Source organism: Trachinotus anak, unplaced genomic scaffold (genome assembly GCF_046630095.1).
Source record: "Trachinotus anak isolate AG129_WGS33_773 ecotype Australia unplaced genomic scaffold, CSIRO_AGI_Tana_v1 ptg000019l, whole genome shotgun sequence".
NCBI lineage: Eukaryota > Metazoa > Chordata > Actinopteri > Carangiformes > Carangidae > Trachinotus > Trachinotus anak.
In genome coordinates this window covers 2,090,001-2,320,236 of record NW_027273870.1, presented here as the reverse complement: position 1 = coordinate 2,320,236, position 230,236 = coordinate 2,090,001, and the positions used below count along the sequence as shown (strand labels likewise).

The following is a 230,236-nucleotide window of genomic DNA, read 5'->3' as shown; positions in this document are numbered from 1 at the left end:
CTGTATCTAACTCTCTGTGGCACAGATCTGACTTCATCACGGTTTGAGGCGAGAGCCGCGCTAATGCAGCCTGACAATCCATATGAGAATTCACCCTTTTTACGAATGACCTTTCTACTGTGCAGAGTGTAGGCTCAGATTATCTTTATCATCATGCAAGTTGGAGGGAATTAAATGTTTCTTGTGTGACCAAGTTAAAAAAAAAAAAAGGATATAATCAGGTTTATAATTGTTTCTTCAGTCTACACCTGCAGGATCTCACTGATATGCATTTCCATTCTGTCTCAATAGAGGGTGACATTGTGCTGCACATTAACCATAACAACACAATTGTTTTCTCATATGTTACATCACAGCAAATGTTTTCACTGCCCCAGTAACAACAAACCTAATAATCAGCTGTCTCAGGTGTGTTTTCTGTCCCATGTTCTGGATTAACAGGGACCTCATGACACATTTTTATACAACTGTGTCAAACTGTTTCGATGTCTCTCATCATGTTACTCTTCTTCTTTAGTTTTTTTAACAGATGCTAAAGGGCTTTGTAAATGTGATACAATAATATATTTTACAATTTTCAATAACAATTTTCATTTTTACCATTAAAATCATAACATAACCTGGCCAGAGATATCGGCGGTATTGAGTAATAAATATCATTAATGTAGCACTATGAAAAATGTCCAATAAATATGAATGGTTAACTATATATTATAGACATTTCAGAGACATAAGCAGACAAGCTTATTGTTTATCAAATCCCATTAAACTTTATTTCTTTGAGTATACATATTCCATTGCACATTTCACATCATGAAAATGACTCTGATTGTAAAAATACACAGATATTGACATTTCATGTATGACAGTGACACCATCTGAATACTTTACATTTATGTTTAAGTACAACATTATGCAAAAGCTCACATTCTCAATGTGATGCAGGAGGCGAAGCAGCCGTCACACACACTGCAGATGAATCTACCCAACAACAGAACAACCATATTTTACATGTACTGCCATCTATACAAAAAGTATAAGAGTCTATATACACACTGATGATCCCATATTTACAGTGCTTCAAATAAACAAAATACAACTGGTCTATATATCTGAATAGTGCTAAGAGAGAGTGAAAGTTCAGCTTGGCACAGGTTGTGTTCATTAGTTTTATGAAGCTACGTTTGTTTTACATGTTATGCAGTGATGAAATGTTGCATGCCTTTACTAATATGTGGAATTCACACCATGCAACATAAACTACCAACAATAATTGTAATTTTAGTAATATATCAAACTAACATAAACATATTGCACAAGACAAAATGTTTCTCTGTAATATGTTCACTCACACGTAACGCTGCATGAAATGTATATATTCAATACTTTGCCACTTAACCTGGATACAACTTTTTCCTTGGCACACTAAGGATTGCAGTATATCTGTGGGTCAGACGTCTAAATATTCTGTCATTATAAGAGGGAAAATTAGAAAAATATTTATCTATAATTTGGGTTAATATATCTCTATAGGAGAGGTATTTAATTCTCATTTAGCAGTGTTTTCCTTCAGTGCATCTTACATTCACAACGGCTCCATGTTAAAATGGTCTTTCATAGCATCTGACTCATTCACATTCCCTGTCAAAACTATTACCACACAAAGTCCATCTTCTCCCCTTTGGCCTTTTCTTTTTATTTCAACTTACAGCCTTTTACAGCATCAGTCTCATAAGTGTAATCAAGCAGTGCTGCCCTTTTACTGCTTGTCTTCTTTTATACACTATAATTTAATATTTAACTACAGGAATTATAGCTTCATAGTTATTAATGATGGGTTACGGGGCAAATAATACTTTATTTTTATTTTGTCTGTTTCCTTTACTGTACAAGATTATACAATAATACACTCAAAAGTTTATATATAACCATTGGCATATTCAGATTTAGGCATTTTAAATAGAATATATGTCATATGTCTGAACTAGCAGCCTGTGATACAAACATTTCCTTTGGTGTCAACACTCAAACTGCTGAAGGTTGAGAAAGAAGTGAGGTTCACATGGCAGGTGAAACACATCTGTTATAAACCCAACTCTCCCAGCGTGAAACCCCCCAGGTCAAACACTTTGTTTACAAAATTGTGTGTCGATTAAAATGATTTATTCCAATGGTTGAAATTCACATTCATCATGTGCATCATAAGCTCTACACAAGAGTTCTAGCTCCCGACTTCACAGAAACGTGTCTGAAACTGTTTCGATGTGCAGGAGAATCCCAACAGTATATCACACCAACAAGCCATTTTTTTGCGCAGTGCCCTCCACTTAAATAGTGACAACTGAGGATGTGAGTTAAACTTGCTTATGCAATTTGCAGACAAAAAGAGCTTTAAAATTTTCATCATAACCTTTATAAAGTATGAGCAACGATCTACGTCTAGGATTTATAATTTTCAGCCAGTTTCTTCTACAGTAAGGTGATGTCACTGGCTATATTCTGCTTTCTGAACCTACTGTAGTGTTTGGTTTTGAAAATGTGCAGAATCTGCACCCATTGCACATACGGACAGGTGAGAAATTAAAGGAAAAACCAATATAAAGTGTCTTAGTAAGGTGTTGAAGAAGAACAGCTTCTGTGCTTCTTAGCATTGATTCTACAAGTCTCTGAACTCTGCTGGAGGGATGAACACCATTTGGTGTTCTGATGATGGTGGTGAAGAGCGCTGTCTAAGAAATCGGTCCAAAATCTCTCTTGTGGTTTTCGACCGGGTTGAGACCTGGGGACTGTGAAGGCCACAGCCTATGATTCACAACATTTTCATACTCATCAAACCATTCAGTTACCCCTCCTGGCCTGTGGATGGGGACATTATCGTCCTGTTCTCCACTAATTTTTTCAGATTTTTCTTTTAATTTGTCACCTGACTCTAGATGCCTATCCAGTTCTAATCCCTGTTTTAAACTCCCCATTTCTACATATGTGCAGCATGTAATCCTGTCACACAGCTATCAGGACTGTGGCAGTACTACAGGCAAATAATGGACTCTCTCTCTCTCTGCAGCTACACAAACTTATTCTTCTCAGATGACTTCACCCTTCAGTAGTCAGTTCAGCCGATTGCAAGTTACCCATCACTAAAAACTAGAGAAAAAGCAGATAAAAGTACAATCTTGTCAAACCCTTTCTTCGCTTATTGTCTAACAGCTCTCCCTGGAACAAGACAGGTCAGCTGAGAATAACGTGAACTGGCTAACCCTCAAGTTCTACTCCCCACAAATCTAAAAGGTGTGACTAAAAAATCAGCAGTAGGGAGGGGTAGAGAGAATCAGGTCAGAGTCAGGACACCTGAAGAAGGGACTCGTAGTGTTTCAGGCTGGAAAATATCAAATTATTGGACAATTTTATGCCAAAAAAATCCAGGCAGATCAAATTGTGGAGCTACGGCGCTAACACAGCTACTCATCCTCTGCCTCAGCAAGGCGAGGAGGACATTTGTTCATACTCTGGACATTTGAGGAGAGCGGGATAGTTGGAGGAGTTCATCTGGAGCGAGGCCTCGGAGGAGATGGAGGAGGGGCTGCGGCCTCGCCCGGCCCAGGCGTCTGGATGGAGGAACTGGCCGGAGTAATCGGAGCAGTTGCTGAGGCGGGGCCGGTAGAAGCCTTGATGGGGCCGGTACATTTCCTCTGCTGTGTAGCGCTTCATGAACAGATACACCGACATGACACCCGCCGTCTGAGGGGATGGAGGCAAAGGGACACAAAGTTTACTCCTGTTTGGTGATATCCTTATACTTCTGTTTCTGATTTCTTTTTTTTTTTTTTACTTGATCCAGCAAATTTTTTCTTTTTTCAGAATCAGAATCTTGTTTACTGTAAATTGGGTTTTCAACATACAAGGAATTTTCTTTGGTGCAGTATAGTAAGAAAAAAATATATAAATAAAGATAAAACAGGTCAGATCAATTCATTATTGACAGAAACATGTAAGAATAAAATATTGACAATATAATGTGAGGAAATATTATTTAGAATTGGTTATTAATGAAAACAGTGTTGTGAATATGAAAACATGTGTAAATATTAATAGTCAGTATTAGTATCCAGTGAGTCAAATAAAATCCGGTCATGAAATACCAGACACTTTAAACTATAAAATTATATAAAAACATCTTGACATTTCAGAATTAATTATTTCAAGAATTATGTAAAAATAAGTAATTACAGATGCAATTATTTGATTACGAATGATTTTCCCAATAATCATCAACCAATCAAAAACTCACACCCCTACAGTGAACACGAAAATCATGGCTCAGTTAAATGTGTTCATGCAGGTACACCTGTGTGTATGTGCTGTAAGTGTGTGCACTATTTTCTTTCTCCTCTTATTGTTCCTGCTCTTTAAGTGAGATCAAGATGCACATTCGACATTTCCTGTCAGTGTGATGTCAGATTATTGTGAATCACTGAAAGCGACTTGCTCTGTTCAAAAGCAGAATCCATTAACAGGAATGACAGCGAATAAACACATGAATCACAACACATTAGCTTATTAACCCGAAATTATCATGTTTAACGGAGACTTTCTCACAGCACAAAACATATCTGAAGGACAGGAGCTTTTAAAATGTTGGATGCATTTATTTTCTGCCTTTTGTGGTCACAGTGAAATCTCACATGAAGAACTGCAGTTTTAGGAACAAGAGACACTGGTGTTTTCAGCTGCTAATTTAAGCATCAATGAGAGCATCAGCTGAATGCCTCAAATCTAAGGTGCCATGTAAATCAGGAAAATAACATATAAGAGAACAGAATTTAAGAGAATTTCCCGTCGTATCGTTACCTCAGTGAGCAGGAAGGAGATGGCAGCGAATGCGAATGACCAGCCGTACTTGTAACTGAAGTAGGCCTCATTCGTTTTGGTCCTGTTCAGCATTTCATCATTAATGTTGGAGATGTACAAGACCAGACCAACAACCAGAGACAGACCTGAGGGAGGCAGAGAGAGAAACAGACAGACTTCTATGTATATTAAAATTCATTTTGCCCTTTAGTTACCTCAGCACACCTCACCTTACCTCACCTTTTCAGATGTACACATCACATTGGTGTTTAGTTCATTCATTTGGATATGTTGTGAGTAAAAGCCAAACCAAAGTAGCCTACCTGACAGGATGAAGAAGATTCCAGAAACGAAGGCCAGGATGGTGCGATGCGGTCGGATGTGGCCGATGTTACTGAGTACAAATCCAATGAACATGAAGAAGAGGCTGACCAGAGGGAAAGGTGTGGCAGAGCGGATCATCTCTGAGATGACAGAAGACAAACCAGGATGAAGAAAGAGAGGAAGAGAGGAAGAGAGGAAGGAGAAACTGGTAAATTCCTTTTTTTAAAATATTGTTTTGTTTTTTTGTTTTATTGCACTTTCGGCTGTGACTTTCTCAAACTTTTAATGGAAGGTTTTAGCAGCATGAGGTTTTCTATTAAGGCTGGTCTTACTCCTCATGGAGTTGGCATTTCATGGGTTTAGGTCATGGCTCCTTATTTATATTAAGATCGAGCTCGACCTCCCTACTGTGAGCAAATGGTACAGTACCTCCCAGAAGTAATAGGAGTCTCTAGTACTTGTTTCCAGACCCCTATTGTGTTCCCCATTACACAAAATGTCACCCTTCAGCTAAGTGGACCAGATGTCTAAGGCCATAACCCTAATGCAACAAGTTATTGAATCAGTTGGGTAAAGTTTGTGTGGTAAACTTGCCTGTTACACCCAGCACCAAATAAAGACTTGTGAAAAAACAAAGTAAAAGTGAGTCTTTTTGGACTTGAAATTCTGAAGCAAAATGGTGACAGAGGATTCATATTACATACTGTAATTTATGACTATTAACACTTTGTCACTATTATTTTCTGCATTTTAATGGAAATAATGAAGTTTTAAAATCACTGTTTAATCCCTACTGCCTCTTTTTTCTTCTTATTCCTTTGTCACATGTACTCTTCTTCATTCACAATGTACATGTTTATCAGTTGATAATCTAATTTACCTGTGGCTGTATTTCTTATCATGGGTGCACTTTCATCTTTCAACAGAAAGAAGGGTTTCAATTTTTTTCCCTACATAAGTCACTTGATAACAACTGAGCAAACAAAGATTTAGACACGATGCTCTGTCATCTTTGCTGTGGTGTGAGCCTGTGTAAAGTTTACAGCATCACTCTCTGTAGTCTCCACTGTTTGCACACTGCTAGTACTTATGTGTATCCATGCATGTTCACCCTGCAAGGGGCTCTCTGCAAAATGAAAATGGCACTCTTAAATATTTCAAACAAATCCATCTTTTATCTTGAGTGGACTGGCTTTGGGATTGGGCTAGGAATAGCATAAACCACACACAGTTTGATGGGGGAGATGACAGCGCAGTGCAGCGGTACGGACTCGAGTCACGTGACGCGTGCTTGGGTCAGACTGAGGTCCTGTATATAATGACTTTAGACGTGGCTTAAAAAAGCAGTTGTCAACACTGTTGTCAACACTAACCCAACCATTAGCCTGGAAAGGGCTGCTGACAGATGTGACAGCGGGAGCACTCCTCTTCCACCTGCTGGCAATAAGGTTCACTGGGAGGGCGTAATGCCTTGGTGACCCAACCAACCAAACCCAACCAAACTTTGAGAGTCACTAGTGCAGTGGAAATGAGTAGACCCTTGATTCCCATCCTTGAGCGAGGGTCAATTATTTTCCTGTTAGTGCACTAAGACTGGGTTCCTCTGCCAATTTCCTCTGGAAATCACTCATTTTGTAACATACATCCTCATATCAGCACCACTGTAAACACCCACTAGGAGATAAAACAAATAAACTCAAAAATGGAGTTCAGAGAATGAACATATAGTATGACGTTACACAACATGTGCTACAACAAATTATAGTTATAAAAACAAAAGTTTTAATTTAAATGTTTTGGTTGGTGCCGTCTTAACTGTGCACTTCAGCAGCTTATTCCTCCTTCACTGTACCGTGATAATTACAGTTTCACCACACTGAAGCAGTGCAGCTGTAAAAGTGGAGTGTTAACAGTTACTTACTGAGGACACTAACAGTGGACTCTGAGGTCATCTGGACATTAGTGGGCATCACGTACTCTATGGTAAAACACCGACCTTTCTCCTCCCCTGCAAAAAAAATGACAGGAAAAAAATATATTCAATAAAATGTCACCTAAATGTGGAGTGGACACAGGGTTCAGCACTCTGCACAAGTGATCAGACTGTGAAGTGGCCCACTGTGACAAAGAAGAGTCAAACACAGGAGCATGTACAATAAGCTAGCAGAGGATTTATTTGTGCTCTGATGAGTAAAGTTCGTGTGACGGCTGTGAAACAAAGTGTTGAATTCCACTTAAAAACAACCTGAAAGTGAGTTTTCAAACCTCATACAACTTATTCCCACTAAAACCTCAATAATACAACACACAACAAAATAAACAATAATAATAGTAATGTTAATCATACAAACACAAACTGACAGCTTGTTTCGATATAATAAACTGCCAGCTCTCAGTGTTGGGATGAGGAACACCCAGCGTTAGGTTTTAGCACCTTCCCTTTAGCATTTTGATACATACAGTAAAAAGTCTGGCACCAAAACACAATGACACACAAATACACACTCTGATGTCACTGATATCTTTCTCGCCACTTCATTAACGCCACATACTATGAGGTGTTGATCAGGTGATAGTTTGTCTTTTAGCATATGTAATTAGCTTTCATAATGCACGTTATGTGATGGTGATGCAAACCAGAACAATAAATACTGAGGGTTTGGGCCGAGACTAAAGACTTGAAGAGTATTTATGTTCCTCTTATAGTTTATTAGTCCTGGTGATTGTCACTGCTTGCTGGGATTGCACACTGTATATTAGCCAGACTTACATAGTACTCTGAATGCATCATTACTACCGTTGTTGAACGAGGACTGAAGGAGTAAAAATAAAATGGGAAAGGCAACAAGCATCAGGGAGTGTGAGACGGTATAAATGGCAACCACAAGGCTTTTCGCTACTAGTGTTTTTTTCCCCTCTCTATTGCTTTTGACATAAAATCAAATCAACATTTAATTCCACTAAATGCCGTGGGTTATTAAAACATCACTTCATGTTTTGTGTTGGAACATGACAGTAATGCTTGTGTTTTGTTTTTTTTTAATTATTTATCTCTACAGAATGGCAACAGTAATTCTCAGCCCATTCAAAAGTGATTTCAACGGAGTCAGATAATAGCTATAACTGAAAAAAAATTTTTTTTGACTATGCTTTCACATAACAGACATTATGGCTAATTTTCAGTCAGTCTTGAAGGACGACACTTTTATTCCAGATTTGTAATGAAAGTCATTTATTGCAGAGAAGATGAAAATACATTAAATCTTATGCAAATGTGATTTTAATGATTCTGTCTAGCATCTACAGCAAAGCTTTCACTGTAACTGTGTTAGATGGAGATTATGTTCATATACAGTATATTACAAACAAAATGTACACTAATTTGCAACAACAGCCAATCATACTAACAAAAACAAAGTGAATTCAGCTTATTCACTCAATTATGCTGGAAGTTTTTCACTCTACATTATATGAGCAGCGTAGGGCCTGATATCGAACATGTTTGACAGCAATGACACAACGACAGAGTGTGTTCTGGCTGTGTTGGTAAAGATCCTCTACATGAACTCGCGCTAGAACGAAAGGCTAACAGCCAAACACCCGATGAACTCGATCCACGTCAATACCAGACAAACCACCACAGGACCTCGTTCACGTTCTCTGGTGTAACAATATACTGTGACAGTTTGCTGTAACTGTTTCTAGGTCAAACACTATGCACTACAACAGTTAAATAAGGACACTCAATTGCCCCTAAAACACACAATGGACAATTAGTCCATTTATAGCAATGGCCCTAACATCTGTTACCTAATCATGAGTTGATTGCCTACATATCTACCACAACTGAACGATTAACCCCGGAACAGGACAGAGCAGGTCAGTTGTGGCACAGGGGTTAATGGAACAATTCAGCAGTGAGTGGAAGGATTTTACAGGATGAGTTTTTGCAGAACAAAAACTTTTTCCAGGTTGTAAACCATATATATGCTAAAAGGCGGAAAGAAAGGCAAAATATATTTGAGTTGAGTGTTAATAAATGACAGCAGACAACTTTTTGCATCAACATCTACACATCCATCAACAGTAAGAGTATATTACAGTCATACAGTGAACTGTGGCCATTACCAGAGGGAGAAATAGGATAAGAGCAAAAGTTGATACCTGGTTTACTGTGGGACAACACTTGTCTGGAGAGCTGTGTCTCTAAGAAAAGAGTAAAACTTAACAGTTAGTGTCTCTTTTCCGATCAAGACCTCCGAACATGCCTTTGTAATGTTAGAGCTGTGGGACGAACAATGTTTTGATAGGTATAAGGTGCTTGAGCATGCACTGTGGAAATACATAAGCTTTTGTGACTTGTGTAATCCCTGGTTTTCATGTTAAGTGTTATAGTGGGGGAAAAAGGATGCAGGAAAGAAGAAAGAAGGAAAAAGGAAAAGCAGCCACAGAACTGAGGGTTTTTCTGCATCAATCCAAAGTGCCTCCGGTGCCACAACATGTAAATCAGCCAATGGGTAAGTCATGAGGAGACAAGTCTCACAAAGCCACCTATCAACTGGAAGAAAAATACTCGACGCTTGCAAGACTGCAGCATAGAGCTGAAGTACAATTGGACAGACAAAAGGAGAGGAACCGGTCCTACTGCTGCACAGAGGTGAAGGCAAAGTTTAAAAAAGTCATGCTGAAGACTGGTCTTCTGTACTTGCAGCTGTCTAGTGGTTAAAGAGGAAAAAAAGAACAACTGTGCTGATGCAACAGACATTGTATTGGAAAGTAAACTTTGAGGCCCTGATTCACCAAAGTTTTGTGCAGACTCAAACAATGCTGTGCTGGAAACATTCAACTTCTTTGCACACATCTAAATTATATGTAGAGTTTAATATCTTCCTTTAATTATCCCATAATCTCTAGAAGGATCAATGTGCCAGATTCACTAATGGCATCAAGATTTATTGAAATAAAATCCTGTCTAAAATATCTTTTAGTTTTTATGTGATCTGTGTGTTTCAGACTTGCCTGCTAACTCACCGGCCAAGAAGCAAACCCTCCAGAGGCCAGAGTGAAGGGACATGCGTATCTCGGTGCTCTGGTTGAGGGGAAGGATGACGCCCTCCTCCAGGTAGAGCCAGTAGTCGGTGCTCACGGCGATCCCCAACAGGCCCAGGCCGCAAACAGCGAACACGCTGCTCAGCAACGTCAGCGCCTTCCTGCCACATAGGCTCATACCACAGCCTCAACAGCAGGGGGGGCGCTGCTGGCAAAAAGGGGGAGCTGGGAAGAGGGAGGGAAAAAAAGAAAAACACCTTCACCGATTTTACCAGCGTAAGGTTATCATGAAAACCCACCTGAGAGAAGATCAAACTAACCCTGGGGCAAACAAGGAGGAAACAGATGGAGGGTTGCTGGGTGGTGGGAAAATCTGGGCGCAGCTCTGAGGATTGCTTCATCTTAATTTGAGTTTCATTACTGACAATGGAGATGAGTTGGAAGTAATGAATGGGGATATGATCGCAGATACTGTAGCATAACAGAGGACTTTCTTCCTTTCAGCTGAGAAAGAAATGCGGGAAAGATTCTCTCTCCTCCATTAGAATTTAAATCACCACATTGTGCAGGGCCAAAGGCTTGTGTGGAAAAAAACATTACATAAAGTTTCCCCTCACAGTGCCTCCAGCAAAGAGAACTGAAATGTAACTCAACCCACTAATAATGTTAAAAAGAGAATTATCAAACAAAACCTGTTTTGCTATAATCAAGTACAACTCCGACTAACTGATATGAATCCACTTCCTCCTTCTCCTTACATCCAGTGATGCGGAAGCAGCATTGCAGATGGTGTGCAGTATGTGTCAGCATATGAATGTGTGCACTCGTCACACAAAACAATGGATCTGTTCATATGGTAGCTAATGCCCACATTTGCCGGAAGCTGGAGCACTGGGGAGCTTGGCATGGGATACGTGTTGAAAGGAATTGATTTTACATAATGAGTTCTCAGCGTGCTGCCGCATTGAGCCCCCACTGGGAGACTGGGAAGATGGGAGTGAATATGTGAAAGGATTTTGAACTTTTGTGGCAGTTTTTTTTTTCTTTTCCTCTCCATGGATCAACTTCTTGTGTCATGACTGAATGTAAAGCCTCAGTGGAGAGGAATAGGGAGATCTCCACACATCTGCCAGCTTGCAGCGCACAACCAGTGTCTCAACAGACAGAGGAGTCAGATGTAGGAGGGATGTGGTTTGGAGCTCAACGTTTTAAATACAGCTTTTAAGAAGATGCAGCAACTGTTTCAACAAATTGTTACATGTTTTCAGGAGAGGAGAGAATTTATTGCACCTCAATTAGCTGTATCCCATAGGTTACATCTACACACAGCACACACAGACTGTACATAGAGTGCATTATAAAAAAAAAAAAAAAAAGGACATGTCACTGAAAGCAAGACAAATTCATCAACTAATTTGGTCCATATAGGTAAATTATAGCTTTCCCTGTGTAAGATCATTTATAACCAACCTCATCCCTCTAATGGGGTAAAGCCAGTTGCCCCACTTCATTGATAAAAAGGGTAATAAATCCTAGAAGACTATTGTCACAAGTGCAGCACACAATTAAAACAAGATTTGTATACTGTACACATGCAGTCTACTCTGTTTTTATCCATTTCTCATCCTCATGTTTAAAAGTGTTTCTTTGTATTGTCCCTGTTAAGTAAAACCCATCTTTCAGTAGTAAAAATGTATCTTTTTTACTTTATATGAGAAGATATGAATTAGTTTATCTTGCATGTTCTCACCCATACACACATGTGCAGGCATGCATGCTTGGAGGTGTTATTACTCATCTTATTTAGATGCCCTGAAAATAACAGACCAAGGCATATTTGACCTCCTACGTCTCCTAATGTGAAATGACATTTCTAAGATATATAACATAACTAATGGCAATTGCCTTGATCCAGAATATGAAAGATTCATGAATATAACTGCGTCGATGAAAATAAAAACACAAACTCAAGCTCTGATCATTTGTTTCTTACAAAGGGAGCACAGGGGCAGCTATAAGTGTCTGTCCCTGTCTCTTGAGACTGGGCCTGCCTTCAAACTATGGACCACAGGTCAGATGGTGATTGGAAGTGACTGCATGCATAAGCAATCAGAGTTCCCTAAAGCACAAGGGACCAGCACTAATGAGAAAGGACCATCATTAACCCTCAGCTATTCTCGACCATGGTGCAATCAGTGGCCATTCATTTACGATGTCCATGTAAGGGCTCTAATTTTAGTCATTTAGCATCAGGCAACAACTTTCCACTCAATAGACCTTTTTGCGTTGCTACACTAAAACCAGCTGTTTTTAGTCATACAGCACAAGAAGCACATGTTGAAGCCCTGATTGCACCTACATGTGGGCTTCCTCAAGTAAGGGTTTCATTACTGAATGAGCGATACTGAAGCTATTTAGAAATGGTTGTACCTTTCAAGCACCTACGAAAATAGACAAGGGTATTGTAAAGATACAGTAGTGATGATGCTTAAAATAGCCACAGTGATCACATTAATATTTGTGTAACACTACAGTATTTGAACCCAAATCTAAAATTTGATGATGAAGTTGTTGCATGTGTTTTTATTACATGTATATGCTGGATATATTTTTCTGTAACATACAGATACAACAATTCTGTAACTTATTAAAGACCAGACAAATACCACCTGCCAGCACCACAGTACCACAGAGCTGCTGAATGATACTGTGGCTGCTTTCCAGTGAAGTAGCACTAAGTTAATGTCAGCTGGGAGCTTAGCTTTGAGTAATTAGGTGTTAACCAAGGTCAGAGGTCCACATTTGGACCCTATGTTATTTTGCTTTTTATGGTGAGTAACACAACTAAACTAGAGGTGCTAAATGCATTTGGGATGAAACTCAAACTTCCAGCACAGACATAATGGAGGTTAGCAGAATGTTTCCCTGTGCCAGCAACAGTGCATCCAACAAACCCCTCACCAGCTCCATTAGGCTGTGGACAGATTAACATTAGCTCAATGAGACCTCTGCATGGACCAGTTAAATATGTGCAAGCACACCTGCTGGCTAGAACCTGTTGTATAATGTATGGTAGCACTGTGCTGATTTTTCCGTGGCTCACAGCCCTCACAGGTAGAGTGAGTGGGTAAAACTAATAACTCGCATATGAAAAAACAATCACTGATTTTCAATGGATGCCAACTAAAATTAGAGAGAGAATGAAAGATGCAAGACCAAACAGAGACATGTAAAGACATTTAAACAGACAGCCCCAAAGCTGCCTCACACAAAAACAAGGGTGCACTGTCGCAAAAAAGTTATTGTGCAGGTGATGCTTTGGTCAAAGCCATTGCACACCCACACCATTGTAAGCTATGACTGCTTGACACTAAATATGAAGAGACATATTTTCCTGACAAACTGTTGTTTTTTTGCAGCCACTTTATTTTTTTTCCAGTGTTAGTTGTGGAAATAAACACTGTTTTATTTCTAGTGCTCTGGAAATAAATAGTTTATTGCAACTCTATACTATTGTCCAAAGTCTTATTTATTTCAGTAGTGAGTTGTTAATTCATTTATATGCAGTATCATTTGATCATAAGTTGGGGGAAGTCTTTCTAAAACGTCTTCAAATGATTTTAGCAGTTTCTGTATATCCCAGGAGAAAGTGGTTTTTAGTTAATTAATAACTGTGCCACAAAATGTCCATTGGGGGAAAAGGCTTATTAGTTACCAAATATGATGCAGCTGCTGAGGAAAGAATCACCTCTGATGAACTCTAGCCCTTAACTTCAGAAGAACTATCACCTGCTGTCATTGCAACCAAAATAAGGAAGCATGGAGGGGAAAATGATCTGTATGACAGTAAAAATTTGTTGTTAAACACATAAAACACTCACACGCACACACCTAATGCTGCCACACTTCTTCACACATCTTTCATGTATACTAATAATTCTAATCATTGTTTTGGTCTCTAAAGGATTATAAATGTTGACCAAACTCAGTTGAGGAAATGGCTTTTATTTTTCTATTGAGAAATGTTTCTCATTAAATGTTCAAAGCCTCGACAAAAAGCCTCATTGTCCCTCCCTGCCTGCAAAGGGATACACAGAACACCCTCTCTCATGCATAAACATCAGCATTTCCTTTAACAACCCGTTTGAATCTGTGATGAGGGTCCACTCCTTCCTTTGCAGTTGTTACTGAATGACTCAGAAACTGCATAAGCTACATTTTACAAGTGTGCTACACCAGTTCACAGAAGACCTATAACATCCACAATATATACACATATTTCAAAAGGATTTAACGAAAAGTAACAAAACATTGTTTACATTTTAGTGTAGCACCGAATGATGCCACTAGGGGTCCAGAGGCCCCGCTGGCAGATGCGAACCACTGCTGGAGTAAAGGGCACATCATCACCAAAAGTAGGGCATTCCTCTTCTGTCTCCTTTGTTAACATGCTCCTAACCTCCTGTCAACCTTCATTTCAACAGCTCACTGGCAAAAATGCCACATTTTTCGCAGACAATTGGTAATGCAAAGGCGAGGAAGAGAGTAATTGTTGTAGAATACGATGTTAAAACACGGACCTCCAGGGCAAACCATCACCAAGCCATGATCAACCTGTGGCCAGTTAATAACAGGGCAAGAGATAATAGCTTATAGATTTTTTTTTTCTGGCAACAACAAGAACCAAAATATTATAAAAATATCAAAGCCTATATAATTAATACTCTATTGTTCATCTTTCTTTCTAACTGATGTTTGAAAATTGCAAATATAAAAATATCACAAATGCATATTTATTTTGGTGGACAGGATGATCAAGTGCAGGTTTTTTTTTTTTGTTTTTTTTTTACCTCACCTTTGTCTGACTTGATAAGATGATTTCTAGATAAGACTGTAAAGCTGCTGATAGCCTAATTTGAATTTGTGTATTTGCTCATCTCTGTCGAGGGTTTTGTCAGCGTCGGAGTGTGGATCTCTTTTGGCGTGCTTATTGACCCAGTTACTGTGGCTGGAAGAGCGGGGCTGTGAGTGCAGTCCCTCTGTTGCCCCTGACGTGGACAGGCGACTAACACTGTGGGAGTTAGTTGCTGTTGGTTGATGTTACTGGGGCTGATTGGATGAGCCTGAGGACAATAGCAAGTCCGACGCACGAGAGAGGAGATATGTCATCAAGCCACGGACACAGCTGGACGAAGCTGGCAGCCCCCATCACTGGCCTGCAGAGAATCTGCCTGTACAGTTGCAACAGTCGTGATAAAGGGAAAACACCACACATTCCTACAGTATAAGTGCAGAGATTCATACACACATCATGTGTACTCTCTCCACAAATGTCCATAACGTGACAGTTTTATCACCATAAACCTACTAATACGGCCAACGACAGGCTGCATTGCATGGAAAATATTTTTATTGATTCTGTGTCAACTGGAGGACGTTTGTGTCAAATATACAAACATAACTTTATGTGTGCCACGAGACCACACAACGGAACAATGAGTTCATTTTTGCAGTTGAGAAAGTATTTCGAACCTAAACTGATTCATTATGTTTATTTAGTTAATAACTGATCAAAGTTATCAAAGTCACTATGGGTATTTCCTTTTACTGATACTCCGACTGTGTGACTGTAGCAGTAATGTTATATCACAGACGACATCTTTTCCACTTGTTCTTGTATATCAGCCGTTATCTTTGAGCTTTGTGGGCTCCCAGTGGCGAGCTAATAAGCAAGAATGATTTCTCAGTGGTCTAATTTTGGAGATGCCTCTGCCCTCCCTTGAAGGCATGCTGAACCAAAAATGTGAAAATACACACAGTAGTTCAAGCCAAATCCCTGCTGCAGGCCAGACAACTTACAGTGCATCATCTGGCGAACAGCAGAGAGAGGTGGTGGTGGTGGTGGTGGTGGTGGTGCAAGCTGTCAAGACAGAGAGTGACGTGGAATTTTTCCTGTCATACTCTCGCCTTCTCTCCGCATTAAAATCACAGGATTTCGGTTATAAAATCAGTCAGGCGGTTGCTTTAATGTTGCCACCGATTTTCATAGAAACAGCTGAACCGGCTGACCTAATGTAGGAGGTGTTCTCCTCCTTCTCTTCTCTCAGCCTCGAGACTCCAGAGCAGGCTGCAAAACACAGCACATCTCTCCTCTGTAATGTCAGATCATCTTAATTGGATGGGGCAGCTCTGGATATAGTCCACGCCTCTCATGCTGTTCCAAAGGCAGTTCCCTTATGTCTTTTAGCAAATGGTTTTGGCTTTGAGCTGTCATCCCCCGCGAATTCCTTCATACACTACCATGACCGTAAAGTGCACGGGGAGCTTGTCAGTCAGCTTCTTGTCTGCATTTACTGGCTTCTGATGATCATAAATAAGTAACAGTGAAGATCGCAAAAGACCCTTTGAAGATCTGTTTGCTTTACCAGAACTTAGTGTGTATATCGGGGACAATGATCCTGAAGTACCTCACTTCATGTAGGCATATTTTTAACAAAGATGACAGACAGGTGTATTTAATCTCACAGACCTCAACTGAACGGCACAGTAGTGATCTCTAAAAGGGCGGACACACATTGACTCTGGCACAAAAATACAGGGACCTACAGCAATAGCACTAAAATCCATTTTCCCATGTTCGTTGTGAGAACACATCTCCCGTTTATAAGTGCTTGACTTGGCCCTGTCGCCAGGCAACACTATACAGAGAGGCCTCCGAATTAGTCAAGCATGAATGAACTGATAAGCGAGTCCCAAAACAAGGCTTCCTATCCGGTGGTTCATTTTACATGCCAGAGTAGGGACTCAGAGGAAAAGGCGAGAAAGACATAGAGACACATACATTATAGAAGATCATAGAACAAAAGATAAGCAGGACATATCACATGCTGTAATGTAGGTTCACTCAAACACACATGCAGAATAAAGGCAAGGATTCATTACAGATAAAGTACACGCAATTTTATGTATGCATATAAGTTCTAATAGTTACATACATGTCATTCTACAGCTATATTACCACTGTACATGCAGATAAAAAAACTGCTATAGGACTTTAACAGTGACTACCAGAGTCTGAGCTACAGTACTTTATATTACCAATAACCAGTCACTAGAGAGCACTGTGTTTACTTTTTGAGGCTATATCCCATCACGACGCTCCTTAGAGGGGGAGCGATCACTAAAACCAACGAGGTGCAGCCAAGAGAGTAGGCTGTCGCTACAGGGAATGCTTATTTACTGGGCTGAACACATTTCTTTTATGGTGCAGCGTGGTTCATATACACACTAAGAATAGCAAGTGAAGTTACTAAACGGTTTACAAAGGAAAACAAAACTGTCACACTCCTAGATATCTAAGCTCCTGACTAATCAGGGCTCTTTCTGTCTTTAAATAAGAAAATAACATGAAATTAAAAAGAGAATAAATGGAAAATAAACCTCACAGCATAACATGAACCTAAAAAGAAACAAGAATTATTATCTTATATGAATCAATATTATTATTAAGTGATATGAAACAAGCCTTTTGTCATACCTGGCTACAGCCATAACACCAACTGACCTACAGCTAGTGTATATAACTGTTCACTGCACATTGAGGACACTGAGCGTGTCCATGTTTCTCATTATGGAATTTGCATCAGGCATTTCTATGAACGGTGACCTTCAGCTATGTTTCTGCTGTTGACAGGAGTGACACAGTGGTAAACTGTGAGCAGTGTTGTTGCTAAGGGCGGAGGAGAAATGGAGGAAGACTGTACGACTTTTAGGGCAGGACACACGGATGAGCTGTAAAGCCCTTTGTAACACGGTCTCTGAATCCTGGCCTGGAAAGCTGCGTGAAAATTTGCATCACAGAGATGTAGTTTATCCTCTGGCAACATGGTAAGATTCTGCATAGAGCTGAAAGCATTTTAATGATGGTATTAGTCAAAAACAAACAGCAGGGTTTAGATCAACTGAACATATTAAAAGTTTCGTTGAAAACTATTTGGACAAACAGGCTTTTACATCAAAGGAGAAAACAGCATGAATGCAACTTTTGAAAGACTGAACTGAAATTTCCACCAGAGGTACTTCTCCATCTTTGGGTCTCAGTCTGAACTACTACACTCTAATGTCCAGATAACGGGGATAACTTATTATATCCATATCGCAACAAGTAGATTCTCATCAGGGGAGAGTGTGAGCAGCCAGAATCCACAGTCCAGTATTGGACAGTGGCTGGAAACCACTTCTCTCCTGCAATCACAGAAAAATAATCCCCTGCAGCCTGCACACCATCCCAGCCTAAGTTTGTGCTACAACAGTATTTGTCTGACCGGCACAGTGAAGAATAGATGTCAGCCAAGTATCTTATACCTGTGGGCTGTGGACTGCTGCAAACAGAACCCAGGTTTCTGTTCATGAGGAATCAAATTGCGATTGAAACTCAGGTTTTGTTTACTTTCGGGTAATTTTCAGTAATTACCACAGAGTCGCAGCAAATGAGAGAAAATGAAAAGCGTAAATTTATGATCCTGAATAATCCAATAACTGCAGATGACCACTGTCCCTCCTCTGGCATCTGTGTAAGTAATTCACGTTATTCTGTCATTATTTTTCGGCTCATTTTGAATTCATCTATAACTGTGCATGTGTGCGTTGGCTCCGTGCTCTGTGCAGGACTGAGAGCCAGCTGCGCGTTACTGCCGCCGTCTAATCCTTGGCTCGACCTCGTCTCTGTCCGCGGTGCTGAAGCGGGCGCAGCCGCGGAGGAGTCCGTCAGCGTGGTGCCTGCTCCGGGGGGGTCCGCCGTCACCCGCAGCGGCTCCCAGCGTGTGCTGCGACCTTCGCTTTATAACTTCTTTAATTGCACAAAGGAAACGTTTTTATCATCATCTCCTCTTTTTCTCCTTCCCTTTCTTTCTCTCATCCTAAAATGAGTCCAGCTCCCACGCCCGCGGGTCCACAGACCCACTGAAGGCGTCAGGGGGCAAACACCGGCAGAAAATAATACATTCACAGCTTTAAAAGTCATTTAGTGAAGCCTTTCCCCGACAAAACGAACTGCAAAATGATAATATACGTTTCACAATGACATGTCAAGTCCACTCTCCACATAGAAACACGATGAAAGTGACTTCGTGTGTGGTGGTGAAAGCTTCCACCCTGATTATGAGGGGACGTGGACCGTGTATTGACACAAGGCTCCGTCTAACTGGCTCTATGGACCAAGACCCAACACCAGAGCAGCTCTCCCCCCGCACTCAAATACATCTAACTCTGCACTTTCAAAATAAAAGACAGACTCACGGAGTCTATTACCTTCACGAAGAAGACTCGTTAAAGGAAAGCGCTCTTCTTCTTCTTCTTCTTCTTCTTCCTCTTCCTCTTCTCCTTCTCCTTCTATTCTTTCTCTTCTTCTTCTTCTTCTTCTTCTTCTTCTCTCCGGTTCAGCTCCGCGCTCTCTCGGGTTTGGCGCGCGATACTATCCTGCTAAGCGCGTGGCAAGAGGCACGTGGTACCCAGCCTCGCGCCAGTGGGCTGCTCCTCAGGTGTGAGGAGGGGGGGGGGGGATCAATCACTGAACTGTTTTAGATGTTTCTGCAAAATACAAACAACATGGAACTTTTCTGTGTTTTACATGTTATTTCATGCCCACATTTATCTGGAACCCTGCACACGCACCAAGTCATGTGTTAACCTGCATATTCATACAGTAATGGTACACGCATTATATCCCGTCTTTACATTTATTGCATTTTTTTTTTTTTTTTTTTTTTAGCAAAAATGGATATTCCACATTTTTGGTAACAAATTGTATTCTTCTATTACAACATGCAACTAGCCTTCAGTTCAACATTGCAGCAGGAAGGAAGAACATGTTAATTCTGATGAGAAGTGTTTCTGGCAGTCTCTCTGGAGATTTTCCAAAAGGGAATATTATGCCAGCGAAAATGGACCTTCAACAAAATCATTCAGTGGCTTTGGTTCTGTTTTGGTTTTTTTTTGCCTGAATAAAATGCATCCATGCAACATCTGGTTCTTACCTCATGTGGAAACAGATGCACACTATGGTCTGTAGATGTGTTTCTACATGATGTCAGGAACCTCTGTGATTGCAGAAAACAGTGACTGGACAAAGTAAGGATGCAGCCTTTAGCTAAATTAGTGTTAAATGTGATAATTTCATGATAGTATTTGGTCACATGTCCAGGAAAGTGTAGATTTGACTGAGCTGCTGTCAGCACAGTCTCTGAGCATATGAACAGTCATTCAGCCATTTAGGAGCATCTGGTGAACCCCATGCATGTGTATGACTAACCACCACTTTCTGTTGCCAGCTGATCACAGGGAGCGAATGAAGAGGCTCTCATCAGCTTGGCTCTGACTTGGCCTTTCACATAACCTCTCACTCACCTGACAGGAAGACAATCAGCTCCTCCCTCGTCCCATTTTGCATCACTTTCTGTCAGAAGCTTATTTCTCACACATTACATCATGGTATTCTGTTGAAGGAAAACTTACTCTGCTCCTCTGCTTTGACAATTAAACATCAAAGCCTGCAGCAAATTTTCTTTCCTTTCAAAGTTTTCTTTCCCGGCATCCTTTGGGAATTCAGATACGTCTGTGCCCCTGCTGACCAGAGCAAACATAGAAAATTCAATTTGGACATAATTTTGACTACATGCAAACTCAGAAAAAACATGGCGCTATCATCTTTCCTTCTCCTCTCTTTCTTTAGATAATGTAAACATAAATCATTCAGTCAGTCTCCATTATACATCCTGGCTTAGTCATTATTCACAAAGATGCCTGTGTGAATCAGACTGTAACAATAATGCATCTGTTTTACTTAAGGCCAGAACAGCTCTCTCATAACAAAACGATACGGCTGCATACTATATGACTTACATCTGGCAGTTTCATAACAGATGAAGCTGCGCTGAAGTTGTGTGTGCATTTGTCTGTTTGTGCAATTGAGGGAGAATGAGAGAAACCAGTGGCCTGAAACATATATGTGTTAAACAAAAGCTCACACACCAGCTGGGTCCACAGTCAACATACTGCAGGGCTTTCTCCTATCAGATGGCAGCTATATGCACAGTCTGAAAACATGGGAAGAGATGAACACAAGTTAAAAACACTGTACAATATGGTAATGGTAATCAAATTAACACACTGTAATTCAGTTGCATTCGTTAAATGCAATTGGAATGACACATACTGTCAAATCTAAGTACTAATTTAAGGTTCATTTGACATTCCAAAACAGCAGAGCAAGGATTGAAAGCTCTAATATCCTCAATACACCACATAGTAAAACTTCATAAGCCTCTTGCTTAGTAATACAGTAGTAATAGTTATTATGGGCCCTCATATGAGAAAACCTCAGTACGATAGATGAGAGCCATCAACTGAGGAGTCTGAGGATATGTATAGTGGCTGGAGATTTGTGTCTAACAAGATGGAAGGAAGGAAATGAGAGGAGGTCAAGTTCGGAAGAAATTATAACTTCTTAAAAAACAATACAGTATCAGGGACCAGCAGCAAGAAGGGCAAACAGTTTTTACCTGTCTTTGTTTCTGCACCTCACTGTGAAGGTCTAAGAGACTATTTTTAGGTTTTCCTGACTTCTTTTTTCAGCACTGCACTTTAAGCCTTCCTGAAAACCATCATATATAATACTTTAGCCCTGTTATGTACATCGTATATATATATATATATATATATATATATATATATATATATATATATATATATACACACACACTTTGGAAAAGAAAGAAACAGGATGCCACTGTATGAGAAAAAAAAAACCTCAAGCACAACTCTCTGACTGCTTGAGTTGAAACACTTTTTCACCTGTATGTCGTGAAAGGTATTTGGCAAAGTGAGCAACTGGGCTAAGCTCCCAAAAGGACAGTGTAGTCTTGAAATGGGCTAATGGGCTCCACATAAATCCTCCTCTTGCTGAAAAGGAAAGCCCCCGGTCAGGTGTGCCCGCTTCCTAATTTAAGTGAAATCTAGCAGGGATCTAGCAGTGTCAGTCAGCCAGGCCGTGATGCTCCTCAATCCAAGTCTCCCCTGATAACTTCTGACAGCAGTGAGTGCTACACCATTGTCTTCCATCACTAACACCCCTCTGCCTACACCAATACTCAGGCTCAGCCATCCAGCTAATGAAGGAATCTGAAACATGCACACAATTGAACCAACCGCCCCCACACAAACTCACACCTTTGCATACACCTAGAGCCATACAAGAGCACACTCTCACATACTCCCATATACTGTACACACACACTGTACGTGATCATACTGATGCATGCAAACACCCACACCTGTGAGAACTGCACTGGACGGACAAGTGTGGGTAGAAACACACTTTTTTTTGGTCAACATTAAGAACAATACTCACTACATACCTGCCCATGAACACATGGGATGTCTGCAGTGGTGCTGGAATTACAGGGAGGCTCGACTCTCTCTTAACTAGTCATTTGATTTGATTAATACTGTAAGGGATGAAAACAAAACCAAACCCCTGACTCCAGGAGTTTCTGTTCTAAATTTTCAGTGCATGCACATAGAGTTCCTCAAACATTTTAGATGCTTTTGCTAATTTTTGAATGAGAAAACCTGACAGGTGATGTGACAGGTGACATCATGCATTTCAGAATCATAGGACAGCCACAGTATATCTTTTAATACAATATTAAAAAAACACTCACCGACATAAGTATGGACCTCATTTTCCTTTTTTTTTATTAGCATTATCATACATTAGGTACAAATGACACAATCAGTTACAAGGTAAGTAGCTCAGACTCATTTGAAAGGTTTCAGGCTGACAAGGGAAGAAAACAAACATACACCATTTTTAAAATACAATATATTCTTTCTTTTACAGTCTATGCAGATATCTACTGTAAGTCATTTATGTACAACGACAGGGATGCTGAGATTATAAATTACCAGAGGAGAGGAGAGACCATGTTAATGTAAGGGGTTAAGAGATAAGGCATTCCAGCACATCAATGACCCTGTGCTCTGTACGGCCAAAGAGATGGCAGTCCCCTTCAACTCTCTCACTTCACAGCGAACAGGACACGGCGGAGAGTAACAACTTACTACGAAGAAGAGAGACGCTAAGCGAGATTCACATAAAGCAAACAGGTAACCTAAACAGAAGAATATTGTAAGAAATGCCAACTGAAAAAGAAGAAATCATGACAGACTTCTCTCTCAAAACCTTACAATTAAGATCAGAAATGTATTTCATTATACTCTGGCCATCTGGAATCAGTTAAAAGCAACACTATGTAACTTTTGCTGAGCAGCGGCAGCAGCGGCCTCTGCAGCCACAAGTGGTAATTACAGGACACTGGCACCTGAAATTCTGTTGGACCCCGAGACCTAGTGGTTAAGGGTAGTGGAGTCAGCGTGCCCCCGGAAGCTAACAGCTCATGAACGGAAAACAAAGCCTCTCACTCACGTCAAAGCGGCATTCGTCTTATCTGACGGACCGAAGACAAGTTTGCTTTGCCCCTGCCATGATGAGAATATGGAGCTTCTCATAGGTTGCTGAAGACCCGTTGTTGGTGGTGTGTGACGTAGCGCCTTAAAGTGCTGCTCACTTCTCATGGGAGATTCTCCATGCTCAACCCAAGTTACATCGTCCAAGAGCAGACGTTTGGGGGCTCGTTGTGAGAATGAAAGAGGCGTCATTCTCCCTATTACAAGTCAGTGTACCATCAGAATGATTCTGAAGCTGTTATTTTAAGGTGAAACAGTTGCATAATGTTGCTTTTAACTCACAAACAAAAAGGTGAGGACACTAAATACAATGTAAACAACGTAAAACACAAAATACATTTGGCTAATTCCTTTCCCACGGAGTATTAGGGGTCATCGGTAAAGAGTGGAATCGATGCTAACTGTGTGGAGTGAATTACAAGAAAAGTCAACAGCTTTCCTGACCCGATGGGATTCAAAGGGTGAAGGGAGGAGGACACTGCCGATAAGATGATGGATTGACTTGACCCAGGCACTGAGGACAGAGGAACGGGGAGAATGAAAGAGGGTGTACACGAGACAACAGGGGAGGGCTGGGCCAATGTGACGAGGCACAGGGGTAATCCTTCAAACAAGCCATCCTCATCTGTCCTTACGTCACATGATCACTGATCCTTCACTCCCCGAATATTATCCTTCATTATTGTCGATACATATATTAATCAACTCACCGCGTCATTCAGTCATTAATAGGCACAGGGAGGTAAAGGTAAAGCAAGCAGACGAGGATGAGTCAGGTGAGTTTTTCAGACTAAAGGTTATTGGTGTCAGTCAATAAAATGTGCTTAAAATTCTGATTTACAGCGGATGACCATTTCTGTGAGCAAAGTGTGAAGAAGGTTTTTTTTTTTTAAGATCTTTTCTTTACATTCATGAAAAGTTTGAGGTGTGCTGAAACACTGACAGAGTGGAGTGATGTAAAAGTAAATTAACAAAGCTAGTTTGACGATGGATTAAAAATATATGAAGTGGAGTAATGGAGTAAAATGGAGTAGAGACTTTAGAGTCGAACAAGGTGGACGAAGAGAAGTATGTTCGTTCAAGTTGGGAAAGGCACACAAGGGGAGAGTATTAATCTTTTTTTTTCATGCCCACACCGACTGTGACTTGATATTCTGAAAACTTTTCAAAGAAGAAAGATAACTGGGAAGCAAAGTCATCAGAGAGTCCATTACAGGGATGGATCTGGACCGCTAAGTCAGCACATACAGAGGTGCAAGTTCAGACAAGGGCAAGACTGTTGTTGAGTAAACTCTGAGTATGTACAAGGAATATTTTCTATGGATGGGAAATCAAATGTTTTTCTGCCAAGGGCTGGACAGACAGGAGGATATATATATATGGTGAGTTGACTATCAAACTGACTGGCATCGTAATGTGTACTGACACAATGTGCACCAGTATACTCATGGCAGCATGCTAGTATATGGGGTGTGGCTAACAGTGTACAGCAGGTGTGGCGTTAGAGAGTCATCCATGTGAGCTATAGTTGGGTTCTGGGGTTTTCCAGGTTTGGCACATGCAGAAGGTTATATACGATAGGAAACACGGTTGGAGAGCACAACTCTTAGAAAAACACAGAAAATTTTACAAATGTTTCAAAAGCTCCTATCTATATCAGTCAGATATGAGTTTTCTAATGTGATATATCCTTTGAAGCATTCCTGAATTTCTTGAGAAGAAGCTAAAGAAATAAAACCGACAACACCGACAACAGCCAAAAAATAAATGGCAAAAGCAAAAAAACAAACAAAAAAACAATTAACAACAACAACACAACATTAAGAATATAACACAAACCTCATTCATGAGACACTAGAGAGCGAGTGGTCCCACTGGCTTCGCAACAAGCAGTACTTCTGAGTCACAACTCAACATAGATCTGGATTCAACCAACCGACCAATTCAACCAGGATCGTAACGTAAAGTTTCTACAAAAAAGAGCACTGCTCTAGAGCCAGTGACTAGGTTTCAGGAAAAAGTAAGCATTAATATCTAAATTCACAAATTAAATTCACAATCTACTTTATTTAGCCCCTGCGATCTGGGATTGTTTTTTTTTGTTTTTTTTTTGGTTAAGTTGCCGCTCACTCTTGCTCTCACACATAGCTCACCCACCTGTCTCAGCGTTATGACTCTTGTTGGTCTCATGGTAACTGACTGGGATGTCTACTGGCCTGCTTTAAATTCAGTCACTCTAGAGCTAAGCTTACAGTCACACTCCACTATAAATCTCTCTTTTGAGTGTTTCACACTCACTTCCTGTGGGTTTTACCAGAACTACAAACAAGGTGGTTTGTGGTTTTGAGTCGCGTGTATTGTATATATCATTCAGATGTAGCGAATTAGTGGATTATGATGTAGGAGTAGTTGGAAACATTTTTTGTGGACATTTTGAAGCTGTCATATTTAACCCCATTGTAATCAATACGTCTTTAAGATAACTGTGGCCATTATTCTTCAGGAAGGACAAAACAACTTCAACAGGTGACTCTTAACCTCTAAAGTTAGATTTTGAATGGAGCTTCATTTCAGGGTTGCAACTCTTTGGGGTTTCATACTTCGTAGCATGCAGCATTTAGCAGATCACGTGCATGAGTGATGCCTACCAACAGCATGCAGATACAGAAAGACAGCCCGACGCGCATCCAATCAACACACAGCTTGCAGTACAAATAATTGAATATGATTAAAGAAAATGAAAAGAAAAAAAAAAGATTTGATAAATCTGCCAACACAAGGGAAACATATTTCTACAACTTGCTAAATCTGGACTCTATTTAAGACATCCAGTTGTTACAAAGTTGATCTCTACTGGGTTATGTTCCAAGTTGTTTAATTTCTTTTTTTTTTTTTTACACATACAAATATTGGTTTATCTAATTAATGTAATAAAAGCACATTCAGGTGTTGGTATAAAACTGTAACTTGCTATACTCTTTTTGAATAACTCATGATTATTTACAAAGGAGTTATACACTGATATTAGATACATTAAAATATTCATCTGATCTAATGGAAAAATATGTATGAGTTCACAGAAAAGAGGAGAGTAAAAACGAATCTGGTTTAAAGACACTGAAGAAGCAAAAAGGAAAGCAAAAAAAACAAAAAGAGGTTCATATTCAACTAATAATGATTATGGGAGAGTTTGTTCTCATGACAACGAAACAATGTTTTTGATTTGCAACTTGTGTATCCAAGAAACCAGACAAATGTGGTTTATCTATGCTTGAGGGCACGATACTGTATGCAATAAAACATTGCATGGTTAATACATAAAGACAGGAGTTAATGTTATGCTCTAAACTAAAATAACAGTTTATTAAAATGTCTTGTACTGTTTCTGTTAAGACATTTATGACCAAAGGGAGGTTTTGTAGTTATGGGCATGGTGGGACAGGGAGAGTAATTAACACTGACTAGTGTTAAAACATGACAAACTGTAAACTTTTTAGGTCTGATTTTTCAAGGTAGATATAATATTTTCTGCCATTGCCCACGTGCTAAACTGATTACTGTTTGATTGTGTGTCCACTAAATTATTGATAAGGTAAATATCTGCAGCTAAGCAAGGGCTGGGAAATAAATCTGAGAAATCATTGTTTTCAAAACCCAGGTAAAACAGGCTGATAAAAGTGAAGTGAAGTTTGAAAAAACTGAAACCAACCCAGACACTTTCATACCTACGTGACTCACGTATTTGCTTTTTCACAGACTGCACATTGTTGAAATACGTAACTGTTGATTTGCTATGCACACTCAGAAAGGTGAGAGTGGCTGGAATCAGTTTGTACTGAAATATAATTTTACACCATCACCATGAAAACAAAAGGGGAAGAAAAGTGTAAACATGATACAGGAAATGTCGAATCACGAGGTGCAGTTTCAACTCCTGCACTGCCTGTCCTTTGGCTAGAGCTTCTACACGGCATAACATGGGTGTTTTTCTGGTCAGCACATACAGCAATATCTATAATTTGATGATTTTCCACATAGATAAAAACAGATCTGTAGACTCTAATGTTTATCTGTTGAGATTTTTTGCACAGGCATCCTTTCCAGAATAATCTGTGCTTTAACTACTATCTTAGGTGAATGCTCTTTCAATATTCTCTTGGTTATACAGGCAGACATCAATTAACTCTTAAATGAATCATATACTGGCATAGATAAATAAAGCCTGACACCCTTCTGTCTCAGTGCCTCCAGTTATGGTAAACCTTCAATATAAGTTGCAGGGTTAAGGAAGGACATCCTTGTCTATAGTGCATGCTCATCATTAAACTAAAGGAAATTAGAAACAGTCTACTCTATATAATCTATACTGGCAAAGATATTGTATAGAACTAATACGGATGTGCTAAATTCCTGCTTATGAATAAAACCAATACATAAAGTGGGCCTTTGATCAAGTTGTGGTCAGATGTTAGATAGGCGGTAGGTTTAAGTGGGCAGCAGTGAGCAGGGAGGTTCTTCAGGGGAGGTTTCCCCATCCTTCTCATACGCTGTTGCTAAGCGACGGGTGTACGAACTGCGGGTTGATGAAAGAGAACCCTGCAAACTCGGCCTGGTCGATGTTGGCGATAACCAGCTCATCCGGTGGTGTGAGCTGGGGCTGAGTGCGTGTGAAGAACTTGTCAAAGTTCTCCGCTCCTTTGCCACACTGTAGAAGAGAGAGAGAGAGAGAGAGAGAGAGAGAGAGAGAAGAAGGAGAAGAAGTTTAAACACAAGGTATGTAAAATAATATGAAGAGTGCAAGCAGAGCAACATGACTAGAAAAAAATCTGGAGCACTGGCTATGCACACTGCAATTCTGCGAAGGCCAGTGCACGGCAAATTCTCAGAAGACAAGAGCCACCATCGCATTCAGCAGAATTTGCTTTGAACTTCTTGGAAATTTTCACAAATGAGCCCAAAGCACAGGACACATATCATCATAGTCATCACCAAACATCGTCAGTCACTACCATCACCATTCAACCTACTTAATAAACTCACGCTGGGCTGAGCAACTCCACAATGTGCATGGACAATGCGAAAAGCAGCATTTGTGTTTTCTCCCACTTCAACCTGTCAACTAATTAAAGTACATCTTCACCCTGTGCCCTGGCCTACATAAAAATGGAGAACATATCACACCTGATCCCCCACTTTTTCCACCCATTTAAGCAGGAGGGAGTCAACAAATTCAGATTACAAGCTCTACATCTCATTCACCCGAAATCGCTATGCACCCCTACTGAATACCGAATCAACGGTGTCACAGCTGTGGAACAGCGGCACAGTTTCCTGTAAACAAGGCCCAGGATTGATTCTATGAGAGGAAATAGAGTTAGCACCTCTGTAATAAGGCATGGTGTGTTGGCACTGATCTAACAGCCTGCTGTGATGCAGCTCCTTTGTCTCAGATACGCACCTGCTTTTGAGCATTTGACCCCCCCCAACCATCAACGCTGATTATCTTATAGAAGAATGAATGATTCCTCGAGTGAAAATAGCAACAGTATCAAGGTGCAACAAGGTCATAAAAGGGTTAATTGGTGTGTTCATGAGAGCGAGGCAAGCTGTCGGTATTTAACAGGAGACATCAAAAGTGTTTTCATGTTCCTGCGATGAGAGGATAATCAAATTAAAACAAAGACACGGAAAAAGGATCGTGTCACGTGGCGGATGAATTAGCACTTCAGAGAATTTCAATGTCAGCTGAGACCACTGAGATTTGCATTTGCAGCACCTATTTCCACCAACTGGGGCCAAAGACAGTGAACGGATCACGCATGAACAGATCCTGTTAAAAAACCAACACCAACTGGCTGCTTTTGTCTAACAACCGTTACCAACACTAGGCAATGGTTTTAGGACCAGAGGACACAGAAACCAGCTGTTTTATCTCTTTCCAAGCTAATCTAATTCATTATCTTAGCTATATTTCAAGGCTATCAGTATCCCCTTAGGATTAGCTTTTGTGGCTGATCTGGCCAGTCTCTAACACAAACTTGCCAATGTGCCTTGGTACCATTCTTTCAAAAGAGAGAGGTCGAGTCCAACCCTGTTTCAAACTGCACCAGCACTCTTCACTCTTCATGTTTACCAAAACTCTGTCAGTCTGACATCCGCGCTCTTTCATGCAAATCAATAGCATCAATTTTTAATGTTCTGACAGTCACAACCAAGCAAAACTTTTTAGGGCCAGCACACTGGTGTCAACATAAAAAGACTTCAGTTTGTCATTTGGATGTGATGTGTCAGATCAGTGACTGAAGGCCTGCGAGTGGATAACCCACAAAGAGCATTGGAGAGGTGTCTTTCAGGTGGAGATGAGACTTTTTTGTGCTGTTTTTTTGTTTATGTAATCAAATCGAATAGTTTTTTTCCATTAACAGAACTTTTAAGTTATGCTTTTGTCTCTACTGGAGACAGAGACAGAGAAAGGGAGCGTATAAGAGAAAGAGTGAGTGAGAAAGAGAGGAGGCTGCGTACATCACCCTCATTTCCTCATCAGCTAATCCACCTACGTGGATGCATGCATTCTTAAAATATACAGACAATCATACACCCAAACACACACATGCACATACAGTCTGGGACCAAGTGCATCACTTGATAAGCATTCGTGTCCCCTGGGGAGAGACTGTTCTGCAGCTGGCTGTGAGGATAACTGACTCTGTGAGCCCAAACGCCACGGGCCCCTAACACAGGACTTAAACAGAAAGAAAGGATAATGGGAGCCATACCAGTTTTGGCATTGTTGTCTTAGGAATAAACATTAGTGCATTAGACTTAAAGGGTTGTTTCGCCAAACATTACGTCAGCGTTCAAATGCACATAGCAAAATTTACACTGCCTGATGCCTACTTTAGAAATATAAATTATACTGAAGGTCAATTAGTTTCCAGTTTTCATTGTGACAGATTTGTTGAATCATGTCAAATTAAGTTAGATTATCATGGGGGAGGAGCCTTGCTGGGTTGATGTGTCTGTCGATGTTATTTTCAATGCATTTTCCATTGTAGCTGAAAGAAGTTTGTTCAGATATGATTGACGACAGAATATTTTGGCCTAATAAATGCTTGCAGATTTAACCCCAACTGTAGAGGGGCCATGTAGGTAGATGTCCTCTGACTTCTGCTTCACCCTGTGCAGCACACAGAAATCTCCATCAAAGTATATGTCTCTTTTTCCTGAATGTGCTATTACTACTCTGGAACACCACTGACTAAACTTGACCACTCTTCTTAGACTTTACAGTAACTGACTGACTGACTCACAGGAGTTCTGACAGGACCTGCGTCCCCACCGGGGAGATCTACACTACAAATACGAGAAGAGAAGAGGCAACTTGTTTTGTTTCGGGAGGATGCTGGGAGATTTTGCAGAAGAGTCTGGTCTGCCATTACACATCCTCTGCTCTGCATTTTCAATCCCTTCCAATCAGTTTTAATTGGTGGTATTAAGGCAACTGGAGCCCACAACCATCTGTGACCTGGCTTTGAAACTCTTGACTAACTGATGACTAACTGGCCTCATCCACTGCTGCCCTACATTACAATCACAGACAGGACGTCCTTGTCTAAGTTTGTGTATGTTTGTATTTATGTCACCATGTGTACCAGCAAGTGTTTGTGTGTCTGTCTGTGTGTGTGTTTAGGCATGTCTATCTGTGTCTGTTGAGCAAACACACTGTGGTCGAAAAGGTACAGACATTTTTATTTCTACTTGTTTTATCATTGGTGAGGCCAGACAGAACATGTCAGGTGATCCAACACAAGACAGAACATAAAAACGTTGAGACACAGATGTTTCTAAGGTGTGTGTTTGTGTGTGAGATTTTTTTTTTAATGTCCTCACATGACAGGTGACGTTGGCTCCGAGCCACCACCACCCTGTCAGAGCGGATAGAAGACGGGGAGCAAATGTGGCTCTGTGTGCGTGCTGCCTCTCTCTCTTTCCTACACAGCAGATACCGGATGGGTATCACCACGGTCCTCAACTGCTATGTCGCTACTGCCTCCTTGTCTTCTTCTATCCATCACTGACCATCTGTCATTCAAGTGAAGCAACACATTTTTCATTCCAACCTCCACCAACGATCACCGGCCCCAAAATATCTGTTTCCGGACCACAAACAGCTCCTCCTTTTGAGACAAGGCCTCTGCTCTCAAGTCATACTCCCGCCAGTGTGTATGCAAAACATATGTTGGATGAAGCTTCAGCTCCTCAACTGACAGTGCTGAGACTTCATTTTAAACGGACGGGACTTAAGATTTGTGGCGGTGCTTAGCATTGTTGCGCTCAGTTTGTTTTTTTTTTTGTTTTTTTTTGTGAAAAAGCATCACGTCACAAATAAAGGACCTTGAATAGTCTAGAAACGGTTTTATAGGAGCTGCTCTCATAAGCTAAACGAAGCTCAAAAGCTGAACTGGACAAGAACAAAGGGAGAAAATTAGGTTACGTGCTACGGTTCATGAGAATCTGCTTCACTGCCTTTATGACGTTTTCAGGGACACAAACTTGCCCTTTTGAAAAAGCACAGAGCTGGTCTTACATCTCCTGTTTCTCACTGTGTGATTCATCCAGCCCTTATGGGGTGAGACCAGAGCCATTATGCTGTTGATACATCCTCCCATACACAGTGACATAGTGTGCTACATGGGTTTTTGACCTACTTTCTCTCATCTTTAATCTCTCTCCCTCTCTCTCTCTCTCTGCACACATACAGACGTGCACGCCTCTGCACTCAAGCATATTAAAAGAACACTCAGCTACTTAGGATGATAAATGAGTGCCTGCCTCCATTAAGAGTTATGCCAAGATGCTCTCTCTCTCTCTCTCTCTCTCGCTCTCTCTCTCTCTCTCTCTCACTCTTGCTCCCTCTCCCTGAAGCCACAGGCATGGGAAGCTCTCCGCTCTTGTCATCGTCATCCTAAACATCATGTTTTGTTTTGTTGAATTGTTAGCTTGTCATTAGCAGTGAACAGCTTGCAGAAGGGCAACTGTCATTTGAACTCAGCTGATATTTCACAGAAAACATTTAACAGAAAAAAAGTTTAAAAAAAATGGAATATGAGTTTTTTTCAGAAACGCTGCCCTGTAGGGAAATTTATCAACTAATTCATTTTCACTGCCTTAGTTCATGAATGCATAGTGCAACTAAATCATAAAGCACAGTTGAACCCATTGGTTATTGGTGCAGAAAACCAAAAGATAAAATCAGGACCTTGCATCACCATCAGGGTTTTGGCTACGCTTCAAAGAAATGCAGTGTGGACCAGTTTTACAGCTGTTATAATAATGAACTTCTGCTGCATCTGCACCAATACATTTCTTTTACATTGACTTTATATAAAAAAAAAGCAGAAGGGCTTCAGTGTTTAACCTGTGCAGATTACAGATTGGGTTTGTAATAAATTAACCCAAATGCATCAGACTTGGCATCTGTTGAGAAATGAACTATGTGTGACCCCAAATTAGGAAATAATGAAATAAAGACAACAAATAAATACACAAACAAACTGAAAATGTTTCCTCTTATGCCCAATAAGCTAAAAGAGGACAGGCAGACATGCTCAGTCAAGCTGCAGCAGACTGTGCCTCTCATTTTCTTACAGCTACAGTGAGTCACAACTCATCCATATTGCCATCATTTTCTCTCTCTGTGTGTGCATGTATGAATGTCCATGCATCCCATCAGGTGTGCACATCCTTTCCTTGGACACTTTTCCATGACTTCTGTGCAGTGACTAAGTCCTCCCACTCTTTCTTGCCCCGCTTCTTCCCTCCCTTCATTCACCATCAATCAGCAGCTTCCTATTTGACCTACTTTTTCCATCCCGCTCCGCTCCGCTCAGCCATAAAGACTATTGGCCATCCACAAGTGGGTGTAAAACGTAGTGTGCCTCAAGTGCGTTGTAGTCTGAAGAAATTAGCCTGAATTCGTGCCAACACTGCTCGCTGGACGTGGCTGGCATTTAACTATGCACTTGTTGTGTTACCTGCGGTGGACGGCTGCACAGTGACAGCAACCAACACTATAAATATGGATCAACACTAACTGAGTGTGCTCTGACACTCATTCTACCACACAGTCTGTGTCCTTCGTGCTTGTCTGCAGCCCCGGTCCAATGGATACGGATGGTCTGACTCTCTCAGCTGGGTGCAGCCGGTGTATTGATTGCAATTCCACAGCTGTCACAGGTGGATGAAGTGAGATTGAACGGGGTTAGATGCACAAGGAGAAAGGAAAGAAGTGGAGGGTGGATTAGAGAGGCAGGGTGAGACCTGGTGAGGGGTGAGAGGGGGGTGTATAATGATGGAATGGACTCAGAAACAGCACTGCATTACATTGTATAATGAGATGGACATGATGGATCATATAAGAGTAGCTCATGGTGCATCCAGCAATGTTTTGTTACTTTCTTTCGACCTCTCTCATCTTTCACCCTAATCTGCATCTACAGCAGGACCCATGCACGCATGCACTGTGAAAAGAACATCCACATTTGCATGCATCCACCTCCCTGTAACTTTAGCATGGACAAATACACAAGAACAGAGGCTTTCCTTTCTCCTTCTGCTATCGATTATGCCCCCTACACACCGGCAAACTCGCACTCTCATGCAGCAAACAGACACAAAGATGAGGAGAACATGCAAGGAAATCTTCCTCCCCTGCTTTTCTCAATCTCTGTTAACCTTCATGTTCTTTAACCTTCCCACCCACCCACACACCCACACACACACCCACACACACACACACACACCTACTCACACACACACACACACGCAAAGCACACATAGCATTTCCAGCACATCGACTCAGTGGGAGCCTACATGAACAGAGAGGCCAGGATTCACCATATTAGAGGAACTGCAGCCCTTGAGAGTGAAACAGAAGAGAACTACAATTTTTAAAATGAACACACACACACACACACACACACACACACACACACACACACACACACACACACACACACACACACACACACACAACACTGACTTACACTCATCTGTATTCCTGTTTTTGTTTCTTTTTTACAAGAAACAGCCTACATGAACTCTGTATGAGTCCCTCTGTGTGTGTGTGTGTGTGTGTGTGTGTGTGTGTGTGTGTGTGTACACATATAAAAGGTTGAATGATAAACAGAGAGACAGGGAGAAAGTGTGTGTGTGTAGGTGCTCAGTTACTCAAGGGGCTTCAGAAGTACACCTTATTGCGCAGCAAATATGAGCTGTATGAGATACGCCTTCATAATAAATGGATGTTACATAAATTTTAGATTAAGACGAGAGGCTTTGAAATTACTTATGGTCCATATAACACATACCATATGTAGCCTATGCACACAGCTCTATTTTGACCATATGAAAGAGTTTCATCTTGAGCCTGTATTATACAGCGTATCACATCTTGGATCAATGGAAATCAAAGTGAATTCAATTCTGTTCATTGAGCAAAAACCCTGATTTTTTTTTTTTTTACTGTAAACTAAATGTTTTTGTAAAATTGTACACTTCTGGTGTACAGTCCTGACTCTGCTTGTGCTGTCAGTGTGGAAGCCCACAAAGCTTTGACACTCATCAGTGAAAATCCTGAGACGTATTAGCAGTGAATTACACCAGTGGCACGACTTCCTCCTCGTGTGTCATGTTCTTGACATCCATTCCCGGCACTGTCAGACACTCTTGACGGGGATGTTACAAGGGACAGCAGTCAGATTACATCAGCCAAGTGTTATCTCGACTCCTTCCATACATGAATATATCCTGTTTAATGCGGTCACCTTCACAGGACAAGAACTAAAAACATATGAAACAGTTGTTTACAAAAAAAAAATTAATGTCTGGTATTTATCTCATTAATTTACCTGGAGTGGCAACGACACATCCTGGTAGTTAGCATGGTGTTGGCTCTGCTTCTCAATCAATGTGTGCTGTTATTTATGATGGGCTGAGATAAAATCTGTGTGTATTCATCAACAATACATCAAATGTTTCACTAACCCAAGAAAAGACTATTTTCCATTAAAGCGAGACTATACACCCACCTGTGCCCACAATCCAACACCGCTGACAGTTGTCCTTACTCTGTCTGCCTCAGTGCAGAATGTGCTGCGGCTGAGTGACTAAGCTCTGGCAACATTTTAGAAAAAAAATATTCATGTACTGAAGGGTTCAGCCAGATCACTTAGCTCCTGTAACCATGCAGACAGCTTTGGTTTTATTTGCTAAGGTTTGGGATTCCTGCCATCTGGGACTGCAGTTGGTGACTGTTTGAAACTGCATTCACTCAGCATCACCTTTGTTCTCCCTTCTTCTTCTTTTTTCACCAGCACTTTTACCTCTCATCAAATTTCAAGTAAATCTTCCTGGAAGTATTCATGGAGATAGATTTTTGAAAAAAGGCCTGGAGGCTTTTTGTTGTAGTTCAGTATTGAGAGGTAAAAACAGGAAATCTTCTCACTGATATTCCAAAAAGTTGGTGTTGAGTCCAACTTACAACTAACTTTGCCTGGATTGCTAAATCATATCAAACACAAAACACCTAATACTGTGCACAAGTTGTCATCATCTGTGAATATAAATGAAAACTGTAGTTAATACTCTGGTTAATCTAAGGACTGTAACTAGAGTTATGTTGTAACTGGTGACTTCCCCTGTTTGAGTTTGTATTCTGACAAATCTGACTGAAGGCTGAGGAGCAACTTAGTAAACAAGAACAAATAGTCCCGGAGGGAGCGGATAACGCAGCGGAGGGGCAGAACACTTCTTGCCGTAACAGATTTGTCTTGTAATGATGAGCACATCTGTTCTTGTGCGTTTCAATGTGCGCAGTTCAGAAGGTTGTAGCTGTTTACTTGTCTTGTTTATGTGTTTCGTGTTTGCACGCTCTAAGAGGTGGTAACTTGTAGCAGGTGAGAAAAAAATATCACTGTATCTCAGCAAAGTGACTTTACACCATGCACCCAAATGGAAATAGAGCCCAACGTGGTGATTTTCTCTTTGTGATAGGAACAGACAAGTGTAATGGGAAATCCAGCCTTATTTTAATGAAGGCTAAACTTATGTGAGAGAGGCTACGGACCATCTTAACCTTGGTCACAGTAATTATATTAACTGGTGTCACACCTAATTAGACTACGGAGTATAAATGAAGCCCTGAGGACGTGTGTTTACAGGACTTACCACTTTAGGCTTGAAGGGCGGCTGTATCTCCCTGTTCTGGAGGCGTTCCCAGTCGATACGTCTGAAGAAGGCATGTTCTCTGATGTCCCGCTCTCCCTCGGGACCACAGCCCAGACGCTTGGATGGGTGCTTGGTCATCAGCTGCTCATAGTAGGGGAATAAAAAAACGAGAACATGGAGTCAAATCAAAGAGAATATAGATGGTATCATGGGTCTGAATCACAGCGGTGATTCCCAGATCATTGGCTATTTGCTGCACTTAACAGTGGTGTACGTTATAAGAAGACAAAAACACTGTGGAATTAATGGTTCTCATAGGTTTTTCATTGGAATCCGGTTTTGTCAAGTTCAAAGAAAAATAAAAAACTTTTTGTCCAAAGTAAAAGGAGAAAACGTTCAGTTTGCAGGTTTAGGGTCACTTTTAGTGCATCAGGAAAACTCTCACTTTTGTTTTCTGTCCCTCCTGTGTTCATTCACTGATGTGTTTTGTAATGTGATTACACCTCATTTCTAGGTCAGTAAATGACAACGAAACAGATGGCTCTGAAAAAGAGTGACAGAACCCCCCCCTCCCCCTTTGTTCCACCTTTAGAGAGCTGCTGCCACTTACAGTCACACCACAGACAACATGGGGACACAATCTGCACTTTCTTAAAAAAAAGAAAGAAGGGCACCCACAGGAAACATAACCAAGTAGAAAATCAGTCCCTGTTAAATGCTGTAGGAGCCCGTTGGTATTACATAAATGTAATTATCCAAGCAAAGGGTCAAAAATTACAAGTCAAATTAAATGTTTGTTTTATTAGGCTTGCAGTCGGAGAGCCTACATGTTCTTGTTTGCATTAACAGAACACAAGCTGGCCTGGAGGAGGAAACAAACACTTTTAAATGCATTAAAACGATTCCTGCTCATAATGGAGGATAATCACTGCTTGGTTGTCGACATACACTGCTACCACGTACTATTTACATAAATATTTTGCATTATTTTCCCTGCCTAAGTGCTGTGATTTGTCTTGATTGAGTTGGAAAGGAAGGGGTAAGGAGAATTTTGGAGATGGACACAGAGCCTGCTGGCTTCAGAACTGACAGTCCAAGGACAAAATGACTTATTCATGTACCGGAGTCTGAAATGGAAATAGGGCTTTGTTTGACCGAGCTCGTTTAAATGCTTAAATAGGCTGGCTTCCTGGCTCTGGTATTCTGTGTGATGTATGCACGTATGTACTGCCTATGTACTGCATGCATACACAGACACACACACACAAGACTGCTGCGCATCCAGTTAAATCCCTAATCTGTAATGCATACCTTCCCACGCAGCTCAGCCATCTTGACAGTTCTGAAGTATATGACATGTTTAACAATCACGCTTTGTGTGTTTAGTAATCTTACACAGAGGCAGACATACACACTTCCATCACGTCTTTCAGCCGCCTGTCAGTCAGGTTTTATTACTGAGCATCTGTTTCACTATGTTATCTTAACTTATCTGCTAATATAAACTCATCTTCAGTGGTGAAAATATATAAATACATAATTCTGAAACCCCTAGAGGACAGAATCAAACAACACACACTCCGTGCTGGCTGAGAAAGTATGCTGAGCAATACACCCACTGTTCTCTAATCTAACAGCTCCTGATGATAATAAAACAGTTGTACAGTTGCTTGTGGACACACTTAGAGAGCTACTGGCCCACTCTTAATTTGACACAGTAGCTATGTTAAGCAGCTGCCTGGCTTTTGTTAGCCCACTGGCATTAAGTCCAACTGAAATCCCTTTGTATTCTATTCTACTGCATATTAGACACAAATCAACAATATATTATAACAAACAGAAATCTCATGTTTCAAATGGTTTGAAAAATGTAAACACAGCCTGTGTCCAACTCCGTTACTTCATGATTTCATGACTCTTACACATATAACATGGATACATTTTACTTATTGGTTTGTCTTTCAGGCAACTTTGGTGCTCGGCTTTAGCTGAAAGCTGACTGAAAGTTGTGTGTGTTGTTTGTCTCTTTCACTTACTTTTGCATAACTTTGTCTAACCCATAGAAAAAAACGGGGGAAACAGTCTCAAATTCCTTATCAGCAAACGGATGAATTAAGCTGGATTTTCTTCTGACAAACTGACAAACACTTAAACTTTGCTTTATTCACATAATACCATCTTTACCAAGTAACTAAGTCTAACAATTAGTCTTCACATATTCAAAATGTGTGTCACAGTGGTTGGATGATTCCTTGTCTTCATGAAATAATGCTAAAGTCTTGTATCAGTGATGAATTTCACCTTGCTGAGTTTCTACAGTTTCCTTGCTGTCTGCCCTTCAGCATACAGGCAATAGGCTGGGCCACATCTGAACTAGCAGACTGCATCCAGCTGGCATAGCACTCAAGACAGTTGTTGACAAGGAAGAAAAAGTCATTTGCAGCTTTCGGCCTGCTCACAGGACTGTCACTGACAGCGAGAAAGCATCCCGCTGCAAACACATGGCTGTCACCACTAAAATGACACACCTCACACCTTGAAATGTCCTGAAAGTGACTGACTGCTGGACTGCCGCCAATCAAACACTCAAACTTTTTTTTGTTTTTTTTTAAACTGAGCATTTGAATTATTTTTGCATCAGTGTGATGGATCATCTCCAGAAAAAAAAAAAGAAAATGTGATGTTGACGTTTCATGGAGAACATTTGTTCATTCTGTCTGCAAACTGTTAGCACTCGAGTCTCAGAGTGGCTCCAGTGCGTCATGAACTGTCAGCGAAAGGTTTAAAGTGAACATAACTCTGAAGCCCTCCTGCTGTTTCTGCTGGGAACACTGAATCGAGAGGCTCGGTGATGGGACGAGGGGGGAGGGGAGAGAGACACAGAGAGTTAGACTGAGGTAAAAACAGAGGGCAGATGGGAGTCTGGCCAGGTACAACTGTGTGACTCAGTACATCAAGGCCTTCAAAACACACACACACAACATCGCTTTCATCTTTTTCAAATAATAAAAGGGCTTCAGTTCCTCTGTGGACAAGCTGTTATGCAGCACTCAGACAGCACATGTGGTTTTACCAGGTTGCGTTTGCCTCAGTGCTTCTATTTAAGTCAATTAGTCAAGTTTACCCCTTTTGAAACTAAGTGTGAACTCTTCAAACGTATTTACCATCAAAAAAATCTACACCTGGAACATGTTTTCTATGGATCATTAATTATCTAAAAACTCGTTCTCTTCCAGTGATCATTAAGAACTACAGTGACATTAAAATGAATGACCTTTGGGTAACATCCCATTACTGAGACAAATGTGTATCTACATCTGTGACCTATTTAAAATGTAATGAACTATACAGTATATATAGGCTTGATCAGAATGGAGACTATCTGTATGAAGAGTTGCAGATACCCACCGACCAATTACAACACATTTATACTCTTAGAGAATGTGTCCTTTTCTCTCCGTTTTCTTTATCTGTATCAGTTTTCTGTCAAAATGTGTTCACCTCTGCAGCATCACCTCTCCTGCTCCCTGCCCATTTCGCTCTTTTATTCTCCTCTTTCTACCTCTCTTTATCTCCCTCTGACCGCTCTCTCTTGTTTTCCTTTTTTTTCTTCCCTAACATCAATTCTTTCTTTCTCTCTCTCTCTCTCTCTCCTCTGTGGGTCAGGCTACTGGCAAGCACTAAGTGTCCATTAAGAGTAAAGGGCTGCAGCCAAACAAGAGTCGAGACCAGGACACACATGATTTTTTTTATTAATGAGGACAGTGACATGATGCCTTCCCTAAACCCCCAACATTAACCCTCATGTCTTAACCCTAAAACAGCCTTTTCAACTTGTAGGGGCCATTTTGGTCACCACAAAGCTGTTGGACACAAGTATAGTAAAAGAAGCACACACACACACACACACACTCACACACACACACACAGCTAAGAGAAATGAAGCTGAAAGGAAAGAGGGGCCAGTTGAGGAAGGGACAGGGAGAGAAAGCGCATTATTTCACAGCTCATTGACTCTGCACTGCCTCCGGATAGAAACAAAACTGCTGCGTTCACCATCAAATTCCTGATACAAATGTGTGATTTTCCTCTTTTCTTGAGAGCATCTCCGGACATTTCAAGTATATCGAGTGAACCTGGTTTAAATACTCATTTTCTACATGTGTCATTCCTTCAGTTAGCAACAGCCAGAGGACTGTGACAGGGAATAAACCTGTATGTCTGCTGCAAATAAAACAAAATATATGATGATGATGATGTCTTATAATTTATTGACCATATAGTCTGAAGCTGAATCTCATGTCATCAGTGCCTGTGACTGTCGACAGCTGCCAGAACTCATCTGAGGATCAACATCTACTGAAATACAAACGTCTTCCTTCTGAGTGCAAACGTAGTGTCATACAAGCAGAGGTTGAAGTGGGGGGGGGATTAGTGTAGACACTATTCATTCTCATGATTTTTGGCTTGTTTATTCTGTGAAGCAATAAACTGGGACTCAGAATCTCACAGTTTGAGTTTCAGTGGATCCATTAGGTAAGTGTCCTAAAAAATACAAAAGCTTTCGTCTTACATTTACTTTCAAAACATTCTGCTGCAAACATAGAACGAGACAAACAGCTACCATGTCCCAGCCTGCTTGACTTGCACTGACCCACTGTTCAGTTTCCTCTGTCTCTGGAGATCCAGCAGGCGTATACCCATGGTCACTGAAACAGCGTCCCGGGAGAGTGTCAAGTCTAAATACTCCTCTGCTGTTACAGGGAAGAGCGATCTGATGAAAAACAATCTCCCTGCAACTCTGAATGCTGGTTTGTTACCAGGCCTGGTAAACACATCACAGGAGACCAGTTTGAAGTAATGAAAAGTCAACACCAACAAGGCCAGTACTGCGAGTCCAGAGACAGGGTTTCCATATGATTGTGAGGTGTGCGCACAAACTGTACAGAAAACAGACAGATCAGTTCTGGTACGTACAGATCTATGGCTATTTCATCTATCAAATCCTGTCCTGACACAGTTTTGTATGAAGGAAACTTTGCTTATGTAAATTTAATGCAGTCTTTGCCCCAAACTTCTAGTACATGTATAATATCTGGCATATTTTGCTGGTTAACATCATAAAGGTTTTCATGGTTTGGGACACTGTGATTTCACACCAGTGGCAAAAAAAAACAACCTTATAGTCAAGGTTAGCATCATCACTGCTAATGGCCATTTTTACTGGAATATCAATATTGTTATGTTACCAAGAGTGACCAGTCATTGTGGAGAGGTGATGAAATAGCTCTAAAACAATCTCTAAAAATTATTTTCATCATGTTCTCTCTCTCTAAATGTTAAATATGCCCTGATATGCCCAGACACAGCCTGTCAGGTTTTCTCCCTAAAGCTGAACTAGCAGGAAAGGCCTGTAGCTCTCTTACAAGAAGTTGTATTATTTTGGCTTCAGTGAAGAGCGTAAAAAGACACAGAGCTTAAAATGCCTGATTTACAGGATTTTCCACCCAGGTGGGAGAAGCTCCTGGGGAAAACAGACTCTAAGACTGAAGAGGAAGGTTTCACACCAGACAGTTTAAGTGCATTTTTAAAAATCTGTTTCTAAAACAGAAAAAACAAAACCACTGACAGCAGGTACAAAATGAATCTTTTTTCATGGATGACAAAGAATGTGCACTCACCCCTTTGCAGATGGAGACAGCCTCTTTGGACAGGGACTTGGGGTATGACACGTTGTGCTCCATTATGGACTGGAACAACTCATCTTCATCCTCTCCATCAAATGGAGGCTGAGGGTGAAAGGATGCAACATTCACAGTGTTTTGTGTTTCATCCATTACATCATTGTGGTAAAGTGAAAAGTAAAGTGTCAGCATGGAGCACCAATTCAATCCCTAATAAATAAAGAAAATATTAAGAAATAAAGATGAAGAGGGCAAAAATAAAAACAGGACACAAACGTGACTGAACAGGAGAGAAAAGACAAAGAAAACAACAAAGGGATGAAAAAGGAGCAAAAACAAAGAGCAACAGTGGAGATCAGTCGTGAGAACAGGAAAACCTTGCAGGGCAAATGGAGTGGATGACCCAGCTTTTTCCCCTCTTCACTGGGTGGTTATCATCAGTAACCATAATGTGGGTGTTTTGACAGTCCATAAAATGAATTATTCGTCATTTCCACTCCACTGGTCCCTTCGGCTAGAGATAGCCTGTCTGCGTCATGCCCCCTTTACCTGATTTCACACAGACAGGCGGAGGAGGGGAACATCTGAACAGGTGAAAACTTCTGTTAATTGTTCAGCAGCTGACACTTTCTCTAAGTTCATTTGGGAAACGAAAAAAAAACATCCCCGTCTTCATGTTTTGCTTTGGAGGAGCGAGCTTCTGCATGTAGCTGCACTTTGCTTCTGGCCCTTTAGAAAGGGAGTCACTTCAAAAATATCTTAATAAGTCATAACTGTGTTAATAAGTCATTTAGCACCGACTCGGGGAAACATGATTTATTAAAAACTTCTGATGGGACGAGCTTTTTAACTTTCTCAACATTTACAAATGAGAACATTTTTAGCATTAATAGTTTGTGAGGAGACTCAGGAGCACAAGACAAAATCATGATAGTGCTTTTTAAATATTGTTTGTTTTAACTATAAATTCCACTGTGATGTGGTTTAAGGTCAGTGCTGAAAATGCTATGGCCAATAAATAACCCTTTAATACATAAACACAAAAAGTAAAAAGATGGCAGTAATATTCCCAATTTGAACACAATTGGATGCATTCAAGTGCATGGAGGACATCCTCCAACATTCACACACACTAGCTGCTTCTCTTCAGCTGCTTTATTTGATTCCAGAAGAAACACCTCTTTTCTCTACCAGCTGTCATGTTATTGCTATGCTTACTTGAATACCTGCGAACACTGCCCAGAATATTGACTCATGTCCACTGGCAGCACAGCATGTTACAAATAAACAAATAAAACAGTTTCCTGGTAGTGAGGCAGAAAGGGAATCGTTCGATACAAAGAGAGTTGTTCAATGCAAAAAATCTTTTTTTAAATATGATTTTTTAAATATGAATATGCTTTAATATGCAGGCAACTGCTTATTAATCATCTGCTACTCTTTGCTTGTAAAACATTTAAATCATATATCTAACTTTTACAAATCTGTATAACTGTTAACATTTGAATTCAAGCTGAAAACACACACACACACACACACACACACACACACACACACACACACACACACACACACTGACAATATAGGTTACGCTAACTGTCCTGTGATTGGAGTAGATGTGTGTATGTGTGTCTGTGTTTATTATTAGAGCTGGTGGGAAGGTCTGTAGGACACACCACCTGACTACATGTGGGAATAATGTGGGTGTGAGCAACTGTGTGTTTGTGTAAAGTTGTCACATAATTTGTAGCAGGCAATTACATAAGAAGAACCATTGTGTGTGTGTGTGTGTGTGTGTGTGTGTGTGTGTGTGTGTGTGTGTGTGTGTGTGCGTGCACACTGCTCACCTGTCCCGCAAGCATTTCGTAGAGCAGCACTCCGTATGCCCACCAGTCCACGGAGCGTCCATATGGCTGATATGCAATGATCTGTGTGGGAAGTAGAAACACAAGTTCAGAGGTTCAGTCCAACTCCACAAACAATTCTGTGTCTGAAAATACAACAACACAGTCTGCAGACAAACTCCTTTCATTCTGCTACTGTTTTTGAGAATCTTTCCGTGTCCTGTTACCTCCGTCTATACATCTTTAGAATATATAATAATAATATAGTAGTCACAATGTATACACTCCTTCTGTGTAGTGTAATTTGGTCATGTTAATCTGTGTAACTCTTCATACGTAAATCAGTGTTAGGACAATTTCAGGAAGCCATTATGAAATCATCTCTGTGGGCCTCTTTCCAGCATGGTTGCATATCTTTTCATGCAAACTGCCACTGTGTGTCTCATTTTTATGTAAATCTAAATGACTGTGATATTGCAGCAGCTCAGCGGTTCTGAATGATCAAATTACTCGATCCAACATCAAACAGTGGTCACAAAATGTTAAGACGCCAACCGGTAAAAATGGAAGAGACACAAGCGAATGAAGTTTGACGGCCGATATGTCCAGTCCTGTTCAGCGCATTAAAAACTCAAGGGCAACATGATTGCCTTTCTCTTCACGCGGTGATTTGACTCAGACAAAGGAAACGTGTGAGGCAAAGTTGCGACCAAAGCTGTGAATACATTTCATCACCTGCAACAATACATGTGCCGTGGCTGAACAAAGAAGATAAGAGGCTCCAAATTTCTGACAGGAGGCGAGCATTTGGTGCACCGGTGCAAAGTAGATAACAAAACACAAGCCCCTTTTTCCACAGAGATGCTGCTATGTTCCTGAGACCCTTCATCATGCCGCCTTCGCTTGTATACACTCAACCAAACAACACAGACATAATGGCGCCCCAGTGTGTGATTTAAGATAGCGATACGTTCTGGCATCTGGCTCTGTGAACTGCTCCACTGCCGGCTTCAACGCCTCCCTCCCTGTTCCGTGTTCGTACCTTTCATACAGAAAAGCAAGGCGGAATGAAAGCGCAACATTCCCACCGTCAACAGGCTGTGCACGAGAGGCTGCAGAGAGAGTTGTCTTTTACAAGACACCAGCACCTCAGAGCTAAAACAAAGAGTTCACACTTCACACGTTTTCACACAAAAACAAGTTCAGGACGGGAGTAAACACCAGAGAAGCCACTGCGAATAAAACTCGCTTGGCAAGTGTGTGCACGTTTGGAGGGCTACACTTGATGTTCTCATTTTGTTACAATGCTTTTGTCCAAATGTTTCAGGAAGACTGACAACGACAGCAACTCTTCGCTGAGTCGGTGATGTTTCATTTTTGACTCTTGCCAGATGATTATTGATCTGTTTGATGCTGTTTTAGGATATGAATTTGTTACTGATGAAGGTTCGACTACCACTTGCAAAAAAAGGCTGAATATCGAATTTCTAATTAGGAATTAATGGCATTCCTCATCATACAGTTCTCATTTTTAGAGACATTAGGGATAAGTTTATAGCAGGTGCACCTTTCATCCAAATGCAAGTACACAGACAAAAAAAAACAAAAAGACAAAAAAGAGTATTTCCACTGGACGTCAGAGGAAGCTTCCCTCAAGTATATTTATTCTCTCTGGTAGGATTCCTGCAGGTTAGTCTGACATTGGCAGAGGTTAGTGCTCTCTCCCGCTCTAACCCTACTGATGCCTCTCTGAGGACACACATACTTACACTTCACACCCACTTTCACATCCACCCACTTCTCTGGCGTCTCTCCTGCCACGTAACAGCAGTCGATGCATCCATGTGCATACATACAGTCCACGCTCGGATACAGTAAACAAGCACATATGTTAACACCATGCATTCACACACACAGACACACAGACAGACACACAAACAAACACACACACACACACACACACAGAAGACATACAGGACTTTAGGTGTTCTACAGCAGTTAAGTCTGAGTACATTGCTCTATGACCTATTCTGACCTCTGCTGCACACATGCAGCCCTGGGACGCTCCTCCAGCTTAGTGACACACACATACACACAGGCATGGACAATATACTGCATATAAATAAACAAAAACTCACATGCAGATACACACCTGCACATGCACACACCAGCGTGCCTAGGTGTGTGAGAGCAGTTCTGTCCTGCATCACTACATAACCTTTGCTGCTTAACACCTGACCTCTGTGTTGCCCATGGGAGTCCACGTCCGCACATAAAACACACACAGACGGAGGCTGCACTCCGCTGTCAAGACGCCGTCCTGAGGGTTGATGGGAGCCGGCTGGACACACAGTACATTCATGTGTTTACCCTCATATGCAAAGGCAAGCATGTGCACAAACTTGCATGCACGCACGCTAACGTGCCTCTGAATGTCACTGTAACTGTGGGAAATATTGAAGTGGAAATCATTTATACAGCACGCATTTGATGGGTAACAAACTGCTGCTCCACTTCTCTGTCGCTCTCTGAACAGAGCAGATACAGAGAGATCTGGGACTCTCTTCTACGAACGACAGCTAAGGCTTCTTAGATTTGTTGCCAGGTGCTTTTTTGAAAGAAAGTCACTGAAAGGGGCTGAAAATGAAAACTGTTGTAGATCTGCTGTAAACAGCCCCTGATGACATACTAGAAAATGTTCACACCAAAATTATTTTGAAAGAGAAACAGCCAATGGGAAAAGTCCCACACTCACCCGACCCGACTCAGTCACTCATTCAGTCATGGACGGAGCGCTGGACCGTGGCTGGGCCAGCCAAGAATATACCCAACAATACTGAAACTGTCCTGTAATAATGTCCTAAATAACATTGTCATCTATGTATTATAAACTAATATTTATCGTTATGCCTGTGCTTACAGCCTATGTATCATGTAAAAATGTTTACCCTAAGGCCACTGAACTCATCAAGCAATAGTTCATCTATCTTGCTGAAAGGTCTGTTCTTACATTCATATTCTGGGTATCCACAGAACAATTATTACATTATGTTTAACAACAGCAGCTTCCACTGTAATCTTACTCTGTGTGGTCAAACCTGAAGAGATGGATGTGTCTGAAGATGTTGCTGATCCAACAGTTTGGCTACTGAAATGTAGCCATAGTTTTCATGCTCTCAGAGCTGCAATCTGCATCACAAATCTGATATGTTGAGTGTGTGGAATCTGTTTTTCAGTAGAAAAGGAGGTATGACAGATGCTTTTTAAAGATTACATTAACAGGGCAGTCATGTCATTTTTCCATGGCCCTTTAGTATGTGGAAGCTTCTTATCACAACACCTCTACCCTTGACCCTGGTGGACATGTTTCATGAACTTCAGATGGTCATCTACATGCAAACAACATGCAGACCTTACATAACCTTTCACACGGTCACCTAATGCTTAAAATAGGCCCTTGCAGGCCCCTCAGGTGTCACAGCTCCACAGACCACAAAGATGAGGGTTGTTGTGCTTGTGCTGCTCGGCTGCTGCCTGTCGGAGGCTAACATCCTGGGCCAGAGGTTCACTGCTGTCGCTCACAGTGAGGATGGGGCCGCTGAAGCAGAGAGCTTCACTCTGCTCAGGGAGATGATGGCTGTTTTGGATGATCAGAGAAATGAGCTGCAACAGGCTAAAGAGCAACTGGCGCAACTTCAGAAAGTGCAGGGTATGTGCAGACGGTTATGAAGGATGAAGGACGCGGCATGTGCTGCCTCCTCCTGAGCATCCAAGTCTTCTTTTTTTTCCTCTCAGAAATATAGTGTTGATATTGAATGTTGAATAATTTCTGTATTTTAATGTACAGTACAGACAGTCGCTGACAGCCTGATGGAGGAACTATGGAAACAGGTGGATGCACTGAAAAAAGGCTATACAGGTAGATTTGAACAGAATTCAAATAAAAGCATCATCACATTTGTATCATAAATATGTATAGTATTCGTATTCATTCAGTGTTTATTACCTAGTGAGGTGTATGTATGAAATTGCATTATTTCCATTATGCAAAAAAAAAAGACCACGAGGCCAGACTGAGAGTCAGTGAGATGCAGGAAGAGGAGCAGAGGAAGCAAGTGCAGCAAGTTGTGCGGCAGTACACAGGTAACGTATATTTACCCATTACATTAAAAAAACAAGGGAGAAAGATGGAGCAAGATATTTCAATTTTTTCTGTGTGTTATCTATTAATCTACTGTATGATTAACTTGTTTCCTGTTTTCATTTGTTCGCTATCATTATGACCCGCTCCTGATTCTCACCACGCAGAGCTGGAGGCCAGACTGAACGCCAGTGATCTGGAGGGCCAGAGCAAACGGGTGGAACAACTGCAGAGGGACAGCAAAGGTAACACAACAAACAAGTCAATTATTCATGACCAGTAAAGTCGATTCCCCTCTCATCTCAGCTCATCTAATCTCACCACATGATTTATAGTTGACTGAATGGCTGAAGTCATGCACAATTTATTACCTCATTTTTAACAAATAGAGTTGAATGCCAGACTGACAGAGCTGGGAAATAAGCTTGGAGATGCAGATGAACAAGTGAAGGAGCTGCAGGCAGCTGATCAAGGTAAATGGAAAAACATTCAGACTTCATGATTATGTGCATATATAAATCATTTCGATGAAAGATAGAAGGACTCTTTGTGGGCTTCTTTTGTGGAATTATCTGTGTGACTTAATATTTCATGTTTTACTCCTCCATGTGATGAGCAGATTTGGAGGCCAGGCTCAATGCCACTGATGTCCAGGCAGACACGCAAAAAACCCTGGTGGCACAACTGCAGATTGAAATAAAAGGTACATTAACACGCGGTAATTATATTAGTGCGACCACACTGCCAATGATAAGATGATGATAAGATTGAGAAAATAATATTTGATTTTCATCATTTGAACTTGTCAGAGTTTGAGTCCAGACTGGAGTCCAGCGAGAGTCTCGAGGAGGAGCTGAATGTCCGGCTTAATGACACTGAGAGAGAGGTGGAGGCGCTGAAGACTGTGGATCAAGGTAAAGAGCAAAAGTGAAAGAAAAAGATATATCATCAGATCCTTGTTAAAATACTTTTGTGCAAAAATCTTGTCATTATTTATTCTAATCATTCTATTCTCCCTGAGAAGAACTGGAGGCCAGACTGAACGCCAGCGATTTGGAGGGACAAAACACACGCGTGGAGCAACTGCAGAAGGAAAGTAAAGGTAATACAACAAACAAGTCAATTATTAACACCCAGTAAAGTAGATTCCCTCTCATCAGTTCACCTCCTCCTTATACAGTATTTGACTGAATGGAAAATCATGCAGTATTCATTTGCCCATTTTTCACAAACAGAGCTGAACATCAGACTGACAGAGCTCGGGAATAAGTTTGGAGATGTGGATACAGATGTGAGGGCACTGCAGACAGCTGATCAAGGTAAATAAATCACATGTTTAATGCATAATTCTGTTAAAAAAAAAGTTTCGAGGTGTAAGATATCTTGATAGAATTATTTGTGTTTGATGATATGATGTTTTGTTCCTCTATGTAATGAGCAGAACTGGAGGCCAGGCTGAATGCCACTGATGTCCAGGCAGAGACGCAAAGAGCCCTGGTGGCACAACTACAGATGGAAATTAAAGGTACATTAACACATGTAGAGATTATTATATTAGTACAATTACACTGCGAGTGAATAAGTGGTCCATCAGAAACAAGAAGCTGTTGAAATCAAGATCTAATTCCCATCCTCATTTGAACTGTCAGGGTTCGAGTCCAGACTGGAGACCAGCGAGAGTCTAGAGAAGGAGCTGGCTGCCCGGCTGGGAAACACAGAGACAGAGGTGGAGGTGCTGAACACTGTTGATCAAGGTAAACAGAGGCGGCTCAACGCTTGGCGGAAATTCTTCTTCAGCTGCCATATAGAGTGTAAGATATTCATATGCAGACTATTTGCAGGGAATCCTACTGTGTCCCTGATTTAGAGCTTTCTGACTTTTTCATGATTAAGTCAGAGCATTTCAAACTACAAATTTCACCTCTTTCTGGTTTGGGATGAAAAGGCCATTTTCCACTCTCAAAAATCCCCTGATAAATCCTGACCTTTCCAACACACAAGTCATATTCTTTGATTCTCCAGGGCGCCACACATCATACAAAATCCCAGGATCTCTAGGACCAGTGATGGCATTGCATTAGGGCTTTATCACACCTTCCTTCCATCTTATCTGATCTGTGCTTATCTGATGTCATGTTGTTTTTATTTTCCAAATCCCCCTCCCAAACCAAAGAGTTGAAAGCCAGGTTGTCATCCAGCGAGAGTCTGACGGGGGAGCTGAAGGTCAGCCTTGAACATGCACTGAGACAAGTGCAGGAACTTAATGCAGCTGATCAAGGTAAAGAGAATGAAGGAATTCCTGTAGCGCTGATGCTGTACATTACTCACATCTTGCTCGTCATGATGATCTCCATCATAACTGATGACCAACAGAAATAGCAGCCAGACTGGGGCTCGCCGAGAGCCTGAGTGAGGAGCTGAAGATCAAGACTGAGGACGCAGAGAGGGAGGTGAAAGCTCTCAAGACAGCTGATGAAGGTAGCCCTTTGGTGTCCAAGTAATTAGGTCACTCTGGTGATGGAAACAGTGAGATCTATCTCTGATTTCAGTGAGATGTAATGGCTGAATTTGTGTCGGGTTTTTTCGTGTTCTTCTTCCACCAGAGATCAGGTCCAGATTAGAGGCCAGTGAAGGCCTGGCTACGGAAATGAACACGCGTCTTGGAGTCACTGAAGCTAAAGTGGAGGCACTGGAGAGAATAAACACAGGTAGCAAAACAGACATGTAGTGTTTTATTTAAATATACTGTATATAAATTAATATCACTACTGTAAGTAGGTTACTATGAATTCAATAATGTATTTGATAAAATCCCTGAATTCATAGTTTTTAATGTCCCCACAGAGTTGGACGCTAGACTGAATGCCACTGAGATTTTGGGCCAGGAGATGAACACAAAGCTGGAAAAAACGGAGGCTGAGATGGAGGCACTCAAAACAGCTGATCAAGGCAAGCATGTCAAATTTCCCCTTCTATCTGCTCCCTGCATATACACATTCACATAGAGCTTTAAACTGTATTATTAAATTATCATTTCGTGTTTTTTGTCATGTGGTATTTTATTGTGCTTAATATATTTTCATGATAGAGCTGGAGGCCAAACTGGAGAAGAGTCAAGCTGTGCAAGAGGAGCTGAAGGATAAGGTCGAGCAGACAGCTGCAGCAGTGGACGAGGTGAAGACAACAATCACTGAAGGTAAATAAGGTTATACTTCAACATGGGAAGAAAGACGTTCAAGTATGTGGAGATGAGATGCTCTTTTTTTTTTGTAGCTCTTCTTTCTCTTTTAAGCATGGATATATACACACAAACACATTTTAACACTGTCAGTCACATTTTTTTTGTTTATGTGTTTTTCTTAACAGATAAGGTAGCTTTCTCTGCTGCCCTGGAAGAGAACCAAATGCACATTGGGCCATTTAACACTGAGACTACTCTTATCTACAAGAAAGTCATCACCAACATTGGTGACAGCTATAATCCCACAACAGGTAATGCATGACAGTAACCTATTTGTGTGTGTGCTGAGCTACTCACTAATTAATTGATCATAAAACACAATACTGGGAAAGCTCCTACATTGTCTTCCATCTCCACTTCAACCTGGGAATTGGTTTCTTGCCTTGTTGGTTGCAGGGTGCATTCCTGCCATTAGTCTTGGAAGTGTTGTATTTGCATGTTAATAAAACAAAGCTGTGGTGCTTCTTACTTACAAAGTCCACTGAGTTAATGTTTCGTGCTTTTTTACGACCTATCATCATCTTCCTTCTCCAAACTTCCTGTGCAGGCGTCTTCACAGCACCAGTCAGCGGAGTTTACCACTTCACCCTCTACTCTCACGCCAACGGAGGACACCCTGGCTTTCTCCTGCTGTACAAGAACGGTGAGGCCGTGGTGGGCACTGCTGAACACCCAACTGCCTCCGACCTCACTGACAACGGCTCTAATGGAGTCGTGCTGCTTCTTCAGAAAGGAGACCAGGTTGACGTGCACATGGAGGCCAGGTCCTGGGTCTGGGCAGACAGCGACCGCAACCTCTGTACCTTCACTGGTATTCTGCTCTACAGTATGCCCAGTGATGCACCCAAAACCATTCTGTAACCTCACCAGTGAAATCTGAATTACTTGTAGACAGTCACTCAAATCAAGTAAAGAAAAATGTATTTTGTTTTCATTTGTTTCAGGACTGTTTGTTTGTGGTTGGAGCAGTTGCACCAATATCACTATTAAACTTTATGGAATCACAGTCCGGCTCTCATTAATTCAGTCAAAGCGGTTGTTCAGGAGTGTTTATGCTAACAGGCTGACTTTATCATTCTCTATAAAAATCAAATTAACTACTGAGAAACGGCCAACAGTGTTTGCTGAACCTATACTGCATAAAACATCAAAATCATGACATGAACTGTGCAGATCTATTTAACACACAGCTCACGCATTGTTCTTTCAGTGAACGTGCATAAGCTCCTAAAGATCATATCAACATGAAAGAGAATAAGAATGAGGTCATAACCTAGAGTGACAGCCTCGTGTTAAAAAATGACAAGTGCATGCATGAGAAAACGTGTTTAAGGCTCCACATCCTGATCCCTTCACGTGAAAGTGAACATGGCGCCTTGAGAAGGGGAGAAGTGCTAAGCCTTAATCCTCGGCTTCCCTTCGTTCTTTGGTTAGGAGGCAGGAAGGTGCAGTAGGGAAAAGCCCCTTTCCCTTACCACGGTTCAATGTTTTTAATTAGCTCCAGGGTCAAAGACTCCATGGCGAGAGAAATCGCTCAGCTTGCCTGTTCAAATCCCGCTTCCTGCAGGAATCACGCCGACCTTCAGTCTGACCTGACAGCTGCCAACGAATTCAGCTACAGTTTTCACATAAGATTTGCGCTGCCTCTGTTGAAATATTTCAATATGTATGAGAAGAGTCACAGAGCAGAATAATCTCACCGGGAAAACAAAAATACTCACTCCTATCTCTAAACTCACATCCAAACATGAATTAACAAAAATTTAATTTTACAACACACTAAGACAACAACTGAGCAGTTCAGATGTACCTCATCTTCGAAAGTTTTTTTTTAACACTCTACTGATTTGATTTTCCCATGTCAGGGTGAACTAGGCCGGGGTTAGACAGCACGTCATTGAGGACCTAATGTGGCACATTTGTTGCGCTGAGAAATGACCTCACAGTCTCTCTTGCGAAACCACGACTTCAACTGAAAAGTAGACACATCAGGTCAGTGCAGCGAGGAGATCTGCAGCGCCACGTCGGCTTGTGTCGCGGGAATAAAAACAGAGAGGAAGAGAGATAAAAAAGGGGTAAAGAGAGAGACAGAAAGAGAGAGAAAGAAAAGGGAGGGAGAAAGAAAAGAAGAGAATCCGATGGTGTGAAAAACACTGAGATAAGACACTTTGTGTTTTCTCACGGTGTACTGGCTGTAAGATGACACTATCACCGTATATCTAACTATTTTTTTCTTAATTGTAGCATTCATTCACAAAGAAGCTCAGGATCAGATTTTAGTGTATGTTTTTATGCTAATGAGGTGGCACTAAGGACGGCAAAGCTGGTTGGTCGAATGATTAGTTGATCGACAGGTGGGTTGGTCAGTCCATTGCTTTGGACTGAAACATCAAATAATGATTGATGAAGTTTTTGCACAAACATTTACAGTCTCTAGTGGATGAATCCTATCGACTTTATTGATCCCCTGACTTGTATCTTGTGCCACATGTAGGTCAACATTTGGTTCAGACATTCATGACCCACAGACCATGAATCTGAATGATTATGTTGATCCCCTGACATTTCATCTGGAGCTACCAGAAGGCAGAATCGTGCAATATCTCAATATAAAATTTGCTCAAGGATGTTTTTTTTTTATTTAGCATTTGTTACCGTGCTAAACTAAGATGGTGAACGTGGCAATCATTGTACCGGCTAAATATCATGTTAATATTGTCATTGTAACTATGTCGACATTAGCATGTAGCTGGCAAACGCTACACTGTCACAAATGCTGCATCGGTTTACAGACCGAGAGTTACCAGTTAAAAGAAGGCAGAGGAGTCAGATTCAGAGTCTGTGAGAGTGAAGCGAAAAGAAAGAGAAAAGGAAAGAAAAAAAAAGCCAGAGAGGGCAATTAGAGTTCAGCAAAAAAGCAACTGTTTAGATCAGTTTCAGGCCATCCTGCCGAGCGCTGTGCTAATGTGATGCTGCTGTGACTCGTGCCCTTGCCACCCATCGTCTGTCTGAAACAACACCAGCGGACATTTGCGGTTCCACGCACGGTGACCTTCGTGCTCCGAACCAGCGTGTTAAGTCTAGACATTCTGCTTTCAACTTATTCATTATGTACAGGGATGTTTGTTTGCTCTCCTGTTTGCACGAGGCTGATAAATACGTAAAGTACTCTTTCTTCTTCCAGGTTGCCAGCGATGGAAATAGACAAGCGTGACCGGTGCCTGACATTCTCTGCTCTCATCCCGTTTTATTTTTTTCCTTTATTGTATGAAAGCCTCTGGCCAGGAGAGCTCTGTTGATTCACAGCAGTACAAATGTGTGTGTGTGTGTGTGTGTGTGTGTGTGTGTGTGTGTGTGAGAGAGAGAGAGAAAAGAAATTGTCTTTGTGCACATTAATATTTTTTATATATATGATTCTGAACATCCACTCTATATTTTCTTTGATGAGTCAAAAAATGTTTTGTGTGCCTGCGTCTGTGTGTTTATTTATGTACCTGTGCTAGTGCCTTGAACAGTCTGCATGTGTGTGTGTGTGTGTGTGTGTGTGTGTGTGTGTTTCTGCGTATATTTGTATGTGTGTGTTTGTTTGTGAGTGTGCATACACACTGCTCAAGACATCTCTCTCCCATTAGACCTAATGCTACATGACAGTTCTGGATCAGACTGCTAGCTATTCAAGGCTACTCTCCTCACCACATGCACACACACACACACACACGTAAACACACACAAGCCCTAACCTGTACTCCTATAACCCTCACCCTCCTTATGGAAACAAATTAGATAAGAAAAAAAAAACTCAGTGTGGTCGAACTCTACAGCACACATCGCCACCCTTATGACCAACGCTGTTCCAGGGTGCTAAGTGAATATCTGCTTCGCTGTTGTTATGGGACCCCTCTGAGGAATGTGTGTGCTGTGGAGCAGATACTGTGTGCATCAGGCCATGCTTTAGTAGTCTCTTTTTGAAAGCATTTCTCAGTAGTGTACGCTGTGGTTGGTTTCATTCACTGATGATCTTAATGAGCAGCCTTGGGGTTTACATGAGCATCCCATGCTGCAAGTAGCACAGTAGATAAACAGCACCTTTTCATATATGAGCAAGAAGACTACTTAAAAGGGGGTGGGGGGTGGGCTTGTGAGCGATAGATTACAGAAAGAATGTTCGCAAAGGTTAAGAAAAATATGCAGCATGTTCCCAGTGTCAGTTTCAGTTTAGCATTATGCTGCGTTATGTTCTTCAGTCTTGAATGAAGGAAAATGTCCTCGTTAATGTAAATTAGATAATTGCCCTGTGTAAACATGTGGGAAATATCAATATAAAAATCAATATCTACACATCAACAAAAAATACAGTAAATAATAGATAAATATTTTATATCTCTATATAGGCTCTCTATATGATGTATAATTACAGATTCACAACTGAACTGCCACAGACTATGATGTATTATCAATGACACTGTAAAATATTTCTTTGCATGCATCATGCACCGTATCTATTGCCAGTAGCATACTGATACAAGCTAATGATGTTAATTAAAAATAACCCGGATAGGGGAAATCCATTGTAGTGGCATGCACATGCAGTATAATGAAGCAGCAGAGGAAAAAAAGGAGAGGAGAGGAACAACAAAAGAGTTTTCAACAATCTGTCAGAGGGATAAACTGCCATTAGAAAGCATGGCTGCTTTCATGCTCTCGCTCTCTCCACTGCTGTCAATCGCTCTCCTCTGTCTCATTTGCTGCTTCTTTCTCACTTTCTCTTTTTCCACCTCCTTCTCCCCTCCCTGACGTTTTCTCACTTCTCACTCACTTTTCCTACCCACGGATGAAGTGATTTTGTAAGACCACTAACAGCTCTGATCTAAAAACACTGGTTGGAGTGCTTGGTAATTGGCGAAGAGTTTAAAAATGGAGCTGCCGCTGCAAAAGCATGTGGCCAGACGGCAAGTCTGCGATGACTCAGGCTTTCTATTCCCAGTCCTCAAACTTTCTGAGAAATGAGGCAAACGGCAACAGTCATTATTCAACAACAAAAAAAAAATGGACCCATTGTACATATCTGCATCTTGAACAACCCTGAACTGTGCACAGTCAAGTCGCCTGAAGCAAATGTGTTAAATTTCTTATTATAAATGAACAAAATATCTTTCAAAGTTAAGAGTTATGTGAGAAGTTCCTTCATTAAAGCAAATGAAAAGATTACAGAGGAAATGAATGTCCCAGTCTAACCACTCTTGTGCATATCAATGCTGGTTGTGACAGTAACATATTAGATTAGTAAGTTGTGCCTCACTATCCTGTATCATCACACATTAACACTTTCTGGAGCAGGAACACCAGCCGACAGGAGAGAGAAGTTTATGAATACATTTGTATTATATCATCTTGGCCCACAGTGGGGTGAGCAGCGAGGTGGACACTTATGCCTCACCACAGTGGGGACCGAGTAAGGCGTAGAAGGAAATGGCCCATGTCAGACAGCTCTATATCCTCAAACGCTCTCCTGAAATGCCGCACAGAGTCATCGTTAGGGAGTTTCTCGGCGTCTGTCCTTCATTGTCCGCTTACACTTATCAGCTCCTGCTCTTTTCGTCACGGTTAACACCTTATGTCTCTTCTATTTGCTTCCTCTCTCTCTCTCTCTCTCTGTCTTCCTCACTATCGCTTTCTCTCTGTGTCAAAGTCATCGAGGTGTAAATTCACATTAGTATGAGCATTCCTCCCAGACAGCAACCAATGACTGGCTATATAGGTCAGAGTAAACACAGCGAAAACTGTGCGCCTGCACACGCGTGTGTGTGCGTGCATGTGTGTGTGCATGTATGTGTGTGCGTGTGTGTGGGTGTGTGGTGACTAGCAGCAGGAACACTACTGCACTCTGTCACATGTGTGCTGACAACCAGGAGACCCACTCTAATCTACTTCAAGATACAAACATGCACAAACGCCACCATGTTGCAGATGTGACCTCACAACAGCAGCCCCCCACCCCACTTCTGAGCATAGACACAGTTGCAAGGGCGGAGACCAACACCTACAACGTGTTGATGTGACTTCAAATCAAATTTCAGAGTTCAACCAATTGCAAATGTTGTTGATCATGACTGATGAAAATCTCTTGAGTTCAGTAAGACATCACTCATGTATGTGCAACGTCAGGCTGAGTAGATCAATCAAACACAACCTAAAGCAGAGCGGAGGAAGAGCTTATTGACATTAAAAAAAATCACTAACACACTCAAGTTCAACAAAGTACTCACTGCAGCTTCAGGATAAAAAAAGAAACAAGCTCCTTTGAATGAGAAGAATGTCCTTTACTACTGCAGTAGCTTCTGACAGCTTATATAATGCGTATACACATAACACACGCTCATTAAATGAGATGTACTGTAAGAACTACACAAAAAAATGGACCGAAAAAAAGTTAATTGTATGGAGCATGTGTCCAAACCATGAAGTTAATAGTTGATGCTTCTGTCAAATGCAATTTGAGGAGCACTTTCCCTCGATTATCTCTGAAAATGTCACCACTGCAAGACCATTTTTAAGGTCAGTCCCCACCTAGGAGTGTTTTTGAGTGTGTGCTCTGCTCAAAAAACACTCATGTACAAGTGTGTGTGTGACTGGATTTGTGTGTCTGTTGAAAGCTTGTGCGCATATAGATATGCATCAGTGTATGCAGTACAGTGTGTGTGAGATGAGTCCAGCATGTTTGGGGGGGGCATCATGTATGTGTGACATGCAGTGTGTGTCTCGGCTATGGAAGCAGGAGCTGCTTCGCTCTGCTCTCCTGCTGTGTCATCCCTGGCTGCCGCATTAGTGTCAGTCTGACTCTGAACGGTCACAGCATGTTCACCCTGCATCCGTGGGGCGGAATTAGGCTCCCAGTCTATCAGAGAGGGTTTTAGAGAGAATCGATAACGCAGCCCACCATTAAATAGCAGCCGGCGAACTGATAATGGCCAGAGAGGTGGACAAACTAAATCAGTGTGTGAAGTATGACAAGCTAAAAGCTGCTGCGTCAGACCTTTCCTGTCACTATATTTGGTGAAATTAAGAAGATTAACAGGCAAAAAAATGACTCTGAATAATAGATACTGAGGTTGGTTTCCAGATACCATTTGGTTTGTTGAACAAAGTGTTGACACCCAGCAAAGTACGATTGTTTGTACTGAAATATTTCCAGTGATACACAACTATGGAGAGCAGTGGGCTTATCAATCATCCAGTCAGTCATCTTGGATCTACCCCTGAGTGAGGGCGGGGTCGGCCTCCGTTCACTTAGACTGAAACCAGACCAAGGACACAAGTGTTTCTCAGTATGACAGTGAACACTGGTGCTGTGAGGTAACTTTGAAGATGTACTTTGTCTTCTACTTCCCATCTTCACATTAGCGAAAACACGCGCAGCATGTAGGCATATGTGATGGCAACATGAACGCAATCATGATCAGAAATGACAAAGGTCACGTTGTGAAATGTGGGTGAATTTGTCTCGAATGAATAATTATCACAGAAACTGATAAAACCAACATTTCGATAAAGGATTGACTCTGCTGGTGAGAAAAGCCGCGGGGACATACAGAGGCCACAGCTTGTATGTTTGGGTTAATTTGGACTCGCGAGCAGACACACTGAGCTGGGGATGCTTACGTCATTAAACAATGCTAGCGAGTATGTGTGTGTGTGTGTATGTGTGTTTGTGAGCCCCTGTGTGTGTTGCTGTGTGAGTCTGTCCTGAGGCACTGACCTTAATCTGGAACACAAGGGTGACACAGGCTCAGGCCAGACAGTGACAGAGATGACCTCATGCATCAAAACACGCACACACGCATGCGCACACGCATACTCTCACACACACACACACACACACACACGTCTCCACGTTGAGCCTTACTCACCTCTGGGGCTATATAGTCTGGAGTGCCGCAGAAGGTGCGCGTGGTCACTCCCTCTGTCATGTTCTCTTTGCACATGCCAAAGTCAGCAATCTTGATGTGTCCCTCACAGTCCAGCATCACATTGTCCAACTTCAGATCCCTGAGGAGGTACACAGACATTCGAAACATCCCTGAAGCTTTTGCTTTTAGCAGTTTCATCAGGCGGCTTTCGCTGCTGACACTAACTACCTGATTCTTCTGCTATTTATTCCAAACAAACCCCTGCTGCTGCTGCTGCTGCTGCTGCTGCTGCTGGGTGTTTTCATTAAAAGAAAATCAAAAAAGCACTAGAGGATGGCTAACTGCTGGTGTCATGGTATCATTTATATATGTATATATATCATAAAATGTCCAATTATGACTTTAATGTAGGCACTGAATTTGCAGAACAGCAGGCACTGAGCTGTGTGAGCTGTAAACTGGTTAAAACTCACCTGTAGATGACTCCTTTACTGTGCAGGAAGAAGAGACCAACAGCGATCTCTGCTGCATAGAACCTGCAATAACAGCCACACATTTACAGACTCGCTCAACCTTCAGACCACTCAGAGACAGCTTTTCCATATCACAGAAATAATTCCATCACTGAAAACCTTTTCTTTTTTTAACCTTTGTATTACTTTACAAGGCTGAGATCAGAACTACAATCTTAAACTGCTGTGTCTTACACTGCCTGAGGCTCCTTGAACTTTCCCACTTGTTGGATATGGTACATGAGGTCTCCCCCATTCACATACTCCATGACAAAGTAGAGACGATCCTGTGGTCATACAGAAAGAGATACAAAAGGAGAGGAGACAGGGGTGGGTGGGGCATGGGAAGAGAAGAGGGAGAAAAATATGCAACATCACTATTTTTGTACAAAAACACTGCAAGTTCCACAAAGCTGTAAAAAATTACGCAGCTTTTCTATTCGCTGTCAAAGCTCTAAACAGGAAAATACAGCTCAGTGTTACAGCCTCCTCTCGCTCTGCTGTCTGAGCCGTTCCATCGTTCCCGCTACACTTTCCATGACAAGGTGACCTAAAAAGCCCACAACAACAAAAAAAAAGAAAACACTCAACACAGACATCTGTCAGGAAATATTCCCTTTGTCTAACAGGGCTGGTCCCTTACAGCCCATGACAAGTTTGGCCCCACCGTCGTCAGGCTGTGTTTGATGGTCCCTTACTGACAAAACAAGAACCCATGTTTCCTCACAGCAACAGACCCACACCGGTGGCAAAGCTGGACCTTCCACCTGGTTTACTGGAGTGACACACTACTCTCCACCTTCTCTACATCTCTGTACCTCTCACGTTAAACTGTGGTCTTCTAACTCATTGACACAGTGGTGTTCTCACTCAATAAAAGCTACTGTAGCTGGATTTCATTCTGATGAATATTGACAACACGCTGTCTTCACAGAAAACATTTTGGGATTCTTTCAAACTTTCTGTCTTAAATAAGCGTTTGTGTCAATCAGCGACGTGAGATCAAAACCGACTTTGTTTTGTAGCTTTACTCACACAAAAACTGACCTATATCAAACTCTAATAGTTGGATACAATGGATACAAAACTGAATTATACCAATCAGACTCTCTACAGACATTTACAGACTAAAACATCTACACAATGAGACACTCAGTTTTAAACTGCCTTTCCCAACACTGCAACACCTGCCTTTAATATGCAAATTGTATTTAGTTATTTTTATAAGAAGTTATTACATGCACCAGACAACAAAAAATACTAGAATATGGTGCAATGAGGGCTGTCACATCATCAGATTTTCACTACACAATTATCATGTGCCATCAGACTGAATGATATGCAACAAAGATCATATTGCAATAATTATTATCAATGATGAATCATTATATGATATAATATTGCAATATCGTCATTTGAAAAAAAAATTACATCAGATTAATTAGATTCTTGTGTTTTTTTGTCTCTTTTTTGGCAAATAAATTAGACTGAAATACCAGTGAAGGTGGAGAGAGAGTCTGTTACAATAACTGTACAAAGAGAACAACTACACTTAATGGTGAGTGAAAAGGAAACCAGATGAACTGATAAAGAAAAGATCCACAAGACCTAACATCTGCCATCACATATTATCATATGTGTACTAACATCAACATTAATATAATTTTTTTATCTTTTTTTTTTTTTTTTTTTTTACGCTAGTCTGCAAATAAACTGTGGAAATACTAATGAGAGGACGTGAAAGTGTGCAACTAAATTAGTGTGTTTTTGTGAGTGGGAGAATGTGCGTGTCTTTTTGTACTCATGAATATGCTATGAGCCAAGCTGTGTCTCGTTCTATTTCCTCCGCCCGCTGGTGCTACAGTTCTAATCAGCTGCTATAGTTCAGCTTGGCCTCATTCAGCTAAGCAGTGGCTGGGCACCTTCACAAAGAGGCATTTGTGATAAAGCTGACTGCCGATTTCTTTCACATTTAGACTAAAATGTATGGAAGGAGTGGGGGAGTGTAAAAGTTCTGCTGAAAGACGTCAAGTTAAATTAGAGGAACTGTAGGCTGCAGTGTTTTTGGATCTTGACCCTTTCTAGGGACTAAAAATCAAGACATCAGGTTATTTGACATTTTATTATATAAGACCAATCAGAACCCATCAGCTGTTACTGTCTATGATACCTTCAGTGATTCTCCAAGACAGGAAAGAAATGAAGGGACTTTATCTGAGAGGGATTCAGCTCAGGATTTAGAAAGTCCTGTTTCCATCTCAGGGTGTGAGATGGAAACAGAAATAAAAGGAAGAAATAAAAGGAAGAAGAAGAGTGAGTGAAAGTTATTGTGTATGTATGACAGCTTAGTGTGCCTTAGTGGCATTAAATATATGTAAACCACAAAGCAAAATTCGTCATAAGTTTATTTATGTGCACTCAGCAATCACAATACACTTGCATTAGTGTGTGTGGGCGCGCATGTGTGTGTATGCACAAAATACATGTATTTACGTGAGCATGTCCCTTCACTCTTACAAAATGTGCTCTCAGGTTATGTGTTCTGCCTTTGGTGTGACTCAAAGTCAATACACACACACACAATCACACAAACCTCCACCTTCTAATTGGGCTTTTTTGTTTCCTCCTGTTTTTCTGTTTTTGCGCTGTTGTTTTTTTTAGGCAGTACTTGTCACGCACGTCCTCCACTGCTCTCTACATCACTTCATGAGTAATATATTTCGCTAAAAGCCCCTTCATGAATTAATTTGTCCTGACCTGACCTGACCAGGGGCGACTTGTCCAGGAGCATTTTACCTACCACAGTCTGGAAGCACGAGTGGAGGTGTGTGAGGAAGGGCGGCTTGTCCTGTTGGGCCAGGACTCTCTTCTCCACCATGGTGCATTCTACATCATCGTCCTGGATCACCACGTCCTTCTTCAGGATCTTGATTGCGTACAGCTCTTCAGTGGCCTTCATCTCAGCCAGCATGACCTTCAGAGACACACAGAGAGAGGAGAGGGGGGAAGACAGGGCAGGGAAAGATTCTTCTTAGATGACTTGCTCTCTTTGTTGAGATGCACTTTATTTTTGAACTGACTTCAGCTCAGCTGCCTCACCTTGCCGAAGCTTCCTTTCCCCAGCACAGCCAGGAAGGAGAAGTCGCAGAGTTTGACCTGGTCCAGGCTGTTGGACGGCAGCTGGCTGGAGCTGGTGTCGTCCGTCTCGTCGATCACCTTCTTACCTGGGCCTAGCTTGGCTTTCTGTACTCAGGGCACAGAGGACAAGGTGTGTAAGAGATACACATCTTAGCAGTAAAACACATATAATGTAAAGTGGCAGTGTGTATTTTAGTCAAAATAACTAGCTCCTCAAATTCCTACTGCATTCCTAAACTGAAAAGAGACTGGACAGTTTCTTTGTAGTGAGATGCACTGAGAAATATTTCCAGACCAAACATTCCAAAGTCCCTGTCTCTTTAAAACCTCTACATCCGTGATCAAACACATAAATATTTCAGATGTTTGAATTTCGTCCCTAAAATGACACGTCACAGCTTCGGGTGATTATCCACCTCATGCGCTCACACACTCGCTCTCACTGTTGAGACAACACACTGATCGATCAGCAGAATTCAAAATTAAGGGGGTGAAATGAGGCTGCGCCGCTGTGGAGCTGATGTGATTTTTTTAAAAATTGACTCAGAATAAACAGATATGATTTAATTAAGTGCAATAAACTGTGTTGAACAGGAGGATACATTAACATTTATTTACAACTGTTATCTTGTTGGCTGTGAGCCAGCCATCTAAAAACATGATAACAGGCAGTTCTCATTAAAACGAATTACAGCCTCAGGACGGGCTGTTCTTGTTGGGTATAATTTGTTGACATCATAATTTAGGAGAAACTCTTTATGAGATAAACTAGATCACTAACATTATAAACGATGAACATGAACATATGTATGTTTAGTGCACACTTTTATCTTGTGTCTATTGCATATCATTTAACATATTTTTAAGATGCACCTGCAGAACTTGAAACAGGCAGAAAAACAGTGTTTTTAAAATGACATTTTTGACATCACTTCTTACTGTGTGGTAAAGGCTAAAAAGACATTAATAATGTTATAATAATGTAATAATGTTATAATCACATCAAACCTAACAACTGCACTGCTGATTTCTCACTAGTCGCACGGCTGCTGGAGTAATGAAGGAAAGGATGCCACTCTGTGGCTCTGCCGTGTGCGTGCATGGTGCATGTGCAGACTCTGACGTTGACCTGTATTTGAAGAAATGTAAAGAGATTCTCTTCTTTGTATTTCCTCCATGCCAAAGACATGCTCAATCCCCCCCGTGGGGCAAGATGCTTCAAGAAGCCTGCTAGAAATCTGCAGCGCGTTATGCTGGAAAATACACACCTCCGAGACAGCCTGGGTGCTAAACAACTGTCGAGTATGACAGAGGTTTCTATACTTTTCTGTCTGTCTGCACAAAAGCACACGCCACATTCCCATGTCCAGGTTTCACACTCAGCCAAGGCCAAACACAGACCCAAAATCATGCTGTACCCCAACATCATAACTACAGTCTACATCCACATGCTACAAAGATGTTTCCTTAGCTTTAGCAAGGATTACAACAAACTGGCATTAAACTCTCAACACTTCTTACTGTTCCTGAGAAGATAGATGTAAATTACATCTGTGGAAGTAAAGGGGAAGCAAAGCTCCCTGTGAGCAACCCACTGCACCTTCACCAGATGTTAAGCCAGTGAAGGTTGTGCGATACGGTGGGAAAAATCAATGATTTTTATCCGAAAACTTCATTGATAGCAACCTCTGTTAAACACTAACTAATGTAGGGTGGAGAAAAGGGATCCCAGACTCTTTCAATAACTGTTGACAAACTAAAGAGATCCCCAGGAAACAGGGGAATGGGAAAAGAATGGATGTTATCCAACAACAAGGCTAAAATGACAAATTCCCTGATTTATCACTTTAGACCTTCAGGAATCACTTTAAAATTCATTTTACTCTCCAATTCAGACTATCTCAAGCTATTCGGAGTAAATTAAGACATTTAACTTGCTGAGCAGCTTTAGTTTGGTTAATGGCATCTACCATAGTCTGCTCTTAATCTGGCAGAGCAGCAGCCAAAGTCAAAGTCAAAGCAGAACAGACCGCACCAGACCACAGCACACCTGTAAGCTTTAGCCAGTGAAAAGAGCCTGGCCGAGCTGAGCGAGCAGCAGCCTTACTTCGTTCCTCTCAGACGCACCTGATCAGAGTCTTCCACAACTGCTTGGTCCTGAAACCACAGGGAGAAGGAGCCAAAAGGGCTGACTGACTTAGTACACTTGAGTATAGGTGTGAGCCACAACAGCTGATTCTGATATGTAAATGGTTGCAGGGCAATAGGAGTGTAGCTCATCCACACAGACGAAAAGAAAACTTTAGATCTCAATCCATAGGTGGTTAAACACAAGTTTACAGTGCGGCCATTAGAACAGTCACAGTGACTTTGTGGTATCTATAAGTATCTATAAGAGTGCTGCAGAAACATAGAACATATACATGAAGATAACACAACGAAGTAAAATGACCTGACCTCTGCTATTTTCCTGAACAGGCAAAAACTCCAAATGAAAAATGTGACTTCATTGTTTGTGTATTAAAAATAACTAGTTGGACATTACCATTACAAAAAAAAAAAAAAAAAAAAAAAAAAAAAACCTGTGAGGGAAAGAAATTCAGCAAATGCCGCTGAGAATTATAAAAGATAAGGTTGGTGTGGAAATCAAATCTTGAAGTATGATGAAGAAGCAGGGTGAAAACTTGTGAGTGTTACCTTGGAAGCACACACACACACACACACACACACACACGCACACACACACACACACACACACACACACACACACACACACACACACACACACACACACACACACACACACACACACACACACACACAGGTTGAGCTTTATTTTGGACGTATTTCAGTTCAGTGCTGACATCTAGTGGTCTCCGTGCAGGGTACTTCTGAATTAGCTCAGTCTGAATGTGACGTCTGATCTCGAGGTACAGTGAGATGTTTGCAGGTAGAGGAAGTAGAAAATATGACATATGATGATGTTTCAGCATGTGTGTCCAGGTTATACCTGCAGTGACGATGATGTAAGCACACAAGGTGTAGACAGGCAGACTGATCCACAGACAGGATACAAAGACACACATGCAGACGAATGTGTAGCCATGGACTGTGAGCAGTTCAGCGTCAGGATTTACTAACAATCCTCTGACAACCTCTGAGGAACAGGAAGCAGTGAAGCTGAAGAACTGTACTCTCATTTGATTCAAATGTACACACGAATCTCCCAAGGGCTCAGCGTGCCACATCTTCCATATATATGTCAGGTGAGGAAATTTTAACGAATTAAATCCATCTGCACCGATATTTTCATTCCCTTTACAGACATGCTCTCTTGATTAGTGCTGAAAATTTTAGTTCTTCCAAGTAGAGACATTGATTTACGTGAGTAATATCAGTTTGCTTTTTTTCTTTGTATTTGTTGCAAATTCTTTTACGAATCCCCAACTCACACCCAGAGCAAATTGTTAGTAAACTGGATCCATTTGCAGTGGTTTTGGAACCACATACAAATGATCAGACATGAAGAGGAGTGAAGGAAACGAATCACCACAACAAGATGAGACAAGAGGAGGAGAGGAGAGGAGAGGAGAGAGGAAAGGGGAGGAGAGGAGAGGGCTACCTTTAGATTAAAGTTAATTTGGCAGTCCTGAGGGCAGGGGCAAGAAGGGGAGAGAGGAAGAGAGAAACTCTTGCATTAAATATGACAACGTGACACAGGATGAAGAAGCATTTGTACAGTATAAGTCTCACCAAGCACACAGGAGGGAGCAGGAGGCTAAGGGAAAAAAAGGGAGAGAACCACAGAGGGGTTTATGGATAGAGAAGAGAGAGAGAGAGGTTCTCCAGGCTGCACGCCATCCAAAAAAGACAACATAAACATGGTTAAGTGGACGGCACATTTTTGGGAATCTATAAAAGCCTTTATTTTAGCTGTACCTAACAGTATTGCCCTTATCACACTTTTCAGGTTCAAACAAAAGCGGTTGTTTTTGAGTTTCAGCTGAAATCACATATGTGCTGTATAATGTCTGCAAAGAATGGTGTATGGAGAGCAGTGCGTCCATCAACGCTGGTTTGTTGTAGTCTCTTTAATCAAATTTCTTTTTAAATAAAAAAGAAATGCTGAAATCATCTGCTTTAAATAAAAACGAGCCTGTGTGTGTGAGCAGGGTGCAGGGCCACCTGTTGAACCGGCGCACACAAAGCAGCAACACCTTGACCGTGATGCATCATGCATCTCATTTTGGGACACCTATGCACTGCTGGTTTTGTGGAGCTGTTACCATAACAACCACATGCAGACAGGTTCTGGGAGGTCAAACCCCTCCCCCATCTCAATCCACTCTCCTATTCTTCACCTCGTTTCTCTGTCTGCCCTCATCAGTACAGGGACACCACCTTCTGTACGAAGACCTAAAAAGACCTGTTGTGTTCAGGTCACCGCTGAAAAAAATAATGTTTCAGACTCCGTAAATCTGGCTGGTTAAGCTACAGCTTCCGCTTTGGAAAACTTGATATGTTTTGTAAGGCTGTAAAAAGTTTGTTTACATTGGCAGAAGTTTTTCATACATATTTTAAAGTAATTTTTATATTGAATTACTTGGTGTACATTTTTTTTAGATTTATTCTTACTTATACATCAATGAAATCCTTATATAGCTTTCAAAAAGTTACAGTACAATATCACTGGTGCCAGACTGGAGCTTGATAGAACAGGACATAAATTAACAGGGTAGCAAAAAGATTATTTTAACTATTTTATCACCAAAGTAATTTAAAATCTACAAATTAGTTTTGGCTTTCAATCCCAACCGTGACCTTTCATCCTGCCTTTCCATTCTATCTAATTTTCTTTCTAATTCTTTCTAATGCAACCTACAATGCTCCACTACATGTGGCAGAAATGTCACAGAAAATGAATTTCTAAAGTCTCCTCAGGAGACCTGGACTCCCCCTGATAGGCTGAACAATATGAGAGGCCAATCAGAGGACCACAAAGAGCTCTGCTTGGCTCTCAGTGGGCCCGAAACACTGATGCAGAGAACTGTACGAAGGAAAGGAGCATGTGGTCGTGTCTCATCAACCGCACCTAAAAAAGGGTCTCGTACAATGTGTTTTTACATGTATGTTTGGGTGGAGGTTGATTATTACTTACAATTCAAGATACTCCAATACTGTTCCTACTTTCTTCTTTTTTTTTTAAAATCTTACCTTATTATTGGAAATGTGCTATGATAATGATGAAAAAATAATTTTATATAAATCCTGTAGAACTATCATTGAGCAGAAAAAAATCACAGTTACATGAATCTTCTAAGGAGGCAAAAGGTTAAAAAAAAACATATAATGGTCTGATTAAACTTTCACAAATCACTGCACAACTACAACGTGGGCCTCTCACAAATGTTCAGAAAAGGTCAACATCAGCTACTCTGCTTATAGTGCAGTGAGTGGTGGTTTATTTTCACGCTAAAAAAAACTTAAACTTCTTTTGGAAACTGACTGAATTCTGGGAACTGAAATTCAGTCTGTTTGCAGTCTCACCACATCTTCGAGAGAGCTTTCCCAGCCAATTAGTGTAATTATCAACGAACTGATGATACAAACACAGAAAAAAAATGTTTAAAACAGGATACAGTATCAAAACATCCCGGGCTTTGCAGCAAATAACCAAAGAAAATGTCTGTAGATTAAAAGACAACTGTCCGTGCAAAAAAAAAAAAAAGAAATATAAAAGGGTTTCTTTGGTTTAACTCCAGACTGGAATCTCTCTGATGTAAGAAAGAACCGACAATGCACACATCACACACATGTTCTTTGTAGAAATGAATTCTCTGGTGCAAAACCACCTCGAGCTGAGGAAGTCTTTGAAAGCTGCAGCTGTCTCACTGCCATCCTGAATTGAACAGCTGAGGGGAGCATGTGACCGCTCCATGATTCTGGATATGGATGGATATGCTTATTTGTAAGCTGAGGGCAGCTGGACCAACAGCAGAGATGCTCATACACACTCATTAATACTGGATTAAGTAAAAACTTGAAGGATTTATTTAAATGAGATAAACAAGCCTGGACTGACGTCAGAAAGATGTTGTCAGTGTGACAGCTTGAGTCACACACCTGGACACTGCTGTGACAGTGACTGAGTCATCATCGCAAATATAAAGACAAATATTTTACTTGTTAAGTTTCACAGAGAGCCATTCATGGACCAGAAAATAAGCATTTACACTGAGCTAAGGAACTGTAGACAAGACATTAAGTCATAATTCAAGTCCACAAACGACAGACGAACAGATGACAATGAATGCACAGTGGTGATTATTAAAGTGTGACCCTCACCTCAAATTTCTGCCTCAGTTCCTCATTACCATCATCCTCCTCTGAGATGGGAACATTGTAGTACTCGCCTTCCTCCTGGCACAATAACTTATACCTGGAAGTGGAAATCAAGAAGAGAGGGAAGAGGCGGGAAGAGAGACAACGAGAAGGAGGATGGACACAGAGAGAAGTGTTGTAAGATAGGAAACTAGCAGATTAATTCATTTACCTTCCTTATTTCTACTCAACTTTCATTTATGTTTCACAGCAAAGCACCAGTTTCTATACATCTGGTGTATCTGGCACCGCCCTCAGCACAATTCATGAAACATCTCAGAGCAGCTGTCAGTTAAATAAGTGAAAAATGAACATCTCCTGCTCCTCTGGGACAGACCCCAACCTCAGCCTACTGTTTAACTCAGAGGCTGCTGTGTTTGTTGGGAACCTGTGACGTGACTGGATACTAACAGGCATTGGTGCTCATAAGAGCCATTTCCAACAAAATAATGCAATTTTTTTTTTTTATATAATTCAATAAAACATCACAAGATAAGAACACAGAGGTACAGTATTCTTCATGTTGGGGGAGTTTTGAAGCTTGCTGGGCTTCACACATCTAAACTTCACCCTACTTAATACCACACTGTGTATTTTCAAGCGTGTCAATGACAGGAGTCTGTCCCTATGGAAGTGAGCATTACCAGCCACAGACTGGAGCTTTCATGAGCTCGGACACGCCGAAAGAAAGGGCTCCCATGAAGTCATTCCTGGTGGTCCGGTCCCAGTCCCACACCTCCACCGACAGCCTGCGGTCCTTATCTGTAGGTTTCAGCTTGCTGCGTAGCACAGAGATGGTTTTATGATTATTATACAAAAAAATAAGTTAAAAAAAAATTAATTGCGCTGATTACAAAATATTGCACTTTAATACATTCTCATGCTATCAATCATCAGCAGTAGCAGTAGTAACAGTACAAGCTAAAACTATCAGTGGTATTATTCGTATCCACATTAGAAGATACTAGAAGCAGTAGTACAACTAGTTTACAGGCTAGTGTCATTTTTAATGTACATCCAACATTAGATTCACATTACATTATGTTCATTAGGCCATGCATGTTAAAGAATATACAAAAGTGTATTGCTGTGTGTGTGTGACAACAGCTAATGGACTCACAAAGTAAAGGTCTCGTTCCACGTGGGGTTGAGGCTGGAGCGGATGGTTTTGGTCTTCTGCTTGGTCTCGTTTTTGGGGTCTGGTATGAGCTTCAGCTTCACATACGGATCAGACAGGCCGTTGGGGTCCATGGGGATCATGTTTTTGCCTTCACTCACTGAAGTTAAAAAAAAGAATAGAGAGAAAATATGAATTTTCCTATAGAGACGTATAGATGCACATACAGAATTGCATGCATGCAATTTGCACAACTGAGTCTCCTTAAAAGAATTCAAGAAAACAAAGCACAGTGGTCCAAGCTTGTCCTACCTCAGCCTAGTTTCATTATCTACATGAACACACAGTCCTGTGTCTAAACTGAAGACTTCATTCGTATTCTGTGTGGTTTCTACAGTACAAATTGCTTTGGTCAGTTCGAACAGGTGCTTTCTTTTAGGCAAGCAGGAGAACATCAATAGGATAGACTGCAGGTGTTCACGATCAAACAGCAAGTCACAGCCTATGAGGATTGTTTATGGCCCGAGCCATACAGGGATCAAATGCAGGACGAGCTCCGAGAACAGTGATTCAAAATTGCAGGCTGTGTCATGCTCAAGTAGGTGACGGCCTCTTCTTGTCCTCCTGTATCTAGCTGCTCAGTAAACAAGGGCACACTAGAGACATTAGCACTGATTAGTCCTGAGTGTTGGAGCACTGCCAGACCTGAGCTACAGTGCGCACGCACACACACACACGCACACACACACACACACACACACACACACACACACACACACACACACACACACACACACACACATACAGTGCCCCTGCCCACACTCAGATGTACACAGAGATACACACACATACTGTCTTCATATATATACAATGCAAACAGCATCTCCACAGGGGCAGGCTGGATGCCTGCCTTGCTTGGCTAAACCTCGGCCCCTGGAGACCCCAGAAACCTCTCCATGTGGCCCTGTCAGTCAAAACAGAGAGGCGGCCTGAGTGGTGAAGATGCTAGCTGACCTTTGCCCTGGAGAGGAGGGTGCGAAGCCAGTATGTTGATCCTGCATGAGATAACTGCTAAACCCAGTGTCTTAGCTGGAATATTCTGAATGGGAAACTGTATTGATAGGATTAAGAGCGATAAATGAACAAAATCAATGAGGGATTGTCACTATTGAGTTCATACAGCGACAGTGTTATTCTATTTCTGATAGGATGCCACAAATGTTATACAAAACAGGGCACAACAAATGATCATACAAAGATTGATTTATATTATGACTCTATTATATTAATTGCACCGCTGATAAAACCGTCAGATGAGTATTTGATCAGCCAAGAGTAAATAGCTTCCCATTGTTTGCTGTTATTTTCAGCACCTGTGGTGGAGGATTTAGGTGTTGAGTGAGGTGTGAAGTTAGATGAGTGATGGAGTGAGTTGCTGTAGGACACACACACACACAGACACACACAGAGACACACACAGACACACACAGACACACACACACTGAGAGGAAGAGAGAGAGAGAGACAGAGAGAGAGGGAGCAGGCAGTACTTGATAAGAGAGACAGACAGACAGACAGAGGCTCTCTGAAGCAGCTCGAGGTGTGGGAAGTTATCGAGCGATGCTAAGCTGGCAGCCCTCTGCTGTGCGTGTAAAGTCAGACTTACTGTATATTTGAGTCCACTCTGAAACGGATACACTGTACTGCAGAGAAGGAAAGACTGAAACACAGATAGACCTTTTTTTTTGTTCGTTTGTTTTTGTTTTTTTTGCTGATAACTTAGATGTTCAGATCCTCCTGATATCTCCGTCTCTTTCAAATTCACCAAAAAGAGGCAAAATGGAAGAGAAATGATTTTAATCTGTGAGCTTAATGCGGGATCTCACATTATGTCTGTTTCATCTTCTGGAGGGAATAGCAGGTGGTCCCTAATAGTCTGCGCATTCACTGGAGCAGTGGCTGTAAAAGTAACAACCGTGGGATAAATGTTGATATGAACTGTGCCTGCTCATAAAGCAGGTTGTATATTTTAGAGGTAATTTTACGGTGGCTATACATCTACTGTAGAGAGGTGGCAGTGGCAGCAGGGCAGGGGGTAGTTTCCCTTTACCCTCACAGTATTCAGTGGGTGAGATAAATCTACACACACAATCTACACAAGATATATGTGTTATATCTGAGACAAGCGCCAATTCACGAACTTTTAAATTCTGTACCTAATGCTCTAAAGGTCATATTTTGAATATTTCATATGCAAAGCCCCAGCAACCAAACAGTATTTATAAAACAGCCCTAACCAGAGCAACACGCTCTCAGTGGCTTGTGTATGTGAATGTGGAATAAAATCAATGGTTATATAACAATATCAGTTCTGAGTATTGAATAATGACTCTTTTAGGTAAACATTCTATCCAGGAAAAGTGGATTTTTGTGTGACTTTATCATAAGTAACTAGAAATTTGACGTTAAACAATACAAACTAAATAAAGTTAAAACATTAACTCAGATGATACACTGGACATTTCTGGGATAATATCACAAAATAAGTACAGAAACTGGGATCGGGATAGAAAATATAAAAACAAAAGTAAAAAACTGAAATAAAACCATTTCTCTGTCAGGACACTCTGATGGTACTGGTACTTGTATTGGTATTGGTATTGGTATTGGTTGCAGAATGTGTGTAGGGGCTGAATTTGAAATTTAATCTAACCATAATTTTAATGTTATTGTTTATGTGTTAACTGACTACAGCTAAGGGACTATCAAAGTAAGTACAACTCCTGCAAATTGTACTTCCTGTCATGACCAGTAGGGGGTACGCTAGACTGTCTATTGAGGCATGGCCGGGAGAGAGCTTTTCTTTGCATATAACTTAGTGGCATAACCCAAACAAGATGTGTGTGTCGTCCTACTTCTTTTCAGCTGTGCAGCAAAGCTGACAACCAAAGTTATCTGTGTTGTTGAAATGTCTTGGTTAAAGGTCAAATCATATATATTTTTAATGTTTCTGAACTGTCTTTGACACACAGTATGTGTCTGTAAGTGTGCTGTGCATGATGGTGCCATATCTGTCTGTGCAAGTGAGTTTAAAAACACATGCATATGCAAATGGGAGCACAGACTAACACTGGGACAAAGGAAGCCGGGGTGTGTGGGGGGGGCAGTCGCTTCAAATCGTTGCTTGGATACAAGTCTTTATCTTGGCTTGCATTTGAACAGCAGCAACAAGTCAAACATGGCGAAGCCTGTCAGAAAAAAAAACAACTTCAACTGTCTTCAACAAGACTTAGTCATCCAGGTCATGTTTAGTTGACTCAAGGACAACTGGATTTAGGTGTGGATACTTTTGTTGAAGTCTGTTTTATTTAATACTCCTACTAAAACTAACCAAAAACTAAAATTGTAGAAAATCTGAGCCAAGATGAACAACAGCTACACGTTACATGCACAAGTCATTCCAGGACTTATAAGCTTTTTATAATCAAATTTCTGGTACAGCCAAGCTTTACTGGGGCTTTTGATTTCACTCTGCTGTGCCCGACTGCTCCTTGTGAGGTTTACACCTCATCTATTACATAAAGTTTCCCTCCTATTGAAAAGAGAAATCAGTCACATGTTAGATGAGTGCTCCTACATCTTGCTATGTCACATGCTGCTCATATCTGGACAAATCTCACTGGTCTCCCTGGTCACACGGTTGAAAAAGTTGAACTGCTGCACAGCATTTAGGAGGCTCATTATGATGTAGACTGAATCTGCTGTGGCTGAGTGGCTAAGTGCTGCACTGGCACAAATAGCCTCATCGGTCTGAGAACTGAGTCTTGGTCTCTGTTGCTGTAGCTTGTAGCAAAAAATGAATCAGTTTGCATTTTCTTTTTTTTGTGTGTGTACAGGCTTTCTCGCCTGCACTTCTGTCAGCTTCTGTTGTGCAAAATGAAACAGAATGAAGAAAGACAAAGAAGAGAAAAAAACAAAACAGAGGTGATGAAAGGCAGAGGCATATGTTAAGATGGCATGATGGTAGTGTGAAACATGCTGGGAAGAGGGAGCTGAGGCAGGGCACCGACGACAGACTGGGAATACCAATGACATGACTTCTGGGAGTCTGGCAGCAGAAACTCTCGCTCTGTGAGCTCCACAGAGACACTGAAAGAAGGAGAAAGTCTGTCTGTGCATGTGTGAGTCTTAATATGATGGAGACTGCAAAGGACGGTTCATACCGAGAAGTAGAGGATGTCACTGTCAGGTCATTAAAAATGATACGAACAGTAAACACGGTTTATCTTAGGGTCTAAGGTCTAAAGATTTTTCCTCTACATTTAAATAAATCAGTTTATTACTATAAGTGACAGTCAACAACATACTGTATTTTAAATACAAATTACTGTCTGGGTTAGTGATTGTAGATATCAAAGGTCCAAATATGAACTAGATTGAAAGTAGTGAAATTATTATATTACATAAGATGCTGTTGAAATGCAGCACATAAGATGTTTCAATCTAAAAGTTTGGAAAAAAGACTTTTTTTTGGTCATATTTTTGTGCACAGTCGAAGCCAGTCTGATCTTCAATGGTTCACTTTCTTCTTTAGGATCCGTTATTTGAAGTTGTAGCCGGGTCTGCGTGTGGACATGACATCGCCGCGTTACGACAAGCAAGCCACTGGATTTCATTCACTCCTCCGTTCTTGCACGAGTTTACATGATTTGTGAAAACCTGCACACAGGCACACACAAGGCCTTGTCTTCAGCTGACACCAGGTGACCCTTCCTCAAACACGAGGTCAGCCATGTTTGTTCTTCACCTCCCTGTGTAAATACCTTAACCCACGAGTTTCGCTCTCCACCCTCTCAGTGTAGGTCTGTGCTCCTTTGAAGGCCCACTACTTAAATGTTGGCCGGCAGGACTGTTTGCTTTATTATGTAATATTACATCAGCTTAAATGAGCAGAGGGACCAGACTCCTGCACTTCATTGCAAACTCTAATGGGACTGACACATTATTTTATGATATCTTCTTCGTAATAATTCAGGGAGATTACATCCTCACCTACAACTGCATTGTTACACAACCAAACTTTCTACAGTACATTAAAACAGGAGTCACTGCTGTAGCCATGGCCAACTCCCTGCAATGGAAAAGTGCTGCCACTGCAAGTGCCGTCAGCTGCTCCATCTTAACTCTGATTTTATGGGAAAATGTAATAGCAGGATTTTAAAGTAAATTTTCTCTTGGCAAAAAGCTGTTGGCTTTCATGCACAATGACTCAGACACTACAAAGAAATGAAAATTACTGCGAGAAAAGGCTGCCGAGTGGAAGCAATGGCAGTAAATCAGCGGCATTCAGATTGCTGGGCAGTGATTATCAATTGGCAGCCCACAGGCTGCATCCAAACCCCAGACGGAGCCTTGATCCAACCCCAACTCTTCCTTCCAGTGAGTCTTCTCTGGATCCAGAGTGCCAACAGTAAAAGGCAGGATATCGTTTTTGTTTTAATGACTGGCTGACTCAGGGAGAAACTTACTGTTAACATGGTGGAACAAACTGACTGTGGAGTACAGAACAGTGTTTTGATCAAGAATTTTAAGATATTGAATTAGAGACTTGAATAATAAAACAAAGTGGGAGAACTTTGACATTTCAGTAATAGATTAACCCAGGAAGAAGGATGTGCTACGATACTGAGACAAAATCACGACATGACAGTGCAACAAAGCTGGATCAAGCCATTGCAATTACATGAATATAGCTAAAATTACACACAGACACACAAACAGGCCGTACACTCAGCTACAGTTTAAGTACACTGAGAAGAGAATATTCTTTTAGAGGATGTGACCAGTGTTAAAAGTTAAAACCTGATCCTTGACACTGCCTCTGTCAACACTGAAGAAGTGAGCATAGCCTTTAAAAGAAGGAAACTGAGGCAATAACAGGAGATAGAGATGACTAACAGAGATTAAAGCATTGAGGATGGGGAGAAAATACAACTATAATATACACAGGAGTTGTTGAAACACCTTGTTAAACTTGGATGAGCCCCTGTTAGAACATATCGAGGATTTGTTTTGTTCATGTAGTGATTTCCCTCATTTCCTAGAATTTCCTACAGAACAATGATTTTCTCTATGAAGGTACATTGTAATAAGTGTATCAGGGTATGAAAAGTGAATGATGCCATGCACCACTGAAGATATATATATCTTTTTTGCATGCAACCTATGATCAGTTCACAGAGATGAAAGCTGTAGGGCATTCTGGTTTCCTCTGTTCCACAGACACCAAAATTTACCATCAGTATTTCACTTTACTCTCAGTGTAGCAGCAGAGTGAATCTCTCTCTCTCTCTCTCTCTCTCTCGCTCTCTCTCTCTCTCTCTCTGATGTTACATTTTCTACATTTGGCCAGTTATCTACAGTAATAAGAATACATCAAAGTCACTGCAGAACAGACCCAGAGATGCAGGGGAGCTCGCTGCCAGCTCCATCAGCCAGAGGGTGTTAACAGTGTTTAGGGTGCATTTTGTATTTTACTGTAAAGTGTCAGTACACCTCCAAAAAGTTCAACAGTAAAAACCGGTTTCCCTGATCCACCCACATCTACATCTACAGCGAGCACTGATCTGACCTGCACACACCTACATTGCACCTCTATATAAAACATATTGACTCCTACAGCAGCAATAATGTAACAAATTGCAGAGACGCATTTGGACACTGAGGCAAGAGGAAAAATCTAATGAAAAGGTTAAAGCAGAGATAAAAGGAGAGGAGGAAAGTGAGAGGGAGAGCAGAGGGCTTGTTAAATGAGGCTTTGCTGCAGAACTGGGTGAGTCAACGAGGGAGCAAAATGGAAATGTAATTATTACCACTGTCTCTCACACACTCCCAAGAGGACCTGCAGGCAACAAGGGTGCGCGCACATGCCCACACACACACACACATATTCACACACAGTGATGAAGAAAAGTATAAATAAGAGAGAATATGGACAGAAATTACAGAAATCTCTCCCAAGTGGCTGTTTGTGCACAGAGTCAATGAACAATAGTGTTGCTGAAACAAACAGGACGGTGGCTTCCTCAGCACCAAGGGACAGAGGGGAGCTGTGTGTGAGCAGGAACAGGAGGCGGAGGACAAGGTTAGAGGGCTAAGCCTGTCCTTCACCAGAGAAACAGAACTTGTTTTGTCTCCTTCAGCACCTCCCCTCCCATCTCCATCGCAGCCTAACTGACCAAAAAAAAAACAACATTCTCACAACTCATGTTTCTGGAAACTGCACAAATCTCTCTCAGTATTTCTGAGTGACTCATTTCATTTAGCCATTTCAGAGTCTGTAGCCAGAAAGTCTGTCTCTATCAGTGTGGTTGGAGTCTTTTACGTGACTTCGTGGCAGCCATGTCTCTTCCTTTTTTGCCCTGGCTAACATCGGGAGTCACGCTTCACTCACAGTTGAGTATGTGAGCATTGTGGGGTTGATTGGGGGATTCTTCTTCAATCAAGCTTTCTGTCTCTGTCTGGACATTCAACGTCTATTTATATGTTTTGTTACATTATAGCCTTGCAGCAGCTTTGCGTGACCTCAGAAGTGCTCTGCTCTGTGAGGCACCTGGTATGAAATCATTTTCAAAAATTCTCAGGAAAAGTCTGCAGGAAAAACACAATGAGCTAATTCGATTTGGACTGTAGTGGTTAAGATAAATGAACAATGTTAATTCAGATCCAAACTTAAAGAATAAGGCTTTTTGGAAGAAGAGCTACTCGGGCGTTTGACCAAATGTGCTACAGGAAAATTCATTAGAGTCAAGAAATTTAAGGGGGGGGGGAGAGAGAGAGAGAGAGAGAGAGAGAGAGAGAGAGAGAGAGAGATGTATGTATGTGTGTGTGTGTGTGTGTGTGTGTGTGTGTGTGTGTGTGTGTGTGTGTGCGTGCATAATGTATTATTAACCTAAGGAAAACAAAGAAAGTCAACAGATGTCAACAGGCATTTTTCTCTTAAACCTCAGATGAACCTACTTTGTTTGAATCGTGGAAGGCAAAAAAAAAAAAGAAAAAAAAATTCTAACAAGAAATAAAACAGGCATTAGTAATTTAAAACAGATGTTTTTCAGTTACCTCAGAATACATTTTTTTAATTTCTGGCACAGAGCACTGGGAACTAGAGATCTGTGTTAACGGCTTCACCTTTGTTTCAGAGTAAGAAACATTATATAGTTAAACAAAAGACATAAATAATAATTACTCACTACTTTTACTTCACATTGAAAAAGTAATCACATTACTTATTAAAGTAACTGGTTGCTCTTTATACTATGTTTGACACGTGAATACATGAAAGCAAACAGTTTCTAGGTATTTACTGACCATCGACAGCTCAGCACTGCTGTCTACACACTATGTATAGACAAAATGTACGCACAAATACACAATCAAGCACAAACACACATCAAAATACAAGGATCACACTTGTGTTTGTGGATTCATGCACCTGAAAACGATGTAATGTTTCCTGCTGCCATCCAATGCACCTTCTTGCTAAACTCTTCACCATGTAACACAATTCTGTTTGGCAGGCTGTCTGCAAAGCGTCTACAGCAGCTAATGTAATCTGCGATACAATCTGGCCTGAGTGGGCTGCGGGCTGGCACAGCAGTTTTATACACACACCTACACACATGCACACACACACACAAATAAAAGAACACATGCAAATGATAACATGCATGTTGTGTCTACATCAGGAATAGGCTGCTTTTTACCACAGAGGGCCATGAGTCTGCAGGTTTTCACTCAAAACACACACACACACACACACACACACACACACACACACAAACATTCATGTGTACTTACACACACATTAGTGTGAAATATGCATACATTCTCACACATACTGTACGTACATGAGTTAACAGCAGACTGTGGCACTGCACAGTTCAGCAAAAAATGAAAGCAATATTGAACTGAAAGGTTTCTAAAGCCAAACACTGTGTGAAGAAGGTCAGTGGTAACGTAGGATCTTACGAGGTCTTGAATTTAGAAGGAGAAAAAGGAGCATAAAAACTCTTTGCTTTTGAGAGGAGTCTTTGAACCTAATCCTGTTCAAGTGTTTTGTTGTGTTTTTTCTCTTTTGTACTTAAGATTTCACCTTGAAATTCAGTTCTTTCAACACAGGTAGCATTTGTTAACAGTATAAAATGCTTCAACTGCATCAACTGGACATGCACTGAGGCAGATGAGTGGCCTGTGAGATAACAGCAGACAGAGAGAGGAGGAAAGGCAAGGTCTCAGCCCCAAATCTTGAATAAATATTTGTGCATTATTTGACTGCTTCAGTATGTTCTGAAGTGAGCTCAACCGTGTTTAAACTGTTGTTAGATGTTACATTTTAGAAAGCATTAATGGTATTTACAACAACTACAAGTATCACGTTCTTTAGAAGATGAAACTGGTGTCCATGCAGTTAGTGAACTAGCTGAGAAAAGCAAACTTGCCAAAGGTGAAAGCCAGACTTTTGGCAAGATCTTGCATGATATTACTCATCATCAATCATCATCAGAGCTTTACGTAACCATAATCTTACCCAACATTTGAGTTTACTTTTTACATTTATAGTTGAGGTGAATGGCAAGTGTGCTCAGTAGAAATCCAATCAGGTCAACTGTGCACAAAGATATAACACTAACAGTTCTAATACGAAACTCAAGAATGGAGAGCAGACCTGAACACTTTAGTGCACAGAAAAGTAATTTTGTTTATTACGCAAATAAATGTTTCCTAACTTTTGTGTTGCGTTAGCCATTGCACAAAGATCTTCCCCCACTGCCCTGTCCACTTCTCACCCTGTTCCTTCAAGCAATAATTTGATAAGTGAATAAGTCAGCGAAGTTCATTGCCGAGGTCTTGCAACGCACTGACCCCCGTTAGCCGGCTAATTGAATGATCATGTGCGCCTGCTGTCAGCTCAGTGCCATCACTATTGTTCTAGCAGATGTGCTAATGCACTGTCATTACAGCCAGGGGATTTACAGCATGCCTCAAAATACAAGGCACAATGGGCTCATGGACCAAAATATACTGCTGTACGGCAATGTTTCCATAATAAACTCCTCTGGCAGAACAATATGGCTGATAATCAGAGTGCAGTGTCCTTTTTTTTCTTTTTTTTTGTAAACACAAAGAATTAGTATTAACCATTGCTTTGCTGTCTCATGCACTTACAATATGCGCACTGCGAACTACACATCTACATTTCTGCATCCTTGCTGCAACTTGTTCTGTTCAGCGATGCTGCTTCCTGTGGCAGCCATGTTGCAGGATGAACAGCTATCACTCTGCACTCACGGCGGACTCGAACCAGCGACTCAGAAGGTCACAACAGATACATCGGACAGGTTATGCATAAAATTATCTGTGCTTAACTGCGGCAGCTGCTCGGCCATTATTTGCTCTGAGAGGATTATTTAACGCTGTCTGTAAAGTCAACAACAATAAACTGTCAAACAATTTGTGATCTATGAACTGAAGCACTTAACTACACATCACCAGTGCATGCAAATGATGAATAAGCATAGACGACAGATAAACAATAAACACATAAATGAACAGCGAGGTGGGGGAGGAGCAGATAGTGGTAAAAAATTAATTTGAGGGATATGTTATTAGGCGAAAAAAATATCTTGTGGCTTTTGTTATGATTAACTGAGCTGACATTTCTCTTGCTGACAGAAAGAGTAGTTTGCGAACCTTACGCTCTTGTGATTGTTCAGATTAGATTAACAAATGACTGCGAGATTTTTAAGTGAACACAATAGTCTCTGGAATATAATATCATTACCATTCATTACATTACATTAATAGTATCTTACATCCTCTCCTGAGCTTGGTAGGACCAAGCCTATGACATGATCATGTAGAAAAGCCTTCTGATGAATTTCTAATGGTAAGAAAGACGACCGTAAAGCCATGACCCTGTTAACAAGCAAAGCGTTCAAATCCGGTTTATATATCATTCTGATGAGACATAAATTAATATTATATCAAGCTTTCAATTTGGTTTGCAGAGACAATTTAGTTACATCAGAAAATCCAGCTAACACCAGAACAAGTCGTGACTGTTTAAAAAGAGTAACAACACGAGGCCCACGCAGCAGACCACACACCACTGCAGGAATACATATTTGGATCGGGATCGCCTTCCAAGTGTGTCGTAACTGTGAGCTGCTTGTTAGAGGAGAATGTTTAGCAGGAGAGGCTCTATCGATCTGTGCACCAACAGGGAATAGGCCTTTGCAGCATACTGATAGCCGATAGTCACAAGCCCAGTCATGCAGCGAGAGGTGGATTCACGGCATCACAAGCAGGCCGAGGTAAGGCCGAGTTAATGGCGAGCGAGGTTTAATTCAGGTTAATGGCAGCAGGGCGTGGAGAGTGAATGTGTGTGTGTGTGTCTGTGTGTGTGTGTGTGTGTGTGTGAAATTAGACAGTCAGCATTAGCATCCATTTGCAATCAGCCTCATCACAGCTCACCTGGAGGGACACACACATACAAACACACACATACACACACACACACACACACACACACACACACACACACACACACACACACACACACACACACACACACACACACACACACACACACACACACCCGCAGGTCACCTCAGTCAGTTCAGACGCATCGCACTTTGCATTTTTAAGCCCATTTAATTCGGTGCGCGCTGAGAGAGAGGCCTACCTGTGACCTGCAGCTTGTCGGCGCCGACCTCACACTTGAGGAAAAGACGCCCCCTCCTTTCGGTGTGATCGGTTCCACACAGGCTGGGCACGTTCATCACACACTGCTTATGGACGTTCATATCGCAGGCTGGAGGGTCAGAGAGAGGAAGTAAAAGACATCAGGGATGAAGACTCCATGCACACAAAGACATTTGATCCAAATCAACCCAAACTGACTGCTTCAGGGCTTTCTAAGAACTGACTGACATACTGATGCTGCTGTAAATTTCCAAATAAACACACCTCAACAGCTTTACTGACCGATTATATAAGAGTTTCATATGTACATAACTACATTTTTGCAATAATGTTTTGACAATTATTTATATTTTTTCCTGTTTCATAACTATTTGTATTGCCTAATTTGTTTGTCCTTTTATTCACCCTTATTTTATTGTACTGTTCCATTTCTTATTGTAAAGTACTTTGAGCTACATCTCTTGTATGAAAGGTTCTCTATAAATGAAGTTTATTACTATTATTATTATCATTAATACATTAGCCTAACAAAATATCTGTCTGTTAAAACACCGTCTTATACGCACACAGCCTCTCATGGCCTGATGTTTCAATACAAATACAATAAGCCGCTTTAATAATGTCTTCCAGATTTACCGTACCTATATAAGGACGTGTTTCAATTTAATTTCATGTATCATACATGTTTGGCACAATTATTATTTAAGGATTGCTTTTCTGAAAGCTGTATGAGAGGAGATAACAAGGTTATGACCCAGATTCAGCCCTGTGATGTCATACATGGCATGTGTGTCAGCCAGCTGAGCCACCCCATCATGGATTGGGAACAGTCTCCAGCGGTTACATCATCATGCCACCAGGTGAAAAGGTGAAGAATAATTTAAAAAATGGCCGTACTGCTATTTTACTCTCCATGGTCATAATTGCTCAACAGTGCTTAAAAATACTACAGCACAATCTTATTGTGCTGTGATTAGAGGTGAAATTGATCTGCCAAAATAATTTGCTGCTCCACATCTCTATTTATGTACACCCTGGAGCAATCATTAGGCATAACTGGTGGTCTGTAGTAGGTGGCGGATAATGTATTTAGGGACTCATTAAAGCGTTCAGACTTTAATCCACTCACACAAGATTAAAGAGAAAAGGAGTGACAGAGGGATATTAATAAAGTCTGGGTAAAGCTTTGATAGCAGGCCTGTTCAAGGTGCAGCGCACATACTGTAGCTGCAGACTGAAAATAGACAATGTGCGATTTTAATGAGTGAAAGTCAAGGAGGAGGGGAAATACATAAGCCTGTGATATTCAGTAAAGAGGAACAATGGACTTTTTTTTTTTTTTTTCAGGGCGCCAATGTTGATAAAGTGGCTCTAAAACAGAACATAATGTGTGTAGAGCCACTTACAGCAAACCATTATTTTCATATGCATGTATATCCATACTTACTCCTCATTGACCTGTACAACAGAACAGTGCAGGATTCATTTTCCTCCTTTACAACTTTAACTCTGGATACTTATGATTTAGAATCTTAACAGCCATTTATATGTATTGATAAACAACAACTTGGACTCAATGTTAAATATTATATATTATTTTTAGATATAAATCTGTGGTTTAATCTTAAATTGTTTGGTGTCAGATGATGACATTCTCATTCTGAGATTGTGAGATTGAGATGTTGCAGAGATTAAATTTAAGTACTCACAGTCGCACTTCATGCCCTGGTGGATGAGGCCGTACAGCAGGGAGCCACAGTGGTCACAGAAGGTGGGGCTCCCATAGGTGTGGATCTTAAACTTGTGTTTTGTTCTGGGATCCTGGAGGAATCAAAAGAGAAAGGGAGGAATAAAAAAAAAAACCTGAAACAATGGGATGGCCAACCAAATACCAGCTGTCTATAAGAACAAGTTTTCTTTATGTTACTATATGAGACTGTTTCATTACAACATACATAAAGTATAAGGCCAGAAACGTGGGTTAAAAAGAGCCTTCGACTGTTTGAATTCAGACATTTATGATGAGCTCCTGGTACGGACCTCGACACACCTTACGCTGACTGTCTCGTTCTGCACTTGTTCATTGTAGCACCATTGGGCGCGCAGAAAAAAAAAATGTCATCCCTACTGTGTACTTGCATGAATACAGGGTAGGCTGACAATAAAGTTCTGAAAGGTAAGGAAATGCGTGTCCTAGCAGAAGCTGCTAACACCACGGTAACAGCAAAACACTGGCTGTTTAAAGGTTTTTGACGTAAAGCCATGATTTCAAAATGTCTACCCTGGAAAAAAGACTTCAGTCGATTTCAGCATCCCTTGCCTTCCCTCACTTACACATGATTCTGAAGGACGAGTTGAAGGTGAAATCATCCTTCTGCATCACAGAACACCATTGGGTGTCACGAAAAAAGAAAGTCACACAGGAGACAATCAACTGGCTGCAGTCATCGGTTATTTTCTTTTTCTTGTGCATCTTCAAGTGGCAGCCAATCATTCTGTATCAGCCCCTTTTTTAATCCCTTGTTTTCTTTCCATCTTTCTTGGCCACATCAGTGTGTGAGAATTGAGTTGTTCATACTCAGTGGGTTTAACATTCAATTCAAGAGCACTAAAGAAAGAAATACAGTTCATTTTCCTCTTGCAGTTCCATGATTAATTTTTAAAGCCTCGTTGATTTAGGTACACACAATTCATCTAGGGATTATTACACACTTGAAGACCGAGTCTTGTGGAATCAACACAATTAAATTCTCAGTTATAACCATTAAAAATGAAAAGGACACCGGATCTTGATTTTCATTACTCCACAAGTGACTGTGTGCATTGTATTAATAATAGAAAAACATGTGTCATGTAAATGGGCGTAAACAGTCATCAAAGCCATGAAAGCTTTTCATTCCTCATTAGCCTCCTATTATGGCAGTTCATTGCTCCAGGCTAATACTGCACATCAGTGAGAGTTAGATTGGGTAGTAAAGGAGCTACAGGTTGCAAGAGGCACATCAAATCTTTGTAAAGACAGTACTCCAATCCAGGGCTCCATCCTGGTTTTGAATTACCATACAATTTTATGGCATTGTTCTCATATGTTATTAGATATTATTTGCATATTTATGTTTATTTTCTCAACACAACTTGTGCATCTAATCAAGAGTTGTTCTCCTAATAACAAGCAGAATATATATTTCATCATCCATCTCTCTCTGTTTTAACTGTGCTTACGTGAGCATTTTACAGGATGTAAAACAGGCTGGAGCCTCTTCTTGCATGTCTGTGCAAAATCACAGTCAGGCTACATGATTTTATTACCTTATTACCTTACCATGTCAAATGAATCCCATCAAATAAACTTTCTATCATTAAAAACCACAGAATGTATTGGCAAAGTGCCCCCAGTTCAAAGTGTTTAAGTAAGGGCTTTAGAGTTTTAATTTAGATTTTACATAATGATACATGACAACATATTATTTTTCTAAAATTCAACATATGAGGTTAAAAGATGATATGATATTAATCATTAGTGCAATTCATGCACGTAAAGCAACTCTCAGACCCTTAGCCATCACTTCATGTGCAGATCTATTACTATATGTTCTTACCACAGCATTAAAATGAATACAACTGAAATACATAATGATATCCACTGTATTCTCACATTGTTGAGTGGACTTATAAAACATCACTAATAAAACAACCTGTTTGCATTTGTCATTCCTGAACACAGGCCTGCTATTTGCATGGGTAGTTATCTTCCTCCCTTTCAAGTAAAGGTAGCATCCATCTTTTTATGAGATGCTCATCGCCACTCACCGGGTCAGCATCTATTATTCAATTTGGATACTCAAATAAGGTAATATTTAGCATACAGAGTAACCTTCAGCTACAGTCAGAACAGACAGAGATGTAAGAAGATACAACATGGCTATGACAGGTTCAATGTCCTTCACCGGTAAAGAAAAATGACGGACCCCTGTTAACATATCAAGGGATGATTCTGTGGATTTAGCAGAACCAATCTAGGGACTTTACCTGGAAGGAAATAATACATGGCGCCACTTCTAGAATTCTCCTGTTCAGCATTTCGGTCAACAATTGAATTCACGACTGAAATGGTAATGTAACATTCATGAGCTGACTCCAGTTTCATTTGGCACTCTCTGTCTGTCGCTGCAGAACATTTACAGTTCCATAAAATATGGTATCATACTAAATAAATGGCAGTTGGAGCAAACTCTGCCTTATGCAAATGTCTGTCGATGTTAAGTAAAGCCTAAAGTTTTTTTTTGATGCGATCTGTTGAACAAGCAGAACCAGTTACCAGCCTCTTCTATTCTTTTCTGCTCTGAGCAGTAAGTAAAGCCTCCGGTGATGAAGTACATATATGCTACACGTGTTACTGCTACTGCTGTTATATTTGGGTATCACTTGAAGGCAAGTGGTATATAGTTAAGATTTATTGCAATGCCACAGCAGCACTGACATTATACAGGGCCCAAGTCACATGCTCACATTCATTCATTCATTCATGTTGTGCACCCAAACTACGGCTTATGAAGCCCACTCTGCTGGAGTGAAAACTGGAGAACTGCCACTTTTCCAAGGACCTGTTGGAAGTCCTTTCCTGCTCATTCTCAAATTGTGCTGTAGTGTAAATCTCTTCCAGAGTTAGAATCCCTTTAAGTGGATTTGCATTGAGAACATTATCCAGACTAGTCCGTTCCTTTTTTTTTTTTTTTCAATGCATCTAGTTGAAAGAACACCTGTCTCTGTATTCCATGGAAACAGGAGAGCTTCACTCTCCCAGGAAGGAGAGAAAGAGCAGAGACACAGCAGTCGTACGAATATCTCTCCTATTTTTTCCGTATGTTGAGAAAGTGTCAGATGTGAAATGAATGAAAGAGCTTGACCCAGCAGAAATAAATCATCAGTGAGGGGAGCATATAGCTCAGTGAGAGCTGACAGTATCACACCGTGAGGCGCCACAGTGATCAATGCTGCTGTTCGCCATTTCTGTGTGTTTGACACTGGCCTCTGGACTAATGCAACAGAGACTCATTCAGGCTCCTCAGATCTTGCTTCCAATCTGCCATTTCCCCGCCTGTCAGTCTGCAGAGGCTTTACACCTTTACAGGACAAAGAGAAATGCCTCCTTTGTCTGTCTTTCAGCCATCCACTCCTACCAAGTGAGCCCTGGTCTGAAGCGACACAGCTGATGTGATCCCATTTCAGCTGCTGCAGACAACTTTAAACACCTCATTTGAATATTCTATTATGTACCAAGGAGTTGAAGTGTCATCAGCGGGTCTTAGACACAGCTTGCACAGACCTGCATCTAAAATAGAGAGGGGTGACTTTTTGAAATGCAAAAAATCTCAGCAATGAAAAAGTAAACACTAAATGAATCAGCCCAAACCTCCAAAATACATAACAAATAATAGTGATATAGCGCGAAAGGAGAGTAAAAATCACACCTACATAAAATGTATTAAAGTACTAAACATAAATATTTCACAAAGTCAGCGATGTTCTGTTCAGCACATCTCCGGCTGCCTGACACCATGACATGAGCAGTTACAGGCTGATGGTCGGCTTGTCTGAGATGTCCGAGATGTCCATCATCCTGAGTGACTTTAAAGTCATCCAACATCCCACTCTGTGCAAACACACAGTCGATACATCAGCATCACCTCACAGCTACAGGAACCACAAGAGTCCTGACAGAAAATGTGAAATATTCCTCCCCCTGTCACAGCTTGGTAACCAGGTGCCGATACAGAATACGTGTCCAGATAATACTTTAACATGATTTTTATTACAAAGGCCAAATTATTTCAACTCTTCTATTTTCTCAATTTAATGTTTTCATGCAGAGATAAGACAAATTACACAATCACGTACATATACACATTGAATTAGAGGTTCTGACCCCAACACGTACAGGCCAGTAGACAGTGTGTTACTTGAGGTCAGACAAGAAAAAGAGAGAGGTAGACAGACAGCACAGACAGAGAGAGAGAGAGAGAGAGAGAGAGAGAGAGAGAGAGAGAGAGAGAGAGAGAGAGAGAGAGAGAGAGAGAGAGAGAGAGAGGGTGTGCCAGCTGCACTTACTCATGTCCACCCACACACAGCTGATCCTGAAGGATTATCCTCTTGTCCCGTCCCCCCCGCCCCCCACCCTTTGCTTTGTTCCCTCCATCTACAGCATCAATGAGTGATGGCAACTAACAGCCACATTCAGCTGCAGATGAATCATGTATTTTTTATCAACTGTCACATCAGTCTTTGACGGTTGAAACGCGGCTTAAATGTTCCAAGATAATGGAAAAATATCTGCAATAACAGGACAGAGTGAAAACGCGCCGGCCGAGGTGACGGTGGCAAGTCAGCAAAAACGTCAGCGAGCCTTGAGAGATGCTTGACACGTGTGCGCCTGCTAGAATCTAAGAAGTGGTCAAACACTGCTGCAGCACATGAAAACCAACACTGAGCCTCCTGGACTGGCTCAACGATGGTACCTGTGTACAGGTGAGAGTGCGGTTGTCTGCCTGTTTTTACTGTGACTACAATCATTTATATTGCTGATTGTTACATGGATTTCTTTTTGATTAGTGGATTAATCTAGCAGTCTATAAAATATCACAAACTAACAACAAGAATCAGATTTCCAGACCTTTGTGTTTTTTGTCTTCAAATTCCTTTTTTTTTTTTTTTTTTTTGGAAGCTTAAGAGTCTGCAGCCGTAATAATCGCTCTGTGAAACCGCACTTCAGCACAACAGAGCTTTGAGCTACATGCTAATGCCAGCATGCTAACATGCTGATGTTTAGTTGGTTCACCATCTGAGTTTAGCGTGTTAGCTTGCTAACCTTTACTAATTACCACTAAACACAAAGTGCAGCTGAGGCTGATGGGAATGTCATTGGTCAAGAAGTGGACAAATTTAAGTTTTGACCTGATGATGGATGTTAAGTGGGCGGGTCACCATGAGTTACTACAATTCATCCTGAGGAGGACTTGAACGCCTCAAAACTACAAATGTGAACCTCATCAGATCTGATATGTTCATTTCCCACGGTGGCACGATGTAAAAGTCAGGAGAGCCCAACAGTCAATGTTACTCATCCTCTGGGGAACATGTGAGCGCCTGTAAAAAATTTCATGGGAATCCCATCTAATAATTGTTTAGATTTCAGTCTGGACCAACCAGCAGATTCACACTATCATCCCTGGAGCCACACTGCTAGCATGGCCCAAGGATATTCAATTCACAGTCATTTTACTTGATAAATTACCTCAAAATCAACCTCAAAAATGAATTAATGTCAACATCCAAACTGGCAGATGTTAACTGTTTGACCGATTTCCAACGTGCCATTTAAAGATTCACTAGGGCGAGCTGTAATGTGCAGAAAAGGAAACCTGTAAATGAGTGTACCCGGCTACACATCACTGGGCACACTAGGCTGTCCATTAACACATCCTCTCTGCAAGCTGTGGGGTGGAAGGGTTTACCCCTGTGGCTTCTATCCCTTATTACAGCCTAATTGGGTCTTAATGGGACATTCAAGACAGACTGGGTGGCGCTGCCCTAGCAGAACAGCAGGGGAAGCAGAGTGTGATGCCAAAAGCAATGATGAGCTCAATCACTTGGCTCAACACAACACGGCCAAAATGGCAAAACAAAGCCAGAGGGTGTTACATGTTGACTGGATGATGCAACAAGGAGGTTGCCCTTTGGCTACTAGTAATATGAAAGCCAATAGGATTGTCCATATATCACATACACGGACATGTAAGTTGAGTAATTCTCCATCAATGGGGGAGAATTACATCTGTATTAGTCTGTGTTTAAAGGTGTACCGTTTATTCCCAGGCCAAGATACCCACCCCAGCAAGCAATTAAAGGCTGCGTCTGCACAGTGGCACATGTGCATCAAGATGCAGAGTATCCAGCTGTTACAAAAAATGGATGGTGGCCACTGGATTGAGGTTGAGGCTGAGGCACAAGGCATTTAACAGAACAGATCTCACTGAGCACTGGTGCTGTAGAAATCCGAACAATAGAAAAACCAGTAGAAAAGACTATATTTGGTGAATTCTAACTGACATGAAGTTGACAACATTGATTATGTCATAGGATAAAACACATGCAAACCCATGATAGATGAGGAGTAAACAGTGACTCCCATTTTGTATCAGGAAGTGATAACAATGATGGATGTTGGCTATGGCCATGATGAGGGTAACAAGGAAGAAAGAAATCTCAGATGTCTTCCTTGAGCTTGTGGCAGCAGAACGGACTCCTCCACCACTGACTTTCACAGACTCACAGATTTCAAAGATTTCAAAGAATAAAAGAAGAAAAAATCAGGGACAAAATGTTCTGTAAAAGCCATAATTATTTTAGTGGCATGTATAGTAGTTACAATTTTGTTGTATTATTCCAAAGACAGAGCCAACACAAACTTTGGACTAAAAGACAGAACTGCCTGGATAATGACTGAAAAATACTTGGAAAAAAAAAATTAACGCAAGCCATACTATTATTTTCACTTTTTAATTATGATTTATGTGATATTTTTCAGATTTTCTTTCATATAATCCCTAAACGTATTTTGGTATTTGCCCTGTATTAAACCCAGGCAGATCTGCAAGTGAAGTCACAGATCAAAAACAGACGCGGGGCAGAGGGCTGATCAAAAGACTGGAGGCAACCAGGAGATAGTGATGAAAACAGAAGCACAGGGGGTCAGCACAGTGATGTTGGCTAATTAGCCAGGCTCTCCAATCCAGCTTAATTAGCAAGCAGGACGCCAACCAGCCCCTGTTAATGAACAGCTTGGCAGGGTGAAGCTGAGCAGGGGCTTCCCAGCAGAAGGGGGGAGGGGCAGAGGCGGATGATGTTAAAGACAAGGGTCATCCTCCATCCTGCATACACACTACTCACAATGAGATAAACAATGTCCTTTTCACCTTGTTTACTGATTAAATATACACCTTAGTTTTCAAGCACCTCTGGACGTTGCATGGTAATACTTTCGATATTCCATAAATAACCCGGAGAAAAATCCCCCTGTAGCACTGAACAGATGTCTTGGTGCTGCAGCAACTTTTATCTCAGTTTCACCCAAAAGAAAACTCCTGTGAGCCAGACTGAGTCATTGTACTGTTATTCTTGCATCTGGTCAGCCTGTTCCCACATGAACAAACAAACGCAGGTTAAACTGTTTGCTTTGTGTTATGTATTTATTCATGTAAACATAGCAAAATGAGAGCAGCAGATATTAAGAACAAAACAGTCAACATCAAAGCTGCTCACTACTATCTTCCTACCTAACAGCCTCAACAAAGACATGAATTAAATTCAGTGATTTCAATAACAACAGTCATGATGTAATATAATGTAATTTCTAAGCATAATGTAAAATAATACACAAACCATTATATATTACTACTACACTTAACAGATATATAATTGGTAGGAATTGCTAATACCATGTGGGATGTCAAGCCAGTAAACACATTCAGGACTAGTGATGCCCGGATCAGCTCTCATGTTATCTGAATTCACATATGCATAAATCCACCCGCCACCCACGCATATGAATTATTTTCCATGATTTAGAGACCTGCTGCCAATCGCACATTACTATTATTTCCCAGTGGGATATTCCACATGATGATATGTTCACATATTACACTGAAGTAGACTGGTTTTAAATGAACAAGCATTTATTTAAAGGAAAAGTTGTCCTTTTTTGGTAAAAATGAAAAATGCAACAGGTATTTCCACAACAGCCTGAAAACAGCCTGACATTTAAATTTGTGAATGTCACAGAAACGAACTATTTAAACGCTCATAATAACATTTGGCTGCTGCCCAAAATAAATAAGAATCATTATGAGTTCAGCAGTCCAAACACAGAGTCTAATTCCTGCCTGACAAAATATGTTCACATTTTAGAGAATGTAATTAATATTTTCCTCATAAATTATTATATTATTTCACTCAACTCATCCACTGTTAATCAGAATGTTCATTTTTATGACCTGGCCTGGCCGATCTGTGGATTAACCACTGTGTCCGTGGATAAAACTGCGACCCACGCGTCACTGTTCAGGACAGAATAACATCAAACATGCACACAAAATAAAAAAAGGTTTCTGTCTGTGTGAAGTCATGTGTATACATGTGAAAAGCCAAGAAACCTGGCTACGTGTTTATATGACCAAGAAATCGGCTTTAGCCAGGCAGGGGAAAGCTAGCTGGCAAAATTCGGTTTCTCAATCCCCTACCCTTATTCTGGAAACCAGGTTTCTCATATACATGATGTTTAAGTAATGATGGTACTGCAGGAAACCAACTGTAACCCAGTTATTTAAGTGCATGTCATCACACTGAGTGAAAGACTGTGCAAGCTTCCCTGTCTTTAAACGGATGCTATTCTCACTTCAAACCCAGCGGACACTAACACTAAGACTGCAGTCGACTCTGAAGGGTCAACAAACTGCAGTTCCCTCAAAATCACCTTCAGGCAGCGAAACAGCAGCCGTTCAGAATCAAAACAGCTCTGACAGTTCTATTTTTTGACTTTATTGGATAGAAGAATATGGAATGACCCGAGTGCAGCAATCATCAAAGGGGTTGGGTGGCTAATTCAGTCCACCTGCATCCCACAGAGTCAAAAGAGATCCACCTGGTGTGACATTTGCAGCCAGAGGGACAGACAGAGAGAGAGAGGGAGAGAGGGAGAGAGAGAGAGAGAGAGAGAGAGAGAGAGAGAGAGAGAGAGAGAGAGAGAGAGAGAGAGAGAGAGAGAGAGAGAAACAGAGGGAGAGAGAGAGTGTGAAATGAGACACATCACTTCATCTCTGCCATGTCTTTCCTTCACTTATCTCTTTGACCCATCTGTTCCCTACAGGACTGAGAAATAGGCTATGACAGTGACACGTCAGGATGAACAATTTCCTTAATATCCAGCATCAGACAATTACTGACTAACATCAACTTCTCCTCTGAGTTCTCTCTCTTCCCCCTCTCTCTTTCTTAATACTCTCCTCCCTTTTTTTTACCCATCATCCCTCAGTGGGAGATGACATTTGAGTTGGAGGTTGCAGCATGCTCCTCCCTGTACCAGTTTTTGAGTCACCCTCTCCTGTGGTTAGTCTCTGCCTGTGTGTATATGAGTGTATAGTATATACACACAGACACACTGTATGTATAGCCATAGCATGCTGTTTTTCTTTTACTGCACATCTGTATATTGGGAAGGGTAAGGAAATGTTTGACAGATGCAGTATGGGCGCCTGTTGGACAGTCTCCTAAATCAATAGCTGCAGCTACTGATATTATTTTTGAAATGAGCAACTCCGTGTAATAGCGATACGCCAACTGACTGATAACTGGCATTTAGAAGTGGGTCAGTGTGACGTCATGAAACCACACAAGACTGATACTGTGTACGCAGTAAAACCAGGGGAATGTGCACTGTTTAAAGTACTGATTATTGCATTTTTAAGTAATGCTACTAATACTGCACATAGTCTGCTACTAAACTAATGATGACAATTTTAATCAAACAACTTGACATTTTTTAATTACCATTAAAAAGGATTTTTTTAATGAGCTATTCTGGTTAATTTGGGAGTCTTGTTCAATTTCAACAGTGCCTCTAATTGTGTTAAACAATTCCCTCCTCTGCCCAGCTCCTGTTACTCATTTCTAAAGAAACATGGTGAAACCCATCCACGTGGTACTAATGACACTGTGACAATATGCTGAACCAAACAAAGCACTCTGTGTTACTGTGTCACTGTTATTACACCGTGGCCCTTTAACTTTTACTTATATTTTACATCATGTTAATCCCCTTTCCCTTCTCCCATCAAACCCTGCTGTACTAGAGAAACTGTGCCACTCAAACATCACAGTCAATCACAACGATGGACACACAGCCACTGTGGAACGTAACACAGAGCTTGATTAAAATTCTACCTGAAGCTGGCCATCACTTTACTGTCCCGAACACACAAACGTGCACAAAAACAAACTTTACTGCTGGCTACTTTTTAGTGAAAATCCTCGTCTCGGCCCCCAGCTGCAGGAGTAAACGCCACGATAACTAAGGTAAGGAGAGAATTTAAAGAGCACCAAACAAAGCTGTCATTCATCCAGACATGAGGTGTTAGGCTAAGCAAGGTTACTATTTTTAGCATATAAATCACCACTCTGATTCCTCTTGGCCTTTCACTAAGCTGCAGAGTGCTGAGAGGGAGGGCAGGTTGCCACCACAACTCACAGGGGGGTTTTCCTTGCCGTGTGTTACCTGTTAACACATCTGTCTGCTGGCAGAGGTAGAAATAATAGCTGCCTTTTTAATCGGTTAGGGCCGATACAATACAAAATCTCTCTCACACACACACACACACACACACACACACACACACACACACACACACACACACACACACACACACACACTCTCAAGTCATGGAGACACAACTACTAATTCAATCCAACCATCTAATTTCAAAGAACAACTATATCCCTGCACACACTGGAAGAGATGCTCACAGTCTAAATGTACAATCATTTCCAACCGAGGTCCCTGTCATTTGTGTCAGGTTCAGTGAAACTTAAGATAAAATCACGACCTGTGTCAGGATGGATCCTCACCTTTGCATAGCTGTGTTAGCGACATTGAATTCGCATCCCCTACAGTTAATTATTGATTAGCAGTTATTTGCTCTATATCCCTGAATGTCAAGAAGCAGAATCAGGTCTGAAATGCTCCTCTTCAGTTTACCACCAGAATTTAACCGTTTAACTACAAACTGTTCCAAAGACAAAAAAGACAGTTGCTGTAAAAATCCTGGAATCTTGTGTTTGAACTTTGGAAAATGGGCCATTACTTACATGTGATAAAAAATATAACCCAGGTGCTGATGACGACACCCAGTATGTGGCCCCTACCTCTTAATAACAGCATCCTACACTCCTGCTGTGGCAATCTGGCCTTCATGAGCCCCCCGCTGCAAATCAGACCCAATTCTTTTGAGTCAGTACTGACACACATTTACTAACACATAAAATGCAAACATACACAGGCAGTAAGAGCAATCGTTGAAGCATGTTTCTAAAAATGTTTAACAATAACTAAAGGCGTAAAATTAAAACACAAATTACCATAACTGTTTCATGAGCCTGGTTCATATAAATGGAGCATTAAAGACTCGCTTTTACACAGCTGGAGAAAAGTGAGCTCCCTGATAATACAGCACTTTCACACATGGACTCGGCGGAACTCATTAGCATAGCCACTCACACACGCTGTGATTGACATCCTCAGGGTCAGGAGAGGAAGAGGGGCTCTGTCAAGGCTGGAAGATGACTGCACTGTTTTCCACCTTCTAGTTCAAACGCTTCTCAACCACAGGAACAAGTAGGAAAATAAAAATTAAAAAAACAGGGGTAAAACTGAAAAAGTAAGACCTGTTGGGTTACTTGGTCCTGTTGCAAACGCCAAAAAAGCCAGAATAAATTGGCTTATCAGACCAAGGCCATCTGTCAGGTGCTTAATAATTAAAAGAACTTCACAAGATGTGCTCCAAAAAGTTGTCTAATAGCCAAAGTCTTGACAGAGTCTTTTTTCTCTGTAATGATCCAGCTGACAGCAGCAGTGGCCTTTCTGTTCAACTCTGCTTTCTGTGGTCTTTGCTTTGTGGTTTGGATAACAGAAACTCAATAAAAGTTAGCTTTTGTCTGTGCATCTGTGTGTGTGTGTGTGTGTGTGTGTGTGTGTGTGTCTGTGTGTGTGTGATGGAATGGAGGAATAGATACTTTGGCTTCTTTAGCACTGCAAAAAAAAAAAAAAAAAAAATCATATTGTAGTATCTGGTGTGAAAAGAAATGCGTGGACAGAGGGAAACAGAGAGAAAGAAGAAAATAGTCTGATATTTATGTTGAATGTAGATCCAGAGCAATAGCTACTCCAATAATCTGACATCCTAATCTGACAAATAAAAAGGGAGGAACAGACAGTAGACCAGCTCACACCTCCGTCTGTAAAGCAGAGTCAGGCTCAGGTCTGACTCTGAGCCTGAGTTTGTTTCAGGAAATACTCACAGTTTTTTAAAGATGTAATAGCATCAAGCACTTAAAGTGAATCGATAATTAACAATCAGCTTAATGACATTGGTTAGTTAGTGACTCAGTGCTCTTTTAAATCATGCTGTCAATATGGAATGAATAGACTGAAGGTCTGAATCCTAGCCAGATAATAATACACTTGATTCAGTACGTTTTGTTAAACTAAAACCGGCTCATACAGTAATTAGTTGGATCACAAATCAACCAATCATCGCGGTGGTATGAGGTCAGTGCTAGGTCGATAATTCATCTTTTCCCACTGGTTTACACTGTACTGAAGCATGAGGCTGAACTGCCTCAAACATTTTCAGTAACTACCCAGCTTCTGCACCGCTTAGGTAAACAGCCAAAGTGTTGCAAACTCTGCACTAAATATTGAATTTTCTTTGCCTGTGAACCTGTGGTTATTAATCTGCAATAAACAAAGTACACAAGGCCGCAGAACTGTATCTGAAGTCTCTGGAGACGCAGAGGGAGATGGAAAGAGGCAGGCTGACCTATCTGTAAATCATTCTATTTCTGGGGTTGAGCTGCAGACCTACTGCTGGTTCAGCTTCAGGCCTCCCTCATACATGCGAGGTCAAGTTTAGACTTCAGACCCTCTCAGGCTTCTATTTCAAGTGTTTTTGTCTGCGCTGACATGAGCGACAGTTATAGCATGTCCGCCTGTTTGACAGGATCTTACATAAACCATGCCTCTACCTTTAGACCACCGCCTGGAGTATTAGATTGCTGTGAAAGCAGTGATGGCATCAGTCAGACTCCACCTTTGTTCATTATATCACAGTGATACTTTGGTAATAAAACTAACGACCAGGACCTCAAAATAGTGTGAAGCCCTTGAGAGTTCATTTTTATAGTGCACTGAAGTTATCAGAATTCAGTGGCTGCCTCAGAAGTCCATTTAAAAACATAGGGTATGCTTTGAGGAAAGGTAGTAAAAATTGATTGGTAGTTAATGGGCTAAAACGCGCAAAACCACTGGGTGCTTTAAGACTCAACACTGACACCAAAGGGGGACAGATATGGATGTTTTGTAGTGTGCTGGCAGGCGCTGGTGAGGACAAACTCCCGTCCTGCAGCATCTGTGACACCAAGTTGATTCAGGGTCAAGAGCAGTTCCAACTCTCCCATATGCTGGTCATTAGTAATATTTAGCGTGGTTGGAAGCCAGACAGGCTATCAGATACTTGCTGTAAACAAACCTCGGAGGGACTGATAGAATGTGCTTGTGTGTGTATGCCTATTGCATAATTTTATTTGTGTGTTTTCAGTGTGTGTGTGTGTGTGTGTGTGTGTGTGTGCTTGATGGGGGGATTGTGCAGGGTCAAGGAGACAGGAATTCTGATTAGCTTTGGTTCCCATCATACTAAACAAACAAGGACATGTCCACTGAGCCTTGAGAAGCCCAATGCATCTCGAGTGCCTCGGTTATTAAGTGTTGTACTTCACTTGCAAATCGTGACCACTTTTCATCAACCTGCTTGTGGCAGGTTAGTGATTTCTTGACCTTAAATCACAGGTGTCCGGGGCAATGTTAACTGCAATGCAGGAGATCTTCTAGTCAGGAAAACTTCACTGGAGGCGGAACAATGCTGCAGTGTGCAGTAGCTGGTTGTCCAAATTATAATAAATACCTGTCAAACAAGACTTTATGTCTCACTCCCAGTCCAGCCTCCTCTGAACTGCCCAGTGGGCAGTAACCAAACTCAACTGGAAACAGATCCGCTGAGGTTGCAATGCTGACGTGTCCTGAATGTCCATGTGAAACGGCAGCTCCAGAAAGATTTGCTTTGATTCATAGGCGTCAGAAACCAGCAAATGATCCTTCCACAGAGCCACCAGAGAGGTTTTCAAAAGGATCCTCAGGCACAGACCCAGATGATGGCAGCTTCACACAGTCCATTCATTCACTGAACACATGAATTTTACACAGACCTGATGTTACAGTCCGTATAAATTCTCATTTATCCCACAGCTTCAAATCTTTACACTGTTCATTTATGCACAGTATATACACCACCTTGGCCACACAGTTTAACAATATAAAATATGGACTGGAAATGCATGAGCGGCGGCATAGGGCAGGGACTGGAAGTCACTGTAGGTTTAGCTATGAGTCAGTCCTTTTATTAAGTTTTTAAGCTATAGTGGAGACAACTGTGTTTTTAAATATATTCTTAGCTTCAATGCATGTCTTGCACTGTGTATTATCCCCAAGAGTGGATCAGCAATATAGCAAAGTTTGAATGTTATGACAAAGTTGGAATTGCAAATTAAAGTTGGATGATAAAAAAAATTCATTTCAGGGACCGAGAACTTGGCCAATCTGCATATTGACCCATTCGTCTCTCTGGGATTTGGCAAAGAACGAGGTACAGTATCTGTTCGCTTGTTTCTGGCCACATAAATCAGACGCTTGGCATTTGTATGTGTGTGTAAGTGAGTGCAGGGAACCATATGCCCTTCATTAAGAATTACAAGCTTGCACCATTGTATACCAAGTTTCAAATTAATATTCAGTATCCATATCCAGGCTGAACACAAACTGTTCATGTGTGTTCACATTTAAAACATGTCTGACTGGTCCCAAACAGTTAGTACGTGTTAGGTAAAGTGACAGACCTTCAGTTCACAAGTTAATCATAGGTAAATAAAGTGCACAGATATCCCAGAGGAAATCCTCAGTCCAACACCAACACCAATGTAATACTTCTCCAATGGGGAACGTTTACCCAGGAAGTGATTCAGCAGTTCCAAGTGCACACACCCATCTTATATCCTCCACCACTACCAAACACACACACACACACACACACACACACACACACACACACTTGAGAGCATGGAAGCACTTACACCCTCCTGTATCATCTCCCCCCCTAGCAAAGCCTTCATCAAACCTCCTTTTAGACAGGCATGTCACAGACCATTAGCAAGAGAGACTAGAGATCTGTTAGTGTTCATTAGGATCCCAGAGCATATAAATACCATCAGCAGGCGACCCAGGGGACGCTGTACCATCACATCACCCATCAGTCAGCACAGATAATCACCAGGAACAATGATATATTTCTGAAGAAAAGTGAAAGAAACATTATCTGTTCTTTTTTTCAAAAGGCTCTGTGTTTCTTGTAACTTACAACTGTAATGTATACAGTTTATTATATATTATTATAATTATATTATATATATTATATATTTAATCTTTTTATCTTATTAACCTCTCATTAGACCTTTGGAACCTGCTGTATATACTGTAATATGAACATATACTGACAGGCTTTGGGATGGATATATATTTACATACCATACAGTATGTCTACAATATAAGCATACATACAGAAAGATACATATTGGTATGGACTAGACACATGACACTGTATGTCAATATATGAAATTATTCCATTTGTTCCAGTTTTATATATACTTTTTACATAAACATTCTTATGATATTTGATATGATTTGATTATAGAACAATGTTGCCACAGTTTCTGGTCCAGTGGCAGCCTTATCAGGTAAATCAGAATATCATAACGCTACGGATACTAACGTGTGAAAATAATCAATGAAGATACTTTGAAAAAAGGGAAATAACACAGTCATTTCTGTGCAATACACATTACAACAGATGGGTTGTTTCATAAATATCTCTGCATGACATTTTACTGACCTTTCAGTTTTCAATTAAATTGTTGCTGTAAATATGACAAAAAGCTTTGTTAATATTCCTGTTTTCCTCAGTATTTCATAATCAACATGTTCATACACAGGCAGCAGGGCTGTTCCCCTCATATCCCTTCAGAATCATGTATTAAATGCACTGATGCGAATGAGACAGGCTTGAGACCAGATGTCAGAAGCTCATATTTTATTTGGGTGTATACCAGTGTTAACATGCCCACATGCTTAAAATAATATGACTTCTATTATACAAATCACAGTATTTGAATGTGACTCTCATCAACTCAACCCGCTGTAACTGAATGTAGCTGCTGACTCCAATCGTGTCTCAGCAGCATTATGAGGATAAAGGTACTTCTTGTGCAGGTAACGTAATTGGAACTTGATCTCTGTTATTGTTTTTTCCGGTATCTAGGGAAGCTTTTCTGAAGAAAGACTGTTTTTCACCGACACACACACACACACACACACACACACACAGGAAGTCACAAGTTCAACCCATATCAACAGCAACCAGAACTACCTTTACTCTGATTCATCTACCAAGACCTGCAGTATTTGCAAAATCAAATCTATTTTTGACTGAAATAAATGGCAAGCATAATAGCATCATGCTGTGTCGAAATACCAATAACCCAGCTTTTACACTGTCTTGACTGTCTGCAGCATCTGTGGGGCATACATCTCTTGGGAAAGACAGTTTTAGCGAACCGTTAAGTCCGACTCTGTAAACACTTCCCAGATAGAATAATAATCCCTCATGTTCTTATGTTTTTTTAATTTTTGTCTGTCGCAGAGCATGGGAACTCAAAACAACGTCTATTCTCATCTTCATGTGATCACCTCTGCTTTCAGCGAGTTTTAATTTAAACAGCAATTAAGTTTAAAAAGCCATCTGCAGTGTGAGGATTTGTGTGATATTAGCTACACGAATCATCGAGTTTGGGCATAAAGTCAGTTTTGAGCGCATTTGTTTATATTAGCCTGCGTCCCCCTCAGGAGACTTAATTCCTTCAGGGTCTAAGATAAGAAAGTTCATGAGCCTCTGCCTCATCAGATATGGTGTCCACTGCAGGGCATGAGCAACAAATCCAAATATGATGCATGGTCAACAGTCAGAGGGAATCTACATCAGAATCGCTCATTAACATTTATTACCAACAGAGTTTTTGCCTCAGAAGATGATCTCTCATAAATTAGTCAACTCCACACTGAAGACACAATCTGTTTTGTCTTTTTGACTGAAACACTGACAGCTATTATTGCCTGAAGTATTTTTATTAATAAAAGAAGAAACCCTCAGCCAAAACAACATCATCCTGCAGCAGATCTAGTCCCAGTGCATCTATCAGCTGGAGGATTTTCCAAACAGAAGAAGGATGCAGCAGTGCATTATAGCAAACAGACCTTAAAATCAAATCCTGAAATGGACTCGGTACTTTATGCAGTGCTTCATCTTGTCCTGTCTTCTTTATTATCTGGAAATGATATCTCGTTTCTTCTCCTCCTGCTTCTCCTCTAACCTAAAGCCTGCCCTTCTTGGTTGTACTCCAGTCCATCAGTAGATTGCAAGAACAGTAATGGCTTACATTATTCACCTTTTTTTCTTGACTGATCATCTCCCATGCTCTCTCTGCAGCTGGTGCTAATGCAGCAGAGTTCAGCTCATAAACATGCAGCTACATTTCCAAACACGACATACAAGGGGTTGGCTCATCAAAGACAATGAACACAGCCTGGTGAAAGAGGCCAAACTTCATTAGACACACTACATTAGTAGAACACATTCGCTTATTCCCTGTGGAAGGACATGAGTAGCTGTTTTGCGTCTCCTCTCATGTTCCCATTTCTGCAGGCTGCAGCTCCAACGACCAGCCACAGAGATAATCCTGTCTGGCACTCATCCCACTGTGATTCTCTGTGAACGTCTTGTGTGTTTTCAGGCATGTTTGAGTCTACAATGATCTAATTTAGTTAAAACAGTGTAGTGTGACAGGGCCCTGCAGGACATGTCAGCGCTCACACACCAAAATAAAATCAGTCCACTAAGCACAAATATGCAGCGTCAAGTTTCTTTGTGTCCATGTTTCCGTTGGAAGTAGAGTTTGCGCCAAGGTTTGCAAAGGGGCGTGTGCTAAAAGCATGTGCTGGGATTCGACTCAGTAGGGGGGTGGGAGGCTGACTTATGTGGACACTGATACAGAGGCGATTACATCACACAGTCATAAGGGGCTATATTTGCATTCAGACAAACATTGAATATCACTACACAGCAAAAGGGTTCACACAGAGAGAACTGTTAGATCATTGGGCACATTTCTTTAAAAGCATTTATTTTTTATTTCAGCAGCAGGTTTCACCCTCCTGCAGTGTGGTTTACACAGGCACGGCTTCATTTCTGGGGTCCGGGCACTAGAACGCTTCTCTTTCTTCCTCTTAAAAACATGAGTCAAGACTCCAGTTCTTCAAGTCTGAAAACTTTCTAAAAGGAAAAGGGCAACTTTTGAAAAGATTTCTTTTCGAAGTTTGAACACTTCTGCAAACTGCAACAGAAGTATAAACACACATCTGCAATATGCTTCAGTGGCTCAATAAAACAGCTTGCCAGCGTCCACTAAACTGTATCGATGACTGACAATACAAACAGCCACCTCCTCAGATGCCACATCACGACAAGCAGAATGCTCTTCCTAGGAACACTGCCACTCAGAAGAGGTGCTCCGGTGAATTTGCCTCTGGATTTATGACTTTGCACCACTCCCAGGCTGAACGGTGAAATGGTGAAAACCACGACGAGGTGTTTGTAGACAACTTCTGGGCCAGAACAGGCCTGTTTATACGAGATGGACAACACCCTTGCCAGAAGGAAAGGGACTAAAAATACAGGCGAAAGGCTCCATCGCCTGAGACAGGCAAAGATGCCTGTGGCACAGATGATGTAATTTAGGTCCACTCCAGTTTAATCTTGTTTTCAATCCCCGATCAGAGTCCTTGTTATGAGACGCTGTGTGTCCCAAGCCTTGTCACCAGAACACCTATTTTTCCCAGACCTGCTGGAGTCTGCCCAAACCATCTCCTCCTGTGTGATTTGCCCTTTTAAATATTAGATCACTGCTGCCCACAGCGTTGCTCATTAATATTACAAATGAGATTTCTCTCAATTTAACTGAAGGCCTCCTTACACCTTATGATGGCCTCCCATTAACTGATTTGAGGCTGTGTTTCTGGTACCATTTTGCTGGTGGATCTTGTGGCGTACTTGCATATAGCATGCAGTGCAGCCATTCAAAATGGCATTGCAGAATTTTCTGGGCGTCTGTTTGAGCTCTGTCATGCTGCCATGTCACCCTCAGGTCAGTCCTGTCTGTTTCCAAGCAGAGGATACAGAAAGGGCACTGTGCTGCTGCTTAACTCTGTTACACTGCAACAGCTATCTGTGCACTGAACAGCCCCGAGGGGACAGAGGCGACTGTCTGAGTGTGTGTGTGTGTATGTGTGTGTGTGTGTGTGTGTGTGTAAGCAGAGGGGAAATCAGTGCAAAAAGACTTGCAGATTGCCCAGGGTCATATGTGCTGCACTTGTTAAGTGGACATCAATGATGCAGCAGCCACACGCTGCAAACGCAAGCACATCAGACCTCTCAGTTTCATCTGCTGCGCCCCTGTAGTGAAACGGGAAGCCCTTACATTATTGATGGGCTCGTCCTGTAAAGCACTGAACTTAGTCAAGCTGCTGGTAACGTTATACCTGGCAGTCACACAAAAGCATTTTGTTAAATGAAGTGCTTTAATCAGACTAACTAAGGGAATGTGCTTACAAGTGATGCTATTGCAGATTGCTACAAATGATCACCTTAGGGCCAGATTTACTAAACTAACACAACTTCACATGCAATTCCATTTCCACTGATTATTAAGTATGTTTTCTGAAAGTCTAAAGAAACCAAAGAAAGACCCAAATTTCAATGTCAAAATTTTTATGTACACTCCACTACACTGTCATTCTGCTTGCCTTGAAAATTAATCATTGTCATACTCCAAGACAAGGTGTTCACATGCCCACAATAATTCAAAAGATACAGCATGTAACTTGTTGTATTAGCATAATTCAACATGCACTCATTTCACTTTTTTTAACCAGTTTATAGTTTCAATGTGAAGCAGTATTTTAGTATTTTAAGCAGCAAGCCTGTGACCCGGCAGACATCCGCTCCAACCGTTCTGGAACCGGTGGAGGAATCGAGCGTTGGCTCGTTCTTCAAAGCCGGCTCCCACAACCCGAGGCTCTCATGTACGAGTAATGTGCATATCTACAGCCTACCCTGCCCTTGAAACAACACCCTGAGGCTGTAGCTCTGAGGAAGAATGTATTCATGGTAAACCAAGGCCAGCCACTCATGCCAAGACTGCAACTGAAAAGATCTTGTTGGCATCTTTGTGCACGCTTTGTTTCTTCCAGTAAGGGAGTTATAAAACACAGACATGAGTCATAGAATGCAGGTAGCCTAGATACTGCAGATCTTCAGGATATTCGCTGGCCATGGGAGTTATTGCCTTCCTGAATTGCACGCCCGGGAGGCAGCAAGCCATGTAATAAGTGTGGTTGCCCCTGGCAACAGTACTGCTAAGTGCACGGAAATGTATATTAAAAGGGAGCTTCAAATATTTTGAAATGGGAGGAGAAGACATTCTCATGCATTTTTAAATAACAGAGATTTGGTTTAGCGGTGGCCATGTGGTCACAGGAGTTGTAGAATTATAGAGTCATAAAACCCTGCAGAACAAAAGGCTGAGAATAATTTAACACCCTTTTCCTCCAAGTCAAGTCTGCTGTAGTTAAATTGGACTTCTACACATTAATTCCTCTTCTCTTAGGCGCTGTATATAACAAATTATCCATATATCCGTGTGTGGCAGTAGCAAATAGCATTAAAGGAAAAGGTTAAATCAGGTCTGCTTGACCACAGCAACATTAAAAGAACATAACAGTGGAACTTTTTTAATACTTTTTAAATTATATACCTTTTTAATGTGTGATGCGATTTCATACAGTCTGTGCAAAACAAAATTAGGAGACTGGCATCACTGCAACACACAGATGTCAAAGGTCATTAAAAGTCAACTGTCCTGTTAATGATAAATCTGATGTTCCTTCACTACGCTGAGCTCCAGTGCCAGCTCGCATCCAGAATCCCCCTGCTCAGACTATTTTCTGCCGTTACGGCTTCTGTGTCATCCATGGCGTGCTCTATTTAAAGAGTCTGGGTTGATGATCTTGAATGGCACACTGACATATCTCCAGTTACAGAGGCCAGGCTGTGCTGCTGTAACGCTGAGAGGCTATGCATGCCCAGCAGGCAAGCAGGCATGTAAATGGAGTTTCACACTTATCAAGCAGGCAAGAGGCAGCTGATGGCACATAGCTGATACCAGCAGCCAGTGAAGAGGCGAATGGGAGACCTCCGTGAACCTGTCACACTGGAGCTGATATTTATCAAGCATCTAAAACAATTTTGATGGGCCAATTAAAGAAATCCTTTTTAATGTATTTAATGTTTGTAAAAGAAAACTACATTACTGCTAAATCCCTTTTTTAGGTCAATATCAAGATTAAATTATTCAGCAGACAACTAATGCTGCTCAGTTTATTTGGACTACTGTAAAAATTCTTCTTCAAATCTTCCAGGAAGCCAGCTGTTCGTTCAGTGGGCACCTCTCAGCCTGGCCACGACAGATGTAGATGTGTTGGTTTTGGCCACCAGTCCTATATTTCCCATCTGTCTCTGGGCCATATCAGGTCATTGCTAATGGCCCAGTAATCTGCCAATCGGCTTTTGTCTGAACTCAGTCCTGTTGGATGAATTAGAATTTTTATTTAGAGTTATACCATGAACTCTGTAACCCTTCCAGGGTCACGAAGGTCACTGTCAGGGTGTTGTGAAGTCACAATCAAGGTTCGGAGGAGAAACTACTGACTTTGATTGCAGGAGGTTTTATTACAGGGAGAGAACAATCTTCAGTTCATCTTGGAGGCGTTGGGGAACGGGGACAGTGACTCACTGGGTGGAATATTTAAATGACTTTTCCTAAAGCTGGCGGCCAGTGACTCAACTGGAACATTGACATTGAATGAACTGAATGAACCACCTGCTGCTGCTGCTGCTGTGGTTCAATCATAGATCAACAGTTTAACATCTGCAAGGTCCTAAAAGATTAGAGCTCTTCTCTTGAGATCTATTGACACAGAGACACTAAGCTGGCATTATCAGTGTAAACGATGCCTTTTCTTTTTTTATGCGTTAATTTGCTGCGATCAATACTATGTATCTTGTCACCAATATCACTCTAAAGAGAGTTGATTTTATTATTTTACACCAACATTGTTCAAACTGAAATTGCAGCAATGTGCAATTTGCACCTCTAGGTGTTTGTCAGAGCTTCAGATTTGACCACTGCTTCATAACACTGCAAGAATACATGGCAGCTCTACAGCTGTCAAAGAGCTGTCAAAGAGAGCCAGTTCAGAAAAGAGGCTGCTGAATAAAAATAAAATAAAATAATAAGGCACCTCCTCACCTACAAACACATGAGAGGCAACTGGTTACTTACGTCTGTGTCGGGCCCCTTGTCGGCCCCGGGGCAGCTGAACGTGACAAACTCATGGCACCTCTTGTGGACCACAAAGCAGCAAACTGCAGGAAGAAAAGAGACAAGAGGAGAAGAGGGTGGAAAGCAAGAGAGAGAGAGAGATTCAGAGAGATTCAGAGAGAATGAAATACACAGACAGATGGAGAACAAAGGAGAGAATGAGGGACATGGTTAAAATACAGTATCATTGCTGAATGATATGTAGAATGACAACAGAAAGAGACAGAACTCTGATAACACTGAGAGGGACTGAAAAAAAAATAAAAATGACTGATGTCTGGGCCAAGCTCCTCATCATGTGTCCAGATGGCCAGTCCTGCCTGCAGGCTGACTGCTCTTATTGCACAGTACAGCGCCACCTCCTCACTGACATGACAGGAGCTAAGGCAGACATCGTGCACACAGACACAGCTCACACTTCTGTGCACACGACGCACGCTCAATGCAGACAGAGCCACAAACGGACACAACCACTGAACATGTATCCACACGAAACACATCCAGGCCGGCGCTCGTGAACACGACCGCGGTCTAAGTGCCGGGTCACTGAGTGCACTCTAGTCTGCAGCCAAGCAAGCAGCCGACACATAGAGGAGGAAGGCGCCTGTGAGTGGCTCTGAAGAAGCAGCTGACACCAGAACAAGACAGGGTGAGGGGGGCTAATTGTGTGAGCTGGCTGGCATAATTAACAAAAACTGTATATTCTCCCTGTTCTGTCCTTACTTATTCAGACTGGCACTTTTCTAGATAAGTGTTTTTTTTTTTTTTGCTTTAGAAAGACAAGAGCCCCCCCTTCCTAGGACTTAATGTTTTCATGGACGATACTTGCGGCATTAGATGAAAGCATCTGAATTGGTGGTTTTCAATAGTCTTCACTTAGCACCGAGTGACCCCGTGCAGACTCCATTAGTGGTTTGTGTTTCATCGGTGATGTGCTGCGTTTTCAGAGACCGTGCTTGACTTTCAGTTTTTACAGTTTCACCACTGCAAAGTAACGTGCTGGCGTCTGCCACTCCTGCACACACATCCAACGCATCAAACAGCTCCACCCAAAACATAAACAAGTGAGTGATTAAGATGAGTCATGAGGGCCACTATTGCTGAACTGAACAATGGGGGGGGGGAAGCATCTCACAGACACCCAGACCTCCTCAACAGAAATTCCAGGGAAACGCCTACAGACAGAGATGTCATCAAAATCAAAACTCGATTGAGAATGTTTGTCACCATTTAACTACCAATCCACTGCGTCAAACTACTGGTCCATTCATGCATTGTGTATTGCTACCAGTTAAATGCCCGTTTATGTTTCCTCATTCAGTCTAAAAGTCTAGATTATGATTCAGACATGCAACACAAACCGAGTAGTGACAGTGCTGCTGTTAAGATTATGGTTATTATTTTTTGACTTCTGAACACTGTTGTTTTGGCGTGAGTCAAACTCCATACATCCATCCACCATCTGTTCTGTCATAGAGCTAAAATCATGAATAAAGACGGTTATTTATGAATGTAACACCCCATTAGCATAGCACGTGTGTAATACTTGCCCAGTTCATATTTTGCATTTGAAGCTTTATTCAATTTCACTGATAAGTGGCTCATAAATCATCTTTATGTAACACTTTATTGTGCATAAGTAATAACTCACAGGGAATCGTTTCTGACTGAGCATTATCATCAATGCATCAGCCATATATTACATACTGCTTACAGGCAGGAGGGTTTACACATATTCTTTTAGTCTATATCATAAACTGAGGTTCAAACGACGCACAAATCATTTGCACATGATGCTGAAGCCTTGTGTGTTAAGCAGCACCATTTGTATCACTGGTGTCAGACACGAACAGCACCAGTGGTTTAGCATGTTTGTTTGTAGCCGCACTGCTACGTAGTAAGAGATGCATTGTTGGTATTCCACACAGTCACTCACTCTCATATCATTTTTGATGAAGCACGCCGCATAGAAATCAATATGAACTGTAAGAAACATTAGTGTTCAGCAGGGATCCGGCGACGTCACGCTCCACTAGAAACAGTACAATAAAGCAGGAAAATGTTTTCTGTTTCTTTTCTTCTTTTTTTCAGAGTAATGTATTAACCAAGGCACATTTTTGTTCAAAATACTGGAAATTACCTGAGTGATTAGATTTACCAGAACATGCAGACACATGAACCTTACAGTGCATACAGTATTTACTCAGCAGAAGGTTGTTTGTTATGTGGGAGGCACACAGACAGTGTCACAGTCAATGCTTGGGTCAATACCAACAGTATTGTTTGGATTTCCGCCCTAGACACTAGTTACATATGAGTGAATTTCATCTTTTTTTTTAAAGGGGCTGTCAGAACATCAGCCACAGCAGCATCATGGCTCAGTGCATCATGAATATTTGATTAATATGGTTTATTTGAGATGTAGCTGAATATTTGACACTTCTTAAGAACTTGGCAGGACCGACCAAGCCCATGCCAATTATCTATAGACATGTTTTTCTTTGGATTGTAAATGCGCTATATCTCTGACACCATGGCTACAGTTGTAAATATTCACACACAAGCTCCAGGCGGAGAGAAATACATCATGGTAGCAGCAGTTGTTGCGGAGATGATCCACTTTCCCAGCCCAGATTTCACAAGTGAAGGACTCAGTAACCGCAGGGCTGTGGCCACATGTCAGATTTTCTACCCATGATGCTACAATCAATGATTTAATATCAAAACGCAAATGTTATGCATGGTTTTACCTGGATATGTATTCAAGTCAGGAAACCCCTATTCAGACAATATGATAACTGCGAATCTGCTCATACACTAGACAAAACAATAAGGGTTATGGTTGCCAACAGGTTGGTATTGTGTTGGTATTCACATGTAGTTTAATGATGGCAGATCAATACAACCCCCACATACAGACATATCACACCACCAAATCTCGACCCCTGCTATCCCATCATGCCTCCTAGGAGCGATCGCTCCGCGCGGTCAATAACCAACATGAAACCATGACCCATAACTCACACCACCGCCAACCCACAAACCACCTAGGCCATAAATCTCAATGATCAGTACCTCCGTAATTCATCCTAAAGTGAGTAGCTGATAGTGGTGTGAGTCCCCTTGATTCAGTCTTTTGAAGACCAAGGAGCTGCAGCGACAGGCTGGATGTTACAGCGAGCACTGCTAATGCCAAACGTCTTGATGGGGTTTGAGTGTCTGTAAGGTTTTCTTGTTTCTCGTCCTTATTTTCTTCCAAACAAAGCTGCTGCTGAGTGTGTTTAGCTCATCACCACCTTCACAGCAGTGGATTTCTACTGTGAATGGCAAAACCGGCTATGAACTAGATATAAGTGGGAACACTATGTAAGTAGAAAGCAGCACTATGTGGTACCAGTCATTAGGTGCTCTAATTTGTACCTCACAGAAAATACGAAACATATGTGCTAAACAGATTCAGCAGATAACCACGACTGATGTCTGTCTGTTCCATTTTGGCACTTCATTGATTCCTGCCTCTTTACCCAAACCTGCTGCTCCGGATAGAGTGGTCAAACCAAATTCCCCAAACCACTGTTTTCTGGCTGGGACAAGTATTTTCTGTGACACAAAAACCGTTTCACCAGAGATTTACAGAGTTGGCTTTGCTTGTTGAGAGAGTGTGAGAGATAAAGAGTGCGAGCTACACCCATGGAGTGAGATAAAGGAAGAGGTCAGAGGTGGCGAGATGAAGGAGGTTGAAGCTCATCATTTTCTGCTGTTCTCATTAGAGCTCAGCAGCCTGTGATCAGCTGTCCCAGCGGCTTTGTTCTGGGGCAACACTTAGAGGTTCGACCCATTCATCACCTCTGATGCCATCTTTGAGGAACATCTCCATTAGGAGGCACCAAGCCAGCTTCGCTGTAACACTGTCACTGTGAGAGGATAATGCACTCTATATTTCAACAGCAGAGAGTCTATTAATCAAGTAAACTTGTCTTAGCAAATCATTAGGAAAGCTACTGAGCTGTGATGCTTGTAAAGGATCATAATAAGGCTGATGGGGTCAGGTGGGCAGTTTCTATTAAAAGCTGTTGCTTTTAAGAGCTGTTGGATCAAAACAGGGACTTTGGAGACTGATAATTTAATATACAGCAATTAAGGCTCACAGAGTCATGGAAGCGCAGGTGAAACATTTTCTTAGTTCCTGCAAGAAATTCGATTTTGGGGACGTGAGGTGTTACCTCTGTCAACAGATTAGTCACCTCTGAGAGAGGTCTGTTTGTGCAACTGGAGATATTTGTCTTGCTTCTGACCTTATAATTTCCTTACTCTCTGAACAGGATTAATTATATAGCAAGAGAGAACATAATGAGGGTTTTTCAAATCAATACTTATTGCTTTCCTGCACAACACAAAACAGAATCACTTTCTTCCCAAAAGCTCAGGCTTCCTCCTATTCCACTCTGGCAAATCAATTTCTTCCAAAATTTTTTTCCAGGTCACAAGTTTATTGGAGCAATTTCCTGAAGTTCTTCTGTCTTTAATACAGGCAGGAAATGAGAAAGAGGGGATGGTTTTATCCAACAGTTTGTAGGTATAGAAATTTATTTCCAAGGTACCTCACAAAAACAAAGGGATTGCAGGAGAGAAAGCTTTTAGGTCTAACTATCAAGAGGCCTTGCTGGTGGCCTTGACAATAGCCTCTCTTCCCAGACTGGGGAGGCTTTGATTATTCCCTGTGGTTCTTTTCTCTACTCGAATGCCTGAGCCATTTTCCTCACTGTCACCAAACAATAATTCCCCGGCCATGAAAAGGTGAACGAGAAAAATCATTAAAAAGGAACAATTGAGATCAGACAAAGAGAAAATGATGAAAATGGCTTCTTTTTTTTTATAGAGTTACACATGTCTGTGTTATCAAAATGTGTCTGTAATGTGTCAAAGACCCAGGCCACCAGAAACCTCACTGGTCTAAGTCTCAGTTCAGTACTCGAGACAGAACCCAGTGTAACACAAGTGCATGAAAAACTATTATTCAGAAAACATAGTTGAGTCAAAAAACTAACACTACTGATAACACAATAACCTGCAGCGGCGAAGGCCTCAGCAGCAGCGTTTACAGTGACGATGATAAAGTGATGTTAAATGTCAAGCACCATCCACACAGCTCTTCCACATGATGCCTATGTTTACTACCATCATAACTTAAAGTCTGGATATTAAGGCTGACAATACTGTGTATCACTGACACATGAACCACAGCAAATCCCTAAGAGGGGAGTCATTTATCATTTAAAGTAACTTCATGGAGTGAAATTAAAAAATGAATACAGATGTTACTGCGCAACTTCATTTACTCCTGTTTGGACGTGGCTCTTACATTTTTAAGTAAAAAGAGCTGCTGTGGACACTGATTAAACTCTCTCTTCATTGGCATCTATTTAATACTAAATAACAGTGATCACTGTCCATACAATAAACCTTGTAGCTACTTTAAGAGTCTGCATTAAGCTTTTCATTGTCATTGGCAAATAAGTTCATTAAGTGGAGCAACTCTAAACTTCTGTAATGCCTTAAGTTGCTTTAAATCCAAAGCTACTTGGCAGCAGTTTTCTCCTCAGTAATTAAAATATATTGTCTTTCACTTGAAGGCAGAGGGTGCAGCTGTATTTGTGTTCTATTTGTGCGTTTGCTCCTGTTTGTTGTGTGTTTATGGACGGTTAAAAGAGACTGTGAGTTATGATGAAATCGCTCAACGTGTAATGTCATGACCACAAAATCATAGAGGCCAGAACATACATAGAAAAACACAAGCAAATCTGTTTGGGTGGAGATAATTAAGGTGGGCCCACCAAATAAATGATTTATATGTGAATTTCACACATTGTAGTATCTTATATAGTATCTCACTGCTCTGTGGTCAACACATGTGACTGGCAAGTCTCAGCCATATTCTCCTCCCTCCCTGTCGGCATGAGTATCACCAAGATGAGGACTACCTTCACAACAATTCACAACAATGGTCTCACACTCCCTGCCCTGTAATTTGGTGACTGCACTGACATTTCGTCTGACAAACAAGCTTGTCTGACGAGTTTGTCCCCACCTCTTATTTTGAACACTGTGGAGGTTGAAACGTTGCAGCCTATGCAGGAGTCAATATGAGACATTGAATCCTGAAATCCTTTGCTTTGCCTTGTTCAGATATCAGACATCTTATCAGACACTTTCGCTTCATGATTTTCTAAAACTTTTACTATGCATGTATAACATTTTTTGTCACTCAAGTCAAAGCTTGGTTCTGTCATGGGGTGGACTTTGGAGGCCTGACTGTCATGTCGGCTTGAACAGGAGCAACTTACACATCAGGTTATGCAGCTAAATTACACATGGGCAGGTTCTTCCCCTTTTCTTAGTGTTTACAATCCTGTCATACTACAAATACTTTTACAAGAAACTTTACTATATATATATATGTGTGTGTGTGTGTGTGTGTGTGTGTGTGTGTGTGTGTGTTATTTAACACTGACCCAACAAAATAAAGTGAAATAAAAAACTAAAGAGTGATATAGAACCTTAAACCTGCAGTAAAATTAAATTCTTTAAATAAAAAAATCTTAAAACTTTTAAAAGAGTCCACATCAGGGTTCATCGAGTTCCATCTTCTACCAAGGTAGTAATATTTGGAGGACCAAATATTACTTTCCTATACCTTAATATGGAGAGCACAACTAGCAAACTGCAAATCCTTTACAGCCCTCTCAAGTAACTTACAATCCATTGTGCACACAATTGGTACACCGCCTAATGAAGCATTCGGCAAACTTGTAATGTCAGGAATATCATGTGATCGTGTTGTATTTATCAGGTATTTCACATAAACTGGATAACACAAGTCAGTGTTAAACACCACTGTTTGTTCTTGTCAGCAGCCTGAGGCAGCACGTGGAGTTTCTACAGTCACACTGCGTTTGCCATTTAACCCAGTTCACTTGTTTGCCAGTCATGCATTGTGTTGAAGTCAAACACCACCACTTGTAGTGTAAACTCGAGTATCATGAAACCTGCCCCTGTTTCCCAGTGATATTTACACCTCACACTCACTGTTTAAGGGCAACGTACTGGTCATAAACAGTTGTCCGGGACCGCGCCCTGATGACAAATAGCTCTGTTTTCTCTGAGGCTGGATCTTGTTTTATGGAGACAGTGAAGTTTAAAAATGATTCTCTTAAGAGGATCAACACTTATGGGCAATATCCTCAGCAGGATCCTGCCCCTGATTCAGATACAACTTGTCTATTAATCAGTAAACATCCCACATCTTAGGTTTACTGAGAAGAGAAGAGAAGAGAAGAGAAGAGAAGAGAAGAGAAGAGAAGAGAAGAGAAGAGAAGAGAAGAGTAGAGTAGAGTAGAGTTAGGGATAGGGAGAGAGTAACAGTCATCTCCACCTCAGTGATTTTGGATTGCACTTAAGTGCCAACCTTGAAAAACTAAACGTTAAGGGAGGCATGGGCATACTGGGGCAAAGAAAGGGCTGTTTCCAAGGAAACAAGCCATGAATAGGTATCGTAAGAAATTAAGGTACTTATCTCACTGCAAGAATTTTGAGGCCGAGGGTATGTCACTGACGGGAGCCACTCTAAATGGTCTGAGGAAGCCAAACAACAGTAAATATTCTCCCAGGGAATGTAGCATTGAAAAAGCTGCATGTCATGCTCCATAGATGGAGGTTCTGACTGTATGAATAACAATTATTACCCTCACATATAACTGAAAATGTTCACATAAAGATTAATGTGTTTCTCAACTGACTGTAACTGAAAAAGGAGCTGTTTTACATAATTAATCACTGTTGTAAATAAACCTTTATGGGCACCAGAAAACATTTTTAACTTATGAACATGAACTACTCTCTTCCAAAGATAGAGAAAATAAACAACACACTGGGAGCTGCCGCATTCACAGTGACTAAGAAGCTAACTTTGCAGACGCAAAACAAAATATACACCGAATCAGGCCATTTATTGAGTAATGATCCTGTCTTAGGTAACATAAGCAATAAGTCTGATGGTTTACAATTAGCACTATCTGCAAACTAATGGTACTGAAAACGAGGCAGTGAAACAGAAGTGAATCAACTCACAACAGGGCACAATTATTACTGAAAATAAAAATCCATCTAAAGCAGTCATTTAGTCTTAGCGACATGTTTTGCAATACCCTGGGAGAATTTATGGCGATGTCCAAAAATATTCTGGTTCACATCTACCAGTTATTCACTGAAACAGGGGCTGAAGCTGCATTTACTAAAAATTATTATTTCACATTGAATGTGTATTGGGCTGAGTTCAAATACCCCAACACACAGACATTTCATGTTCCACTTGGCCTTCGACACCATCACAGATATTCTTCTTAATCCATAAATACTTATGAAACATTAAATATTTCTATCTTCCTTCCCATGCATTATTATATACTATTATATACTAGCTTAGGTCCAATAAATCAAGCTCATTATATTTAAATCCTTAAATCCTGAATAAGTGTCTCTTTGCTGTTAGAGATAAATTATTACAAGTTCTGTATTTAAAATTGCAATTAGGTTCCCTGTGTTTTCAAAAGCTCCTGAGTATTGCACAAATTACAGGATTTAAAAGGCTTAATCAATGCTCAGCCCTAGAAACACGGACCGCTGATTGTATAAGTTGTGTCTATGAAGAAAATGCATAGGTGTGTTCTTTGCTGGTAATCGGCGGATAGTGAGAGGGAGACTTATGCACACTGCACACATAATGGGCACTTGTGTGAGAGAGCAGTCAAGAGGCATGACATGTAATGGAAGGATATGGATTGCAGTCTATACAAATTACACAATGGCCACTCAAGTGGAATCTTTCCAATGTACAACAACTAGAATCAGCCGTAATGGCAGACTTCAGTATGACAGGTAGGGCAGAAACAATATGGCAGAGAGTCAGAGGTGAAGCACTTGTAAGGGGCTGAACTTCGTATATCAGTGAAAAATAAATGTTTAAAATCTTTCAGAACGGTTGCCATTCATGGCTTTGAAACTGGATAACACAGGTTAACAAGGGAGGTTAATAATTAATCCATCAATAATTGATCGATCAAGAATTTATCAGAGCATCAGAGCAAACCTCTTTCTACCTGTTCTACTTTCTACTCAGCAATTTTAAGCTACAGCCTTGCTGTTGTTATGAGAGTGCATTAGAAATTACTTTAAGTGCCTTATATGTTCCTAACAGTGCCTGTAACAATTACGTTAAATGTTGTGGTGCAGAAAAAATCAATATTATCAATAGTATAAAAAGAGCTTTTATTCTGTATGCTTTAATGATTGATTACTGATTATTAATGTCGGTGATTGTTCAGGAAAGTGCTTGACATCAGGACAGGAAGAACCCAATCATTACAGGTCGTTACTGACCAGGTCTTTTATTAATTATCCATCCTGTTGATTGAACTAAGTGATCCTCACTGAGCACACAGGAGTGGATGCAGCGGGATGTTCATTCATCTAATGACTGAACTGATTTTGCATACTTAATGGCTTGTGACTCGTTTGTGTGTGTGTGTGTGTGTGTGTGTGTGTGTGTGTGTGTGTGTGTGTGTGTGTGTGTGTGCGTGCGTGTGCAAAATGTATTTGGGATTCTCCTCAAGATGCTGCTGATCTCGGCTAAACGGCCCTAAATAAATGCCTGACTGACTCCTTTGAGGAGAAGAAAGCCTTTTCACACATGGCTGATTTGTTTTTTCAAGAGCTGCGGGAAGAGCTGCTTGAGGCTTCAAAATAAATGTCTCAACAGCCACTAATGGCTTCTCCAAGAATCGAATCAAGGGATAATGAAGATCATGGACAACAGATGTATAACAACCTCTGGGCAAATATACAGTACTCAACTTGCAAGCGTATGGGTGTACAGAAATCAATATATAGGTGGTTGGTGTTTTCATTTCTACTGAGACACAATTACAACTTTAAAGCAAACTGTGGCAAAAGATTGGGATGCTCATAACTCCAGTGGCTTTGCCTGCACATCCACAGGAGCTTCTCCCTGATGGAATAACATAGATGTCCAGGGATGCAGTCAGTATAGCTCTTCCTCACCGCCGTTAAAGGCAACGTGTCCTCAGAACGACGCCACTGGCTGATCTGGGCGAGCAACCGTCACTGATCTCTCCTCAGTTTTGTGTGTTTGTGTGTGATGCTTGGTCAAGTGTTACATTTACAGCTAAACACAGAGAAAGACTCGTCAAACCAGTCTGAGCACTGACGGACACGAGGATGAGAAAAAATGCAAAAAAAAATGCATCTCTAACAGGTCACTTTAAAGCAGGTTATAAACCCTTGTGGACCTTCCCAACCTGCAGGATTATGGGGAACAAAGGGGGAAAGTGCCGCTTAGCAGTCAGCACTGATCTGCTCTGTAGCGTGAACAGGTTCAAGACAGCGCTTGAAAAGGACACAGGCCCAGTGGGTGTGATTTTTTTTTTCTCCCACAAGGACAGCTCTGTGAGCCAGAGAGAAATTCCCAGTTGGAAGATGGTGGCTGGACAAGGCCGTTCTCGTCTTCAACGACTCAACACTTCCATTCAAGCACATCAGTGGATTAACCTGCCCTGGCTTTGTGCCTGCTCTCACACTGTGTCTCCTCAACCACTTCAGCTCCTGTGCTGATGGACACTGTGTACAGGGAACATCTCAGAGGACATTGTGTAACGCCACAACTCAGTCATGTGGAGCAAAAATAGAATAGATTGAAAACAGTTCTGGGCTCCAAAAGAGACTGGCTGGGACACCAGTGAAATTAATCAATGATTCACTGAGACCAAAAAAGCAGCATCCTTTTTCCAAATAAAACTTGTGAGCAACAATTTGGTTATGCAATTTATAGCAGCTTATTTCAAACTAACAGCTTTTTGTAAATCTATGTGGAAAATCATTAGTTCAGTAAGTGCAAGGCAAGACTTTTTTGTTTCCTCTGAAAACTTGTGTGTCTGAAATGTTGGAAGGTTGAGCTGAGGGTGTTGGGCTGTGCTGGTGGAAAGCTGCTCCATATTCAACATTTGAGGGACGGCTGCATGACAGCACTGCATTCTCAAGCTGTCCTCTCACCTCACCTGTCATGACAGGCTGTCAGGTTGGAGGGAGATGGGCCTGCGTGGCTTTGACATGCAGAGACAACGGTGAAGTGGAGAAACTTCTAGCAGACGTAACCGACTCTAACCCTGGAGGACAGTGACCATGAAGCTGGTATTTTTACTCAGTGGAACAAACTGTTTCTGTGCATTTGCTCATCAGTCCTGGAGGAACTGTCTTTGTGTTCCTGTATATGTCTATACCTTTATGTTGGAAATGAGCTGCTCATTGACCAGCTGCATCACAAGAACTGGACTGGATCCTGACTGGAGTTGAGGAACAAGAAAAGGCAGTCTCCCAGGCAAACTTGCGTTGTTGTGTTGCTGCATGACAATGGCATGGCATTGCCTTGGACGTCCAGGACCAGAATTGCACAAACCAGCACCATAAGTGCTAATATGCTAACACAGGCTGACATTTTGCCATGAAAGAGGTACAACGGGGACAAGACAACAATCTGTGGCAGCATCACATTTGAATAGGTTCTGGGGATCATTCATTGTGCTGAAGAAAATCAGTATCATACCTCAAGTATAATGCATTTGCAATATCTTACGCTCCAAGTTATACACACAACTAGCACCTCATAAATTGGGGTCACAAGGTCTGTTTTTCCTCTGTGCCCTTTTCTGGTAAAAAAAAAGAATAAGCAGTATAGCTACATAACATCACTTTCCACTGTTCTCATCTGATCTTTAAAAATGAAGTCGCTGGTGGATCCAGATAATAACTCCTGACCTTTCTTCTCTCATTCATTCAGGATAAGATAACTCACTGTCTGCCAAAGAAACAGCTTTATTCCTCAATCCATTTATAAGAGGGTGACTTCATCTTGATACTGGGTACTATACTGCACTGTGCTATATGAACCATGACAATATGGGCCTCTTAGCAATGACCTCACACACTTATCCACATGCCCACACACTATTCCTTTCACTGTTTATGCAAGAAAGCCAGCCAGTCTGGGCCTAGTTTGGACGAGCATTTTTTCTTGACTCCTTATTTACTTATCACTGAAAACCTTCACGAGGAGCCTTGTTACACTCAACTTTGCTGAAGAAGTTCAAATGACTTTTATTTCTCCATCAAACTAAAGGCCTATTTCTCCAGAGAAGGATCTCATACCAACCTTGTAGCCCTCCTCCCAGCAGGCTCAGAGGGCTGGGCCCAGCTTCCTGTTTCAAGCTCCGGGCGAGCACAAGAGGAGATACAGCTGGCTTTTATTTGGACAGCTTTTCCACAGCACAAACACAGGTTCTTACATTCGCTGCACATAAAGATCTTTTTGTTCTGTCCAAAGTTACTGTTGATTGGATTTTTGGTTCGACTGAGAGAATTGGTAAACATAAGACAGTACTGATCTCTGAAAGGAGATCTTTATAGTGCAGAGTAATTTGCAGATACATTATACAAGCTTGCATTGTGACCATAACATTCAACACTTAATGCATCTTTTACCATAGACATCTAAGTTTGTTGTCACAGAAGATGCAACTGTACAAAGTCTCCATCATGAATTCAAGCATTCAAGCATTTGTAGCCAATTAAAATGATGAAGAAAAATATACAGATGGGTGAAATTTGAAAACTGTAACTTTGCTGCCCTAAATGTTAATTGTTAATTGTTTTGGAATCAACAGGTGACTGGAACTACATACTGTACTCAGTGTATAATCTGCAAACTTACAAGCAAGCTCACAGTGTCTGAGGTTTAAAGTAACTGATAGGGTAGAGTCTTAATGGGATTTTGAAAAGGCAGAGCTAATCCAAAGCACAGCCTGTAAACTCTCTACAGGACGGGGAAAACACACCCCCGGGAGGCAAGTACTGACATTTCCTTTTGCTGTTAAACAATGTACTTATGACCAAAAGCCATTCCCACTGTAGTTCTTACAGAAAATATAGCTTTAAGAGTATATTAAGGACAGATAGTTGCACAATAGCTTGGCAGCCTTATGCTTTGGGCAGAACACCCTCTACACACACACTCTCAGATTTCTGCAGGATTCTTTTTAGAAAAGCTAAAGCTAATTTTAAAAAGAAATGATTAACCACTTCAGACTTCAGACTTCAGAACACATAACATCGCTCACAGAATCATCTCATTTTGTGAGGATGTTTCCATCTGCTCATGTGCGTCAGGACTTTGTTTACATCAGGGAGGGAAGACACAAGAACTGACACTTCAGTGTCAAGTCATTGCTAAAAATCTGAAAATGTGGCGGTACTTGTTTTTCTACAGTATTGCAGGCACAGAAGGTACAGTAGATGTCACGGGTAGCTGAAATGTGATTTTTTTCCAGGACTGACGGGGGCAGTATAATGACCCTGCGAGTTCTAGTCTGACAACAAACTGGCAGAGAAGAAGACGACAGGCACAGTACACAATACACCTGAGTAGTGGAAAACAAACACAGCAAGACTGGGGTTTGGAGATATTTTGCATTTGACGCAGACCAGCAGGGACAAGTTACAGACAAACAGCAAACGGTGCCACAGAGCATTTCAAATCAAAGGAGGGAAAAACCTCAAAGTTATGCAAGCAGCTCAAAGACAGACGTCCAGATCTGCACCGAACTCAGGCTGAGTGAGTTTCACTTGTTAACTTTATTATCAACATGTAGGCAAAATGTTCCTTCATCACTTGTGAATTGCGACAGCTGTTGGCATCTGCTGTAGCAACGTTCACGAGGGCTAACATTAGCTTGTTTAGGCTAACGTAGCAACAGCTGTTGTGTCCGGAGCTGCTCTGTGTGCTGTTTTGCAAGTAACCTGGAAACTCCTCCCACCATCATTGGCTGGACCATTAAAGCCCCATGCTAAGCTCCACCCATCTCTCACACTTTGCAGCCAGGACCAGCAGCACTGCTTCCAGCTGCCATTTTCAGTTTTTCGTTGTCATCTTTTAACCATTTGATGTGTGATGAACTTGGCTCCTCTTTGTTGCTTCCCTTGAGCCAGGGTCCTAATTTCAAGGAATTTCATTGGTACTGGTACCAGCTATCAGAATTCAGGTATCGTGACATCCCTAACAGCAAGAGAATCTGGGAAGGACGTTCTCCACAAGGACATGAGCTGCCGTATTGTCACTAATAGATAACAATGATAACACATATGAAACCTTACGTACATTTTTCTCCATTTCAAACATTATTTTACAGAAATAAAAAATCTTCAACCAACATTAATTCACTCTTTCACAAATTTATGGAAAAGATTTTGTACAGTGTGCATGACACTGCATGGCGTTAGAGAGAGCTCGGTGTCTTTCCACACATTTGCTTTGCACAATTATGGTTGACTGGCTTTCAAACGCCTCTAAGCCCAGCTCCTACAAGAAGCTTTTGTCAAGGAGTCAACTTGACATTTTGAAGGGACAAAAACAGCCTTAAAGAACATATGTGAAGACACAGTCATTGTACTTTTTTGTATTTTTATTTTTTGCCATCTGTTGACAAATGTGAACATCTCCCTTGTCTTGATGATAAAAGAATCTGGTTTTTTTTTTTGTTTGTTTTTTTTTACCCCCATCAATAATTCACCACGCACTGACATTTAAACTCTCCCATAATGGGTGACACCTTAACTCAGTGACACAAAGGGACATTTCTGTATCAAGACACACTTATGTGGCAGAAAAAGACAGTTTGAAAATGGCACTATAAAATTCATTTTCTACAGCGTTCAAGGATTTTACCATAAAGGTCCAAACCAGGACATCAATACCACACTGACTGGTGAAAAAGCACCCTGCAGCTAACATTTTAACTGTCGTAGCAGAGGGCAAAGAGACTATTATAATGGTCTTCGATTTTGACCTGGGTCATTGTCAGAGGGTATTGATTGTGATTTAATTTTATTGTGTTGTGTGTATAATGTTTATTAGGTAAGGGGCTTCTGATCATCCCATTGATTTCCCGCAGGTGCACAAAAATTTCATTAATATGTGTTGTACACTATACATGTACATTTTTCCTACCATATTCTTATATTATTGAATTATTTCACACTCCCTCTGCCAAAACCCTAGAGAAGTTTATGAGTGCATGTCAATGACACCGGAATTGACATTTATTGTCCTTTTTTATTTTGCTACCAATCTTTTAATTTGGAATCACACTCTTCTGAGGCATTGTGTTCACTTCTGGCACTGAGCTTGATGAAATGCTGGAGTGGTGGAGAGATATGCAACAGGACCTCTCATTTATCTGCCCATCTCATTAGTCAGCTTGTGTCTGCTTCATGTAATTACAGCTTTTTCAGTGGCAGCCAGTTTTCAAGTATCACGTTAATCAGGGGCTCAAGGCCATTGTACTGTTAGAAGAGGCAAACACCACCTACTTATGGATACATGACATGGTTTAATACAGGGGAGGATGAAGGAGACACATAAATGAGAAGGAGATAATGAGGGTACAGGCTGAAAGACAGAAATGAATTTAATGCTGTCTGTAGTTTTGTGGATTTTGCAAGAGACAATAAAAACATTAGTCTCAAAAGCACAAAACACTAACAACACGCTTCATCCTCCAGACAGTGTCTTGAGGCTGAAATTGGGCCCACAACCTGCAATTGTGAGGTCAGACAATAAGACCTCAGGGGCAGACGGACTAAAGGCACCTCATCAACTCTCACAGCTCCCCAATTACATTTGGCAGGAAGAGGTTGAAATTAGGGGGACCACTCTTTTAGAACAACCACACAAGAAAGGCTGGATGTGCTAATTGATCTATTGTGCAGAGGAGCACAATCTGCAGGATTCAGTGAAGAAACTGCTCCGGTGGTGTCAGAGCTACAGCCTCTCTCTGCTCTGAAAACAATCAAACAACACACGACACATAGACAGCGGTAGAAAACAAGGGCCTGATTTATAAACGATAATTCATAAATGTAGTACATGATTGTGTCTGAGATTACGGAAAAATATTTTCCAAGGAAAAACACAGTGTTTTCACATCTAACTGCCACATGTATATTGTAAAAAGATCTACCCTAATAAGCGAAGCACAGCAGGACTATAAAGAACTACAGAACCAGCAAAGAGGCCCCCTAACTGTGGCCGGGCCGTCGAACAGCATGTGTGGAACAACTGCTGCGTGATTTTAATGCACCTGAATGATGGACGGTACGCCTGTGAAAAATACGCATACATTACTCATTGAGTCTAGCTGCCTCCTAATGGAAACTAACCCCCTACCATTGATATAATAGTGCAAATTTGAATAACACAGGGGAAGCTTGATATGCACTTGCATCTTCACAGGCAGTGCTGCCAGTGCTTGGTGCGAAGTAGATCTTTTCCAGCTGAGTTATACCTCGAGATGGAGCCGAATTCATCGATCTCTAATAATGTCTCTGCAGTTCCTGGTATTGCTCAGGGATATAAATTATACCCAATGACAGAACTGGCTAATAAATAGAAAACACTGTGACACCATTTCAGAGAAAAATAGTTTTTTATTGGCAGCATTCTGGGATTTCATTATTCCTACGCCCCCAGGATGCCTGCAAACAATTCATTTCTGTCAGCTGAGGCCAGGACGCAGAATAACTCACAGGCGTGAAAGCATAGCCTATGGGTTTGGACTCAATGATGGCAAATCTTAAAATCTCAGTGTTTAAAATAGGAAATAGATATAGAATCTCATGTGAATCTGTAACATTAGAATATTATAGAGTCAGACGTCTATTCTCCTCATCTCCTTGACTCTGTATTGACCAAGCTCTCCATGTGTTTGTAGACCTCATCTCTCTCTACTGTGTCCTTCTCCAGAGTGCACTGTATGTGAGGACTCCTCAGAGTGTAGAGGGGTGTGTGTGTGTGTGTGTGTGTGTGTGTGTGTGTGTGTCTGTGCAGTCTGCCTCTATGTGCAGTATGCAGTTAGTAAGAGTTTGTCCGGTGTGTATAACCCTCGCTACCTTGAGAGATGAGGCATTCCCACCCATGAGAACAGGGAGCCAGACAACAGCACAAACCAACACTGAACTGCTCTGCACAAGAGGCTGAGCCAATGTACTGTACAAACACCAGTGCTGGTCATGACAAGCCTGCAAATTTTATTCTGGTGACCCTTATATTTCTTAACTAATTAACTTTTTTTAGTGGTTTGTAGTCTGAACCTGTAGGATTAAAATTACAACACCAAGCCAGAATAGAAGCAGACTGTAAAAAAAAGTACACACACACACACATATCCACACGCAAAGATGCAGATGCATGCAAACACTCAACACCCCTCTACAAAGAAGGCATACCCACTGTTACACAATGGTTTAAACCTCTCCATCCTCCCTGGAGGTCTAGCATTGCAGAGGCTATAAATAATCATCGGAGATTACTGGGCGTGGTGGCAGACAGCCTGATTCATGTCACAACCTTTATCAAACTGAGTGTAAGCACTGCAGTAGATGTGCATTAAGCTACAGCTGCACAGTTAAAAGGAGTGAAACCTTTTGGATAACTTTCAAAAGTCACTAACAAAAAAAACCCGGAAAACTGGAGGGCTTCAACCTCCGTGTGAGGTGAAAGAGGACACTTCACCAAATGAGGAACGGATTCATTTTATTAAAAATTAATCCACAACATATTATCCCAGGTACAGAATGTAAAATAATGACTGTTCTAATCATAGAGCTTCATGCCCACCAATAATATCTCCTCTCAACTCTAATTCAAGAGCAACATAAATCCTCTGTTTTGGGAGTTAGCGATCTTAAAAGCACATCTCCTTCACGTACGCAGACTCATTCTACTGCTTCACTGCAGGTGTTGTGGTTAGGACTGAATAAAGTTCCACATATAAAGTGCAAGTTTTTCCCACAATTGTCAGATACTGAGTTTGAAAAGTGGTGACTTGAGAAATGACTGTGCACAGGAAATAGCAAAGAGGCTATTATTTTGGATTTCTTGATGGGTTTATTCTGTGCTACAGTCTCCAGACGCTGAAACTCAAACACAGACGGTGACGTGGCTTTGTTGGCATTTATTTACCATGTGTAAATAATAGGGCGAGTTTATCTAAAGTAGAGGCGACCTGATGTCAGCACTTACATTGAAATTACAGGATGTGTCAGTCAGGTTCTCACTTAGCCTCCTTCTCAGTCAGTTGAACACACAGACACACATATAGGCACAGTAAGAGCGAGTGTGTGTCTGCCAGTGTCAGTTTGTCTCTGTGTTTCCCCATGACTGTGTCACGAAGGAACTAAAGATTGACACCTTATGTGACAGCTTGCTGTAAATGGAAGAAAGATAATCCTGATTGAACGAGTCAGTGAATTTATATTTTCTACCAGTATTTGAGATTAATAGTCACATTATATCTGTATTGATGAGATGCACAATCCAGTCAATCCCACAGATCTGACGCACAGACTCGCTGACTTTTCCTCCGGTAAAACCTTCACCAGAGAAAATACTGGTTCCTGATTGGCTGACAGGTGTCAGTTATAACTGTATTCTCAACTGGGCACCTCAGGGCACCTCCAGTAGGTATACTAAACTCCTGGTAACCATAGTAACAGTACTTCTACTTCATGCTACATTATAGTAACTGAAAGAGTTTGACATTCTGGAAAAATACACTCATTCGCATTCTTGCCCAGACTTAAGACAAAAAGGTGGACGCCACTGCTGCGTCTGAATGACAAATAAGAGGCGACATCCAGCAGCTGCTTAGCTCAGCACACAGCCTGGAAAGAAGGTGAAACACCTGGGCCGGCTCTTTCCAAAATTATCGCTAAATCTGATGAATTACCACAACATATCTTGCTTGTTTAGTCCGTACAAAGACCTGAGTGTAAAAACGCCATGTTGGCGTGTTACGGACAGTTATGTGCTGGACTGTCTCTTGGTTGGAGTCCTGCAGTCTCTGTGAGGTTGTTGTACAGCCGGCAGACTCTAGCAGAGACGTTCACACATTTGCAGTTGTACTCACCAAACCACAGACTGAATTAACTACAACCAATCTAACACCTAGATAATCAGATCGTTTTAGAAATTTGGACGCAGCTCATCTTTTCAGCTGTGGTGAGGTTACACTCTTATCATGTGACCAGTGTGTTGTGACGATAATACAAGAGCATTCCTCTTCACCATGATGTATCTTTTTATTGTATCACTGATGTTGTGTAAAAGCAGACAAGGCTCTGAATAATAAGACATGATCACCCACAGTGTAAATGTCTGTAATGGGATATGATGATAATGGCTTGAAAGTGATAAAAGCAGAGAAATGTCAACAGGTGGTGACGCTGGAGAAACTCCCTGGATTGTGAGGTTGGATTTCAGGAAGCAGACAAACACAGAGCAGGTCATGTTAAGTTCCTCCAGGCTGACAAAGTGTCACAGAAAAACATTCCCCCTCATTTATTATGAGCCACTTTTAACGCATATAAGGTTAAAATGAGATAGGAAACGGGTGGAAAGATTAAAGGAGCAGGGAGGTAGTTCCCCGACCTGGAACAGACAAGGTGAGTGGGGGATGAAAGGTGGCACGAGTGCCAGTTAAGTAAGAACAACTAAAAGGACGACGAGTACAACTTCTTGACCTCTAAAAGAAAAGGTCTGCTTGCACAGGTAAGAGAAAGGAGACAGCACATAAAATACAACACGCTGCAATGGGAAAAAAGATAAACTTCAGAATATGAGAAAATAATAGCTGGAATATGACTAATGAGAAAAAGATAAAACTTTAATGTCCCCTGTGGCTAAATTAGGTAATGAAACGAGAGAGCCCAGAAAAGACGAGGTGAAGAGATTGTGGGGAGAAATTTAAAACATTCCATTACAGCATAATTACAGAGGCCTGCTTCAGCTTATGGTCTGCTTCTTCAGACAGCATTTCCTCTGTTCCTCCAGCTCCCTCAGCTGCGGTCAGCTGGCCACAGAAACTGATTATTGTGGCTCTTGCAGCCTGTAGTCCGACGGGACATTACTCTCCCCAGCCTTCCACTGAGTGGGTCTGTGTGGGTGGGCGTGTGTGAATGTGTGGGGAGGTGAACACCAAGGAGCTGGAAATGCTCCAAGATATCACCACAGCATTATTGCCACTTACATAACCGAGCACGTCTCTTTCTTTCTTTCCTTATTTCCTCTCTTTCTTACAAAATTAGATTTGTTCTTCCTCCATCTTTCCTTTGCTCCGCTCTCTCCTCGCCCTCTGACAGGAAGTTTATCTCCAGCATGTCGAACAAGCTGTGAACACAAGGGCCGAACGACGCTTCATACTTGAGTGTCACACCATGATGCAACAAATGCCAAGGCAGCAAGAGCTCTGACAGTTGCTCTGTGGTTTTGAGAATTGCATTAGTCTACACAGGCAAAGGGAGCGCAGCTATGAAGAAGCCGCCTCACAGAGCACTGCCGAAATCAACCACATCCTTTGTCAAGGTTGCAAACAAAAGGTGGAATAAGGAAAACAGGTCTACGTGACAAGCTCACGTGACTCTGATGCCTTGATGCCTTGCAAACAGCCCTCGGCTGCTGTTTGCTGTTGACACTGCACACTGTCCATAAATGGAATGTGCAATATACTAGTTTTTCTATACCTGCAAGCAACACTACTGATAACTTCCGTAACAGTGATATTCTAAAGCCGAGTTAACATTTCTGTGCAGTTTCCAAAGCAAAACTGGTACCAGACACAGAATAATCCCTTTAGCATATCAAACAAATCATCTATTTGACTGGCTTTTGATTCAATTTCTATGTAAATCACTAAATCTGAAAGGACACAGACCGGCGCATATGGGAAGAATAAAAAAAGTTTGGACTTATAAACTTTTAGGACCCCACAGATTGCTTTAAGGTCTGCCAACATGGGCATGTTTGAGATCTGTTAGCTCAGAGCAGATGATGGGTGAGCTGGGCAATTTGAACCCTGTGCGTGTGTGTGTGCGTGTGTCTTCCCTCCATGTCAGTTTTTTTTTTGACTGTTAACCGAGGCCTCACAAACACACAGTTGTGGCCATCCATAGCCGCATAACTTCCTGTCGCAGAAAATAACAACCAATAATAAGGGAGCAGGAAGAAGGAAATTGGTGCAAAGGGAGCAGTGCCTGATTATGCCTCAGGAAATGGGTGTGCTCAAGTTCATCTTCATAACAGCCAGTGGCCAGCGCTTGGATAAGTGGTTTACTTTAAAGACAGATCAACCATGCGACAGCGCAGTATACGGTGGTGTGATATCTAGTTGGTCAGTCAGTGATGTGCAACACAACTGATGGTCTCTGGAACTGGTTGGAAATTTAAACGGCTTCAAATATGACCAATATTTCTGCAACATTTTGCATTGGGCTGTACACAAATAAGATTCAACTAACATGCAATGCAAAAGGTTTATTGAGAACTAATAAGAGTGTGACCTCTGTGACTGAAGATTATTTTCATAATGAGTTTATCTACTGATAATTGATCAATCATTTACTCATTTAATTGTCAAAAACATCATCAAATATCCCAAAAGCCAAAAGCGACATCTCATCTTGTTTTTTTCCAACCTCAAAGGTGCAGTATATTATTTTTTTGTTGACTGATATATTGTTTCAGAACTGCTCCAATCAAAATAGCATTTGCAAGCTGCAGACTATGCAAACTGTGTAGGAAATTTGCATGCTAGTCTAGTAGCAGCCGGTCGTGTGTTTGTGACGTGTCCACGTTCTGTTATCACATGACAGATCATCGTTTTACAAGTGAGTGAATGGAGTTTATCTGAGGAGCAAATCATTCATTCAGCATAAAGTTTCTCCACAGACTGGATTTGCACAGACATGAATGCACACGGCACAATAACAGAAGTCCCATTCGACTCGTGAGCTGGTTCATCCTGATTCATGTCATGTGACACAGGCGCCACGCTACTGTATTATCTTTCAATAAGATGATGTGAGCTGTGAAGCATGTAAACAGTCTGAGCCACAATGGCCACTTATGCAAGTCATGACTTCACACCCCTGCACCCTGACCAAGTGCACACTATTCCTCAGTCTCATTGACTCACACAGACCCCAAACACACACACACGCACACACGCACACACACACACACGCATGCATACAGTCAGCACTGTCAAACGTGTCACCCTTGTAACCACCAACCAAGACAGGGCTGACACAAAGGGAAGCATGCAGCGGGTGGTGCTAAGTGGTATGACAGTGGGGGAGAGAGGGAGGGGAGAGATGAGCGCGATTATGCTAAAATTAGCGCTCTATGAGAAAGTGACAGATGACCTCATGCTGGCTTTCACCTCGCCCTGCCACAGGAATCAGATCGTCTGGCAAAGTCCTACTTTGTCTCCTACTTTGTCTCCTTCCTCTTCCTCTTTTTACGTATTGCGATTATTTTTCCTGCTCTTTTATCTTCTGCCAAAAAAATATCCATATTTCTCTCTTTGTTGGACCTCAGACAAACGGACTTTGGCTCAAAATGTGCAACTGTCCATCCGGCACTTTCTCTGATGTGAAGATCAGACAGAAAAAATAAAGATCAACAATAAAAATAACTTTTATTTTGGAGGGTCAGTTTATTGTGTAAAGAAGTACTGATATTATTTCTTTCTTTTCCTCTCTTCTCAATGCAAAACCTGTTGCATCAGTCACTGTACACACTGACCTTCTCCTGACTCCAGCACTACATATGCACGCAGACAAATACACACAAGACTACATGTCTACACACAAGACCCCACCACCTCCCTGAGTAAAGTTCATTTCTGAAGGGAGAGGCGCCATAAAAGTCTCACAATGCGGCAGGTATTTTCTTGGGCCAAGACGCCTGGGGAAAGGCCAAAGCTCTGCCAAAGCCCTGCCTTATTCAGCTCCCATTTCACTGCTCCTGTCTGTATTATGTGCCACTCATCCATGTCCCTTGAGGCAGAGGAAAGGTTCAATCCTCCTTGTTAAGGTGCAGGAATAGCAGCAGCAGCAGCAGCAGCAGCAGCAGCAGCAGCAGCAGCAGCAGCAGCAGCAGCGTGCAGAGCGTGTGTGTGAGACTATCCACAAGCGGGTGAAGAAAAGAGAGACAGCAGTTCTATAGGTTTGTGATGGTGACATCAGAAGACATTAATTGCAGAAGTAACGGAGGCAAAGTGTGTGTGTGTGTGTGTGTGTGTGTGTGTTTCATGTTAACATGAAGAGCAATCGCTGACTAAGTGAGGCTGACAGAGTGCCTTAGAAGAAATGGATGGATGGGAAGAGGAGAGGAGTAGGAGTGAAGAAGTGTAAGGAGAGAGTGGTGCCCATCCGTAGCTTTGGGGAGTTTCAGGAGCCATGGAAAGTAATACAAAAAGTCCTGAAGCTGCATTTAACACACACAAACACAATGCGGTCCAGCATAAAGTGTTGTCTTTTATTTTACTTCTCCAGTACACATCTCGTGCCTGAAAACTAAACTCTATCAGCTGAGCCTGAGCTCCTTCAGTCCCTGCAGAAAATGCGATGAATCGCCACATTTTCTTTTTTTTTCATCCAGGTCTTATCAGGCTCTGAATGGACATCTTGTTTACCTAAGAATGCCTGAGCTTTAGTCAAATTTGTGCCGTGGCTCAAGATGCTGCCTCGAGCGCTCACTTAGCGGCAGAGGAGATGTTTGACTAATATGCTGTGTGATAGCTATAATGAGTTCAGGGGTGGACGTTGCATATAATAAGCACAGATTTATTTGACACGCTGGAATAATTACACACTGCGAGGGGCATTGAAGGAGCAGGATTTAACAGTGAAGTGAAGTTTGCTTCTTCGTCACTGGTTTTGTTTAGCTGTATCTTTGCCTCCAAACTAGCAGCAGTGCTCCCTTCTTTATCTTCTCAATCTTTGTCTTGACAAGAATCTTGTCTGACTGAATTTTCTGGCTGCTGACAGGAATCCTTTCTGTCCTTCTTTCCTTTCTACATTTGTGTATTTCATTTTCTTAACTCCACATATATGGAATTTCGGACAGAATAAGTATTTCTAATGTAATAAATACTTTTGCCCAAGTCTGTAATAGCCTGAAGTTAAGCCTGGGGTACGCTTGAGACAAACTAGTTTGTGCCACATTTGAAGGCAAAAATGTTTGCAGTGCTTCTCGGTACGTCCACTTCTCGGGTCAGAGATTTCAGAAGCTGCCGCTGGTGTTAAGCCCAGAGAGTGAATGGAAGCAAAAGACAGCTGTCAACCAACAGCAGTGCTTATCTCACTGACCTGCGGGTCACACTGAGAGTTAACAAATTTCCACACTGATGATCCGCTCGAATGATCGGGATAGAAAGTCTGCTGTGTGTACAGAAAGCTATCTAGTCCATCTCAAAGACATAACTACTGGGCACTAACAAGCTATAATGTAGAGAGATGCATGGAATAAAAATAAATTAAATGATTTGAAATGATTAAATTCTTCTTTATGGTAACAGCTCTACTCTGATGAGACACTTGACATCAATATGTGCAATCAGATGCAATACACTGGTGCAGGTATATATATTTTGCAAATTTATGATATTTCCTGTACACCCTGTTGCTTCCTGTTGCAGCAATGATGTTGCTACCTGCAGGATTTCCCCCAGGCCTTTCCACTGCCAGGTGTCATTAAACATGCATTTGTTTGCGAGAGCAGGAAGAGGGATAAACAGCACTTGATGTCAAATAAATACCGCGACATAGTTTGCTGATGTTTAATGCAAACTGAAATCTTCCTCTTCTGTGCTGTAAAGCAACACTGCTTCTCTTTCACCTTCTCTACAACACATATGAGACTGTCTCTGATGTAGAGTATTTTGAATATGATCCATGTATCTTTTATTTCATTATGATAAAGATTATAAACGAATTATACCACAGCCGATGAAAATTCTGGATTCTGACTGGTCGGTAGGTGTAGATTAACTGGTCAGTTTAACTGGACGCAGATGACATAGGTGTTGTTTTTTCTAAATTATTGTACCAGTATTAAACTGAAGGTAAAGACAGCTGAGCCTCAGCTCAACAGCTTGGAGCTAAGGTTATTTGTGTAGCCACCAAAAACAAGTGGAAAAAACCTTGTAGGGTATTATCCATAAATATCACCAAATAAAGCAGTGATGGTGAATCCCAGCTAATCCCACAACCCCAGTAACATTCACCTGCTATCTACTACATGTCTATATTAACAATATCAGATCTATTTTAGTGAAAGCCACAAGCTTAACTGTGGTGGTTAGAGGGTCAATCCTTTGACCATAGTGAAGCTTGTGACACCTCAAACAAAGCTTGTGGCCTAAATGAAAAAAAGATATGTAAAGTGTGACAAGCCTGTCAACAGAGAAAGGGAGCAAATGAAGGAAGGAGAACAGGGAAGCAAAACAAGGCCCCTTAGGTGCAATGCTACACTGAAATAACAGTGACAATGAATGGGAAAGCTGGGAGAGTCCCAGATGAGATCATATTTGGTGCAGACATGACAACAGGGAGGGCAGATGAGATTTCAGTGGCCACAAGCTGCTGAGAATTGAGAGTAAAAACGTTCACAGTGCGCATCGCTTTCTCTCAATTTTCCCTGCAAGCTCTTTGAATTTCACTCACGACGCGTCACTGTTTTTCCCCGCTGTGAATGATCGACAGTAAAACAGTGATTACCAGCCTCATCTGTTTGTCATTCACTGCAGTGCTATGGCACAGCAAAGCCTTATCCTGAGGCCTGAGACTGATCAGATGATTACGGTGATCCAAAACTAAAAAGAAATGAGTCACATAACTGTGGTACGAATTATATGAAACTTTAAAAAGACCTGAGGCCAGTAGAGAAACCTTGAAGCTCTGTGGAGTTGGTTTCGATTGTGTTTTTCTTCTTTTTCTTTCTCATTCTTCTTCTGTATTTTCTTTTTTTTTCTTCTTCTATTTGAATTCTCTTCTATCATCAGGAGATCATCAGGGGACAAAATCCTCACAAGATGTCTGACTGCCTTAAAGATAAGTGAGTTAAGAGCCGAAGGAACAAGCAGTGGGCTGTGATTTTTCACAGACCAATGGCCCCAGAAAATAAAATTATGAGGGTTATTAATAGGACACGACTCTGAACCATGTGTGCGAGAAAAGCAGAACAGGGCAGGTTGGGAAAAAAGAGCAAAATGGTTGAGTAAATAGAGTGATGGATACTGGGCACATTATTTGACAGGTAGGTGAAGCATGAATAAAATCCCAACAACGGTGAGCAAAGACGATCATAAAATCTAAATAAAGACAGATCTGCTGGCAGTTTGTAAAATGTCCTCATCATTACACTTGGCTGATGATTGGATCAGTTTAGAAGTTTGCCTGAACCCAAACTCCAGGCCTACAACACAGCAGAAAAGCTTAAAGATGCCATTTGACTGGCGCTTTTTCGTCATGAGAGCGCTGACATCCAGAGCTGTAGGAAAACCGCACGGACAATTTCCAAGGAATACAACTGAAAAGATGCTGATCCAAAATCACAATGAGAGGGGAGACAGAAAAATAAAAACATATCCCTTTTGTGGGAATCAAGTTTCAGTTGGACTACCGGAAACCTGTAGTAGATCGGGCTGAAGCTGGAACATGGATGTCTGAACCAAATCTAATATCCATCCAACAGCTGCTGGGATACTTCACTCAAAACCAAAACTATGAACCTTATGGTGGCGCCAGACAAATAAATCAGGGGACCCAAAGTCAGCAGAGTTCATTGTCTGCAAATGGTGACGAACCAACCAATCAAACCATAACAGTATTAAATAAACAGCAGGGAAATCCCAAAGAGGATCAGTTAACTAAAACAACTTAATACAACATCAATTAAAAAATAGACCTATTAGAGAGAAGCTACTTCTTAAACCAGACAAAATTTCATGTAAACAAAGCAGTTTCTGAAGCCAAGGGTGCCACACTGCCCTGAAGTAGATTTAGTTGCTGTCTTTCAGTGGAATCCACCACCTCTGGTCAGCTGCAAAACGAGAAAGATGTTTGGTGTGTAATGTCATAGTCAGGGTGTTTTAAGGTAAAAGCTTCGTTCGATTGTCTCGTGGGTGAAACAAGAGAGGATTTCATTAGCGTGGTTTGATTACAAGTGCCATCTCATGCACTGGATATTATTACAATCCCCCACTGAATCTACTGATCAAGTTAAACGAGGGGAAGACACAGCACTGCACCGCAACCCAGTATTCACAGGGTGCATGTGTGTGATGCAGAGGCACCTTGAGCATGTGCCAACTTGCTCCGTGCACTGGTAGCAGGGACACAATAAAAACTGAGCCGTATTATACAGTGAGAAAATAAGAGCAAGCAAGAGCAACAGTTTAAAATAGAGTTATTATCTGAGTTAAGCACTCGTGGAACATTTCAGGTAAAACTTTTAACGCTGTGTAACAATTACGTTGGTGTCTGGTACGCTAACAAACTCCAGATGAGTCTTCCTGGCGTACCCTTCCTCTCCAACAATAACTTTGCTCAGGTCACAACAATGTACTCCATCAGATTTAATCCCCAAAAGTGCGGATTAAACACAGGGATTATACAGTCACACGGACAGTCGGTAAAAAACAGAGATGGCAAGAAGCTGTTAGCTTAGCTAAAAGACACACAGGGCCCACTTTTTTGGAGGAACCCAAGAGTGCAGAATACACACACACACACACACACACACACACACACACACACAAGTCAGACGTTTTCTATCCGGAGTTATGGCCTCTCATGGCTGAATAAACAGCTCTAACACCTTTTTCCCCTCACAGCGTACATCCACAATGACTCATTCCTAAAGGGCAACTATCAAGTGCTGACTCACAGTGTGGACAACAACAAGCGTTCTTGTCTCACCCATAAACAGAAGCTAATGCTTTATGATTCAGGGTCATCCGACGGGTTCCAGAGGTGAAACAGTGATCCATCTTCTCCGAGAGGGAGTTAAAAAAAAAAACAGTTAAAGTGAAAGATAAATCCTATGGAATCATAAGAAATCACTGCCAAGATAAATGTTTTATTTGCCATGATTACACAAAATACCTTCACTGGAATCATTTTTCCATTGTGTTTTTAAGTTTTGTGCCACGTCAACAGGACAAGGAGATCACATCAGTCTAGACCTAGACCTTTCGGACATCGAGAATATTTCCCTCAACAGATGAACTCTTTTGTGTTGGACTAGTTTCCTGTTGGTGGTTTGAAATTTGTACTCATTCCAAAAAAGACTTCACCACTGTTTCCTTTTGAGGGCACAGAGACACATTCTGGGGCATTTTAATGGATGCTGGACTCATCCACAGTTAATAAATGTTCGGACAAACTTCAGGGTCGGTCTGGGTGAACGGTTGCATCGAGGATGGTGATGCTGCTGTTTGGAAGAAACGTCTGCAGTGGTGGTTGGTGTGGAAGTGACATGCAGACTAACTATCTAACTACAGTGTGACACAGTGTCAACTCCCCTTTGTTTCACACAGTTTCAGCAGCCATCATCATCTTCATCATCACCTTTTTTCCATTCTCCTGACATCCTATAAGTTTTTAATGGATTGCTGTTGACAGACTCTTTGCACTGTCGCCTCACAGTGAGAAGGTTCTGGGTTTAAACCCAGGGTATGGGGGCTTTTTGTGTGGAGCTTGCGTGGGTTCCCCCCGGGTACTCTGGCTTCCTCTCACAATCCAAAGACATGCACGTTAGGTTAATTGGTGACTCTCTTGCCAGGGTTGGTGTGAATGTGAGTGTGAATGGTTGTTTGTCCAGGATTGACCCTGCCCTCACCTAATGTCAGCTGGGATTGGCTGCAGCCCCCCTGTGACCTTATGAGGATAAGCGGTATATGAATGTTGACAGACAATTTCTGTCTTAGCCAACCATGTTTTGTGAACCACCAAAAAAAAAAACAACTAAAAGAACAAAGAGGTTTTAAGTTGAATTCATTGAATTAGTTGAACCCCTCCAGTTCGTTGAAAAGTCGGGACAGAACATGGAGAGAACATGATTATTTTTGCCATTTACCTCTAAAATCCTTTCTGCACTTTCACAGATGCCAGAGTAGCATTAGAGATGAGCTGCATGTTGATACTGTTTTAACAGCTGGGTCACTTTTTGACCCCAACAAACGCCACATTTCTGTCGAGAAAAACCATTGTTGATTTATGTTTACATTACTACACAAGCTTAAAGTCACTTACGTCTCATTTTGTCTTTGTTCAAGTGGATTATAAAGCACTTTGCAATCTGTGGCAGGATTAACTAGGCATTTAGATTATCTATTAAAGGAACAAAGAGAACATTTTGGAAAAGGATTGAAAAATGCTTTTCTACAGAGTGTGGCAGGATTAACAATTTCAACACAATAAAAAGGTGCAAGGAGAAGTATGTCACATTCTTATGTTGTTTCACTTAATTATTAAGATTTTTTGTTCATCAGTTTTGCAGGTTTCCTCCATCTGTGTCAGATCAAAGGCAAAGATGTCAAGTAAGCGTTAACTCCGACTGGATGAAAATCCCTCAGTGCCCCATTAAGGCTTCATGATTTCTGCTCTAGATGTGTAAATCATTAACTTGCGTATTACTCATTAACTGTACCATTGTTCTATGTGCCTTCAAATTTGTCAGCAGTGTGAAAACTTAATACTTAGGTGAAACTTACAAAAGCAACGGAGGTGTTCAGGAAGGTTTCCAAGACAAAAAGCAAAGGATGAACACTTCTGTCATGTTTTCGATCAAGCAAAGGTTCCCCAACTGTCAGAGTTTAGAAATGTTATCAGCTCTGCATGTGCTTCAGTTTGCACTTTGAAAATGTCAGTAAATGCATCCTGTGATTTAGTAATTAACTGTCAACCCCCGACAAACTATGAAAGAAATGCTACATCACAGTTTCTTCAGGCTGTGAAACTTCAAGGTAGAAGGTTCATTGTTTTTCAGTGAGTGCAAAGTCTGTTCAGCCCTTGGATCTTTGGATCAATGGAAACATTTTTTTTCTGCAGTATTACTTGTTCAAATTCAACTTTTATTCTGAGTATGTCAAACATTCTGCCACTAATCACACAGATATTGTCTGTGGTTTGAGCTGCCAGAGAGCCTCAACCCACCAGCTGCTCCTTCCATTTAAAGTCTGCAGCTTATTGGCAGTTCATCAATGCTACCACCAATATGTGCATTGATCCCTCACTGGATAAACTGAAGAAGTGATCAATCTCAGCATTTCAGTTAACAATCTAGTTTCTCCGCCTGTGACATTCAAGCTTGGTATTTTCCATCTTGGGTCGGTTAACAGCATGGCCCACATCAAATTGGGTAAATACCACTTGTGAAAAACCACTCACATATTTTCATGTCCACACACGGAGAGGCTGACTTTGTGTAACAGACCCAGCAGATTCGAGTCCTGGAGCCACTCGATTGTGAGGACTTAGTAGAGTCTCTGACACATTATACGTCCAAAGAACCCAAAGTTAATACAATATTGTTTCATTCCGACAGCCAAACACTGCTACAATTTCACGCCTCGAGAGCATGTATGGATCAGGAAGTATTTTCTGTAGCCACAAGAGCCAGTAATAAGAGACAGCAGGTACAAGGCATCCCTTTTCTTTCAGATACTGATGACAAAAAGGTTAACATGACACTGGGGAACACAGGGGGGATAATCAGATCGTGTGTTGGCTGCCTTTTCACTGACAACCCAGAGAGCCACTGAGTAAATCAATAGTTAGTGTTGAACGCTGCTACTGCGGCAACAGCCCCAACAGATAGAGATACAAGTGTGTGCGCTTTTGTATGTGCGTTAGTAGTCACACACATCTCCTATTGTGTGAAGACACTAGATCATGTTCAAAAGGCAAACAAGGAGCTCTCAGATCCTAAAAACTGACCGGAAGTACCACAAATGAGGCCTTCGTTGTTTTTCTATCACCCTTTGTTTGTGCTCTGTAAAATGGCTTTAATTTAAGAGTCATCACAAGGTACAACCTGCCAGAGGGATTTATGCAATTTAACATGACCCATGGTGTTACTTTTTATTTTATTAGTTGGGTGTATGTCATTTGACAATAGCTGGAAGGCTGGCAATTTACGCACCCACAGAGGACCACTTCCAAAACAATCGATTTCATTTCCATTGCTCTACAATGTGAGTCAAATGTATTGAATTCAAAATTCCTGTTTTCACATTCTTGACATTTCCACCGTAGAAAAGCATTTCTGTTGTAATCAGAGGGATCTTTGTGTGACTAAGGTCAAAAAACATCTCACCCGTTCACCAGCCTGTGTAATCATCATGAAGTGAGAGTCCCACATCTGGAAAGGCAACTCAGTCCTTCCCATTTCCCCTGCCTTTTGTTCCTCGTACAAACCCTTCCAGAGCTCTTCCATTAGATAATACCATTATCACAACAAAACTCGGGGCAATTAAATGCAGATTACGCTGTAATTCAGAGCCTGGTGCATTAGTCTGTGCTCCATCATGGAGCTATCTAATACACCTCTAATGCAGTCAGACAGTAATACCTCTCTCTAATCCTTGGTAATGTTCAGTGCTGCACCTCCCCATGGATTAACCAAACCCTCTCGGTTTTAAAAGCATTCTGATCCGTACCCAAAGTGGCGTGCACCTCTGGAAGGTACACCCTTTATCAAGTTGAATCCATGTATTTTTACCAGTGTGCATTATTCCCTCAGTAATAGCCGGCAAGGGGTAAATTCAGGCCAGTCAGAGTTAAAACAGTTCATTCTTCCATTTCTGAATGCTACTGATGTTCGCTGATCTGCAAGTGAAATGAGAACATTTTTTTCTGTAGAAAATAGCTGTTCTCATCAATGAAATTACAGTGACGTGGATGTGGAAATGGAAACTTCACAACATATTTTCACACATCTGCTGTGGCCTTTTACCTCCCACAAACTCCTTCTCTTGTTCAGAAAGAATAAACATCATCACAGACATAGAGACACAAAGGGGAGCTCAAGACCACAGACATGGGGAAGGGAAAGTAGAAGTGAGTTTCAGTGGTCAGGGACACAACAGAGATTGAAAATACAGTTACGAATGGGAGCGGGACAATAGGACAAACTGAATCACTGTATATCTGGTTTTATATAACCTGTCCTTGTCCAGAAGACTTGTCATGACATCTTCCTTCAAAGACATAAATGTTGTACAGTGCTATTTAGATTGAATGAAGACAGAATTAATACAGAGATTATTTTGATTTCACAGCAGAATATTTCGGGCCGTAATGTCTTTAATGTTAATGTTAATGTTAACATAAGCTTCCAGATAAAGTTCCAGTTTTAAAAAGCTCTAGAAGACACTATTCCTCCAGGATTATACAATGCACCACCTTCTGCAACTGGCCAAATAATGCTCCAGTGTTAAGAAGAGGAATAGTAACAGTACTGAGTATTATCATCATATCATATGTAAGATATGCTCAAACTATTGTATGTAATTGTCAGTTGAACTAACTTTACATTGTCCGCAGCTTTGTGTTGCTGTATTCTGGTGGTGAGGTAATAACTGGCCTTTCCTATTTTCCTGGATGTTTTCCCAGACGGGTCCCAAATAAAATTAAAGCACGAATCTGTTGCTTTTACTTTACACCGGGGAATCGTTTGGTGTTTAAAATGTTTGGTTATAATGACATAAAAGCAGGGCGTCAGAACATAGAGCACTTACACAGGCAGTGCCAGCTGCAGTGTATAGTCTGGGGCAGGGAAACTGTTCACCCCCACAACATCACAAAGCGTCTGTGAGGACACGTCACAACCATAATGACGACGGTCGAGAGCCTGAGAAATTCAATTGTTCGCTCAGCCGGAAGCATTAGCAGGAGCCTTGTTATGATCTCCACGCTCGTGTTACCTCTGAATCACAGAGCTCTATACGTGCTCCGTATAAACACAATGACAGAGAGATAAACATACAGACAGGGAAAAGTCTGCCAGCTGTAAATAAAGGGCTTAACAGTCATTAGCTGAAAGAGAAAACAGAGTTGCCATCCTCATCTTACCAGCTGCCCATAGGGGCTTAGAGCGGAGGCACAGAAAGGTACCTGGTCTGCATCAGCTCCAACACAAAGCATGGCTGAAGCATTGGGTGATCTGGAAACAACAGCTGTTTGTTCCACTGCGTAAGTGTTATTGACTTATAATTATTGGAGTTCTCCAACAAAGCTGCAATTTAATATCTACACCACATCGCTTCATGAATTCATTCATGAATTCCTGTGGATCATCATTGAGTTACTGTAGGGCTACAAGGTGTCAGCCTGAGAACCTGACATGTTAGAAAGAAAGAAAGAAAGAAAGCAAGAAAGAAAGAAAGAAAGAAAGAAAGAAAGCCTTCCTCTAAAATACAGTAATCACTTCCTGAGCTAAAAATACGTCTCAATTGGCTTTCTCTCTGTCAGTGTGGAGCATGGATTCTCTTCAAATGCAACATTTTTGGCCTGAAAGCGAAACTGAAAGTTTCCCGATTCTTTTTTTAAGCGCAGGTGGGAAGGGGTTCAGTGTGCTAAGTGAAACTCACCCAGACCTCACTGCTGCTTTCATGCAAATTTCCATTTCACTGTGTCCAAGGCATGAGAATGATGGAATGAGCTTGTTATTTCGCCCTCAGAATGGTTAAGTAATACTTCCATCACAAAGTACGAGACAGGAGAATATCACCAGTGTGCTGTCCATCTCTCAACTGTGAACACACACATATATGTCTCCTGTAGAGCATTGTTTCTTATGCAGAATGCAAATTCAAATGTGTATTGTTACATGCCACTTTTCCAGGATGTCCTCCTGTACGGTACACAATAATGCGTGTTGTTCAGTGTTTCTTACGCACATACGTGAGATTAAATGAAATGAAACCACGTCAGAAGCAAAGAAAAAATAGAAAATAAACAAAAAAAAATGTATGACAAAAAGAGGGGAAGTAGAAAGCACAAGAAAAGTGAAATAATAAAACAATTACAAACCAGGCCATATGCTCACAGCTCTCAGGGAGCAGATGTTGACATACAGGCTTAAAACCAATCTGCATGTACGCGTGTGTTTATGTGTGTCAGTCTTTGTACATCTCTTTGCATTTGTTTTTGTAAACTGGAGCAAACTAATACAGCAGAATGGAACAACATACTGTGCATTTGATCACACAGGCTTAGCAGCTCACATGCAGCTGTGACTACTGCTGATAGAAAGTTATCCTCATCAGGATTATTCACTACTCTGTAATCCACCTTCACTGCAACGCATGGCAGCGATCTTGCACTTTTGCTGTGGTGCAGTGCAGTGACGGGGGGGGGGCTGGGCTGGTTGTCGGTTGATCTACAGGAGAGAAACATAAAAAGGCTAGTGTCTGTCAATCAAGAGAAACACCTGATATAAAGAGGAAGGCACTCGGGAAAAGATCTATTTCCCAGTTTCATCTCATTCACAAATTCCCCAAGGATGTGACAAAAGAAGCTGGTATAGGAATTTGTTTGGGTCGCTGCCTCCTCCTTGTCAATTGTAGTAGCTGATTATTGCAAAAAGCTCCAGAGACACCAGCTTACACAAGTTCTTCTTTCGAAAGCTCAGAAAAGCAACCATAAAAAAAGAGGCAAGAACGGACAACAGAAACATTTCAACAGGTTTTCAGACTGTGTTGAGGGTGAAAAATCCATTACCACTCCACAACTGTGCAGCTGCCAGGATCAAATTTCAAAGACATGAGAAGCAGGAGGGAAGAGAGCAGAGGCAGTGGGGAGTCATGTGATCCAATTTGGCTTCACCATATTAAGGGGAAAAGTATGGGAGGCTGTACGCCCATTCACTCCTCAGATATGCACACCAGCTTGCTCATACATGAACAATTCACCCCACCCATCGATTGAATATACAGGAAACCCTTTATTTGATATGAACTAATTCAGTTTTTGTCTCAGCCTTTGCTCCTTCTGTTTTCCACACCCACACTCCACCACAATGCTGCTTCTTATTTTCTGCAGCAGAAGAGGGAATCCCCCGCTTCAATTTTCCTCATGTCGTTATGTGAAGCCTGACTTTTAACGCTGATGAGATAGATGCCATTAATTAAGAGGTCAATTCTAATCAACTTGCAGCTGTGGAGCCACGACGATATGGAAGAGAAACACCGATCGATGGATCCTGAGAGCGCCTGGTGCTGAGACGCTGACCTCTGGGGATCTCTGAAGATCACCAGCCACTGATGTGAAACAGCAAGCTAAAACTGAAGGTTTTATTTAACTGCAGAGGCCAACATGAGGTCTGCAATAAATGGCAAGGCAGACAATCCAGCTTAAGGACACAGCAGCCAGCCCAGAGGCCCACTTTGCATAGAGACAGATGTGGGATTTGTGACTTGTCGATGTTACAGCATCGATTCAGAGGTGCAGGGAAGGATTGTTACCTGCTGCTCACATCCAGCCCAAAAGTTAATCCCAGTGAGCGGGCACACTTCCTACGAGCAAATGGCAGAACAACAGGTGGTTCCATTCACAAAAAAAAACAAAAACAGGATGAATGAGCGTTTCAATCAAGTAAAAGCTGCCATTCGTTAAGCTCACATTAAGCACCTATGATACCATCCTGCCCCTCAAAACATTACCATCAACATTACCATTAACATTGAAACCATAACCATGGCTTTAATCATCTAAATGGATGATTTTAAAAACCATTATGACTGCTGCACAGGTCAGTTTAATGGGTCAAATCCAGCCCAACTACCACAAATTGGTGCATCCTGAGAGGACATTGCATCTGCAGGGACAATGTGTCCTAACGTTGGCTTTATCTTGGTAACACGTCCATTCTGTTGTTTCCACGTGCCCACAGCACGCCTCATCTCCTTCAGATTGTGTTATGTTCCAACACTTCCCTGCAAGCCTTTCAGCAACACCCAAACAACTCGGCAAGGCTGCTGCGTGTGTGTAGGTAGAGCAGGCAACATACAGTAAAACACGACAGTACAAGTCCCGCCCCTTACTGGAAATGCAAAATGGTTTGTGGCTGTGTTGCATGAAGTGACACATGCTGTCGGTGCAGAAACAGTATCTCAGCATCTACTATAATGGTTTGTTTTTTTTACATGTATTGTTGCAAAATCCAGTTGCAACACAGCAAGTCATAAAGTAAACCAATTCTATATTAGTCCTGGGAAACACTCATGTCTTACTGATAATAAACAGAGTCACATGTTTTATGGCTGTTTTACGGTCGTCACATGCTTTATGGTTGTCTATTACTAAAGACATGCTGGAACAAAAAGCTGAAAATAATTTTCCATAATAAATATGACACATTTGTATTCAAGCCCTGTCAAACTAACTCGGTCACAATAAATATCAACTGTAACCATTCTCAGCAAGCCAAAAGGGGAAACACTATGAGCTGAGACTCGGAGAGTTTGGCTCAACATGCTGGATGTGCTCGCTCTAAACCTGAGTCCTTTATGGCCGAGCTGCCACACGCTTCCTCCTGCAGCAGCTCAAAATCCCAGAGCAAACACAGAGCAGATGCCACGACACAAAGCTGCTGGCAGGGGCCTTCTCTTTTACACCTGACTCTACATGGATACACTGTCCACACAAAGTGTTCCAAATGCGTCAGTACAGACAAACACGCATTCATACATGATCCTGCTTTACAAGACCGAGCATGGAAAAACAAAGGACTGAGTTTCATACACACATTTAGGAAAATTAGGGATCTGCCTAAAACAAGAGTAGAGTAATGTTGATGCTACAGTAAGAGAGTGCAGCATTGTCACGAACTGTACTGCTGCATTCTGGTTTACAAGAAATGTCACACTAATCCAATAGAGGCTGATGAATGATCCTCCACATGGTTTATATCAGTAAAACAGAAAACAGCTGTTTGTGTCAACTCTGGTTGTGTTGAAGTCGGTTCAGCTTCAATTTTCAATCACTTAAAAACAGTGAAATCCACAGTGTTATTGGCACTGGTACTCATGTCAACAGAATTGTATGAATGAGTGCATGAATTCTTATTAGAGAACACTACATTCTGAATACTTGCACATGAAGGGTTGGAGACATTGAGACAAAAAAAAAAATTCTCCAATATCCAATAATGTTCTTGTGTAGAACTGCAAAGCCTGTAATTTAAAAAAAGAAATTATTGAACAAAAACAATCTTTCCTCTTTGTTGTTCCTGTATCTGTGAACAACAGAGGAGGTAAGAATTGAAAAAGTTCTCAACTTTACAAATTCAGTCAGATTTAAACATGGTAAAACCTGAAGTTTGTAGTGAGAACAGATGTATGTATTCCTCTGTGGAGCACACTACTTCCTACATTTTGGCCCACAGCAGGAGAAGGATCGAACTCACACACTGAATGCCCCTTGAAATAAACGGGCAATCCGAGGTAGTTTCATGGACGTCATCCCACCTGGGACTGCTCAGTCAGTCCCCTTCCTGCACTCAAATCCCCTCATCAAACTGTGAAACAGATTTGGGCTACATCATGACAGCATGCAATCAGGAACTGAACGGGGCTCTATTATCTCATGACATGCAGGTGTCAGCGGATGTATTCCCCCCCATGCAGGAGCCGTCCTGTGCCAAGAGACAAGCAGATTTGCATCAACGTGTCGTCCGGGTCTCCATGGAAGCCCAGAAGGTAATCTAATACAGACTCAGAGGCACAGAGAGAAGCGGCGCAGCGAGAGAGCAACAAACGTCACAACGGCATCTAAAATATTGACATATTTGACTGAAGATGAGCGCTCAGTCACATACATTTCAAAGCATTATTTATAATGAACGCTCATTCTGTACACACTGGGATTCACTTATTCTAACACGCTCCCTCTCGGCTGACAAATATGATAAACAGCAGCATTAAACACCAGCTTATATTGTGGCAAACACATTAGAACTACTGGGGCACATTTTGAACACAACACGACATTTTCAGCAATTGCATGGTGGGAATTCAGGTGATAAATAATGCAGAGCTCTATGATGGATTAGTCTAATCGTAATGCAGCTGGTCTGAATTGATTGTCGAGAAACAGGAAGAGAGACGAGAGACTTTCAGGGAAGTCCAAAATGGCCATACAGTTTACTTCTGATCGGGACCGAGCTGCCAGCCAGAACCTCCAGTTCACATTTGAAAGTTATCTTCAAGGCTTCATTCAGCTGTGGCTCAATGATAAAACGTGCCTACTCAGGAATATATGTACTGCAGCAGTCTCAGACTTTTGGATGCCACTGTGTGTCTGTTTCAAAGCATCACGGCTGACAGTGAATAAATATAAACTAGTTGACCACAACAACTCGAACATTGTTAGCCAAAGGCCTTAACATGTATTTGTGTTTTGATTCACACTTTTGCAAAACATACAATCCTCTGGTACAAATTCAGGCTCATAAAAAAAATAAATAAATAAAAAATCAAAATCAATAACGCTGCCAGTCTGAAGTACCCAGCGTTCCCAAGACAGCACAGTCATCCAAACAGTGCACAGAGATTAAACTAAATTATCTGTATCTTTTTGTCGTTGATGGCAGAGTATTGTCAGAGGATATGACGGTAATGGCTAAAACTGATTAAATGGTTAAATGATGTTATGCCGTCTCTCTTTTTTGGAAGAATGGTGCTGCACCCCCCCCACTAGTGTCAATCAAGGCCCACTGAAGCTCTTCTTCAGGCTTGAAGTGGCCTGACACCTTAATAAAGGACATATAAGAAACACAGAACACTGTTTAAAACCACTTTAGATTGATATATTAGTTGTAAGCTAATGCTGCTATTTCTCAGGGCAGGTTATTACGGTCCACTGACCAGCCAGACAAAAATGAGCGGCACCTTGTTAATGAGGTTTTTGAGAAGCTTTGTGCCTTTAAGCGTTTTCGTTGCCATTCGTTTTGGTCTGATAAGCTGTTGGTGAGCTCTCTGCCTCCAGAACTTGTGGCCTAATATGTCTTCATTGATATCAGCACCAGTGAGTAAGCCGCTGTCCCATTAATGTGTCACTGTTTTTCGTGCTCACTGGAAGAAAAAGACAGCAGTGTGGACCAAAAATAACAGGAAGTAATAGCTAGAAGTTGTTTTAACTACTTTCTATGATGAACATGAATTCAGAGTGGTGAGCCTTTTACGGCTGGGGAGGCTTTAGGACTAAGCTGTTTTAATGCTGGGGATTCGCTGGAGCAGCATTAGTTATTATGGTCAGTGTCTGAGAGGCCACGTCTCCCTGTGTCCCTTCACAGGCACCAGGGAGCAGTGCACAGGTCACACTGCAGGATCACAGTGTACAATTTAAAAGGTGTCAACCCCACTGGTACCAATTATATTTTCTACAAGGTCCAAGTCTCTGTCAATGTGCATGACAGACTTGTTCAACTGTAATGAGGAAGAGGACCAAACCAATATTTGTATAGAGATCTCGTTGATTGACGCTGGTGTTTAACAGACTGGATATCAGGATACACATTCACTGTGTTTTATGGCTTAGGTCAAAATGCAAATCGAAGTCAATCTGCAGCCTGAAATTCCTAATACACCACTTTTTTTACATGCGGTAGTAGACTGCTGCTGACTGCTGTGTGAAATCACATGTTCAGCTACAGGCACTTGAAGATGGTAACAGTGGTTTTTGTTATACTAATGTCTTTCATACTGAATTCTGTGAAATTAGAAAGTAATAATAAAAGTTAATATATGTTCTACATTTATTAAAGGCCAGTTAGATGTGTTGTGTGCAGTCTTTGTTCATGAACAGTCCACTGCTCTGTCTTTGAACTGACTGAACTGGATTTGTGACTGTGCCTCTGTTTTCTATGTAAAATAGCTGCTGTGTCTGTCAGTAAGTGAGTCCATGTCGTGTCCCAATATCTGCCACAAGAAGAGATAATGAACAGCATCTTCCAAATATTCCATATGGATGAAATACTGTCATTACAGAAATATGGTGTTTGCAATGGATTTATGTTATGCAGATGTGCAGAAACTGAAACAACAGTATTAAAGTTTCTAAATTAACAGCTGGTTCCTTTTGTGGTGCTCTCATCTGACCATTTTTCATTGATTTGAGCAAGAAAATAAATAAGCTAAAAATCTCAATGAGATTGAGTGCAGCATAGCTCTAGTCAAGTCGCTAACATCTGCAGAACTCGACTAATGTTTGTGTGTGTGTGTGCGTGTGTGTGTCCTCAAACAAAGGCCTTGTGTAATCACACAGCGGCCATCTAAAAAGACAGAGCAAGCGTCCTCCTATAAACAGAACCAACGCTATGCATAACAGTGTTTCTCTTCAGGAGACCGAGAGGCAACTCTAAATATAGTCTGGGATGAACTCTGCCCCCTTCCTTCTCTGCCTCATAAACACACAATGCGTGCACACACATACACACATATCACATACGCCATGATGCCTTTTCCCTGCCCTGCTCCATTCAAACAGTATCGAGACTGAAGCATGGCAATGCAACGTTACTGTTCAGAAGTACAACGCAAATACCTGACTGCGTTCTCTGTTTCACCAGCACGAGGTGACGGGATTAGATCTGTCAGAGTGTGTGTGTGACGTAGGAAGAGGGAAGGAAAAGTGGACATACAGGAAACCCCCCCCCCCCCCCCCCCCCCCCCCCCATGGGAAGCCGCCCAGGGCAGAGGGCAGTGTAGAGAGCAGTTTTCTTGCAGGGAGTCCAATGAATGACAAAGAACAGAGAGACAAGCAAGTAAGGGAAAAAAAAAAAAAGCGAGATGAAAAGAGAAGAAACAGAAAGCTGACAGTGCACGTGACACAGCTACAAAATTCAGCGATTAGCATCAAAGCTATTGGCCCCGAATCTGTGTCTCTGTTCTAAGTACGCCGCTTTACAACAGAGAAATAAAAGAACAGAGACGATGGCACAGAACAAAGGCACGGCGTTTTCACATTCATGACTGAGGCTGATTGCTAATGAGAATCCCGTGACCACAGCAGACAGGGCCTTCATGTCTCTGGCGCAAATCTTTTCCTCTCAGAATCATGTCTTGCAGGCTCGAACGATGGAACGGTTCAGCCTTTCATGGCTGACGTTACAGAAATGAAAAAAGATGTCCAGGCTCTTTGCTTTTTGTTTTAAGTTTGCATCACTTCCCCATAGATGTGTGGCTAAATATACACAAACAAACAAGCTGATAACAGAAAGTTGGAAATAAAAAATCCGTGGATACTAATTTTGACATTGAAATTTGCAGATGCACAAAATAATAACAATCACACTGAATTAGCAGAACCCGGAGAAGAACAGTCCTCTCATGAGCTTTATCCAGTCACCAGGCTCCTCTGTGCTGGATTTGATACCAAAGTCTGAATATCAAAGTCAGATGAGATCAGACAGAGGAGACAGCACAGGATGTCTCAACTGAGTCACGATTGCTCTGAGACTGCTTGAGTTACAGGCAACTTCCTGCTAAGCCACGCCTTTTATGGAGATTTTTGATCGATGGCCGCCACGTTTTGGGCCGATCTTATTCCTGCAATGCTACGTACCAAATTTGGTGTTGATACAGTCAAAATCCAAAAAGCAAATGTCACTTTAGAGTTTTTCACATTATGCAAATTAGCAGAAAATCTATTATGGGTGAACTTTTGTGTCAAATTACAGAGTTACGGTGTGAGGGGCGTGGCCTTTATCAGGCAAAGTTTCACGTTTCTAGCAATCTGAACTGCAGCATAAGGCAACAAATAATAATAAAAAAGCCTAATAAGGTTCCAACCCTTTGGGTTCTGAACCCTAAATATCTGCTAGACTGCTACACTGCAGATATATGCTGTTTCCCTGTCATTTCACTGTAAAAGCTTGGTTTATTTCTTTGCTACCTGAGGTTGAAATTGTAATAAACTCTCATGTCTCTCATGAAAAGATGGAGTTCATTACAGGCCCCCTGGAGAAATAAAAGTATGAGTCAATGTATCATTGTCTGCATGAAGCATAAATCTGCCACACAACAGCAAAGGAACTGTGGTGCCCTTAGACGCTGGCTGCTTCTTCACGATATCTGTATTTTTATGACCATGTTGGGCAACCTGCGGCCATTAATAAACATTTGAACCCTGCAATTTATAAGGAATCCAGGCCCGAGTTTAGATATTGCGTCTGCCTTTTCTTTGTGGCTACCACTCATACTGCACTGCTGCTGAACCTTGAGCATTATAACCAGGTTTCTAATCCCACTTCAAGATGTGGAGCTCAAACACAGAACCAGAAAACAGTGGCTAAGGATCATGTCCTGTTTGAGCAAGAAGAAAAAAGGAAAAATGAAACAAGAAGAAGTAGAACAATTGACCATGGACACTGTGGGAGCTTACCTTTCCACAGACTGTCAACAGAGGCCTTATTGTGATGACAAAGTGGTGGATGTGCACATGGATATCTGAGCACTGTGCAAACACTGAACAGGACAAGGTTAACAAAGCCACCGTGCATCGATGGAATTCGACAGAAGAAAACACTTAGTTATTATTATTTGTTTGACAGTATCAAAGTTTGATTCAACAGGTTGTTCAGGGTTCCCACAATACATCCTGTCAGGTTCATAGTCTACAGACGCTTTGCTGTTATTTCCTCATTACACAAACACAATCATATACCAATTAACGATGGCTGGCAGGCCACTACAGGAGATTCATCCCCATTGATATGAATACTCTCACCTAACTTGTGTGGCTGGACATCAACAGTTTTTTGGGAGACAACAGAAAACTCATTAATTGTTGTATCCTGTGCATCAGGGAACATTGGAAACCCTCAGGTGAAATCCAGTGGTCTATAGCCTGCCAATACATGAACCACATCAGAGTTCACAAATCAACAGGTCAACACTGCACAGATGATCCGTGATACACGGAGCGCGTGGAGCAGTGAATAAGTCACAAAGACACTGGAGTACACTTTTTTTTTCCTGGAGTACCAAGAACAATATTTTGTGAAGCCTTTTTGTTTATTTCTTTTAATCTATGAGGAATCTACCCCAGACATTTTTAAATTACAGTCAGTGAAAAGGGATTATTTTTGAAATGATTTTCAAATCAGTGCCATTTTGCCCAGAGGAAAAAGTCTCTGTGGGCCAAAGTTTTAGCGTCTAAGTAACAATTTCCTGCTTCATATCTGTCAAAAGAGACAAGAGTGAGCATTAGCTGGGTCTGATGGACTAAAAGCTTGTTATTAATAAAATCTGATAAAGGATCAATACTGTGGGACTGCATGCTCTACTAATGGCTTTGTGTTTTTAGTTTCCAGTGGCAGGGCACAATAGGCTCGTGATAACAACTGCATCCTGTCAGAAAAGACATTTTATGGCAGAAATGCTGCACTGGCTAGAAAAGCTGGGGGGAAGGACTGAATATTACACTAGCACTTCTTTCAGTGGGGGTCGCTGAAGGACGCACTTGACCCCAAAACGCTTAAGGCAGGCTGCTCAATGAAAGACTCTGGCTAACTATGAATATCTTTATCTGGATGAGGGTGAACCAGGTCATGGACCAGGATAACACTCTCGAATTTAAACCCCTGATAACTCAGAAATTCAAGAGACGAAGGCTAAATGAGAAATCCCAACCCAAAGCCAGACCTGGTGCGCTGAACAAGATCTGAATAGTCAATCTGCTGAGTGACATGGGTACAAATTGCCCAGCTGTATTACAATGTCAACTAAATGGTGATTTGAGATACCCTGCTGCACAACCAGCGGCAGCCAGCCAGGGCCTTGTAACATGACTCCAGAAAGAAAGTAGCCAGGAGACGACAGACAGATCGTTCACAACGCAGATACCATCTAGAAAGGTGGTTACTGATAGGCTTGTTTGTTTCCACAACATTAACTCTCCTCAGCATTAACTTTGCTCTAATATTTCACTGCAAGTGTCATGTTGAGAGTGGTTAGATTTTTTTTTTTTTTTTTTTAATCTTCCAATTACTTCATGGATTAACTGAGTTATTATTCCCTCTATAAATTGTCGGCATATAACCAAAATTGCAATTTCCCAGAGCTGAAAATGACATATTCAAACTGATCTTCCAACCCACCCAGTGTCATTAAATTTCTTATAGAAAGAAAAGATAACCAGCAAACATTCACATCCATGAAGCTGAAGCCAATTCAATTTTGGCTTTTTTACTTTCAAAGAAATCACTTACATTAATCTTCATTTATCAAAACAGTTGCAGATTAATTTCTGTGAATCAACTAATCAATTTATTGACTCATCACTTTGGCCATAAATTATTAGTTTGAAATTATAAATTTAGTAAAATCATACAAACATAAACACATTGAATGAGCTTAGAAATATGACATTTAATTTTGATTTAAAACACAACTTCCAGCTCACAACACTATAAACAACACTTGTGTCGTAACACTGCTCATCCCACCCTATTCTCGGAAAAGGGTCACTTGCAGGGCTGAAAATTAAATGTCACTCTTGTTACAGAAATGCCACTCTCCAGTTTATCACTTTGTCATTTTTGAGTATTGACTGCGAGGCTCGCTGTCTCTGCTGGAGGGCCTGACCCCCATTTTATAGAAGCTGAGGTTTAATAATTGATAGCTAAACAGATACTGTATTATAAAGTGCGGACCTTTCTCTCTTTGAATAGCTGCAGTGGAACCAATCACCTTCATCTTGATAAGGCGGACATTATTTATTTAACAGGTCCAGGCATGGATTTACGGTGGAAGAAAAATAAGTGGCTGGTTTTTGAGTTTGGTGAACGGCCTCAGTGCTTGACGCAAAAGAAAAAAGCTTGTTGAAGAGCTCCTTTCTGCCCGAGTGCAGTCTCTGACGTCCTTGTAATCATTCCATTTATCATCTCCTGTATCAAAAGCTCTGACAGAAACAATGAGGCAGGATGAAAATGACAACTTGCTGTGAAAGCAGAGGAGGGGGGTTGGCGGACACGCTGTTGATAATGTCAGGTTGTGCAAAAACATGTTAAGCTGTCAACACTGCGACACCTTGGACTGACTCATTGCTGAGCCTGGTTTCACCCAAGTAGGAGCAAATACTAGAAGACTGAGAGGAGGCTGCATCTCGCCACTGTGGAGAGGAGATCACAGAGAAGAGTGGGTGTTGGGTTGTTGGAGGTACATGCAGACATAGGTTAATATGCACGCTCCTGTACAGAACGCAAACATTTAACAGACTAAAGGCCCCTACAGACACACCAGACACTATGAACCGTCTAAATGTATTGATATGGTGAGTAACAAAGACCTCTATACCACACTCTCAAGAGAAGAGCGTCTGAATCACTGAGATCAAACACGTCGCATGGAAAACTGTTTATCTTTAAGTCTCCAACAGAGACAGACTGTCCACAGAACAACCGCCTAGGTAGATATCCATCAAGTGTTTCCAATTAAGTAAAATCTCTTTCATCACATTTTCCCACATGACATAAACAAAAGTCTTTGTCTGATCAAAACTATGTTGAGAATTTCAAGTCAGGAGCAACATACTTTAAAATCCAACTCTCTTTTCCATTTCCATTGAACCAGAAATGATAAGAATGCAAGAAATGTTAAATGCAAAATGTTTGATATGCTGACATTAAAGGTGCCTTGTGGAGTTTTGGACCAATAGCAGCGCTATGTAGCCACGTTTCTATGAGTTTGGTTTGTTTGTATGCAGATGCAGGCGGAGCTGATCCACTCATAAACAGCTGGTGGCTGTAACGAGCCAATAAAGTTAACAAAGCACCAATTGAGGAAGCAGAGAAGTAAACTGCAAGCAAGCAAACATGAATGTCAACAACGCAGGATTAAAAATCTTAAAACCATTGGCTCTGCAAATGTTTTATGAGGAAACAAATTTTTTAGACCTCAAGGATACAGACACAGTGTCGAAAAAAACTACACAAGGCACCTTTAATTCAGTGTTCTTGGAATATAAACCAGAGACTTTCCCTTTTGGTCTTTGCACACAACTACAAAATCCTGCGACGCACTTTAAAGCGTCAGTGCTACATGTACTGTATATACCATGACTCACACGCTGAAAAATAATAGAAGTGTCTATAACTAAGTGAAACAGGAGTTTGACATCATCTGCACTGTTACCTGGGCACTGGCAGCCAGAGTCAGACTTTGGCAAGCCCAGAAGTTTCCACATTAGATGAGGAATTCCGAGAGTTGATGCATGCTGACACTCAAAATGGCGTGTTGGTCGGAAGTCCACCTTCGCTGTGAGGTTGGGGATCAGGGAGCCGACGCGAGCTTCGTGCTTCTCCTCTTATTCCTCTCTCACTTTCTGTCCCACCTTTTCTCCAAAATACCTGCCATTCCTTTGTCTTTAGCTTACACAGTTAATACCCAACACACACACACACACACTGTCCCCTTTCAACAGGCCCATTTTTAATGAGCAAAGCTTCACTTAATAGGAAGCACTTTACTGATAATAATCAGTTAAATAACATTTGATTCCATTCATCACTGGGATAAAACCATGCCCTGCAACAAACCCAAAGTGAGTGTGGTGTCGCAGGTAATCACAATATTAGAGCACAGAAACAAACAACAAATCTCTCTCTCTGCACTGCCGGCTATATCATAAAATCATAAAAGACAAAGTTATTCTGGGCTCATTTCCTTCTGGCCACATGATTTAGATGCATCACGACCACAATAACACTACCCTGTGTGCACCGGGTAAACAAATAAGGTCCTGTTTGCAAAATAGCACACAAATCATGAGCGAGATGGCATGAAAATGAAGGCTATGAACGTTTGGACACGATGAGTTGGGTGAATACGCCCTTTCGACCAGCACGATCAGTTCGTTCATCATTTTGTCGTTTTCATCTCCGATATTTATCCACGATTCTCTTCAAAGACAACAGTTTATCAGACGTAACCACAGACGCGCTCACAGACGCTGGCCATCGAGCGTCCTTTTCTTACGTTTGCTGTACAAATGAAACGGAGCCGGCGTCTGAAAAGCATCAAACACAATGGGGGACAAAACGAAAGGGTCGATTCTAAATGTGATGGATTATGTGACAGTCGAGTATAAAGGTGCAAAGGAGATACTCCACTGGCCACACACAGAGGCACACAGTTCTCATAATACTTGAATGAGTCAGATTTGGTTTTACCTTGGCACTGGAATCCTTGTTTTCCAAACCCCCTGTGAAAACAAAAGAAGGCTGAATTAAATTGTTGTTTTCTCTCTCTCTCTCTCTCTCTCTCTCTCTCTCTCTCTCTCTCTCCCATATCCACACATGCACACAGTAAATCCATTCATTCATACACAGATACGTTTGTTAACTCCAGGGACAGCGTGTTGCATAACAGGAGGGCTGTGAAGCTTTTAAACTTTTATATTTTGCTGGTAGCATTTAATATCATCTTCCCCAAACAAAACAATAAAATAAATATTTAAAAAGCACAACTTTTAACTTGACTTTATGACCTGAAGTATGTGGACACCTGTGTATTTCTCACAGTTTGGGCCACGCTCTCTTAGTTCTTAGTGAAATCTTCAGAGTCAGTCTACAGTGACATTCAGCATGACAGTAATGCCTCTGTGCACAAAGCCTCATCCATGATGAAATGCTTTTGTGAGCTTGGTATGGAGGAACTTTAATGAGCAGCAAAGAGCCCTAACCTCCAGCCTTGGAGATACATTTAAATTTGGGAGCAAATCCCTGCATCCAAGCTCCGAATTCTTATAGAAAGTGTTACTAGATGAGTGGAGGTTGTTGTAACAGCAGACTGACACTCTGGGCTGAGGTGTTGGACAGTAACATGTGGGTATAATGTTCAGGCGTCCACATGCTTTTCACCATTTTGTTCAACTGCTTTTACCTGTTTGATAGTTACAAGCATATAAACACACACAAATCTACAACCCAATGTACAGGAGTGTGTATACACATGATGCATATACAGTACACGCATATATTTTTAGGTTAATGTCAGTTTTTAGTATATTTCTTAGTATGCAAGGTTTCAAGAATATTATGTGTTTGTGTTTCTCTGTTTGAACCAAAAAGATCAAATCCACAACTCACATCTCCCTGAACATCAGTTAACGAAGCTGCTCTCGATTTTAATTTCTAAAGCAAAACAACAAGTTTGTTGGCTCCGAGTTTCACAACACACTGAGCCTGTGTTTCGCTAAGGAGAGGTGGTTGGTCACAGGTCACGCTGCAAAACTATCGAGGTTAGAAGCCACTAGCAATAAAGGTCCTGAGATCACACTCCCACCTGCAGAAACGTGGGTGCAGCTCTACCAGGTTTACTCCTCTCACACTTCCACTGGAGAAACAGCACAACAAAACATTTCAAATGCCCGAAGCTAAACTGAAGACTTACACAGAAGTCTGGGAGGTTACACTGAACAGTCCCTGATAACTTTCTGAAAGTCGAAACACTGACCTCTGAACGCGCAGACTGGGAGAGATGTGAAAAAAGAAAGAGTGGGTCTAAATATCGGCGAATAATGAGAAACTAATATACTCTATTCTCTTTCTATGAGCCACTCCTGGAAAAAGCTGCAGCATAAAGGCAGCACTGTCCCTCTGCAGGTCACTGCCCACTTTCAGTGCCTTTCAGCTAAACACCATGTGCATGATGTTGAAACATTTCATTGCAGAAGGTGAAGCGTTTTTCCACATGGGCTGACGCTGCCAGTAAACTGCAGAGTTTCACCCAAGAAATCCAGCCAGCAGCAGCTGCACAAGAGCCGCTCTCCCCCAGTAAAAACCAAAAAGGAGGCACAGCTGCAGAGTGTTGATCAGGGAATACGACAAGAAAAGTGGACTTTTAACCACAGGAGCTGTTATCATTCAGTGTTATGTAAAGACTGATGTGTTCACCTACATTCACTGTGTCCTCACACATGGATCCTGGGATTTTCTGGGGCCTCATAGTCCCTCAAAAATGAAAGTGACGGCTTTAATATCACTGCTTCTCAGCGGGAGTTTCCCGGATTGCAGAGTGTATATAAAATAATGCAATCCACAAATCTAAACACAAGCTTTACTCACTCCCATGCAACTAGTCACCATATACAAGGACACACTGATAATAAACAACGGCAGAACTCCTCCCATATGGAGCTGCTGAGACAGGAATCCCGACAGTTTGGGATCCCTGGGGCGGAATCAGCCGGAGGGAGCGCTGAAGACTCTCCGGCGGACATGAAGTCTGACAGAAGTGTGCACGACAGAGAAGGGAAAGTTAGGCTGAAGTTTAATGAAGTTATCCAACATGCAACAGGCAGCGGTCGGGGGGTGGTGGGGGTGGGACACGGAAGGCTTACCAGATGAAGTCGGTGCAGTGGCTGCAGAAAGTCGGCTGCTTGAAGAACCTGGCTATGAACTTGTGGTTCTTGATTTCGTGGACGTTCTTTTGCCTCAGAGCACCTTTGCGAGCAAACCTGTTCGCCACGTCCGCGGTGGACGCCTCGCTGGAGCTCACATCAGCCATCCCCCCTGGAAGAGACCCGCACGACGCGCTGCTGCGGCGGTGCCTTCGCGGTCTTCAGGTGCGTGTCAGTCCGTCGGTGCGGAGCCGGCAGAGAGCGGAGCGGCGGTCTGCGCTGGAGACACCCTGCTTTCTGTCTGAGGGCTTTCCCTGCCTGTCCACACCACTGGGCTGCTCCACTGACAGCTCCAAGTTAGCCGCAGTGGACAGACACCACATCCGGCCCCACCTTCAAAGTAAAAGCCCCCCCCCCCCACCCCTTCTTACCTTGTGGCTGCACAGTGGGACCACAGTTTGAATCCACATTATTTTCTTCCATACAGGTTCAGTGAATACAGATACAGGTTTATGTGCAGAAGAGACTTCAGAAATGCAGCTCCCACTGCAGAGGAACATTTTTGCCTCATTCATGTGTTCTCAAATAATTACACAAACTCTTTTTCATATGAGAACCTGCTGGACCAGTTTGTTTTGTCTATTTTAAAAGTGAAAAGTAACATTACAAAATGACATATGTAATACTGTGTGCAACTCTCAGCTTGTAGTTGAAAACTATCCTCAGATAATTAGATAGCCTATACCCTGTTCAGACTAATGCAATTTAATACAATAGTTCAGTTTCAATGCTATGTTTGAATCCCTCTGCAGTTATTGTGTCCAGTGAAACTATTAGAAAAACCTCCCAGTAGCTATAATGCAGGACAATTCAGCAGCACCACAAACTACAGATGGATAAATGAAACATAAAGTTGAGTCAACAGCTGTAAAACTCATTCACCAGCTGGATTATATAAACTGCATGAAGATGGGATTTAGGTCTTTGTGTTTTAGCGAAGTGTACTTAATGAACCGGCGGCTGATTGTGTAACTGGGTTATAATTTGAAAATCCTCAAAGTGCCATTAAAAAAAAACAGTGCATGGTGTCCTCAGTGTAGGCCTGAATCTGTGAAGCCTTTAATCTTATTCACTGTCACAAAGAGGCCCTTGTCAAAAAAAATGCATGAAAGCAAAACCCACCAACCTTTTAAATCATCAAAAAGAACCCATTAAACCTTTCGACATATTCAGCCTTCTACTTTTAAACACTGAACAATGTGGATTTTTTTCAGTTCTTTGGAGAAACCACATGACAATGAATGTCAACGCTTCGTTCTGTGTGTTTTCATCAAGTGAATGAGAAAGGTAGGAACATATCAGCCTAGAATGGATGTAAAAACCTAAATTTGAGTTTTTTTATTGCACCAAAAAAAATCTCATATTATATTTTATATTACTAGTTGTCCAAAAGGGGTCGTTACTTGTTTTATTTTGAAGACACACTTCCGGATCGTGGTCTCTGTGCCTTTGTGTGACTTGACGCTCCGCTTCCTGCGCGTCTCTCCGGCGGATGTCACGCAGCGGGACCCGCTGTGGGAGGGAGCAGGCCCCCGGTGTCGCTGCAGGAATCTGGGATGGCGGCGTCATCGTGTGGAAAAAAACGCGTATTACACATTTTCAGCTGATCCCTGTGGGAAGTGTTCACCGTGTTGGGCCCCAGCGGTTTATTAATGTCGGGTCTGAGTGACTTCAGCTGTTTTTGTGCTAGTTTCAGACTTACATACTTAAAACCTATTATGCATGATTAATACAAAACAACCATAACACAAGAGTAACTATCTTTATGCAAACCTTTGATACTGAGATGCAAACTGTCATGAAGCCTATGTGGAGTATTTTATGGATCAATATCAATAATGTTTTACATTCCACTGAGGCCTGCAGCCTGTTTGTCTCTGATAATGTGCTGTGTTGTGTTTTTTTAAAGCTCTTCTGTTGTATTTATGAATATGTCTTTAACTGGATTACCAACGTCCACACGCTGCTGCTGCTGCTGCTGCTCTTTGCTTCAGCTTCTTCCCATTTTAAACATTTTCTCACATTTTCTTCACCAACTCTTCTGAGTTTGCAGATTCCTGTAGGTTCACTGACCAGCAGAGCAGCCATCTAACCATCTCAAACCTCATTATGTGCAAGACAAATATTTGCAAATTATATCAGGTTAAATAAGCCACATCAAGACAATCAGCCCATGAAGGACACACAGCGTTACTGGGAATCAACAGATCGTTCCACCCAGTTAGGTTATTGCATCATTTTGTTGATTATGGTTCTGCAGGTCACAGAGTGTCTATTTTCTTACTGAGTGGACAATCGAGCATATCCCTCTGTTATTTGACATTATTGTTGTAGTGCTGTTTATCTGCTTCATTAGAGCAGTAATTGAACATTACTAAAAAAAAAAAAAAAAAAAAAAAAAAGGCTGTCAAATATTTGAAGTACTGCTCATCAAGACTGTGTTTGTGTGTGTGTGTGTCTCATTATTTATCAGTTCATATCACGCTTCATATCTGCAGGCAGCTCTTGTACCAAATCAAGGTTATTGATCAACTCTGGGTAAATATGCAAGAGTTAAGACCTTTGTACTCAATCAATAGGAGCTTACACTGATCTACATCTGATTGGACCATGCAATCATGCGCCCATTACCCAGCAGCCCTTATGGTGCCCCTAATGCCCCCCCCACCCACCCAGATGCTGAGGGATAGTGAGGAGACTCTACTTTCGAGAAGATGGCTCCAACTTTGGTTTTGTTGCTCCTCTGCCAAGTAGCTTTCTACACAACTGCAACATCTAAGAAAGGTAAAAAAAAATGAAGCAGGAGAGTTGCTTTATCTATATAATGAGCATGAAATGAATTCCTTGTGCTTAATGCCAATGAGCTGCAAGTATTCCTGTTTGACCTGCTGTCAAATTTGTTTGTTTGCATTTTTGTATCGTATGCACCTCATGCACATGATAGTTGATGGTGTTAAATCAAAAGTAAAATGTGCACAACTTTCACACCAACTCACAACGAGAACAGCTAATCTATACAGTGAATTATGACTTGTTGAATAGTGTGGCTGTCAAAAGGATTTAGCTGCAACATGTAAACATTATTGCTGTGAATCCTGCCTGTTATAAGGTACATTTGTCGAATTGTGTCTTTAACTAGTGTGTAGCCGCCCACCTCTCACTGATGGGATTGATGAGTCCACCCTAAAACGTGTGTATGAGGTTGGAGAAGAGCTGACTCTCACATGTGAACAGGGGTACTTGCCTTCAACGACCACCTCTCGACGGATAACCTGCACCGCCACAGGAGAATGGACGCAGTCAAACCTGGCATGTTCCCGTGAGTCGAGACTGTAGAGGTTGTCGACTTGCTCACTGAGATGCAACAATAGAGGAGCTGTAATTTCTAAATTGTTAGAGCCACCTAAAAGTAGAACGTATGAGTAAAGTGGGGCAAATATTCACTTAAAAATGTATTGTGCCTCTGACAACCCTCTAAAAAAAAATCATATAATGTTTCCCACACTCCCTGGAGAAATCACTGCATTGTGTTGGACGGTTTACTTTACACCATTATAAACTTCTCCTGTCTCACCTGTCATGTGATGAGGTCCAAATGCTGTATCATCAGATTTTCCACCATGACAAGAACAAAAACATCTTTCATATACTCACAATATATAGAAACACCACAAAAAGGCACAAGCTTAAGACAGTTTTATTTTTAAAAAAAAGTCATAAACAATATACCAAAATCACAAATAATAACATGTTTTGTTCTTCCTAGAATATCTTCATATACTGTAATATAGATGCAGAAGGTTAAAAAAATATGAGGCAAAATATTTTCTTCTTGTCAAGTCAAGTAAAATGGAAACAGTAGGAAGAAAGAGGTCATAAAGATGTGAAGTAAAGTTTTAACGGCTGTATTCTCAAATCTCTGCATTAATGGTGGTGGACGGTGTAAGAACAGAAACTTCTTAAAATGAGCTATTTCTCTTATTTAATCCAAGTTTGAAAATGTTTCTATTGTCCTGCTGATTATTTTCTCAACTATACTATTACACTGTGTGTCTAACCCCCCAGAGACGTAGACTCAGTGTTGTCAGTACTGCTTTATCTTCTGTCTCTGTAGCGAAGATGTGCCCGATCCCCAGACCTCTGCAGCCATTAGCGAAGGGGAGGACAGAAGCTCCATTCAAGAGTGTGCTTAACTTCACATGTGACGATGGGTAAGACTGAATGACAGTAAGAAGTTATAGAGTGTGTGTGTACACATATACATGTACATGTACTGTATAGAAGTTAATATACTATGTGAGAATGATATGAGCTTTTGTTTATCAGGTATGTCATGGTAGGAGCCAATGAAAGCCGGTGTTTACATGATGGCACCTGGAGCAATCAGCCACCGCTCTGCAAAGGTACTGGAGGAAAATATACATATGGAAGTTTGAATAGAGAGTCAGTGTTCAGTGGAAACACAACGTCAACTACACATTACGTGCAATGTGAAAAAGGAAGTCCATTAACATTTTTTGATCTAATTAGGAGGCTGTTCTCCTACTTTTTATTAACGCACCTGTATTTGCTTAATTATTTTACTGTATTTTTGTATTCATTGAGCTTCTATTTTGACAGGAACTTTGCTTGCTCTTTGTCAACAGAGGACAGAGTACGTCTGACTTATCTCTGAGTGCGGTTCATTTTTGGTGCCTGCAGTTTGTGGTGTTGTTGAACTGTGCTGCGGTTGACAGGTGTTTCCATTATTTTGTCCACCCCATTCAAATCAGCGATGGGGGGCTGAATAACAGAAACACAGAACACAATTGGACAGCAGCACGAACTCCATCCTCCAAAAACTGAGCATCACACCCTTCACGAGGGAGGATTTATTGCAGGACTGTTGAAGCAGACTGCGTTTGTCTTCAACAGTTCCTAATAAACTGACAACTGTGTGCAGGCTCAGTGTGGATTTTGCATCTAACACATCGGATTGAATGTTAACGCCATCACTTTTTGTCCTTCCAGCTGTGAATTGTCCTCTGCCCAAGCCACCTAGAGATGGGAGAATTGTCTACGATAAGCCAGTCACTGGACCCACCACCATGTATGGGCAAAGCTGGACATACGAGTGTAACCGACCTAAAGCACCAAGTCAAGAGAGGGGATCCTGCATGGCTGATGGAAGTGTACCTGAGCCACCGGTGTGCCGAGGTACACGGAGGATGTCGATATTCTCCATATTCTTTAACCATCTCTCCCCCTTTAGTGTATTTTTCTGTCATTTTTCTGTCTTGTGCAGCCTAACTGTGCAACTACATAATACCTCCTGTTTTTGATCTTCCCAGACGTGAGCTGCCCCATTCCAACAAATATACCAAATGGCTTCATCACCTTTGCTGTGATGAGACAACATGGATACAAGGAGAAGGTTAAATACGGCTGCAATGAGCACTATGTTCTGGACGGTGAGGCTGAGATACAGTGCCAAAACACGGGGAACTGGTCTTCCAAGCCAGTCTGCAGAGGTGAGTCATGGGAAAATTTCGATCTTAAAAGCTACCTGCAGGCTAAATTTGTCTGGATTCAGTTTTGTAGCAAATGAGCATCAGACTAATCGTTATATTATATCCGGCTGACTGGATTTGCAGTGTCTGCTTTAACTTTTTCCATCCAGCTCCCTGCACAGTTGGGATCAAAAGGGGCCGGATTTTCTACAATGCCAGGAAGCTCTGGATCGCAGACCTGAAACCCAACAGAGTCCTCCACGGAGAACATGTTGCCTTCTATTGTCTGAACAGAGCTGAGAGGTGTGGCTATCCTGTGGCCAGCACCTGTAATGATGGAAGCCTCCCCATCCCAGAATGCTTTGAGGGTGAGTCCTTTACAGCTCAATAAAGACTGAACAGTGCTCAACTTCCCAAAGATGAAATTAATGCTTTCAATAGAGAAGATGTGTTTTAAACTTAGACACCATACAGTAAGTAAAGATGCAAAACTTATACATGCATATACATTTTCATGTTTTAGGCAGGAGGACATAGTCTTTATATTGAATGTGCAAAGTGTTATAGATATTTCAGAGCAGAGTTTGGGCACAGCCTACCCGACTATCCGCCTGCTTTCACTGGCAGCAATACAGTGTTTTCCCTAAAAAAAAAAAATGTTATGTAATCGGTCTGTCAGATGATTTACAGATGTCTTTGGAAAACTTGTGATGTTTCTGTGCAGTTATATCAAAATATTTTGTGACCACAGTGATATATCTCCCTCTCCCTCTTTTTCTTGCTTTTAGAACCAGGTAAAGTGGAGTACACCCTGAGGGCCAAAACGCTTCCATCAGAAATCACAATGTGTGCCGCTTCACCTCCTGCAAGCCCCACAAGCCCTGCGAGATCTGCATGACCTGAGCCTGAAACACCGTGTACATTAACAGGACACGATTAACTGGATCACAACTAATAAATCTGTAACAACAGACAGAGGCCACCTTTGTTTATTTGGTCGTCTTCATCTCTTATTTTGAAAGGCATTTTCAGCTAACAATAAAATAATAGTTGTAATTGTGGATAAAATTGTGAAAATTAGTTTTCAATAACATCTGCCTCCTTTTATATGCTGATATTTGAAACAATTTATAACCCACAAGTAACTGAAACTCCTTTACAGATGTATAATCTAATTAAAAGCGAAATAAAACAAATCAAATCCTCGGTTTATTCTAACACCAGGATAGCTGAGGTGCATGAATGAACTCTGGCGTAAAAAGCTGTCTAGCGAATTTGAAAAAAATCTGGGGTCACACCAAATAGTTTTATCAAAATTCTGGCAGCTGTATTTTTAATAAGCTGAAGCCACTGACAGTAAAAAAAAAAAAGGGGCATTAGAGTAATTCAGTAAAAAGTACAGTCAGCTGTTTCTTAATTTGATTGGGAGAGAAAACAGCAGATTTGTTCTTCTGCATATTTGTATTGAGATTGCTTTAACTGCCCTTGATGCCTTTGTATTAGTTTTGTTTTGATGTATCTCTGTCACATTATGTTAAGACTGTTAAAATGGTTTAAAGTCAAGTAAGAGACGGCTAAATACACAAGGTCTACAAAACACAAAACAAACCCAAAAAATATTTTATTCCTGTTTCATGATGTTGCAGCAGTGAGGGGAAAGTCCGCTGCTGGAGCTTCCCATTTCCAGTTAAATGTCACATGAATTACAATCTGTTATTGCAAACAGAAAGAAGAAAAAAAAGGACAACAAAACAAAGATCCGCAGGGAGCAGTGACTTCATACTGCTCTTATCTGTTTACTTTCAGAGAAGCACAAACAGCAGCGAGAGGCGAGACAGAGATTTAGTATTTGAACCACAGACCGCAGACGAGGATGGAACACATGTGGACTTTATTTCTGCTATGCCCATTTGTATTCTTCACCACCGTGACATCCGAAGAAGACAATGGTATTTGCTGCATATGTGCACATTTATTATTTCACTGTTCAACCTCAATATCTTACAAGATTTAGACTTTTGTTTAAGGCATCTGTTTAAGTAGAAATGATCATGTTTAGGTTTAAAGTACAAGCCATTCATCCTCATTTCATCTGGTGTTTGAAATGGTTTGTTTTGATCCTGTTGTTCCCCTGACAAGAAGCTGACAGAAGAGGGTTTCTTTTCTGCTCTGTCCATATAACACATTTAAACTCAGAAACAGATTTTCATTTTCATTTAATTTTATATTTGATATTAATGGGAAATTCACATTTAACATTACTGATTTTCTGTCAAATCTATTGGCGAATCTCCAAAGGTTAAAAGGACAAGTGGACCAAATATAGCCCTGAAGGGAGCTACATGTCTTCAAAATGATTGGCTTCCAGTAAATATAGCTCTAATTAGCTGCATTAAAATAGAGATTGAGTTAATTTTCTTTTGTTGACAGGAGATTTCTTTAATAGGAAAACAGCATAATCATGCTGACTTGACCGTTGCGTGCAAATACAGTATACTTGCTAAATGGCGTAATTTGAAAAACACACACACACACACACACGCATATTGCAACACAAATTCCTTCTATTTCAGAGTCAGCACACATAACTACAGACTGCATGACACTCAAGATTTTAAGAATGGTTCATTCCTGTGCTAATAACCCAGATGCTCATTAGCTCACAGTGTTATAATAACAGGGTAAGTTCGTTGGGAATTTTGCAAAAAATAACCTTAGGTGACTGGATAATGTAAATCTGTTGGAATATTTTTCCAATTTGAGAGTCTGTGCATTAAATCCATGTGTCCTTGCAGTGTGTTTTAGGCCCCAGTTGGCTGCCAACATCGAGATGGATGGGATCCAGAGATACTTTAACCCTGGTGCAGAGCTGGTGCTGTCCTGTAAACAGGGATACAGTCCTGTGTCGGGCCCTCGGACAATTGTTTGTGGTGCAAGTGGACAGTGGACAAAAACCAAATTAATATGCATACGTGGGTCTCCGTTATTCTACTGAGAACTTAAGGTCTTGTGACAGAACATCTTGTACTGCAGATTTATACACTTGAGCCATTTCCCGTATTTAACAGGAAACTCATTTTCTAGGAGAAATCTATATTTTTAAGGAGACTTAGAAGTTTAATAGCAACATGGTTGATTGTAATTTAAGTTATATGATGAATGAAGGCTTTTTTAAGTCTTATTTTATGTTTTATCATATTTCACCTCTTGATGCAACATGGAAAAAAATGCACTACTGTCGTAGATTTTAGGAAGAATATTTCTCAAACATGTGAATCAATGTGAAATGTTAGTACCACACTGATTTCTATACTCTGTGATTATTTGTATTATAAATATCTAGGTAATCACATACTGTTACTGTTTTATTTCTCTTGTATACTGTGGACTACATTAAGGCTGTATCTAACTCCAGCAGGGTCAGCACACATGTAGTTGTTTTCATTATTAATAAAAACTGAATAGCAAGAACTCCTATTTACACATGTGCTCTCTACTGTACTCTCTTCTGCAGCAAAGCACTGTCCCTATCCTGATGCACCGGTTAATGGAGAACTGTACTATGAGGACACAGTGTACAAGAGTACCATCAACTACACTTGTAATGAAGGGTAACACAAGAGAACATCCTGTTGATTTTTTTTGTGTGACATCTTTCATAACTTTGGGGATAATCTGCTAATAAACCTGGACGAGACTTGTTGATATGCAGACATCCTTTGTCCTCTCAGCCACCCTTCTGTGCTTTACACATAGTTCTATCTACTAGATAATATAAAGCATGTTTAGTAGGTTGTAGGCAACTAGCATCACCCTGTGAGCACAGTGTGAAGACCAACCTTTGTGACTAAATCTGAAAGTTCTGAATACAAAAATCATACTCCACCTAATTATACCCATTAGTGAAGTCCATAACAAATCAGCAAACAGCTGCTTGTCTAATTTTGCTTGCAACCAAGTGCCAAGGCAAGTTAACGCTAGTGTCATTGATTATATAGGTGACACTGACTATTTAAGCCATGACAGAACTATCTACTGAAACCAGATTACTTTACTGACAATTGTATGAGGTGACCAATAAAGTCAGAATAATCTGTTCAACTATTTTATGCATGCGAGTTTCATTTTATTTTCCTTTCGCTTCAAGTATATTCACCCTCATTATCAAGTATCTTGTGAATATCTTTGTAATCTCAACATGAACTGAATTAACAGTATGGCTGCTCTGCACAGGTATGTCTTGATTGGAGCCAGTAGTGCTGTGTGCCAAGCCAATGCAACATGGAGCGCACCAATGCCAGAGTGCAAGGGTATGTAAGCCACTGTAAAAAAAAAAAAAAAAAAAAAAAAAAAAAAAGGAAGCAAAACACAGAAATTATATAGTTGCTCTCAAATAAAATAAAAACATTATTAAGCCAAAAACATTTGTACTTGTTATCTAGAAACAGAACACAACAAAGTTATAACTCAGTTTGTCCTGTCGTAAAGCTAAACAAGCTATAATAGTCAAATACAAGTACAAGCTTGTAAACACCAATACATATAAACTGGCGTACTCTCTCTCTCCTCTTTTGTAGCTTTGACTTGTGGTCTTGCTCCAATCCCAAAGTTTGGGCTAATAATTTATGACAAGCTGATAAGCGGGAACACCACTGATTACGGCGTCACAGGGACATACAAGTGCCTGCCTCCATATGTAGTGTTTGGCAACGCAAGAGCAGAGTGCACAGTCAGTGGCACCTGGACCAAGATGCCTGAATGTCGAGGTATGAAATACGCACTCTAAGATGTATTTACTGTTCCAACTTTCACAGTTTCACAGTTCACCATTTCCTCATCAGCATTAGCAGATGAGGAAATAATCCCAGCACAAGGTCCACATATGTGGTTTTCCCAGTGTCGCGACCCACTGAAGAAAACATCCAGGGGAACACAGGGAAAAACATGAAGTTCACAAGGTTAGCCTAAAAACCATAACAAAAGTAAAGTAGCAGGGGTTGGTATTTATTATCAGAGTAACAGATGTAGCGAATGCAACAAACAACTTACATAAGATTATTGGAAGCAAGAAATGTTGGGGTCTAAAGCCCAGAATAACAAACAAAACCTCCCCCATGCCAGCGAGGAAATAAAACTCCTGAGTGACTTAGATTAGAGTCAAACGAAAAGACAATCTCTAACCTCCCTGTCTGGCCAAAAAACATGAGAAATAAAGCTTCTTCTGCATTAATAATGTTGCTTGCAACAGAAACAAAAGACAGTCCTACCCACAAGAGCCCAAGCAGCAACCACAGCAACAGCACAACAGATTTATAGGCAGCTTGGTGGCCAGAGAGCCAGGAACACCAGTAGTGGGAGGCTGATATAGATGTCCACTGATGAACAAGTCATAAACAGCTGACAGTGATCTGGCACAAGCTCCAGATGAGATGGTCCGGGCACCCAATTAGGGAATGAAGGGAGTGGGAGTGCTATGACAGACCGGCAACAGACTTAGAGGACAAACACACTAGAACATCAGTGGACGCAACAACCAGATTTCATACAATTGTGAATGTTCAAATTTCTCTTTTTTTTTTCTTACACACACCACACATAGAAGACAACAGATTATCAGCAGAAATTCTCATTTTGATGATTTGGAAATATTCAACAGTACTCTATCCTCAAAATCCTCAAATAGTGGTTGGTTCAATGAATTTATTAATCATCATTTGTATGTCTTTTTGGAAAATACCATATGAGATCTCAAAAGGTTGTTCTATGTGCCATTGAGGGTCATAGGCAAGTCTCTGCTGTGTATGTCGAGACAGACAAAACAATCTATGAAAAAGTCTTAGAGGATTTCTCATTCTACTGTGGGAAAGAAAACACTTTCTTCCAGTAAGAAGGTCATCATTATGCAACAGTAAGAGCTGAAGAGGATAACACATTATAATGAATTAGACTGAATTGAACCACATTTGGTTCAGGGGAAATAATCCAATATACTTCCCACCAGCAGCACCATGGAATAAGTAGCAACCAAGTTGTCCAAACAGAAAAACCACATGATCTCTACATTTTCTCCAGCAGGCTCTCTAATGACCGCACTGAATTTGTTCCTTTGCAGTGGTGACCTGCCGTCCGCCAGAGAACATCAAAAAAGGCTTCAAGTCAAACAACGAGCAGAGAGACTTTGAATTCATGGAAACAGTCAAATATGGCTGCGAAGGAGACTATGCACTGGAGGGAAGCCTGCAGATTGTTTGTCAGCAGAACGGGGAGTGGTCTGAAAAACCATCCTGCAAGGGTATATTACAGTCATTTTACATTACACATTTAGGTGATAGCTGACTGACTATCAGACATGCTTGTGGTATACATACAGTTTTTTTCTTTATCTTTTTGTATATTTTTTTAATGAGTTTAGCTTTATAGTATTATGGCTTAGCTTTATAGCTTCATGGCATAGGAGATTAATTTTCCCACTTTGAATTAATGAATTCCTGTTCCCAATCTTTCCCCGTGACTTTTGTTGGTGCTCCTCAGGTGTCAGTCCAACCCATTACTTTTACTTGCATTTTTATTTGAATCCTATGGGTCATTTTTTGCCTGTGTTGACTGTTACAGAAGTCTTTATATGATAGACGGATCTATAGAACTACTTTTAAGGATAACAGTATGTGGAACAAATTATCAGACATCCAGACCCTGTGCTGAATTAGCTATAGTACAATAAAATAACCTGTTAGATACCAAATGATTTAAGCAACCCATGGGGCCCAGAGTTTAGCATTTATGTGTCACCTGATCTGCTTTTAGGTTTATTGCTTCAAAATAAATATATAAATAAATAAACAGTACAATACTATTTTTCCAGTATAATATTTTTTCTACTTCTTGTGACTTATAGCTCCTTGCAGCGTTGGAATAAAGAGAGGAAGGATATTATACAATGGACGCAAACTCTGGATCGGCGACTTGCAACCTAACAGAGTCTTACACAAAGAAATTGTCTCAGTCTACTGCATGAACAAAGCCAGGAAATGTGGCTATGCAGTGCCAACCCAGTGCATCGATGGAAAACTCAAAATACCTGATTGCTTTGAAGGTAAGGAATGTTTAATATATCATAAAAGTTTCATATTCTATTTTATTTGGGTATGTATGTACATCTGTCACCTTACCATCATCCCTCAACCTCACAGTGTGAAATCATAGTTCAGAGGTTTTCCCTGTGAAAAAACATTCTAGTATTAGGGAACTGTCCATCTATTACAGAAAATTCACCAATACTAACCACTTCTATGTATCTGTGTGTGTGTGTGTGTGTGTGTGTGTGTGTGTGTGTGTGTGTGTGTGTGTGTGTGTGTGTCGGTCTGTCTTTCTAGAGCCCAGCGGGGTTAATTATACACTTCATTCAGGTTCGCTTCCATCAGAAATCGAACAGTGCTGAAACAGGAGCAGATCCCTTCTCTGATGACTATTAAGCCACTGTATTATGGAATATGTGGAACGTGTGTTCTGGTCTCTCAAATTAAAGAATATGGTCTAACTCAAACGGTCCTTTTGTTGTATGTAACACTGTTCCCACAAATATAACCATGTGTGTTATTCTGCTACTTCACCTTTCAAAATGTGAATGAGCATGAGATCCACAAGGCGTTCATGGAGTGTTTACCGGGTTACTATGGTCTCTCACACTTATTTTTCTTGTCTTCCCCTGCACCAAACAGTTGATACCAAGAGTTACGACAGCACATATGTCATCAACCTCCCACAAACTTGTCCTATGATCCATAATCACAAACAAACACTTCCTTTAGCAAAATGTGAAGACATCCACTGTGATTTAGCCCCATACATAAACATGAGTTTTACTTTTTACCAAGCTTACAATTGTTATAGGTGTGCAATATGTAGAAATTTGGAAACTATGACACAATTTCAAAAAGAATGCAACATAATCATAAATCTTATGAATATAACAGGCACACAGATATGCATAGTTCAGATGAATGCCCAATATCACAATCCTGCAAAATCTGCAATACAGCCCTTTTTAGTAATGGGAGCAGTTCACTGGACAGCAATGTTCTTTCTGTGGGTTTGTCTGTGAAGGAGTTGCTGCGCAAAACATAGCTCATTGGCTGTATGAACATTTTTAGGTTGTTGTAATGTTCAAAAGCTTTGCTAATAGCAGTGAATAAGTCAGAACATGTTACAGATAGTTCACTCTACAGGAGATTTATTGGGTTTTGGTTTGGATTAGCATGTTTTTATTATTATTATTATTATTATTATTATATTTTTAAATTTTATTTTATTTTACAATTTATTGAAAATGTTTGTGGAAATTCCAAAGTTTCCAATTACACACATTATGTCACTCTGAAGTTTGGGAAAATTGGCTTAAAGTTATATACAATAGTAGGCTACATAACGAAATATAGAATATTTTCATGTTCTACAATGATAAAATAACATTGAGTTTCGTGACTGAATATTTGAAATGCAGAACTGGAATAAGATGAGCATGGTATTCCCTAACAATGTACAGCAGGAACAACTTTTAACATCCTCCAGGCGCAGGCGCAGCAGCAGTTAGCAGCGTGGTTCCGGGTTGCGTTCGTCTATTCTCGCGATATCCTTCGAGTTCAGCTTTCTTCTCGTCCAGCATGGCCGCGCTGTATGAGGGTTACACGTTGTGCGGACTCGTTCCAGCACAAAATCTGTCACATTCATGCATTCAGGGCATCGAACAGGAGAGAGACAGCGACCATGTCGTGGTCACAGACTCGACCAGATCCGTCACACTGTACAAAGTGAGTTTCCGTGTTTGTTTTGAGGAGGCTCTGCTAACCCGGGCCAGCTGATCAGTGCGACCTGTAAAACTCGTGTTGGCACCATCGGCTCTTTTCAGCCACAGCGACCACACCAGACAAGTCAAAGCGTACTTTACAGCTGTGATAGTACTTTGACTCATTTTACGTGAAAAGCGACAGTAAAGGTCAAACAGTTTGGACTGAACTCACGCTGGTTGACAAAAACAGACATGGCAGGTTAGCTAACGTTAGCTATATCCAGCGCCTGACTTCTGATTGGCAGGTTCAGTGTGCATTTAGCTAATGATCTAGCAGCTAATATATATATATATATAAATACCAAATATCAATGTCACGATTCAGAGCTGGCTTCTCAACTTCTTTCATAATTGTTGCAGCGAACAGTTTGGACCAGCTAAAAAACTACCAGATTTTTTTAAAATGAGTTTGATTGTTACCATAGGAACGAGAGTGGTCGTTGCTATAGGCCACCATTTATCATGGTGGACTTTATGACACTATCAGCCTTGCATTTAAGAAAGGGATGGGGATGTTACTAATTGTTCCTCCCTGTTGTCTCTGACAGGTGTCAGACCAGAAGCCGCTGGGCAGCTGGACAGTCAAACTAGGTCAGAGTCTGACCTGTGCAGCAGTCTTCAACCCACAAACCAAGGAATATGTGGCCGTCTCAGACAACAAGGTAGACTTTCCGAGCCATTCTTGTGCCTTGAGCCCCGCTGAAGATTGCAATTGGTCAAACGTGAACCGACCAACCCAAGTTGTTTTCCTTTTCCATAAGTAAAGATACCATCACTAAGTTTATTGCAAAAGCAACAACTGAAAATTTGCTTTTTCAATAAACTTGAGCTGTGTTTATTACTTTATTTTGCATGACTGCATTCCTTCATCCACTTGTTTACCAGGTTTGCATCATCAGTCTTTCTCATCCATATTGTTGTGCTGATTCACCACGAAAGCTTCTTACTTTTTAAGGTTTGACCAATGTAATTCAGCATGAGTTGGTCACTGAACATAAACAAATGTGTATTTTAATAAATCAGCTTTGCTCCTAAATGTCTCTGCATAGCTGAGCTTTCAGAAACACCTGTTACATTATGATGTTTTTTTTTCTTTGTGTTTGTTCTTTAAGGTTATCAGAATTTGGAAGGAAGAAGACCTACTCTTAGATAAGGCCTTCAAAGCAACTGTAAGTCTGAGTATGGATATTCAGGAGACACACACCAAGCATGCTGGATGTTTGTATTCACACACTTTGCATCCACTGCATTTGAACATTTCCATTGTGCTAAACTTAGGTTACATGAACTTGAAAAGAAGTTTTCTTTTTTTCCTTTGCTGACATAGTGCACAGTCCCATGATTGGGACATTTAACAGTCAAGACGGTTGCTGCTTTCCTTTTAAAAAGTCCCTTAATCTGAGTATCATACGTAAAATTCAGTGTAACCAACAAAAAATGTTATTATAACCGCCGGCACTGATTGTTGATCAAACTGAACACATTCTCATTCCTGCCTCCTATGTTATATATTTTCTCCAGGTGTCATCGGATGTCTGGAGGGTCCTGTGTGTACATGGAGGGGAGCCTGTGGTCTTGTTCCAGAAAGGGGCAGTGAGGCTGCTGGACTCACTACTTTCTGCTCCCCAGCAGCCCATAGAAGAGGTCCTGGCTCAAGAAGAGGCCATCAGGTCAGCATCATTATGCCTCACACCCCCAGTGATTCCCCTGTCCTACAAACTTCAGAGTAAAGTTCAGAATCTGCCTCAGTGTCACGTTTCGGCTGCTGACATTTGTTATGGGGCTACATCTCCCATATTTGACGTTGAAATAAATTGAAATAGTGTAATTCCTTGTGCTGTGCTGTCATTTCTAGTTCTGTGTTGATGAGTCTTCTTCTTGTCTTTAGGTGGAGCACCAACATAGTGGCAGAGACACAGCAGTTTATCATCTTCACAACTGAACAGGTGACATCATTTTAAATGTTTGCCTCTTGACTTAAGGCACAAAAGCTTATGATTCGGTTCAGTTAATTCAATTTCAAAGTATTTATTGGACTTGTATCATGGTGCAAAGCCATAAAGATTGTTCATGCTTATGTGCCTGCATGGAAATGCATGTGAATGACAAGAATTTTAATGACTGATTTACCAAAAATGGTTTTGTCCGCTTTTGTTCTTCATCAGCTTAAACTCTTAGTTTTCTGTAATTCTAAATGCCTTGAACGTCTGTCACTGTCTTCCCACAGAAAGGAGATCATTTCATATACCTGCAGAGACTGAACCCTAACACCCTACAGAGGTACCGGCTGGAGAGAGAAGAGCCTGGTCTCGCCCCGCTCAGCTTCTCTGTCTCCTACAGGGATAAACACATCCGCCTGCTTTATCTCTGTAAGCCTGAATTTCCTGTGAAAGTATTTTTAGTGTCAGTGCTTGACAGCACAGGCTGAGTTTAATGGACTCAGGAATTAAAAAGGGCTCAACACAGCAGGTGATAAGATTTTCTAATAAAAAATGAAAACAGCATTTAATTGCTGACAGTGCCAGTGAACGGCAGCAACTTAACCACTTTGTGTTTAGGAGGATTGCAATAAAGTAAGACACATGTGAAAGGATGCTCTCCCAAACTCAGTCTATTTGTTGCCAGTTTGTGCTCTGTAGCTTTGGTTTCCACACATTTTAACAGAGTGGTGCTGCTAATGGAGATGAGCCTTGGAGGGGGGACCCCATGCATTTCAGCTTTACTGCAGAGAGAAGTGAATGATCCTGGTTCAGTGTTATTATCTGCAGACATTGACATGCGTACTAATAGCATAATAATGGATGTAGCATTGTGTTGTGGTTTTGCTCACATAGAGTTTAATGCACTTTCATATAAAGTATTATAGGATTAATTCAATCATCGGTTCAGTAATTCATGTGTGAACGTTCATTCAGTCGCTGCCGAACTGAGGAGGGAACTTTGTGGTTGTGACGCTTTGTTGTGCAATCACTGCTGATCTTTTAATGAAATGATGCGCTCTAAACTCAGCATCAAAAATTGTTGAGGTTTGTTTTAACTTAAACAATGTGTTGCACAAGATGTTACATGCAAGATAAGTGGGAGCGCCATTATTAACTCCCTCTCGTCTCTTCCTTTTCACTTTTTGTGCCTCCTCATGTTCCTGCCACCCAGACCCTAACGGTCACGTGTACCAGAGTGTAGTCTCTGTGCGGGGCCTGGGGACAGAAGAAGGGACTCAGGTTCTTTCGCTTCCCCGCAGCCTGCTGCTGGCTCTTCCTGTCGGCGAGGGCCTGCTGGAGGCAGCGTCGGCCCTGATGCTGGATGAAGCCCATGTAGCTGTTGTAGGGGTCCCACACCCCTCTGCCGGAGCTGGGAAAGGTAAACTCGGTTTATTTATCCTGCCTGCAATAAAGACAACAAGTGCTCTACTCAGACATATCTGTTTTGAGGTTTTCAGATGTAATTAGCCAAAGTATCTAGAAGGTTGTTTCATTTTTTTACTCCACTAAAAGCACCATTTTAAGCATCTAAATTAAGTTTGTCAGGGACACACACTGAGGCTTGCAGTAGTCAGTCAACGTGCACAGCCCCAGAGCTGTGTGCCAAGATAACAGGGAATTTTGTCTGTTGAAACGAAAATGAATTTCTAGGTTCAGTTTATTAAAACGTGAATGAAATTCAGGTGCAGTAATTTTAACATGTTTCCAGATTAAATGTATTAGAATGATGACTTGCAGCTCTGTGACTCCAGGGTCTAAGGTGAGTGTGTGTTGGTTGCTGAATGGCTGTGTCTTTGTTTTTTTCAGACTTTCTCTGCATCTGGAATACCAATTTCCAGACACTTCAGGCAGGAAAAGAGATGGCGGGTAAAATCTACGGGCAGGTAGGGATCCTTTGGTGCATTAAATTAAAAAAATCCATCAAGGTGATTGATTTCTAATCTTTCTGTTTTATGACCAGCTGATGAAACAATATAGTGATAATATTTATTTATTTATTTTAGCCATGTTAGCAGCATGCCTGTGTGTTCATGAGCTTTTGTTGCTAATGTTAGAAGTACCCACCCACTCAGGCTTCACCTCTTTGTTATGACTGCAGGCCAAGGTTCCCTGTCCTTCCAGCTGCTGGGTGCTGATGGAGGACTGTATGACTTTGGTAGAGCATTGTGTCTGCTCTCCACTGTGACAGGGTTCACTGTCCCTCCTCACAACTTAATGGCAGTTTACAATTTTAAAATAGACTCCCTGGGAAGTCAGTATGTACCTTTATTATGTTTACTTACACCATTAATTCCCATTTGTATTTCTTTTCTTTTCTCTCTGATTCAGCTATGGTGTTATTCCAACAAGTTATTCATTCCACATGGGAAAACCCTCTCTGTTATACCTTTTGTCTGCCCCAAATCTTGCCTGGCCTCCGCACTGGGGAAACTAAAGCAGGCCAAGACTGAAGGTGAGCTAAAACAATCTTATCTTATCCTGCTGTGACGTTTTGCAACTGCAAAAAGCAAATGACAGACACAAGTTACAAACCTGTACACAGACCTTTAAAACCTGTATTCCTGATAATTAATACAGCAACAATATACTGTATGATGCATATTCATTCATGTGCTCAGTTATCTTAACTGAGTGTGCAGCACTAATAGTCATGTCTGTGTGGAAAAAGTTTGTTTTTGATCAATAGAGTGTGTTTTTGTAACTGCCACAGAGTCCAAATCTCCAGCTTCTGTACCATCTTGGAATAACCTTCTGCACGGAGAGAAAGCTCAGCCCTCTAGAACTGTGGAGACCAGAAAGACGGTTTGTTGCATAACTGTGTTTTTGAAATGAGTTTTCAAGACAAAATAAGGCAAATTACTTAGATACAGTGAGGCCAGAATTTTTTGCTGCATGAATTGCAAGTGCATCGACACCACACTCTTTCCTTGAAAACTCACTTACAGTGTTTATCAGACCAATGGTGTGTATTTTTAAAAAAAAAAAAAAAAAAAAAAAAAAAAAGTCATTCATTATTCTGATTAGCACAACCTCCAAATGAAATTTACATACGTTGCTGCCTGGTGGTGCATCATTCACAAAATGTTCAAAGTTATGTAACTTGGCAATAGAAAAATGTATAATACTACAAGGCTGCTGTAGTGTGTTGTTTAGGATTTGTTACTTTATGTGTAGATTTATCTCTAACGGCAACCCAAATGAATTTGACTCTCTTTTCCATGCAGAGAACAAACCGTAAGACTCAGTCAACACCTTGTTTAACAACTGACCAAGTTCTGGCGCTCATCAAGGTAAAAAGGAGATTATTCATGGCTCTCTAGCTTGTTGTGTCCACATAACACGGTGGACAGATTCTGACATTTAATAATGAACACAATATCTTATTTTCCCAATGTAGACAGCACCAGTAGAAGATGTCCAGAAAGAAGTGGAGGGGCTTCTTTCCCGATCAGACATCCAGGACTTACAGCCCTCTATGGGGCAGCTAGTATCAATCCTTGTGTCCCGGAGCCTGGCTGATCCAGCCTTCTACACCCCGAGCACCCTGGCACAACTCGTGCACACTCAGTGCCTCTGCCACAGGTCAGTTAGGCAAGACGTTAACTGAAGGATTAAAATGTTGTATCTCAAAACTACTGTATTCAAGCTGTCATTATTCTGCAGAATCTATTTCTGGACATTAATATTCTTGTAAATACCAAACCCTGCATTTGAATCAAAATGTCATCATCTAGCTGGTTTGCACTGCAATTGAAAACATGAATTGAATGACCAAGACCACATTGACTACTAGAATAAATAAACATTATGAATTTCTGTTGAATGTGACCATTTACCATCATGATCTTCTACAGTACGTGTCCTGACCTTGTGCTGTTGGCCCTGGAGAGGAAGGATTACTTTCTGTGTCAGCTCTGCTTGCAGTTCTTCCCTGACATCCCTGAGGCTGTCACCTGTGCCTGCCTCAAGGCCTTCATCAGGTAAAATCAACACTGTGATACAGGCATGAACTGATGTCTCTGCCACTGTCTTTTAGATATGACCACAGGGGGGCACTAACGTAATACATTTTTTAAAAGTCTGCAAATAGTGGCTTCAACAGGTGTTTTGAATGTTTAGTTTGATGCCACTCATCCTGCATATGATTTAACAGAAGTGGTTTTGTGTTTTTATTATCTGATAATTAGCTTGACTTGGTGCAACACAGAACAACAGTGGTGTTTTATCTTCATCTTGCAGTATGCCGGACGTCGATGCAGAGAAAGCGAGCCTGGAGCCCGACAGCATCTCCTTCATGGAAACCCTCATCTCTAGGGAGCGTGGCCAGGTTGGCTTGCAGAACGGTTTTAGCCCCGCCTCCACTGACGAGGACCGCTCAGACGCCCTGAGTGGAGGTGGTGCCGTCGTAAAGGCCAGAGCAGAAAACACAGAGAAGACCTCAACTCCATCAGGACAGATCTGCCCAGTGGGATTACACAAGGCTGTTCTACTGTATCCTTCCAGTGTACGGTCGCTCAAACACAACGTTTCCCCATTCTGTCTGTGAGACAGCTATTCTAGTTTCTGCACATGTTGTGTATTATTAAAAAAAAAAAAAAAACTTAAAGCTTAAGTTAAAAAGCTGAGAAATGTTAAAATACAAACTCTTAACTCAAGCTGCAAAGAAATGAGATCCTGCAGACGGCGTACAGCGACACTTTCCTCCTCCCACACCTAAAAGATCTCTCCTCCCAGCATGTTGTTGTAAGTAACAGATTGTTTAGGTTGCTGATGTAGTTCATCATGTGTAAACTGTAGGTCCAATTCCCAGCGCTTTAGTCCTCAGTCTTTATGCACGGTGTCTGACTGTGGTCTGTGTTTATTCACATTAAAGCACTGATAAGTAGATAAATTTATGTTACACGTCTAATGTTCTGTCCTTGGAAGATTCTTCAAAGATGCTTAAAAAAAACATGCATTTAAAGTGTTAATTGTCTTTTTCATCCAATCAGCTTTTCCTCCAGTACCTGCAGTTCCTCTACCTAAAATATTCTCAAGATGCTTTCCCACAGATGCATGGACTGAGATCACCGAGTCTGACTCAGGTCTGTACCAATGTCTAACTAGATAATTAGGGGGCCCACACTTGATATATCGGTGCAGGTGGTGGCTGTCGCAGCAGGACACATTGTGACAGATCTGGAGGCAGAAAAAAAGTATTTCTTCACTCTGCTGACAGAGTTTTATTTTAACTAGTGCATAAGTCAGTGTGAAGAGATGGAGAGTTATACTGAGATAGATTTAAAGAAATGCAGTCCATGGAGGCACAACAAGTGTGATCATCCCATCAATATGATCTGATCTTAAAAAATCACATTTATCTTTAGTTTGCTCAATATTTTTTTATAAACTTCTAATATCTAACAGACACGTAAAAGCACTGCCATCATGATATACTGAACCCTTTACAAACTCCCAACAATAATAGCAGTAAAATACATTTTCAGTGAATTGTAGTCCATAAAACAGCTCAGTTTGTGAGAAGGATTACACATCTAACTCTGTTTTCCTTTGCATTTGATTGTAGATCATGGACTGGGTGTGCTTGCTGTTGGACGCCCATTTCACGGTGCTGGTGATGACTCCAGAGGCCAAAGGCTTACTGCTGAACCTCCACAGCTTTGTTAAGTCTCAGGTAACAGTCTCCCCATTGTCTGCTCTGTAACTGGCTGCATGTTGGTTTGATAATATTCACTCTGTGTAACTCTTGTTTCTGTAGTTGTGCAGAGACGGTGTTTACAATCAGTGCAACAATTTTATCAGAGAAAAAAAAAAAAAAAAAAGTTATCTGGGAAAGAATTTGAAATAACTGGCTTTCTTGTGTCCTCAGGTGAGACTGGTATCTGAGCTTGGAAAGATCGAGGGCAGCCTCCAAGAGCTCAATAAGATGAAAGTGAAGAAGGATGTCGGACAGTACTCCATTGAAGTCATTGAGCTGTTTTAGAAAATGTACAGAATACTTTTAATAAACCTTTGAGCATATCGTCTCCTCCCAATGTTTCGCCTGAAGTGGTTTCACGGTTGGTTACATGTCTCAACTGGTATAAGTGCTTTTTGGCACAGATGCTCGCCATCGGATCTCAAGTTGCATGAATTTTACTGTTAGACATTGAATTAACTTGCAGATACTTTCGAACTGTTTTAAACTTGTTTAAGCTGATGAAAATTTGGCCATTCATACAAGATGAATTGCATGAAAACTCTGTTCATATGTCAACTTGGTTAATATTGGGTTTGTAAAATATGTTCAAAATCAACCTAACTGAGCAACATGGTCTTGGTTTTTAACTGTTCATAACGAGACTCTGCCTTTGAACATGTAACTGTGAGAATGAATGGCTTTATTTTGTATTTGTCCTAACAGCTGAGTATTTGTAAATCTGTCAGCTGTAACTGTACTGGGTTTTCCACAGTCTTTTATGTTGAATACAATTATATAACAATGAAAAAACTGTTAATGTGTGTGTGACTTTTATTTTTATTAAAAACATCAATATCAAATACAACCACAGAGAGTCAGTGTTGGATGCATTGAAATAAGGATTGTGATTTCTCTAGGTTTAATATCAGACGACTGAAGGTGAATAATTCGCATCAATATTTCAGTACTTTCTTAGTTGAATTAGTGTTATTAGATCCTTGTTCAAAACACTTTGAGCCGGTGTAATGCACTTATTCCTGATTCACCTTCACAGATTACCTACAGGAAAACATTTGGACATTGAGGACAGTTGTGTGAGGAAACATATGTTTACAAGACATACATGTGTTGGAAGAGATAATCCGACAGCTCACAAATTGTATAAATAAACATAAAAAAAAAAAAAATAACGTGTGTTTCTACATTATAGCAAAGCAAAGGAAGCCATGAACCACGGGGTACGGTGCCGTTGTATAGCTGTTGCAAAAACTATTGTTTCAGCTAATTACACCATTAGTTGGCGGGTGTTTACATTCTGGTTGTTTCCCACCGCCGCACAAATATGTCCCATCACCAAAACGAAAAGGTTCGTTGTCGGCAGGATTCGAACCTGCGCGGGGAGACCCCAATGGATTTCTAGTCCATCGCCTTAACCACTCGGCCACGACAACGGTGCGTTCAATGGCCCCCCCAGTATAGAAATAAATGTATCCTCAAATACATTTTCAGAATTTGAAAAATGGATGTAAACCCTATCTATCTAAAGCACCAAGTCAAACCCAGAAAAATAAACAAACCAGGGACGAGCGTAGGGCGTTACTGGATAAATGTTTTTGTGGACTACGTTGTTACAACAGATGGTTTTATTTCAGTAACTGAACTGGCTGTTCTGTTTGAAAATTGAACCAAGTTTCCTTCGTAATTGTCGAGAAGAAAATTAGCTAAGTGTAAAATACATTCGGCTCAGAAATGAACAGCAGCAGTTTCCATTCGGAGCCTCAGAATATGTGTGCGGTGAACTTTGAGGACGACTTGTTCGGGCTCATGTAATAGTGCACACCGTCGGACGTGCGCTTATCTTCTCGCCTCGCTTTGCTGTGACGACGATGGCGACGGGCCCGACATGAACGATGATACTTCCCCGAATACACTCGAGCCACCTCAGATTAAACGCACCCAACAGCACCGACTTTTACTAATAAAATACTATTGGCGGACGGCGTTTGCATGGATAACTAATTTTACGAACTAGCACGGCAATTGCGTCTATTGTGGAATAGTAAATCACGTGACCTCGCATCTACTCTGGCCTGCTAGCGTCAAGTTAGAGAATAAAACAGCACGTCCGGTTCTGTTACCCTGAATTCGTTCAAACAAAAACGTTTATAATTCTTTTTTTTTTTGTTATTTAAACTGTCATAGAGAGAGAAAATAATGAATATAATTAGATGTGTAATTTAGCTTATGTTCTGTACACTATGGTGTTAATTATTGTTCTTTTTTTTTATGTTTGCCTTGCGTTTACTTTGAAGGACAAGTGCTGTACTTCCGGTGCAACCGATCTAAGCGCGTGTAACTTGACGCAGCTATGGGGCCTGCTGTGTTTTCAACGGAGGGAGAGCCGAGAAGAAAAATGGCGTCTGCAGGCGACCCAGAGCGGGACACCGGCCATTCAGTGTAAGCTTTCCGCCCCGAAATCGACACTGGGGCTTGGTGGTGACCTATCGGGAACCGTCGCCAGAGCCATTGTTTTTTTTCTACCCCTTTTTCTCCGGTGTGTGTGCCTTATTCAAACACCGAGATTGAAACGGAACAGAAGAGACTCTCTCCCACAATGAGAGGGAGAAGAGGAAGGCCGCCCAAACAAGCAGCCGTGATGCGGGAAGGTTCACCCGGGCCAGTCCGCGGCTCTCGGGGCGGCAGGAACAGGGGGATGCGTGGACGGGGAAGAGGCAGAGGACGGGGTCGGGGACGGGGAGGAAGCGGCGGCGTTTGCGGCACCAGCTCGGCGGAGGTGGATACAGAAATCTCCGGCCGAGAGAACTTTCATTCGTCCCGGGGCCGCAGGAAAGTTGGAGGCTCCATCACGGCGGCGGCCGCGGCACCGCGGGGCAGAGGAGGCAGAGGGAGAGGCAGGGGGTCGAGAGGCGGCCGCGGCAGCAGAGGCGGAGTGAGGCGGCCTCAAACCAAGGTGGTCTACGACGACAACAGCGACGAGGATGATAACGTGAGCTACAGGTCAGACGAAGATGAACTCCTGAACGACAACCCTTCGTCGGATCTTGAAGAAGAGGAGGCCTTGGGGAACGACTCCGACTACCTGGAGGAACTACCGTATGATGATGATGCCAGCTACTGCACCGAGAGTAGTTTCAGGAGCCACAGCACGCTGGGCAGCACCCCAGGTACGTCCGTTTGCAAAGTGCACACACTTTAGCAGCAAAGCACGTTTGCATTACTCAGTGTGCATTTTATTTTTAGCCCAGTGCAGAAACCAACCCGCATTGTTCAAAATGGAGCTTGCACTCAGAAACAGGCCTTTGTTTACCGTGCGCCGTGGCCGCTGGCTCGCAGCTCTGCCCCACGCTTCCACCGGCTCTCACGTCTGCAATTCTTGTCGGATCAGCACATTTTTTGTTGTTGTCAATTTTAATGAATAATTCCTGTTTTTTAACCGGGATTTTTTTTCCAACGCGCGCCCCGCATTTGCCCACATTGTGAAACAGGATATATGCACTGCGTTTGCTGCTTTCCATTCATTTCATTCATTTAGTGTTCGTGCTGGTGTAAAAGCAGAGTAAGTCCACTTTCTGCAGCAAAACGTGGGTTTGTCAACGTTGTTAACCACTGGCTTCAGTTTGACAGGTCATAGTATTTCTGAAGCTGTAGTACTTAATTAAAGGGTTTCCTGTGAAATAAATAAAAAAATAGATTTTTTTTTCTATTTTGCACACATCAGTAGACCCACATTATACATTATACATTTCCAGAAGACATATCTCAGTTACATAATGGAGCTAAATGAGTTTGGCAGGCCTTTTGTTTTGAAGAGGGGCGCTCTTTTTTTATTTATTTATTTATTTATTTATTTATTTTTTATTTTTTTCACTTGTTGCAAACATCTCATTACGATATTGCGCGGTGCACCGTTACCATAGCAACCACTCCCATGTTTACCAGGTGAGCAGGTGAAATTCGTCACGCTCCCAGTTGTGAACAGCCATAAAGTTAATAAAGTTGTGTCTGCAAAAATCAATTGGCACATCCTGTTATGTAAAGCGATGCGCTGGAATGAGTGTGCAGGCGGCTGGAAGTCACACTAGACAGGATTAGAAAAGAGTTGCTCTGCAGGTGACCCACACTTGAGTGTTTCCTGCATTCACTAATGTGAATTTTCTTTGAAACAAAAGTTTTCTCTCCTTTAAAAAAATTAAATTAAGATTGTATTTCCCTCATAACACTTAACAGCACTCTGATTAAGGCTTAGTTGCAGTTTAAGTGGTTCAGGGATTACACACATACCTCTCAATTTAAATGTTTAGGTCGTCCTGTGAGGGGTCTTTAATAAGACCAACAGTGACAGAAAGACATTGCAGTGGTTTCACTGTCGTGGACACACAGGCGCACATTTATATGCTGTTTTCGACATGAACCCACCTTCGACTCGTGTTTCACCTGTGCATACCGTACTGCTGTCACAGATTAATCCCCGGCCTTCACCGTTCATGATACAACCGCCTCTGCTGCTGTAGTTGCATCACTATTTCTCTGTTTATACATCACTGCTAAAACCACTGAATCATACTAGCCCCAACACAAATGAATTTACTAACCAGTGAACGACAGTTTGTCAGCCATAAACGCAGTGTTTACAGGGAAAAAGTAACATGGCAGACAGTGTGGGTGTAGTGGGGTAATTTTATAGGATTTGTTTGGTCCACTTATGAAAAGTTAATGCAGCAACCCACACTCTACAGCGATGTCACAGCATCTGTGAGATTGAGAAGAGCTCGTGAGAACGCTGGCACACTGCAATATCTAATGTATAATTATAATTTTATAATGAGTAAATAGCAATCGTATGCTAATATTGTGATGATTATAGAAATATTTCTTCACTCCACCAAGGTTGATCAGCGACAGACAAACACCAAACCCTGGTCAGGGGCAGGGTCATGAGGCCAGGTCAGCTGACCTGGATTGACCCACTCAGATCAGCCACAAATGTAGGCTTAGCTTATTCAACATCTCTGTGTTCAGAAATGAATAATTTAAGGAGAACATACACAGGCACACACATTCCAGAGGGAATACACAGGTACAGCACATGTGCCGCAGCATCTGCATATATTTCTATTGAAGAAACAGAAGCAGGTTCATAAATCAGTCTGGAGTATTTCTCTTATGGTCTTGTTCTAGTCTCCTTTTTATAATCTCACTTCCACACAGTGTATTACAAATAGCAACATTCTCATTAGCACTAGCTTGTGATTCTCCCAAATTAGACATCCCACTAGTCCTATGTTGTATTTAGGAAGAACATCATTTCAGATTTAATTTAACACCATTGTTGGTGTATCATTCTTTTTTTTAATCTGAACAGGATTTACAGGATTTGAAGCGTTGAGCTTCTCAAATACATTGGTGGCGCTTGGGGGTACATTTTGAGGACTCCCCAAGTACCACCAGGCAAGCTGGAAGAGGGAATCTACCCAGATTGTTCTGAGTCTCCCCGGGGATACCCTCCCAGTGCCTGCATTGCTGAAAGCACTGTACTGTTGCAACATCAGAGCACAGTTTAGTGAGACATCAAGGATGCGTATAGGTTCAGGCATTAGGTTGTTTAACTCATTCCAGTTTGGTAATACTGTGTGTGCACCATATGAAAAGGCAGATAGTTGCCATGTTTGAACATTTAATGGTGATTCAAAGCAACACTGGTCATTTTATTCTGCAGACACATTGGTTTTCTCTCCACATATCTGTATTTCAAGTGCTTACTGTCCATTAACTTCCCATTTGCTGTATAGAGTGGAGAGGCAGCACACAGTGCTTGAAGTGGCTTACTTACACATCTCCTTTTCATTTTCCCCTATGTGCTTCCCCTTCTCTCTAACATCTCCTGGCTCCTGGCTCTTTTTCTTTCACTTCTCACAGGCCGGAGAAGGAGTCGGGCGATGCAGCCGCAGTCTCCCATCCTTGAGACAAAGGACATTCCTGCCTTGGAGCTTCCCAAGTCCTCTGAGGACCTCCTGGTTCCTACCTCACAGCTCCTGAACGTGTCTGCCGTCTACGAGGTCCTCCGCAACTTTGGCTCAGTGCTACGGCTCTCTCCTTTCCGATTTGAGGATTTCTGTGCAGCATTGGCCAGCCAGGAGCAGTGCACGCTGCTGGCAGAGACCCACATCTCCCTGCTCAAAGCTATTCTCAGAGAGGAGGACACTTCCAACACCACATTTGGGCCCGCTGACGTGAAGGACTCTGTAAACTCCACTCTGTATTTTGTGGATGGTATGACCTGGCCAGAGGTGGTGCGGGCGTACTGTGAGAGTGACCCGGAGTACCGGCATATTCTGCCTTTCCAGGAAACTGAGGATTATCCGTACGAACCTTTGGACAGCAAAATTAAAGTTCTTCAGTTTTTGGTGGACCAGTTCCTGGCGACCAATATTGCCCGGGAGGAGCTAATGTCAGAAGGGGTGGTTGCCTATGATGACCACTGCAGGGTATGCCATCGCCTTGGTGACCTGCTGTGCTGTGAGACATGTTCAGCCGTTTACCATCTGGAGTGTGTGAAGCCACCATTGCAGGAAGTGCCAGAGGATGAGTGGCAGTGCGAAGTGTGTGTTGCACACAAGGTACCCGGTGTTGCGGACTGCATCCCAGAAGCTCAGAAAAGCAAGCCGTTTATTCGTCAGCTGCCAGTCGGCTATGACCGACACCACCGCAAATACTGGTTCCTGAACCGCCGCATTGTTGTGTAAGTTTACAACGTTTTCATTTACGCTCCAAGATTACTGCACAGGATTCAACATTGGAGGTATCAGTGTGAGTGTTACAGCCTTGCACACTGATATTATGCTGATATTAAACCAAAGTTATTAACAATAGTTACTAAAATATCCAGACAGATTATGTGAAACAAAGTTTTTTTTAGCTTTACTTTTTTTTTTTAAAGAGCGTTCCTGCCAAAAAAGTAGCATAGTTTTAAGGCACCACCAACATACAGCCAACGCACACAGCTGTCCCAATTTCCATGAATTTATGTTGTCAAAGAGCAAAATAAGTATTTTGGCTGTGAGTGCAATCAGTGGAAAAGTAGTGTCCTTTTAGAGCGGCTTCATCAGTCATGGCAAAACTCATGAATGTCACAAACCACTTATAAACACCATCAGGAGGAGAAATATGGCCACTAGGCCTCGTGTAATTTCCTTTCTGTTCATTCCTGTACTGTGATTTGATTTGATACAATATTTGCCGTAGCTGCCGTGTGTGCAGCTCATCTACCACATTATTTGTGGGTCAGTCGTACGTACCGCCAATTTGTTTAATCGGAACAGATAAGTAGAAAAGATCATGCACTGTTGCAGGACTAAGCCAGTAAACAAGCTGCATATGCTGTGTTTTAAACTATAATGTAGCTGCAGACAATCTGAAAACAAGATACAGGATTGTGTGTTTTGTTAATGCTGACGATTCTCAGTGCAAAAAGCAATGAGCTTATAGGGGTCATTAGTTAAGCAAACTACAAGCTTAAGTTCTTGCATTTGTGTTTGTAAGACCCGCTGTTTCATAAACCAAAAATAACTGCATCCCTCCATAGGATTGAACATATCCTGACCATCAGCAGTATTGGACCGTTACGTTAGTAAATTATCTTGGTATTGAGCAGTTACAGATGCTGTGTGTGCTGGGTCAGCAGCAGCAGAGGCCCAGCATCATAAACCATAAAGAAACATAGATCACCTGAACGGTATAAGTTTTAAAGGGACAGGAGGCCCTAAGTTTGTCATCACTGCGTCTCACCCTCTCTCTTCTTTTTCTGCCTCGTACTGCTCAACACATTGGGCCCCAGCAGGTGCTGATCTTCAGTCTCCCTTCAAAGACTGTGCGTGTTTGTACAAACAAATAATGAGCACAGGAAACAAGTTTGTGGGTCTGCATGTATGTGCACAAAGTTGAGGTGTGTGTGTGTGTGTGCTTGTTTGTGTGTGTAAGTCCTAGAATGATGCTGAATAGACACTAGTGTTATGTGGCCACAGGTGTCACAGTCCCTGGACAAGGACCATGCTGAGCAAAAAAGCTGTCAAATACGCCACTCTGCAGCAGCTCAAGCGTCCTAATGAGCATTAATGATTTCAAGCCAACTTAGTAGTTAAGATACATTCACATTTGTATGTATATGTTTAATTATGTGGTTTGATTGTATTTATACCACCCAGCCCCTCTCAGCGTTATTATTCAAAGTGTATAAATACTATGTAGCTTCAAAATAAATTGCTTATTGTCTTCAACTCCATGGAAAGCCAACGTTTCTAAGATGCCCCTAACAGCTAATCGTGTGTACTGGCTCTGAACTGTTGTTGTTCTTTTGGGGAAATGGTTTTAAATGGAAATGCTAACTTCTAAGATCAATTATTGCGAATTGTTGCCAAGAGACCTGCAGCCCTGTGACTATAATACTTGTACATGTAAATTATAGCTCTTTAACAAGTATTTTACATACACTATACATCTGCGATATACATTAATTGTGTGTTTTTTTTCAAAAGTGTGTAAAACATGCCTCCCAAGTCTTTCTTGCACACCTGCAGAACAACTGAAGAAACCACAGTCTGATCAACTAATTTCACAGTGTGCAAGATTCATCAAGGGATTTATTGTCCTGAATTTCCCACTGGCACCTCGGATGTTTTGCACAGCTGTTCACACTTGCTCCTGTTTTTGAGTCGCGCAGTTGATGTTAAGTATATTGTCTGTGATGAGAAATAGACGGCATTGAATCACCACAGAGAGATGGAAATAGGCCTTAACATTATTAGCAAGGTCAACTTTGTTGATGATGATCAATCAAGCAGACTAACTGTAAGATGAATGTTTATAATGGGTGGATCTTCTCGGCAAAATTTAATACACATGAATTGACATCAATGTGATGTAAATGTTTAGACAAATAGCTAATGTTCATCTGCAGTCCCTGATAAATTTGATGTAAAAGATTATGCATCTAACTGACAAGACAAAGGACGACCAGTTATTGTCAAAGCACATACAGCTGCATAACGGCATATAGAAAGCAAGCATATGTCCTCCCCTTCCCCGTGTCTTCTAATTTTTGTGTCCTCTCTCCCCTACAGTGAAGAGGATGGTGAGCAGGAGGACAAAGCCATCTGGTACTACAGCACCAAGGTGAATTGGACTCATCTTTTTTCTCCAACTCGTCTTTACATTTCATACATTTGATCGTCGCTCATCTTTAGTTACAGTGTTTTACATGTGTCACCATCCTTTTATTTCTTTTAATTAACAAAATGCGTCCACGCAGTCCTTGTTTTTTGGCAGTCCTGCAGTCATAACACTGAGCTAATCTTTTGCACTCATTGAACTCTCCCTAAACTCGGTCCTTCCCAGGTCCAGCTGGCTGAGCTGATAGATTGCTTGGATAAGGAGTACTGGGAGGCCGACCTGTATGCAGCCCTTGAGGAGATAAGGGACGAGGTGCACACGCATATGGACATCACTGAGGACCTAACCAACAAGGCCCGTGGCAGCAACAAGTGTTTTCTTACTGCCGCCAGTGGTAAGGAGCTCTTAATTCTTTGTCATTTTAATAAAGTGAACTCATTTCCAGAGAATCTGCGATGCTTTCTGTCACTGAGTTTAGTCATGGATCAGAGAGGAAGAAGGATCTCTTCAAGCACAAAGTATTTTTTTCTTCTCTTACTCTAACTGTCTCTCTTCCCCCCCTTCACTCCTCTCCCTGCTTTCTTCCCAATGCTCATGAATGCCACCCAGTCATAGATGGCTGGGCAATAGGAATCAACCCAGCTATTATGTAACCTTACTCTAGTCCCAGTCTGGCTAGCACCCAGCTCTCGAGCTTCCCTTCAGTCCCTCGTCCCTTCCTTTCTGTCTGCAGGGTATCCACCAAATCCATGTGTATGCTTTTGCCTGTTTATACCATTCAGTCTGCTGCACAGTTCAAATTCATAACAATCGAGCTTTGAGAAAAAGCACTGCACTTTATATGGTGCTGCGTAACGTGGTGTTAACTTTTGATGCAACAGCTTGAGTGTAAACTAGCACTTCTAACAGTCATCTGCTGTGCACGGAAAGGTTAAAGCTTCTCACTGACAACAGTCTTTAACCTTTGTTTTTTAAACCCAGGAAGTGGATAACTTGAAAGAATAAATATGGCTTTTGTCAAACTTTTTTCAAACTGGCAGCAGCAGCTTCATCTGTGTGCTGCCACTGAAGCCTCTTTCATGCACAGTGTTAGCCAGCGTACGAATGTGCACACTTACTACTTAATATACACAAGTGGTTAATTATTCTGTAAGTGAGAAAGTTCTGGTTTGTATATGTGACAGCTGTTTTCACAACTCATCCATAAGACTGCATTACAACCCCAAAACACACAGAATATAGTTCAAATAAAAAAGTATTATTGTGAGGCTTATAAATGAATTTCTTGTGTGTTTCTTCAAACTTGGTGACAAGACTAATGTTAAACTGATGACATATGTTATCATCTGTTTCATACCTGGTTAGGAGACGGTGCCTGGGCATGTGTCAGTGCTGCCTCTGATTATAATGTCCAGTACAACATATACATACACTCACACAAATACAGACTTGATGTACTGAACAAAAAGAACTTGACCAAAGAATTTTCCTTCAAAGTTTTCGTCTGCCTCAGTAATAAAAGACAGATTCAAGTCATTTGCATTTTCAGTGTTTCCACTTTCCCTGAGTTTTTTTTTTCCTTTCAGGATTCTAGTCTAGTGTTTTGGAAGAACAGTCTACTTCGCTGCGTTTAATTCGTCTTTCTGTTTTGTTTACGTTGTTCTGCTCACACCCTAATTTCCGCTTTGTTATTATACCAATTGCCTGTCATTGCAGATCAAGGTTTTGCATCATTTGGTTTATGTTAATCTGTTATGGTGCTTCTTAGGGGTCATATTGTCATAAAGGACTTCACAGCCTCCAACAGTGTATGAATGACCCAACAGCATGCTGTCATTGTGCCCTCTGACTGCACACAGGAACATCACTTTGTGATGGTGTTTTACAGCAGGTTAGAAGTCAACACCAGTGAGCATGTATACTTTAGAAGTATTTTTACATGCAAATAATTAGTGTATAAACATTTCAAACGTGGTATAATCTGGCCCCAAAATCACCCCATGATCTCTTTTCTATTACCATTGAAATTATTTCAACCCTCAGTTTGGTCAAGTCGTCTGCATCATCAGTCATCTCTGATGCCTCGATTTTTTTCTTCTTGAAATCTGTTTGTTTTGTTTCCAGACATAGATCATCACATTATTTTTTTTAATTTTTTGAGATTTTTTTGTACTTAATTTTGTGAAGCATGTCCTGAATATCACGCAGTATTGTGTCTTTTTGGAGTTACTCTGCTGTCGAATTGTTATATTGTGTTGTTTTGGTTTTTTTCCCCCTATATGATTATCATGAAATCTTCCAGTCAGTCACTCTCTCTCTTGGGATATTTTTAGACTCAGCCCTTCATTTCTTTTGTCTCACAACTATGGCATTTCTTTTGTTTACCTCTTCCTCCTTCATCCAGAGGAGATCCTGGAGCGGTTGCGGGCTAAGAAGGAGGAGGAGCTGGAGGAGGTGAAAAGGCGGGCTGCCGAGGAGGCCCAGAAAGCGCGGCAGGAGAAGGAGAAGCAGGAGGTGGATGTGGAGCGGGAAGACGGAGAGGTCAAGCTGAAAGACGAGGGACAACAGCAGGGCAAGGTCAAAGATGTGATAAAGGAGGAGGGGGAGACAAATGAAGAGGCTACGGAGGAGAAAAAGGACGGTGTCAAAACTGGAGGTAATTATGATGTTTATATTCCACAAAATACTCGTGACCAGTAACATAAACATGACCAAATATGGAGAGCGTCTAATCTCTCAATTCCTCCAGTCTATTCTGTGTTTGAGCCATGGAGAAAAACAGAAGAAAATCATCACCATAGTGTAATAAGTTATTGACTCAAGATTCAATTCCACAGTTTATTTGGCTGCTGGACCAATTAGAAATAATGTGTTCTGTGGTCAAGATGCAAGCGATAAGTTAATTTATATTGGTGTCTAGATGTATATTATCCTGTGCAACAGAGAGGCCCTAACTACGCAATAACGAGACATTTATTGCACTGGCAGCAGAATGAAGCTTTAACAGCTTGGTGTAAGTGAGTTGAGAGTAAATTATACAGTGTTGGTAAGGGGCATCTCATTAGCTTTGAGAGCTAATGAATAAAAATGGCTATATTCCCATAAATGCATGATTGTGTTAATCTGAAAAAGCTTATTTAAATAACCCAATATGTTTAGATACATTTTTAAAGGTAATATATGTAGCTCCTGCTACAATAAAAGCAAATAAAAGTTTTTTTTTTTATTTATTGGTGATGGATGTTGTATGATTTTATGATTTGTACATATTTGTCAGCCTCAACCTTCACTGCTCCTCTCCGTTGCCTGTGCATTATCGACTAAAATCTACAATATTTACAACATGTTCATCTGTAGTTGCTGAAGCTCCACCCACTGGCCAAGAAGGCAGTAGTGGCAGTAACTTCTCATGTGGACCTATACTTCCAGCAACCTCTGCTCCAACACAAACCACCACCGTCAGCTCTAGCCTGGCCACTGAGGCTCCAAAGCCCCTGGCCCCCACCACAGAGGGGTGTTCCCATATGGAGGTCTCTAACAACACCAAAGGTACCAAAGGACGTTTCAGGGTGAAGTTGCCCTCATAGAGCTCCTTTTGGGGATCTGCTTTACTGCCACAACGTTACAGGATTGTGTGATGAGCCTCCTGCCCCTAACATCCCTTTGTGACTTGCGTGCTCCGCCATATATCCCAGAGTGCTTTGGTGTTCCTCCTGACCATTTCCCAGCGTGCCTCTTTTTGCATGTGGCTCTCATTCCATCTGCTGGCTTTTGTGTGCAGTCGTCCAGTTTTTGTTTCTTGAATTCTGGCGTCAGATTTGCTTCTCTTTTCAGCCATTCTGTAATTTCTTTTCTTTTCCTCCAAAGAGCTGAGAAGGTGATTGCATCAATTGATTTGCAATCAGTTGGCATTGTCACTGCAATCAGCATGATTGGCCGCAGTGAGCCTCAGTCAGCTGGGGACAGCGATGGCGCTGCCTGGAGCAGTAATGCTTACGAAAAGCTTTTGTTTGGCTGTTTGCTTGTAATCACCGATTGATGACCTCCACATATTCATCCTTAAGAATCAAACAGCAGCGTTTGTTTTTTGGTTTTTTTGGTCAGTGTGGTCATGTGTGCACAAACCTTGTCTTGCCTGGTGTATTTGGTGCATGCATTACGCAGGACTTATCAGTAGAGGGAGCCACAGCCATAACTATAAACTACATTTCAGAAGCATCACTAGAAACTTTGTCTTCACTGAGACTGAGCTGTTACTTGTGCAGAATTTCCTGTTTTTTGGTCAGTGTTCACAGCTTCGACGCTGCAGCTTGTCTTGGTTTTTCTGGCTCTATAATTTCAGTGTGGGCTGACACCTGCATCTCGCTGGAAAAAACAGTTAATCAAACACTAAGATTACGATAAAAACAAGAACTGCACAGTCCAGACCTTCAAGACGTGTTTATGTAACGATCAACACTGTGTGTGATTTTCTGTCTGTGTAGCAGAAAACCCATCATCAGATTCAGTCAGTGGAGATGGAATCCCCAGCCTGAGCCAACCCTCCCAGACCAACGAAGAGAACAGTAACAGCAGCATGGGAGCTGGGGTCCCTCCCAGGGGCCCTGAACCCCCAGACCTGGCCGACAAGTCCTCCCAGTCATCGCTAGCGAGCCTCGATGACACAGGTCTGACAAAAAAAGCATCATCCTGTTTTGTTGTAATATAATAGCTATCTTCTGCAATGATTTATATTACTGTTGAAAATTAACTACACAACCCTTAAATGATGCCAGAACAAGCTTTGGATAACGGTCCCCTACATCATACTAGTCATCTAAATATTCCAACATCCAAAGGGGTTTTCGTTTTCAATAATCGATGCACATCACATCATCTTAGTTCAAGTAGAGTTCACTGCTGCGTACGACGTAGCTTCCTCTGACTCTGACTGAAACGAGCTCTGCACTTTCAGGGGAGAGTAAAGATTCAGCCAACGGTGAGACGACGGGCCTCGGCAGTAAGAAGTCTTCGGCAACTCGCATGGTGACCCGGCTGAGGAACCCAGAGAGCAAGCTGAGCCAGCTGAAGAACCAACAGGTGGCTGCTGCTGTTCACGAAGCCAACAAGGGCTTTAAGGAAGGCAAAGAGGTGAAAACCTTGGATGAAAAGGATTTTTCTCTTTCAGACAATATGTGAAAAATGTTTGCACAACCTCAAGGAAGCACTATAGATTTAACTGACTGGCTTCTGACTCGTTAGCATCAGAGAAAGATAATTTAAGCAGCATTCAAGCAAGAACAAAGAAACTATAAGTCATTTCAAGGCTGCAAGGTTGATTTCTGATTGGATTTATTTATTTTATTACCTCCGTAGGTACTAGTAGTAAATGCACAAGGTGACGTCACCCGCGTCAGCACGCGCAGCAGCAAGGAGGTGGTGATGAAGGGGACCCTCAGCCAATTCTTCAAGCTTGGCCAGGAGGGCAAGTACCGCGTCTATCATAACCAGTACAGCGCCAATGCCCTGGCCCTCAACAAGCACCAGCACAGAGAGGCAAGTAGCACAACAACTTCCTGCCGTGCCATTTGAATGTTCATAAGCAGGAGGTTGCTAGACCTTTTCAGGGTTTGTAATTCTTCTCTTCATGATTGCAAGGATTTCCTCTGCTATTACAAAGGTCCACAGGTGTGAATGTGTGTCTGTGGTAGCCCTGTGATGGGATTCACGTTTTTAAGCCAGGCCGGTTGTTTGACAGATATTGAACGGGACAATTAACAGTGAAATGTAAGATCAATTCTTGACTAAAATCCCCTTAATCTGTCTTTCATCAGGACCATGACAAGAGGCGGCATCTCTCACACAAGTTCTGCATGACACCTGCGGGAGAATTTAAGTGGAATGGGTCTATTCATGGTTCTAAGGTTCTCACCATCTCCACACTGAGATTAACCATCATCCAGCTGGAGAACAATGTTCCAGCACCATTCATGCACCCTAACTGGGCCTCACACAGGTAAAGAGCAGTGTGGAGTGGAGGATGTATGTGTGCATGTTATCTCAGTGATTTCAAACCACACGAAATGCTCTGTTTGTATTTGTTTCAGTGCTTTAGTTTCACCTTTCAGTTTATGGGTAGAAATAAAAGTAATATCAGAACTTTGGCCACTAAAAAACAAACATAGCTTAAATGTGAAAGCTCCCAGAGCAAATAGAAAAATGTTTAATGTCTATTTCTTTGTTTTCTAGGACCAATTGGATCAAAGCAGTTCAGATGTGCAGTAAGGCCAGAGAGTTTGCGCTCGCTCTGGCCATCCTGGAGTGTGCCATTAAACCTGTGGCTATGCTGCCTGTCTGGAAGGACTCACTGGGCCATACCAGGTACACACATGGTGTATATATGTATATGGTAGAATTTCTCAAATACACATAAACAAAATAATAGTTATATGATCCATCCAGAAGTTCAGTTTAAATGCAACACATTCAAATACTTAAAAAAAAAAAACAAACTCAAACAAGCATTCAGTGCATGTACATAGGGGACGTGTGGTCGGTGTAGCAGGCAGAGGCGATCATAACCAGATCAGATCAAAAGGCCCACCCTAGCTGTGAGGCATAATATTTAGACTGTGAGTCCGCTACCAGTACCACCCACCTCTGCCTCTACTACTGCTTCCACACCACAACGCCCCTCTAAAGAAGTGATTGTCCAAGATTTCACGAGGTCAGGCCCAGAGTGTGTGTGTGTGTGACTGAACTGAGAGCATCAAAGCAAGAGAGAGTGTGAGCCGCCCACAAGTTGCAATTCAGTAACTTTTAGGACAACTGTGTGTGTGTTTCATAGTACTGTTCCAAGAGCAACTACCATCTTCTCATCTTTAGTCAGGGCTGTATACTCCATCAGTAAGATTTCCAATCACGCTCTTGAAAAATAATTAATAATGATGTAAAGTTGTCATAAAGAAAGTGTATTTCCATGTGTGTTTGTCAGCTCCACAGTGCTGAATAGGTGGACTTAAAGCTTGAAAAGATATGAATGCTTATTGCACTGTAATCATACAATAGGTTTTTTGTAAGTCAACAAATCACAGTGTCGTCTGTGAAGCTCACTATGAACACAACATTTCACAGATGGCCCCCAAACAAAGGGCTCTTTTACTAAAACACAATTTGAAGTAAACACAAATCTTGTGGTGTTAAAAGTTAAAAGTTAATTTTCATTTAAGAGCTGCAGGCTGCACCGCATGACAATTTAAAATGTTTTCAGGTTAAATCGCATGACGTCCATGGAGCGTGAGGAGAAGGAGAAAGTGAAAAAGAGGGAGAAGAAGCTGGAGGATGAGGAGACGATGCAGCAGGCCACTTGGGTCAAGTACACCTTCCCAATTAAACACCAGGTAGGTCCAGTGCTCAACAGCTTTGACTTTTAAGTGGAACTGGACCAGGATCACCTTTTGGTCACGAGCGATGTAGGTTGCTCAAAGGCGTACGCTCCATGTTCTGCTCTGTCCTTTCATTTGACTGCTGACAGCAAACCTGACACTCTTTCATGTCAACACCACAGCCTGGCTACAACCCAAGACAATCCACTCTGCCATGTACATGGAAACGCATAGAGACACTTGAATGTCCAGGATGGGATTTTGAATATAAAATACAGCCATCCTAATTATTTCAGATCTGCTGTCTGCCCCAACACAGCGTGAAACACACACTGATAATGGGATGACGGTAATAATGTGTCAGGCTAGTCTGCTTCTAGGTTGAGAAATTAATGCCTGGAAAACTGAGTCATTGCAGTGGGAAACACTGGTGTGCACGTTGGGCTTACGTGCATGAGTGACCATCAAGGGCTCTTTGATACAGCAAGTTGAGCTCTGCTGTGAGTCATTTCCCTCAGCAATTAGCGATCAGTGTGTGAACAGCCTCTAAACTAAAGAATCTCTTTATACCTGCACTCTCTCCTTTCCCACCTTTTTTTTTTTTTTTTTGGTCTCTCCTAATTCACTTTTCTCAGTTTGAACCTTTCACCTCTTGTTTCTTTATCTCTCTATTTCTCACTCCACTTCTCCTTTCTTGTCTTATGTAAAGGTGTGGAAGCAGAAAGGAGAGGAGTATCGTGTTACGGGCTATGGGGGCTGGAGTTGGATCAGTAAGACTTATGTGCAGCGGTTTGTCCCCAGGCTTCCCGGCAACACCAATGCCAACTACCGCAAAGAACTGGAAGGTCTGGAATGGGAAACTTCAGGGCTTAAAATGTGGTTTTTAGTTATTTGGACTTTGGGTTTCTCAAATTTAAAGTCTCTTTGATTCTGAGAGGGAATTAGTCTCTTGTTCATCTCCACAATGTCATCGTGGGTTGGTTGGCCTTCAGTGAATCAAGTTTCTCTTTTGATATATCTGCAGATGTCATTGAGTTGAATGTTATTACTGCAATCAAAGACCTCACAGATAGTTTGTATTCTTCAATATTCACCTTAAATTTTGTGTATTTATTTAAAATGTGGTGTCAAACTTCAGCATTAACTCATACATTTGTCATCTTGGAGACAGCAAGATGATTATTTTCAACATAATTGTTGACTTGGGCTATTGAATTGTATGATTAATAGCAATTAGCAGGAGTCCCAGTTCAAAATGAGTAAAAAAAAAAAACTCTTTTTCTCCTTCTGTTTTCCAAAGATGCTAAACTTGGCAAGAAATGTACCCTACTGGACCTGAGTCGACGGCCCAGTGTAGGCGCACCAGAAGCTCAGGGAGCTGCTGCTTTAAGCAGTGAAGCAAAAGATCAAGGCCTATCTAACCTCTCCAAACCTGATTCTGAGTCTAATGAGAGTATGGAAGAGGGGAAGAAAGAAGAGGTGGATGAAAAGGAAAAGACGGAGGAATTGTCAGTAGACGAATCACCCGCAGAGATGGAGGTGGACCCAACAGAATCAAGATCAGATGAAGAGCAAAGTATGACAGAGTGCGACTTTGTGTCTAATAGCATTGTATTCCGTTGCATATACAGCATGAGCAGATCCCTGTGTCATATTTGCCCGTTTAATTACCAAGTAAATTTAGCATTTTAACTTCATTTGTCTCCAGCTTGATGAGAAATTGTAAGGAGTGTGTGAAGAAGTATCTTATTTTCAATCAATGCGAATTAAAATCTAAATTCATTTCCTCTCCAGGGTCCAGTGTTCAGGAGGATAAAGCTTCCGTGAAGGAGGAGCCTACAGAGGGCCCTCAGCGACCCTTTAACTACGATGTAGTGGATGTCAGCAAGGGCTTCCTCACCCGCATTGCCTACAAGAGGAAGGTCAAGTCCTCCAAGCTGGACAGCCTGCTGGAGCGCCGAGTGAAGCAGCACGTTATTGAAGAGAAGCAGAGGCAGCAAGTCTCTGCCTCCAAACCCCAGACTCCCACACCAGCTCCATCCACCTCAGCCCCTGCTCTGAGCACTCCAGTCAGGCCAAGGTCACCACTCAAGCCCCATTCTCTCGCTCAGACACAGCTCGCACTGGGCGACGCTGTGAAAGTGGAGGAGAAATCCTCCACAACACAAATTCCAGCGCCAAGAGAAGCTGAAGGGGAGAGTCAGGCTGAACTCTCTAAATCTACAGAGGATATTGTCACTCCTCCTCGAACTTCTCCCGTTATGGACTCCACACCCAAAGACAGTTGCAGTACAGGTACAGGTGGAGGTTCAGCTTCACCACAAAACCAAACCACCTCTCTGCCCCAGGAGCAGGAGGCAGACTTAATGGAAAGGACTATGGGGCCAAAAGAATCCAGTTCAGATATTTCAGGGCAAGACGGTGTCAAACTGCCTGATGCAGAAGAAGTGACAGCACAGGGAACTCACAGCTCTTTAGAGCAACAACCAGCCAGTGTACCATCAAATGTTACCAAGGCTGCACATAGTGAAAATGCAGGGTGTGAGGAACCCAACTTGAAACTGGACTCCATAAGGACATCTACAAGTGTTCTTGACCAAAAAAGCGGTCAAAACACATCTCCCTCTAAACCTGTTCAGAAAAACCCAGAAATATTAAGCTCAGCACATTCAGGCACTGAAGAAAACGGCACGGGGCCGGGGGAGAGCCAAGAAAATATGCAAGAAATTGGACAACATAGAGCCGAAAGCATTAGCACTCCCGAGCCAGTTTCTCCTCTCCCTCAGGTAAATGGTAATGACGGCTTGGGGAGTGAAAGCATGTTGAGTAACTCTGTACTGAGCTCAAATAACGGTGTATTCACCAACAGTCCCCAGCCCAAGGTGAACAGCACTGGTAAAACTGAAGAACAAGGACTAGTTGTTTCACTGAAGGACGGCACTCAGCAAAAGCCTTTGGTGAATGGAGATTTGCCCCCCGTAAATGACAGCACAGAGGTTGGGGTGAAAGAACCAAGCCTAGCTTCTAAGGTTGAGGTAGAGAGTAAGACGACAGTATCAGATCAGGACTACAAACCTCCGCTGAAGATAACGAGGCTGGAAAACAACATAGACGCACTTGGAGGTAACACTCAGAACACTCGACAGCACAACAGCACATCAGCATTTCAGCCTGTGGACACCAAACCCAGTCCTGTGGTCAAGGTCATCAGAATGGCTCCCTCTCCTGTACCGTCAGCGGAGGAGTCCAGTCTGAGCGACGACTTCGCAGAGGAGAATAGTAACAGCGGGACGACAGAAACACCCAAGACCATCATCACCCAGGTAACCACAACCTCCACCACCACCACCACAGTCGTCTCCACAGAGATGAGGATAGCCAACACGCCGTTGAACGCGTCTGGAGAAAAGGTGTCGACGACAGAAAGCAGTGCAGTGTCCACTCTTACGACCATGACCAAAACAACTGTGACCAAAATCTGTTCCCCCGGGCACGATGGTCAGTCGGAAGACAGCCAGAGCGAAACAGTGACGCAAGAACAGAGGACGATGCTCTCGGCCTCCATCAGTAAGTCAACAACTGACGCCAGTGGTAAAATCTCTGTGGCCTCTGTTGCTGTGAGCCAAGAGGACTCGTCGTCGACAAAGGGCCGCGTCCGCCTCCTCAAATTCTCCCGCACCAAGAAGACGCGCTCGGACACAGCCCTTCCTTCTTACCGCAAGTTCATCACCAAGAGCAGCCGCATGAGTATTTTCGTCCTGCCACACGACGACCTGAAGGTGCTGGCGAGGCGAGGCGGATTCCGTGAGGTGCACGTGTTCAGCTACAACGCAAAGCCAGCCCTGGACATCTGGCCCTATCCTTCGCCTAGGCCCACGTTCAGCATCACCTGGAGGTACGCCTGCTTCTCACCTAAGCTTCTCACCCACTCAAACCACAACACGTTATTTCATTAGTGCTTGTTACAGTTTATACAGATCACTTTGTGTGGAGGGAAAAAAATGACCAGATTAAGTTAAAGAGGCAAAGATTTAAATGAAGGATCTGTGCTGTGAGAGAGCCAGAACTTTAATCCAAATATAGGAGGGAGATTCCAATACAGATAGTCCAAATCCAATTTTTGATTCATTTTTAAAGAGAACATATACATATAAGTTTTAGTATTTGACAGTCAGACATGATTTGTATGCACTGACTCCCAAAAAAAAAAAAAAAAAAAACTTTAATTAAAACGCCTGCACTGGCAGCACAGCAAATTTACTTTTAATTAAAATTAAGCAAAGACTGGAATTCACTTGTACTATTATTTTACTAATGGCCACTTCAGGGTAATATATTTGAAATAAAATCGTAATCAGAGGAAAACCTTGTGTTTATCATGGATTTAAAACAACAGAAAAAGTTGATTTATATTTTGTAGAGAGCACCCAACCACAGACAGTGCATTGAAGAGGTTTGTCTGCATTGTCTCTATAATGTCAATGCATTTTGTCTCTTTTGAACCAAAACCTGCACCTGTGTGGCGCATGTTTTTGTTGGAATATCCATATCCAGTCAAACAATGCGACAGTGTTAGTGCTACCTCTCTTGGTAGCTCTGTGGTGGATTTAACAGTTTAAAAAGGATATTTGTGATATTTCAAAATAAAAAAAGGACTGCAGGCGTATAGTCGATACTATTTCTCTTCATTATTCACCTTCAAACCTTCGCCTGGTTTTCTCAGAGCACCATGTCCTGGTGATCCGTGGTTCTTTATGTCGTCTCTCTCCCTGTCTGACGTTCGTGGCTTTGGCCCTGAGCGATGTTGTGGCTCTGAGCTGTGTGTCACAGAGGGACCTCTGATTATTTTGACCGGACCTCAGAGTTCCGAAGCAGACATGAATCATCCAGCGGTCGGAGAAGTGTCAGGATGTTCACTTTGTGCAATGACCCAACTCTGCAACCCTGGGGATTTTTTTTTTCCCGCCTGTAGCAGCACAGGGGGAAAGGAATATCTATCATACCCCATACAACTCACTCAGCCCTGTGATGCACATGTTTTTGAGGATGTTGAAGATATTTCCTAAGTGACACGTTCATTGCTGGCAGCCCCGACCATAATGATGTACGGAAGGAATATTTCTTTTAAGATAAAACTTGAAATTATTCATTGATCGGTATCACCCTGTCTTCTGCTTCCACACTGAGAACAGCCTGTTGCACCAAAATTGTTAATTAAATTGAAAAGAACCAAAATGAAATATGCACAAGCTTCCACTTTGAACTGTGAGTTAATACTGTTGGTTTATGTGCTTTTGTTGTCATGGTTAATATCTTTTCCTCGACCAAATTAGCGTTTAAAGTGATTTATTAAAGATGGCAGCCAGTTGTTGTGTTTCTCTCATGGAAATGGTCATGAGGGGACAGCAGCATCACCAGAAACCTCAGTCTGTTTTTACTTGGCCTCTTCCTGTTCCATGATCGTGCTGCAGTGTGTTTTCTGTAATGCTGAGCGACTCACTGGCAGTCAGTTGTGCTGCTCTAATGAACTGCTTGACACTAGGCGGGGGGGATGACAGCTTGGACCCACACAGAACTGTTCTTTCTATGTTTCCAATTAGCAAACAGAACGGTTATTTCCATTTTTCCACGAGTTTATGTCAATGCATTTGTACACTATCAGTGCGAAGCTGTATATGCAACCATATGTGACCAATGCTTGAACCTCTGGTTTGTGTTGCAGATATCGCCTGCAGACTGTGAAGTCTCTGGCCGGTGTGAGTCTGATGCTGAGGCTGCTGTGGGCCTGTCTGAGATGGGATGACATGGCCGTCAAACCGTCCGCTGCCGTCGGCACCACACGTACAGGTAGACCCCCCCCTCCCATTTCCCTCCCAAATCATCAAATAGACATGTCCGTCATTCTGGGAGGAAGGGGTAAAAGAGTCTAATAGTGACACTGGTACTGTTTGAAATCACCAGCTGCTTTTGCAGGTGAAATTAATTGTTTGTTTATCTGAACATTGATTTGTTTTGTGGAAGATTGCTGAACTCCATCCTGATGATCAAAACACACTTTTGATGTTTTCTTTTTTATTATATTATATATATATATTGTTGTATTTACTTGGGCGCTCCTCTTTATCCCTCTGTGGGCCCAAAGAAACACGCCACACAAGACCTTCAGTCTCATTTGGGTGTCACTGTTTTTATGTTGGAGTGCATTTCCTCCATCTTCTCGGGCTTTCCTCCTCATCACCATACCAACCCAGCCCTATCCCCACTCATTGCTACAGAGACATCGGAAACTGAAATCACCACCACAGAGATCATCAAGCGCCGTGACGTAGGACCCTATGGCATTCGCTCAGAGTACTGCATCCGCAAAATCATCTGCCCCCTCGGAGTGCCCGAGACACCGAAAGGTAAGGTGCCTTTTTTTTTATTATTCCTGATACCAAAGAATGAATTTTAAGAGCCCCACACCAGGGCAGAGATAGTCTGCAATGTATTCATCTGTCCACTGTCCCAGAAACCCACACCCCGCAGAGGAAGGGGTTGCGCTCCAGTGCCTTGCGCCCCAAGAAGCCTGAGCCTGCCAAGCAGACAGGCCCAGTGGTGATTGAGACCTGGGTGGCTGAGGAGGAGCTAGACCTCTGGGAGATCAGAGCCTTCTCAGAAAGGTCAGAGGGCAAAGGGTCACAACGGTCGAGCATGTGTTGACTACACCTGCTGTGTAGCAACAGTTGTGTGCTTTTGTCATAACGATTTATAAACATGTTATACAAAGACAGTTTCACCTCTAATATTGAACTTGATTTGTGCAGTTGATGCTCTTTTATTATTTGGGTCTTAACCTTACCCAAATTATCATTGTTTCTAATTTGTGAAATGCATTAAAAGATTTTTGCCTACATGTTAAATATTTGATTTATGCTGTGTTAAGCTTGACAGGTTTGTTTTTCTGTTGCAGGGTGGAGAAAGAGAAAGCTCAAGCAGCAGAGCAGGCCAAGGTAAGTGTGGGTTACTTCAGTAATCAAAGGCATATTTGTTCATTTTAACAAAGGCCTGTGTTTTACTTTTTGTGGGTGGAAAAAGCTCAGGTGTAGCAGTGGATTTACACACACACTTAACGTTTTCAAGCAAGACGGCAAACAATCAGCCTCTGCTCATTTAACCAGGCAGCGCACCTACACGCATCTCATTCTTTACCAGTCTGTACCGCTGTTCAGGAAGTTACCTCATTTCTACACGGCTGATTTTAAATTTTGGCTTTTAGTTTCAATATTTCCCTCACTGGTTCCTTTAATTAATGCTCTGACCATCTGATTCACCATTTCAGAAACGTCTGGAGCAGAAGCCAGGCTCGGTCACTGTCACTCCAACGGGGACTCCTGCAACATCGGCCGCCACGCCCAAAGTCATCGTCGGTTCATTGTCAGGCCAGGGCACCCCCAGCACCAAGGTGGTACTGTCCACCAAGATGGGCACCCCCGTCACATTCCAGCAGAACAAGAACTTCCAGCAGTCGTTCGCCACCTGGGTCAAGCAGGGTCAAACCACACAAGGTCCGTTCATGTAAATGTGTTGTTTCAGTACTGGAGCAGCTCGGTGATCAGCATCGCCAGCGTCACCGTGGTAGTCATCGTAGTTCTGATATTAACGCAGTAGTAACGGTGTTTCTAATGATGTTTTTTGTTTGTTTGATTATAAGGAGCAGGCACAGAGACCACCATGGCCACGTCTGGGGGCCACACCTTCCAGATTACGGGAACCTCGGTGGGTGGAAAGGTGGTGACCACCAAGCTGCCGCTGCCCGCCAACAGCAAGATCGTCACGGTCAACGTGCCAACTTCACAAGGAGGTAAAGCAGATTTTAATAAGTCACACCTCCGAGGCAAACAGAGAGCACAAGTTACAGTTATTCACTGGAGACATTTCTTTCCATCCAGAACCATTTCAGGATGCGTTTATGTTTTGGTTTCTTCACCTCGGACCCACAGCTGAGACTTTTCAGATGTGTCGAAGGAGCCAAATTAGATCTGGCTCGTTAATTGCATGGCATTGTGTAAGCAAATTAGCGTGCCAACCACGCGCACGTCGCTCGAGAGGGACTGAGCCTGTCTTCAGTCTTTTTAAACGTTGCCGGTGCCAGCTACCACAGACCCAAATATTTTGAAATCTACAAATTAGACACAAATTAGACATTCCTCTGTCCTTGATTGCCACTGTCAGTGAGCCAAGTACACAGGTCGACGATCATTTTCAAAACCCCACATCTTAGAAGAACTATTGGGCTCAAGTGTACAGATGCTGGCTTCTATTAAACACACGACTAAATACTCTTTTTCTGAATCAGTCCCTCAGTTGTCATGGTTACTTTTACCATGGCCCTAATGAAGTTTGGTTTTCCTTTTCATGCTTGAAATTACACACACTTTTGAGGCACTTCATTTAGCCTGGTTCCAGACCTCAGAGTCACAGCCCACAGCCCTGATTAGTTCAGACTTTTACCGTTTAAAGGCTAAAGTGATGTTATAGGGTAACACTGAAGCTTAATTAAATAATAGAATGAATAAGGTTTAAGGACGATGTGCGATTATCATATTTACTAACCACAGATTTCTAACTTTATTATGTATTTTTCTAATTATAAGAAATGTAATTTAGGGCCTGGTGCTGGTCACTGTCTGGGTTATGACCAGCTTTAATCCTGGGCTTGTGCCTTAAGTGAACCTTTTCTTCCAGCTGGTTCCAGATGCCGCAGATGTAAAAGGTGCTCCATCTGAGGAGCAGCCATTCGCTCATTGCGTTTGTGGCAGCGTGCTCTGCACCAACCCCACTGTGGCGCCCATTGTGTGCCAGCCTCATGAGTCAGCAGCGTAGTTTGGTGTGGCACATCATGTCTGGTTGTGTCTTGTCGGCATGGTAATCTAATAGAAAGCTGTTATTTTGGTTGGATGGTTTTTGGGGATGGTAGACTTGTGTAGTCTGAGGTTCTAAATCCAGACGGTGGATTCAAAATTGAGCTATCTTAAGTTAGGTGCTTATTAACTTTTGTTGAAATGTCAATATTGACGCCGCCGATGAGGCAATGGTTTGTGCCGAGCCCCACCTGGCCGGCCTGTGGCCCTGTCAAGTTATCAGATGAGGGATACTGCTCAGCGCTCGGTGGAGGTGGCCTGACATGTTGACAAGCTCCATTAAAGCTGCTGACAGCTCCCGTGTGGGTCACATAGGTCAGATTCAGCTACTTTACTAAACCCTGTATACACAGTGTACACAACACACAATACACAATTAAAATGCACCATTTCAAGATGAATATTTGCCTCATTGAAAATAAAATAGAATAGGAAAAGTTAATCTGGAAATTAATGTAATATAATTGATAAATGTAAATTCAGTTTGTTCAGGTTTAAACCCTTTAACAGCCTCAACAATAACTGTCAGTTTTCCTGCATCATCCTTCATATCAAGCTAACTCACTAAATTGGAAAAGAAACAATTAAATAAATTCTTAGTTAAAAAAAAAAAATGATGGCGGAGCATCTTGGTGTGCAATAGATATGTTCTTTAATACACACATGCAGCCACCAGATAAAGAGAACGATATTCACCGAGGATATGAGGAAAGTGACTTTTCTTACCTTTGAAGTTACCATGAAGGAGAAACTAAGTTCAGGTGGAGTGTAGCCATTTAATGGACATGTGTATTTATCCAGCATGACTGTTGGGCGCCCTGTTTGTTTTGGACGGGCTTAAGGAAGTTAGGGAGGAAAACAAGTTTACCCTGAGGTCTGCTTCCCAGACAGGTAGCCCTCTATAGTGGGATTCCATTTTTCTTTTTTTCCCCCTGTGTTTTTTTTTTTTTTTTTTTTTGGGAATAAGAGTGTACCTCTCCACTCACCGGAGTCCCAACTCTCCGACCTCTCCAAACAGCCAGTCCATAGAAACAAGTGTTTGATGTGTGCGACCAGAGCAGCTACTCCCCAGGACTTACGAGCGGGTTTAACGTCCCTGTTTGAAGAGGGAAAACCTTGATGTATAGGTTTACCTGCTCGGTTGCGGTTGAAAAACCACAGCAACAAGGAAGCAGAGGAAAAAGAGCAACGCTCTCATGGTTTCCATTTCTGCCATCAGCTTCACGTGAGCTCATGAAGGCACAGAGCCTGTTGAACAAATATGAAACGCTCCCTTTGTCAGATTAAAGTTTAAAAGTAGGCTCCAAATTCATGCATAATTTATGAGGGGGTTCAGATATGTTGGGGGGAACCCAACTAAGCTTTCAGTGAGCCTTTGAAGATTTTGTTTACCTGCTCAACTAATATTTGCCATTGCTCTGATCAAAAGCTGGCAAAGGGGAGAAGCCCACAAATAATGTATTGAGTTGTGTCGATGTAGGACCTCGGTACAACCGCTCACTTGTAACATGCAAACATGTAATTGTATTAGAGATGTTTGGTGGATGTGTTTGATGTAATAAGAGGCAGGTATGTGGAAATAAATATCACTGATCAAATATAAGAAGCATCTTACAAAGATGTGTTACAGAATCGTATCTTTTAATCTTAACCCTGACGGTGTCTTTAAACTTCAGACTTCTGTAAACTGCCCCTTCCTCGCAGCATTTTGCTCATTTTAAACCACATCGTCCTCCGTGTCATTTTGTGTCATCGCCAAATATTTCTCCTTGTCCTTCTTGTTCCTCGTTCTTCTAATTATCCCTCCAGTTATGAGTTTATCTTACAAACTGCCCTCTCACCATCACCCCACTCTTCTCCTCATGCTTCTCATTTGATTTCTCATCTAAATTTCTTTACTCCTCTTCTCGTTGCAGGTGTGGTTCAGCAGAAAGTGTTGGGTATCATCCCATCCAGCACGGCGGGCGGCGCCCAGACCTACACCACATTCCAACCCCGCACCACCACGCTCAACATCAGGCCCAATACCCCAGGCTCCCAGCAACAGGTACGACTGCCATCTTTCTGCTCTGACATTTCCATAAAGGAGTTTTTAATATAATCAATTTCATCATCGTAGTCTGCACATTTCTACTTTCCTTTTTAATTTTTTTACTTTTCCAGCTATTGTTTTCTGCTTCGCTGTGTCTTTATTGTCTATGGTTGGTAATTCTACTATGGTTGCATAAATAAAAACAATAAAATGCTCTTGCATTATTGTTTCTGCTGCCTTTGCTGTTTGTGCCTTTTTAATTTTATACAGCAGATATACATTATTTTTACCATTGGAGATCATGTATTTTATGTACATGTTTTTAATTCCATTTAAATCAAGTCACAGATTTTTGGTTTATGGTTTTTGTTTTACCTTTATCCCAGACCTCACTTTTCTGTCAGATTTTGACAGTTGAGGGAAGAACTGGCTTTTTTCAGAATTATTAGTGATGTCTTCATGAAAATATCCTTCCAGGTTCTGGCAGCTGGTAGTCAGATCCGTCCAGGAATGACAGTGATCCGAACCCCGATCCAGCAGACAGGACCCATGGGAAAGACGATACTTCGAACACCCCTCGTGGTCCAGCAAGGTAGAGTCCTCCTCTTTGAACTAACTCTCACAGATTATTGTGTATGAGTGTGTGTGTGTGTGTGTGAGTGTTGCCCAGCTTCTCCCTAAAGCGGTGAGCCTCTATGGCTACATGTTTATTGCCTGTGTGTCAGACTTGCCACACCTCTCTCTTCCAGGTCAGGGTGGCCAGCAAGTGGTGACGCAGATCATTCGAGGTCAGGCAGTTTCCACGGCAATATCTGGTGCCAGCCCTGTTGCCACGGTCACTGGCCAGGGGGCGGCCAGCCCCACCACAGCAGGACAGGCAGCAGGCCAAACACCACCTGGCACCCCACGGGCACAAGGGCAAGGCCAGGTTAAACTCACCCTGGCTCAGCTCACCCAGCTCACACAGGTTAGTGAGGGAGATTCACCTCATGCACAGAGTCAGTCAATAACAATGACATTTGTTTTATCATTTTATGGTCTGTGCATATTATTTCTCTTTTTTCTATAATTAAACCAAGAGGAAAAACATATTAAAACAGATTCACCAACAGTTCATGTACAAATATGAACTCTTTAGAGCTAAAAAAAAATCCACTTTGAAAAAAAATAACTTTTTACTTTCCCAAATAACTGTACTATACAGTGTCTCACCTCAGCCAAATTATTCTGGATCAAACAGCACTACTCTGATTTATCCACCTACTAACAAGCCGCTCCTCTCTGCTCTGCCTCCTGCAGAAGCAGCAGGCTGGGTCGGGCGTGGATCAGCAGGCCGGGGTCGGCGGCGCCCAGCAGGCTCTGACAGTGATGGTTCAGGGACAGGGCCAGACCACCGGCCAGCTGCAGGTCATACCTCACGGGGTCACTGTCATCCCAGGGCCGGGGCAGCAGCTCATGCAGGCAGCGTTGCCCAACGGCCAAGTGCAGCGCTTCCTCTTCACCCCACTGGCCTCTGCTGCCACACCCACATCAAGTACAGGTATCACAAAAAAAAAAAAACACCAAGATCAGTTTTTATTCAGCTGTCTGCTGACTTTGAATCAAATAACTGAAAAAAAGTGAAAGATTGAATGTGAATTTTATGTTTTTCTATTGGGTGAGTAGCAGTTAACACACAATCACCTAGAGTGTTAAACTCCATCAGAAAAATCACTCTGGCAAAATGTCATGTCTTTGAAATAATTATAGGGCAGTATTCAGCTCACTCAGAACATTTTATCTATTTTCTACATTTTGCATTTAAAGTATTATAAAAACTCAGATTAGTTTTAAAGTCTGTGCATATCTGTCATGTTTCAGTCATTCATAAACCCCTCTCTCTGCTCTTTCCCTCCAGCCACCACAGTTCCCGGTCAGCCCAACTCCACCTCCACCAAAACCCCGGCCCAGCCCGCCCAGCAGGCAGCAGCCCCCGTCCAGGCAGGGGTGCCTCCACTGGCCACCACCAGCAGCCCTACTTCGGCCACCCCGCAGGGCCAGCTGCCCCCTCAGACGCCGGCCCACATGCCCATCCAGTCACCCACCCCGCTGCAGGTTAAAACACAGGGAGGAACTGCCCAGCTGCAGCTGCAGCAGACGCCGCAGCTCATCAGCATGTCTGGGCTGCAGCAGCAGGTACAGGTATGATTAGCAAAGAGACGTAGTGGTTGGTCCTGGAGAGTTAACATTACCTCAGTCCACCTGTAGTTCAAATGACCTTGACCAGATTAGCCAGTGAACACTCAGGTGAAGCTACACGGTGTCCAGCAGTAGGAGACGTTACTGTACTGGAGAATATAACTAGCTCTGTGTTAAGGCTAAAAAAAAAAAAAAAACACAGATCACACTGTGAACTGCTAATTTAATCTGTCTGGTCTAAACAGCGTCTGGATTCTGCACTAACAGCTTTGACCTCTGATGTAGCTGACGGTGTGATCTAACCCTCTAAATAAATGTACAACCAAAACCATGGTTTTCATTTCTGCTCTGTTCCATTCTGTGTGTCTTCTGTGTCGTGTCTCCAGGTGCTGGCTCAGCTGCAGGCCCAGCAGGGTGGAGGCTCTCTGCCACAGCACATCAAACTGCAGCTTCCTATCCAGATACAACAGACTGGGACCACCTCAGCTCAGGGAGGACAGGTAGTGCAGCAAGCCTGCTAAACTACACCCTAACTTTCCAAAGCGTTATGATCACAGTAAAATTAGAGGAAAACTAATGAGAAAATTAGGTTTTGTTTGTGTATTTTATTCTCTGGCTATCTTTTGCATATCAGATACAAAATGGATCATTTATAATCCATACATTTGATGACTGCACACAACAAAGTGTGTCATCAATATCACATCATTTGTAATATTTGTAACTGTAACTCTTTAACTGGTCGTTTTCTTGATAACAATCTTTGAAAACTTAATTCTCCCCCTTTAAACTGTTTCTCTGCATCTCTAATGATGTAACTGCCTGATATTTACCAAAACCAGAGTCTTTTTCTTTTTAATTTTGTAAATTACAATTATAGAAATCCAGCTTTATTCAAGGCATTAGGTGTTTATTGCACTCATGCTGTCTGCACAGATTGGGAACGTGGTGACCATCCAGGCAGCTTCTGTCCAGGAGCAGCTGCAGAGGATCCAGCAGCTCCGAGAGCAGCAGCAGCAGAAGAAGAGACAAGCCGCAGAGGCCAAGAGAGAGCAAGCCCTCAACGCAGCTAGCCAGAGCGACATCATTCAGAAACAGGTGTGTACGTGAGCGAGCATGTCGTAGCCGGGTCATCCATCTCTGTCCGTCTCCCTGCCATCAGTACATAAACAGTCACCATCCTGCAACCTCCAACTCTCCAAGAAGACTGGGTTTATTTTTACAGCCCTGCCCTGGTCTCTGTCTGTTGTGCTTAATATTGCCAATGCTACTCTGTGTGTGTGTGTGTGTGTGTGTGTGTGAGAGAGTGTGTGTTTTCACCTGTCACTACATGCATTCACTATTCTATTGATTCTACTGTATATGTGTGCATGTATGTTTCATGTGTAATCGTATCCTCTCAAAAACATAAATATCTCCTCTGTTGCGGAACGTGTGGTCTGCTCTGACGTCTCCCTGCGCCGTGTGATTCAGGTGGTGATGAAACAAAACGCTGTGATCGAGCACCTGAAGCAGAAGAAGACCATGACGCCTGCAGAGAGAGAAGAGAACCAGAGGTTTGTGTGTTTGCTTGACTTCAGAGGTGTCATTCTGGAAGGAAGGAGGTTTATTCTGACGTGTAGGAAGCGTTAGATAATAAGAATAAACCCACTGTGGCAACATGTTTTTGATGCAGCAGACAGTAACAACATAGAAAATAAGTTTAGGGTCATCATCGTGGGGCGGTCCTGCGTCTTTGCAGAGGGAAGAGTAACCTTATCGCTCAGGCCGTCTATATGCTTATTCTCTCCTGTCTCCATTTGACTTTGATTCAGCGCCACGCTGGGTGGTACTACACAGCATGGGAGCTTTTGGGTGTGGAACCACCAACAGCTGCACGTCCTCACTGTGACCTTACGAGCATGAACACAAAGACAAATCCATTTATAAATGAGAGGAGTTGTACAATGAAATGACACCAGGGATGTAGCAAGTTAACTTTTATTTAAATAATCTCCCAGCTTTTTTCTTTGTAGCTTCCCTCTGAGTACATTCTGTCTTAAAAGGACAGAAAATAATCATCTTTTTCAAATTTTACAATAAAATTAAATGATCTCACTTTTATTACTAATATTACATGGGTTGATTCTGAGATACTGATTGTCTTCATCACTCCAGAGTCCAGTACAACTCTTTGTATCCTGGCACTGTTTTATCAGAGGCCAGGAGTTATTTCCAGTGTTACAGGTACAGTCGTTACCAAGCGACTGTCCAAACGTCTTTATAGCAGAGATGTTTGTTAGCTCAGTGTTACCATAAAAAAGGTGCTGTTTTATTTTATAAGACGAGTTCAGACAGCTACCACCTCTATAAACACCAACAATAAAATCTATGAAAACAAACCCAGTAGTGGAACGTTTAGAGAGACCTGTTCCCTCCCTTCCTTCCTCCCATCTTCATATGCTGTAGATAGATTATACTCTGACCTACAGTTGACTCTGACAACCCCGTGTTTATGTCCACAGACGGTGTGTCAACACTGTTCCCATTCACACAGACCTGAAATACCAAACCCAGACTAGCGTGACATCAATACAGCAGCTCTGTCTGTTGTCTCTGTCTCTCTGCTTACTTTTCGTCCTTCTTTCCATTTCTTCATGTCATCCTTTTCTCTCGCTCTTCCGTCAAAACACGACTCCGTCAGTGAGAACCTGGAGCTCTGACATCGGCTGTGTTGGCGTGTCCCGTTTCATTTGTCTCCTCCACTTTCACGCTGCATTTGCAGTGTGTATTTCAGCGCCCTGGCCCGTCTTTGACCTCAGCTGTCGTGGATGCGTTTGTGTGTCATTCACACAAACGTGCAGTGGACGATTTTCAATCTTAGTTGTGAATGTTAGCGAACAGCAGTGAACATACGGTGGACGCAGAGCCATAAATTACCTAGATTTACATAGAAGTCATACACTGACTGTCTTTATCTGCATCTGTATCTTCTAGATTTTCAATTTCCTCAATCCTCATTTCTTAATATTTCTTGTGCATCCTCTGGATTTCCGGGAAGTTCTATCACCACAGAGTAACAGGACCTTACACACAGCCTTGAATCCCCTTATGCTTTTTAACTTGATGGAATTTGTGTGTATGAATCCTCTTCCTGCCTTTCCCATGTTTACAAGAGCAGTGTGGCTTCCCAGTCGTCCTCTATCTGTCCATCTCTCACCGTACTTCTCCTCCATCTCTCAGCTCCACTCCCTGCTACTTAAGGGAGTCTCACACAAATAAACACTGGACGACCACATACCCCTCTGACATCTGTAAGACACGTGGCCCAGTAACACAACTAGGGGACTAGGAATGATGGCACAAAAGTTTCTACTTTACTCTTACTTCACTTTTAGGAAGCAGCCAAGGTATGTTCAGGATTTCAAATGATTGTGTGATTCATTTGTCAAGTCATGCAGAAAGTGTTCACACAGCCCCGAAGTGTTTCCGAGCAGCACTAGTAGAAATTGTTGGGGAAAGCAATTTGTTTTTCCACGATTTAGTTTTCTTGTTTTTTTGCATTTTAGCTCTTATTTAATAGATCACAGTGGAGAACAGACAGATTTAGAGCCAGATAGAGACGAGATACAAGAAAAGTCCAGAACCAGAGTAAAAAACCCAGGACTTTGTAGTCACATAACTTACACAACCACCAGAATGCCTCAAGGACCTGTGCTGAGAGAAATGCTCTCATTGTTCATTGACACGCACTGCCATTTCTTACATGTGGAAAACTAGATGTTCACGTTTTTGAAGTAGCCAATAGTCGTGCCGGTTGTACTTTCTGAAACATTGAAGCATTGTTTGGCTTAATATGCGGCTCCTTCCCACTGGTGTGTCGGAGGGATAACTTTCTTCCTCTGTGACTTTGACTGTGCTGGCTTTCTGAATTCAAGATTCAGATCTGTGATAATCCTTTCCCTCCCTGCTCTTTTATCCTTCTCCTCTCTCAGCAGGAGTATTATTTGTCTTTTATTCCTTTAAAATACCCTGAACGGACCACAGCCCTATTTCACATGGGTCCTCATTAGATCCAGCAGGCCTGTTCCTCGAGCTGTGTTTTTAGGTTTGACCATGATTTTTTTTTTTTTTTTTTTCCTAATGCGTTCACCCTCAGTATACACTGCTTCACAATTCCATACAATTAACATTTGTGATCCACTGTAAGTTTTAAAAAGGTCAGGAGGATAAAGAGTCTGAATGGAGCCCTTTCTCATATTCCCGTCTCCTTTTTGTGTCTGTCCAGAATGATTGTATGCAACCAGGTGATGAAGTACATCCTGGACCGGATAGACAAGGATGAGAGGCAGGCGGCCAAGAGGAGGAAGAAGGAGGAGGTGGTGGAGGCGAAAAGGAGGTTGGCCAACGCCAGCAAGCTCTCCTCGCTCCTTTACCGGCACAAAGAGAGCCTCAAGATGGAAATCCTGAAGAAGCGAGCGCTTCTCGACAAGGAGCTGCAGCTAGAGGCCCAGGTATGGAGGAAGGAAGGGAGGGAGGGAGGGATGGAGGGACACAAAAATATTTCTTGAAAAGAGTGGAACCTCTGAAGGAGGGACATTTAATAAAATGATTAAATCGCTTTGATTTTGGAAAAATGCGTCACATACTCATTACTCAGGTTAAGAAATGATTGTACATGTGTAGTATGATGACTGGCATTGGAAACTGTCTGTTTTATTTTGACTCCTTCTGTCTGGACACGACTCCTCAGGAGGAGCTGAAGCGGGACCTGTTGCGGATGCGGAGGGAGAAGGAGAGGGCTCAGGCTGCAGCCCAGCAGGCGGCCCAGGCCGCGGCAGCCGCTGCCCACAACCAGCAGCAGCACACGGCGGCAAACGCACATGGCATCGCCGCCCAGCACCACCACACCACAACCGTCACCCCCGCACACAAACGGAAACGGGAGGAGGAGAAGGAGACTGCACCGTCGGCGAAGTCCAAGAAGAAGAAGATGATCTCGACGACGAGTACGAAGGAGAACAAGAAGGACACCAAGCTCTACTGCATCTGCAAGACGCCCTACGACGAGACCAAGTACGATCACGTTCACTTTGAATACTCACGTCAAACACTTATTCTCCAGTAGGGAAGCAGGCGTGACTGCAACATTTAAACACACTTTTAAACAAAGAACAACTGCTGCTCTTTTTCAACACAGGAACTTCTCCAAGAACCTTCAGTTCCCGTTTTGGTTCCTGCATTTTAATTCTTTACTCCAAAAAAAAAAAAAAAAAACAGCTCCCAATGTTGTACTTAATAATAGTCCAGGGACTACTGGGTTGCAGCAACATTTGTAGAGCATTCTTTAAAAATGTGAAGAAGCACAGGTTGTAGAATTCAGTACAAGAGATGGATTTATGTTTTAAGGTATTGATGTGTAAACATCAGTAATGTTGCTTGTTATTTGCTGACGAGTCTAAAAAGACTTAAACTTATTGTGGTCACATTCTAAAGCAAAACAAAAAAAAAAGCAAATCCCTGCATCTTACCTTTCCTCCATCTTTTCCACTATGTCCCCTTTTCTGACATCAGTTCACACATCACACAAACTCATCTCAAACAAAAGCTTCTCTGTTCATTACCTAATTTGCCTGATCGACAAACTTCTACAGATGTGGTGGAAACAAATACAAATACTTTATGGGACTCTGAGTTCCTGTCTGTCCTTGCATCACACCCACAATTGAAATCATCCATTGGCCAGTTACAGTCACTAAGCTTTAAAAACTCCACTCACTATTTAACAAAGGAGTCATTAAATGAGAATCAGATTCCAGTAAAGATCAAACCTTTTCTTTCCAACATTAACAATCTAATTATTAAAAAAAAAAAACACAGCACAGTTTTGTATATTTTACAACAATGATAAAATAAATTTGACTCCCTGTAAACCAGCCGTGAAACATTAGCGTTAACACCTTTGTTTCTCTAAAGGTTCTACATCGGCTGCGACCTTTGCACCAACTGGTATCACGGCGACTGCGTGGGCATCACGGAAAAGGAGGCCAAGAAAATGGACGACTACATCTGCGTGGAGTGTAAAAGGGGCCAGGAGGGCAGCACGGAGGAGTTGTACTGCATCTGTCAAACACCATACGACGAGTCCCAGTAAGCAGTTGCAGCTGTTTGTGTGTGAATGTGTGTTTGGGGTGGGAGGGAAATGGAGCATCCAGAGAAAACCCACGCAAGCATCAGGAGAACATCAAGGTCTCCACACAGAAAGGAGGCAGCTGGTCAGTAGACTGAAAGCCACAACCTTTTTTGCTGCTAGGTCATAGAGCAAACCACCAGGCCACTGCGCCGCCCTTTAAACTCCTAAACTAATTCTCAGACATTTTGGTTCTTCTTCACTTCTTCTTCTTCAGGGCCTGAATTCTTTTTGAACCGTTCCTTCCTTTACAAGTGAGAATGAACTAAAAGCTGTTGTTGCAGCAGAGAATCCTCAGTCTTTCCTCTTAACGTTGCGTATCTCCTCACTAGCTTCCTGAATATCCCGATCAGACATCTGTCAGTGCCGCATAAACCCTCCTTGCAAAGTGCCTCAGTCCTGCTCCATCGAGCTCCTGAGCACCTCATCATCTCTGCACGCCATTAGACTGGATGAGGAACTCGGTTATTAATCGGTTATTAATCTGACAAAGCAAGTTGTCCACTTTATCGATAAAGATGACAGAAGGCCTCAGTGGCAACAGCAAGAAGTGCTGGTACAAGCTTCTCGCCTTCTCTCACATACTTATAGGTCAAACTGGCAGCAGTGATGGTGAAGAATGTGGCGTCTGACACAGCTGCAACTGCCATGGTTTTCCATTCTCAAAGAGGTCAAATACCAAAGCACATGCTGGAGCTCTCAGGCCAGTAAAGAGCTCTGGTCTTAAGACAGGTGGGAACGCACATTTTTTTGAGTGCTCGCTTCCCACCATGTCTTCAAAGGACACAGACGCTCCATGTTGGCCAGTTTGCTCTCCACCTTCTTGAAGTTCTTTATATCCCTCCTTGGTGGCTGATTCACAGTTGCAGGTTTTCCATTATGAGCTTAGGGTTAGGTCTCAACATCTGCTCATCCAAAAACCTCAGCAGGACCTTCTCCAAATTTGAATTCGATCAGATGACTGGGATTGTGAGGATAGCACAAATTTATGCATAGAACTGAAATGCAAATGGCCCAGAATCACAAGTAAAAGTCACAACTTTGTGTCTCCCCAGGTTCTACATCGGCTGCGATCGGTGTCAGAACTGGTACCACGGTCGCTGTGTGGGCATCCTGCAGAGTGAGGCCAACCACATCGATGAGTACGTGTGCCCACAGTGTCAGTCGACGGAGGACGCCATGACGGTCTTCACTCCGCTCACCGACAAGGACTACGAGGGTCTGCGGAGAATCCTGCGTTCCTTACAGGTAAACAGGAGACAGACAATTACTGCACGTGCTGAAAAGATCATTTAATTTTAGTCCAGTTCTTTGTGGCCCCGCTAAGAAAGAAACTAAACTAAATTCTGCAAACCAATAAGCTGAATAAAACCTCCATGCACCGTATACACAATCTCTCTCAGCAGCAGCTGGAGCAGCAGAAACAGAGTAGTGGTCTTTTTATTACCGGCCATAGACTTAGCACCAACACAGCTCCTTGTCGCCCCACTACAGTGTAAAAGCAGCAAACAAAAGTCCTCTGTGTGGGACTTATCTGATGGGTTTGGGTCCCCAGAGCGCTACTTGGACAGCTGCCTGGCCTCAGCTTTTTTTTTTTTTTTTTTAGCTTTCCTTTCTCTTCTCTTCCTCCTCCTACCTCTTCTCCCCTAATTTTCTCCTCCTCTGTCCAGTGGTTTGTATGTGTGAGAGACTAGAGAGAGAGAGAGAGGGAGGGAGATGGGGAAGAGAGCGAGAGATAACATCTGTGTTGACCCACCTGCTTCCAGTGTCATTTTCACGGTGCTGTTTGTTTTTCTTCATCGGTTTCAGCTTTCTCAAGTGTCTTGTCTTTCTCTTCATCCCTCCCTCCCTCCTCTGCAGGCACATAAAATGGCGTGGCCGTTCCTGGAGCCAGTGGATACAAATGACGCCCCAGACTACTACAGGGTCATCAAGGAACCAATGGGTGAGTGGAGGAAATGTTCAAAGGCCTTGTCCACATAACACAAATGAACACAACAGTGAATACTGACGACAGGCTTTGTGACCGAGCGTCACCCAGCTACTGTGCGTCCAGGTCAGCAGCTGCTCTGGATCCAGGCCTCCTCTGTGCTCCTTGTGCCACCGAGGGCCTGCATTTGTTGAGCATTTTAAGCTTTTTCATTTTGAGCTTTTTCTCACTTTTCTGCGTTTGATGACGACTCTGTTTTATTATCCCTGACCCGCTCAGGGTCAACCCGCTTGAAATAAAATCCCCATCACTGAGGAAAATCTTGAAATCAAAATATACAAATCTAAAGTACCATACAACTGTTGCATGTTTTAGCTCATTTACTTAAAATTGCATGTGCTTAGGTGGTGATTATTTTTTCTTATTCATCAGTTTTTGAAGTTGAACAATGAGCTTTAACTAACTCGGTTTCCTTTCAGTTTTATCTGTCGCTGCAGTTTTATTTAGTTCAACTTGAGTGTTTGTTTTTACCTCCCGAATAAAGATACACATCATTATTATTTTTTATCTAATTTTAAATTATTTTTACTTATATTTTATCTGTTATTTGTGGCGTGTGTTGTTGGGTGTGTCGTCTGGTATATATGACCACACCAAGACAATTTCCTATCAACTGTGATGTTGAAATGGCTATAATAATAAACTTAGACTTAAACTTGAACTTTATAAATGATTTTTTTTTTTTTAAAACATGTAAAATAAATAAAAAAATCATTCTCCCATGGACCAGTGTTGGCAGCAAACAACGCGAACAGTGCTGCTTTAGCTCTTTGTGTCTGTTTGCTGTCGAATCAGACGTAAGACGCTTTATCTTCACATCTTTACATTGTGGACTGTTGGTCGAGCAAAATGAACAACCAGACAACTTTAGGCTTTTGCAAATTGTCAGAGACAATTTTCACTATTTTCTGACATTTCACAGTTAAGATACATGAATAAGGGATCAAAAATATATATTGATTATATCATACTAAATAGCTGCTGTTGGACACAATACAAACTATTACAGGGAGCTATTAAAGGAGCCAGGCAGCTCCTCAGACTCATTGGCCTTATGAATTTTAATGTCAACATACCTTTCACTGTTGTACTTTGTGGCTGTGTTATGTAGGAAAACATCAGATTGTGAGTTGTGAATCAGCAGATACTTAATACTGATATAAGATATTCTGAGTGGGATTGGGAGCAGCCCTTATTCCAGGGATCAGATTGCCTCAGTCGTACTGTTTTCATTTTGTAATTGCTTTAGGCATTGGACGTAACACCCAGGCTCTATATCTTCAACATTAAAACACAGCCGCCAGGAGGCCAGCAGGGAGGAAGCCCTCCAACTCAGATCAAACCGGCCATGTAAACGGGGACTTTCGTCAACAGGGCCTTTTTGAACTTCCACACAAACAAACCGTTAATGAGCTGGTCCGGCTCTGCTGGGCTCCCTGTGGAAACAGGACCAGCCCCACACTCGGCTCCTGTTGGCCCGGTCCTGGAAAGCCTCCCCTCTCCCTTCCACCGCAAGAAAAAGAGCTTGTTGATTTTCAGAAAATAAAAAGAGCATTTGGCGAGTGTAGCTGCAGCCGTTGGTAGTTTTTGGAGGGTTTCGAGATGAAATCTGATGACAGAGAAGAAGGAGGTCTTTGATATTGACCATGAGGTTTGTAAGCCTCTGGCCAGCTGGGTGGGGGTTAAGGAGGTTAAGAGTCGGATATGTTTGTTTAAAACGCAGCCCCGGGGACGCCGTGCAGAGCAACCCACCGGCAGCAGCAGATTATATGAAGCCTCAGCTGCTGCCAGTTAGCTCCCTCTCTAACTCAATCTGATTTTTTTTTTCAGTATCTAACTTGGTTGAACCAGGTTAGTAACACTGAAAGCTCCTTTTCAAGAGAGACCTAGACTCCTATTCACTGAACTCTCAAAGGTTCCATTAATTTTGTGTGGATTTTTTTTTTTTTTCCTTCTCAGGAATGACACTCGGATAATGAAGGTCTCCTCAGGAATGACAAACCGGTCAGATCTCAGTGACTGATCCGAGAGGCTGAGTAGATGGAGGTTAAAGCTGGCAGAGGCTCTGGATTTTTGCTGTCACATATAAAGTGATGAACTGTGCTCCCAGGAAACATATTTGAAAGTCTGTCAAAGACATACCACATAAGCTGCAATTACTTTGGCGCAGACATGCTGATCCGATCAACAAAGCTGATTAGAAAAACCATTTATCTGCTGCTTCCGCATATATGAAGTTTGTCTCTGGCAAGATCTCGCAATTAAGTTTCTAGGGTTTGTTTTATTCTTTTCTCTTACATACTGTACATACAAGCTTTAACCAAATATTTTTTTTTTTTTTTTTTTTCTCAGACCTTTCCACCATGGAGGAGAGGTTACAGAAGCGCGAGTACGTGAAGCTGACAGAGTTCGTAGCGGACATGACCAAAATCTTCGATAACTGCCGCTACTACAATCCCAGTGACTCGCCGTTCTACCAGTGTGCCGAGATTCTGGAGAACTTCTTTGTCCAGAAGCTCAAAGGCTTCAAAGCCAGCAGGTAAGAGGGGTAGATGATGATGATGATGATGATGATGGTGATGATGGTGATGATGAGCAGTGATTAGAAAAAGAAATGGCAGCTGGTGACTTTGAGGAACTAGAGAATAGTGAAGTCCCTGAGTCGTAGAGCATCCGCCCTGCTGAATGAAGTGTGCTTAAGAAAAAGGCCAAGTCATTAGCGGCTCCAGCTGTGCCGCTGTCTGACCCCTGACCTCCCTGGAGGTTTGATGGAAGCAGACTTTCTCCAGAAAGAGCAATAAAATTTAACTTCTTATGGAAAAGCATATTTTTCAGACACTAGAGTTCATCGACTCCTCCTCTTTGATTTCCTGGGTCACCATCTTGTGTTTCTTCCAGGCCTTTCTGTCATCCACCGCCTTTTTTTGGAGGGGGGTTTGGGAGGGGGGTCAGGATTGAACGCTCACAGAAGGCTAGTTCTGTCTCTGGAAGCAGTCGGCATAAAACACAGATTTTGAGAGTAATGTGTACCGTTCGTATCATTTTAAAAGCCCCGTTTGTTTGCACCATTGAAGTGTTTCGTATCGTGAGCTTTTCTGAGCGTTCAGTCACGCCCTCGTCCCTTCTCCTCGTTTCACACACATTCAGGCTTCAGTCAGCTGATTTTTACACCCATAACAACACGTCCGCTTCAGCTTTCACTGTGTCGTGAAGGTGCGTTTTCTTTTTGTTTTCAGTGGCTTTACAGGCTGTGAAACCAGCCCAATAAAAAGCCAAGGTTTTCAGGCCTATTTGGTTTCAGGCTGAGAGTTAGAGACTCATTTCAGCAGCTGTTCCTGCACAGTTGAGCTTTTATAACGACAATGCTGCAGCCTCGTGCTTGGTTACGCCTCCAGACTCACCTCACTGCATTGCCCTGCGCTGCGTGATGTGATTTGCTTCGGGTGGATGCACACTACAAGATTTGGCAATATTTAGTTGCAGTTGGGTTCATTTTATATGTGTGTATCATGGTTTGATTTAGCTTTACTTTATTGATCTGTTATGTTTGTTTACTGGAGATGAAGCTGAACATTTCATGGTGTCTGAAGAGGATGTGTTGGTAGTGTATCTTGTCTCTATGAACTTTTCAGCTCTGATGTTTTGATAAGTTCAGTAAGTCTTGTGGTTTGCATCCAGCTTTTTGTGCCTAAAACGGTGATGTGCTTCACCCGCATGTATTTACACCATCCATTCTCCCTCTCTCTCTCTCTCCCTCTCCCTCTCTTGCAGATTGTGATGTCAAACTCCTGGGTGCCCGGGTCACTTAAAAAATAATACAAAATAATTAAAAAAAAAAAAAAAAAAAAAAAATATATATATATATATATATATATATATATATATATATATATATATATATATATATATATATATATATATATATATAAATATATAAAATTCACTATCCCGGGTGTTGCTGTTTTTACTTGTTTAAAACAGCATTAAAACTTTGTAAGAAAGTGCATATATTAAACCACACTGTAGGTGTGGTCCTTTTTTATTTTAGAAGCAAAGGAAAAAAATAAAAAAGTTTCTACTGTCTAATAATGGCAGCCATGTTGGTAACACAAAGCATTCAAGGGAAAATGTATTTTCTTACACTTCTTGCAACAGATGACTGATATTTTGTTTATGTCTGAGTTGGATATAAGGCAAAATATGAAGTTTAGCTGAGTTTGTCATTCTCTTTCTTCAACTTTGGAAAAACAAAACTGTCGATTTTTATTGTGAAATCTCAAGTTCCTCAATCACAGATACACACAGATAACTTATCTTTTAATTTGACAGAACTGTTGTTTATTGTATTGGTCATAACATGCTGCAGCAGAACATTTTACCTCATTTCTTAGCCGAGAATTTTTAAAAAAAAAAAGCATGCAACATTTCTTAGTTTCTTTTTATTGGCTGTACCCATGTATAATGTTATTTTATGTGCATATTCTATCTTTTTGTGAAGGACTATTTTTATGCTCTAAAGGAAATAATGGTAGGAACTGTAAAAATAGATTGGAGAAAATCTAGTTTAGCTTTCCTGTTCTAAATATGGCAAGCTCGGCAGTCTCCAGTTAAAAACAAAAAGCCCTTGTATATACACTGTTGGGCCAACATCACATCATACACTTCGATAACATTTCACCAACATGGCTGCTTGGTCTATGTCAAAGTGTCTGACCCACTGGCATCCAATACATGTTTTTGTTTTGTTTGTTTTGTTTTTTTTTTGTATTTTCCTTAGTGCATATTTTTGTCATATTGTAAAGCTTTTAATAAAAAAAGAAACGAAAAGAAGTTTTCCAACTGTTTCTTCCTCCTCTCTTTGCCCGTCTCTGTAGGTCTCATAACAACAAACTACAATCAGCAGCCTCTTAGCTCCCTCCTAAAAAAACAACCAAGTGTCAAAAAGACAAGGCTTGTGGTTTCCTCTGAATGATTAAGCCCTGTGGTCCCAGTCAGGCTGCACCTGAACCTGAGCCCTCTCTAGAGGAGCGCACACAGAGTGTCACAGAGCCCAGCCTCCAACACCTCCACTGCAGTGCTGAGGCGGGGGGGGGGGGGGGGTGATTTCAAAGTCCAAAGCATCAGTGGGACATAATGACAGAGAAGTCTCACCTTCAGGCCGCGGACTCTGTTTGGCAGCCTGTTTCATCCCAGCCAGCCGTCCCTACCACCGCAGCCCCTTGGTGAGAAGAGGGGGGGTCCAGATGGGGAAAGAAAGATGGCAGATAAGATTTATAAGTTGGCTGGTTGGATGTGCGGCAGCAGCAGTGAACTCAAAAAGATATGTGCTCATTCTGTAGCCGGTCGCTATTTTTCTGTGTGTGTCGGCTTTGCTCTCCGCACCCGGAGGTTCAACCTTCATGTCATCCTGTCTCCGTCTTCATGATGCAAACATCTCATTTAAGCTTAGTCACCGCTCCAAATGGAAATGGCTTCGAGAGTGCACAGAAACGCCCTGTTCATGCTTAACGTCAGGCTAATTATGCAGGATCTGCACACGTCACATCCATGTACAGTAGGTCTGAGTTCATTCTAATCAGATTTAACAACAGCATTTTTATTGGTGCTGTAGGAGTGTGCAGAACTCCTCTTCATTCACCAGGAAAAGTCACCCCACTGAAAACAGTCCGTTTTCAGGTCCTGGTTTATTCAGCTTTTCTTGGGTGAATATGCAGCATCACCTGACCACACTATGACTTTACCCTCAGGTGTGTTCGAAGCCTGGACCAGGCACGACGGATCTGAGTGTCTGTGAATGGTGACGTTTCATTTACATTCCCTGTCACGGCAGCCTGACGATGAGACGCCTCATTGATCAGAGAAGCTGAGTTTAAAAAAGTTTTCTGTCAAGATTAACGTCACCGTGTTTGGGTGCTGACAGCACTGGCTCAAGTATTTCAGTGGGGTCTCAATTTTGTTACCTTCACCTGAGACAACCAGAGCACCCCCACCCCCCACCCCACCCCACCCCACCCCCCCAACATCATGCCCTTCTTCTGACCTTTTCTCTTTCTGTGTTTTTCTGAAATGGAAGTGAAGAATGTTCACTTGTTCTGACCTCCTTTAAACGTGACCTTTGGGAGGAGGTCAAGGACAAGCAGCGATGTAAAGAGTCAGTTCGGCCTTGAGGGAGGGGGGCAACTCGGACGAGGCTTAAATAACTCACATGTACTGTACCTCCCTCCGTACACACACTGTCTCCTCTCCTCTGTCTCTGTTTCTGTCAGTGGCTGAGTCTATTACCCCCCCCCCCCACCCCCCCCCCCCCCCCCCCCCCCCACCCCCCCCCCCACCCCCCCTCCAGCCCTCCACCCCTTATCTATCAGCCACTTCTTCCAGTATATTTCATTGAAGTTGACAGGTTGGCTCACATATGTCTCTCAACTCACTCAAAGCGTGGTTAAGTAATTGGATAATGGACTTTTCCACTCAGCATCAGCTCAGTTATGTTGCGGTTTGTGGCAGCATGTCTGGGAGTAAACTTTGAGTGGGGACTGGGGAGTCTTTGTACCGTGGGGTTTGTATGAACATTTTATAGCTGCATTTTTAGCATATTTGGGAACATTTTTGTAATGTGTGATTATCATTTTTGTAGGAGGGGAGCAGTCTCAAGACACAGTTACAGTTGTCTCTAAGTTAATGTGGAAAACAATTTCAAATTAAACGTTTCAGTTTCAATCATTAAGTTTTTTTTCTGTGTAAGAGTTGAGAGATAATGTAGCGTCTGTCTTCTTTTCTGTATTTGTGTGTCTTTCACACAAAGATCTGTCTCTTTGTAACCTGATGATAATGTGTTTCATCCACTGTTTGTAATCTCTATTGTATATTATCGCTGTCCAAATATGTAGAAATAAAAGATTTTTAGAGCAGTAGAAACTTTTATTTTTCACTCTTTGAACCAGCAGCTAAGCCCGCCTGTATATTTTAACTGTCTATTTTTTCTCTTTAATTGAAGTGAACTCTACATTTAAGTGAAATTGCCCTTTATATTAAAAGTGCTGCATATTGTGAGCATAAAGGTTTTGAATGAGGTAGAGTGACACAGTAACTCTTGTAAAGAGTTTTTTTTTTTTTTTTTCATTTTTTTGTAAGAAACCAACCGGTTCAGCATAACTTCTATATTGACATTGCATTTCTTGTATTATTTATTCATATCAATGAAAAGTTCTCAGTTTTTTGAGTAATGTTGAAACAACGAAACTGCAGATAAAAAGTACTCTATGTTTTTAACAGATTGTGGCAACTCTGAAGAGATTCTCTTTTGTACTGGATAGGACATTTCATCCTAGATAATAAAGTAATGTTTTTGACACCAGTTTGGAAAAGAGTTGTGTTTTCTTCAGTTGCCTCTGCTCATTACAGACACATTACCTCAGCATTCAGGGTTATCCGCTGTGTTATTACACAATGTCTGCATTCTGATATTGTAAGGAAATTTCTTTACATGGCGCCTTTCAAGAGCAGACAACATGTACATGGTATAAAAGGAAGTAAATAGAAATACTTTTTTTTTTAATGCAAAGGCAAGTGTAAGAGCAGATCTTTAATGTAGGCAGGTGTCGGACACTGCAGAGTCAAATCTCTAGAATCCTGAACTGGATCTTGATTTTAGAGGGAAACAGTGACAAGACCTTTTAGATGACCTGGTTAAAAATTCACCTGCGGCATTGTGGGTGGCTTATGAGCCAGGGTTAGGGATGGTTTGCAAAGGCTGGAGAAGAGAGCGTTACACCTGATGAGACAGGATGAAATAAAGGCAAGAGTCTAGTAACATTTCTCAGCTGGAAAAGACAAAACAAATCAAGCATTTTACATGTTTTCAGATGATGACCATGAACTGCAACATCCCAAGTTCAAGTCAGGGACCTTTGTTGTATTTCATTCTCCTCCATTTCCTGTAAACTTTACAACCAGTAATAAAAATGCCCTGAAAATACTTCAGAAACTAACTTGTTATCTGCCGTAGAGGAAGCATATACACAGCAAACAGAACAGGACCCAGGACAGAACCTTGGGGGACACCTCAATACAGATTAAATGGCATCGTGCTAACTTCATATTTGTTCGTATTACTTTACATATCTTAAAAGAAAATATGTTGAGAGAACTGCACAGCAACAAAGCAGGATTACCAACCTTCCTGCCTCCCATGGCCCCAGACCAAAGGTTCACCATGAGGCTCCATCATGTAAAGGGGTCCTGAGTGAAATGTTATTTCAGTCTATGAATATTATGCATTTTATTATATAAATTTACATTTATTCCAGTTCAACAACTGAATTACCAACACATACACGATGCACAAGGAATGGGAGAAATGCCTGCAAAGCAAGTTCAAACCTTAGCTCACCTCTCGTCAATTATCTTGAGCTTTCAGGGAGAAGTGCTTTGAGGTGGCTGAAGGACAAGGTCGTAACCCCCATACAAACCCATGCAAACTCTCCCTGTGATCAAATTACCAATGTGACACACAAGAGCCACCTCTGAGGTCGACCTTTCTCTCTCCTCTCACACCCTTCTCTCCCACCTCCCCCTCTAATTGCTAAATGAATCCAGAGGGTCACGGAGACGCACGTGACCACAAACCCAGAGTGGTTTCAGTCCACCACCCTTGTCTCTTTCTCTCACTCCCCTCTTGTGGCTTGGGGGCTGTCACACAGGAAACAACTTGGAGACATTCCCACCTCACCCTCCTCTCTCCCCTCCTGCTCCTTTACATCCTCTGCGATGAGGAATGTCCTCCTGCTGCGATAGTAGCCAAGATGTGGAGCAGGCTCCTGTTTCCTGCCCGCCTGCATCTGTTCCCTCCAGCGCTGATCCCAGATAGAGGCTTCATCGAGCCTGGGAACTGACCGGCTCGAGCTGACAGACGGACAGAGGGGGGAGAAGAGAGGCTCAGCTCTGCCTTCCTCAACGTCCAAGTTCCCAAGACGTTCTATCTTTCCGGAGGCCGTACAGAGGCCGTGGTTGTTAAACTTTAATTAGAGTGTCTTACTTTAGGGGCTCCTTCTCATGCAATCACTGGGAATGATAATGAGGATCAATTTTTCAGTCAGTGGGCAGATGCATGTGATAGCGTGAGTAGAGGGTTAGTTTAAAGACAAATAAATTCCTCACTGGGTCATGGAGTACAAAACAAATACACATTTTTATTGGGATTGTGTATTGTAAAGCAATGTAAGCATTCAGTGCAAATCTTTTCCCTTTCATAAGAAGCATGAGCTCAGGGTCATTCTACAATCAAGCCAGGGATTTCTGATTAAATAAGAAGCTGCTTCTTCACAGACAACACCCCTTCTCCTGCCTCCGTGCCCTCCCTGTGTTATTTTACATAACTGTCTTTATTCCTCCTCCATCTTGCCCCTGCCTGCCTCTTTCTCTGATCCTGCCCTAAACACTTACCCCCTTTACCCCCCCTCTTGCGAGCTCCGGCCTTCCCAAAGGAGTATGTGTTTGTGTGTAAGCAAGAAAACAAGAGCCGTCCCAAAGAGGAGCTGTGATGGAGGCACTTTTCCAAGTCATGTGTCCAGGTGCGGAGAGGATCAGATTCCTGTGATTAGACTTATGGCTTAGTCCCTACAACAACACACCCCCTCCTCATTCAGCGTGGCCTCGTTTGATGTCCCAGTCTACTCGAGCAAGATATTTCATCGTGGACACATAATTAAAGTTAGAAAAATAAGCCGCCCTGACAGCAAAGGTCCTGCCCCCCACCCACCTCCCCACCCCATTTTCCTCTCTCTTCCTTCTCCTCCTCCTCCTCCTCCTCCTCCTCCTCCTCCACTGGGGTTTGCTGCTGCTTTTTCAGGCCCTTCATTCCCTCCCCTTGGACCTTGTAACAATAATAGTGCATTTCCTGCGTACCAATAACAACCACAGGGACAACATGCACCGGACTGGGTGATACAAAACAATACTTTTCAGTGCAATACAACATTCTGCATTCATATCAATTAAGAAGCATTATAAATTAATCAAAGGGGGATTTAAATGTTGCAATTGTATGAGAAGATCCAAGATTCTTACGTTATCAAAAGTGAGCAGCTGCGATTGTGATTATTATTGAAAAGCCAATGAGTTTGTATGGAAAATAAGTTTTGTCTTCTATATTGTCCTGTGTGGTGTAAAAGTGTTGCAGTGACCTTATATGTGTGTGTGATCATTTTTGTGTTTGGGTTATAAGGCTGGATCTGATATGACATTGTTCCTTTCTCAGGATAAATATCAGGTTGTCATATACATATGAATAAAACCAGGAAGTTCCCACATGATGCAAAATGAGAAGATATACCCATTCTACTATATTATGGGACATTGTGGCAGTCCATATGAAAACAAATCCATGCCTTCTGCAAAGTGTCCTCTCTCTTGCACAACACTGAGCGGTTAGTTACGATCAGTTCACATAAGCTGCAATGTCTCTTCCCTTGCAGAAGGGGGCGGTTGTCTCATCTTGGGTTCACCTGCACCTGGAGCGGGTGGCCTCCAGGGCCTTCTGGTGTCTCCGTTTGTTGAACCTTTTGACGTAGTTGTTGCTCCGCAGGAGTCCGTCTCCGGGCTTCAGTTTTCCACTCAGCAGGTTCAGGAGGTCATTGGGAAGGTGGCGCCTCCGGTGGTAGATCTGACCCATTATAATGTATCTGGTCCCTTAGGAAAAAGCAGAGGGAAGGTTAAAGTACCAGGTGGGGAAAAATGTGCACAATCAAGCAATTTTAATGTTTGCACTAAACAAGCTGTTGTTACTGCTTCTGCTGATCTCAGGAAAACAGAATTCCCACATCCCACAAAGGGAAGCTTTGGTGGGAACCTAAAGACTTCAAAATGTATGGGTCTTAAAAAATCTGCTTATGTGTAATATGAATTATCAAACTCTGCACATGTCCCATCATTAATAACTTTCAACTAACTGACAACTAAAACAACTAAAAATAATGTCAATCAGGTATCAGTTAAAGGATATTAGGATATTGTTATAATAACTAGAAAATAATGTAAGTAAGAGACCCACTGTGATTGCTATCAGCCATGAGACCTCGACTTGCACAACAATCCTTTGCAAGGATTCAGACGGTGGCTTGAGTTTTATTCAGTTCAAACTGGCACCCCCCAAACTGAAGGCATTTTGTTTGTCCTAAGAGGCTTTTACGGCGCTGCACTCACCAAGTTTTATATCGGGGCAGGGTTTGCTGCACTTGTATGTGTCCAGGACCAGAAGGCGAACTTTGAAGAAGAAGCTGTCCGGGGTCACGTAGAGACGACTCATTTTGTAGAAGCCGTCACTGCTTACCATCAGTGTAATGAGCCGTATTCCTTTACGCAACACCTCGATGTCGTGCACTATCCCATTGACAGCTGTTTAAACAACATGAAACCCATCAAAGTAAGTTCACATGCTGGAAATTTAAACAATGGCATTGAGGGTACAATGTGGATTTTAATGTGCTTTGTTTACAGGAGTAATTCAACATTTACATGGAAATATGAGAAGATCGGTCCGTAGGGTAGGCTTTATACGGATCTATAGCCTCTCATTGGGTACATACCGAACTCACTGTAGCAGTAATACTCTCTCTCCTCCTTCTCCTTCCTGCACTCGCTCATGCAGAAGGCATCGTGTGTGAAGTCAGACTCTGCAAAGGAGACGACAAGCAGAAGACAGGATGGAGGGATGAGAAGAAGAAAAGAAAGCGACTGTCTGCCGAGCCAGACTCTCTAGAAAGGGACGAGGCTGTCATTACAAAACCCAGGCGTCACATTCCTCTGCAGGCGACTGGAGGAGGTGGTATACGTGTGATGGGGTCACATGAGTCCTACATTTTCTGTCTTAAGTACAATTTCAGAACAGTCTCACTTGCTTTGTGTCAGTATCACGACAGCCACCCACGCACAAGGCGACACGCTGACAGCCAGATTTGAGGGAAGGGGTTATAATTAGTGGCAGGGGATGCTGGGTGAGGAAAAACCATCATCATAGCTCTTTAACTTAGCGTGTGAACTTTGTGAACTCTATATGTTTCCTGGTCTTAATTTCCAAAACAGTGACAAATGTGTCTCCATTTGAAATGTTTTTCGGGCTATTTTTTAAGCCTTTATCAGGCAGGAGACAGTGACAGGGAACGTGGGAAGACAGAGACGGGGGGTGGGGATGACCTGCAACAAAGGTTTTCTTTCTGTTCACAAGCATTTTGGAAAGCGTCTTGTTTTGTCAGCACTGAGGTGAAATCCAGTTTGCATGCTTTTTTATGTTATCTTTGCGTGAAATAGGCAGAAATATTTTTTACATGAGCAAAGGTTAAACCCAATCATTTTTTTCATTCTGCGAGTAATATAAAAACGTTGTGTTTGGTTAAAGTAATTTCTCATTGTGATTGTGTAATATTGAATTGCACAGATTATTAGTGGTAATAAATACTACTGATTTTGAGCATCAAAGATTCTCCCAGCTGGATAAACTCTTGCATAACTTCAATCTTTTGCGTAATCCCAACAATAAGTCTTCAGTCTCAGCAGGGAGTTTGAAAGATGACACTGCTCAAGCACAAAGATCCAGAACATGTGGATGCATCAGTATTAAGACAAAGGTCAGATTTCAAGGTCAGGATACAACAAATCCCTCTATACCTCGCCTCATGATGTCGAACTGGTAGAGCAGGCTGGAGGAGCGCCGGTTGAAGACGACCGGCGGGCGGCTGTTGTTCCGGGTCGCTGCACCGACACCTGACTGATAGAGGCTGGACTTCCCCGGCCGGTTCTCCTCGGGGTCCAGCCGCCGGTTGGGTTGATCTCTCCGCGGAGAGGGCGCCGGTTGGTGCGGCTGAGCCTGAGGCTGTGAATGGGGCGGACCCCTGGGCCTGGAGTTGGGGTGTCCCTCTGCTTCGCTCTGCTGAGGGGGGCTGGTGTTGGACTGGGCGTCCTGGTTGGGCTTCTGCACGGTGCGGTTGGCGGCGGCAGCTGTGGATCCCGCCTGCGGGGCTTTGGGAAGCAGACCGACAGCTTCCACTGCTCGGGTTTTCTCGCTGTTGTGCTCCAGCAGACGGTCACTCTTGGGGCCCTTCTTGCTCTTGTTGTGGGGAGCGTGGTGGCGGGGGGCCAGGTCACTGTGCTTGGGCCAAACAGCTGAGGGCAGAGGATGGAGGGCGAACTTGGACTCGCTGGTCTTGCTGCCTTTCTCCAGGAGCTCGTTGATGGGCAGGGAGGGCTCTTTGACCACCAGCCGGCTCTGGTTGCTCGGAGCTGGATCCACGAAGCTGCTCTGACCCTTCTCTATCAGGCTGTACAGCTCTGAGGGTTAAAAACATTTGCATTCAGCGATTTCATTTAGTAGGTACATTAACGCCATATCAAAGCCCCTTTACTCCCAGAGTTGAGTTAATTTAATGTGAGCTACATATTTGGACCTTCCTTAAAACTTTAGATATTTTCTTCCCTTAGTTTAAATGATAAAATATGACAAATATTTAGACTCATTGACTTGATAAGAATCTATTCCAATATATTAGTTTTTGAAATCAAATAAAGTCAAAAGACAAACCCCCCCAATCCATCAAAGTATGAGATGATTTCAACTCTTACTCACTCAGCTTGTTCTCAATTTATCTAATTTTTTATTGTTTAAAAAAAAACAAAAACTTTCAGCCTACTCCTTAGTATCACCTACACCCCTGCAGGGTTTTTAGAGATGTTTCAGAACAACAGTGATACTTTGCTTGTTACACCCAAAGATAAAGAGTTTAAAAGCAACAGAGCAAAATCCTGAAATTATTAAATT

At 41.8% G+C, this 230,236-nt stretch overlaps 8 protein-coding genes and 1 non-coding gene across 18 annotated transcripts in view; 5 read left to right on the top strand and 4 right to left on the bottom strand.

Moving 5' to 3' along the window:
• Window positions 1-747: 747 nt before the first annotated feature.
• On the bottom strand, window positions 748-19,766 carry LOC139636873 (voltage-dependent calcium channel gamma-5 subunit). 2 transcript variants are annotated; one of them, XM_071505253.1, is made up of 7 exons: window positions 19,531-19,766; window positions 10,204-10,446; window positions 9,337-9,378; window positions 7,094-7,180; window positions 5,172-5,312; window positions 4,849-4,994; window positions 748-3,738 (listed from the first exon to the last, which is right to left on the bottom strand). In XM_071505253.1, exons 2-7 carry the CDS (start codon window positions 10,397-10,399, stop codon window positions 3,475-3,477), a joined length of 876 nt encoding a protein of 291 aa, XP_071361354.1. In that variant the 5' UTR covers window positions 10,400-10,446; window positions 19,531-19,766; the 3' UTR covers window positions 748-3,474. The 2 variants fall into 2 exon arrangements, with proteins under 2 accessions (XP_071361354.1, XP_071361355.1); XM_071505254.1 differs by lacking the exon at window positions 9,337-9,378 and having other exon boundaries at window positions 19,531-19,764.
• A 6,857-nt stretch (window positions 19,767-26,623) lies between these two features.
• Window positions 26,624-156,718, bottom strand: prkcaa (protein kinase C, alpha, a). 2 transcript variants are annotated; one of them, XM_071504825.1, is made up of 18 exons: window positions 156,552-156,718; window positions 154,381-154,412; window positions 107,142-107,224; window positions 84,410-84,521; window positions 82,681-82,809; window positions 70,941-71,097; window positions 70,465-70,599; window positions 69,785-69,878; window positions 65,567-65,596; window positions 63,401-63,544; window positions 63,102-63,275; window positions 60,497-60,588; window positions 60,263-60,325; window positions 59,790-59,928; window positions 44,504-44,584; window positions 42,654-42,761; window positions 36,973-37,113; window positions 26,624-28,450 (listed from the first exon to the last, which is right to left on the bottom strand). In XM_071504825.1, exons 1-18 carry the CDS (start codon window positions 156,716-156,718, stop codon window positions 28,286-28,288), a joined length of 2,046 nt encoding a protein of 681 aa, XP_071360926.1. In that variant the 3' UTR covers window positions 26,624-28,285. The 2 variants fall into 2 exon arrangements, with proteins under 2 accessions (XP_071360926.1, XP_071360927.1); XM_071504826.1 differs by lacking the exon at window positions 65,567-65,596.
• Window positions 47,980-52,888, top strand: LOC139636609 (uncharacterized). The gene is made up of 18 exons (XM_071504827.1): window positions 47,980-48,209; window positions 48,348-48,419; window positions 48,560-48,643; window positions 48,809-48,886; window positions 49,031-49,114; window positions 49,261-49,344; window positions 49,451-49,555; window positions 49,666-49,743; window positions 49,877-49,960; window positions 50,083-50,166; window positions 50,291-50,395; window positions 50,815-50,919; window positions 51,015-51,119; window positions 51,245-51,349; window positions 51,486-51,590; window positions 51,730-51,837; window positions 52,008-52,133; window positions 52,430-52,888. The coding sequence occupies exons 1-18, from the start codon at window positions 47,999-48,001 to the stop codon at window positions 52,741-52,743; spliced, it is 2,037 nt and encodes a 678-aa protein (XP_071360928.1). The 5' UTR covers window positions 47,980-47,998; the 3' UTR covers window positions 52,744-52,888.
• A 99-nt stretch (window positions 156,719-156,817) lies between the features above and the next one.
• Window positions 156,818-163,073, top strand: LOC139636610 (beta-2-glycoprotein 1-like). Its single transcript, XM_071504828.1, has 9 exons — window positions 156,818-156,951; window positions 159,191-159,395; window positions 159,751-159,930; window positions 160,726-160,822; window positions 160,938-161,014; window positions 161,622-161,807; window positions 161,942-162,121; window positions 162,271-162,468; window positions 162,889-163,073. Exons 2-9 carry the CDS (start codon window positions 159,326-159,328, stop codon window positions 162,996-162,998), a joined length of 1,098 nt encoding a protein of 365 aa, XP_071360929.1. The 5' UTR covers window positions 156,818-156,951; window positions 159,191-159,325; the 3' UTR covers window positions 162,999-163,073.
• Window positions 163,074-163,787: 714 nt separating this feature from the next.
• On the top strand, window positions 163,788-169,643 carry LOC139636611 (beta-2-glycoprotein 1-like). The gene is made up of 8 exons (XM_071504830.1): window positions 163,788-164,049; window positions 164,896-165,072; window positions 165,615-165,711; window positions 166,334-166,410; window positions 166,678-166,866; window positions 168,213-168,392; window positions 168,996-169,193; window positions 169,474-169,643. Exons 1-8 carry the CDS (start codon window positions 163,974-163,976, stop codon window positions 169,536-169,538), a joined length of 1,059 nt encoding a protein of 352 aa, XP_071360931.1. The 5' UTR covers window positions 163,788-163,973; the 3' UTR covers window positions 169,539-169,643.
• Window positions 169,644-170,740: 1,097 nt separating this feature from the next.
• nol11 (nucleolar protein 11) lies at window positions 170,741-179,428 on the top strand. Its single transcript, XM_071505769.1, has 18 exons — window positions 170,741-170,907; window positions 171,494-171,607; window positions 172,058-172,114; window positions 172,467-172,615; window positions 172,834-172,891; window positions 173,173-173,314; window positions 174,099-174,305; window positions 174,734-174,810; window positions 175,256-175,379; window positions 175,638-175,729; window positions 176,152-176,217; window positions 176,325-176,509; window positions 176,782-176,907; window positions 177,167-177,418; window positions 177,592-177,670; window positions 177,919-178,011; window positions 178,494-178,601; window positions 178,797-179,428. Exons 1-18 carry the CDS (start codon window positions 170,761-170,763, stop codon window positions 178,908-178,910), a joined length of 2,190 nt encoding a protein of 729 aa, XP_071361870.1. The 5' UTR covers window positions 170,741-170,760; the 3' UTR covers window positions 178,911-179,428.
• Window positions 179,429-179,976: 548 nt separating this feature from the next.
• trnas-aga (transfer RNA serine (anticodon AGA)) lies at window positions 179,977-180,058 on the bottom strand. Its single transcript has one exon. It is a non-coding gene; the product is annotated as a tRNA-Ser (tRNA).
• Window positions 180,059-181,005: 947 nt separating this feature from the next.
• Window positions 181,006-221,823, top strand: LOC139637167 (nucleosome-remodeling factor subunit BPTF-like). Of its 8 annotated transcripts, none has more exons than XM_071505766.1 (36): window positions 181,006-181,792; window positions 184,545-185,367; window positions 187,745-187,796; window positions 188,019-188,187; window positions 190,198-190,449; window positions 191,223-191,342; window positions 192,278-192,460; window positions 192,748-192,923; window positions 193,149-193,328; window positions 193,607-193,788; window positions 194,022-194,153; window positions 195,043-195,172; window positions 195,867-196,002; window positions 196,458-196,733; window positions 196,952-199,052; window positions 200,880-201,004; window positions 201,433-201,561; window positions 201,669-201,819; window positions 202,110-202,149; window positions 202,479-202,704; window positions 202,851-203,000; window positions 205,977-206,107; window positions 206,570-206,684; window positions 206,842-207,059; window positions 207,392-207,632; window positions 207,990-208,273; window positions 208,657-208,770; window positions 209,207-209,368; window positions 209,744-209,826; window positions 212,538-212,763; window positions 213,003-213,325; window positions 214,226-214,399; window positions 215,495-215,687; window positions 216,300-216,384; window positions 218,782-218,968; window positions 221,304-221,823. In XM_071505766.1, the coding sequence occupies exons 1-36, from the start codon at window positions 181,222-181,224 to the stop codon at window positions 221,338-221,340; spliced, it is 8,877 nt and encodes a 2,958-aa protein (XP_071361867.1). In that variant the 5' UTR covers window positions 181,006-181,221; the 3' UTR covers window positions 221,341-221,823. The 8 variants fall into 8 exon arrangements, with proteins under 8 accessions (XP_071361867.1, XP_071361863.1, XP_071361864.1 ...); XM_071505762.1 differs by having other exon boundaries at window positions 191,151-191,342; window positions 192,281-192,460; XM_071505763.1 differs by having other exon boundaries at window positions 191,151-191,342; window positions 207,990-208,267.
• Window positions 221,824-226,228: 4,405 nt separating this feature from the next.
• Window positions 226,229-230,236, bottom strand: part of LOC139637169 (UPF0450 protein C17orf58 homolog) — a 4,280-nt gene continuing 272 nt past the window's right edge. Inside the window, exons 2-5 of the mRNA XM_071505770.1 lie at window positions 229,090-229,749; window positions 228,012-228,098; window positions 227,629-227,820; window positions 226,229-227,115 (exon numbers count right to left, since the gene is read on the bottom strand). Coding sequence (XP_071361871.1) covers window positions 226,928-227,115; window positions 227,629-227,820; window positions 228,012-228,098; window positions 229,090-229,749 — 1,127 coding nt within the window. The 3' untranslated portion in view covers window positions 226,229-226,927. The remainder of the gene's footprint in view (window positions 227,116-227,628; window positions 227,821-228,011; window positions 228,099-229,089; window positions 229,750-230,236) is intronic.

Coding starts and splice junctions, on each gene's coding strand:
- LOC139636873 (XM_071505253.1), bottom strand. CDS start 10,399: ATGAGCCTATGTGGCAGGAAGGCGCTGACGTTGCTGAGCAGCGTGTTC. Junction 9,379..10,203: donor GAGGGTTTGCTTCTTGGCCG/GTGAGTTAGCAG, acceptor CTCTTTTCTTAG/AGACACAGCTCTCCAGACAA. Junction 7,181..9,336: donor GTTGTCCCACAGTAAACCAG/GTATCAACTTTT, acceptor TTTTTTTTGCAG/GGGAGGAGAAAGGTCGGTGT.
- LOC139636609 (XM_071504827.1), top strand. CDS start 47,999: ATGAGGGTTGTTGTGCTTGTGCTGCTCGGCTGCTGCCTGTCGGAGGCT. Junction 48,887..49,030: donor ACTGCAGAGGGACAGCAAAG/GTAACACAACAA, acceptor TTTAACAAATAG/AGTTGAATGCCAGACTGACA. Junction 49,345..49,450: donor ACTGCAGATTGAAATAAAAG/GTACATTAACAC, acceptor TGAACTTGTCAG/AGTTTGAGTCCAGACTGGAG.
- prkcaa (XM_071504825.1), bottom strand. CDS start 156,718: ATGGCTGATGTGAGCTCCAGCGAGGCGTCCACCGCGGACGTGGCGAAC. Junction 107,225..154,380: donor ACAAGGATTCCAGTGCCAAG/GTAAAACCAAAT, acceptor TTCTTCCTGCAG/TTTGCTGCTTTGTGGTCCAC. Junction 60,589..63,101: donor ACTCGTGCTTCCAGACTGTG/GTAGGTAAAATG, acceptor GTATGACCACAG/GATCGTCTCTACTTTGTCAT.
- LOC139636610 (XM_071504828.1), top strand. CDS start 159,326: ATGGCTCCAACTTTGGTTTTGTTGCTCCTCTGCCAAGTAGCTTTCTAC. Junction 160,823..160,937: donor AACTTCACATGTGACGATGG/GTAAGACTGAAT, acceptor TTTGTTTATCAG/GTATGTCATGGTAGGAGCCA. Junction 161,015..161,621: donor TCAGCCACCGCTCTGCAAAG/GTACTGGAGGAA, acceptor TTGTCCTTCCAG/CTGTGAATTGTCCTCTGCCC.
- LOC139636611 (XM_071504830.1), top strand. CDS start 163,974: ATGGAACACATGTGGACTTTATTTCTGCTATGCCCATTTGTATTCTTC. Junction 166,411..166,677: donor ACCAATGCCAGAGTGCAAGG/GTATGTAAGCCA, acceptor CCTCTTTTGTAG/CTTTGACTTGTGGTCTTGCT. Junction 169,194..169,473: donor AATACCTGATTGCTTTGAAG/GTAAGGAATGTT, acceptor CTGTCTTTCTAG/AGCCCAGCGGGGTTAATTAT.
- nol11 (XM_071505769.1), top strand. CDS start 170,761: ATGGCCGCGCTGTATGAGGGTTACACGTTGTGCGGACTCGTTCCAGCA. Junction 176,510..176,781: donor ACTCAGTGCCTCTGCCACAG/GTCAGTTAGGCA, acceptor GATCTTCTACAG/TACGTGTCCTGACCTTGTGC. Junction 177,419..177,591: donor TTACACAAGGCTGTTCTACT/GTATCCTTCCAG, acceptor CAAGCTGCAAAG/AAATGAGATCCTGCAGACGG.
- LOC139637167 (XM_071505761.1), top strand. CDS start 181,222: ATGAGAGGGAGAAGAGGAAGGCCGCCCAAACAAGCAGCCGTGATGCGG. Junction 193,329..193,606: donor ACAAGCACCAGCACAGAGAG/GCAAGTAGCACA, acceptor GTCTTTCATCAG/GACCATGACAAGAGGCGGCA. Junction 206,685..206,841: donor ACCCCTCGTGGTCCAGCAAG/GTAGAGTCCTCC, acceptor TCTCTCTTCCAG/GTCAGGGTGGCCAGCAAGTG.